This window comes from Anomaloglossus baeobatrachus, chromosome 6, assembly GCF_048569485.1.
Source record: "Anomaloglossus baeobatrachus isolate aAnoBae1 chromosome 6, aAnoBae1.hap1, whole genome shotgun sequence".
In the NCBI taxonomy this organism is placed as follows: Eukaryota; Metazoa; Chordata; class Amphibia; order Anura; family Aromobatidae; genus Anomaloglossus; species Anomaloglossus baeobatrachus.
Window position 1 is genome coordinate 463,192,055 of NC_134358.1, and position 288,358 is coordinate 463,480,412.

At 44.1% G+C, this 288,358-nt stretch overlaps 1 pseudogene; it reads left to right on the forward strand.

Annotated features, from left to right (window-relative positions):
• The first annotated feature begins 172,961 nt into the window (after positions 1-172,961).
• On the forward strand, positions 172,962-173,854 carry LOC142244446 (protein Wnt-11b-like; annotated as a pseudogene).
• The last annotated feature ends 114,504 nt before the right edge of the window (positions 173,855-288,358 follow it).

Here is a 288,358-nt window from a genome sequence, read left to right on the forward strand (position 1 = left end):
CTCCTCCACCGCCTCTGTTGACCTCCTCGAGTGCCTGACTGTGGGTTGACAGTAGGTGGGATCTAGAACTTCATCATCATTTGTTGTGTTTGCACTCCCCTCACCCTCAGACCGAGCCTCTTCTTGCCCTGACCGAATATTTAAGTTGTCATCCCAATCTGGTATCTGCGTCTCATCGTCATCAGTATGTTCCTCATTGTCTATAACCACAGGTGTTACAGTTTGTGACAAAGGGTCAACATTATGCTCAGAAACTTGGTCCTCACGGCCTGAATCAGAGTCACAAAGGTTCTGGGCATCACTGCAGACCATTTCCTGGTCTGTACTCACTGTAGCTTTGGAGCAGACCTCTGATTCCCAGGCTATAGTGTGACTGAACAGCTCTGCAGACTCAGCCATCTCAGTTCCACCATACTGTACAGGGCTAATGAAGACTTCAGAGCTGGGAGAAAGCAAGTTTGATTGGGATGACAACTCAGAGGACTGGTGTATTTTGGATGCGGTACTTGAGGTGGCTGAGAGGGCACTTGTTGGACCACTTGAGATCCATTCAAGCATTTTCCTTTTTTGGCCATCATCTACCTTTGTTCCTGTTGTTTGTGTCCGTAAAAAAGGGAGCACATCGGATTGTCCATGGTAAGTAGTAGACATCTTACTTTTGCTGTTAGATGGTCTATCTTCAGCAGATGTTAATGGAGCTTTGCCACCTTCCCCACGGACAAACCCTTTTTTTCCTTTTCCACCACGCCTCTTCCCCTTTCCACCAGCATCTGTCATTTTGCCACTCATGTTGATTGTGACAAGATTGTGCACTGAAAATGTGGTAGTAAAAATTGAGAGGTGGTGTAGATTGCAGCGGTGTTCTAGCTTTATTAACAGCAGAATAATAAAGAATAAATATCCCTGACAATGCAACTACGGCCCTTAAACTGGCAGCATAAATTGCTAGTATAATGGCTTAGTTACAATGAGTTTGAGTGTGCAATGCAGGCAGACGTGCTGCAAATATCTTTGCACTAGTGGGACTATACAGAAGTCCAATAGCCACGTTTAGGATGCCACTAGGTTCACTCAGTGTTTGCTAGTATAATGGCTTAGTTATAATGAGTTGGAGTGTGCAATGCAGGCAGACGTGCTCTGCAAATGTCTTTGCACTAGTGGGACTATACAGAAGTCAAATAGCCACGTTTAGGATGCCACTAAGTTCACTCAGTGTTTGCTAGTATAATGGCTTAGTTATAATGAGTTTGAGTGTGCAATGCAGGCAGACGTGCTGTAAATATCTTTGCACTAGTGGGACTATACAGAAGTCCAATAGCCACGTTTAGGATGCCACTAAGTTCACTCAGTGTTTGCTAGTATAATGGCTTAGTTATAATGAGTTTGAGTGTGCAATGCAGGCAGACGTGCTGCAAATATCTTTGCACTACTGGGACTATACAGAAGTCCAATAGCCACGTTTAGGATGCCACTAAGTTCACTCAGTGTTTGCTAGTATAATGGCTTAGTAACAATGAGTTGGAGTGTGCAAAGGGCAGGAGGGTACAGTGGCAGGGTTGTGGGTCTCTGGGTAGAGGAAAGGAAGCCTGCCTTTCTATCCCTCCTAATGGAGAAATGCAGCGAGGAAATCCCTGACCTTAGCTTCACAGTCGCTGTCATGTTGTGTAGCTGTTAAACTCTGTTTTCACGGACCTGTCACCTATGGCTCTGACCCTGCCGGTATGAGCCCTTAAAAGGACTGATAGAAAGTGCTATCCCTAAGCTGTCCAGTGCTGTGTATGGAGCGTATACAGTAGAGATGAGCGAACCGGTCCCGGTTCGGCTCGAGGTCGGCTCGCCGAACGGGGGTCCCGTTCGAGTTCGGTTCGTCGAACGTTCGACGAACCGAACTCGAACGTATAGGCTAGAATGGGATGCAATCAAAAACACATAAAAATGCATGATAAATGTACACAAACAGTTAATAAACATTGCCATAACACTTACCGGTCCTCGCGATCCCTTCTGCACTCTGTCTCCTGCCGCTATTCCATCCGATGATCGCTGAATCCTCCCGGTGATGGCACTGCCAGCAGAGATGCAGGACCTATCGTGACGTCAAAATAGCCATGTGACCAGTCACGTGGCTATTATCTCATTGGCTACAGACTGGTCACATGACTATGACACGTCATGTAGGACCTGCGAGTGCATCTCTCCGGTACACGGTGCACATATGTGTATCGCCGTGTACCGGCGACATGCTCTAGCACACGGTCGACTCCCCATTCCGTTAGGGACCGGCTGACACAGCCGGTCATTAACGGAGATCACCGTTGCCATAGCAACGCAGTTAGCGGTGATGTCACCGCTAACCGCGGCTCCGAGAGCACCGTTGCTATGGTAACGCGTCTGTCAGCGTTACCGCTGTTACCGCTGACAGCCAGCACTGATCACTCACGGAGTGAAGGCTGCACGCTGCTTCCCTCCCCTGATGAAGCTGTCCGCAGCGATACGCGTGGGGCCGGTCACGTTCCCCCTGGTGTTGCCATGACTTTCATGTTTATGCTCTATACATGGGTAGTGTATCTCTGATGAATAACTAGGTGATGATCATTTATTGCATAATCCCTGCTGTGTCACCAGCAGGTCTCATTATCTGACCTTCATGAGGTATACCTAATAGGATATTTGAGGCATTATTGCTATCCCTGCCATGACTTTCATGCTTATGCTCTACACATGGGTAGTGTATTTCTGATGAATAACTAGGTGATTATCATTCACTGTACTATCCTTGCTTTGTCACCATCGGGTCTCATTGTTTGACTCTGATAAGGTATACCTAACAGGATACTTGGGACATTATTGCTACCCCCTTGGGGCCTCTTATCTACAACCCTATTCTTATGATCATTTAGATCTTACTACTATGAGATGCACTGTGTATACATGATGTATTCTTGATCTGTATATATTGAAACATTGGGGTTTACGTATTGTCATCATTCACCTGTCACATAATGAAAGCATGTGCTGTGTAATCATTATTGAGAGATACACATGAGTCACACATAAATATATATGTATAATTTTTTTTTTTTTTTTTCCTTGATTATATGCTGACTCTTCCATGTATTCATGTTGGCAAATTTCCAATCATTCCAGAGGGAACGTGTCCTCACCTGTGCTATTCTGCACAATTTTAATTGATTTTATTATGTCTTTGTAGTGTGTGTTTTTGGACTTAATAAATTTATAATTATATGAACCAGTCACTGACTAATTTATATGATTGGGTTGTGCGCCGGTTTTGCATGAGCTTTCCTCTGTTTCCTCGCTTCCCGATTGTAGTGATGATTGTAGTGAGGATGGAGGTTCCCCAGCCCCAAGTGATGAGCTGGTGAATCTCATCCTCACTACAATCGTCACTACTACTACACTAGAAAGAAAGAAGACAGAAGAGCAGGATCGTGGAGGGCTGACAGGGGGTAATAAAGATGGAGTCTCTAATGTGTCTGTGTATTTATTTCTATTAAAGTATTTTTTCTCTGTGTGGTGTTTTTTTTAACCCTTTATTGGAGATTCTTAATGGCCGGGTCAAACGTGCCTGACATTAAGAATCTCTGGCTTAATACTGGCTAGTAAAACAAAGCCAGTATTAACTCATGATTACCCAACAAGCCACCCGGCTCCAGGGCTGTTGGAAGAGTTGGATACAGCGCCAGATGATGGCGCTTCTATGAGAGCGCCATTTTCTGGGACGGCTGCGGACTGAAATCCGCAGTAGAGGCGCCCAGAAACCTCGGGCTAACCTGTGCTGCGGATTCCAATCCCCAGCTGCCTAGTTGTACCCGGCTGGACACAAAAATGGGGCGAAGCCCACGTCATTTGTTTTTTAATTATTTCATGAAATAAGTGAAATAATTAAAAAAAACGGGCTTCCCTATATTTTTGGTTCCCAGCCGGGTACAAATAGGCAACTGGGGGTTGGAGGCAGCCCGTGGCTGCCTGCTGTACCTGGCTAGCATACAAAAATATGGCGAAGCTCACGTCCTTTTTTTTGTAGTTTTTTGGCAAAAAAAATAAAAAATGCTTCCCTGGATTTTCCATTGCCAGTGAAGGTAACACCAAGCAGTGGGGGTTAGCAGCCAGTAGCTGCTTGGATTACCCTTAGCTAGCAATACAAAAAATGCAGCGGGAGCCCATATATATTTTTTTTAATTATTTATTTAAATAACTAAAAATAAAATGGGCTTCCCTGTATTTTGATTGCTGGACATCACAGTGCTGTAAAAATAAATCTTTAAAAAAATGACGTAGCGCTCCGCGGTATTTTTGATTCTCAGCGCAGATAAAGCAGACAGCTATGGGTTGCCACCCCCATCTGCCTGCCGTTACCTTGGTTGGCAATCAAAATACAGGGAAGCCCATTAATTTTTTCTATTTAAAAAATAATTAAAAAAAAAATGACGTTGGGTCCCCCCATTTTTGATAGCCAGCTAGGGTAAAGCAGACGGCTGTAGCCTGAAAACCACAGCTGGCAGCTTTACCGTGGTTGGGGATCCAATGTGGAGGTCCCCTCAGGCTTTTTTTTATAATTATTTTATAAATATTAATAATTACACAATAAAAGTAGGGTCCCCCCCAAATTGGATCACCAGCCAAGGTAAAGCAGACAGCTGTGGTCTGGTATTCTCAGGGTGGAAAGGTCCATAGTTATTGGGCCTTCACAGCCTAAAAATAGCAGGCCGCAGGCACCCCAGACGTGGCGCATCCACTAGATGCGCCAATCCTGGCGCTTCACCCCAGCTCATCCCGTGCCCTGGTGCAGTGGCAAACGGGGTAATAAATCGGGTTGATACTAGCTGTAAAGTCACCTGAGATCAAGCCCAGCAGTTTGTGATGTCATGGCGTCTATTAGATACCCAACATCATAAACTGTCAGTACTAACAAAAACAAAAAATCGACAAAAGAAATTTATTTGAAAAAACAGTCCCCAAAACATTTCCTCTTTCACCAATTTATTGTAAGAAAAAAAATAAAGGGGTCCCACGACGACTCTGGACCGTCTAGAATATGGGGGGGGAGACACTCAGGGAACGTATCCCCCATTTTCTAGGAGTGCGGACCCTTCATGTGAGGAGTGTGGGTGCAATGAATCTGCACTCACTCTCCCCGGGTCCACAGCAGCAGAGTCCATGTCGTAATGGTTGCTACCAAAGCTGCAATGCCCTGCTCATGAGGTAAGGGCATGCCTAATCAGGAGAACTACTGTAGAGGAAGCTCTGCTCACTGGTATATAGGTGCTCAGAGGTAATAATAGATAAAATTAGTGAGTAACCTCGGCACTCTAAATCTCCCAGACTAAGTCAGTAAGTCACAACGGATAGTAATGCAAAATCACTCTTTATTGGTCCGTATTAAGAAAAAAAAATTTTTCATAAGCATATATGTTTTTGTCCAAAACAAGTTACAAATGACGTTTCGGCCTGAGCCTTCGTCAGATTGGACTTATCTGCATGTAATCATGAAAAATGACAATAATCAGTATCACATAAGAGTGAGAGAACAATAACATAAACTCGAACAATGTAGAGGTACAATTGGGATGCAGCAAAAAAATTGCAACACAGCAAGAAATGAAACACATGATACAAATGTCATAATACAGTACAAGGACAATATAGTAATGACAAATATGGGGTCAGAGTAGACTTAGGCGGGCTTTGCACACTACGACATCGCAGGCCGATGCTGCGATGCCGAGTGCGATAGTGCCCGCCCCCGTCGCAGCAGCGATATGTGGTGATAGCTGGCGTAGCGAAAGTTATCGCTACGCCAGCTTCACACACACACTCACTTGCCGTGCGACGTCCCTGTGGCCGGCGACCCGCCTCCTTGTTAAGGGGGCGGGTCGTGCGGCGTCACTGCGACGTCACACGGCAGGCGGCCAATCAGAGCGGAGGGGCGGAGATGAGCAGGATGTAAACATCCTGCCCACCTCCTTCCTTCCGCATATCCTACGGAAGCCGCAGTGAGGCCGGTAGGAGACGTTCCTCGCTCCTGCGACTTCACACACAGCGATGTGTGCTGCCGCAGGAGCGAGGACCAACATCGGACCATTGCGTCAGCGTAATCATGGATTACGCCGACGCTACACCGATGATACGATTACGACGCTTTTGCGCTCGTTAATCGTATCATCCAGCCTTTACACACTGCGATGTCGCATGCGATGCCGGAAGTGCGTCATTTTCAATTTGACCCCACCGACATCGCACCTGCGATGTCGCAGTGTGCAAAGTGCCCCTTAGACAGCTGTGGTACGAAAGACATGTCAATCATAAAGTAACATGTGCAGTAGGTGTAGAGCTACAGTATGCATGGCAGAGCTAATGGGTAGACCGACCATAGAAAAAGAACAGAGAAAAAGTGGAGAAAAAGTGGAGAAAAAGTGGAGAAAAAGTGGAGAAAAAGTGGAGAAAAAATGGAGAAAAAGTGGAGAAAAAAAAGGAGAAAAAGTGGAGAAAAAGTGGAGAAAAAGTGGAGAAAAAGTGGAGAAAAAGTGGAGAATAAGTGGAGAAAAAGTGGAGAAAAAAATGGAGAAAAAGTGGAGGAAAAAAAAGGAGAAAAAGTGGAGAAAAAGTGGAGAAAAAGTGGAGAAAAAGTGGAGAATAAGTGGAGAAAAAGTGGAGAAAAAGTGGAGAAAAAAATGGAGAAAAAAATGGAGAAAAAGTGGAGAAAAAAAAGGAGAAAAAAAAGGAGAAAAAGTGGAGAAAAAGTGGAGAAAAAGTGGAGAAAAAAGTGGAGAAAAAAGTGGAGAAAAAATGATGAAAAAGCAGAGAAAAAGTGGAGAAAAAGTGGAGAAAAAGTGGAGAATAAGTGGAGAAAAAATGGAGAAAAAGTGGAGAAAAAGTGGAGAAAAAGTGGAGAAAAAGTGGAGAATAAGTGGAGAAAAAGTGGAGAAAAAGTGGAGAAAAAAATGGAGAAAAAAATGGAGAAAAAAATGGAGAAAAAGTGGAGAAAAAAAAGGAGAAAAAGTGGAGAAAAGGTGGAGAAAAAGTGGAGAAAAAGTGGAGAAAAAAGTGGAGAAAAAATGATTAAAAAGCAGAGAAAAAGGGGTGCTTAGCTTTGTATTTAGCCAAAAAAATGAAAAAAAAATGACGTAGGGTTACCCCTAGTTTTGTAGCCAGCTAGGGTAAAGCAGACGGCTGCAGCCTGCAGACCACAGCTGGCAACCTCACCTTGGCTGGTAATCCAAAACTGAGGGCACCCCACGCTGTTATTTTAAATTAAATAAATAATTAAAAAAAAAAAACACGTAGGGGTCCCCCAAAATTGGATCACCAGCCAAGGTAAAGCAGACAGCTGGGGCCTGATATTCTGAGACTAGGGAGGTCCATGGTTATTGGACTCTCTCCAGCCTAAAAATAGCAGGCCGCAGCCGCCCCAGAAGTGGCGCATCCATTAGATGCGCCAATCCTGGTGCTTCGCCCCAGCTCATCCCGCGCCCTGGTGCGGTGGCAAACGGGGTAATATATGGGGTTAATACCAGATGTGTAATGTCACCTGGCATCAAGCCCTGGGATTGGTAAGGTCAGGCGTCTATCAGATACCCGACATCACCAACCCAGTCAGTAATAAAAAAAATAGACGACAACCACATTTTTATTTGAAAAAACACTCCCCAAAACATTCCCTCTTTAACCAATTTATTAGAATGAAAAACAAATCCAGGTCTGCTGTAATCCAAGGGGTTGCCATGACGATCCACACTGTCCCAGTCAATGAAGAGCAGGATGTTCCCCATTGGCTGGGAGAGCAGTGCAGGGACCTGAGCTAACATCAATGGGTCAGCCCAGGTCACTGCAGGGCATGACAAGTGCTGCTGTCAGCGAGGTACATTACCTGCGCTGATCTCCAGCACACTGACAGCCCCTGTCACTGAGGTCAATGACCGGCGCCTTCACATCAAGTATCGCGAGAGGTCCGTGACGTCACCGCTGGTCAGTGTCTCGGGTCGGAAGCGAGAGGTGATGTGACAAGCGGCGACCATGGAGGACAATGACAGCGCTGAGGTCGGGATGGCGGGACTTCATCACCGCATGTAAGCCGTGTGTGTGTGTGTGTGTGTGTGTGTATGTATGTGTACATGCCGCGGGCAGGAGGGGGCGGAGCGAGCTGAGCGGGAAAGTGTGGGCTTCCTGCACGTAACTAAGATAAACATCGGGTTACTAACCAAAGCGCTTTGCTTGGATACCCGATGTTTATCTTGGTTACCAGCTTCTGGCAGGCTGCCAGCGATGGCTCCTGCACACTCTAGCTGTAAAAAGCCCTGCTTTTTGCTGCTAGAACCGTTCTCGAACGTATCTAGAACTATCGAGCTTTTGCAAAAAGCTCGAGTTCTAGTTCGATCTCGAACAGCCCCCAAAATCACTCGAGCTTAGAACTGGAGAACCTCGAACCGCGAACCGCGCTCAACTCTAGTATACAGCAGTATCGGCGATAAGAGCTGCGCCAGTGATGTCTGACACCAAGGACACAGAAGGCAGATAATGGCGTGCTGGAGGAAAATGTCCGGTTTTATAATGCAGGGACATGTGACATGGACATCCTATCACACATGCCGTTGCTTCTCTGGCTAAAAGTCCACTTAGCTGTGTGTGTGTCTGGGATTGGCTGACATGCTGGCCTGCCCCACTACACGCACGCGCTTAGGGAAGGAAGACAAGGAAAAAAAAAAAAAAAATGGCGATGGCCATTATACATACAGCAGTGATCTGAATGCGCTGTTCCCGCACACTATACACTGAAATGTCATAATAGTGTGAGTTACAGAGTGACTTACACTATTACAGCGGAAAGCCAGCTAGGAATAGCTGTTTTTTTTGCTGCTAGAACCGTTCTCAAACGTATCTAGAACTATTGAGCTTTAGCAAAAAAGCTCGAGTTCTAGTTCGATCTAGAACAGCCCCCAAAATCACTCGAACTGGAGAACCTCGAACCGCGCTCGACTCTATACACGACACCATCACCTTCTTCCTTTTTCTTCTTTTATGGGGCCTGTAGCTTGGAGCAGATCGCTCAGCCCGGGTTCCTTACTACGGGCTGGCCAACTCTTAGAAAGGACATTTTCCAAATACCGGTGGCTTCTTCCAACTTATCCAAGGTCGACGGGGCCCATCAGAGCGGTTGACCAGTACTACCTGGGTGCACAGCATAACAGTGAGTAAAACAACTTTGAACTGCAGCAGCCGACTCTGACTCTTATTACCGGCACCAGGGCCCCACACCAAAGCGCCAACGGCCCCCGCCACCACTACTACAACCCTCATCATCCTCCCCAGGGCCCGCTCTACCTGTGGGGAGTGATACCAACTTTGCTGCAACTACCATCCTCCCTGGAGGACAGCAACAGCAGCGGAGGCTAATCCCTTGCCGCGTACCACAGGTGGCATCATGACAATAAAACCCATCATCAGATCCTATCCCCATCTTATTGTGAGCACCTCGGGGCACGAAACTGGGTAGGCCACCGCAACATCCCAGACCTCCACACTGGCCCGGTGACGAGTAACAGGTGCCAGACTGGGCCTGAACCCCTTTTCCCCCTGGATTCCACAGTAGTAAGTATACAAAATGAGGCAGTATTTACACAAATAATGCAATTTTATTAACACATTTTAAAAATAAAAAGACACACAGACAATATAAAATCAGATCTCTGGTATGTTGAGGGACATGGGCATCAGTGGATAAGAAGGGCACAATTTTAATTAATTTAAAATCATTGCAAGAAAAAAATATGTATGAGATAAAATGATTCTCTATAAAATGAAGGTAGCCTCACGTTTGAAGCTGTAGTGGATGGTGAGATATGGAGCCTGAAAGTCAAAAATTCAAAACATTGTTATCCTTTTGCTCGTCAGTATATTGTATGTTTACCATTTACTTCCTTGCTGGCTATATCTCTAGGTGGACTTGTTTCATGGAATTCCATCCCTTCAGCTTTGGGGCTCATCTTTTGGTAAACACCGCTTGAGTGTCTGCTGTGAGTCGGTTTGTTTTTCTTCCCAGCAGCTATTCCTTTCAACTTATATAAAGATTTTCAGTTTTCTCACTTTTGGTTTAAGTAGTCCTTTCCCCTTGTAGGCAGTATGTAGCGACCTCCCCTCTGGTTCTATAGGAGGTACGAGAAACCTCTCAATGGCCTTTTAGGGAGTCAGGTCCAAGAGGGTGTTCTTAATTGTGCAGATCTCTTGATCATCCACTCTCCATTTTTTCTGGGAAGACTTTCTACAAGATTTTGTATGTGACTGTGGAAATTTTTGCCCATTCCTGCAGAAGAGCATTTGTGAGGTAAGACATCGATGTTGGATGACGGGGCCTGGATTTAATTACCGTTATAGTTCAATAAGGGTATTTGATATAGTTGTCGTCAAGGTTCTGTGTATGCCAGTCAAGCTGTTTTACAAAAAACACACCCAACCATGCCTTTATGGACCTTTCTTTGAGCACTGGTGAACAGTCATGCTGGATTAGAAATGGGCCCACCCTAAATGGTACCTACCAATTAAAATCTACAATTTTCCAAAATGTCATGGTAAGCTGAAGCATTAATAATTTCCTTCTCTCAATGTAAAAGGTCTAGGCCAAACCATGAACAATGCCTATAGCATTATCCCTTCTTCACCAAACTTTACAGTTAGCACAATGCAGTCAGGCAGGTAACGTTCTCCTAGTATTCACCAAACAAAGACTCATTCAATAGTCTGACAGATATAGAAACACAAGTTGTTCACTCCACAGAATTTGTTTCCAAAGTTAATGGCGTAGGTTTGGAACTCTGCAGGTAGGGAGTCATCAGAATGTTGATGACTTTTATATAATACTAGCTGTACTACCCGGCTTCACCCGGGTTAATAACTGCTGTTAACAAAATAGAATGTATTAACAAAAATGTACAACACAAGAACAACAAAACAAATAAAAAAGGAATTATTAAAAGGCAACACCCCATATATTCCACACAGATTTAAATAAATTGGCCAAGTAACTATGCTCCGTCTGTCTCTTTCCAGGTCTGTCTCTTTCCAGGTCTGTCTCTGTCTGTCTCTTTCCCCGTCTGTCTCTGTCTGTCTCTTTCCCCGTTTGTCTCTTTTCAGGTGTCTCTTTCCAGGTCTGCATCTTTCTCCGTCTGTCTCTTTCCCCATCTGTCTCCCCGTCTGTCTCTTTCCCCGTCTGTCTCTTTCCCCGTCTGTCTCTTTCCCCGTCTGTCTCTTTCCCCGTCTGCCTCTTTCCCCGTCTGCCTCTTTCCCCGTCTGCCTCTTTCCCCGTCTGCCTCTTTCCCCGTCTGCCTCTTTCCCCGTCTGCCTCTTTCCCCGTCTGCCTCTTTCCCCGTCTGCCTCTTTCCCCTTCTGTCTCTTTCCCCTTCTGTCTCTTTCCCCTTCTGTCTCTTTCTGCCTCTTTCACCGTTTGTCTCTGTCTGTCTCTTTCCCTGTCTGTCTCTATCTCTCTGTCTCTTTCCTGTCTGTCTCTCTCTGTCTCTCTCTATCCATCTCCCCACTGACATCTTATTACCTCACATATAAGCTTCTTATACTATGAAGGTCTTTTGTTCCTATAGCAACCAATCACAGCTCCTACTAATAACCTGTAGTTCCAGGCTCCATTTCCTTAAATGGAGGCATGTTTTTTGGAGAGTAACTGTAAAGCGTGGGTTAAATTTTCCTGTCACAACAGTCTACGACGTTCCCTGGGTCACATGAGGTGTCTCTGCAAAATTTCGTGATTGTAAATGCGATGGTGTGGATACACTTTTCGTTTCAGTTTTTCCCCATTATGTAGATACGGGCAAAATTGATTGGTAAATTGGAAGGCGCAGGGTTAAAATTTCGCCTCACAACATAGCCTATGATGCTCTCGGGGTCCAGACGTGTGAGTGTGCAAAATTTTGTGGCTGTAGCTGCGACGGTGCAGATGCCAATCCCAGACATACACACACACATAGATGCATACATACATACACACATTCAGCTTTATATATTGGATGTGCCTACAACTTTACATGGCTTGCCACTTTGGGGCTGACTCGCTACAGTTCTTAAATATTTTTACTGTTCAATAATAGAGTTGATCATGGAATATTTCGAAGGGAAGAAAATTTACAAACTGACTTGAGGCAATGGTGGTAGGCTATTACATCACCACACCGGTATCAGTGAGCTTTTTAGAATGATCCATTCTATCACAAATGTGAGTAAAGACAGATTGCATGGCAAGGGGTTCTAATTTTTCCACTTGTGGCAATGAGACTGAATAAAAAAAGCTGATTTGAATTTTTATTAGGTATGTCCCAATATATTAATTCATATAGATGAATGTTCATGATATTAGTTTATACTGTGTATATGTAATAATGAAACACTGTAAGGGCTGAAATCTATCACTTAATTCATTCTTTTAGGTTTTCATTACTTAAGTTTGCAAAGTTTGAATGTTCAAACTCTTGAAAGTGATAATTATTCATCATCTGCTGTTTAATTTAGTATACATGTAGCTCATTTGCTAAAAGCATATAGTGGTTGTGAATGCACATTCCAGCACTGTTCATGCTAAAATCACACATTTATTTATCAAGGTAAAAATCATACAAACAAATATGATGGGAATCATACTGTACCTCCAATGCATTACGAACATTTCGAATCTTACTCATGTAAAAAAAGAGAGAGAGGGCGCTCCTGTGTGGGATCTTAATGTACCGAGGTATGTACAATGTGAGGTGCACACTCACCTGATAGTGTTGTACGTCAGGTACAACACTGATAGTGGTATTGAAGGGGGATCGCAAGTTCACCGCTCCTTGTCAGCAGGGATCCAGTCCTCCTGACTCCGCAGGACTCTGCTCACATGATCGGGGTTTCCACGTGCAGTGTGCAGCCGCCGGACCGGCGTCTGATAGCAGCTCCTCCTCCGGGTCGGATGGTCCCGTGATCACAGATGCGGTGATTCCCCAGCCCCTGGTGTTAGATTCAAATGGATAGTACGATCCTGGTTCTGGCTGCAGCAGTCCCGTGAGCTCCCATAGGGAGATAAAGATGCAAGGAAAAAAAAAAATGCACGGTTTCGCTGCGCTGCTCAGAAAGGTAGTGATAAGGTTATTTGGGATGTAGATTTATTAATTATTTACATGCCACTACGCGTTTCGGGGGTACAACCTCCCCCTTCCTCAGGTAGCAGTAAAATGCAGGAAAATCAAATCTTAAATACACAAACTGGATGAAGAGAAAAAAAAAGAGAATCCTTATTCCCTTAATCAGATTGAATCCCCATCGGGGTGGGATCATTCAGACAATTAGTTGATTAGGAAGGCTCTCCCCTAGAAGATACCGATCTTTTGCATTCATAAAAAAACAATGGTATATACGGGTTTACAAAAAACACATTTTATTTCATTATGTATTGGTGTTTTTTGTAAACCCGTATATACCATTGTTTTTTTATGAATGCAAAAGATCGGTATCTTCTAGGGGAGAGCCCTTTTTTTCCTCGAATCTTACTCATGGCTAGACTAAATGGCTGACTTTAAATGTGAAGAGTGTTGGAATGTGTATTCAGAACCAATGCATTTAATGCTGCTACCTGCCTGGACAACAGAACATAAAACCAGTGAGCTGTCTCAAGACCTTTGCAATCTGTTTGTTGCAAATCATATTGATAGCATTGGTTATAGAAGAATTTCTAAACTACTGACGTTTCCTGTGAGCACTGTTGGGGCCATAATCTGGAGATAAAAACAACATGATTTCCGCATTAACCATCCACAACCTGGTGCTTGCCACAAGATTTCAGACAGAGTAGTATAAAGAATTATCAGAAGAGTTGTCTTAGAGTCAAGGACTACCTGTGGAGAGCTACAGAAAGACCAGGAATCAGGAGGTACAATTGTTTCAAAGAAAACAATAAGTATTGCACTCAACCTCCATGTCCTGTGTGCACACTCCCAACTCAAGACTCAAAAAGCATGTTCAAGCAGGTATAAATTTTGCTCAACATCACTTAGACAAACCTGTGAAATACTGCGAGAATATAGTCTGGTCAGATTAAAATTGAACTCTTTGGATGCCTGTGACTACTGCCCGGAACCACAGACTCAGGATGGCTATCATAGACAGACTACAGGCTAACCACCAACTCAGCAGGATTCCGAGGGCCTCAAAATCCTTTAACCCCTGCACAGGGATCTGGAATTACTACAGGTCCAGGAGGTCGCTGCCTATGGAAGGCTGCAATCTGGAGAAGAGTAGTCATCAGGCAGGGTCAAAACCAGGAGGTACAAAAGGGACAAAAGCAGCAATCAAGAGAGTGAGCAGATAATCAGGCTAAGGTCAAACCAGAGATTCCAGCAAAGTACAAAAACGACAGGCAAGAAAGTGGTCAGAAAACAGGCAGTGGTGAAAACACGGGAATCAATAGTACAAAAGCAGGATGTGAACCAGGCAGCAGCAAGACTGCATGTCTGGTTAAACTGCAAAACTATATCTGGCGGCGACCAGCAGACTGGAGGAGGAATAAGAAGAATGTGGTGCCTTCCCTTTGGCCCTGGCTGAAAAGCTGGTAACCTCAGCTGGAAGGAACATGCCACCACAGTCAACCAGTGGTACTGCAGGTCCTAGTGAAACCCAGCTTAGTGGATGGGTAAAGCCAGCGCCCACCAGAACCACTGACTCCTCCCCATCAGCAGCACTGCTCACATTGGAAATACGGCGGCATCTGGTGATCAAAGCAGAAGTCGCAGGAGCGAACTCTGGTGGAGATGTGACAATGTCTTAATACACATCTTGTTTAGCACTAGAAGTCCCAGAAATTTCAAGCTCCCCCCTGAAGTCCCGAAAGAGGGTCAAATGACTGATGATAAACTGAATAGAACTAACTAGACACTAAATAGCTAACCTCAATGGAAAACAACAATCTCCTGAATGAATGGAAAAATGTACAAATGTACCTAGTCATTCTTGATAAAAATCTACTGCTGTCTACCAGGAGAATGAAGATGAAACAAGAGTGGACATTTAAGCCAGACACTGATCCCAAACACACAGCTAAGGAAACTCTCAATTACAGACTTTTCAGAGAAAAAAAATAAAGCTGCTAGAATGACCCAGCCAATCACTTCACCTTAATCCAACCGAAAATGTATGGAAGGGTCTAAAACTTAAGGGTGCTTTACACGCTGCAACATCGCTAATGATATATCGTCGGGGTCACAGTGTTTGTGATGCACATCCAGCGTCGTTAGCGACAACACAGCGTGTAACACCTTTGAGCGACCTTAAACGATCGCAAAAGAGTTAAAAATCGTTGGTCTGTGACATGTCGTTCATTTACCAAAAATCATTGTCTGGTCAGTAGCGAGCTTGTTTGTCATTCCTGCAGCAGCACACATCGCTACGTGTGACACCGCAAGAATGACGAACATCTCCTTACTTGCCGTCCACCAGCAATGAGGAAGGAAGGAGGTGGGCGGCATGTTCCGGACACTCATCTCCTCCCCTCCTCTGCTATTGGGTGGCCGCTTAGTGACGCCACAGTGACGTCGCTATGACGCCAAACGCACCTCCCCCTTGAAGGAGGGATTGTTCGGCTCTCACAGCAACATCGCTGAAAAGGTATGTGCGTGTGATGCTGCTGTAGCGATAATGTACTCAATGGCAGCGATCACCAAACGTCGCACGAACGATGGGGGTGGGTGCTATCGTGCACGACATCGCTAGCTATTGCTAGCAATGTCGCAGCGTGTAAAGCACCCTTTAGAGTTTACACAAAGAGCCCACAGAACCGTCAGGACTTGAAGCATGTTCTTGTGGAAGAATGGGCCAAAATCACACCTGAGCAATGCGTGCAACTAGTTTCTCCATACAGGAGACATTTTGAAGCTGTTATCCCGAACAAAGGCTTATGTACGAAGTATTAAATACATTTCAGCAAGCGTGTTCAATACTTTTTCCCTTAATCATTTCTTATTATTAGCATCACATAATCATAATCATAAATCAGACATCATAATTTATGGACATCTATGGTTTGGTATTACCAACATTTGGTGAGAAATACATATCAATAGCACCGTTAGAAATATATTTACTTGGAAAATTCAATAGTTATTTCATCCGCTTTGTATATTTAAAGAAGGATTGTACATTAGTATTGCATATGAGATATTTATATTCTATTTACTATTTTTCATGCATATTACAAATATATCTACCAGTTACTACTATTGATACCTAATGTCTACCTTTACATAATAGTGTACAGAGAGCTAAGTAGAGCCAAGTATAACTGTTTATAACTTGTTTTCAACCATTTTGTATTTGATGCAAGTAGAATTTCTTCCTGAAATTGAGCAATTTTCCCCAAAGTGAAATTTTGACAAACTCTTAATAATATTTTTAATGTCACATGATGTAAAAAAAAATGTAATTCAACAGAAAGGAGTTAATGTTTTCAACAGCCTAAAACCCATATCATGAAATGTTGACTGAATTTTAAATTAAATATCTTTTTTGTGCTTTTAAATTGAACCCCTTGGCACTTAAGCCTGTTTTCACCGTACTAACCAGGCCAGTTTTTTTCAGTTCTGACCAGTGTTACTAAGTGGTAATAACTATGTAATGCTTCAATTGATCCCAGAGATTCTGATATATTTTTTCATGACATATTGTTTTTCATTTTATTCGTAAATTTAAGACAATATTTTTTGTGTTTTATGTGAGAATATCTGAAATTTTGCTAAAATTTTGTGAAAATTCACAATTTTAAAACTTTGAATTTTTATGCCCTTAAACAAGAGAGTTGAATCAAAACGTAACAAAATTTACAAAACCATTTTTTTAGGGACCACATGACATTTGCAGTGACTTTGCGAGGCTTATGTGACAGAAAATACCCAAAAGTGTATCATTCTAAAAACTGCACCCCTCAAATTACTCAAAACCATATCCAAGAAGTTTTAGGGTATGTGCGCACGTTGCTTTTTACCTGCTTTTTACCTGCTTTTTTGCTGCTTTTTCTTCTGCGCTGTTTAATGCCAAAATGGATGTGTTCTTCTATTCAAGCAAAGTCTATGGGAATTTGGGTTTCTTGTTCACACTATGTTGTTCAAACTGCTGCCTTTTTGTGGCAGAACTTTGGTCAAAAACTCAGCTTTGCAGTGCAAAACCCAAATGGCAAAAACAATTGACATGTTGCTTCTTTGAAAAGCTGAGTTTTTGACCAACGTTCTGCCACAAAAAGGGAGCATTTTGAACAACATAGTGTGAACAAGAAACCCAAATTCCCATAGACTTTGCTTGAATAGAAGAACACATCCATTTTGGCATTAAACAGCGCAGAAGAAAAAGCAGCAAAAAAGCAGGTAAAAAGCAGGTAAAAAGCAACGTGCGCACATACCCTTATTAATCTGTCATATGCTTCACAGGATTTAAAGCACTGTGGAAGGAAAACAATGAAAATTTTTACTTTTTCCCACAAAAATATGCTCAAGCTCCAAATTTTCCTTTTTCACAGGGGTATCAGGATAAATTGCACCATACAATTTGCTGTGCAATTTCTGCTGAGCATGCCAATACCCCATATGTGGTGGAAAGCTAATGTTTGGGTGCACAGCAGGGCTCAGAACAGACAGAACACCATTCAACTTTTGAGACTCCAAACACCCTGGAATCAATAACCTATATAACAATGAAAAACAACAAAAAAACAACTTCTACTCAAAATAATATGTCTTGCAAGGTGTGCACAGTACCAACATTCCAAGCTGCACTATTTAAAAAATAAGATTTTTGGCAAAAAAATTGCAATTTTTCGAGCTACCCCGCCACATTACGGCAAATCTCTTTGGGGCAGTCCTACCCAAAATTATTTTTATTTAAAGTTGCCATGTGGCCTCACATATGCAAAAGTAGAACTGCACAGCACGAACCTGGTGCTTTTCAATCCCGTTTTCAGGACTAATTCATGGTTGTGGGAGGGACAGGCCCAAGCACATGCTACCTAGAATATATAGTCTGTGGACAGGGCTGGATGGCAATGTGTTAACAGCCACCAACCACCAAAAATCAGGACAGATGGAAAAATAAAATTGAGGTGCACTGCAAGATGGGGAGCAACCAAAAACCTATATAACAATGAAAAACAGCAAAAAAAAACCTTCTACTCAAAATAACATGTATTGCAAGGTGTGCACAGTACCAACATTCCAAGCTGTACTATTTAAAAAATGAGATTTTTGTCAAAAAATTGCAATTTTTCGAGCTATTTCGGACAGCAGGAGAAAAGCAGGTTTAAATACCGCGCCAAACCACAGGAGTGCAAATGAAATTAATAGATCTATTTTCTTTATTTTCACAGGTCTACGCGTTTCAAGGACATATCCGTCCTCTTCCTCAGGACAAATGCAGAGAGTATTCTCTGCATTTGTCCTGAGGAAGAGGACGGATATGTCCTTGAAACGCGTAGACCTGTGAAAATAAAGAAAAGAGATCTATTAATTTCATTTGCACTCCTGTGGTTTGGCGCGGTATTTAAACCTGCTTTTCTCCTGCTGTCCGAAATTACTCCGTTTGGCGGGACTGCTGCCTTCCACATTACTTTTATGCTGACAAAGGGGTTGTGACTGTCACAACCACATCAAGTGAGTGCCCCTTCTTACATTCACATCACATTGTTATACCGGGTAAGACCCTATTTGCGCCTTTTTTTCCCACAGCCTTTTTGCTTAATTTTTCGAGCTACTCACGGCAAATCTCTTTGGGGCAGTCCTACGCTAAAATATTTTTATTTAAAGTGGCCATGCAGCCTCACATATGCAAAAGTAGACTGCTATACATGCCCCACACCCTATGTCCATGTCTGTGATTAGTTGCAGTTCGTTTGCTGAATAGTAGTGTAAAAAGTAATAAATAATTAATTAAAAAAAATGACGTGCTCCTGCCTTATTTGGTAGCCAGAGCAGGTAAATCAACAGCTACAGGCTGCAGCCCCACCTGTAAGCTTAGCCATGACTTGATATCAAAACAGAGGGGCACCTATGCCATTAATTTTTAAAATTATTTAAATAATTAAAAAAAAAAAACATGTAGGGTCCCAACCATTTTTGATAACCAGCTACAGTAAAGCAGACATGTGAGGTCTGATATTATCAGAATGGAAGGGGCCATGGATATTGACCTAAAAATAGCAGCTGGAAAGAATTGGCACATCACATTAGATGTGCTGATCCTGGCACTTTAACTGGCTCATCCTGATTGCCTTGATGCAGTGGCAATAGGAGGATGAGTTAATGACAGCGTAGACTTGTCAAAAAATGACAGCTGCCATCAAGCCCTGGATTAGTAATGGGAGGCATCTATGAGAAACCTCAATTACTAATCCTGTAAATGAAAACAAATAAAACACAAATACTGAAAAAATCCTTTATTTGGAATAAAATACACACATCTTTCACCCCTTTAATAACCCCCCAAAACACCTTTGCAGATCTGATGTAATCCTTATGATGTCCCGCAATGATTCTCAACCCTGCTACATCCATAGGCTGCAGAGAGAGAAAACGTCCACTATCTGCAGGCTCCGGGAAACACTGATAGCTGAGAGGGACCTGCCTGTGGACAGGTGATGTCACCCAGTTCACCGGAGGTCACATCTGGGTTCAACGGTGAACTGATTGCCAGACTGTTGGACTGGGGGAGACGGCGGAGGAGGAAATGTTTCCATTAGAGATGAGCGAACCGGTCCCGGTTCGGCTCGAGGCGGTTCGCCGAACGGGGGGTCTGGCTCGAGTTCGGCTCGTCGAACGTTCGACGAACCGAACTCGAGCCCATAGGAAACAATGGCAGGCAATCACAAACACAGTAAAACACCTAGAAAACACCCTGAAAGGTGTCCAAAAGGTGACAAACAACTCACAACATAACACAAACACATGGGAAAGTGACAAGGACATATACTCATGTGAAAACAAAACAGCTGGACAAGGAAAAAGAGGGAGACACACAGATATATGAGTATATGCAAAGAAACATCGATTCCATTATTGTGCAACTTGAGCCCTGCTCATTTTAGGCTTCCAATCTGGATAAATTGCCTGAGCTCGCCACGTACGCCTTGAGGATCTTGTCGTGTCCTGCAGCCAGCGTTCTCTCGGAACCTGTCTTCAGTGCTGCTGGGGGTCTGCTGGCAGATAAGCACACGTGTCTGTCCACTGACAATGTGGACCTGGCTCTCAGAGGACTTTTCTTCCCCTGGGTCAGCCAGGGGAGGCGAAAGGCACGCGTATTTTTGAGAGTGCTTCATGCAAAGCATCTTTTTCTTTGTCAAAAGGGGGGCTCAACCGATGCCAGTCAAGTGGGGTGTGTGTGGCCCAGTTAGTGGCAACGAGGGAGACTGTGGTTGGAGTCCCCTCGCTGTGTCTCTAAAAGAACCAAGATGAACAAGTCATGGCTCTCAGAGGACTTTTCTTCCCCTGGGTCAGCCAGGGGACGGGAAAGGCACGCGTATTTTTGAGAGTGCTTCATGCAAAGCATCTTTTTCTTTTTCAAAAGGGGGCTCAACCGATGCCAGTCAAGTGGGGTGTGTGTGGCCCAGTTAGTGGCAACGAGGGAGACTGTGGTTGGAGTCCCCTCGCTGTGTCTCTAAAAGAACCAAGATGAACAAGTCATGGCTCTCAGAGGACTTTTCTTCCCCTGGGTCAGCCAGGGGACGGGAAAGGCACGCGTATTTTTGAGAGTGCTTCATGCAAAGCATCTTTTTCTTTTTCAAAAGGGGGCTCAACCGATGCCAGTCAAGTGGGGTGTGTGTGGCCCAGTTAGTGGCAACGAGGGAGACTGTGGTTGGAGTCCCCTCGCTGTGTCTCTAAAAGAACCAAGATGAACAAGTCATGGCTCTCAGAGGACTTTTCTTCCCCTGGGTCAGCCAGGGGACGGGAAAGGCACGCGTATTTTTGAGAGTGCTTCATGCAAAGCATCTTTTTCTTTGTCAAAAGGGGGGGTCAACCGATGCCAGTCAAGTGGGGTGTGTGTGGCCCAGTTAGTGGCAACGAGGGAGACTGTGGTTGGAGTCCCCTCGCTGTGTCTCTAAAAGAACCAAGATGAACAAGTCATGGCTCTCAGAGGACTTTTCTTCCCCTGGGTCAGCCAGGGGACGGGAAAGGCACGCGTATTTTTGAGAGTGCTTCATGCAAAGCATCTTTTTCTTTTTCAAAAGGGGGCTCAACCGATGCCAGTCAAGTGGGGTGTGTGTGGCCCAGTTAGTGGCAACGAGGGAGACTGTGGTTGGAGTCCCCTCGCTGTGTCTCTAAAAGAACCAAGATGAACAAGTCATGGCTCTCAGAGGACTTTTCTTCCCCTGGGTCAGCCAGGGGACGGGAAAGGCACGCGTATTTTTGAGAGTGCTTCATGCAAAGCATCTTTTTCTTTGTCAAAAGGGGGGGTCAACCGATGCCAGTCAAGTGGGGTGTGTGTGGCCCAGTTAGTGGCAACGAGGGAGACTGTGGTTGGAGTCCCCTCGCTGTGTCTCTAAAAGAACCAAGATGAACAAGTCATGGCTCTCAGAGGACTTTTCTTCCCCTGGGTCAGCCAGGGGACGGGAAAGGCACGCGTATTTTTGAGAGTGCTTCATGCAAAGCATCTTTTTCTTTTTCAAAAGGGTGCTCAACCGATGCCAGTCAAGTGGGGTGTGTGTGGCCCAGTTAGTGGCAACGAGGGAGACTGTGGTTGGAGTCCCCTCGCTGTGTCTCTAAAAGAACCAAGATGAACAAGTCATGGCTCTCAGAGGACTTTTCTTCCCCTGGGTCAGCCAGGGGACGGGAAAGGCACGCGTATTTTTGAGAGTGCTTCATGCAAAGCATCTTTTTCTTTTTCAAAAGGGGGCTCAACCGATGCCAGTCAAGTGGGGTGTGTGTGGCCCAGTTAGTGGCAACGAGGGAGACTGTGGTTGGAGTCCCCTCGCTGTGTCTCTAAAAGAACCAAGATGAACAAGTCATGGCTCTCAGAGGACTTTTCTTCCCCTGGGTCAGCCAGGGGACGGGAAAGGCACGCGTATTTTTGAGAGTGCTTCATGCAAAGCATCTTTTTCTTTTTCAAAAGGGGGCTCAACCGATGCCAGTCAAGTGGGGTGTGTGTGGCCCAGTTAGTGGCAACGAGGGAGACTGTGGTTGGAGTCCCCTCGCTGTGTCTCTAAAAGAACCAAGATGAACAAGTCATGGCTCTCAGAGGACTTTTCTTCCCCTGGGTCAGCCAGGGGACGGGAAAGGCACGCGTATTTTTGAGAGTGCTTCATGCAAAGCATCTTTTTCTTTTTCAAAAGGGGGCTCAACCGATGCCAGTCAAGTGGGGTGTGTGTGGCCCAGTTAGTGGCAACGAGGGAGACTGTGGTTGGAGTCCCCTCGCTGTGTCTCTAAAAGAACCAAGATGAACAAGTCATGGCTCTCAGAGGACTTTTCTTCCCCTGGGTCAGCCAGGGGACGGGAAAGGCACGCGTATTTTTGAGAGTGCTTCATGCAAAGCATCTTTTTCTTTGTCAAAAGGGGGGGTCAACCGATGCCAGTCAAGTGGGGTGTGTGTGGCCCAGTTAGTGGCAACGAGGGAGACTGTGGTTGGAGTCCCCTCGCTGTGTCTCTAAAAGAACCAAGATGAACAAGTCATGGCTCTCAGAGGACTTTTCTTCCCCTGGGTCAGCCAGGGGACGGGAAAGGCACGCGTATTTTTGAGAGTGCTTCATGCAAAGCATCTTTTTCTTTTTCAAAAGGGTGCTCAACCGATGCCAGTCAAGTGGGGTGTGTGTGGCCCAGTTAGTGGCAACGAGGGAGACTGTGGTTGGAGTCCCCTCGCTGTGTCTCTAAAAGAACCAAGATGAACAAGTCATGGCTCTCAGAGGACTTTTCTTCCCCTGGGTCAGCCAGGGGACGGGAAAGGCACGCGTATTTTTGAGAGTGCTTCATGCAAAGCATCTTTTTCTTTTTCAAAAGGGGGCTCAACCGATGCCAGTCAAGTGGGGTGTGTGTGGCCCAGTTAGTGGCAACGAGGGAGACTGTGGTTGGAGTCCCCTCGCTGTGTCTCTAAAAGAACCAAGATGAACAAGTCATGGCTCTCAGAGGACTTTTCTTCCCCTGGGTCAGCCAGGGGACGGGAAAGGCACGCGTATTTTTGAGAGTGCTTCATGCAAAGCATCTTTTTCTTTTTCAAAAGGGGGCTCAACCGATGCCAGTCAAGTGGGGTGTGTGTGGCCCAGTTAGTGGCAACGAGGGAGACTGTGGTTGGAGTCCCCTCGCTGTGTCTCTAAAAGAACCAAGATGAACAAGTCATGGCTCTCAGAGGACTTTTCTTCCCCTGGGTCAGCCAGGGGACGGGAAAGGCACGCGTATTTTTGAGAGTGCTTCATGCAAAGCATCTTTTTCTTTTTCAAAAGGGGGCTCAACCGATGCCAGTCAAGTGGGGTGTGTGTGGCCCAGTTAGTGGCAACGAGGGAGACTGTGGTTGGAGTCCCCTCGCTGTGTCTCTAAAAGAACCAAGATGAACAAGTCATGGCTCTCAGAGGACTTTTCTTCCCCTGGGTCAGCCAGGGGACGGGAAAGGCACGCGTATTTTTGAGAGTGCTTCATGCAAAGCATCTTTTTCTTTGTCAAAAGGGGGGGTCAACCGATGCCAGTCAAGTGGGGTATGTGTGGCCCAGTTAGTGGCAACGAGGGAGACTGTGGTTGGAGTCCCCTCGCTGTGTCTCTAAAAGAACCAAGATGAACAAGTCATGGCTCTCAGAGGACTTTTCTTCCCCTGGGTCAGCCAGGGGACGGGAAAGGCACGCGTATTTTTGAGAGTGCTTCATGCAAAGCATCTTTTTCTTTTTCAAAAGGGGGCTCAACCGATGCCAGTCAAGTGGGGTGTGTGTGGCCCAGTTAGTGGCAACGAGGGAGACTGTGGTTGGAGTCCCCTCGCTGTGTCTCTAAAAGAACCAAGATGAACAAGTCATGGCTCTCAGAGGACTTTTCTTCCCCTGGGTCAGCCAGGGGACGGGAAAGGCACGCGTATTTTTGAGAGTGCTTCATGCAAAGCATCTTTTTCTTTGTCAAAAGGGGGGGTCAACCGATGCCAGTCAAGTGGGGTGTGTGTGGCCCAGTTAGTGGCAACGAGGGAGACTGTGGTTGGAGTCCCCTCGCTGTGTTTTACATGCTTTTAGAAGGGCATGAAATGGCTTGGAGGTTGACTTTCATCATATGCAAACTGTTGGCTACCAAAATGCTGCCTTTCCAACAACTGTGGTTATAGGCAATGAGGAACATACTGATGAAGATGAGACGCAGATACCCGATTGGGATGACAACTTAAATATTCGGTCAGGGCAAGAAGAAACTCGGTCTGAGGGGTAGGGGAGTGCAAACACAACAATTGATGATTAAGTTCTAGATCACACCTACTGTCAACCCACAGTCAGACACTCGAGGAGGTCAACAGAGGCGGTGGAGGAGGATGCAACCGACGTCGAAGTAACCTGGCGCCTTCCTGGACACAGTCGGAGCACTGGTAGCACGTCTACAACTGCATCCTCAGCCACCACTCTGCCTCTGAGCATTATTCGGGGTGGATCAACAGGTCGCATGGCCTCTAAGCCTTGCCTAGCCAGGTCCTTTTTTGACATAGAAAAAGATCGCCCAAATTATGTGATCTGTAAAATTTGTCATGGTTCTCTTAGTAGAGGTCAAAACCTCAGCAGTTTGACAACTTCTTCCATGAATCGTCACATGAATAAATATCATATGGCCCGATGGGAAGCTCACCGTGCTGCAATGCGGCCTAGCGGAGCGAACCATCCACCGCCTGCCCCTTCCAGTGCATCCGCGCGCTCGTCATCTTCTAGGACTGTGGGGACAGCTGTCACACCTGTTTTTCCACCCACAACTTCCACCACTGTAACCGCAACAGGCAGTTTGCTTGGTAGGTCGTCAGTTGGTTTGGAAGGGGAAACAAGTGAGTGTGTACAGCTCTCTCAGACATCGATAGCACCAACTTTGGATGAAGGCAACATCATGTCTCCGCCTGCACTTTCCTCACAAAGCTGCATTTTTCCAGGGACACCCGACTCAACACCGTCTACACACAGCAGCCAGATCTCTGTCCCTCAGATGTGGTCAAATAAAAGGCCACTTCCTGCGACCCATGACAAAGCGAAGAGGTTGACTCTATCCCTCTGTAAGCTGTTGACTACAGAAATGCTGCCTTTCCGCCTAGTGGACACACAGGATTTTAGAGACCTTATGTCTGTCGCTGTGCCCCAGTACCAGATGCCTAGTCGCCACTACTTCTCTAAGAAAGGTGTGCCCGCGCTACACCAGCATGTCGCACACAACATCACCGCTTCCTTGAGAAACTCTGTGTGTGAACGGGTGCATTTCACCACCGATACTTGGACCAGTAAGCATGGACAGGGACGTTACATGTCGCTGACTGGCCACTGGGTAACTATGGTGATAGATGGTGAAGGGTCTGCTGCACAAGTCTTGCCGTCCCCACGACTTGTGTGTCAATCCTCTGTCTGTCCAAGTTCCGCCACTGCTTCTGCATCCTCCACCTCATCTGGGTCCTCCACCTCCGCCCCAAGCCTGCCTGGTCAGGCCACCAGCGTTCTCACTGCGCAGAAGGAATCACGCACCCCTCATTACTATGCTGGTAGCAGAGCGCAACGGCATCAGGCGGTCTTTAGCTTGACATGTCTTTGAAATAGGAGTCACACAGCGACTGAGTTGTGGGCAGCTCTGGAGACTGATTTTGATAAATGGTTGTCTCCACTCAACCTGCAGCCTGGTAAGGCCGTGTGCGACAATGCTGCAAACCTGGGTGCGGCCCTTCGCCTGGGCAAGGTGACACACGTGCCTTGTATGGCTCACGTGTTTAACCTTGTTGTCCAGCAATTTTTAACACACTATCCCGGCCTAGATGGCCTTCTGACCAGGGCACGGAAACTGTCTGCAGTGCTCACTTCCGCCGTTCAACCGCCGCACCTGAGCGACTTGCATCGCTCCAGAAGTCTTTCGGCCTGCCGGTTCATCGCCTGAAATGCGATGTGGCGACACGCTGGAATTCAACTCTCCACATGTTACAGCGACTGTGGCAGCACCGGCGAGCCCTGGTGCAATACGTCATGATGTATAGCCTGGGCCAACGAGATGCAGAAGTGGGGCAGATCACCCTGATGGAGTGATCTCAGATCAAGGACCTATGCACCCTTCTGCACAGTTTCGACATGGCGACGAATATGTTTAGCGCTGACAATGCCATTATCAGCATGACGATTACAGTCATTTACATGCTGGAGCACACGCTAAACACTATTCGTAGTCAGGGGGTGGGACAACAGGAAGGGGAGGAACTACAGGAGGATTCATATGCGCAAGACACAACAACATCACCAAGGTCCAGACGTTCATCATCACCAACGCGGCAGGCATGGGACCATGGGGGACAGGGATCAACAAGGGCGCATGGTAGCAGGTGAGATGTTGAGGAAGGTGCAGGAGGACATGAAGATATGGAGGACGAACTGTCCATGGACATGGAAGACTCAGCAGATGAGGGGGACCTTGGTCAAATTTCAGTTGAAAGAGGTTGGGGGGAGATGACAGAGGAAGAAAGAACGGTTAGCACCTCTATGCCACAAACACAGCGTGGACTTGGTGCGCATGGCTGCGCAAGACACATGAGTGCCTTCTTGTTGCACTACCTCCAACATGACCCTCGTATTGTCAAAATTAGAAGTGATGATGACTACTGGCTTGCCACACTATTAGATCCCCGGGACAAGTCCAAATTTTGTGACATAATTCCACCCATAGAAAGGGACGCACGTATGCAGGAGTATCAGCAGAAGCTGTTACTCGATCTTAGCTCGGCTTTTCCACCAAACAACCGTGCAGGTGAAGGGAGTGATTCTCCCAGTTGTAACTTGACAAACATGGGACGGCCTCGTCATCTTCAACAGTCTACCCGTACCAGTAGGACCGTATCTGGTGCTGGTAACAGCAATTTTATGGAATCTTTTCATAATTTTTTTAGACCCTCCTTTGCAAGGCCACCAGAGACAACAAGTCTGACACATAGTCAACGGATGGAGAGGATGATACAGGAGTATCTCCAAATGAACATCGATGCAATGACTTTGCAAATGGAGCCTTGCTCCTTTTGTGCTTCAAATCTAGAAAAATGTCAAGAGCTCTCCAGTTACGCCTCGAAGATTTTGTCGTGTCCAGCTGCCAGCGTTGTCTCTGAACGTGTCTTCAGTGCTGCTGGGTGTGTGCTGACAGATAAGCGCACGCGTCTGTCCAGTGACAATGTGGACAGACTGACGTTCATCAAAATGAACAAGTCATGGATCCAGAAGGAATTTACTACCCCTGTGTCATCCTGGGGAGAGTAAATGCTTGTGGATTTGGAATGTGCTTGATGCAAATCAAAACATCCTGTTTGCAACTAGGGCACAAGTGCTGCCACTGATAAGGTGTCTGTGTGGGGCCCAATTTTTGGAAAAAAAGGGAGACTCCGCTTGGAGTAACCCTTGCTTGCTGTGTTTTTTAAAAATGATACAAGATGAACAGATCTGAAGGCAAGATGAAGCCAACATCATGTCTCCGCCTGCACTTTTCTCACAAACCTGCATTTTTCCAGGGACACCCTACTCAACACCGTCTACAGACAGCAGCCAGATCTCTGTCCCTCAGATGTGGTCAAATAAAAGGCCACTTACTGCGACCCATGACAAAGCTAAGTGGTTGACTCTATCCCTCTGTAAGCTGTTGGCTACCGAAATGCTGCCTTTACGCGTAGTGGACACACAGGATTTTACAGACCTTATGTCTGTCGCTGTGCCCCAGTACCAGATGCCCAATCACCACTGCTTCTCCAAGAAAAGCATGCCCGCGCTACACCGGCATGTCGCACACAACATCACCACTTCCTTGAGAAAATCTGTGTGCGACAGGGTGCATTTCAACACAGATACTTGGACCAGTAAGCATAGACAGGGTCATTACATGTCACTGACTGGGCACTGGCAAACTATGGTGAGAGATGGAGAAGGGTCTGCTGTACAAGTCTTGCCGTCCCCACGAGTTGTTTCAATCCTTGTTCTGTATGTAGAAGTTAATACACTGCTTCTGCCTCTTCAACCTCGTGTGGGTCCTCTACCTTTGCGCAAACCCTGTGTGGTCAGGCCACCCTTCCTTGCAACTGCGCACAAGGACTACCACACACCTCCTTACTATGCTGGCAGCAGAGCTCAATGCCATCAGGCGGTCAAAGTTTTACTTTGAAATGTATGGGAAATGTGAGTCACACCGCTATTACAGAGAATAGTAGTCAGGCAGGGTCAAAACATTAATTGAGGAACAGGAACAGAATGGGACGGCCAGGACTTAATCAGAAAACAAGCAGAGGTGAAATGCGTATCGGCCAACAAGGTACATAAACAGCAAGCAGGAAAAGTAGTCAGGTAACAAGCACACAAAATCATAAAACTGAACTGGGGGTAAAATTAACCAGAGGTTCATAGCTATGTCTGGCAGTGGTCTGCAGACAGGATGGGCATAAAAAAGGGTGTGGTGTCTTCCCATTGGTTGTAGCTGAATGATGGTATTTCATCTGTGAGATACCCACCAGCTACATTCAGCCAGAGATTCTGCATCTGTCAAGGTAATGCAGCCCAGTGGGTGAGCATAACCTGCGTCCACCTGCGCCGCTGGCATCGACTACTCTCCCATCATCAGCACTATTCATGAAAGGAACACGTTGTCACCTGGCGACCGGAGTACAAATTGACGGAGCGGACTCCGTTGGTGACTTAACAGCCGTGTGCGGCAATGATGCAAACCTGGCTGCGGGCCATCCTCAGGGCAATGTGACACACGTGCCTTTTATGGCTCACGTGTTGATCCGAATTCTCCAGCAATTTTTAAAACACCATCACGGCCTACATGGCCTTGTGCAGCGGGCACGCTCGCTATGTGCTCACTTCCATCGTGCGCACACAGCAGCTCAACAACTTTCATCACTCCGGAAGTCTTAGGGTCTGGCAGTTAAACGCCGGAAATGCGATGTTCCGACACGCAGGAATTGGAATCTGCACATGTTGCAGCGTGTGTGGCAGCACCGCAGAGCCCTGCTGAAATACGGTAAGACATATAGCCTGGGATAAGTTGATCCAGAGGTGGTGCAGATCACGCTGCTGGAGTGGTGTCAGATCAAGGACCTATGCACCCTGCTACACAGTTTTGAAATGTCGACGAAGATGTTTAGCACTGGCAATGTCATTCTCAGCGTGACAATTCTGGTCATCTACATGATGGAGCACACTGTAATTATTATTCGGAGTCAGGTGTTGGGACAAGAGGAAGGGGAGGAAGTACAGGAGGAGTCATATGCGGAAGGGATAACAAGATCTACGAGGTCCAGATGGTCAGCGGCACCTATGCGGCAGTCATGGTGAGGGAGAGGGATTAACAAGGGCGCATAGTATCAGCAAAAAGTGTTGATGAAAGTGCAGGAGCCCATGAAGAAATGGAGGACGAACTGGCGATGGGCATGGAAGACTCAGCAGATGAGTGAGAGCTTGCTCACATTTCGGTTGTGCGAGGTTGTGGGTAGAGGGCAGAGGAAGGATGCACGATTCTCACCTCTCTGCCACCAACACACCAAGGACTTGGTCCTCCTGGATGCACAAGACACATGAGCGCCTTCTTGCTGCACTACCTACATGACCCTCGGATTGTATGAATTTGAAGTAATCCTGAATACTGGGTTGCCACACTGTTAGATCCCCGGTACAAGACAAAATTTGGCGAACTAATTCCTGCCATAGAAATAGACGCACGTATACAGGAGTATCTGCAGAATGTGGTACGCAATCTTAGATCTACTTTTCCACTAAACACCAGTGCTGCACAGAGTGAATCTCAACACTTTGTCATGGATAGGAGGAAATGGTCTTTTACTTGTCCACATCGGAGGGACCGAGGGATGGCTGCTGTGCTGAGATGGCGTTGAGTACGGTGTCCCTGCACAGTTGCACTTTTGGTCATATCCCAAAATGAGTTGAAAAAGGACAGATGCTGTTGGAAAGGGGAACAGGTGTGTTGGAAAGGGGAAAAAAATTTTGGTCCGTGGATTTGGTGGTTAAACAACTGTAACATTTGCTGAAGAAACAACATCTGTTACAGTGGGACTGGCAGATTTGGATAAAGTGGTATATAATCTGTGACCGCTATATAACAAAAATTAATAAGAAAAGAAAGAGAAAGGTATATATCACCTTCAGCAGTCAGTGTCCACCGTGCTCCCAGTTGGAAAAGGAGAGGTTGGCAACTTGAAGGTTTGGTGGAGGATACAGAGCTGTGTGGCTATGAAACTAATAGTAGCCTGAACCGAGTTAGACGCCATTCGGATCTGGAGACTGTGAGCCCTGTTAGCGTCACAGGGTCCACATGCCCACCCAGCCCAGGAACTCCCTGTTAACAACACAGGGGCCATTGAGTACGCTGACCGTGTGCGTAGGGGCCACACCTGTGGACAGCAGGCGCATCAGCAGCAGCAGGCCTGTTAATGCCACTGGGCTGCACAAGCAGGACTGTTAGGACAGGAGCTGGTCTTAACCGTTCTGCGTTACCAACTGTGGTGGTGGCCTGCATCCACCACCCTATCCCTGCCTACCTCTGGCCTAAAGCCGCAATGGGTTCAACACATGGAGGTGTGCTCTTTCGGAGCATAATAGAAGACTGCGCACCTCCTTGTTGGCTCCAGCCCCTTTTATAACCTGGGTCCGCCCCAAACCAGGGTGAACCACAATGCACCTCCTGGAGACAAAAGCAGAGTGACACGTCATGAGTGGCATAACTAGCGTCCTATTTGGAAACGCAACTTCAATGATGACCTCATGGCTGCCATGACCCAAACACCTCACCAGTCATCGTCTGACCATCAATAATGCGGTGACAAGTCATAGGTGTGGGCCTCTGCAAGCCATTTGGGAGGACACCTGATGCCCTGTGGTCTATATGGGACCCCCACATCAGGGCCAGGGCCAAAGAGTTCATTACCGGACCTAGTCTCTGATGCAGGAAGTGCCTGAGCATGCTCAGTAGCATGAAATACAGTCTCTGAAAAAAGACTATCAGCTTTAGCATGGTGTCTAGGCACAAAACAGGACTTAGACCCGGCACAGAATGCAAGCACCTGTGCAAAGAGGCTTTTCACACTTAGTGTGGGAGCATGCGCTGTATCCCGAAATGAAGACTTAGCGTCAGGAATGGCACAGTCAGGCTGAGCATACTCACTAGGCGAAACACTGTAATTATGCTGCAGCTGGGGTACATCGGCACACGCATGCGCACTAGCTGCCTCTCCACACTTAGACGTGGAGGGGAAATTTGTCTTGGAGATGCTGTCTATGAACAGAAGGAAAAGCTAAAGGAAGCCTGACTTTCTATCCCTCCGAATTATGAAATGCAGCAATGAATTCCATGAGTTTGCTATAACATTAGCGTAGCTAAATGTGCATGAGGGTGTGATGTAGAGGTGCTAGAAATAGCTTGTCACCAGTGGGGCACTAATGGAATACAACAGCCAGTTCTATGATGCCACAAAATGGCAGTATTTTGTGCTATCATTATAGCTTATTAAAAACAGAGCACGAGGTTGTCATGCAGAGGTGCTGCACATAGATTTGCAGTAGTGTGAATAGACAAAAGTACAATAGCCACGTTTAGGATACAACTAGGTACACTGAGTGTTTGCTACTATAAATGGCTGAGTTTAAAAAAGTTTGAGTGTGCAATGCAGGCAGACGTGCTGCAAATAACGTTCCAATACTGTGAATTGACAAAAGTACAATAGCCACGTTTAGGATACAACTAGGTACACTGAGTGTTTGCTACTATAAATGGCTGAGTTTAAAAAAGTTTGAGTGTGCAATGCAGGCAGACGTGCTGCAAATAACGTTCCAATACTGTGAATTGACAAAAGTACAATAGCCACGTTTAGGATACAACTAGGTACAGTGAGTGTTTGCTAGTATAATGGCTGAGTTTAAAAAAGTTAGAGTGTGCAATGCAGGCAGACGTGCTGCAAATATCGTTCCAATACTGTGAATAGACAAAAGTAAAATAGCCACGTTTAGGATACAACTAGGTACACTGAGTGTTTGCTAGTATAATGGCTGAGTTTAAAAAAGTTAGAGTGTGCAATGCAGGCAGACGTGCTGCAAATAACGTTCCAATACTGTGAATAGACAAAAGTACAATAGCCACGTTTAGGATACAACTAGGTACACTGAGTGTTTGCTACTATAAATGGCTGAGTTTAAAAAAGTTTGAGTGTGCAATGCAGGCAGACGTGCTGCAAATAACGTTCCAATACTGTGAATTGACAAAAGTACAATAGCCACGTTTAGGATACAACTAGGTACAGTGAGTGTTTGCTAGTATAATGGCTGAGTTTAAAAAAGTTTGAGTGTGCAATGCAGGCAGACGTGCTGCAAATAACGTTCCAATACTGTGAATTGACAAAAGTACAATAGCCACGTTTAGGATACAACTAGGTACAGTGAGTGTTTGCTAGTATAATGGCTGAGTTTAAAAAAGTTTGAGTGTGCAATGCAGGCAGACGTGCTGCAAATAACGTTCCAATACTGTGAATTGACAAAAGTACAATAGCCACGTTTAGGATACAACTAGGTACAGTGAGTGTTTGCTAGTATAATGGCTGAGTTTAAAAAAGTTAGAGTGTGCAATGCAGGCAGACGTGCTGCAAATATCGTTCCAATACTGTGAATAGACAAAAGTAAAATAGCCACGTTTAGGATACAACTAGGTACACTGAGTGTTTGCTAGTATAATGGCTGAGTTTAAAAAAGTTAGAGTGTGCAATGCAGGCAGACGTGCTGCAAATAACGTTCCAATACTGTGAATTGACAAAAGTACAATAGCCACGTTTAGGATACAACTAGGTACACTGAGTGTTTGCTACTATAAATGGCTGAGTTTAAAAAAGTTTGAGTGTGCAATGCAGGCAGACGTGCTGCAAATAACGTTCCAATACTGTGAATTGACAAAAGTACAATAGCCACGTTTAGGATACAACTAGGTACAGTGAGTGTTTGCTAGTATAATGGCTGAGTTTAAAAAAGTTAGAGTGTGCAATGCAGGCAGACGTGCTGCAAATATCGTTCCAATACTGTGAATAGACAAAAGTAAAATAGCCACGTTTAGGATACAACTAGGTACACTGAGTGTTTGCTAGTATAATGGCTGAGTTTAAAAAAGTTAGAGTGTGCAATGCAGGCAGACGTGCTGCAAATAACGTTCCAATACTGTGAATAGACAAAAGTACAATAGCCACGTTTAGGATACAACTAGGTACACTGAGTGTTTGCTACTATAAATGGCTGAGTTTAAAAAAGTTTGAGTGTGCAATGCAGGCAGACGTGCTGCAAATAACGTTCCAATACTGTGAATTGACAAAAGTACAATAGCCACGTTTAGGATACAACTAGGTACAGTGAGTGTTTGCTAGTATAATGGCTGAGTTTAAAAAAGTTAGAGTGTGCAATGCAGGCAGACGTGCTGCAAATAACGTTCCAATACTGTGAATAGACAAAAGTACAATAGCCACGTTTAGGATACAACTAGGTACACTGAGTGTTTGCTACTATAAATGGCTGAGTTTAAAAAAGTTTGAGTGTGCAATGCAGGCAGACGTGCTGCAAATAACGTTCCAATACTGTGAATTGACAAAAGTACAATAGCCACGTTTAGGATACAACTAGGTACACTGAGTGTTTGCTACTATAAATGGCTGAGTTTAAAAAAGTTTGAGTGTGCAATGCAGGCAGACGTGCTGCAAATAACGTTCCAATACTGTGAATTGACAAAAGTACAATAGCCACGTTTAGGATACAACTAGGTACACTGAGTGTTTGCTACTATAAATGGCTGAGTTTAAAAAAGTTAGAGTGTGCAATGCAGGCAGACGTGCTGCAAATATCGTTCCAATACTGTGAATAGACAAAAGTACAATAGCCACGTTTAGGATACAACTAGGTACACTGAGTGTTTGCTACTATAAATGGCTGAGTTTAAAAAAGTTTGAGTGTGCAATGCAGGCAGACGTGCTGCAAATAACGTTCCAATACTGTGAATTGACAAAAGTACAATAGCCACGTTTAGGATACAACTAGGTACACTGAGTGTTTGCTACTATAAATGGCTGAGTTTAAAAAAGTTAGAGTGTGCAATGCAGGCAGACGTGCTGCAAATATCGTTCCAATACTGTGAATAGACAAAAGTACAATAGCCACGTTTAGGATACAACTAGGTACACTGAGTGTTTGCTAGTATAATGGCTTAGTAACAATGAGTTGTAGTGTGCAATGCAGGCAGACGTGCTCTGCAAATGTCTTTGCACTAGTGGGACTATAGCAAAGTCCAATAGCCACGTTTAGGATGCCACTAGGTACACTGAGTGTTTGCTAGTAAAATTGCTTAGTTTAAAAAAGTTGGAGTGTGCAATGCAGGCAGATGTGCTCTGCTAATATCTTTGCACTAGTGGGACTATAGCAAAGTCCAATAGCCACGTATAGGATGCCACTAGGTACACTGAGTGTTTGCTAGTATAATGGCTTAGTTAAAATGAGTTTGAGTGTGCAATGCAGGCAGACGCGCTATGCAAATGTCTTTGCACTAGTGGGACTATAGCAAAGTCCAATAGCCACGTATAGGATGCCACTAGGTACACTGAGTGTTTGCTAGTATAATGGCTTGGTTTTAATGAGTTGGAGTGTGCAATGCAGGCAGACGCGCTCTGCAAATGTCTTTGCACTAGTGGGACTATAGCAAAGTCCAATAGCCACGTATAGGATGCCACTAGGTACACTGAGTGTTTGCTAGTATAATGGCTTGGTTAGAATGAGTTGTAGTGTGCAATGCAGGCAGATGTGCTCTGCTAATGTCTTTGCACTAGTGGGACTATAGCAAAGTCCAATAGCCACGTATAGGATGCCACTAGGTACACTGAGTGTTTGCTAGTATAATGGCTTAGTTAAAATGAGTTTGAGTGTGCAATGCAGGCAGACGCGCTATGCAAATGTCTTTGCACTAGTGGGACTATAGCAAAGTCCAATAGCCACGTATAGGATGCCACTAGGTACACTGAGTGTTTGCTAGTATAATGGCTTGGTTAGAATGAGTTGTAGTGTGCAATGCAGGCAGATGTGCTCTGCTAATGTCTTTGCACTAGTGGGACTATAGCAAAGTCCAATAGCCACGTATAGGATGCCACTAGGTACACTGAGTGTTTGCTAGTATAATGGCTTAGTTAAAATGAGTTTGAGTGTGCAATGCCGGCAGACGCGCTATGCAAATGTCTTTGCACTAGTGGGACTATAGCAAAGTCCAATAGCCACGTATAGGATGCCACTAGGTACACTGAGTGTTTGCTAGTATAATGGCTTGGTTTTAATGAGTTGGAGTGTGCAATGCAGGCAGACGCGCTCTGCAAATGTCTTTGCACTAGTGGGACTATAGCAAAGTCCAATAGCCACGTATAGGATGCCACTAGGTACACTGAGTGTTTGCTAGTATAATGGCTTGGTTAGAATGAGTTGTAGTGTGCAATGCAGGCAGACGCGCTCTGCAAATGTCTTTGCACTAGTGGGACTATAGCAAAGTCCAATAGCCACGTATAGGATGCCACTAGGTACACTGAGTGTTTGCTAGTATAATGGCTTGTTTAGAATGAGTTGTAGTGTGCAATGCAGGCAGACGCGCTCTGCAAATGTCTTTGCACTAGTGGGACTATAGCAAAGTCCAATAGCCACGTATAGGATGCCACTAGGTACACTGAGTGTTTGCTAGTATAATGGCTTAGTTATCAGTTGGAGTGTGCAGAGGACAAGAGGGTACAGTGGCAGGATTGTGGTGCTCTGGGTAGAGGAATGGAAGCCTGCCTTTCTATTCCCTCCTAATGGTGAAATGCAGGTAGGAAATCCCTGACCTGGGCTACACAGACGCTGTTGCTGTTTGCAGGACCTGTCACCTATGGCTCTCTGACCCTGCCGGTTGGAGCCCTTAAAAGGACTGCTATAAAGTGCTCTCCCTAAGCTGTCTAACGCTGTGTATGCAGCGCATACAGCTGTATCGGCTATAGGACTCAGGAAGACGGAGCTGCGACAGTGATGTCTGACACCAAAGACGCAGAAGGCAGATAATGGCGTCCGTGAAGAAAATGTCCGGTTTTATAATGCAGGGACATGTGACATGCAGATCCTATCACACATGCCGTTGCTTCTCTGGCTCAAAGTCCACTTAGCTGTGTGTGTGTCTGGGATTGGCTGACATGCTGGCCCGCCCCACAAGACGCGCGCACTTAGGGAAGGAAGACAAGAAAAAAAAAAAAAAAAAATGGCGATCGCCATTATAGAAACAGCAGTGATCTGAAGGCGCTGTTCACGCACACTATACACTGAAATGTGATAATAGTTTGATTCACAGAGTGACTTACACTATTACAGCAGAAACCAAGCTATGATTTAGCTGTTTTTTGGCTGCTAGAACCGTTCTCGAACGTTTCTAGAACTACCGAGCTTTTGCAAAAAGCTCGAGTTCTAGTTCGATCTAGAACATGCCCCAAAATCACTCGAGCCGCGAACTGGAGAACCACGAACCACGAACCGCGCTCAACTCTAGTTTCCATATAAAACTGGGGAATTTAAAAATAGCCATATATTTAATAATAATCTTTATTTATATAATGCCAACATATTATGCAGTGTTTTACAACTAAGGACTAGTAAGAAGATAAGAAAAACATAGATATGTGGATAGTGGTTGGTTGAACTATCCTATTATCATAGAATGTATGAAGTATAGTGGGCTACTTGATCTATCAGTTGGAAGATAGGATAAATTTTAATGAGTTATCAAACTTGTCCTGTAGTCATTTATTCATCTATGTCTATGAAAAAAAAAAAATCTACATATAAAAGATCCTAAAATTTTTACTTTTAAGGATTCCAAATATTTGTAATTACAGCACCACTTACTACCGCATAACAGAGCTTTCTGAAAGCTTCACAATGATTTCCAATGTCACTAAAGACCAAAGTGTATCATACTGTTGGTGCACAAAAGATGAGCCTGGTGTGGGAATGTGTCCTCCGTGATTTATTCTTTGCATTGTGACACATGAAAAAAAAATCTTACCTGAAATGGTTAAGTAAACACAAACATACAACCATGATACCTGTTTTACATAAGAGTTGAGTATTCAATTTTAATAATTCACTGTCTCTGTAGCATTTAACCATTAAAAGCATCAAATAAAATTAAATTAATTTGCTTTCAATTCTTACTTCCCATTTTAGCTTATCTGTAGCTTAAAGTCTTAAATCAAAGCCTGCATACAGACAAATTAATAACTATTAGGTGATAAAAATTCTATTATAATTGCAACCAACTGCAGTTCTCCATCTTAGCTAAGCTAAAACCTCCCACATTATGAACGGATTACAAAATAATTCATGTCAACAGCATAAAAATTATTAGGGAGATAAATAGGAAAAATCAGAAATTGACCATTCTGTAAAATATTTGAATTTGTATTTCAATTAATCGTCCAACTATTTCAATGATGTGGTTGAGTGACATTTCTTTTTGCTAAACTTAAAGCAAAAGTAAAGTCCTCAATTAAAAAAGGAGCTTCCTAAATACACTACTAAATATTATTTTGTATCGACTGTTTCTGAATTCCAGCCCATACTTTAAGGGCTTGCTCATACAGCCATATATTTTTTCATGCTTGAGAATTGGGATGATTTGTTAATACACTCTGCTCAAACATTGATCAGAGTTTTAGCTGAGTGTCATTTACTGTGATCCGATGCTATCGCATGTGAGAATCGGAGCACAGGTGTGGAGAAGATGGAGAGCTTAAATCCTCCTGCTCCTCCATTGCCTGTGTCAGCATATATCAGACTGCACCGATGTTTTGCACGCACCCATAGACTTTAATTGGTTTCCGCACCCACCGATGTAGGCAGCAAATTAAAGCTTGCTGACATTTTTTTCTCATGCCTTAATTGGCATGATAATAAAAGCGTAGAGTTCTCATTTTTGTGTCCGGCCAGGTACAACTAGGCAGCTGGGGATTGGAATCTTCAGCACAGGTTGGCCCGTGCTTTCTGGGCCCCTCTGCTGTGAATTGCAGTCCGCAGCCACCACAGAAAATGGTGCTTTCATAGAAGCGCCATCATCTGGCGCAATGTCCAACTCCTCCAGCAGCCCTGATGCTGGGTGGCTTGCTGGGTAATAAAATGTTTATACTAGCTTTGTTTTACTAGCTAGTATTAAGCCAGAGATTCTTAATGTCAGGCTAGTTTGACCCGGCCATTAAGAATCACCAATAAAGGGTTAAAAAAAAACACCACACAGAGAAAAAATACTTTAATAGAAATAAATACACAGACACACTTAGAGACTCCATGTTTACTACTCCCTCTTAGCCCTCCACGATCCTGGTCTTATGTCTTCTTTCTCCTTCAACCCATGCAGCTCTGCTACATCAAACAGCACTGCATGGGAGGAAGATGCTGCTGCTCCCGTGCAGTCTAATCACTCAGTGAGTGAGCAGAGGCTGCGGGTTGTAAGCGGTGACATCACCGCTGCCACCGTTGCAATAGTAATCTGACAGGCGGGTTATTATAGCAACGGTGATCTCCGATCACCTGATTCCCGGAACCACTATTCACCGGCTGGGGTATCCAGTCCCTGCATGTGGGCTGACTCTGTAAAGAGCGCTGACATGCAGGAATGGAAAGCCAAGCATGTGCCCAAGCATCTCGCCGGTACACGGAGATGCTCAAACGAGCACCGCGTATCGGAGAAATGCACTGACAGGACCTAGCATGATGTCGAGCCATGTGACCAGTCTGTAGCGAATGAGATACTACACACGTGACTGGTCACATGCTATGATAATGTCACGGAAGATCATATCATCAGTGCTGGTTACCGGGAGGGCACAGCGATGATCGGAAGGAGAAGCGGCGGGAGACAGAGTCTGCAGAAAGCGTCACGGGGACCTGTAAGTATAATGGCAATGTTTATTAACTGTATATGTATATGTATAATGTGTTTGTATGTGTTTGTGTTGGCCTGCCATTGTTTTCAATGGGGTTCGAAGGTGTTCATGAAACTTTGCTAAACACACTCGCCGTTCGACGAACCGAACCGAACTCGAAATCTAGGGGGGGGCTCATCTCTAGTCCCCAGCAATGTATTTCTAGCCACACTTGCTGTTTCGTCCCCTACCTCATCTTCCTTCTTCACTCTTCCTTGGAATACTACTACAGTGACATTCAAGGATTAACTTCTCTGATGCTCTTTTAGGGGTGTCGCCCCTATAAATGGTTTAAACATGCTTTGATTTTAAGAGACATTGCTCTACTGCATGCTGTGTTTTGTGGACCACCTGGCAGAGTCGGCGCTCCCCTCTGAACTCTGCAGTTGGTTTAACGCTGCCCAAAAAGCAGAGAAAGAGCGGGATAATAGCTTAGGGTGGGAACAGGAGAAGTCATGTCACCGGAGACAGTGAAAGAAAGAAGTTGCTGCCTAAAAAGTGTCTGGGAACAATGGTTTGGGAAGAGGCATGGCGCCCGCTGCAAGAGAGACTGCATGCCGGACCATGAGTTAGCCCTGGTAGCTGCCGAGCAAGTACCAGATGGAGAAGCTCGTGAGGTCGGTAATTCCTAACATGACAAGAGATGTGATCCGGAGGACCCAAGAGACCCCCATAGTAGAAGTAGTAGATAGTAGAAGAGTTCCCCCCTGCCCTTCATGGAGAAGTGCAAATCGACAAGCATCACAGCATCAAGCTCCTGGAAGTGGACTTGTTCCCCTTTAGCAGTATCATGACTTTAACACCTTCACATTGATCGTGTCGCAGTAATCACCGCCGGCTGCTGTAGTGAGTTGGCGGTGATTCCTGCACATGTCTGTTGATTTGATCAGCAGACATGTGGGGCTAATAGCCGAGGGTGGATCCGCAAACAACCTGCAACTGCTTGCCACTTAAATAGACCTGTCAAAATGTAACAGTGCGATTTAAATGGCCACAGTAGGAATCATGTCATTTCCCGCCACCATCGGCGGTCCCGTGACGTGATCCCGAGGAGCCAATGTTTGTAATGGTTGCTTAAGATCATCTGATGACCCCTGATGCAACCATGAGATATTTCCTGTAAGAGCCAACAGAGCGGTGACTCTTAACCTCTTCATGACACATGGCGTGCTGGGTACGTCATGGATCATGTGAGGTTAATCCCCACGGCCTGCCGTGGGCAGTCCGAGGCAATCCGCACACATATCAGCTGATTTCAACAGCTGACATGTGTGCCTGCTAATCACGAGTGGAATCGCGTTCCACCAGCGACTATTAACCCCTTACATCTCACTGCCAAAATCTGGCAGTGAGATGAATATGTACACCACCATAACAGTAACTTATCCGCCCTCATAGGAAGTCACGTGACATGGTCACGTGACTTCCAGTGGTTGCCATGGTAGCACAGGGTCATGTGATGCCGCCTGTAGCTATCATAAGTAACTTCCTCTTACACCCGGCAGACTGCGGTGTGTAATAGGAGAGCTCCTTTTCTGCAGATTTCAGCTGTGTAGCTGTGATCTGGAGAAATGGAAGAGCATTCAGATTGCTGATCGTTATAGTCCCCTAGGGGGACTAGTAAAATAAAAAAAAGTTAAACATTTTTTAAAAAACCTAAAAGTTCAAATCACCCCCCATTCGCCCCATTGAAAATTAAAGGGTTAACAAAATAAAATATATACACATATTTGGTATCACCACATTCAGAAATGCCCGTTCTATCAAAATATAAAATCAATTAATCTGATCGGTAAACGGCATAAGAGCAAAAAAATTCCAAACGCCAAAATTACGTTTTTTGGTGGTCGCAAATTTTGCGCAAAATGCAATAACAGGCAGTCAAAACATAGCATCTGTGCAAAAGTGATACTGTTATAAGGCTTCACTGAGCCATAGATGCATAAAAATGAGAACTGTATGGATTTCGGAAAATAGTGCAAAATGTGCGACCCTTTTTTTTGGACAAACTTGTGAATTTTTTTTAACCTCTTAGATACAAGTAACGCCTATACATGTTTGATGTCTACAAACTCCCACCAACTTCAGGCATCACAGCGACATATCAGTTTTACCATATAGTGAACATGGTGAATAAATTATCACAAAAACTATTGTTTTTTGCAGTTTTTCCACACTTGAAATTTTTTTGCTATTTTCCAGTACACTATATGGTAAAACTAATGGTTTCATTTAAAAGTCCAACTTATCCCGCAAAAAATAAGCCCTCATATGGTAAGATTGATGGAAAAAATAAAAAAGTTACGGTTCTCAGAAGAAAGAGAGGAAAAAAAACGGAAAAACGCCCGAGGGTGAAAGGGTTAAAGAAACAGTGCATTTTTGCTGATCAGAGATGTGCAGCTTTGATCAGCAGAAATGAACAAGCGACTGAACTATGCAGTGATAAAGTCCCCTAGGGGGACTAGTAAAATAAATAAAAAAGGTAAAAAAAAAAAAGTTTTAAAAAATTTGACAAAAATAAAAATGGCATCTCAGAAAATGGCGCCAAAAGCGCTACTCTTTTTTTTGGACAAACTTCTGAATTTTTTTTTAACCCCTTAGATAAAAATAAAAGTACACATATTTGGTATCTACAAACACATACTAAACTGAGGGATCATACTTACTAGTGATGGGCGATCCCGAACTGTAAAGATCGGGTTTCGTACCGACCACATAGTGATCTGTGACACCCTTGACTCTATCAGGGTGTCACAGGGAACTACACCCCTTTTTCTAATGGTGCAGAACTCACCCTCCATGGTTCTGGGTTCCTGTACACTGGTATTGGTTCCATCAGCACTCAAATCCTAACCACACCTCACATCACACCCTGCCTGTCAGGCACACCAGTGGGTGGTCTAGCTGGAAAAATGCCACCCACCTAGGGGTCAGGCAGACTGGTGGGAGGGAGGAAATCAGTTGAGAAGTAACCCTCAGAGAGTGAGGAGCTGGGGGAGTTGTAGCTCTCTGGGAGGCCTTGGTTGGGTCACAGACGGTGGTTGGGACCAGCGGATTCGGAGAACCGGTCACAGGGTATTGGAAAAAGGTGTACTGACTTAGTTTTGGAGAACGGTCGGCAACAGATAGTCCAGTAACTGGACCGGTACCGAGCACAGCGGGGTACAGGACCCTAGATCAGGGAGTAGCTTCACGCAACCTGATAATTCACCTGTGGAGGATAGTCTCTTTGTGAACTTTCCCCAAGAGCTCAGAGATTGAAGGCACCAACACAACAAGAGGGATAGGGCTTTCCAGCTTATGCGACCACAGAAATCCCAAGTGTCAGCCATCGAGAGCACAGCTCCACTATATCACTATAGGGAGCGGGACCCTGACAGCTTCAGGCCGAAGGGTCGCTTAGGCACATCTAAAACATTATGCATGGAGGCAGGCTCCGGACCACTAAGCAGTACCAGTGGGGACGGATACCGAGATGAGTTCCCCCGAGTGGATGCGGCACTCAGAGACTTGGTTTACTTCTGCATTAGAGTCTGCTTAATGATTGCACCAATGTCTACACAACCTGAGTGAGTACACTGCACACCCTGCGTATGGTGTGAATGTTGTACAGACATTGGCTTCCATTCTGGTCACATGACTATGACATCATTGAAGGTCCTGTTAACTCAACTTTGACTGTCACTGTGTGGGGTGACGCAATGCGAGATGCAAGTGCAATCATACCTTTACTGTCAGCCTGCTTCTCACTCTGTACAGAGCGATGTAGCAGAGCTAACAATGCTCTCTCTGTAGAGCTGCTTGTCTTTACAGAGTGATAAAGCAAAGCTGATATTGCTGTCCCTACGTCGGACTAAGGAGTTTTTTATAATAAAGATGGAGACTCTAAATGTTTTATTTCTAATAAAAAAATGTTTCTATATGTTGTGTTGTTTGGTTTTATTAAAAAAAAAAAGCCCTCATATGGCAAGATTGACAGAAAAATAAAAGAATTATGAGTCTCGGAAGGAGAGCAAACCACGAAAAGTAAAAACGGAAATTCACCTAGGGGTGACAGGGTTAACAGTGTAAGCACTCGATTGGGTGTAGCGTAGGCTTCAGTAGCCAGAGCACGGTATCCTTGCAGCCCAAGTATCAGACACTGGATAGGTTGCTAGTGTAGTGGTGAATATATTCTGCTTGCAAAGTTAACCATTGTATATCGACTTGTAATGACTGTAGCGATGTATTGTTGGAACAGTCCAGCCAGAAACTGCAGTGTTTGTTAAACTTTACTATAGCCACATTATATCTCTCCGTTCACTTGCATACACATATATTTCCTGCCTGTTAATAAAAACTGTTCCCTTGTTTCTGCAACCTCATCTTGTGTACCGTAATTTAACTCTGAACAGTGGTGGTCCCTCGACCATTGCTTCACTCGTGTCTGCTGTTATTGTTATTTGATGCTGGCAGTTGGGACAAATAGGGAGAGAGAAGAGACAGAGAACAGGGCTATATAAGTAAAGGCTATGATCACATAGAGTGTTAGCCTACGTTTAGTGGTTCTGTCAAGTTTTCAGGCATATGCACTGACAGAGATATTGACTATAATGGCACAGATGGAATAATAGCATAGCTCTCAACTGTCCTGAATTCAGCTTGACTGTCCCTATTTGAGGGCTCAGTTCTGCTTCCCTGTGATTTACTGCTCCTCCTCTCAGTGAAGTGCATAAATCAAATTCTCCTCTGGTCTGATCTGGTCTGATTTCCCTGGGCTGGGAACTGGTAAACTCCATGTAGGTAGCAGCTCTACCATTGAGCCACTGCATGGACTGAAAGGTCTAGGGAGATTTGGTAATTTTGACCTGTATTGCAGGCAGGGAACCCACTAGCAGATTATTGAGCTTTATAGAGATACATAAAGATATATTTACAATGTCCCTAGAGGTGAAGAAAAAGTCAGATTCTTTTGTTCCTATCAAACCACTATAAAATAATGAGAAATAATTACAAAAATATCATTTTTAAAAAATTTTCATCCCTTCCTGGGACTCAAACCAACAACATTTCAGCAGGTTTGAGCAACAGACTCGTGTGATATCACAGGGAGAATTAAGTATACTTGAAGCTGCATTGTAGCCTTTGACTCCACAGGCTGATTATATTGGACATAGAGATTCATTGTACAGAGTAGTGCATCTCTAGGTCCTGTAATATAGAGGGAGAATAAAAGAGATTGTTTTTCTTCCAATAAAATTATTAAAACAATACAAAATTAGAATAATAACATTTTAAATGCAGTTGTTACAAAATAATAAATATCACAAATCAGCAGATAATTACATATTTGATTTACTTTTAATCGTAACAACCGCATAACACAGCAATCAAATTATTTATGTGGATTGGTTAATGGCGTAAAAACATGGTGTTATTGATTGCTTTTCTCTATTAAACCTTTAAAAATTGAAACAAAAATGTATCAGTGAGGCCGTGTTTACACATAGTGTGAATGCTGCGTTTTTCTGCAGGTGTCCACACCACGCAAGGCAATAACAATCTTCTCTGATTATTGCGTGTTTGCTGCCGCTTCTGGTCACATGGGTATGACCTCACACAGGTCCTGCTAGTGAAAAGTTAAATCGATTGTATAATATTTATGCTAATTCTAACAGGAGGGGATAAGTATGAATAGCCGCCAGCTATTATCTGATCCTCAGCTGCTGTCACTCAAGAAGCTGCCGATCTTATAAACTTTACTTTCTTGGATTTTAAAACCTAAACATCCGAGCTGACCACTGCAGGTATGTATAGAATCAGCCTGATAGTTCCAGTATAGCACTGGCTTTAAGTTATATATGAAAATCCTGGTGATTGGTTCCCTTTAAGCTCCTCCAAAATGGGCAGTGCTTGGGCAGGATGGGAGCTTGATGCCAAAGCTCATCCAATTCCTGTGTATGAGTGCAATAACTATTAGTCAAAACCTCATAATAACAAGCTGTAAAACTGAAATATGGGCTTTATTCTTTATGTTAAACATACAGCGGGTGAAATAAGTTTTGAACACATCACCAAATTTCTTAGTAACTATATTTCTAAATGTGCTATTGCTGGAAATTTTTCAGTGGATGCCAGTAACAACCCATCCAATCCACAAAGTCAAAGAAATCAAACCACAGATGTCTTATGAACATAAATGACTCACACACCCATCTGGTCACTGTGCAGACTAAAGGACTCTAAGGGGTACTTTGCACGTTGCGACATCGCAAAATCGAAAGTGACGCACATCCGGCGTCGCTGTCGACATCTCAGTATGTGAATCCTTTTACATACAATTAACGAGCGCAAAAGCGTCGTTATCGTATGATCGGTGCAGGGTCCGACATTTCCATAATTTTGCAGCAGCGACGATACGATGTAGTTCCTCGTTCCTGCGGCAGCACACATCGCTGTGTATGAAGCCGCAGGAGCGAAGATCTCCTTACCTGCGTCCCGGCTGCAATGAGGAAGGAAGGAGGTGGGCGGGATGTTTACGTCCCACTCATCTCCGCCCCTCCGCTTTTATTGGCCGCCTGCCGTGTCACGTCGCTGTGACGCCGCACGAACCGCCCCCTTAGGAGGGAGGCGGGTCGCTGGCCAGAGTGACGTCGCATGTGAAGCTGCCATAGCGATAATGTTCGCTACGGCAGCAAGCACAAGATATCGCTGCTGCGATGGGGGCAGGGACTATCGCGCTCGACATCGCAGCATTGGCTTGCGATGTCGCAGCGTGCAAAGTACCCCTAACTGCACAACTAACAGCATAGGGTTTTTTGTGCCTCCTGAAGGACCAGAGGGGAGGCCGCCACACACTGCCTACAAGAGGAAAAAACAGATAGAGTGTGAGAAAACTAAAAAAATAACGTAAAAGGATTAGCTGCTGACAAAAGAAACTCAACTGGTGTTTACTATAAAGGTAAACCCCTAAAATGAAGGTCTGGAACTCCTAGGAACAAGTCCACATAGAAATATAAAGAGCAACGAAGTACAGTGAATGGTGAACATATATGGTTGAATCCAGAAGTTTACACTATCCAAAAAGACACATATGTATGTTTTTCTCATTATTTGACATGAAATCAGAATAAACCTTTCCCGTTTTAGGTCAATTAGGAACACAATCATTTGTATTTGCCAAATGCCAGAATTATATGAGAGAGAGAATGTTTTAAGACATTTTTATTACTTTCTGCAAGTCAAAAGTTTACATACATTTTATTAGTATTTAGTGCCATAGCTCTTAACCCTGCTGTTCTGTTCAGGTTGCTTATAGTGTTCCGGTTATCTTTGAAAAAAGTAAATTAAAAAAAAACCATAGTAAGAACCCCTCAAATGAGCAAAAGTCAATTAACCACAAGTTTCAGAACCATACAATTAATATAAAAAAAAAAAAAAAAAAAAAAAAAAAGAAAATCAAATTTCAAATTCGGTCATTTTTGACCGAACAGAACAGCAGGGTTAAACTGTATGATTTGAGTAAAAATTTTGGATATCCTTTCACAAACTTCTCATAATAGTTGGTAGGAATTTGGGCTCATTCCTCTGACAGAACTGGGGTAACTGAGCCATGTTTGTGGGTCGCCTTGCTTGCACTGGTCTTTTCAGCTTTGCGCATATATTTCCAATAGGATTGAGAGAAGGGTTTTGTGATAGCCACTCCAAAACCTTGACTTTGTTACCCTTAAGACACTTTGTGCCCAGTTTGGCAGTATACTCCGGGTCATTGTCCATTTGGAAGACCCATTTCCGCCCATGCTTTAAGTTCCTGGCTGATGTCTGGAGAAGTTGCTTCAGTATTGCCACATAATCTTCTTTTCTCAGGATGCCATCTATTTTGTGAAGTGCATCAGTCCCTCCTGCAGTAAAACAACTCCACAACATGATGCTGCCACCCCGGGTTTCACAGTTGGCATGGTGTTCTTAGGCTTCAAAGCTTCTCCCTTTTTCCATCAAACCTAACCATGGTCATTATTGCCAAACAGTTCAATTTTAGTTTTGTCAGACCACGGGACATGTCTTCAAAAATTAATGTCTATGTTCCTGTGTGCATTTTCAAACATTAATCTGGCTTTTTATGTTTCTTTTGGAGAAATTTCTTCTTCCTGGCAGAGTGGCCTTTCAGCCCATGTTAATACAGTACTTGTTGCAGTGTTGATAATGATTTGATCTTACCAGCTTCTGCCAGCATCTTCACAAGGATTTTTGCTCTTGGGTTGATATGCACATGTCTGACCAAAGCACGTTCATCTCTGGTACATAGAACCCGTCTCCTTCTTGAGCGGCAAGATGGCTGAACATTCCCACCTTGTTTGTACTTGCATATAATTGTTTGTACAGATGAACAAGGCATCTTCAGGTATCTGGAACCCAAGGATGAACCAAACTTGTGGGAGATCTTGGTTGATTTCGTTTGACTTTCCCATGACGCTACACAAATAAGCAGTGTGTTTCAGGTGTGCATTAAAATACATCCACAGGTGTGTCTCTAATAAACTCAGATGTTGGCAATAAACTATCAGAAGCTTCAAAAGTCATGACATCATCATATGGGCTGTCCCATATTATTAAAAGGCATAGTACTCTTAGTGTATGTAAACTTTTGACTTTGCAGAAAGTAAAAAAGCATTAAAACATTCTCTATCTCTCATTATTCTGGCATTTGGAAAATATAAATCATTTTGGTAATTCTAATTGACCTAAAACGGGAACGGTTTATTCTGATTTCATGTTAGTGAGAAAAACATGCATATGTGTCTACTTAGATAGAGTATGTAAACGTATGATTTCAACTGTATCTATTCCCCTCTCACTGCATGTGTAATGGCCACTGCCGGGTACTGCAGATCTGATATTAGAATAGGTCATCAATGTAAAAGTAGTGGAGCAATCCTTTAAATCTACCATTCATTTTAAACAGAAAACCAACTGTGACCAGTCAGGAGGAGGAGGACACATCCCTGTCTAATTCTATATAGTCTAATTTTCACAATGGGAGAGATTACATATGACAAACATAGGAAATGCTCATCTCCAACTCTTCAATGAAAAGTCTATTGTGTAATTTTATTTCTACAGACTGATATAAAAACGGTTTAGTTGTACACTATCCTTGTACCAGACTAACTTACAAATCAAGTAATTTACACTGTAATATTATAGAACACAAAATGTATCATTAAGCAGTCCACTAAAAATAATCTCTGCATTTGCAAATCGTTTAGCATTTAGCCTTTGCGTGCCTCCAAAAATCAGTAGAATTTCTTTCTCATTACGCATTAATCTGGCCCCGAATAACCTCAGAAATCTCCATGAGGTGGAAGCAAACCAGCTTTAAGGCACCATACAATTTGCTCTGCTTGCGTTAAACAGTGTGTTGTATGTTCATCGTGCACACAGACCGCAGGATCGGAATCCAGAACAGATGACAGTTTAACACAGTGACTCTGACATGATTCTGTGTCAGACAAATTCACCGGGGAATGTTTCCAGATACATCTAATGCTCTACCTTAACAAAGCTGCCATTGCTGTATGTCTGTGAAAGGGTGCGTAATTATTGCACCAGAATACGTATTGCTTTGTGACATAAGCTGCTTCTTTTTTTCTCATTTTTCCAGTTCCTCTACTAATTTAACAATTATTTACTTTCCACTAGCAGTAAAGCTAAAACGAAAAGTGCTTCTAGCCCGAGGCAACCAGATGCCCTAGTTTCATCAGGCCAAACCAATTTTGTTATGGACCTTCCTGTTGTCAGTTAAAAATTGTCATTGTGATAAAATGTTCCAGGTTTCTCTCGCCCTACATTCCCCTTGGGTGGCCAATGCTGGATCCCTCTTTCCTGCTCTTTTTATGCATCACATCTGCACTATTAGACACTGCAAAGGTGGGCAGGTGGCCGAGTGGCAACGTAACTTGCTTCGTTCCCTGGCTGCACACCAACCACCCTGCTGCCCTAACAACTAAACTCATCCAGAACAGTGAAGCTGCAAATCTGGAGTGCTTATTTTAGCCAGATATTCTATTGAGACTTATGCAATGAACCAAGAAATTATTCTTCTGCCTATGAAAGACAATTTATTTTATTTGTAGCATGCTATACTATTATTTTCAATGTCTTTGTTGCTAAATAGAATTGTAAAAGTTATTTCTGTGGTGGTGAGATGGTTATATAAACATTAACTCAATACAGTACATGATAAGAAGGGAGGGGGTTTTGTTACTACGGACAGATTGATAGATCAGAGGTAGCCCCCTCCCCTGCTTATGAGAGCTGTCACACTCAAGCTTAGGCATATAAAGGCAAGAGCTGCAGCTAGACATCATTTTCCAGTAAGGGTGTAAATGGCTAGCTTCCATGTTTTAAAAAAAGCACTGAGTCACGTTTCTTTTCCTTCATGCCCAAATATCAGTAGCTGCAGGACAGGGGGTGTCTGTACGTGTAATATGTCTAATTACAGCTAGGATGAGCTGTAGCATGACTAGCATGTGATATTGACAAAAAACTGACGGCACTCCCAACATGCAGTCTGAACAGGTGCAAAACTGAACATGACATACACTGTGTGCAGAATTATTAGGCAGGTTGTATTTTAGAGGATTTTTTTTATTATTGATCACAACAACTATGTTCTCAATCAACCCAAAAGACATAAATATCAAGGCTTAATATTTTTGGAAGTTGGAGTGGTTTTTTTTTAGATTTGGCTATCTTAGGAGGATATCTGTTTGTGCAGGTAACTATTACTGTGCAGAATTATTAGGCAACTTAATAAAAACCAAATATATCCCCATCTCACTTGTTTATTTTCACCAGATAAACCAATATAACTGCACAAAATTTAGAAATAAACATTTCTGACATGCAAAAACAAAACCCAAAACATTAGTGACCAATATAGCCACCTTTCTTTATGATGACACTTAACAGCCTACCATCCATAGATTCTTTCAGTTGCTTGATCTGTTTACGATCAACATTGCGTGCAGCAGCCACCACAGTCTCCGAGACACTGTTCGGAGAGGTGTACTGTTTTCCCTCCCTGTAGATCTTACATTTTATGAGGACCACAGGTTCTCTATGGGGTTCAGATCAGGTGAACAAGGGGGCCATGTCATTATTTTTTCATCTTTTATTATTATTATTATTTATTATTATAGCGCCATTTATTCCATGGCGCTTTACAAGTGAAAGAGGGAATACGTACAACAATCATTAACAGTACAAGACAGACTGGTATAGGAGGAGAGAAACAGTCTACAGGGAATGGGTGATGGTACAATAGGTGAGGACAGAGCTGGTTGCGCAGTGGTCTACTGGACTGAGGGCTATTGTAGGTTGTAAGCTTGTTGGAAGAGGTGGGTCTTGAGGTTCCTCTTGAAGCTTTCCACGGTAGTGGAGAGCCTGATGTGCTGAGGTAGAGCGTTCCAGAGTATGGGGGATGCACAGGAGAAATCTTGTACGCGATTGTGGGAAGAGGAGATAAGAGAGGAGCAGAGAAGGAGATCTTGTGAGGATCTGAGGTTGCGTGCAGGTAGGTACCGGGAGACTAGGTCACAGATGTAGGGAGGAGACAGGTTGTGCATGGCTTTGTATGTCATGGTTAATGTTTTGAACTGGAGTCGTTGGGCGATGGGAAGCCAGTGAAGGGATTGGCAGAGTGGCGAGGCTGGGGAGTAGCAAGGGGAGAGGTGGATTAAGCGGGCATCTTTTAGACCTTTACTGGCAAGCCACGCTGTGAAGTAGTTGGATGCATGTGATGGAGCATTGTCCCGCATGAATATCATGTTTTTCTTGAACGATACCAACTTCTTCCTGTACCACTGCTTGAAGAAGTTGTCTTCCAAAAACTGGCAGTAGGTCTGGGAGTTGAGCTTCACTCCATCCGCAAACCCAAAAAGGTCCCACAAGTTCATCTTTGATGATACCAGCCCATACCAGTATCCCACATCCACCCTGCTGGTATCTGAGTCAGAGTGGAGCTCTCTGCCCTTTACTGATCCAGCTTCTGGCCCATCAAGAGTCACTCTCATTTCATCAGTCCATAAAACCTTTTAAAAATAAGTCTTAAGATATTTCTTGGCCCAGTCTTGACGTTTTATCTTATGTTTCTTGTTCAAAGGTGGTCGTTTTTCAGCCTTCCTTACCTTGGCCATGTCCCTGAGTATGACACACCTTGTGCTTTTTGATACTCCAATAATGCTGCAGCTCTGAAATATGGCCAAACTGGTGGCAAGTGGCATCTTGGCAGCTTCACGCTTGATTTTCCTCAATTCATGGGCAGTTATTTTATGCCTTTTTTGCCCAACACGCTTTATGCCCTGTTGGCTATTTGCCATGAAATGCTTGATTGTTCGATGATCACGCTTCAAAAGTTTGTCAACTTCAAGACTGCTGCATCCCTCTGCAAAACATCTCACAATTTTGGACTTTTCAGAGCCCGTCAAATCTCTCTTCTGACCCATTTTGCCAAAGAAAAGGAAGTCGCCTAATAATTAAGCACACCTTATACAGGGTGTTGATGTCATTACACCACACCCCTCCTCATTACAGAGATGCACATCACCTGATTTACTTAATTAGTAGTTGGCTCTCAAGCCTATACAGCTTGGAGTAGGACAACATGTATGAAAAGTATCATGTGATCAAAATACTAATTTGCCTAATAATTCTGCACACAGTGTATAATAAGAAATAAAAACAGTTGCACTCTGAAATTTATTTAGCATACAAAAATGGCCTAGTCGAACCCCTCTCTCTCACTTAATTATACAAGATATGCCTTGTTGTGGCTACTGGGCATTTATAGAAATAGCCATTTTTGTATGCTAAATATCTCAATTTTTCTTAGATTTCATTTAGCAGTAATGCATGTCTATATTCTTACATTCATGGTTGTATGCTTTAGCATTTCAGAGTGCAGCTGTTCTTTTTTGCTATCATATCTCATGTTCAGTTTTGCACCTGTTCTGACTGTATGTTGGAAGTACCATCGTTTTTTTGTCTAGATTATGTAGTTATGCCCTCTGACTGTGTGCACGCTTCCCCCATTAGCCACAGGGGATTTTATTCTCAAGTAGCAGGTTCCTACTTGCTCATACACAGGAGATTTATAACCCAGAGAGAGTTGTTAGAGTAGGTGCCCACTATACGAGATATGTCTTGACGTGGCTACTGGGCAGACATAGAAATGGCCATTTTGTATGCTAAATATCTCAATTTTTGTTAGATTTCCTTTAGCAGTAATGCTTGTCTATATTCTTACATTCATGGTTTGCCTGCTTTAGCATTTCAGAGTGCAACTTCCTTTTTTGCTGTTAGCATGTGATATTGGACATCAACTTAAACAACAATTAAGGGTATGACTTACATTTCTACTAGAAGTAAGTGCATATAACAGGTAACTACACACTTGGCACAACTTTGACCCAGATACCACAGTTGTCAATATTTAGCTGAGGCCAAAAAGGAACAAGGTAGCATACAAAATATTGGTTACATTTCCTGAACTTAAAAAATATAATTATTTATTATTTAACAAACACAAAAAACTACATAAGACAAATGAAAAAATTAAAAATGAACCACTGAGCCAGGACCTGTTTCCTAGAGCAAAACCTGACACTAGGATGCAACGCTAATGAATGGTACCAGGGTCGGATTAAGAGTAGCCAGGGCCCCGGGCAGTTCAGAGGGCGAGGGCTCCCACCCAAGCTCCGATGTATCACGTGACATGATTATATTGATAGATTATTTGATAGGTCACGTGATGAATGCTAAAGTGCTCTGGTGCACATCTGCAGATGGAAAAAGATAGTGATAGCGGCGTTTGTAGTGCGCCTTGCAATTTTTTTTTACCTTATGTACAGAGCTATACATAATAAAGCAGAGGTTAGAAAGTAATTTTCCCAAGGCATCATATGAGAAGCTGTGACTGTTATGGAGGCTGAAAAAATAGGCTAACATTTTTTGTGTGCAATATTAATATAATAATTACAATTCTTTTATGTTAAAATGAACTGCATTACTTAATAATGAGCAGAAATAAGTATGATGACACCCCCTTTTATACTGTATAAGCCCACACATTGTCTTGCTATATACTGTACAATATGAGTCCACACATAGCACCCCTATATACAGCATGTACTATTACCTAGCACCCTGTATACAGTATGAGCCCCCTGTACACAGGATGAGCCCTCACATAGCCCCTGTATACAGGATGAGCAGCCTATAAACAGTATGAGACTTCACATAGCCTTTCATATACAGCATGAGCCCACACATAGCCTCTTATATACAGTATGAGTCCTCAAAAAGCTTTCTGTAAACAGTATGATCCCTCACATAACCTCCCTGTATAGAGGATAAGCTCCCCTATAGTTTCCTACATATAGTATAAACCCCACATAGTTATCTATAAACAGTATGAGGCCCTACATAGATCCCTATATACAGGATAAGCCTTCCCAAAACTCCTTATATACTGGATGAGCCCTCACATAGCCCCCTATGTACAGGATGAGATCACACATAGTCCCTTAAATATAGTATGAGGCCCTACGTAGCTCCATATATAAAGGATAAGCCACAACCTATTCCTCTCATTACAGTATGAGGCATACATAATCCTCTATACATAGAATAAGCCATCACATGGCTCTCTATGTATTGTATGAGCCCTCACATAGTCCCCTATAAACAATATGAGGCTTCACATAGCTCCCTATATAGAGTATGAGCCTCTTTTATACAGGAACACACACCATACACATGAACAAAAATAAAACACATACTCAACTTGATCCTGTTCCCCCAACGCTCTGCTCCAGTCTCCAGGGCTCCACTTCTTTTTGCTGTCACATGTACATCGTGGCACCAGTACATGCACATTGACGTCATCGTTGGCTGATGACATCATTGCATCGGCACGTCATAGAAAAGGTGAAGGGGCCTCCGCTGGAGCTGCACTGTTATTCTGTATTGCCAGCAGCATGATAACCAAGAGAGTAGTATAAATATAATGAATTTGTAAAATAGGTATGAAAAAACTCTTCCCATACAGTGATATCCAACAGTATTCAATAAAGAAAAAAGGTGACATGCAACTATACAGGTATTAACCCCTTAACGACTGCGGGCCGTAAAATTACGTCCTAGCAGTCATAACGTTACTGCCCGCGGTCTCCTGGCAGCAGCATGCTGCGATCGGCGCACATCTCAGCTGATTTTCACAGCTGAGATGTGTGCCTGCTAGCCACGAGCAGAATCGTTATCTGCTCGTGCCGTTTAACCCCTGTAATGGCGCTGTTAATATGTGACAGCGCCATTATAAACGCGATCGCTGTAACGTTTTACTTACCGCCCAATACCGGAAGTCACGTGACATGATCACGTGACTTCCGATGGTTGTCATGGTAGCACAGGGTCATGTGATGACTCCTGTGCTAGACATGAACTACTTTCACTTTCGCTTTCCACGGAGGCCAGGGAAGCAGAAAGTGCACGTATCTGCTGTTTACAGCTGTGTAGCTGTGATCAGCAGATAGTGCAGAGCGATCGGATTGCTGATCGCAATAGCCCCCTAGGGGGACTAGTAAAATAAAAAAAAAAAGGTAAAAAAAAAGTTTTAAAAAATGTAAAAAACCCCCCAAAAAAACATAAAAGTTCAAATCACCCCCCTTTCGCCCCATTGAAAATTAAAGGGTTAAAAAAATAAAAAATATACACACATTTGGTATTGCCGTGTTCAGAAACGCCCAATCTATCAAAATATAAAATCAATTAATCTGATCAGTAAATGGCGTAGCGGCAAAAAATTCCAAACTTCAAAATGACGTTTTTTTGTCGCCACAACTTTTGCGCAAAATGCAATAACAGGCGATCAAAATGTAGCATCTGCGCAAAAATGGTACCGTTAAAAATGTCAGCTCAAGTTGCAAAAAATAAGCCATCACTGAGCCATAGATCCCAAAAAATGAGAACGCTACGGGTCACGGAATATGGCGTAAAACGTGCGCCACTTTTTTCAGACAAACTTCCAAATTTTTTTTAACCCCTTATATAAAAGTAAACCTATACATGTTTGGTGTCTACAAACTCGCACTGACTTGAGGCATCACACCCACACATCAGTTTTACCATATAGTGAACACCGTGAATAAAATATCTCAAAAATCATAGTGCTATCGCACTTTTTTTGCAATTTTTCTGCATTTGGAATTTTTTTGTCATTTTCCAGTACACTATATGGTAAAACCTATGGTTTCATTGAAAAGTACATCTCGTTCCGCAAAAAATGAGCCCTCACATGACCATATTGACTGAAAAATAAAAAAGTTACGTCTCTTAGAAAAAGAATGGCAAAAAAAACGGAAAGCGAAAAATCGGCCGGTCGTGAAGGGGTTAAATAATGCAGTATTAAAATAATATAAAACATGAAATTGAGACATACCCTATCGATAAAGGGAATGGTAACAAAAAGTTGTCATTTATTCATGCGTTTTCCCCAGTAATAACAGAGGAACTGTAAATACAGATTTCCAAGAAAATGTGATACAGCTTTCTTATGTTATAGGGGAGGGAGGTGCCAGTGTAAGCCAAATCCAGGAGTGGTAGAATCAGTGGAAAAGTATAATAGAAGCACATCACAACTTCTGTATTTTAACCCACTCCTGGTTTTGGCTACAAATACTGAGGTAAAAAAAAGTCACCAAATACTCAGGGTGCACAAGGCCTTAAAAAAAAGTCTTACTGCTGCACTTTAGTAAATGTAGCACACAATTGTAATAGAAAAAGTATGCTAAGGTTAAGAATGCATCTACCTAAGATTACATTTGTATAAAAACTCTTGCTCGTCACACTGACATTTGGTTACTGTGCCATAAAGATACAAAGTAAGTAGATACCAATCTGAGAACAGATATAAGTTAAACGTACACGTAACGTAATTTGACAAGTAACAAAATATTATGTCCTCCTGACACACTTGATCTACTCTAGTCTTGGTCTAAGCACCTCTTATATTGCATTGTCATGCCAAGTTCAAAGATCTAATATTAATTGTACGACATAAGTAAAAGTAATTGCAGTTGAATTAACACGCATTCTGTTCCAGAGAAAACTAGCTATAAAACTAGCCATAAAACCTGTTCCACCTCCTTTGTCTTGTGAGCATTATAAAAATTATCTATGGCTTTTTGATGTCACTCGGAGTGAATATCCAAAAGTGTTTGATCATTGAGAAATAATGTTCCAAAATCTAGAGGTCTTTCTGCAATGTTATGGTCAAAATGTGTCATGAACTATGTGATATATGTACAGTGGTGTGAAAAAGTGTGTGCCCCTTACTGATTTCTTATTCTTTTGCATGTTTGTCTCACCTAAATTTTCCAGATCACAAGTAAACACCAAATGCAGTTTAAAAATTAAAATCTTTATTATTAGGGGGAAAGAAATCCAAACCTAGAGGGCCCAATGTGAAAAATTGATTGCCCCCTAAACATAATAACTGGTTGGGCCACACATAGCAGCAACAACTGCAATCAAGTGTTTGCGATAACTGGCAATGTGTCTTTTACAACACTCAAGGTATTTTGGCCCCCTCATCTTTGCAGAATTGTTGTTATTTAGCCACAGTGGAGGGTTTCTGATTATAAACCGCCTTTTTAAGGTCATGCAAAACAGTCTCAGACCATCATACTGCCACCACCATATTTTACTGTTGGTATGATGTTCCTTTTCTGAAATGTTGTGTTACTTCTATGCCAGTTGTAATGGGACATATGAGGGGCTGCTGATAGGTCTTTGACTTTGTGATATTTTTTTTTGCTTGTATGGTAACGAATGGTACATCATATGAAAGCCTTATGTGTCTAATATATGTTTTCAAAAATTTGTGTTTATGGCTTTTGGCAACAGTGTTCTACGCCCGTGGGAAAACAAAACGGTGGAGTCTAATGTGATATTCATAACAACTGAGAGCAGTGGAGTGATAAAATTCTTGTTTCTGCAAGGAAAGTCTTTAAAGCATATTCATGGTGATATGTCGCAGACATTGGGGGATCAATGCCCTTCATATTCCACAGTTAGGAACTGGGTTACCAAATTTAAAACTGGCAACTTCAACACCAATGATGAGGAATGTCCTGGACGACCGAGAGGGGTTGTTGTTCTAGAGATCGTCGATGCTGTGCATAACCTCATACTGGAGTATCAGCGAATTTCAGCTAAAGTGATAGCAGACATCATGGGGATTTCCCCTGAATGTGATTGTGTCATTATCCATGAACATTTGGACATGAGGATGCTACCTGCAAAGTGGTCCCCAAATGTTTGACAACAGATCAGAAAAGCATGCAAGTGAAAACTTCCCGGTCTATTTGTCAGCATTTCCAGACTGATAAGAACTTGCTGGATCAACTGGTCACTATGGATGAAATCTGGATTTATTTGTATGACCCTGAAAACAAGGAGCATTCAAAAGAGTAGAGGCACAGTGGTTCTCCTCGTCCAAAGAAGTTCAGGGTGCAAAAATCAGCCACTAAGGTAATGGTGTCTGTGTTCTCGGACTACCTTCAAAAGGGTTCCACCATCAATGTAAGTTATTACATTGAACTCTTGGACCAGTTGAAGGCAGCTCTGAAGGCCAAATGGCGTGGCAAGCTGTCCAAAGGAATCTTTTTCCTGCAAGACAACGCCTCTTCTCACACTGCACAAGCAACCATGGCAAAACTGGCAGAGCTGGGCTTCCAGCTAGTTCACCACCCACCTTATTCACTAGATCTAGCTCCCTCCGACTATCATCTGTTTTCAAACATGAAGAAACACCTTAAGGGTACCAAATTTCACACCATTTCTGAAGCCACGGCTGCTACGGATGCCTGATTTGAGGCACAACCGAAATCCTTCTCTTTGCTAGGCTTACAGAACTTGCAATACCGATGTAAGAAGTGTTTTGTCATCAGTGGAGAGTATGGGGAATAATTGTAAAGTTTCATCATCTTATCTTGTTTCTTTCTGGGTAAAGCCAAAGACTTATCAGCAGCCATTCGAACACCTTCCAAAAAGTTCAACTTTTATCTTCTCAGTCCACAGAGTAGTCTCCCAAAAGTCTTGGGGATCATCAGTATATTTTCTGGCAAAACTGAGACAAGCATTTATGTTGTTTTTACTCAGCAGTAGTTTTTGTCTTTGTGTCGCGGGCGGGGAGGAGGGTGTCAGCACACTACGCTCACCCCTTCTGCTCGGGTCCGGCGGCTGTTGCTCAGTGGTGGCTCGAGCGGTGGGCCGGATCCCGGGGGTTTCTCGAGCGGCACTCCTCGCCCGTGAGTGAAAGGGGGTTTGTTGGGTGTGGGGATGATTATTGTCCGTGACGCCACCCACGGGTGTGGTGATTTCACCACCGCTGCTCTATACGGGGCTCCCGGGGATGGTGATGCGGAGCAGCCAGGTGTTGTGTTGCCCCTCCGTGGGTAGGGGTTGGTGATCCCGGGGGCCGGTGATGGTGAGGGAGGTGCAGGGCCTGGTGGGCGCAGGGACGCGGGGGCAGCGCTGTGCCTTGCGGCACTGTGGTACTCACTCAGCCTGAGACGTGACACAGTTTTTACGGTAACCAAACGGCTGGATAGACGGTCCCACGGACAGCTGCACTTGCTCTCCCAGTAGGTGACGGTGATGTCCCTTTTCCTTGCACCTTGGTGTACTTGTTGGTTGCGATGGGTCCCCACCGGTAACCCGCTCCCCGGCTTCAAGCTGGACCGGGGGAGCTCTACTCTTTGCCTGCAGGTGCTGGCCCTAAGAGACGAGTGCCTTGGCGGTGGCGGTGTCTCTTCTATACTGGCTGGGCTGTTGCCTTCAATCGGGACTTGGTTGTTGGGGGATCTACATCCCCTTCACTGACGGATTCGGCAAATTGTGGCGACTCCAAGCCTTGCCGGGGTCCGAGAGGCCCCTGCCCTGGTGCTGACTGTCCTTCAGAACACTGCTTCAGACCGCCGGGCACACAGCCAACGGGGTCCTTCCAGGAACTTCCAAACGGTCCCCCTCCAGACAGTCACTGCCGTTGCTGACCTTGCTGACCTGGCCCTACACAAAGCTGGACCCTTCAGGCTTTCCTTCTTTCTTGTCACCTCACTTGCTTTCCTCCTTTACCACTTTCCTACTTTCACTTAGTTGTTTACTCAGGCTCGTCCCTGAGCTGACTCCTCTCTAGCCCTTAGCTAGACTTCAACTGCCTGGTTTTCCCGCCTCCAGAGCTGTGTTCTCCTCGGTGGGCGGAGCCAACCGCCTGGCCCACCCCTTGGTGTGAATCATCAGCCACTGGAGGAAGGCAACAAGGATTTTCGGTTAGCTGTGGTGTTCCTAGCTGGGATGTAGGGTGTGATGGTGTGTGACCTGTGTCCCCTGGCTTGCCCAGGGCGACACATTTGAACTCTGCATGCAGGCCATTTTGGCCCAGTCTCTTTCTTATGGTGGGGTCATGAACACTGACTTTCACTGAGGGAACTGAGGTCTTCAGTTCTTTGGACAGTATTGTATAGTCTTTTGTGACCTCTTTGATGAGTCGTATCTGCGCTCTTGGGGTAATTTTGGTTGGTCAGCCATTCCTGGGAAGGTTCATCACTGTTCCATATTTTCACCAATTGTGGTTAATGGCTCTCACTGTGGTTTGCTGGAGTCCCAACGCTTTAGAAATAGCTTTATAGCCTTAACCAGACTGATAGATCTCAACTACTTTGTTTCTCATTTGTTCCTGAGCTTCTTGGGATCCCTGCATGATGTCTAGCTTTTGGGTATCTTTTGGTCTACTTAAATTTTTCAGGCAGGTCCTATTTAAGTGATTTTTTTTTTATTTGAGAATAGGTGTGGGAATAATCAGGCCTAGGTGTGGCTTGGGAAATTGAACTCAGCTTCCCAAAGTTGTCAAAACCACTGTTAATTTATGTTTTAAGTGGGGGGGGCAATCACTTTTTCACACAGTGCCCTGTAGGTTTGGATTTATGTTTCCTTTAATAATAAAGACCTTCGTTTATAAACTGCATTTGGTGTTTACTTCTGTTATCTTTGTCTATTATTTAAATTTGTTTGGTGATTTCAAACATTTAAGTGTGACAAACGTTCAAAAGAATAAGAAATCAGGAAGGGGGCAAACACTTTTTCACACCACTGCATTCCCTAATAGATTTGTCTCATTGATCCCTTTATATTGGTCCTCAATGACTAAAAATGTTAAATTAAATTTGTTGCAAATGTTGTCCCCTCTACGCCTGAAATTTTAAGGCTCTGTGCACACGTTGCGTTTTTTTACCGCGGAAACGCTGCGTTTAGAACCGCAGCGTTTCAGTGGCAAATTGCATGCGTTCAGCTTTCCCAGCAAAGTGTATGAGAAAGCCGAAAAATCAGTGCACACGCTGCGTTTCTAAACGCAGCGTTTTGGATGCCAAAAATCGGTGCGGAAAGAAAAGTAGCATGTCACTTCTTTTGTGCGGTGTGGCTGCGTTCTCTCCCCCATTGAATCAATGATGCGGGTCAGAACGCAGCTACACCGCAGTGAGCTGCTTTTTTGTTGCGGTCCGCGGGCTTTGTCGGCATGCCAGAACGCAGGCATTTACCTGGAAGTGAGGTCAAGAGGTTTCCTGTTGACCTCACTTCCTGGCAAAGTCCTGGAAAGCCCCCGGTGTCGCCAAAGTGCCCGCCCCGACCCCCGACCCCCCTCCCGAAAATCCAACATGGCCGCGCGCACAGTAGCGCACCGGCCGCCCTGCTCCTATGATTTCTGTCGCATGTGCCTTGAGACATGCGACAGAAAAATGCCCCCCAGGCCCTGCCCGGTCACCCCCTATTCTCCCCGGTATTCCCCCTTACCTGTCCGGTCACAGCGCTGATCCCCCGCGGCCCCCTCCTCCTTCACAGTGCACGCTGGCCGGTCACATGTGCAGAGCAGCTGACAGCCAGCACTGTGTTCAGTGTGAGCTGTGCTGGCTGCTCGCACTCTGCAGCTGTGACCCGGGGAGAGTGGGTGCAGATTTTTGGCACCCACTCTCCTCAAATGGAGGGTCTGCCCTCCTAGAAAATGGGGGATACGTTCCCTGAACGTGCCCCCATATTCTAGAAGGTCCAGAGCCGACGTGGGACGTCCAAATGGATTTCTACGGACCCATTTTTTTCAAATTTTTTTATTAAATTGGCGAACAAGGGAATGATTTGGGGAGTGTTTTTTCTAATAAAAAATTTTTTGTCATTTTTTTTTGCTTTTTATTACTGTCAATTAGTTATGTCTGGTATCTGATAGACACCGTGACATCACTAATTGCTGGGCTTGATGCCAGGTGACATTACACATCTGGTATCAACCCCATTTATTACCCCGTTTGCCAACACACCAGGGCGCGGGATGAGTTGGGGCGAAGCGCCAGGATTGGCGCATCTAATGGATGCGCCACTTCTGGGGCGGCTGCGGCCTGCTATTTTTAGGCTGGGAAGAGTCCAATAACCATGGCTCTTCCCACCCTGAGAATACCAGACCCCAGCTGTCAGCTTCACCTTGGCTGGTGATCTAATTTGGGGGGACCCCACGTTATTTTTTTTTTAATTCTTTATTTATAAATTAAAAAAAAAAAGCCTGGGGAGCCCTCCAAATTGATCACCAGCCAAGATGAAGCTGCCAGCTGTGGTTTGCAGGCTACAGCTGTCTGCTTTACCCTGACTGGCTATCAAAAATAGGGGGGACCCCACGCCATTTTTTTCATTGTTTTTTGTTTTTTTTTTTTTGGATAAATACTAAGCTAGGCACCCTTTAGTGCCACATGAAAGGTACTAAAGGTGCCAGCTTAGAATATGCAGGCGGGGGTGGGACGTTATATATATTTGACATCTATTCATCCATTGACGCTTTTTAGGCTGTGTGTCCACAATCAGGGTTTGCAGCGTTATGGGCGCTGAGTGTTTTCCCTGCATCCATAACGCTGCGTTGTGCAGTAGAAGCACAGTGGAAGGATTTTTGGAGATCCCATGCCCACTGTGCTTCTTTTCTCTGCAGCATAAACTGACCGGTGGCGTGGCTTCCCGAGCCTCAGCATGTCAATTTATGCTGCGGAGACGAGAGTGTTCTCTGCAGGTAGGAATAGAGCTAAAGTCCACAGCAACCTGAACCCAAATCGTGGGCATGGGCAGCTGCGTTCTCCCATGGACAACACTCACATCTCTGCAGGAAGGCTGGCACTGTGTACTAGACGCCGTGTCGCTGGATCATGGCCACATAGCCTTAGGCCTCTTTCACACGTCAGTGATTCTGGTACGTTTGTGCTTTTTTTTAAACGTACCAGAATCACTGACATACGCAGACACATTATAATGAATGGGTCTGCTCACACGTCAGTGATTTTTCACTGCACGTGTCTCCGTGCGGCATACCCGCGTGTGCGTGATTGCCGCATGGAGACATGTCCATTTTTTTCTGGCATCACTGATGTTCCACGGACCACGCAGTGGTGTGGTCCGTGAAACACGTGCCAGAAAAAAATGTGCTTTTAAAATAAAAATCATTTTAACTCACCCAGCGTCCAGCGATGTCCTCTGCAGCCCGTTCTCCCTGCTGCTTCTGAGCCGGCTCATTATTGTCGCGCATATTCATGATGGGCGACACAGCCAACCCGGAAGCAGCTGCTGTGGGGTTCAGCACCAGCCGGATGCTGCACCGTGGGAGCGATCAGCACCATGGAGAGTGGGAGCGGGCGCAGGTGAGATGATTACTGAGTGCAATCATGGAGAACGGAGCCCGGATTGCACTTAGACAACCCACGTGTGCCGTGATTCACGGAGGGACATGTGCGTGTTTTACACGCCAGTGAAAAACGTCAGTGTTTTTCACTGACGTGTGAAACGGGCCTAAAAGTGAGAATATTGTTGCTACAGCAACATTTTGGGTGAAGTAGCTGTGGATTCAAAATGCTTAATATACTCCTGAATAAAATCCTTGAGGGGTGCAGATTCCAAAATGGGGTCACTTGTGGGGGTTTTCTGACGTATAGGTACCCAAGGGGCCCTGCTAATGTGACATGGTGCGCAAAGTTTATTTCAACTTTTCCAAAATTCAAATGGTGCTCCTTCCATTCCAAGCCCTCCCATTTATCCAAACAGAATGTGGAGAAGGAAATGACATCACAGGTTTTTTTTCCAAAGGTCTGTGTTCAACCAACTTTATTAACACTGACAAGTCTTAAAAAAACGCACCTTAAAAAAACGCATGAAAAACGCATGAAAAACGCATTTTCACATTTTTTTTTTTCCTTGGTTTCTCTTTGTCTCATGGCCAGTGTGAACATGGTCTCACAAGTTCCATGTATACCATCTCATACTCCTGCTCACTTTTTTGTTTTTATGTAGTTTTTTTGTATTCAGTACAAGCAGGGAGTGGCCCCCTTCTCAGCGAGCTGGACATTTCATTCTGTGAATCCCCCTGACTGTGTGTGTCCTGTTGGGACCCGGTCGCTCTCAGCCCTTAGCCACATTGAGGCCTATTTTAGACCCATGGTAAGGTTTTAATATTAGAGAGTGTAGGTACTATCCCAACTGGGTACACCTTGATGTTTGGTGGGATAGCTTTATGCCTTTTTTTGATCAAAAACAGTTTTTACTAAGTACCCTATGTTTATATGCACTATGCTTTTATTTAGTTACAGCAGGGTATGTTTTCACATTTTTTTTTTCCTTGGTTTCTCTTTGTCTCATGGCCAGTGTGAACATGGTCTCACAAGTTCCATGTATACCATCTCATACTCCGGCTCACTTTTTTGTTTTTATGTAGTTTTTTTGTATTCAGTACAAACAGGGAGTGGCCCCCTTCTCAGCGAGCTGGACATTTCATTCTGTGAATCCCCCTGACTGTGTGTGTCCTGTTGGGACCCAGTCGCTCTCAGCCCTTAGCCACATTGAGGCCTATTTTAGACCCATGGTAAGGTTTTAATATTAGAGAGTGTAGGTACTATCCCAACTGGGTACACCTTGACGTTTGGTGGGATAGCTTTATGCCTTTTTTTGATCAAAAACAGTGTTTACTAAGTACCCTATGTTTATATGCACTATGCTTTTATTTAGTTACAGCAGGGTATATTTTCACATTTTTTTTTTTTCCTTGGTTTCATTTTGGGTGAAGTAGCTGTGGATTCAAAATGCTTAATATACTCCTGAATAAAATCCTTGAGGGGTGCAGATTCCAAAATGGGGTCACTTGTGGGGGTTTTCTGACGTATAGGTACCCAAGGGGCCCTGCTAATGTGACATGGTGCGCAAAGTTTATTTCAACTTTTCCAAAATTCAAATGGTGCTCCTTCCATTCCAAGCCCTCCCATTTATCCAAACAGAATGTGGAGAAGGAAATGACATCACAGGTTTTTTTCCCAAAGGTCTGTGTTCAACCAACTTTATTAACACTGACAAGTCTTAAAAAAACGCACCTAAAAAAACGCATAAAAAACGCATGAAAAACGCATGAAAAACGCATGCGTTTGATGCGTTTTTCTCAAAAAGCATTGTTTACAATTCTCCCCTCTGCCAGAGGGTGCGTTTTTTCCGCGCTGAAAAAAAGCAACGTGTGCATATAGCCTAACTCAAATTTTGTGTCATTTTAGTAGAATATGAAATTGTTTGCACTTAAAAGATGAAAAACAGGTGAAAGATAAAAATGAAGAGCTTTTTTTTTTTGCACAAAATTCATGAATCACATCTGACATTTTGAAGAATTTTGCACAAAAAAAGATTAACTATCCCAAGTCAAAAAAAGAAAGTTAACCTAAAATAAACAATGCATATGATAAATAGGGCCCATGGTCAGTTAACAGAATCAACTTTTTTATTTGCTATTCAGGAATTACTATTGCAATCAAAGACTATAGCATTCTGGAGTTCCAACCTCTCTACACACTGATGCAAGCACAATGATGTGATCATTAGATGGGAATGTCCTCTCGCCTAAGGAATCCACTTATTAATACCAGCTCAGAAATCTAAATAACAATCAATGAAACTGTGAATGTATAAACAAATTCAAATATGGAATTATGTTGCCATGCAATTCGTTCAGTCTGCAATAAGAAATTGAATGGACATTCGATATATTAAATACTATATGTGGTGTTTTTCTCTGAAATAAAACATTATGGGCTCAATACATCAAAACAGCATTGTTCACATGTTTATGAGATGGGATGAAGTCAGAGGCTTATGAGTACCGGACTAGTGACATACACCACTTTCATGAGTGGTGGTCAACACACCCCATTCTGCCCCAGCTTCACCCGCTTTGTCAAAGCTGGACGAGAATGGCTTGAGAATGCCAAAAGTCGCATAATTTTAGTGCAGTCATCAGTTGTGGAAAATTATACTACTTTTCAAAGCTTTTTGTATAAGGGCTTAAATGAACCAGGCCCTATATGTCTGTGCTACTACTAGTTAGTTTTTTCAAATATAAAATGTTTCTAAAAAGTAATTTGATTCATGCTGCTACTTTTATGTTGGCTATATACAACACATTGTGATATTTCTCTGAACATTGTAATTTTCCCTGCATGTACTTACATTACTCAATGGCCTTTGAATTGGAGTGTTTTTCTATTTCTTTTCTTTCCAAGAATGTATTTTATTGATAGGTAGTTGATTTAAATGTTTTTTATACATCTCTAATAATATTAATATTTTATATATGATTGAGCACTCTTCAAATATTTCTGGAATTTTTCCTTCCTTTTCTTTCTCTTTTTTTCCATTTTCTGTAAACCAGAAAAACAACTACAGATTCCACTAATAGTCTAATACATCCAGAGTACAAGAAAACAGAGTGCACTCACCATGTTAAAAAAGTTTATTTCATGTCGGGTAAAATGGGTCTGCAATGAGATGCAGGTTAAAAAAGGACAACAGCTGTTTCGCGAATAATTTTTTTTTTACATGGTGAGTGCCACTCTGTTTTATTCTACTCTGGATGAATTTAGTTATGGACTACATGCTTTTAAAGTGTGCACCACCGCTGTCTTTCATATGGGATTTTACCTATGCCTCCATTAACATCAAATATGGGGCGTGCTTAGGCTGTAGTGCACGATTGCCCTTGTTCTTCTGATTTCACTAATAGCGTACATCTGTTAAAGGAGGATTCCACCAATGATAAAGAGAAACACCGAATATTAATTTTTAATGTCAGCTTTGACTAATAATAATTAATATTCAATTATTAAACACTGACTTAACATTGTCTGTTATTTTTGCTATATGTTAGTAAGAACAGCGACTAAATGAGATGAACCTGAATACTAATAAACAATATTTATTACACACTGAAAGTCTACAGTTATGATTCTATTAACTACCACACTAACACAAAAGACAGTAATAGCATATAATACTAATAAAATACAATAAAACCCACAATGACATTTCCCACCGATGTTAACTACAACACACTATAACAGCCCACCTAACACTAACTGTTCCTAGATAGAAATCAATGGGTTAATAGCAGTGCAGCAATATACAGTGGGAAAAAAAATGTTTTAGTCAGCCACCAAATGTGCAAGTTCTCCCACTTAAAAAGATGAGAGAGGCCTGTAATTGACATCATAGATGACCCCAACTATGAGAGACAAAATGCAAAAACAAATCCAGAAAATCACTTTGTCTGATTTGGCAAGATTTTTTTTTGCAAATTATAGTGGAAAATAAGTATTTAGTCACCTAAAAAAATGCAAGATTTCTGGATCACATAGACCTGTAACATCTTCTTTAAGAGGCTCCTCTGTCCTCCACTCATTACCTGTAGTAATGGCACCTGTTTGAACTTGTTATCAGTATAAAAGACACCTGTCCACAACCTCAAACAGTCACACTCCAAACTCCACATTTATGAAGGCCAAAGAGCTGTCGAAGGACAACAGAAAAAAAATTGGAGCCCTGCACCAGGCTGGGAAGACTGAATCTGCAATAGGCAAGCAACTGTGGGAGCAATAATAAGAAAATGGAGTACCACTGAGAATTTCCCTCAATCTAGGGCTCCACGAAAAATCTCACCCCGTGGGGTCAAAATGATCACAAAAATGGTGAGCAAAAACACAGAACCACATGAGGAGACCTACTGAATGACCTGCATAGAGCTGGGACCACCGTAACAAAGGCTACCATCAGTAACACACAACGCCATCAGGGATTCAGATCTTGCAGTGCCTAAGCCAGTACATTTCCGGGCCCATCTGAAGTTTGCTAGCGAGCATTTGGATTATCCAGAAGAGTATTGGGAGAATGTCATATGGTCTGATGAAACCAAAGTAGAACTGTTTGGTAGAAACAGAACTTGTCGTGTTTGGAGGAGACAGAATGCTGAGTTGCATCCAAAGAACACCATACCTTCCATGAAGCATGGGGGTGGCAATATCATGGTTTGGGGCTGTTTTTCTGCAAAGAGACGAGGGAGACTGATCAGGTTACATCAAAGAATGAATGGGGCCATGTATTGTGAGATTTTGAGTGCAAACCTCCTTCCATCAGCAAGGGCATTGAAGATGAAACGTAGATGGGTCTTTCAGCATGATAATGATCCCAAGCACACCGCCATGGCAACTAATTAGTGGCTTCGTAAGAAGCATATGAAGGTCTTGTAGTGGCCTAGCCAGTCTCCAGATCTCAACCCAATCGAAACCCTTTGGAGGGAGTTGAAAGTCCGTGTTGCCCAGCGACAGGCCCAAAACATCACTGCTCTAGAGGAGATCTGCATGGAGGAATGGGCCAACATATCACCAACAGCATGTGCCAACCTTGTGAAGACTTACAGAAATTTTTGACCTCTGTCATTGCCAACAAACTATATATAACAAAATATTGAGATAAACTCTTGTTATTGACCAAATACTTATGTTCCACCATAATCTGCAAAAAAATCTTGACAAGTCAGACAAGGTGATTTTATGGATTTGTTTTCTCATTTTGTCTCTCATATTTGTGGTCTACCTATGATGTCAATTACAGGCCTCTCTCATCTTTTTAAGTGAGAGAACTTGCACAATTGGTGGCTGACTAGATACATTTTTCCCCACTGTATATGGCAACAAAAGGGTTAAGGATTCGGAGGGTTCATACAGAGGTCCCAGTATGATTAGGGATTGGCTATAGGGTTAATGCAGAGTTTCCTTAGGAATTTTTAGCTTGTATATGGAGAGTTAATGCAAGGTTACTTAGCCCAGTAGGAGAGTGGCTTGGTAATACAAATGCTCGTTTTCCAGGGGAAGATAGGAGAAGATAAAGTTGGGGGTCCATACCGAACACATAGTGATCGGGCACACGATCCCGAACACGAGCTTTCCTGGGAAGCTCGTGTTACAGTTCGGGTCAAGTTCAGGTCCAGGGGCAGTAAAAAAAAGCACATTATTAAAAAACATTATGATTATACTTGTAGGTCCCGTGACGCGTCCTGCAGACTTGGTCAGTCGCTGTCTCCTGGCCACTTCTGCTTCCACGTCGGATCATTGCTGTGCCCCCGGGTAACCACCACTGACTACAGGACCTTCCATGACATCATAGCCATGTGACCAGTCTGGTGTGAATGATGTACAGATATTGGCTTACAGACTGGTCACATGACTATTACATCATGGAAGGTCCTGTTGACTTCCGCGGAAATTCACTGCCCTGCACATCACTCGGCAGTCTTCAGCTGTTCTCAGCCGCGTTTGCAGTGACGTCAGGGTTCACCCGAGTCCATGGCTCAAGGACTCGATTGAACTTTGACTGTCACTGTACGAGTCTCAAATCGGCATCACCTGGCACAGCCCACACTCTCCCGACAGGAACGGGTCGGCTGCATATATTTCCAACATTGCTTTGTGTCATGTATTTCCATGCAGCTGAGGCGCTCCTGTCAAGAGAGTGTGCGACCGTGTGGGGTGATGCAATGCGGGACTTGCAGGAGTCATATGCAATTGAAATCATACCCTCACTGTCAACCTGCTTCTTGCTCTGTACAGAGAGATGAAGCAGAGCTGACATGGCTCTCTCTGCTTCTCGATCTGTAGAAATTCTTGTCTTTACATAGCGATTAAGCAGAGGTGACATGGCTCTCCCTGTGGACTACGTCGGACTAAGGATTTTTTTACAATAAAAATCGAGTCTCTAAATGTTTTTTTTTGTTTTAATTCTAATTAAAAATAAATGTATATATTTTTTTTTTTTACTGTTTACTAGAAATTCATGGTGGCCATGTCTAATTTGGCATGACACCATGAATTTCGGGCTTAGTACCAGCTGAGCATACAAAGCTGATATTAACCCCTTTATTACCCAGCATGCCACCGCCATCAGGGCTGTTGGTAAAGCACCTGGAAATGGCGCTAAGAAACAATACTCCATTTCCAGGGGGCGGCTGCGGAGAATCCCAGCCCCCAGCTGCCTGGTTTTACCTGACTGGCGATCAAAATATGGTGGAAGCTCATACATTTTTTAAAATTATTTTTTGAAATAATGAAAAAAAAAATAATGAACTTCCTGTATTTTGATTGCAAGCCAAAGTAAAGCAAGGCAGATGAGGGTGGCAGCCCGTTGCTGTCTGCTTTATCTGCACTGAGAATCAAAAATACTACGGCATTTTTTAAAATTATTTATTTTTACACTACTATATATGCGAGAGACCCAACAGCCAATCACAGATGCTGTCACGCAGAATGGGCATCTCTGTGATTGAATGTTGGAGTAAACTGGAATCTGCCCATACAGTCTAGATGCTAGAATGTATGGGCTGGTTTAAGGTTGCTCCAGCATCCAATCACAGACGCCCACTCTGTGACAGCATCTGTGATTGTCTGTTATTTTAGCAGTAAAATAAAACAACAACAACACAGAGAACAAATATTTTATTAGAAATAAAACAGAAGACATTTAGGATTCCATCTTTATTACTCAAAAAAACCCCTCTGACATAGTTTAATGGCAGGTGAGCATCTTCAGCTCTGCTACATCTCTGCTAGGAGACTAAAACAGGTCTGCTCACACAGACTCAGCTGAGAGCAGTCAGAGACTTCACCCAAGTGCATAGCTGAGGCTAGTCAGCTGTGCCCCAGGTAACCTCCACTGACTAACAGGACCTTTTATGACGTGATAGCCATGTGACCAGTCTGGTGTGAATGTTGTTACATCATGGGTTACAGGACCTTCCGTGACATCAAAGCCATGTGACCAGTCTGTAACCCAATGTCTGTATAACATTCACACCAGACTGATGACATGGCTATGACATCATGGAAGGTCCTGTAAGTCAGTGGTGGTTACCCGGGGGCACAGCAATGATTCGACCCGGAAACAGAAGCAGCTAAGAGAGTCTGCAGGACACGTCGCGGACCTATAAGTATAATGACAATATTTATTATTAACTATATTCTTTATTTCCCCCCCGCCCCATGCCATAACTGTAAAGTCCAAGTTCGGTGTTCGGACACAAGTTCGTGTTATCTCAGAACCCGAATTCGAGCTTTACAAAAAGTTCTGGCGAGGCTCCTGAACACGAACATCGGGGGGTTCGCACATCACTAGAGAAGATGAGTGCTGTGAAAAGGGAGAGCTGCTCGTTGTCCAGAGAATGAGAGCCACTGAAGAGAGAGCCTGATGTTGAAAAGGCGCTGAAGAAAGGGAGTTTACCACTGCCGCCACTAGATATTTAAATACGGCGTGGCACTCTCCCATGCACTCTTGCCCCCTGCAGGAGCAGTCACAGGACAGGAATGCCGTGCATGCCTGCTCATACCAAGCCAGACCGCTTTGAAGTGCCGCACATCCCCAAAGATCTGATTACATTGCAGTGAACATCTGGATCCCTGCAGACAGCCAGTTGATGCCAGATCAAAGGATCTCTTTGATGCTCTGTTCTAGCAACCTGTGTTCATCTCATGACATTGTAATTAACATGTCAGCAGATACACTGTTAACAGCAGATGGACAATTGTCCATCTCCTTTAATATGCCCAGACAGGACATTCTCATCCAGGATATTGCTAATCAGTGGGGGCATAACATATGTGGAGGAACATCTGAGGGGACATAATTATGTGTGCTGGTGTTAAACACACATGTATTATACTGTATATATAATTAGATATATTGCGCACATGGCTACAGATGGAAAAAAAATAAATAAAATATATATATATATACACACCCAATGAAGAAAATAAGGGGTACTTTACACACTGCGAGATCGCTAGCCGATGATAGCGATGCCGAGCGCGATAGTACCCGCCCCCTTCGCACATGCGATATCTTGTGATAGCTGCCGCAGCAAACATTATCACTACGGAAGTTTCACATGCAGTTACCTGCTCTGCGACGTTGCTCTGGCCGGCGAACCACCTCCTTCCTAAGGGGGCGGGTCGTGCAGCGTCACAGCGACGTCACACGGCAGGCGGCCAATAAAAGCGCAGGGGCGGAGATGAGCGGGATGTAAACATCCCACCCACCTCCTTACTTCCGCATAACCGATGGAGGCAGGTAGGAGATGTTCCTCGCTCCTGCGGCTTCACACACAGCGATGTGTGCTGCCGCAGGAACGAGGAACAACATCGTATCTCCTATTGGTGTGACATTATGGAATGTCCGACACTACACAGATCACCAATTTACGACGCATTTGCGATCGTTTATCGGTGCATCTAGGCTTTACACGTTGTGACGTCATTACTGGCGCCGGATGTGCGTCACTTTTGATTTTACCCCGACGATATCGCAGTAGCGATGTCGCAACGTGCAAAGTACCCCTAAGTGTTTGATACACTGCCAATTTTGCAAGTTTTCCCACCTAGAAAGAATGGAGAGGTCTGCATTTGCATTTTATTGCATGAAAAAAGCATTTGATACAATAGAAAAACAGAACTTAATACTTGGTATAAAAACCTTTGTTTGCAAAGACAGAGAACAGACGTTTCCTGTAGTTTGCACACACTGCAGCAGAAATTTTGGCCTACTCCTGCATACATATCTTCTCAGATATTTCAGGTTTTGAGGCTGTCCCTGGGCAACATTGAGTTTCAGCTCCCTCCAAAGATTTTCTATTGGGTTTACAGCTGGAGACTGGCCAGGCCACACCAAGACCTTGAAATGCTTTCTATGGAGCCATGTGGAACTTCCTTGGCTGTGTGTTTCTGGTCATTGTCATGCTAGAGGTCCCAGCCATTTTTGGTGCTCTTACTGAGGGAAGGGGATTGTTGGCCAAAATCACGAGATACATAACCCCATCAATCCTTCCTTCAATATAGTGCAGTTGTCCTGTTAGTTTTTCAGAAAAAAATCTCCAAAGAAAGATGTTCTTCCCCCATGCTTCATGGTTGGGATTGCATTCTTGGGGTTGTACTGATCCTCCTTCTTCCTCAAAACACAGCAAGTGGTGTTGATACCAATAAGATCTATTTTGGACTCATCTGACCACATGACCTTCTCCCATGCCTTTTCTGAATCATCCATATGATCATTGGTGAACTTCAAATGGGACTGGACATGTGTTGGCGTGAGAAGGGGAACCTTGCGAGCGCTGCAGAATTTTAATCCATGACAGGTTAGTGGGTTACTAATGGAAATCATTGAGATTGTTGTTTCAGCTTTTTTCAGTTCATTGACCAGGTCCTATTATATAGTTCTGGACTGATTTCTGATCTTTCTCAGAATCATCCTTACCAGAAGAAGCAAGATCTTACAAGGAACCCCAGACTCAGTAATATTGACAGTTATCTTTTATTTGTTCCATTGCAAAGAATTTAGCTAACAGTTGTTGCCTTCTCACCAATCTGCTTGCCTATTGTCCTGTAGTCCATCCCAGCCATGTGCAGGTCTGCAATTTTTTCCCTGGTGTTCTTAGACAGTTCTTTAGTTTTGGCCAAGGTGGATAGGTTGGAGTGTGATTGATTGAGTATATGGGCAAGTGTCTTTTATACAGGTAAGGGGTTCAAACAGGTGCCATTAATACAAGTAATAAGTGCATAGTAGGAGCTTTTTAAAGAAAAAAATAACTGATCTTTGAGAAACAGAATTGTTGCTAGTTGGTAGGTGATTAAATACTTATTTCATACAATAAAATGCAATTTATTTAAATATCACACAATCTAATTTTCTGGATCTTTTGGAGATGATTCTGCCTGTGACAGTTGTACCTACAATAAAAATGATAGACCTCTCCATTCTTTGTAGGTGGGGAATCTTGCAAAATCGTCAGTGTATAAAATACTTTCCAGCTACCTGAAGGTGATACATTCATCTGCACAAACAATCATAGGCAAGTGCAAACAAAATTGGAATGTCCAGCCTTAATACCGCTCAGGAAAGAGACGGGTTTTATGTACCAGAGAGGAACGTGCTTTGGTCAGACATGTTCATATCAGCCCAAGAACAAAAGCAAAAGACCTTGTGAAGATGCTGGTGGAAGATGGTAAGATTGTGTCATTATCCTTAGTGAAACACGTACTGTATCAACATGGGCTGAAAAGCCACTTTACAAGAAAAAATTCATTATGCCAAAATAAACATAAAAAAGCCAGATTAATGTTTGCAAACGCACACAGGAACAAAGACCTTCATTTTTGGAGACATCCTGTGGTCTGACGGAACTCATATTGAACTGTTTGGCCATAATGACCATCGTTAAATTTGGAGGAAAAAAGGGAGAAGCTTTGAAGCCTAAGATCACCATCCCAACTATGAAACTCAGGGGTGGCAGCATCATGTTGTGAGGTTGTTTTGCTGCAGGAGGGAAAGGTGTACTTCCCAAAATAGATGGCATCATAAAGAAAGAAGATTATGTGTCAATACTGAAGCAACATCTCAAGACATCAGCCAGGAACTTAAAGCTTGGGTAAAAAAGGGTCTTCCAAATGGACAATGGCCCAAAGCATACTGCCAAACTGGTTACAAAGTGGCTTAAAGATAACAAAGTCAATGTTTTGAAGTGGCCATCACAAAACCTTGTTCTCAATCCTATTGAAAATGTATGGGATAAGCTGAGAAGACAGGTACAAGTAAGGTGTTGCGTGTAAAGCCCCCTTTAGTCACAAATTCAGTGAAATAAAGTGACAATAGAGTCTGAAATGAAGGTTTATCCCAGTTGTGTCTTGGATGTAACGATTGCCATTGACTTGGAGATCATGCGGACAATGCTCTAAAATGGCCTTCACAAGGGAACAGGATACTGTGTCTGAAGCCGTTTTCAACCCAACAACAACAACAGGGCACATTTCTCATTCTACTTAAAGCAGCCTGCATGGCCTAAATGTGTTACCATGGCCTGTAGCATCTTGTACTTGTCTTCCATTATGCAGATAAAATTGTTCACCAAAATTTGCAACAGACAAGTGCATTCGGCATGGCAGACCATCACTCAGAAAACCATTAATAACCTCACTGACAGCATGGACAGCTGTTTAAGTGTGTGTATTTATCTTATACAGAATGGCATAATGCTATGCTGAGTTCTGAGTCAGCATGGCGTGCAGGAACGTCTGTGGCCTAATCGAGGCAAGGCGACCTGGTCTATAATGAAGACACCGGAAATGTGTATATAGTGAAGTCAATATATGTATCAATTCCAAAAGCTTTTCCAGTGGACCCCCCCCCCATCTCCACTGGCCATTGTGCAGTGTTTGCCATTGACACACATACTTCCAACATGAAAATGCCAGGGATATGACACATGATAGAAGTAAGAAGGGAAGGAAGGGAAGAGTTGCAGGAGGCCCATTGTAGTCTGTTGTGTGGAGTCAAACAGGAGGTCCATGAGCAGAGCAGCTAGTCACAAATGACTTTACTGATACATATATGTATATGTCGGAGTAGGACATTTAAAGCTTTTCCTTTGCTTCAGTAATCAAGCTTCAATAACAGTGACTGATGCACATGATATTGTTGCATCCAGATTTATGTACAATTATTGAATTGTTAACGTCATTAAGAGATTATAGTGACCAAAGTGACAATGCATTTGCCACTTATAGTACCCAACTTGTTGTCCTTTATTTGACTACCCTCTTCCCCCCACTACCTTCTCCTAAGATATTGGCATTCTGGTCCTCCTGCATCCAAGATGGATGCTGCAGTGGCGTAGGTACAGTGGCCATCTTATATACTGGATGACCAGAAATGGTCTCAACAAAGAAGGCAATGGGAGGCAAGAGAAAGGCACCATGTTGGGTGATCATCTGTGACCTGGATATGCTAAAAATTAACTGGTTGGCTCCTTAATACTGGAAATTCAAGAAGAAGAAAATATACACTGCGATCAATTTGCTGGTTCCCAGGGATTTTAAGTGCGTCAGGTCGTAATGGAGACAGAAGGCTCTCCATTTAAGGATGCATGCCAGGTTTATTTTTCTTAATCTCTGCTCCTTTTTGAAATGACTTGAAAACAAGTTTTTTTAATCTCTCTTCAAGATCCAAATTCTACAGAATCTGCAATTCTCTGCAAGTTAGTTTTGAGTGATGAAAACCCTGGTTATAGTCTTTTTCTTATAGGTCATATGACAGTTGGAATATTTTCTGCTAGAGCTGGTGCTCTTTATTTGCAAATGTGCTTTTCCTTTGCTTCAGTAATCAAGCTTCAATAACAGTGACTGATGCACATGATATTGTTGCATTTTAATGTTAACTGATAGTTCTTCATTAAGTATAATAAAGATTGAAGTGACTTTTTTATTTAGAGTTGATTCTTTGGGGCACAGGCCAAGAAATTAATCTCAGCCACACACTCCATCCTATTATTGGGCAGAGTAACTGGAGCTCCTTTTATTTCATATTTATTCTTTGGCCCTGTGGCATTACTCTATATATGTGTGTCTGCTACTACCATGTGAACTGGTTTAACTGTGTTCTTCCAAAGTGGCTACATTGGCTACATCAATTTTTGAGACTTTCTGAGGCTGTCATTATTTTTGAGAGTCTTGCACTAACACTAATATTAACATCTTGTATTAATTATTTTGTCTGGACTAATTTAGACACTGTGGTTATTGATTTGCCCATCAACATTTAATCCTAGATGAATTGCAGTCACTTGATCAGGATAAATTCAATATATGGATTCACAATTTTTCCAAAATAGTAAAGCTAGAAGATAGATTCCAGTAATGTAATCTTAGAATTAGAAAAAAAGTTAATTTGGGGGGCATTCTTTGCTGGACAAAGTGACTTTTTAGCGATACCATATTTTTTTTCAATTGCCACCTTTTGGGTCCCTTTTTTTTAAACATGCTTTGCTCGTTTATTTTATTTTTTAAACATTCATCATATGGGTTATGGTATGGTTTAATAGCTTGAGTCATTACGGATGTGGTGATAACAACCGTGCACTTTTTTTGTATACAGTGGAACCTTTGTTTAAGAGTAACCTGGTTTGAGAGCGTTTTGCAGGACAAGCAAAGCTTTCTAAAAATTTGTAACTTGGTTTAAGAGCAATGCTTTGCAATAAGAGCAAATCCTCACCGTGCACACTTCTGGTTCTGTCCTTTCACCGCGCTCTGACCCGCTCTGGAGGTAAATTTTTGTACATATGTACTGTATACTGTATACCATTGTACACAGTATACTATTATACAGTACAGTATATACAATATAGCATATCTATCAATTTGCATTTGTGGATACAGTAATGTACTTTCTTATTGATAACCAGTGCAGCAATTGCTTATACTGTATCTCTCGCACACCAATTCTAATAGGTACCAATAGGTACTATTCTATTGTAAGCTAAAGTGCAGTTTAACTTGTTTTGTTTTTTTACTGTACTGCAAAGTATTTTGTATTAGTGTATTGTAATACTTTTATATGAATACGGGACATTATTTTGTATTACTGTAATAAGTTTGTATAAATACAGTAAATATTTTTGGGTTGTGGAACAAATTGTCTGCTTTTCAATTATTTCCTATGGAAAAATTTGCTTTGATATAAGAGTAACTTGGTTTAAGAGCACACTCCCAGAACCAATTATGTTCGTAATCCAAGGTTCCACTGTATATACAAAAAAAAATAAAAAACATTTTTAATGAAAAAAAAAATCATTTTTTTAGATCTTTTTATTTTTACATTTTATTCCCTTCTTGTAAGTAACATTGTCTTACAATTAGAACCATATAGTAATTTTGGCAACCATTATGTAATACTGTCCACATCCTGTAGTGATGTGCCCATCCTGGTCTCCATTTTGTACTAATGTGCCCATCATGGTTCCCATTCTGTAGCAATATGCTCATTCTTGTTCCCATCCTGTAACAATGTGCCCATTCTTGTTCCCATCCTACAGTAATGTGCCCATCCTGGACCTCATCCTGTAATAATGTGCCCATCCTGATCTCCATCCTGCAGTAATGTGTCCATCCCTGTCCCCGTCCTGTAGTAATGTGCCCATCCTGGTCCCCATTCTTTAGCAATGTGCCCATTCTTGTTCCCATCCTACAATAATGTACCCATCCTTGTCCCCATCCTGTAGTAATGTGCCCATCCTTGTTTCCATCCTGTAGCAATGTACCCATCCTTGTCCCCATCCTGTAGTAATGTATCCATCCTTGTCCTCAACCTGCAACAATGCGCCCATCCTTGTTCCCATCCTGTAGTAATGTATCATTGTTCCACCCTCTAGTAATGTGCCCATCCTTGTCCCCATCCTGTAGTAATATGCCCATCCTTGTTTCTATCCTGCAATAATGTGACCATCCTTGTTCCCATCCTGTAGTAATGTGTACATCCTTGTTCTCATCTTGTAGTAATGTGACCATTCTTGTTCCCATCCTCTAGTAATCTGCCCATCCTTGTTCTCATCTTGTAGTAATGCGCCCATCCTTGTTCCCATCCGGTAGTAATGTGTCCATCTTTGTTTCCATCTTGTATTAATGTGCCCATTCTTGTCCCCATCCTATAATAATGTGCCCATTTTTGTTCCCATCCTGTAGTAATGTGCCCATCTTTGTTCCCATCCTGTATTAATGTGTCCATCCTTGTCCCCATCCTGTAGTAATGTGCCCATCTTTTTTCCTATCCTGTAGTAATGTGCCCATCTTTGTTCTCATCCTGTATTAATGTGCCCATGTTGGTCCCCATCCTGTAGTAATGTGCCCATCTTTTTTCCTATCCTGTAGTAATGTGCCCATCTTTGTTCCCATTCTGTATTAATGTGCCCATTCTTGTCCTCATCCTGTAGTAATGTGCCCATCCTAGTGCTCATCTTGTAGTAATGTGCCCATCCTTGTTCTCATCCTGTTATAATATGCCAAATTTTGTTCCCATCCTGTAGTAATGTAACTACATTCTTCAACATGGGACTGCATCCTTCAACCCATTCTGTAGTAATGCGCCCATCCTTGTTCCCATCCTGTAATAATGCGCCGATCCTTGTTCCCATCCTGTAGCAATTTCCCCATCCTTGTTCCCATCGTGTAGAAATGTGCCTATCCTTGCTTCCTTCCTGCAGTAATGTGCCTGATCCTTGTCCCCTTCTTGTAGTAATGTACCCTGTGGAGACATGGGGGTCAGTGGGTGCTCTTGTCCGCTGGCTATTCGCCTTTAGAAAGACTGCATAGACCAAGGCTCATCCTAACTGACTGCCATGAACAACTTACCCATGGGCAGAACACTACTCAGACAACACAGGGTGCAGGAATACAATAATTAGACTTTATTGGATCCCCAACAGTCAAAGGCATATAACACAAAACCATGCAAATCACACAATGTAACAGGCAACAGAGGCTCACCAGGGATTAGAATATTCCTGCCTTCGGAGCTTCTAGAGCCATATACCCCAAACCAGCAGCACCTTGCTTTTGGCAGGCATCCACTGAAAATGGGATAGTGACAAATGAAGGAAGCTTCATGAGCACAGCAAAGTCCATAGCCAGGTAACCAAATCGTCCCCAACCTTGGTTTCTTCCAGCTGAATCTTACGATCCTTGCCAGTGCTCCTGCACAATCTAATCCAGTTTCAGATTCCCTAGCCGGTGATAAAGTGCCTAGGTGGGGTAATGGACTTCCAATCGACATCGAAACCCCAAAATTGCAGCCATGTAGCAAAAGAAAAACCTGGTGACTCCAGCAGTCACTTTTTATATCTCCTGGGCACGCATTCCAGGGAATATGGTCTCACCTGATTGGTGGAATAAGGCTGTGCTTTGATTGGGTGGCATTTCAATCCACATAGGTATTTCTCATCTGAGTTAGGTAGACAGAGAGGCAGGGGGAAGTTACATTAATTTAGCAATCCACATTTTTAGACAATGGGAGGCTCCGATAGTCCTGGGGAAAAGAATGACTCAACAAACACTAGTTAACACACCACATGGATTCATGTCTGACCCATTAAGAACATTAACCTCTTACAGACGTTTTACAGAGCTGTGTCTTTACTAGAGTTGAGCGCGGTTCGTGGTTCGTGGTTCTCCAGTTCGCGGCTCGAGTGATTTTGGGGCATGTTCTAGATCGAACTAGAACTCGAGCTTTTTGCAAAAGCTCGGTAGTTCTAGAAACGTTCGAGAACGGTTCTAGCAGCCAAAAAACAGCTAAATCATAGCTTGGTTTCTGCTGTAATAGTGTAAGTCACTCTGTGAATCAAACTATTATCACATTTCAGTGTATAGTGTGCGTGAACAGCGCCTTCAGATCACTGCTGTTTCTATAATGGCGATCGCCATTTTTTTTTTTTTTTTTTCTTGTCTTCCTTCCCTAAGCGCGCGCGTCTTGTGGGGCGGGCCAGCATGTCAGCCAATCCCAGACACACACACAGCTAAGTGGACTTTGAGCCAGAGAAGCAACGGCATGTGTGATAGGATCTGCATGTCACATGTCCCTGCATTATAAAACCGGACATTTTCTTCACGGACGCCATTATCTGCCTTCTGCGTCTTTGGTGTCAGACATCACTGTCGCAGCTCCGTCTTCCTGAGTCCTATAGCCGATACAGCTGTATGCGCTGCATACACAGCGTTAGACAGCTTAGGGAGAGCACTTTATAGCAGTCCTTTTAAGGGCTCCAACCGGCAGGGTCAGAGAGCCATAGGTGACAGGTCCTGCAAACAGCAACAGCGTCTGTGTAGCCCAGGTCAGGGATTTCCTACCTGCATTTCACCATTAGGAGGGAATAGAAAGGCAGTCTTCCATTCCTCTACCCAGAGCACCACAATCCTGCCACTGTACCCTCTTGTCCTCTGCACACTCCAACTGATAACTAAGCCATTATACTAGCAAACACTCAGTGTACCTAGTGGCATCCTATACGTGGCTATTGGACTTTGCTATAGTCCCACTAGTGCAAAGACATTTGCAGAGCGCGTCTGCCTGCATTGCACACTACAACTCATTCTAACCAAGCCATTATACTAGCAAACACTCAGTGTACCTAGTGGCATCCTATACGTGGCTATTGGACTTTGCTATAGTCCCACTAGTGCAAAGACATTTGCAGAGCGCGTCTGCCTGCGTTGCACACTACAACTCATTCTAACCAAGCCATTATACTAGCAAACACTCAGTGTACCTAGTGGCATCCTATACGTGGCTATTGGACTTTGCTATAGTCCCACTAGTGCAAAGACATTTGCAGAGCGCGTCTGCCTGCGTTGCACACTACAACTCATTCTAACCAAGCCATTATACTAGCAAACACTCAGTGTACCTAGTGGCATCCTATACGTGGCTATTGGACTTTGCTATAGTCCCACTAGTGCAAAGACATTTGCAGAGCGCGTCTGCCTGCGTTGCACACTACAACTCATTCTAACCAAGCCATTATACTAGCAAACACTCAGTGTACCTAGTGGCATCCTATACGTGGCTATTGGACTTTGCTATAGTCCCACTAGTGCAAAGACATTTGCAGAGCGCGTCTGCCTGCGTTGCACACTACAACTCATTCTAACCAAGCCATTATACTAGCAAACACTCAGTGTACCTAGTGGCATCCTATACGTGGCTATTGGACTTTGCTATAGTCCCACTAGTGCAAAGACATTTGCAGAGCGCGTCTGCCTGCGTTGCACACTACAACTCATTCTAACCAAGCCATTATACTAGCAAACACTCAGTGTACCTAGTGGCATCCTATACGTGGCTATTGGACTTTGCTATAGTCCCACTAGTGCAAAGACATTTGCAGAGCGCGTCTGCCTGCGTTGCACACTACAACTCATTCTAACCAAGCCATTATACTAGCAAACACTCAGTGTACCTAGTGGCATCCTATACGTGGCTATTGGACTTTGCTATAGTCCCACTAGTGCAAAGACATTTGCAGAGCGCGTCTGCCTGCGTTGCACACTACAACTCATTCTAACCAAGCCATTATACTAGCAAACACTCAGTGTACCTAGTGGCATCCTATACGTGGCTATTGGACTTTGCTATAGTCCCACTAGTGCAAAGACATTTGCAGAGCGCGTCTGCCTGCGTTGCACACTACAACTCATTCTAACCAAGCCATTATACTAGCAAACACTCAGTGTACCTAGTGGCATCCTATACGTGGCTATTGGACTTTGCTATAGTCCCACTAGTGCAAAGACATTTGCAGAGCGCGTCTGCCTGCGTTGCACACTACAACTCATTCTAACCAAGCCATTATACTAGCAAACACTCAGTGTACCTAGTGGCATCCTATACGTGGCTATTGGACTTTGCTATAGTCCCACTAGTGCAAAGACATTTGCAGAGCGCGTCTGCCTGCGTTGCACACTACAACTCATTCTAACCAAGCCATTATACTAGCAAACACTCAGTGTACCTAGTGGCATCCTATACGTGGCTATTGGACTTTGCTATAGTCCCACTAGTGCAAAGACATTTGCAGAGCGCGTCTGCCTGCGTTGCACACTACAACTCATTCTAACCAAGCCATTATACTAGCAAACACTCAGTGTACCTAGTGGCATCCTATACGTGGCTATTGGACTTTGCTATAGTCCCACTAGTGCAAAGACATTTGCAGAGCGCGTCTGCCTGCGTTGCACACTACAACTCATTCTAACCAAGCCATTATACTAGCAAACACTCAGTGTACCTAGTGGCATCCTATACGTGGCTATTGGACTTTGCTATAGTCCCACTAGTGCAAAGACATTTGCAGAGCGCGTCTGCCTGCGTTGCACACTACAACTCATTCTAACCAAGCCATTATACTAGCAAACACTCAGTGTACCTAGTGGCATCCTATACGTGGCTATTGGACTTTGCTATAGTCCCACTAGTGCAAAGACATTTGCAGAGCGCGTCTGCCTGCGTTGCACACTACAACTCATTCTAACCAAGCCATTATACTAGCAAACACTCAGTGTACCTAGTGGCATCCTATACGTGGCTATTGGACTTTGCTATAGTCCCACTAGTGCAAAGACATTTGCAGAGCGCGTCTGCCTGCGTTGCACACTACAACTCATTCTAACCAAGCCATTATACTAGCAAACACTCAGTGTACCTAGTGGCATCCTATACGTGGCTATTGGACTTTGCTATAGTCCCACTAGTGCAAAGACATTTGCAGAGCGCGTCTGCCTGCGTTGCACACTACAACTCATTCTAACCAAGCCATTATACTAGCAAACACTCAGTGTACCTAGTGGCATCCTATACGTGGCTATTGGACTTTGCTATAGTCCCACTAGTGCAAAGACATTTGCAGAGCGCGTCTGCCTGCGTTGCACACTACAACTCATTCTAACCAAGCCATTATACTAGCAAACACTCAGTGTACCTAGTGGCATCCTATACGTGGCTATTGGACTTTGCTATAGTCCCACTAGTGCAAAGACATTTGCAGAGCGCGTCTGCCTGCGTTGCACACTACAACTCATTCTAACCAAGCCATTATACTAGCAAACACTCAGTGTACCTAGTGGCATCCTATACGTGGCTATTGGACTTTGCTATAGTCCCACTAGTGCAAAGACATTTGCAGAGCGCGTCTGCCTGCGTTGCACACTACAACTCATTCTAACCAAGCCATTATACTAGCAAACACTCAGTGTACCTAGTGGCATCCTATACGTGGCTATTGGACTTTGCTATAGTCCCACTAGTGCAAAGACATTTGCAGCACGTCTGCCTGCGTTGCACACTCCAACTAATTATAACTAAGTTGCATTGTCAGGGATATTTATTCTTTATTATTCTGCTGTTAATAAAGCTAGACCACCACTGCAATCTTCACCACCTCTCAATTTTTACTACCACATTTTCAGTCCACAATCTTGTCGCAATCAACATGAGTGGCAAAATGACAGATGCTGGTGGAAAGGGGAAGAGGCGTGGTGGAAAAGGCAAAAAAGGTTTTGTCCGTGGGGAAGGTGGCAAAGCTCCATTATCATCTGCTGAAGATAGACCATCTACCAGCAAAAGTAAGATGTCTACTACTTACCGTGGACAATCCGATGTGCTCCCTTTGTTACGGACACGAACAACAGGAACAAAGGTAGATGATGGGCAAAAAAGGAAAATGCTTGAATGGATCTCAAGTGGTCCAACAAGTGCCCTCTCTGCCACTTCAAGTACCGCATCCAAAAAACACCAGTCCTCTGAGTTGTCATCCCAATCAAACTTGCTTTCTCCCAGCTCTGAAGTCTCCATCAGCCCTGCACAGTATGGTGGAACTGAGATGGCTGAGTCTGCAGAGCTGTTCAGTCACACTATAGCCTGGGAATCAGAGGTCTGCTCCCAAGCTACAGTGAGTACAGAACAGGAAATGGTCTGCAGTGATGCCCAGAACCTTTGTGACTCAGATTCAGGCCGTGAGGACCAAGTTTCTGAGCATAATGTTGACCCTTTGTCACAAACTGTAACACCTGTGGTTATAGACAATGAGGAACATACTGATGAAGATGAGACGCAGATACCCGATTGGGATGACAACTTAAATATTCCGTCAGGGCAAGAAGAGGCTCGGTCTGAGGGGGAGGGGAGTGCAAACACAACAATTGATGATGACGTTCTAGATCCCACCTACTGTCAACCCCCAGTCAGGCACTCGAGGAGGTCAACAGAGGCGGTGGAGGAGGATGCAACCGACGACGAAGTTACCTTGCGCCTTCCTGGACAGAGTCGGAGCACTGGTAGCACGTCTACAACTGCATCCTCAGCCACCACTCTGCCTATGAGCATTATTCGGGGTGGATCAACAGGTCGCATGGCCTCTAAGCCTTGCCTAGCCTGGTCCTTTTTTCACATCGAAAAAGATCGCCCAACTCATGTGATATGTAACATTTGTCATGATTCTGTTAGTAGAGGTCAAAACCTCAGCAGTTTGACAACTTCTTCCATGAATCGTCACATGACTAAATATCATAAGTCCCGGTGGGAAGCTCACCGTGCTGCAATGCGGCCTAGTGGAGCGAACCATCCACCGCCCGCCCCTTCCACTGCATCCGCGCGCTCTTCATCTTCTAGGACTGTGGGGACAGCTGCCACACCTGTTTTTCCACGCAAAACTTCCACCACTGTAACCGCAACAGGCAGTTTGCTTGTAAGGTCGTCAGTTGGTTTGGAAGGGGAAACAAGTGAGTGTGTACAGCTCTCTCAGACATCGATAGCACCAACGTTGGATGAAGGCAACATCATGTCTCCGCCTGCACTTTCCTCACAAACCTGCATTTTTCAAGGGACACCCTACTCAACACCGTCTACACACAGCAGCCAGATCTCTGTCCCTCAGATGTGGTCAAATAAAAGGCCACTTCCTCCGACCCATGACAAAGCTAAGAGGTTGACTCTATCCCTCTGTAAGCTGTTGGCTACCGAAATGCTGCCTTTCCGCCTAGTGGACACACAGGATTTTAGAGACCTTATGTCTGTCGCTGTGCCCCAGTACCAGATGCCTAGTCGCCACTACTTCTCTAAGAAAGGTGTGCCCGCGCTACACCAGCATGTCGCACACAACATCACCGCTTCCTTGAGAAACTCTGTGTGTGAACGGGTGCATTTCACCACCGATACTTGGACCAGTAAGCATGGACAGGGACGTTACATGTCGCTGACTGGGCACTGGGTAACTATGGTGATAGATGGTGAAGGGTCTGCTGCACAAGTCTTGCCGTCCCCACGACTTGTGTGTCAATCCTCTGTCTGTCCAAGTTCCGCCACTGCTTCTGCATCCTCCACCTCATCTGGGTCCTCCACCTCCGCCCCAAGCCTGCCTGGTCAGGCCACCAGCGTTCTCACTGCGCAGAAGGAATCACGCACCCCTCATTACTATGCTGGCAGCAGAGCGCAACGGCATCAGGCGGTCTTTAGCTTGACATGTCTTGGTAATAAGAGTCACACAGCTGAGGAGTTGTGGTCAGCTTTGCGGTCCGAGTTTAATAAATGGTTGTCTCCACTCAAACTGCAGCCTGGTAAGGCCGTGTGCGACAATGCTGCAAACCTGGGTGCGGCACTTCGCCTGGGCAAGGTGACACACGTACCTTGTATGGCTCACGTGTTGAACCTTGTCGTGCAGCAATTTTTAACACACTATCCCGGCCTAGATGGCCTTCTGAACAGGGCACGAAAACTGTCAGCTCACTTCCGCCGTTCAAGCGCCGCAGCAGAGCGACTTGCATCGCTCCAGAAGTCTTTCGGCCTGCCGGTTCATCGCCTGAAATGCGATGTGGCGACACGCTGGAATTCAACTCTCCACATGTTACAGCGACTGTGGCAGCACCGCAGAGCCCTGGTGCAATACGTCATGACGTATAGCCTGGGCCAACGAGATGCAGAGGTGGGGCAGATCACCCTGATGGAGTGGTCTCAGATCAAGGACCTATGCACCCTTCTGCACAGTTTCGACATGGCGACGAATATGTTTAGCTCTGACAATGCCATTATCAGCATGACGATTCCAGTCATTTACATGCTGGAGCACACGCTAAACACTATTCGGAGTCAGGGGGTGGGACAACATGAAGGGGAGGAACTACAGGAGGATTCATATGCGCAAGGGACAACAACATCACGAAGGTCCAGACGTTCATCATCACCAACGCAGCAGGCATGGGACCATGGGGGACAGGGATCGACAAGGGCGCATAGTAGCAGGCGAAATGTTGAGCAAGGTGCAGGAGAACATGAAGAAATGGAGGACGAACTGTCCATGGACATGGAAGACTCAGCGGATGAGGGAGACCTTGGTCAAATTTCAGTTGAAAGAGGTTGGGGTCAGATGTCAGAGGAAGAAAGAACGGGTAGCACCTCTATGCCACAAACACAGCATGGACTTGGTCCGCATGGCTGCGCAAGACACATGAGTGCCTTTTTGTTGCACTACCTCCAACATGACAGTCGTATTGTCAAAATTAGAAGTGATGATGACTACTGGATTGCCACACTATTAGATCCCCGGTACAAGTCCAAATTTTGTGACATAATTCCAGCCATAGAAAGGGACGCACGTATGCAGGAGTATCAGCAGAAGCTGTTACTAGATCTTAGCTCGGCTTTTCCACCAAACAACCGTGCAGGTGCAGGGAGTGAATCTCCCAGTTGTAACTTGACAAACATGGGACGGTCTCGTCATCTTCAACAGTCTACCCGTACCAGTAGGACCTTTTCTGGTGCCGGTAACAGCAATTTTATGGAATCTTTTCATAATTTTTTTAGACCCTCTTTTGCAAGGCCACCAGAGACAACAAGTCTGACACATAGTCAACGGCTGGAGAGGATGATACAGGAGTATCTCCAAATGAACATCGATGCCATGACTGTGCAACTGGAGCCTTGCTCCTTTTGGGCTTCAAACCTACAAAAATGGCCAGAGCTCGCAACTTACGCCTTGGAGATTTTGTCGTGTCCAGCTGCCAGCGTTGTCTCTGAACGTGTATTCAGTGCTGCTGGGTGTGTGCTGACAGATAAGCGCACGCGTCTGTCCAGTGACAATGTGGACAGACTGACGTTCATCAAAATGAACAAGTCATGGATCCAGAAGGAATTTACTACCCCTGTGTCATCCTGGGGAGAGTAAATGCTTGTGGATTTGGAATGTGCTTGATGCAAATCAAAACATCCTGTTTGCAACTAGGGCCCAAGTGCTGCCACTGATGTGGTGGGTGTCTGTGTGGCCCAATTTTTGGAAAAAAGGGAGACTCCGCTTGGAGTAACCCTTGCTTGCTGTGTTTTTAAAAGAAGCCAAGATGAACAGAGCTGGGATCAGGAAAGACTTTGCTACCTACCCCGGTGTCATCCTGTGGACGGCTAAGAATAGCGTATTTTTGAATGTGCTTGATGCAAATCAAAACATCCTGTTTGCAACTAGGGCCCAAGTGCTGCCACTGATGGGGTGGGTGTCTGTGTGGCCCAATTTTTGGAAAAAAGGGAGACTCCGCTTGGAGTAACCCTTGCTTACATTGTTTTTAAAAGAAGCCAAGATGAACAAGTCATGGGTCAGCAAAGACTTTGCTACCTACCCCGGTGTCATCCTGGGGACGGCTAAGAATAGCGTATTTTTGAATGTGCTTGATGCAAATCAAAACATCCTGTTTGCAACTAGGGCCCAAGTGCTGCCACTGATGGGGTGGGTGTCTGTGTGGCCCAATTTTTGGAAAAAAGGGAGACTCCGCTTGGAGTAACCCTTGCTTGCTGTGTTTTTAAAAGAAGCCAAGATGAACAGAGCTGGGATCAGGAAAGACTTTGCTACCTACCCCGGTGTCATCCTGGGGACGGCTAAGAATAGCGTATTTTTGAATGTGCTTGATGCAAATCAAAACATCCTGTTTGCAACTAGGGCCCAAGTGCTGCCACTGATGGGGTGGGTGTCTGTGTGGCCCAATTTTTGGAAAAAAGGGAGACTCCGCTTGGAGTAACCCTTGCTTGCTGTGTTTTTAAAAGAAGCCAAGATGAACAGAGCTGGGATCAGGAAAGACTTTGCTACCTACCCCGGTGTCATCCTGGGGACGGTTAAGAATAGCGTATTTTTGAATGTGCTTGATGCAAATCTAGCTGTGAAGTGTACAACTGGGGCACAACTGCTGCCACTGAAGGGGTGGGTGTGTGTGGGGCCCAATTTTTGGAAAAAAGGGAGACTCCGCTTGGAGTAACCCTTGCTTGCTGTGTTTTTAAAAGAAGCCAAGATGAACAGAGCTGGGATCAGGAAAGACTTTGCTACCTACCCCGGTGTCATCCTGGGGACGGATAAGAATGGCGTATTTTTGAATGTGCTTGATGCAAATCTAGCTGTGAAGTGTACAACTGGGGCACAACTGCTGCCACTGAATGGGTGGGTGTGTGTGGGGCCCAATTTTTGGAAAAAAGGGGAGACTCCGCTTGGAGTAACCCTTGCTTACATTGTTTTTAAAAGAAGCCAAGATGAACAAGTCATGGGTCAGCAAAGACTTTGCTACCTACCCCAGTGTCATCCTGGGGACGGCTAAGAATAGCGTATTTTTGAATGTGCTTGATGCAAATCAAAACATCCTGTTTGCAACTAGGGCCCAAGTGCTGCCACTGATGGGGTGGGTGTCTGTGTGGCCCAATTTTTGGAAAAAAGGGAGACTCCGCTTGGAGTAACCCTTGCTTACATTGTTTTTAAAAGAAGCCAAGATGAACAAGTCATGGGTCAGCAAAGACTTTGCCACCTACCCCGGTGTCATCCTGGGGACGGCTAAGAATAGCGTATTTTTGAATGTGCTTGATGCAAATCAAAACATCCTGTTTGCAACTAGGGCCCAAGTGCTGCCACTGATGTGGTGGGTGTCTGTGTGGCCCAATTTTTGGAAAAAAGGGAGACTCCGCTTGGAGTAACCCTTGCTTGCTGTGTTTTTAAAAGAAGCCAAGATGAACAGAGCTGGGATCAGGAAAGACTTTGCTACCTACCCCGGTGTCATCCTGTGGACGGCTAAGAATAGCGTATTTTTGAATGTGCTTGATGCAAATCAAAACATCCTGTTTGCAACTAGGGCCCAAGTGCTGCCACTGATGGGGTGGGTGTCTGTGTGGCCCAATTTTTGGAAAAAAGGGAGACTCCGCTTGGAGTAACCCTTGCTTACATTGTTTTTAAAAGAAGCCAAGATGAACAAGTCATGGGTCAGCAAAGACTTTGCTACCTACCCCGGTGTCATCCTGGGGACGGCTAAGAATAGCGTATTTTTGAATGTGCTTGATGCAAATCAAAACATCCTGTTTGCAACTAGGGCCCAAGTGCTGCCACTGATGGGGTGGGTGTCTGTGTGGCCCAATTTTTGGAAAAAAGGGAGACTCCGCTTGGAGTAACCCTTGCTTGCTGTGTTTTTAAAAGAAGCCAAGATGAACAGAGCTGGGATCAGGAAAGACTTTGCTACCTACCCCGGTGTCATCCTGGGGACGGTTAAGAATAGCGTATTTTTGAATGTGCTTGATGCAAATCTAGCTGTGAAGTGTACAACTGGGGCCCAAGTGCTGCCACTGAAGGGGTGGGTGTGTGTGGGGCCCAATTTTTGGAAAAAAGGGAGACTCCGCTTGGAGTAACCCTTGCTTGCTGTGTTTTTAAAAGAAGCCAAGATGAACAGAGCTGGGATCAGGAAAGACTTTGCTACCTACCCCGGTGTCATCCTGGGGACGGATAAGAATGGCGTATTTTTGAATGTGCTTGATGCAAATCTAGCTGTGAAGTGTACAACTGGGGCACAACTGCTGCCACTGAAGGGGTGGGTGTGTGGGGCCCAATTTTTGGAAAAAAGGGAGACTCCGCTTGGAGTCACCTTGCGGTGTTTTACATGACTTTAGAAGGGCGTGCCATGCCTATATCTGTGTGTCCTCCTCTTTTTCCTTGTCCAGCTGTTTTGTTTTCGCATGAGTACATGTCCTTGTCACTTTCCCATGTGTTTGTGTTGTGTTGTGAGTTGTTTGTCACCTTTTGGACACCTTTGAGGGTGTTTTCTAGGTGTTTTACTGTGTTTGTGATTGCCTGCCATTGTTTCCTATGGGCTCGAGTTCGGTTCGTCGAACGTTCGACGAGCCGAACTCGAGCCAGACCCCCCGTTCGGCGAACCGCCTCGAGCCGAACCGGGACCGGTTCGCTCATCTCTAGTCTTTACATGACCTATCCTTGTCCCCATCCTGCAGTAATGTCCCCATCCTGAACCTAGTCTTGTAGCAATGTCCCATCCTGTAATAATGTGCCCATCCTTGTTTTTTTCTTGTAGTAATGTCCCCTTTCCTCTTCTTGTAGCAATGTCCCTATCCTTGTTCTCATCCTGTATAAATGTGCCCATCCTTGCTTCCATCCTGCAGTAATTTGCCCTATCCTTGTTCCCTTCTTGTAGTAATGTGCCCTATCCTTGTCCCCATGCTTTAGTAATCTCCCCATCCTGCAGTAATGCCCCCATCTTTGACCCCTTCTTGTAGCAATGTCCAATCCTGTAGTAATGTGCCCATCCTTGTCCCCTTCTTCTAGTAATGTCCCCTTTCCTAGTTTCTTTCTTGTGGCTATGTCCCATCCTGTAGTAATGTCCCTGATAGTGCTGTTCTTCACATAAACAGTCGTCTGTTCATTCTATGTCCTTTTTTTCTTCTTATTGCGGCCCACAGACACCTGGCACAATTGACGACTGCGACAAGCACAGGTGGCTGCCGCTGTCAGCGTTTTACTTCAGTTGAATGTATTGCCAGCGTGTCGCAGAGACAAACTCTCTGCACAGCTTTACCAATAGAAGCCGACGGACAATCAGAGGCTAGCAGCAGACTGTGTATGATGTCAGCTGCTGGCCTCCAATTGGCTGGCATCTGCTATTGGTAAAGTTGGGCAGAGAGTTTGTCTCTGCATTGTGGTGGCATATTCATTCAACTAAAACAAAGCGCTGATGGCAGTAGCTTCTGTACCAACCATGATTATCAAATGGTCTACAGTCATGGACAAAAGTTTTGAGAATGACACCAAAATTATATTTTCACATGATCTGTTGCCCTCTGGTTTTTAATTGTGTTTGTCTGATGTTTACATCACATACAGAAATATAATTGCAATCATATTATGAGTACCAAAAGGTTATATTGACAGTTAGAATGAGTTAATGCAGCAAGTCAATATTTGCAGTGTTGACCCTTCTTCTTCAGGACCTCTGCAATTCTCCCTGGCATGCTCTCAATCAACTTCTGGACCAAATCCTGACTGATAGTTGTCCATTCTTGCATAAGCAATGCTTGCATTTTGCCAGAATTTGTTGGTTTTTGTTTGTCCACCCGTCTCTTGATGATTGCCCACAAGTTCTCAATGGGATTAAGACCTGGGGAGTTTCCAGGCCATGGACCCAAAATCTCTATGTTTTGTTCCATGAGCCATTTAGTGATCACCTTTGCTTTATGGCAAGGTGCTCCATCATGCTGGAAAAGGCATTGTTGGGCGCCAAACTGCTCTTGGACAGTTCGGAGAAGTTGCTCTTGGAGGACATTCTGGTACCATTCTTTATTCATGGCTGTGTTTTTAGGCATGACTGTGAGTGAGCCGATTCCCTTGGCTGAGAAGCAACCACACACATGAATCATTTCAGGATGCTTAACAGTTGGCATGAGACAAGACTGGTGGTAGCGCTCACCTCTTCTTCTCCTAATAAGCTGTTTTCCAGATGTCCCAAACAATTGAAAAGGGGATTCATCTGAGACAATGACTTTACCCCAGTCCTTAGCAGTTCACTCCCTGTACATTTTGCAGCATATCAGTCGGTCCTTGATGTTTTTTCTGGAGAGAAGTGGCTTCTTTGCTGCCCTCCTTGAAACCAGGCCTTGCTCAAGCAGTCTCCGCCTCACAGTGCGTGCAGAAGCACTCACACCAGCCTGCTGCCATTGCTGAGCTAGCTGCACTGCTGGTAGTCCGATCCCGCAGCTGAAACAGTTTTAAGATACGGTCCTGGCGTTTGCTGGTCCTTTTTGGGCGCCCAGGAGCCTTTTTGGCAACAATGGAAGCTCTCTCATTGAAGTTCTTGATAATGCGATAGATTGTTGACTGAGGTGCAATCTCTGTAGCTGTGATACTCTTCCCTGTTAGGCCATTTTTGTGCAGAGCAATGATGGCTGCGCGTGTTTCTTTAGAGATAACCATGGTTAACTGAAGAGAAACAATGATACCAAGCACCAGCCTCTTTTTAAAGTGTCCAGTGGTGTCATTCTTACTTAATCATGACTGATTGATTGCCAGCCCTGTCCTCATCAACACCCACACCTGTGTTAATGGAACAATCACTAAAACAATGTTAGCTGCTCCTTTTAAGGCAGGAATGCAATGATGTTGAAATGTGTTTTGGGGGTTATAGTTCGTTTTCTTAGCCAATATTGACTTTGCAAGTAATTGCTGTTAAGCTGATCACTCTTTATGACATTCTGGAGTATATGCAAATTGCCATTAGAAAAACTTAAGCAGTAGACTTTGTAAAAATTAATATTTATAGCATTCTCAAAACTTTTGGCCATGACTGTATGTGCCTGTGCGCCACAAGTAGATGTCTCAGGGGCCAAATGCAGCCTGCGGGCCGCGTGATTGCGACCCCTGAATTAAAGTGCTATGTTCAAATCATGTAGACTGTAATCCCTTCGTGGGCAGGGTCCTATCTCCTTCTGTATTAGTCTGTGCTTTCCATTGTACTTGTTTTTATTATGTATACCCCTTTCACATGTAAAGCACCATAGAGTAAACTATAATAATAATAATAATAATAAAAAAAAAAAAAAAAATGGAATTCAGTTCTTAGCAGGACCACTGAGATTTACAATATTTCATATAATTTGAATAACGATGCTATATTTCCAGATTATTCCAAAACATACCAGCAGAAATGTGCACATTTTAAAGAGGTGGAAAAAAGGCCTGCTCAGGCTATGGTTTTGTATCCATTTATGTATAAAACCAGGCTGTGGGTTATCTACCAGGATTAATTCTATTTTATGGCTCCACTTAAAGGGTCACAACATGGCTGGATTCGAAGCGCCTACGGTGAACCTCAGTATGTCTACATCAACAGATCCTTGCCAGCAATTTTTTATATAACAGAAAACCACTTGGAAAAGCTAACGCCTATCTGATTAAGAAGAAATAGGTTTGACAGAATCTTAATTCTTGCTACTTCAATTATTTCATGGAGTTAGTATATTATTAACTCATAAAGATTGATTTTTAGAATTGGTGGGTCCTCTGTTTTTCCTAATGTGGCTTCTCATAGGTCAGCATTATTCAAATTTTTCCAACAGTTGGAACAGAAGGTGAAGAGAGCATCCACAGTAGCAAAAAGTATCTTCTTCTTTATTAATACACTAGCTATACTACCCAGCTTCGCCCGGATTAATAACTGCTGTTAACAAAATAGAATGTATTAATACAAATTTATTCTGCACACAAAAACCACAAAACAAATAGATAGAAATGTAATTATTAAAAGGCAAAAACTAAGCTAGCTAAATAGAAGCATTTCACAACATATATTTCAACACCACAGATATTCCACACAGATTTAACTAAATTGGCCAAGTAATGTGCTCCGTATGTCTCTTTCCAGGTCTGTTTTTTTCCAGGTCTGTCTCTTTCCCCATCTGTCTCTTTCCCTGTCTGTCTCTTTCCCTGTCTGTCTCTTTCCCTGTCTGCCTATCTCTGTCTGTCTCTTTCTTTGTCTGTCTCTATCTCTCTGTTTCTTTCCCCATCTGTCTCTTTCTAGGTCTGTCTCTTTCCCCGTCTGTCTCTTTCCCTGTCTGTCTCTTTCCCTGTCTGCCTGTCTCTGTCTGTCTCTTTCCTTGTCTGTCTCTATTTCTCTGTCTCTTTCCCCATCTGTCTCTATCAAGGTCTGTGTCTTTCCCCATCTATCTTTGTCTGTCTCTCTGGCTGTCTCCTCCTTCCCTGTCTGCCTGTCTCTGTCCCTGTCTGCATGTCTATCTGTCTCTTTCCCCATCTGTCTCTTTCCCCATCTGTCTCTTTCCCCATCTGTCTCTTTCCAGGTCTATCTCTTTCCAGGTCTGTCTCTTTCCAGGTCTGTCTCTTTCCAGGTCTGTATCTGTCTGTCTCTTTCCAGGTCTGTCTCTTTCCAGGTATGTCTCTTTCCAGGTCTGTTTCTGTCTGTCTCTTTCCCCGTCTGTCTCTGTCTGTCTCTTTCCCTGTCTGTCTCTGTCTGTCTCTTTCCCTGTCTCTATCTCTCTCTCTCTCTCTTTCCCTGTCTGTCTCTCTGTCTGGCTCTCTGTCTGTATCTCTGTCTGTCTCTGTCTGTCTCTCTGTCTGTCTCTCTCTATCCGTCTCCTCACCGACATCTTATTACCTCACATATAAGCTTCTTATACTATGAATGTCTTTTGTTCCTATAGCAACCAATCACAGCTCCTACTAATAACCTGTAGTTCCAGGCTCCATTTACTTTAATGGAGGCATGTTTTTTGGAGAGTAACTGTAAAGCGCAGGGTTAAATTTTCCTGTCAATACATAGTCTACGACGTTCCCTGGGTCACATTAGGTGTCTGTGCAAAATTTCGTGATTGTAAATGCGACGGTGCGGATACACTTTTCGTTTCACTTTTTCCCCATAATGTAGATATGGGCAAAATTGATAAAATTGGTATATTGGAACGTGCGGGGTTAAAATTTCGCCTCACAACATAGCCTATGACGCTCTCGGGGTCCAGACGTGTGAGTGTGCAAAATTTTGTGGCTGTAGCTGGGACGGTGCAGATGCCAATCCCGGATATACACACACACACACACACACACACACACACACACACACACACACACACACATTCAGCTTTATATATTAATACATAGCATAATACAGAAACATTTTGCCCTTACAAGATAAATTGGTCTTTATCAAGCCATAGAAAACATAATACACAATATGTATATTACCTCTCACCAATTAAAAACCTAACATGATCAGCCAATTGAAATAGCAGTAACAAAAACACAAATTTGAAAGATTCAAAATATAAATATAGAGTCATGAATATAAATATACAACATTGAAATGCACAGCTATATGAGCTATATGACTACAAAACAATACAAAGAATGGGAAAACAGGTGGCTCACAGAAGGCGAGGACTCTTTTGAAGAACTAGATGTATTACACATATGTGTAGTGGTATTACAGATCCCAATGACAGCTCCAACATACAGTAAAAGGCACAATAAATATATAAAAATAGCAAAAATAAAATTATTCAATCACCATGAAAAGCTTAACACCTTAACGACCCATGACGTGCTGTGTACCTAATGGGTTATCTCCCTGTCTTTGATGCGGGCTCTCATGCTGAGCCAACATCTTTCACTGCACATATCGGCTGATTTAATCAGCCAATGTATACCTCTAACAGCCGTACGTAGAGCGGCGCTTCGCCTGTTGTTGTTAACCTGTTAAATGCTACTGTCAATCTCTAAAAGGGGCATTTAACGCACGTTCTTCTGAGTCCTCATTAGCATGCCCTTGATGCGATTGCAGAACACCGATGACTTATCATGACAGCCAGGATTTTTTCCCAGCTTACCTTTACATAGTTACATAGGTTGAAAAAGGACCTAGGTCCATCTACTTTAACCTTCCATCAAATAAACATTTTTGTAATTATATAATTTATAATAACCGACAATGTTATGTGTACTGAGGAGATCATCCAGTCATTATTTTAACTCTTCCACCCCCCTAACGAACGATTTTCCGTTTTTTGTTTACGTTTTTCCTTCCCTTTTTCCAAGAGCCATAACTTTTTTATTTTTATAGCCATACTAGCTGTAGTACCCGGGCGTTGCACGGGATAGTAACTGTCTCTCTCCCAGTCTCTGTCTGTGCGTCGCTGTCTGTCTGTCTCTCTGTCTGTCTCTTTCCTTGTCTGTCTGTGTCTATGTCTCTGTCTGTCTGTTTCTATCTCTCTGTCTGTCTTTTTATCAGTCTATCTGTTTCTATTTCTGTGTCTGTCTGTCTCTCTATCTTTCTGTCTGTCTGTCTCTGTGTTTGTCTCTATGTCTGTCTCTCTTTTTCCCGTCTGTCTCTTATCCCGTTTGTCTCTTTCCAGGTCTGTCTCTTTCCAGGTCTGTCTCTTTCCAGGTCTGTCTCTTTCCAGGTCTGTCTCTTTCCAGGTCTGTCTCTTTCCCCGCCTGTCTCTTTCCCCGTCTGTCTCTTTCCCCGTCTGTCTCTTTCCCCGTCTGTCTCTTTCCCCGTCTGTCTCTTTTCCCATCTGCCTGTCTCTGTCTGTCTCTTTCTTTGTCTCTCTTTCTAAGTCTCTGTTTTTTTCCCTATCTGTCTCTTTCCCAGGTCTGTCTCTTTCCCAGGTCTGTCTTTTTCCCCGTCTGTCTCCTCGTCTCTTTTCCTGTCTCTTTCACTGTCTGTCTTTGTCCTTCTCTTTGTCTGTGTCTTTTCCTGTGTCTCTTTCCCTGTCTGCCTGTCTCTGTCTGTCTCTTTCCTTGTCTGTCTCTATTTCTCTGTCTCTTTCCTCGTCTGTCTCTATCAAGGTCTGTTTCTTACCCCATCTGTCTTTGTCTCTTTGTCTGTCTCTTTCCCTGTCTGCCTGTCTCTGTCCCTGTCTGCCTGTCTCTGTCCCTGTCTGCCTGTCTCTGTCTGTCTCTTTCCCTATCTGTCTCTTTCCCCGTCTGTCTCTTTCCCTGTTTGTCTCTGTCTGTCACTCTGTCTGTCTCTATCTCTCTGTCTCTTTTCCTGTCTGTCTCTGTCTCTCTCTCTCTCTCTGTCTGTCTCTCTCTGTCTCTCTCTCTATCCGTCTCCCAACCGACATCATATTACCTACCACATAAGCTTCTTATACTAACAATCTCCTTTGTTCCTTTAGCAACCAATCACAGCTCGTATTAATAACCTGTAGTTCCAGGCTCCATTCACTTTAATGGAGGAAGCTTTTTGGAGAGTAACTGTAAAGCGCGGGGTTAAATTTTCCTGTTAAAACAGTCTACGATGTTCCCTAAGTCACATGAGGCATCTGTGCAAAATTTTGTGATTGTAAATGCGACGGTGCGGATTCCTTTAGCTCACATACATACACACATACATACACACACACACACACACACTCAGCTTTATATATTAGATGAGGGCTTGCTTTTTGTGGGGCAAGTTGTACTTTTGAGAGACACCATTCATTCTGCCCCATAATATACTGAAAAACGGGGGAAAAATTCCAAGTGCAGTGAAATTGCAAAGAAAAAATTGTTTTTTTTTTTATTACCATGTTCAGTATTTGGTAAAACTGACATCGCATTATGGTTCCCCAGGTCAGTACAAGTTTGTTGATATTGAACATGTATAGTTTTACTTTTATCTAAGTGGCGAAAAAAAAATCAGAAGTTTGTCAAAAACGCAATTGTGCTTTTGTCTCCATTATCCAAGACCCGAAGCGTTGAAGGCTGTGTGATGGCTTCTTTTGCATCTTGAGTTGGCATTTTTAATTTTCAATTTTTGAGTAGGTGTGATGTTTTGATCTCCTTTTATTGCATTTTAATGCAATGTTGCGGTGACCAAACACATAATTTTGGCATTTAAAATTATTTTCTTACTACACCCTTTACCGAAAAGATTAATTTACTTTAGATTTTAATAGACCTCGTATTTCTGAAAGTGGCAATACCAAATATGTGTGTTTTTTATTATTCTTTTACTCAATGGTGCAAAAAGGGGTTGATTTGAACTTTCAATTTTTTTTAATTTTTTCATGTTTTTATTTATTTATTTTACTAGTCCCTTTAAGGAACTTTATGACTGCACAGTCTGATTGCTTCAGCATCACTCTGATCAGGACAAAAGCTATGTTCCTGTGAGTGCCAGCACTCTGCCGGCATTCACAGGAAGTGAATCATGACAGTGACAGGGGTCATTATCCGACCCTGCCCTCTCATGCCAACCCATTGGCGCCCCATAATCACATCATGGAGCCACCAATGGCAGCGAGGAACAGATGCCCGCAAAATCACAATAGATCACGTTGTTAGAGTTTGATCTAAGGAGTTAACAGGAGCAGGTGGTTAGACGATCCACCCGCGCCGATTAGCCACACAAGTCTGCTGGTCATCCTGAGGGAGGTGACCTATATATGTATATATGCATTCTAGGTCATGAAGAGTTAAAAGCATTAATAGTGTCTGCCATTACTATGTCTTGTGGTAGGTAATTCCGCAGTCTGACTGCTCTAACTGTAAAGAGCCCTTTCCTATTTAGCTGCCGGAATTACTTTTCTTTCAACCACAGTGAGTTCCCCCTGGTCCTTCATATTGCCTTTGGAAGGAATAATTCTTTTGTATTGACCACACATGTATATATACGTATGAATGAGGTCTCCTCTGAGTAGAGATTTGCAAACCTCCCGCAGTTCGGTTTGTTGAACGGAATTGAACACGTGGTACGTTTGCAAACCTTTTTCTAACCTGACTTTGAACCTTTATCGAAACTTTCCGAACCCCACTGGATGCAATAGGAGGCCAAACGTAAGGCACAAAAAACACCTTTGGGGGGGTCAAAAAGCTTCCAAAAAAACAAAAATATGTTTTACGGTGCAGCCCCTCTGTTTTGGCCTAGCCATTAGCTTCCTAGGCTATTGACAGAAGAAATATGGAGGTAGATAAGAGACAGGTGTAGGGCTGGTGCTCCCATACTGCTACCAGACAAGAGACTACTTTCAGACCTATCTAGCAGTCTCAACATTCAAAATCCTTTCTGGCAGGCAGCAGTACAGTAGAATCAATTCCCCCTCTCCCCATAGGGCATTAAAAGAGCTGGGAGGTAAGGTCCATGCAACACACAGGCTGTGGGCTGGCATTTTAATTTGAAAAATGAAGTCAGGTATAGGCCTGTTGCTCCCAGAAGCCTGGCACTACCCACAAGACATAAGTTTGAGTCGCATTTTGGAGTCTCGACATTCAAATTCCTTTCAGAGAGACAGCCATATAGTAACATCAAATGCCCTCCTCCCCATAGGACATTAAAAGATCTGGGAGGTATGGTCCATGCAACACACACAGGCTGTGGGTTGTTAACAGCCACGGGCACAGCTCTGCTCCACAAATGGATATAACAGGCAGATGATGACTGAATATCATTGAACCCATATCAAAGTCAGGGAGCCACTACATGGCGTAAATGTACATTGCCTGTCATGAGGGGTTAAATACAAAACTGGCACAAGAAGATTAAAGCAATAACCTCTGAATAAAAAATATATTTCTTTTATTTTCAGGGGTAATTGGATTTCATATCTCTAACATGATGAACTTTCACAGAAACTCTGCCTTTCCAAAACTAATTGTTGATTCTACTAACCTACCTACACCTGATTACTTCATATTGTGTGTGGCACTATCATAACTCCCAGGCAGCATACACAATGTGTTAGAGTTATTTTTTATTTGGATCTTTCCTCTTCACTTCAAAAATGTTTCGAGAATAGTTTTCTTACCTATGTAAATGCAAAAACTCTTACTGACGCTCAGATTCATTCTCGTCTGGACTACTGCAACGCACTACTAATTGGTGTTCCTCTCACTAAACTCTGCTATAACCAATCGATCCTGAATGCACCAGCCAGGTTTATCTTTCCATCCAGCCGCTACGCAGATGCCTCCACCTTGTACCAGCCCATTACACTGAATGCCCATATACTTCAGAATACAATATAAACTTTTCATAGTCACCCACAAAGCTTCTCACAGTGCTGCACACACCTACATCTCATCCCTCATCTCTATCTACCACCTTTCTCTCTTCTGCTAAGGATCTAAGACTAAGGTATATGCGCACGCTGCAGTTTATTCTGCAACCAAAACTACAACCAAAACTGCACCTTGCCTGGAAATGTAAAAAAAAAAAAAAAAAACTTGTAATGATGGTGCGTTTTTGTCATGTTTTTGACACAATTTTACCGCAATTTTGTTAATGCGTTTTTTTAAAGGAGAAACAAAATATTATAGGATAGGATAATTGATAGGTAGAATAGATGATTGATAGAAAAAATAGATAGCAAGAACATATAGTACATATACTATATATAAGTTAGAATAGATAAAAAGAAAGAACATATAGAATAGATAGAAAGAAATAACAGAATAGCTTGATAAAGAGAGAGCTAGCTTGGCCAGCTGTTTTTTTAATGTTTCGTAGGGTAAAAATATGACGCGGGGTCCCCCCCATTTTTTATATCCAGCACAGGAACAGCAGCAGCTGCAGACTGCAACACTCAGCTATCTGCTGTACCTTGGCTGGTTATGAAAAATAGAGGGGATCCCACGCTTTTTAAAAAAAAATGATTTTATTTATTTTTATTTTTGTTAAATGACGTGGGGTCCTCCCAATTTTTCTAAAACCAGCCAAGGTACAGCAGACAACTGGATGCTGATATTATTAGAGTGGGAAGGGCCATCATTATTTGGCCCTTTCCAGCCTAACAATAGCAGCCCACAGCCGCCCCAGAAGTTGTCCATCCATAAGATGCACAGATTCTGGCACTGGACTCAGCTGTTCCCGTTGCCCTGGTACGGTGGCAATTGGGGTAATAAAGAGTTAATGGCAGCCCACAGTTTCCACTAAGTCCTAGATTAGTGATAGCAGTCGTCTATGAGACCCCACCCCCCATCACTACTCTGTAAGTGAAATTAAATAAACACAACCCCCCCAAAAAAAAAACCTTTATTTGGAATAAAATACAAAAAGCACCCACTTTCACCACTTTATTAACCCCCCCAAAAAAAACCTGCAGGTCGAAAGTAATCCACACGGAGGTCCCACGGCGATTCAGCTCTGCTACATCCTTGTCCTGTCACAGCGAGCGTCAGAGCATAACTGCCTGCTGTGAGTGCAGACAAAGCCGTGCAATCAAAATAAACATGGGGAAGCCCTGACGTCACAGCTGCGGGCCCCGCAGTACGGTGTTTATCGCAGCAGTGATGACATGGCTTCACCGCTGTGAAGTTCAGCCTATGACTGACGTGAGCTGCGTCATCAGCAGTGACGTCATTCAGGTGAATCCTCCACCTGAGGCTTACTTCAGTCACGGCCTGATTTGTGGTCACAGGTGGAGGACTAATACTATGAACGCAAATCACCAGAGTGACGTTACCGCTGATCGTGTGGCTCACTTCAGTCACTCGAGTGATTTACTATCACAGTGGGGGGCTCACTTCAGTTGCTGCGTGAAGCTCATAGTGGACGGTCATGTTCTATAGCGTTCGCTTTGTCCCGCTTTGTCCCACTGTGGCACCTCGTGTGGATTACATTGGAGCTGCAGGGGTGTTATTGGGGTTAATAAAGTGATGCTTTATTGTCTTTTATTTCAAATAAAGGATTTTTGGGTGTTTGTGTTTTTTTACTTTCACTTACAGATTAATGATGGGGGTGTCTCATAGAGCTATGGGCTGCCGTTATCTTCCTATTACCCCAATTGCCACCACACCATGGCAATTGGGAAGAGCTGGGTAAAGTGCTGAGACTGTTACATCTAGTAACTATAGGCCTCCCCAGACTGAGATTACCAACCCCCAGCTGTGGGGCTGTATCTTGGCTGGGTATTAAAATTGGGGGAACCACATGCCGTTTTTTTTATTATTTTTTATTTTATTGTACAATATAGACCCACCCAACGCGTCTGTGATTGGTTGCAGTCAGACGGCTGTCACTCAGTGTGGGGGCGGGTCTGACTTCATCCAATCACAGACGCCGGTGATTGGAAGAAGCAGTGAATATGTATGAGCCTAATGAGTGGCCCGAGAAGAAGAATGAGAGGCCGCTGGAGTTAGTGTGACATCTGCGCCATGCTGGTGATCGGTGGGTATGAAGTACTGTCCAGTAAGCCTGACATCAGTAGTATTCAAAGTTTTTGAGGGCATTTAAGGGATGACATACAAAAATATATTGCAGAGAATAATATAATAACTGACAGACAGCATGGATTCATGAAAGATAAGTCGTGTCTAACCAAAATGTTGGGGTTCTATGAGAAGGTAAGTGCAAATCTAGATATTGGTAATACAGCTGATGTGATTTATTTGAACTGTGCAAAAACATTTGATACTGTACCACAGAATAGCCTTAAGCCTGCTTTACACGTTGCAATTTCGCATACAATATCGTATGCGATTTGCAACGCCCCCATCGTATGTGTGGCACATTCAATTTGCTGAACGTGCCGCACAAACGATTAACCCCCATCACACGTACTTACCTTCCATACGACCATGATGTGGGCGGCGAACGTCCACTTCCTGGAGTTTTTATTACCATGTTCAGTATTTGGTAAAACTGACATCGCGTTATGATTCCCCAGGTCAGTACAAGTTTGTTGATATTGAACATGTATAGTTTTACTTTTATCTAAGTGGCGAAAAAAAAATCAGAAGTTTGTCAAAAACGCAATTGCGCTTTTGTCTCCATTATCCAAGACCCGAAGCGTTGAAGGCTGTGTGATGGCTTCTTTTGCATCTTGAGTTGGCATTTTTAATTTTCAATTTTTGAGTAGGTGTGATGTTTTGATCTCCTTTTATTGCATTTTAATGCAATGTTGCGGTGACCAAACACATAATATTGGCATTTAAAATTATTTTCTTAATACACCCTTTACCGAAAAGATGAATTTACTTTATATTTTAATAGACCGCGTATTTCTGAACGTGGCAATACCAAATATGTGTGTTTTTTTATTATTCTTTTACTCAATGGTGCAAAAAGGGGGGTGATTTGAACTTTCAAGTTTTTTTAATTTTTTCATATTTTTATTTATTTATTTATTTCCCTTTAAGGAACTTTATGACTGCACAGTCTGATTGCTTCAGCATCCCTCTGATCAGGAGAAAAGCTGTATTCCTGTGAGTGCCAGCGCTCTGCCGGCATTCACAGGAAGTGAATCCTGACAGTGACAGGGGTCATCATCCGACCCTGCCCTGTCATGGCAACCCATTGGCTCCCCATAATCACATCATGGAGCCACCAATGGCAGCGAGGAACAGAAGCCTGCCAAATCACAATAGATCACATTGTTAGAGTTTGATCTAAGGAGTTAACAGGAGCAGGTGGTTAGCCGATCCACCCGCGCCGATTAGCCACACATGTCTGCTGGTCATTCTGAGGGAGGTGACCTAGAATGTATATATACATTCTAGGTCATGAAGGGTTAAAAGCAGTAATAGTGTCTGCCATTACTATGTCTTGTGGTAGGTAATTCCGCAGTCTGACTGCTCTAACTGTAAAGAGCTCTTTCCTATTTAGCTGTTGGAATTACTTTTCTTTCAATGACAGTGAGTTCCCCCTGGTCCTTCGTATTGTCTTTGGAAGGAATAATTCCTTTGTATTGACCACACATGTATATATACGTATGAATGAGGTGCCCTCTGAGTAGAGATTTGCGAACCTCCCGCAGTTCGGTTTGTTGAACAGAATTGAACACGTGGTACATTCACGAACCTTTTTCTAACCTGACTTTGAACCTTTATCTAGCCTTTCCTAACCCCACTGGATGCAATAGGAGGCCAAACGTAAGGCACAAAAATCACCTTGGGGGGGTCAAAAAGCTTCCAAAACAGCAAAAATATGTTTTACAGTGCAGCCCTTCTGTTTTGGCATACCCATTAGCTTCCTAGGCTATTGACAGAATAAATATGGAGGTAGATAAGAGACAGGTGTAGGGCTGGTGCTCCCATACTGCTACCAGTACAGACAAGAGACTACTTTCAGACCTCTCTAGCAGTCTCAACACTCAAAATCCTTTCTGGCAGGCAGCAGTACAGTAGAATCAATTCCCCCTCTCCCCATAGGGCATTAAAAGAGCTGGGAGGTAAGGTCCATGCAACACACAGCCTGTGGGCTGGCATTTTAATTTGAAAAATAAAGACAGGTGTAGGCCTGTTCCTCCCAGAAGCCTGGCACTACCCACAAGACATAAGTTTGAGACACATTTTGGAGTCTCAACATTCAAATTCCTTTCAGGGAGACAGCCGTACAGTAACATCAAATGCCCTCCTCCCCATAGGATATTAATAGAGCTGGGAGGTACGGTCCATGCAACACACACAGGCTGTGGGTTGTTAACAGCCACGGGCACAGCTTTGCTCCACAAATGGATATAAGAGGCAGATGATGACTGAATATCATTGAACCCATATCAAAGTCAGGGAGCTACATGGCGTAAATGTACATTACCTGTCATGAGGGGTTAAATACAAAACTGGCACAAGAAGGTTAAAGCAATAACCTCTAAATAAAAAATTATTTATTTTATTTTCAGGGGTAATTGGATTTTATATTTCTAACATGAACTTTCACAGAAACTCTGCCTTTCCAAAACTAATTGTTGATTCTACTAACCTACCTACACCTGATTACTTCATATTGTGTGTGGCACTATCATAACTCCCAGGCAGCATACACAATGTGTTAGAGTTATTTTTTATTTGGATCTTTCCTCTTCACTTCAAAAATGTTTCGAGAATAGTTTTCTTACCTATGTAAATGCAAAAACTCTTACTGACGCTCAGATTCATTCTCGTCTGGACTACTGCAACGCACTACTAATTGGTGTTCCTCTCACTAAACTCTGCTATAACCAATCAATCCTGAATGCACCAGCCAGGTTTATCTTTCCATCCAGCCGCTACGCAGATGCCTCCACCTTGTACCAGCCCATTACACTGAATGCCCATATACTTCAGAATACAATATAAACTTTTCATAGTCACCCACAAAGCTTCTCACAGTGCTGCACACACCTACATCTCATCCCTCATCTCTATCTACCACCTTTCTCTCTTCTGCTACGGATCTAAGACTAAAGTATATGCGCACGCTGCAGTTTATTCTGCAACCAAAACTACAACCAAAAGTGCACCTTGTCACAGAGAGCCTGGAAATGTAAAAAAAACCCCAAACTTGTAATGATGGTGCGTTTTTGTCATGTTTTTGCCGCGATTTTACCGCAATTTTGTTAATGCGTTTTTTAAAGGAGAAAAAAAATATTACAGGATAGGATAATTGATAGGTAGAATAGATGATAGATAGAAAAAATAGATAGAAAGAACATATAGGACATATTGTACATATAGAATAGATAGAAAGAAATAACAGAACAGCTTGATAAAGAGAGAGCTAGCTTGGCCAGCTGTTTTTTTAATGATTTGTGGGGTAAAAAAATGATGCCGGGTCCCAACACATTTTTATATCCAGCACAGGAACAGCAGCATCTGCAGACTGCAACACTCAGCTATCTGCTGTACCTTGGCTGGTTATGAAAAATAGAGGGGATCTCACGCTTTTTTTTAAAAAAAAGATTTTATTTATTTATTTTTTTAAATGACGTGGGGTCCTCCCCATTTTTCTAAAACCAGCTAAGGTACAGCAGACAACTGGGTGCTGATATTATTAAGGTGGGAAGGGCCATCTTTATTTTGCACTTTCCAGCCTAACAATAGCAGCCCACAGCTGCCCCAGAAGTTGTCCATCCATAAGATGTTCAGATTCTGGCACTGGACTCAGCTGTTCCCGTTGTCCTGGTGCGGTGGCAATTGGGGTAATAAGGAGTTAATGGCAGCCCAACGTTTCCACTAAGTCCTAGATTAGTGATACCAGTCGTCTATGAGACCCCACTCCCCATCACTACTCGATAAGTGAAAGTAAATAAACACAACCCCCCCAATAATCCTTTATTTGGAATAAAATACAAAAAGAACCCACTTTCACCACTTTATTAACCCCCCAATCAACCCTGAAGGTCAAAAGCAATCCACATGAGGTCCCACGGCAATTCAGATCTGCTACATCTTTGTCCTGTCACAGCGAGCGTCAGAGCATAACTGCCAGCTGTGAGTGCAGGCAAAGTAGCGCAATCAAAATAAACATGGGGAAGCCCTGACGTCACAGCTGCGGGCCCTGCAGTACGGTGTGTATCGCAGCAGTGATGACACGGGTTCACCACTGTGAAGTTCAGGCCATGACTGAAGTGAGCCACGCCATCAGCGGTGACATCATACTATGAATGCAAATCACCCGAGGGACATTACCGCTGATTGTGTGGCTCACTTCAGTCACTCAAGTGATTTGCTGTCACAAGTGGGGGGCTCACTTTAGTTGCTGCGTGGAGCTAACAGTGGACGGTCATGTTCTATAGCGCTCGCTTTGTCCCGCTTTGTCCCACTGTGGCACCTTGTGTCTATTACATCGGACCTACAGGGGTGTTATTGGGGTTAATAAAGTGGTGCTTTTTTGTTTTTTATTTCAAATAAAGGATTTTTGGGTGTTTATGTTTATTTACTTTCACTTACAGATTATTGATGGGGGGGGTGTCTCATAGAGCTATGGGCTGCCGTTATCTTCTTTTTACCCCAATTGCCAACACACCATGGCAATTGGGAAGAGCTGGGTAAAGTGCTGAGACTGTTACATCTAGTAACTATAGGCCTCCCCAGTCTGAGATTACCAACCCCCAGCTGTGGGGCTGTATCTTGGCTGGGCATTAAAATTGGGGGAACCACATGCCGGGGTTTTTGTTATTTATTTATTTTATTGTACGATATAGACCCACCCACCGCGTCTGTGATTGGTTGCAGTCAGACAGCTGTCACTCAGTGTGGGGGCGGGTCTGACTTTAACCAATCACAGATGCCGGTGATTGGGAGAAGCAGTGAATATGTATGAGCCTAATGAGCGGCCCGAGAAGAAGAACGAGAGGCCGCTGGAGTTAGTGTGAGAGCTGTGCCGTGCTGGTGATCGGTGAGTATGAAGTGCTTGGAGAGAGTAAATTAAATATTGACAAATCCCCCGGGCCAAATGGCATTCATCCATGGATATTGAGAGATTGAGCTCAGTAATTGACAGACTGCTGTATCTCATCTTCTTAGGTGGGCTTTGCACATTACGACATCGCAAGCGGATGCTGCGATGTTGAGTGCAATATTCCCAGCCCCCGTCGCAGGTACGATATCTTGTGATAGCTGGCGTAGCGAACATTATTGCTACGCCAGCTTCACATGCACTCACCTGCCCTGCGACTGTCGCTCTGGCCGGCGACCCGCCTCCTTCCTAAGGGGGCGGGTCGTGCGGCGTCATAGCGACGTCACACGGCAGGCCGCCAATAGCGGCGGAGGGGCGGAGATGAGCAGGATGTAAACATCCCGCCCACCTCCTTCCTTCTCATTGCAGCCGGGAGGCAGGTAGGAGATGTTCCTCGCTCCTGTGGCTTTATACACAGCGATGTGTGCTGCTGCAGGAACGAGGAACTACATCGTACCTGTCTCTGCACCGGCATTATGGAAATGTCGGAGAATACACCGATGATACGATAATGACGCTTTTGCGCTCGTTCATCGTATCAAAAAGGTTTTACACACTACGACATCGCAAGTGACGCCGGATGTGCGTCACTTTCAATTTGACCCCAACGACATCGCACCTGCGATGTCGTAGTGTGCAAAGCCGCCCTTAGACTCTCTTGTAACAGGGTATTTAAGAAATATAAGAGGGTGGATCCAGGCAACTACTGTCCAGTAAGCCTGACATCAGTAGTATGCAAAGTTTTTGAGGGCATTTAAGGGATGACATGCAAAAATATATTGCAGAAAATAATATAATAACTGACAGACAGCATGGATTCATTTAAGATAAGTCGTGTCTAACCAACATGTTGGGGTTCTATGAGGAGGTAAGTGCAAACCTGGATATTGGTAATGCAGCTGATGTGATTTATTTGAACTGTGCAAAAACATTTGATACTGTACCACATAATAGCCTTATACTGAAGCTCCAGAAGCAGGGACTAGGGGAAACTATAAGCAGATGGGTAAGGAATTGGCTAAAAGATAGGAAACAAAGAGTAGTCATAAATGGTATGTTCTCTAAATGGGCTATAGTAAGCAGTGGGGTACCGCAGGGATCTGTGCTAGGACCAATTCTTTTTAATATCCTCACTAATGACTAGTGATGAGCGAATTTGCAGATATTTGGGATAGGGAGGACTAACCGGACTTTAAAAAAAAAAGTATTATCCGGACTGCAACTGATCCCGGATATCTGGCCGGACGGCGGTCCCCATATAAGCCAGCAACATTGAATTTAAAACAATCTGCTCATCTCTGCTCCTTATATTTTTCATATTAGATAATGTATGCAATCATTAGTGATACTTGTATTCTGTATATAACTATTATTTGTATCTTACATTGATTTTATAGTTTTAATGTTGTCCTTGAATGACTTTTGGTGCTGCGGAGAATTGCTTTTTCTAATTTAGATTATTCATTTTCAACAATCTAGTGATGTAGCTAAAGGCCCCTGGGCCGCAGAATACAACATAAGTCTAGCCCCCCTAATATATCCCCCTTTCTCAGTTTGAAAATATCTATATTAGAACACAGATTGGCAGTCTGAGTCTCATGAGCACAATTACACACAGTACACATATAGTGAGATAGAACAATGAGATAAATAGGCATTACGAGATTATTTGATACGCTGTACAGAAGATGCATGCTCAAACACAGAAACAATTCGATACAATTACAGTACACAACCCCATATAAAAAAAAAATCACATACCACATACATAGTGATAAATGCAAATTCTACATAGTTTACAAACATGCTATTAATACATACAGTAGTTACATGGTTAGTACGTGTGAAACAAAACACATGTCCATGAAGTTCAACCAAGGGATGAGAACGGATAAGGGAATGAAGTATTGGTACATCACTAATGTATAATCCAGTTTACCCTAAAGAGCAAGTAATTCCCCCCGGATCCTGAGTGTCAATTGACTGGATCAGCATTCAGAACAAGAATTTAATAAATTTATACTGTAAGCATTTATATTTTTACTTAAAGAAAAGAAGGGCAGTGAGCCCCATAGGGGTGAGCAGGCCCATGACGATCGGGAGGGTGCAGGGTAGTAAGGAGTTAAAAGGTTTTGGTTGGGGATGAGGGAGATAGATGGGGGCATGGGATTGGTGGTTGGTACTGGAGGGGGGATTGGTGGAGAGCAAGGAAGGGGTGGGGGCGTAGTTTGAGGTATAAAGAGAATGTAAAGTGTGTTACCTCCCCTTTCGTCGCTGGAACTTTGTGCCCACCCGCCCGCCCTTATTATATATAAAAAAAAAAAAAAAAAAAAAAAAAAGAACTAAAGAACTACAAAGGGGGTGATGGCTTTTTTAAAAAAAAAAAAAAAAAAAGAAAAATGTTTGTTTTGTTGTCACAGCGGGGGGATAGGTCCGTCTGAGAGGTTGGGAGTACCGACAGTCGGTTGGTTGGTACGAAGTCGCTCAAGGGGAGTGGCTTCGGAGTGGATGGGAACTTGCAGGCGGAGGTCCTGCAGGTTCTGGGTGGGGGTAATTAACGATGGAACGTTATTACCCCTCACCTTGGGCCGGTTGGTCACGGCCGAGGTGGTCCTCTGGGCCGGTTTGGAGGTTACGGCCGGGGGGTTAAGAATGATGGTTGTTTCCCTCTCGGATGGATCTATCGGTGGTTTTGGTTATAAGGGTATATATGTATAAAGGTTATGTTTAACAATGGGTGGCATGTTGAGCCACGAGTTTGGTATACATATATACGGTTAAATAAAAGCTGTGGCCATTCCTTGCAATAAAGTCGTAGTTATCGTCTTTATTTAAGTAAATAGGGTATGGGGGGTAGAACCTGTTAACCTGCTTATCCCTTATAGATGCGTCAAGTCTAAAAATGCATACTATATATCTGTTTTATATCCAACATGCCTAGTGACAAAAACGAGCATTTTGCTGTCATTTTCAAAGGAATTACATTGGACGCATCACAGGTGGTAACGAGAGGCAAAGTGGCCAAAACTCTTAGGGGCACTTTGCACACTACGATATCGCAAGCCGATGCTGCGATGCCGAGCGCGAAAGTCCCTGCCCCCGTCGCAGCTGCGATATCATGGTGATAGCTGCCGTAGCGAACATTATCGCTACGGCAGCTTCACATGCACTCACCTGCCCTGCGACGTTGCTCTGGCCGGCGACCCGCCTCCTTATTAAGGGGGCGGGTCGTGCGGCATCATAGTGACGTCACACGGCACGCGGCGAATAGAAGCGGAGGGGCAGAGATGAGCGGGACGTAAACATCTCGCCCCCTCCTTCCTTCCGCATAGCCGGCGTGAGCCGCAGGACGCAGGTAGGAGATGTTCCTCGCTCCTGCGGCTTCACACACAGTGATGTGTGCTGCCGCAGGAACGAGGAACAACATCGTAACATCGGTATTTCCCAATTCATGGAAATGCCGGACCCTACACCGATGATGCAATAACGACGCTTTTGAGCTTGTTCATCATATCAAAAAGTATTTACTCACTATGATATCGACTGCGACGCCGGATGTGCATCACTTTCTATTTGACCCCACCGACATCGCAGCTGCGATGTCGTAGTGTGCAAAGTGCCCCTTAGGATGGAGAGAAACAGCGGAGCAATGTAAAACTTCTGCTGTGCTTCTGTGAATGTACAGTCCTATCGATCTTCTAATTTTAACTAAATTATCTGTATAAAAACAGTAAGGCAAAAAACAAAGTTGAATTTCGTGGTGGATTGGCAAAAGTAAGTAAGCACTGGACATCAGATTTTTCATTATTTTACTACCCAGATAATAAAACAATTTCCCACTTTACTACCCTATATCGCCATGAATTTTGCTACAATCCACTTTTACTATCCAAAATCACCAAGAATATTATAATTTAACCCCTTAATGACCACGGGCAGTAATATTACGTCTCTGAAGTCATAGTGTTAATCCCCACCTGCTGCTGCGGGCTGCAAGCAGGGATCTGCGCACATGTTAGCTGATTTGTACAGCTGACATATGTGCCTCGCAGGTAGGAATGGAATCGCTATCCACCCATACCTGTTAACCCCTTAAATGGCTCTGTCAAGATGTGACAGCGCCATTTTAACGGCGATTGCGGTATCCACATACTCACAGGCCGCCACCAGAAGTCACGTAACATGATCACATGGATCCGATGGTTGTGATGGTAGCACAGGGTCATGTGATGACTCCTGTAGGTCACATAACTTAGGTCCTGTAACCAGCAGCCGAGTACTGCAGGTTACAAGAGATGATCATTTCTCCCTATCTCAGCTGTGCTGCTCTCATTGGGAGAAATAAATGAGTGATCAGACTGCTGATCCTTATAGCCCCCTAAAAGTTTTGAAACATTAACAAAAAAAACCCTTAAAAGTTCAAATCACCCCCCTTTCGCCCCATTGAAAATTAAAGGGTTAAAAAAATTAAAATATACACACATTTGGTATCGCTGTGTTCAGAAATGCCCAATCTATCAAAATATAAAATCAATTATTCAGATTGGTACACGTCGTAGAGGCAAAAAAATTCCAAACGCCAAAATTATGTTTTTTGGTTGCTGCAAATTTTATGCAAAATGTAATAACAGGCGATCAAAATGTAGCATCTGGGCAAAAATAATACCATTAAAAATGTCAGCCCGAGATGCAAAAATTAAGCCTTCACTCAGCCATAAATCCTGAATAATGAGAACGCTATGGGTTGCAGAAAATGGTGCAAAACGTACACCACTTTTTTCGGACAAACTTCTGATTTTTTTTAACCCCTTAGATAAAAGTAAAAATATTCATGTTTAGTATCTACAGACTTGTACTGACCTCAGGCATCACACCAACACATCAGTTTTGCCATATAGTGAACACAGTGAATAAAATATCTCAAAAACAATAGTGCAATTGCACATTTTTTTTGCAATTGTTGCTATTTTCCAGTACACTAAATGGTAAAACTCATGGTCTCATTTAAAATTACAGCTCGTTCCACAAAAAACGAGCCCTCACATGACCAGATTGATTAAAAAATAAATAAAAGTTACGGCTCTCGGAAGAAGGAAGGCGGAAAAAAATGGAAAGCGCAAAATCAGCCTGTCGTGAAGGGGTTAAGGAGTTGGGATGACAATTTGCAGTTACTCTGTGTCTGCAGATGGTTGAATCTTCACTCTGTGCATGTGAGTATTCAAAAGTCAGACTGTGACTTATTTAGGGAAATTTTGCCTAGATTTAGGTATACTATTCTAAATACCTACTATATGGCCTGTATTAGACAGTTGGCATCTTATTTGTACATTACATTATATTATATTGATAATTTGCAATACTAATAATTATTATAATAATATGAAAATAATAAAGGGATTATCTGGCAGAACTCACTTTTGCAACAGAAGTTAAACAGCACCATTGAGCTGCCAGCTACATTTTCCTAGAAGGAAGCATTTATGATTGGCGACAGGTACATAATCCACTGGAATTTGTGCAGGATTGGTAGGTATTACGCACCTGTCGCCAATTGTGGACATTTCTATGCAGGAACCTGAAGATAATACACTTTAATACAAGTAATGTATTTACTACATGTAAAGTAGTCAATGTACAGCTTGTATAACAGTGTAAATTTAGTGTGTCCTCTAAATGACTCAACACACAGCCATTAATGTCTAAACCACTGGCAACAAAAGTGAGTACACCCCTAAGTTAAAACAGCCAAATTGTGCCCAAAGTGTCAATATTTTGTGTGATCACCATTATCAAGCACTGCCTTAACTCTCTTGGACATGGAGTTCACTAGAGCTTAACAGGAGCCACTGGATCCTGTTCCATCCTCCATAACGACATCAGGGAGCTGGTGAGACCTTGCGCTCCTCCATCTTCCAGTTGAGGATGCCCCTCAGATGCTTAATAGAGTTTAATTCGGGAGACATGCTTTGCCAGTCCAGCACCTTTCGGCCTTTTTCACATATCAGTATATTTGCACCAGTGTTTGATCAGCATTTGGATGCGAAGACCAGGACTGGAACTTACAGAAAAAAAACTATCATTGAAAGCCTGACACTTGTTTCTGTGTTTTGGAGATACCAAACTCCAGGTTTTGGTTTCCAAATACTGATGAAACACTGGTGCAAAAATAGTGATGTATGAAAGGCCTTACTCTCGGTTTCTTTAGCAAGGCAGTTGTCATCTAGGAGGTGTGTTTGGGGCCGTTATCATGTTGGAATATTGCCCTGCGGCCCAGTTTTTGAAGGGTGAGGATTATGCTTTGCTTCAGCATGTCACACAGTTCCCTCAATGAACTGTAGCTCCACCTAGCCAGCAGCACTCATGCAGCCTCAAACCATGACACTTCCACCTCCATGCTTGACTGTATGCATGACACACTTATCTTTATACTCCTCACCTGGTTGCTGCCACATACGCTTGACACAATCTAAACCAAATAAGTTTATCTTGGTCTCATTTGACCACAAGACATGGTTACAGTATTCCATGTCCCTAGTCTGCTTTTCTTTAGCAAACTGTTTGCAGGGTTTCTTTTGCATAATCTTTAGAAAATGTTTCCTTCTGGGATGACAGCCATGCAGATTAATTTGATGCAGTGTATGGTCTGAGCACTGACAGGCTGACCCCACACCCATGTAACGCTGGCAGCACTCATATGCCTATTTTGAAAAGACAACCTCTGGATATGACGCTGAGCATGTGCACTCAACGTTTTTGATCAACCATGGTGAGGCCTGTTCTGAGTGGATCCTGTCTTTTTAAACTGCTGTATGGTCTTGGCCACCATCCTGTATCTCAGTTTCAGTGTGGTAGCAATCTTCTTATAGCTTAGGCCATCCTTATGTAGAGCAACAAATCTTTTTTTTCAGATTCTCAGTGAATTTTTTTGTCATGAGGTGACCAGAATGAGAGAATGTGTGAAATAGAACAATAAATATAACACACCTGGTCCCCATTCACACCCGAGACCTTGTAACACTAATGAGTGACATAACATTGGGGAGGAAAAATGGCTAATTGGGCACAATTTGGCCATTTTCTCTTAGGAGTGCCCTCATTTTTATTGCCAGCGGTTTAGACATTAAATGGCTTTGAGTTGGGATATTTAGAGGGCACACCAAATTTACACTGCTATACAAGCTGTACACTAACTACTTTACATTTTGTCAGTGTTATATCTTCACTGTTGTCATATGAAAAGATATAATAACATTTTTAGAAAAATATGAGAGGTGTACTCATTTTTGCGAGATACTGTATAAATAAAATAGAAGACATGGGGTCCGATTATAATCCTGCCTCTCATGGCATTTTGATTTCTATATAAGAACTCTGTCAAAGTAAAAAAAAAATATAAATAAAATAATGGATACAGTGTATCAGAACATCCAAATATTATTGAACATATAGCATAATACATTCATTGTTTGCTGTTCTTCCTTTGGCAGCAATAATAAGTATCTAATCATTATTCATTTTGTAATATTGTTATCTGTGATGAACTCATTTTAGTCTGAGAGCAAATCTATTCTTAAATCAATAGGAATTCCATTGCACCATAGAGCGCCTAAGAATTAACAGCCATTATTTGAAAGTGGCACTGTATTTTTAACGCAGTCTGTTTCTAATATGCTTGGAGGAGAAGAGTCCTGGGCTAATGATTTTTAGTGGACATGATTTTCATACAAACAAAAATATGTAAGATCAGCATAATAAAAGAAACAGTATAACATGCTGCAACTACTCCTGAGACGTTGAGAGGTAATTTTATCTATACACATTGTATTTGTTAGCTATTACCCCACTTTATGAGAAATACTGTAAGAAACAGTAAAGCTGCAGGGACAGCTGTAATGTAAATGTAAATATATATATATATATATATATATATATGCAGTGGGGAAGAAAGTATTTAGTCAGCCACCAATTGTGCAAGTTCTTCCACTTAAAAAGATAAGAGAGGCCGGTAATTGACATCATAAGTAGACCACAACTATGAGAGACAAAATGAGAAAGCAAATTCAGAAAATCACCTTGTCTGATTTGGCAAGATTTTTTTTTGCAAATTACGGTGGAAAATAAGTATTTAGTCATCAAAAATATGCAGGACTTCTGGGTCTCACAGACCTGTAACTTCTTTTTTAAGAGGCTCCTCTGTCCTTCACTCATTACCTGTAGTAATGGCACCTCTTTGAACTTGTTGTCGGTATAAAAGACGCCTGTCCATAACAGTCACACTCCAAACTCCACTATGGTAAAGACCAAAGAGCTGTCGAACGACACCAGATACAAAATTGTAGCCCTGCACCAAGCTGGGTAGACTAAATCTGCAATAGGCAAGCAGCTTCGTGTGATATAATCAACTGTGGGAGCAATAACAAGAAAATGGAAGACATACCAGACCACTGGTAATCTCCCTCGATCTGGGGCTCCAAACAAGATCTCACCCCATTGGGTCAAAATGATCACAAGAACGGTAAGCAAAAATCCCAGAACCACATGTAGTGAATGACCTGCATAGAGCTGGGACCACCATAACAAAGGTTACCATCAGTAACACACTACGCTGCCAGGGACTCAGATCCTGCAGTGCCAGACATGTTCCCCTGCTTAAGGCCTCTTTCTCACGTCCGTGAAAATCATGCACGTTTTTCACGGACGTGTCAAACGTGCATATTGCCCTCTGTGAGCCATGTTTATGGCACACATGTGTTCTTCGTGTGTTATCCGTGATAACACACGGAGAACAGGAACTTTCTGCTCACCTGTCCCTGGCATTGCTGTCCGTGATGCTGATCTTCGGTCTCCGGTCCTGCCGACTCCCCGCTGCTGCTGCTTCCGGCCGCAGTGAAGTGAATATGCAATGAGCGTAATGAGCGGCGGTTGGAAGCAAGTGACAGCAACGGCAGAGACTGTAGGGCTGGAGAAGGTGAGTAAAGATTTGTTATTTTTTTCTCAAAAACACGTGGGTTTTCTCCGGTGCGTGTCACACGGAACACCTCCGTGTGGTCCGTTTGCGGGTCGTGTGGCACCCGTGATGTCGGAGAAAAACGGACATGTCTACATGTGGAGCACACGGGCACACATATGCTCCACACGTACACACGGTCCATGGCAGAATACGCACGTGAGCGCAGACCCATTGATTTTAATGGGTCTACATGTGCCGTGTCTCCGGTACGTGAGGAAACGGGCCAAACACGTACCAGATACACGGATGTGTGAAAGAAGCCTAAGCCAGTACATGTCCAGGCCTGTCTGAAGCTTGCTAGAGAGCATTTGGATTATCCAGAAGAGTATTGGGAGAATGTCATATGGTCTGATGAAACCAAAGTAGAACTGTTTGGTAGAAACACAACTCGTCGTGTTTGGAGGAAAGAGAATGCTGAGTTGCAACCAAAAAACACCATACCTACTGTGAAGCATTGGGGTGGAAACATCATGCTTTGGGGCTGTTTGTCTACAAAAGGACTAGGACAATTGATCCGTGTAAATGAAAGAATGAATGGGGCCGTATATTATGAGATTTTGAGTGCAAACCTCCTTCCATCAGCAAGGGCATTGAAGATAAACCATGGCTGAGTATTTCAGTATGATAATGATCCCAAGCACACCACGAGGGCAATGAAGGAGTGGCTTCATATGAAGGTCCTGAAGTGGCCTAGACAGTCTCCAGATCTCAAACCCATAGAAAACCTTTGGAGGGAGTTAAAAGTTCGTGTTGCCCAGCGACAGGCCCAAACCATCACTGCTCTTGAAGAGATCTGCATGGATCTGGAATGGGCCAACATACCACCAATAGTGTGTGCTAACCTCATGAAGACTTACAGAAAACATTTGACCTCTATCATTGCCAACAAAGGATATATAACAAAATATTGAGATGAACTTTTGTTATTGACCAAATACTTATTTTCCACCATAATTTAAAAAAAAAAAAAAACAACAACTTGCCAAATTAGACAAGGTGATTTTCTGGATTTGTTTTCTCCTTTGGTCTCTCATAGTTGTAGTCTACCTATGATGTCAATTACAGACCTCTATCACCCTTTTAAGTGGGAGAGCTTGCATAATTGGTGGCTGACTAAATACTTTTTTTCACCACTGTATATACAGTAGCACTATTCAAAGGTTTTCAGGAGGTTTGTAAAAAATTCAAACTAGAACTTTGAAAGGTTTATAGTATATTTTTATACTCAATTACACTCAATAGCATAAGAACTTGGCTGCAAAAAAATGGCAGCAGGTGCTCTGGATTAGAGATGAGCGAACTTGTTCAGTTCATGTTTGCCAATTTCAGATTTGGTATGAGCCTTGGCCTATTCATTCGGGCTCAGCTTACTGAACACTTTGCTCAAAAGTTGGCCAAGTTCGTTAAGTCTTTGTTTGCAGAAAACGCGCTCCTGGCCACATCACAGCCATGTCAAGTATTTTATTACTGTAAAAAAAAAGAAGCAAAAGGGATAAAACACGTCATACTTAACGAACCTCCCTGCGAATGTAACTGCTCCCGTGGCTGTACTTCTGAAGCCACTGATTATCCCTCATCCATATTCACTGCTTTCCCAGCCCACCGGCGTCTCTGATTGGCTGCAGCCAGACCTCGCCCCCAGACAGCGTCGGTGATTGCTTGGAATCATTGACCCTGTCTGCGTGTCTATCGTGGTATAAAATAAATAAATTGATGTAGGGTCCTCCCATTTATTGATACCAGCACAGATAAAGCCGACGGCTACAGGCTGAAGCCCCCAGCTATGCACTTATCTTAGGTGTGTATCAAAATTGGAGGAACCGCATGTGTCTATTTTTTAAATTATTTAAATAAATAATTTATAAAAGCATGCAGTCCCCCCAAATTTTGATACCCAGCCATGATAAAGCCTGACAGCTGGGGCTGATATTCTCAGGCTGGGGATACCTATGCTTATTTGGCCATTCAGCCTAAAAATAGCACCCTGCAGCAACCCAATAGTCGCCTCCATGAGATATGACAGTCCCGGAACTTTACCCGGCTATTCCGATTGCTTTGGTGTGTTAGCAATTTGGGTAATAAAGGGTTAATAACAGCTCACAGCTGCCACTAAGCCATAAATAAGTAATGGGAGGTGTCTTTGAGACCCCCCCATTACAAATCTGTTAGTGAAAAGAAATTAACACAAACATCGAAAAAATCCTTTAATTATAATAAAAGACAAAAAAACACCCTCTTTCACCAATTTATTAACCCCAAACACCCAAGTCAGACATAATCCACTCGAGGTCCCACGATGATTTCAGCTCTGCTACATACATACTGAAGGCACAGCGAGCGAACATAGAACGTGACAGCAGTCTGTATCTTCAGGCAGGGTTTGAGCTGAAGCAATCAGCTGGAGGTTCCCACAGTCCTTCACCTGTGACCGCAGGTAACCTGACCTCAGAGGAACCTGAATGAACTCTTAGGCAGGCTTTGCACGTTCCGACATCGCAAGCCGATGCTGTGATGTCGCACGCGATAGTCCCCGCCCCCGTCGCAGGTACGATATCGTGTGATAGCTGGCGTAGCGAAAATTATCGCTACGCCAGCTTCACATGCACTCACCTGCCCTGCGACTGTCGCTCTGGCCGGCGACCCGCCTCCTTCCTAAAGGGGCGGGTCGTGCGGCGTCATAGCGACGTCACACGGCAGGCGGCCAATAGCGGCGGAGGGGCGGAGATGAGCAGGATGTAAACATCCCGCCCACCTCCGTCCTTCCGCATAGCCGCCGGCGGCAGGTAAGGAGATGTTCCTTGCTCCTGCGGCTTCATACACAGCGGTGTGTGCTGCCGCGGGAACGAGGAACAACATTGTACCTTTTGCGGCACCGGCATTATGGAAATGTCGGTGAATGCAACGATGATACGATAACGACGTTTTTGCACTCGTTCATCGTATCATCTAGCATTTACACAGTACGATGTCGAAAGTGACGTCGGATGTGCGTCACTTTCGATTTGACCCCACCGACATCGCACGTGCGATGTCGCAACGTGCAAAGCCGCCCTTACTGAGTTCACAGACCGGCATCTCATGGCAGAAAACTTCATTATTTTGCCAAGAGATGCAGATTTGGTGCTAAACTTTTTATGGAATCCAGCTCACCCACGTCTGACCTCACCGCACCTCAGACTCGGTTCCGGCCCTGCCCCAGCCGCAGCAATGAGAAATGAAGGAAAGCGATCCAGCTGAGTGACCAGGTGATTTATTCAGTGCAATACAGACTATGCCATGTCTGTATTGCACTGAATAAATCACCTGGTCACTCAGCTGGATCGCTTTCCTTCATTTCTCGCTAAACGTTTTACACCACATTCATGCACCCAATTTACACCTCCTTGCAAAAAAACGCATCACTACCACATATCCCATATGTGGTGGAAAATTATTTTTTAGGCTCACATCGTGGCTCAGAAGGGAAGAAGCGTTATTTGAATTTTGGAGCGCTATTTTGGCTAGAATACATTCAGATCACCATGTTGCATTGAAACAACCCCTGACAGCAAATCAGCAGAAACCCCCTACAAGTGACTATTTTGTAAACTAGAAAAAAAAGGTTAAAAGAAACTCTGCCAAGAGACTGTGCACACCAATATAGAAAATGTATATATAAAGCCTTTATTATATCCAAACAACAAAGTGCAAGACATTTAAAAACACTTAACATTGTGTATAACAAACAGCCGTTCCATGAAATATCCAATAAATAATTGAATATATATACTATTAATAAGTAAATAAAATACACATGGTCCAATATAAATCCATAGTTGGTGGCAGCATCCCAGAGTAAGGGTTGTACAATGAGGAAAATAAGCCACAACAATCAGAGTAGAAAAATCAACCTGTAAATTTTCATTTCCAAAACTAACGCCTGCATCAAATAAGATCTGCTCGTTAGTCTACATCTAAAAAGGAGTGATCACACCTTGGAGAGCTGTTGCACCAAGTGCACTGACATGAATCATGGCTCCAATACGAGAGATGTCAATTGAAACAAAGGAGAGGATTATAAAACTCTTAAAAGAGGGTAAGTCATCACGCAATGTTGCAAAAGATGTTGGTTGTTCACAGTCAGCTGTGTCTAAAATCTGGACCAAATGCAAACAACATGAGAAGGTTGTTAAAGGCAAACATACTGATAGACCAAGGAAGACATCAAAGCGTCAAGACAGGAAACTTAAAGCAATATGTCTCCAAAACAGGAAATTCACAACAAAACAAATGAGGAATGAATGGGAGGAAACTGGAGTCAATGTCTGTGACCGAACTGTAAGAAACCGCCTAAAGGAAATAGGATTTACATACAGAAAAGCTAAACAAAAGCCATCATTAACACCTAAACAGAAAAAAACAAGGTTACAATGGGCTAAGGAAAAACAATTATGGACTGTGGATGACTGGATGAAAGTCATATTCGGTGATGAATCACGAATCTGCATTGGGCAAGGTGATGATGCTGCAACTTTTGTTTGGTGTCGTTCCAATGAGATTTATAAAGAGGACTGCCTGAAGGGAACATGTAAATTTCCACAGTCATTGATGATATGGGGCTGCATGTCAGGTAAAAGCACTGGGGAGATGGCTGTCATTACATCTTCAATAAATGCCCAAGTTTAAATTAAAATTTTGGACACTTTTCTTATCCCATCAATTCAAAGGATGTTTGGGGATAATGAAATCATTTATCAAGATGATAATGTATCCTGTCATAGATCAAAAACTGTGAAAACACTCCTTCAAAGAAGACACATAAGGTCAATGTCATGGCCTGCAAATAGTCTGGATCTCAATCCAATTGAAAATCTTTAAAGGAAGTTGAAGAAAATGGTCCATGACAAGGCTCCAACCTGCAAAGCTGATCTGGCAACAGCAATCAGAGAAAGTTGGAGCCAGATTGATGAAGAGTACTGTTTGTCACTCATTAAGTCCATGCCTCAGTGACTGCAAGCGGTTATAAAAGCCAGAGATGGTGCAACAAAATACTAGTGCTGTATTGGAGAGTTTTTTTTGTTTGTTTGTTTTTCATGACTCCATATTTTTTTCCTCAGAATTGAGTGATTCCATAATTTTTCCCCGTTTGGTTTTGAAAAGTAACCGTTACTGGCTAGCACATTGTTTTCATGATTTTTTTTTAGTGTTTCTTAAAGCCAGAAAGTTGTCATTTGAAATGACTAGTTTTGTGCCATGCCTGTAATCTGCTTTTTTTTTTTTTAAACAAAAGTAAACAACTGAATGAACATCCTCAGAGCCAGTTGAGTCCATAATTGTTGCCAGGGGTTGTACATTTCTAATTGGAGGTATTTGCTAATATTATTATTATTACACCTACTACATATTGGGATAGGATATTGGAGATGGAAATACCCCTTTAAGTCAAATATCATGAAGGTGTTAAGAGTTAGGCCTTATTCATATGTTAGTGATGTTTTCAAGGGGCTATTTATCATCAGTGGGCTGGTCCATTTTTCATATGGTTTTGGTCCGTGTGCTCATTTTTAAAATCCATGTCATCCATTTTTCTCAGAAGGGGGAGCCAGCACTGCTTGAAAAATGGCATACGAAAAATTCAAAGTGTAAATTCACAAAAATTCCAACTGTACTACAATGCAAAATGAGATTTTTAGCTAAAAATTGTCAACCTTTTGAGCCACCCCTGCCACGTCATGGCAAATCTCAATGGGGGGTCCTACTCTATATTTAATATTTCCATTGTGCCATGCAGCCTCAAAAATTCATTAAAAGTAGAACCATATTAAAGCAACACATTTACCTGTAACATTTCAGAAACCGCTTCCATGTTTGCAAGGAGAGGCAACCATGAATAATGGTAGCCCCGGTCCCAGCATGTGTAACAAACGTCACACACACTAGGACAATGTCAGAACTAACCCTCACAGTGCCAGACCTGGGTCCATGAATGAAGGCAGAACAGGCCCAAGAAAATGGTGCTTAATTTCAAAGCCTGTGGAGAAGGGGGAGGTGGTGAAGTGTGAACAACTACCAATATATAATTTTGGTAGAAACAAAAGGAATCTGCAAACCAGACCAGGCGTGCACGGCATGGTGGGGATCAGCCACCAAACCAATATACATCAGAAGAGGGGGGAGCCAGCACTGCTTGAAAAATGGCATGCAAAAAATTAAAAGTGTAAATTTACAAATAATTCCAGCTGTACTACAATGCAAAAACACTTCACCACCTCCCCCTTCTCCACAGGCTTTGTAATTCGGCACCATTTACTTGGGCCTGTTCAGCCTTTATTTATGGACCCTGGTCTGGCACTGTGAGGGTTAGTTCTGACATTGTTCTGGTGTGTGTGAGGTTTGTTACACATTCTGGGACCTGGGCTACCATTATCCGTGGTTGCCTCTCCTTGCAAACATGGAAGCAGTTTCTGAAATGTTACAGGTAAATGTGTTGCTTTAATATGGTTCTACTTTTAATGAATTTTTGAGGCCGCATGTCACAATGGAAATATTAAATATAGAGTAGGACCCCCCTATTGAGATTTACCATGACGTGGCAGTGGTGGCTCAAAAGGTTGATCAATTTTTTGCTAAAAATCTCATTTTGCATTGTAGTACAGATGGAATTATTTGTGAATTTACACTTTTAATTTTTTGCATGTCATTTTTCAAGCAGTGCTGGCTACCCCCCGCTGCTGATCCATTTTTTTCGCATGCAAAAAATAAACAATGAAGGTTTCCAAGCTATTCCTGGCAATGAGTCACTTAAAAATGGCCCACACATGGATACCATCACTGAGTTGTCCATTCTTTTTCACTGAACAATTCACTTTAATAGACAATTTCTGTCTAAAAAATGGATGTCTACATCTTTTTATATGAACCATAGTTTAGAAAAAATAATGACATGTGAGTTGCCTAATTGCCTTATAGAATGTAATGTATGAGTGTGATATAGTTGAAAACCACTGATGGCAGAAAGACAACAATTAATGGATAGAGTTGAGCGCGGTTCGCGGTTCATGGTTCTCCACTTCGCGGTTCGAGTGATTTTGGGAGCTGTTCTAGACCGAACTAGAACTCGAGCTTTTTGCTAAAGCTCGATAGTTCTAGTTAGGTTCGAGAATGGTTCTAGCAGCAAAAAGCCAAGCTAATTACTAGCTGGCTTTCCGCTGTAATAGTGTAAGTCACTCTGTGACTCACACTATTATGAAATTTCAGCGTATAGTGTACGGGAACAGCGCATTCAGATCACTGCTGCTGGGATAATGGCGATCGCCATTTTTTTTTTTTTCCTTGTCTTCCTTCCCTAAGCGCGCGCGTGTAGTGGGGCGGGCCAGCATGTCAGCCAATCCCAGACACACACACAGCTAAGTGGACTTTTAGCCAGAGAAGCAACGGCATGTGTGATAGGATGTCCATGTCACATGTCCCTGCATTATAAAAACGAGTATCTGCCCGTCCGGACGCCAATATCTCTTCTGCGTCTGGGTGTCAGTCACCGCTGGCGTAGCTCCTGTCTCTGATACTGCTGTGTACGCTCTACACACAGCGCTATACAGAATAGGGATAGAAGTTTCTATAATCCCCTTGTAAGGGCTAATAACAGCAGGCTCAGAGCCATAGGAGACAGTCAGGTCCGTGGAAACAGATTTTAACAGCTACAGATAACAGCGTCTGTGTAGCTAATGTCAGGGACTTCCTCGCTGCATTTCCCCATTAGGAGGGATAGAAAGTGAGGCTTCCTTTCCTGTACACTGACCCACAAGCCTGCCACTGTACCCTCCTGCCCTTTGCACACTCAAGCTCATTGTTACTAAGCCATTATACTAGCAAACACTGAGTAAACTTAGTGGCATCCTAAAAGTGGCTGTTGGACTTCCATTATTGTCCCACTAGTGCAAATCTATTTGCAGCACCTCTGCATTGCACATTCAAACTCATTGTTACTAAGCCATTATTCTAGCAAACACTGAGTAAACTTAGTGGCATCCTAAAAGTGGCTGTTGGACTTCCATTAGTGTCCCACTAGTGCAAATCTATTTGCAGGACCTCTGCATTGCACATTCAAACTCATTGTTACTAAGCCATTATACTAGCAAACTATGCTGACAGTTTAAGGGCCGTAGTTGCATTGTCAGGGATAGTTATTGTTGTTTATTCTGCTGTTAATAAAGATAGACCACCGCTGCAATCTACACCACCTCTCAATTTTTACTACCACATTTTAAGTGCACAATCTTGTCGCAATCAAAATGAGTGGCAAAATGACAGATGCTGGTGGAAAGGGGAAGAGGCGTGTTGGAAAAGGAAAAAAGGGTTTGTCCGTGGGGAAGGTGGCAAAGCTCTATTAACATCTGCTAAAGATAGACCATCTTCTAGCAAAAGTAAGATGTCTACTACTTACCGTGGACAATCCGATGTGCTCCCTTTTTTACGGACACGAACAACTGGAACAAAGGTAGATGATGGCCAAAAAAAGAAAATGCTTGAATGGATCTCAAGTTGTCCAACAAGTGCCCTCTCCGCCACCTCAACTACCGCAAAAAACACCAGTCCTCTGAGTTGTCATCCCAATCACACTTGCTTTCTCCCAGCTCTGAAGTCTCCATCCGCCCTGCACAGTATGGTGGAACTGAGATGGCTACAGTGAGTACAGACCAGGAAATGGTCTGCAGTGATGCCCAGAACTTTTTTGACTCTGATTCAGGCCATGAGGACCAAGTTTCTGAGCATAATGTTGACCCTTATTCACAAACTGTAACACCTGTTGTTATAGACAATGAGGAACATACTGATGACGATGAGACGCAGATACCAGATTGAGATGACAACTTAAATATTGGTTCACGTCAGGAAGAGGCTCAGTCTGAGGGTGGGGGGAGTGCAAACACAACGCTTGATGAGGAAGTTCTAGTTCTAGATCCCACCTACTGTCAACCCACAGTCAGGCACTCGAGGAGGTCAACAGAGGCGGTGGAGGAGGATGCTACTGACGACGAAGTTACCTTGCGCCTTCCTGGACAGAGGAGTAGTACTGGTAGCACATCTACAACTGCATCCTCAGCCACCACTCTGCCTCTGAGCACTAGTCGGGGGGGCTCAGCAGGTCGCATGCCCTCTAAGCCTTGCCTAGACTGGACCTTTTTTGACATAGAAAAAGATCGCCCAAATCATGTGATATGTAAAATTTGTCGTGATTCTGTTAGTAGAGGGCAAAACCTCAGGAGTTTGACAACTTCTTCCATGAATCGTCACATGAATAAATATCATATGTCGCGGAGCGAACCATCCACCGCCTGCCCCTTCAAGTGCATCCGCGCGCTCTTCATCTTCTAGGACTGTGGGGACAGCTGTCACACCTGGTTTTCTACGCACAACTTCCACCACTGTAACCGCAACAGGCAGTTTGCTTGGTAGGTCGTCAGTTGGTTTGGAAGGGGAAACAAGTGCGTGTGTACAGCTCTCTCAGACATCGATAGCATCAACGTTGGATGAAGGCAACATCATGTCTACGCCTGCACTTTCCCCGCAAACCTGCATTTTTTCATGGACACCCTACTCACCACCATCTACTCACAGCAGCCAGATCTCTGTCCCTCAGATGTGGACAAATAAAAGGCCATTTCCTGCGACCCATGACAAAGCTAAGAGGTTGACTTTATCCCTCTGTAAGCTCTTGGCTACCGAAATGCTACCTTTCCGCCTGTTGGACACACAGGATTTTAGAGACCTTATTATGTCTGTCGCTGTGCCACAGTACCAGATGCCCAGTCGCCACTATTTCTCTAAGAAAGGTGTGCCTGCGCTACACCAGCATGTCGCACACAACATCACCGCTTCCTTGAGAAACTCAGTGTGTGATACTTTGACCAGAAAGCATGGACAGGGACGTTACATGTCGCTGACTGGTCACTGGGTAACTATGGTGATAGATGGTGAAGGGTCTGCTGCACAAGTCTTGCCGTCCCCACGACTTGTGTGTCAATCCTCTGTCTGTCCAAGTTCCGCCACTGCTTCTGCCTCCTCCACCTCGTCTGGGTCCTCCACCTCCCCCCCAAGCCTGCCTGGTCAGGCCACCAGCGTTGTAACTGTGCAGAAGGAATCACGCACCCCTCATTACTATGCTGGCAGCAGAGCGCAATGGCATCAGGTGGTCTTTAGCTTGAAATGTCTTGGAAATAAGAGTCACACAGCGGCTGAGTTGTGGGCAGCTTTGGAGACTGAGTTTAATAAATGGTTGTCTCCACTCAACCTGCAGCCTGGTAAGGCCGTGTGCGACAATACTGCAAACCTGGGTGTGGCCCTTCGCCTGGGCAAGGTGACACACGTGCCTTGTATGACTCACGTGTTGAACCTTGTTGTCCAGCAATTTTTAACACACTATCCTGGCCTAGATGGCTTTCTGAACAGGGCACGAAAATTGTCTTCTCACTTCCGCCGTTTAACCACCGCTGCTGAGCGACTTGCATCGCTCCAGAAGTCTTTCAGCCTGCCGGTTCATCGCCTGAAATGCGATGTGCCGACACGCTGGAATTCAACTCTCCACATGTTACAGTGACTGTGGCAGCACTGTCGAGCCCTGGTGCAATACGTCATGACGTACACCCTGGGTCAACGAGATGCAGAGGTGGGGAAGATCACCCTCATGGAGTGGTCTCAGCTCAAGGACCTATGTACCCTTCTGCACAGTTTCGACATGGTGACGAATATGTTTAGCGCTGACAATGCCATTACCAGCATGACAATTCCAGTCATTTACATGCTGGAGCACACGCTAAACACTATTCGGAGTCAGGGGGTGGGACAACAGGAAGGGGAGGAGCTGCAGGAGGATTCATATGCTCAAGACACAACAACATCACCAAGATCCAGACGTTCATCATCACCAACGCGGCAGGTATGGGACCATGGGCGACAGGGACCAACAAGGGCACATAGTAGCAGGCGAAATGTTGAGGAAGGTGCAGGAGAACATGAAGAAATGGAGGACGAACTGTCCATGGACATGGAAGACTCAGCGGATGAGGGAGACCTTGGTCAAATTTCTGTTGAAAGAGGTTGGGGGGAGATGTCAGAGGAAGAAAGAACGGTTTGCACCTCTATGCCACAAACACAGCGTGGACTTTGTCCGCATGACTGCGCAAGACACATGAGCGCCTTCTTGCTGCACTACCTCCAACATGACCCTCGTATTGTCAAAATTAGAAGTGATGATGACTACTGGCTTGCCACACTATTAGATCCCCGGTACAAGTCCAAATTTTGTGACATAATTCCAGCCATAGAAAGGGACGCACGTATGCAGGAGTATAAGCAGAAGCTGTTACTCGATCTTAGCTCGGCTTTTCCACCAAACAACCGTGGTGCAGGGAGTGAATCTCCCAGTTGTAACTTGACAAACATGGGACGGTCTCGTCATCTTCAACAGTCTACCCATACCAGTAGAACCGTATCTGGTGCTGGTAACAGCAATTTTATTGAATCTTTTCATAATTTTTTTAGACCATCCTTTGCAAGGCCACCAGAGACAACAAGTCTGACACATAGTCAACGGCTGGAGAGGATGATACAGGAGTATCTCCAAATGAACATCGATGCCATGACTTTGCAAATGGAGCCTTGCTCATTTTGGGCTTCAAATCTTGAAAAATGGCCAGAGCTCTCCACTTACGCCTTGGAGATTTTGTCATGTCCCGCTGCCAGCGTTGTCTCTGAATGGGTCTTCAGTGCTGCTGGGTGTGTGCTGACAGATAAGCGCACACGTCTGTCCAGTGACAATGTGGACAGACTAACGTTCATCAAAATGAACAAGTCATGGATCCACAAGGAATTTACTACCCCTGTGTCATCCTGGTGAGAGTAAATGCTTGTGGATTTGGAATGTGCTTGATGCAAATCTAGCTGTGAAGTGTACAACTGGGGCACAACTGCTGCCACTGAAGGGGTGGGTGTGTGTTGGGCCCAATTTTTGGAAAAAAGGGAGACTCCGCTTGGAGTAACCCTTGCTTGCTGTGTTTTTTAAAAGGAGCCAAGATGAACAAGTCATGGTTCAGCAAAGACTTTGCTACCTACCCTGGGGTCATTCTGGGATCGGTTAAGGATGGCGTATTTTTGCATGTGTTTGATGCAAATCTAGCTGTGAAGTGTACAACTGGGGCACAAGTGCTGCCACTGAAGGGGTGGGTGTGTGTGGGGCCCAATTTTTGGAAAAAAGGGAGACTCCGCTTGGAGTAACCCTTGCTTACATTGTTTTTAAAAATTATCCAAGATGAACAGAGCTGGGATCAGGAAAGACTTAGCTATCTACCCCGGGGTCATCCTTGGGACGGTTAAGGATGGTGTATTTTTGAATGTGCTTGATGCAAATCTACCTGTGAAGTGTACAACCGGGGCAAAAGTGCTGCCACTGAAGGGGTGGGTGTGTGTGTGGCCCAATTTTTGGAAAAAAGGGAGACTCCGCTTGGAGTAACCCTTGCTTGCTGTGTTTTTTAAAAAGGAGCCAAGATGAAAAAGTCATGGTTCAGCAAAGACTTTGCTACCTACCCCGGGGTCATCATGGGGCCGGTTAAGGATGGCGTATTTTTGAATGTGCTTGATGTAAATCTAGCTGTGAAGTGTAAAACTTGGGCACAAGTGCTGCCACTGAAGGGGTTGGTGTGTGTGGGGCCCAATTTTTGGAAAAAAAGGGAGACTCCACTTGGAGTAACTCTTGCTTACAGTGTTTTTAAAAATGATCCAAGATGAACAGAGCTGGGATCAGGAAAGACTTAGATACCTACACCGGTGTCATCCTGGGGACGGTTAAGGATGGCGTATTTTTGAATGTGCTTGATGCAAATCTACCTGTGAAGTGTACAACTGGGGCACAAGTGCTGCCACTGAAGGGGTGGGTGTGTGTGTGGCCCAATTTTTGGAAAAAAGGGAGACTCCGCTTGGAGTAACCGTGCGGTGTTTTACATGATTTTAGAAGGGCATGCCATGCCTTTATCTGTGTCTCCTCCTCTTTTTCCTTGTCCAGCTCTTTTGTTTTCGCATGAGTATATGTCCTTGTCACTTTCCCATGTGTTTGTGTTGTGTTGTGAGTTGTTTGTCACCTTTTGGACACCTTTGGGGGTGTTTTCTAGGTGTCTTTATGTGTTTGTGATTGCCTCCTATTGTTTCCTATGCGGTTCGAGTGGTTCGCCGAACCGGTTCGCCGAACCGAACTCGAACGAGACCTCCGTTCGGCGAACTGAACTCGAGCCGAACCGCGTCCAGTTCGCTCATCTCTATTGATGGATAACACTGTCACCCATAATATATTATGGGCTTTGTACATGTCTGATGAAAACAAGTTGCAGAATGCATTATTTGCCTCCAGGAACCAGATGGAATTTGTCCATTCAATTCTATTGGTCCGTGAAAATAATTGAACCACAATTGGATAAAATCAAAGTGCGTTCCGATTTTCACAGGCTGACAAAATGGAGAAGGTGGAGAGGCTTTTTATTTCTCCCAATGACACCCCCACCAGTCCCGGTTGAGGGACACTCGGAACCGGGCCACGGTTCTTGTCTTAGGGTGGTCAGTACGGCACGGTCCGACTCCGTGACCCTGGTCGTGTCATGAATATTAATTTGGGGAATGAAGAATCGTGACGCCACCTGTGGTATTCGACCTGATACGGCTGATGCTGCTAGGTGGGACCGCTGGGGCAGATGGTCATGCAGCAATGATGGTAAGCTCCCCACATGTGAAGCTGGTTCCCCAGGGCAACCGTAGGCAGTTGTTGGTCAGTGAAATGTTAGGACAGCGCAGGGCTGGCAGTGCAGGCAATGAGTCCAGGACACAGTGAAATGCAGTCATTAGTTCTTTACTCACAGTTGTCAATTCCAGATTATCATAGCCGGCCGGTCAAATGCTGCCCTTGTAGTGCTGAGTCCTGCGGTGACGCTCCGCGTCCTACTTCGTTCTGCACTCCGTTCTAAGTGTCCACCCACTAACAAACTTCACCTCCAGAGTGGCCTGAAGTGGTGTAGCTATACTAAGAGTGTGTGTGTGTGTGTGTGTGTGTATACTGTGGTCTTGTGCTCTTACCAGGGAATAGGGTATCACACATCTGGCTGAGGTGCAGTACTTCTGTGGCAACTGGACCCTCAGAGGCACCACACCAACATCTGTAAAAAACAGATCCCATTCTGATTAAACTTTGACCAAACCCTGATGAAAGTCTGATTACTATGTATCAGGCCTCCAACACACATCCGTTAAACACGTGTCTGTTTTTTCTGTTGCTGTATATACCGGAGACACGAACAAACATGCACCAATGTTAATCTATGTTTGAGGTCACACGTGCGTTATTCCATAATGTCCGTGTCCGTGATCTGTATGTGTTTCCGTTTTGCCCGGAAGCATGTTCATTTTCTGCACGGAGCACGCACACATGGACCCAATGAAAGTCTATGTATATGTGCGCACACGTTAGTAAACACGTATGCATCTCCGTATGCTCCGTGTACGTTTTGTGCTTTTTTCTAGCCATATTGGTCATTCTTTCTTTTTCTGTGTATGTCAGTCAATCTCCCTCAGACCGTCAGTCGGTCTCTCTGTCTTGTCTGTCCCTCTCTCTCTCTGTCCATGTCAGTCAGTCTCCCCCTTCTCTCATACTCACCGTTCTCTGATCACCGGCACGGCGCTGCACAGCTGTTAAAAAACCCTCCGGCGGCTTTTACTATTTTGAAAAAGCCGGCCGCTCATTAATCAATCTCGTATTCCCTGCTTTCCCTGCCCACCGGCACCTATGATTGGTTGCAGTGAGACACGCCCCCACGCTGAGTGACAGCTGTCTCACTGCAACCAATCACAGCCGCCGGTGGGCGTGTCAATATAGAGCAGTAAAATAAATAAATAATTAATTTAAAAAAACAACGTGCAGTTCCCCTCATTTAGATACCAGCCAGGGTAAAGTCAAACGGCTGAAGGCTGGTATTCTCAGGATGGGGAGCCCCACATTATGGGGAGCCCCACAGCCTAACAATATCAGCTAGCAGCCGCCTAGATTAGCCGCATCCATTAGATGCGACAGTTCTGGGGCTGTACCCGGCTCTTCCCGATTTGCCCTGGTGTGTTGGCAATCAGGGTAATAATGAGTTAATGGCAGCAGCCCATAGCTGCCACTAAGTTCAAGATTAATCATGTCAGGCGTCTCCCCGAGATACCTTCCATGATTAATCTGTAAGTTACAGTAAATAAACACATACACCCGAAGAAATCCTTTATTTGGAATAATAAACACTAACAAATACCCTCGTTCACCACTTTATTAAGCCCGAAAAAGCCACCCATGTCCAGCGTAATTCACGGAGGTCCCGCGTCGCTTCCAGCTCTGCTACATAAATGTGACAGGAGCAGCAGAAGAACTCCGCCGCTCCTGCCAGATCCACACAGCAACTGAGGTGAGCCGTGCGATCAGCTGTGCTGTCACTCAAGTTGCTCGCGGCCACCGCTGGATCCTCCAACTGGGACTGCAAGTCGCCCGAATGACAGCGATGAAGTCACAGGTGAGTTGCGGTCACGGGTGGAGGATCCAGCTAGCCGCGGGTAACCTGAGTGACAGCAGCGCTAATCGCGCTGCTCACTTCAGTGACTCAGGGGATAAATGGTCACCGGTGAGTCCTTCACGGGTGACCGCTAATCAGTACGCGACACAGAGCCGAGGTATGACAATGAAGTCGGGTGAAGTTCACCCGAGTATATTCTCTACGCGCGACTCTGCCTGCTTGTCAGCGGGTATGCATCAACGGCATTTTGCATCACAAACGTACCATTTCACACGGACAAAACACTCACCTCAGTTACATATCTCACGCACACACGGACATTCCACACGCACACGCGGTTAGCATACGCCATTCACACGGATGTTACACATACCATAAAAACGGACATAAAAACGGATCACGGCCCTGAAAAACGGCCCGTATTACACGTGCGTGCTTTCCACGGATGTGTGTTTCAGGCCTCAGGGGAGGAAATATCGTTGGTACAGCTTTTGCAGATGCACAGGGGCCCAAGAGGTAAGAGGCCCCATTTCCACTTCCAAGTCAGTTGGAATTTTACATAATGATGAGCTGTATGACTGCAAAAGACCCATATGTTGTTCTTGCACAGGGGCCATTATCTGTCCTTTGTCTTCAGCCAGCGGTATGATTGGACCATTTTCTCAGATAGAGAGAAAGCAGTTGTGTGCAAATAGACAAGCATAAGCAATTTTTTTTTTTATATATATATATATATTTTTCCTAAATTGTGGATGTAAAAGGCCTTTTTGCAGTGGATCAGTTAAAAATGAATGCAGAAAAGATGGCGCCATTACGGGATTTGTTTTTTTTTTACCCATTGAGTTCTATTGGCAAGACTTATTTTAAAACCAGAAACATCTAGTGCATTTGTGCCGCCCCTGTAGCAGTCGAACTGCTCGGATCCGGGGTCGTTGTGGCTCGAGGGTCTCTGGACCCGGGGTTCATGGCCACTTCAAATTGTAAAGGGGGTATTTACAGGGGTTAAATATTCGTAACTCCACCCGCGGGCTGTGGTCAAGGGAAGTACCGACGCTGCCGATGGGAGTACCTGGTCAGATGGTATAGGGCAGCCAGATGTCAGTCCCTCTGGAGGTAGGGAAGGCCCCAGATGGTGGGGATCTGGTGTACAGGTAGCTTGCTTGGCCTTGGGAAGCAGGGTGCAGGGGTTAGATTACTCACTGCGGTAGTCGTGGTGTTGGATCAGGTGGTTTAAGCACACTCACACAGATGTTAAACCAAAGTCTCTGGGCACGGCAGTCTCTACAGGGGGAGCCCGTCCAGGTCCCACTCCCACCAGTGTCACTTCACTTGGTAAGTCCGGAGCCCTGCCTACATGCACAAATTGTTTTATCATTGTGGCCCCTTGGCTTGAAGCTTCCGGGGCCCCGCAACCCGTGTGTATGGCAGCTGTGCTCTTGGTGGCTGACACTTGGGATTTCAGTGGGTTGTGTGTTTTGGAGAACCCTCTCTCAAGTGTTGTGTTGATGCCTCCAATCTCTGACCTCTTGGGCAAAGTTCATAAAAAGACTATCCTCCACAGGTTAATTATCAGGTTGCTTGAAGCTACTCCCCGATCTAGGGTCCTGTACCCCGCCGTGCTTGGTACTGAAAAGGTTGCTGGGCTTTCTAGTGCCAACAGTCCTCCTAGACTGCATCTGTTACACTTCCGTCCAGTGCTCCTAATACCGGTCCCCAACTTCTGTGGTCCCGGACCACCGTTTGTGACCCAACCTGTCGCCTCCCTGGGAGCTCCAACTTCCACGCTCCTCTCTCTCTGAGGACTACAACTCAACTCCTTGTCTCCCCTCCCATCAGTCTGCCTGACCCCTAGGTGGGCGGCCATGCTCCAACTTGACCAACCCACTGGTGTGTCTGTCCAGCCCTGGTGTGAGGTGTGGTTGAGATTTTCAGTGTGGATGCCAGTGACACTGTTGGTGGGAACCTGGAACCATGGGGGGTAGGCCCTGCACCCTTGTTGACAGGATGCAGTTCCCTGCAGCACCCTGACATAGTCAGGGGCGCTGCACATTTTTGTTATACGAATACAAAGTCCATGTAGAAAAATACTCATGTGAATAAGCCAGCTCACTTACTATGTTCCATGTGCTAAAAGATTTGCACACAGGCTTCAAACAGTATCTGAACTTAGATTTAGGGTGCTCTCACACTGGCGTATAGCCAGTGAATAACTCAGAAAAGTGCTAACTGAAGTTTTATCGGATAGCACTCTGTCCAATGTTATGTTATGGAGCAGTGCCTGACATTGATTTTTTTTTTCTCTTGCCGATTCAGCATGACAAAAAGTCACAGCATGCTAAGATTGGCAGCGTATCCCATACAAGTCTTTGGTTGTATGTGAAACACTGGACTGCACTCTGATGTACTGTTATCTGACTTTAGTCCAATATATGCCGAGACAGGCAATGGAGAAGATGGAGAAATTAGTGTCTCATTCTTCTCCTGTCACGGTTGTATCCCTGCTGTTCTGGACTAGTGACAGCCTTAGGACTGGAGCCTCCCATCTCCATATTGACTCCTCATTTAAACAAAATTTCTTTTCCTTTGCCATCTCATGAGTTAATTTCAGGTTTGAGTGCCAGCAGCTCATAGCAGTGCAGGTCAGCTGTAGCTGCTTTGGGTCCACACCCATTTAGGTTAAATACTATCATTTCTACTTTGGCCAGCGTGGTGGAAGGAACTGCTGAGGAAAATTCCTGTGCCCATCCATCTGATACTTTAGAGTCCGTCTGCTGCTGTGAAGTTTGGTGTTTTGTATCTGTCTGTCTTTCCTTTCCCTCCGAGTTTTAGGGTAGTTGCGAGTCTAGTGTACTCATTGGCCTATTCACTAGGCAGGGTGAGTTTAGGTCTAGCTGAGGTCCGAAGTATCCTGCTCACCGACAGGTCGAAAGAACCTGAATAGGGATGCTAGGGAGCTCGGGAGTCAGCTTGAGGTGAGTTCGGGAGGGGTCCCCTCACTCCTCTCCCTAGCGGCAGGGACCTCCATTGTATTGTGACCCCGGTGGTGTTTTTGTAGAGCATCAGACACCCGTCGGTCTTTACGTGTGTGTCACGCGTTATATACGGACATCTACTCCATGCGTGACATCTCCTCAGCTGTGATCCAATTCTCACATGTGAGAGAATCGGATTACAGTCGCATGACACTCAGATCACGTTTGAAGCAGAGCATGAGCCTAGTGTCATTAGCTTTTGCATCAAATGCTATACGTTAGTGTGAGCGCACCCTTAAGCTGTAAACTAATTTTCATTTAATATACTGTCCTTTTGCACCAGGGACTGTGTACAGACACTGACCAGTGGTTCTCAATGTGTAAGTGCACTTGAGTCATTTTCACTATAGACCTAATAATCAGAGCATGTGCTTTTGTTGTCTGTTTTATGATGCAGACAATTACACGGAGCTGAATACAGACCCAGTCATGTCCTCAATTTGCAGATATGAGTGGTCTAAGAAAGGCAGCTTTTGTTTGAACATAGTCTAAAAATGATATTTAGATGAATTTTTAGCATCATGCTTAAACAAAAATCTAAAAAGGGACTTAAAAGTAACAGGGTAGAATTTAGATGTGATCTGTTCTGCCAAAGAAAGGGATTGATTTAAGAATAAGGTATGGGAAGCAGATGGCAAACAAATGTACGTCTTCTTCTCAATTTCTCTGTCAAACAATTAATTGGGAGCTAATTTTAGCAAACTTTATATTAATCTCATGATTTTTTTTTCTTGAGTAACACAATAGACTAACAATCAGTAGTTTAAAACAGAAGTATGCTGGTTATCCATATACAGCTTACTTTATGGTAAACTGCACATTGCAAAATTAATATTTTGTGTTTAAAGCACTAATGCAGCGTTTGTTTGTTTTTTTATTTCACTGATGGAGTGGCACTTCTAAGTTCCCTGACTCCTCTCTTATACTCCCTTGCTGACATATTCACCTTCTATCAGCGCCGTTCCCATCGGTCTTTTGCAGTTTTTCACCTGCCTGCAGCTTCATTGTATCATGGAGTGTGTCCGGGGTCACTCTTCAATGCAAGTCTATGAGAGCCCCATTCTGGCCCCCATACACTTGTATTGAGTGCTTGTGACATAACTTCTGACTTCTACCAGTCAGAAGTTGTGATCACAAGATGATGCCATGGGACCAAAACGGCATCGGTAAAAGGAGAACAGGCTGGAGGGTGAGTTTATTACTGATGGGCAGGGACCTTAGATTGAAAGCACCACTCCTATGCTAAAAAGCAAAACAAAATGCTGGAGTGCTGCTTTAAAGACCAGACTCTATAGTTATATATTGCACGCAAATGTCTCATAGACCTATTCATGGCAAAAAAAAAAAAGAGGTCAGTGTCACCTATTCTATATGCAGGATCTTCAGATCTAAAAGCACAAATGATGCCACATATGAACATACAATGTGTTATGCTCACAGGCGCAGGCTGAAGGAGCGTACCTGAATTAGGTACCACTTCATTAAGCCACATGTGTTGGGGATAGGCTTGCGCTGGTAGGTAGCCAGCAGGAGCAATGCCAGGGGATCTTGGTACCTCAGCAGCTGGCACCAAAGGTCTGGATACGGACAGTCACTGATATGGTAGATCCAGCCGGGACGGCTGATGGGCAGGCTTGTCCAAAGTGGTACAATGCAGAAGCGTCTGATGTAGCAGACTTGATAAAAAGGGTACAATACAGCACCGGCCGGTATAACAGACTTGACCAATAGGGTACAATGCAGCAGCAGACTTGTCTGACATGGTATGATGCAGCAGCAGGTACATCAGGTTCTGGATCACAGAACAGCATTAGCAATGTAGAACACAGCACTAATAAACAACAAATAGGAACCTGAGAACTAGCATGGTATAGACCACGTTGCCTAGGTACCTCCCTAAATCGAAAGTAGCTTAAGTACCTGATGCTTCTCAGCCACAGGTTGAGAGGCACTTTCGGGTTAGGGTGTACTGGCCCTTTAAAACAAAGGTGCGCATGCCCTAAGAGCACTCCAAAGAGGCCTGTGCAACATCCTAGGTGATCCTCTAAGAATGCAGGTCCCAGGGGGACCACCCCCTCTGTCCCTGCACATTTCTTCTCCATTTTAATGATCAGTGGGGGTCTCAGAAACTGAGCTGCGGTTAAGTGATAACTTCTTACTTGAATACCCCTTTAAGGAAGCATATCTAAATCTCTTAAACAAATAAATTAAATGTTATGATTGGAAGTAGCATATTTACTCAATCCTCAGCATAATCCAATCTTAAATGGGTCCTATAATATGTTGACTCCTACAGGATCTGAGTACAGTTGAGAAGAAAGATTCACATGACCTTTGGTCCAGTGGCCACATTGGTAGTGGGTCGCCAGATCAGGACCCTGAAAACCTCCTGCTATTGCAGCCCTCATCAGATTAGTAGACCTAATGTGATGTCATTAGTGCATCAGCCACAATGATTACTAACAACATGACCGCTAAACCGCTTCACGTGAGTTACACTCTAAGAAACCTGCAGGAAATTTAGGGTGACCAAACTTAGTGGATTGTGGAGTAGAGTAGTAATAGACAAGTATAAACATTCCTTCCTGGAAAATCAATATTCAATCCCTATGTAAATTACCTTGCAAATGCACTGAGATTGTGTCATGCAACACGCGTGACGAGTGCGTTCTGACCAACTAAGGTCTGACGCACAACGAAAAACACACCTAAAAAATACCACAAATAAAGGGAAAACACCGGGAACACAATAACAATGGTGGGCCCTATGACTAGTTTAAGGGTAAATAGACATCTCCTGCCTTCACCTCGCGCTGTACCCTGCATGTTGCTTAGCAGAAATACCTGAAGCCCTAAAAGTCCCTACTGTAGTTTTAGCTGAGGAGTGGGGCAGTGAGAAATGCTAGGCCCACTACTGCACTAATATAAGAGGGTAGTTACAACAAACAAGGGAATACAGTACAACCAAAAATGGAGAAGATCAAACTTCAGGACAAATCCTCAGCAGCTCCTTCACCAACGGGGGCTAGTAAACAAATGGCTTTGTATAGTCAGCAAAGCTTGCTGGGATGCCTAGCTGTTAAGCACAAGGGAGGCGTGTCTACAGAGCAGCTGCAGCTGACCTTAAACTGCAGCAGAGCTGCTGGCAGAAAAATAGACATTTAACTACTTGAGTGCAAAAGGAAACGAAATGGCATTTGAATGTAGACTCCCAGATAGAAAAGAGGGCTCAAGTCCTCAACCTGCCACTAGTCTTCAAAAACAGAAAGATGACCGTTACAGATTGGGCTGATTTACGGCAAATGCACCAATCCTGCATTAATCTCAACTTAGTGCCACCTCATTCAAGTTATCATCAGCACTGAAAATATGTCAATCAGGAGATCATTATGTTTTCGAAAAAGGATTGCCCCTAATTTTAACTTTTATACTCACACCTAATAAATAATATATATTTAAATATTATATCTGGTAACATAGCAAGAAAAGGTTTCAGGTACAGGTAACAGATTGCCTAGCCTATTATGTAACGATTTGCTGGCTAGTGGTCATGTAATAGCTCTTCAGTACTCTGCAACAAGCAAGAGTAACCAAACTGCATTGTTATGAAGTGTCCAGTTGGTTGTGTTTGCTTTTTTTTCTTACTATACACGCATCAGTGAAGATTAGTTTATTATTTCTAGGTAGATCATCAATGATTTTTTATCTCAGCTTGGAAGAGAAAGAAATGTTCTGATACTAATACTGATAAAAAGCAGAAATGCCTTAGCCATCTGCCACAGCAGCTATCAAGATGGCAGATGCTTTTCATCAGCTGCATCTAAACTTTGCTATAGTGGGAAATTTAGACTTTTTGGTTATGATTTCAAATTAAGTTTAACATGTAGAACACTCTACCAAATAGAATATTATCATTGCTTATATATGTGCATATAGTTCTCAGCATAAATGAGTGCACCCCAACGGATTTGTCAGAAAACCTTTAGTTTTCTTTTAAAATCAACATTTTTTTTATGGGATACAATGCTATAAAATACTCCCACCAATGTGGTCCATGGATTGGAAAAAAGATTTATTTTCTTACAATTAATTCAAGACCATGTTGAAAAAATTAATACACCCCACTGAAAGTTTTAAGAGTAATAATAATAATTATTAGACAGATGTCCAGCTGACATTTGTTTATACAAGAGCGCTACTTAACAAGGAAAATCCCTTCCCATTTATACTGTCAGCAATGGCACCACATGGAAGAGAAATGTCACAAGACCTGAGAAAGAAAATACATTCTTTAGGCAAGAAAGTTGAAGGCTACAAGAAGATCAACAATGCTTTACTTATAAGAATACTGTAGTAAAACTGATAGGAAAACTTTAGCACAGATACAACTGCAACTATCCCACAGACACATCCAGGCACACCATGATAGGTAACACCTATCTTTTGATGAGAAGGGTTGAAGAAATTGAACATGCAAATTCACTGCAGTTAGCTAAAAAAGTAGAAAGTGTCAGGGAAATTGAGAAGATATCCCACCACTGCCACCATTGTCATGACAAGCACACAATGGACTGATGAATGATGGATCAGGCAACGGCTACTATTGCTACTAAGCAGTTTATTGGGCGTTCTTACAGTGAACATATAATATACTGTATATAGATGTGCAAAAGAGTAACAATATTTAGAACGTTTGACTTTCAGGTTCCATATCTCACCATCCACTACAGCTTTGAACATGAGACTTCCTTCATTTTAGAGACAATAATCAAGGAATTAATGGTGCTCGAAGGATACATTTATATCTAATATATAAAGCTGAATGTGTGTATGTGTGTGTGTGCATGTATATCCGGGATTGGCATCTGCACCGTCGCAGCTACAGCCACAAAATTTTGCACACTCACACATCTGGACCCCAAGAGCATCATAGGCTATGTTGTGAGGTGAAATTTTAACCCCACGTGTTCCAATTTACCAATCAATTTTGCCCCTATCCACATAATGGGGAAAAAGTGAAACGAAAAGTGTATCCGCACCGTTGCATTTACAACACCAAAATTTTGCACAGACACCTCATGTGACCAAGGGAACGTCGTCGACTATGCTTTGACAGGAAAATGTAACCCCGCGCTTTACAGTTACTCTCCAAAAAACATGCCTTCATTAATGTAAATGGAGCCTGGAACTACAGGTTATTAGTAGGAGCTGTGAGTGGTTGCTGTAGGAACAAAAGACATTCATAGTATAAGAAGCTTATATGTGAGGTAATAAGATGTCGGTGGGGAGACGGATAGAGAGAGACAGACAGGAAAGAGACAGACAGAGACAAACGGTGCAAGAGACAGACAGAGACAGACGGTGAAAAAGACAGACAGAGACAGACAGGGAAAGAGACAGACAGAGACAGACCTGGAAAGAGACAGACCTGGAAAAAGACAGACCTGGAAAAAGACAGACCTGGAAAAAGACAGACCTGGAAAGAGACAGATGGAGAAAGAGACAGACAGACATGCAGACAGGGACAGAGACAGGCAGAGAGACAGACAAAGATAGATGGGGAAAGACACAGACCTTGATAGAAACAGACGGGGAAAAAGACAGAGAAATTGAGACAGCCAAAGACAGGCAGACAGGGAAAGAGACAGACAGGAAAAGACACAGACAAAAAGATGAGGAGATGCAACGCCCTGGACTAGCCAGGTAGTCACAGGTAGTCATAGGCCCTTGCATAACACCCGTCCCCCTAATAAGGTCACAACAGCCAACCACACAAAACCTAGTCACCTCCCTCAGGGTTTGATGGTCACACCAGGGGGTGGAGCCAGGTGGTTGGCTCGCCCACCGAGGAGTCCAGAGGGCCTGAGGCAGGAAAACAGTGTTCAGTGTTCAGTTCCCAGTGGGGAGCACAGAGCCAGTGACAGGAGTAGAGTGCAGCAGACCTGTGCCCAGGTCTGCAGCGGAAAACTGACAGGTGCCAGGGTCGTAGCCCTGGTACCTTGGTTAGGAGGCAGGTGGTGGCCTGGCCTGCAGGAGCCGGGAAGACGGCCAGGTGGAACCGTAAGGGATCGGGACAGGGTAGTGGCCTGCTGGTACCGAACCGGGGAACCAACTAGAAACTGGAGCACCAGGGGGGTACTCAGACCCAGAACCAGGCCCAGAAGCCACTGGAGAACATTGAATTCACTGATTGAGGTCTGGATCTTAGGTCCTTTCCTGTCCCAAGACCTGAAAGATGGCAACAGCCCACTGAGCGGGATAGAAAGCCACCGCACAGGCAGAGAGATCCCACGGGCCAGAGCCTGCGGGCAAACGGACTCCTCCGGCACATATATAGTCGGGGAGCGGACTCCCGTTGCTGAGGCATAGGCGGTCAACACAACATAAAGAGGTGCAGGAGAAAGACCAGGACCACCAACCCGGGTGGGGGACAAGACGCAGCCGGCTGCGGGCACCGACCATCACCAATTTAGTTTACCAGAGACTTGCATGTATCAAAAATCGTGAGTACAACTGTGCTATCCGGCCGCGCACTGCCCTGCACCGCCCTGCACCGCCCTGCACCGCCCAGCCACTACACACTTCCCAAACGGGTCCTGGGGCCACCATCCCTGCCCACTGAGGGGTTAACATCTTGCTGCACGACCATCACCCCCAGGTGCCCTGTAATCGCAGCGGTGGTTTCTACACCTTCACCACGTCCCGTGGGTGGTGTCACGAACTCAAAACACGGCTCCGGCCGTACACCTACCTAACCACCCCCATCCAGATCGCCAGCAACCCCTTGCAGTGACGTGTCCCCCGAGCCCGGAAGCGCTCAAGCCACCCACCAAACAAGCCCCGATCCGAGCGGCTCGGCTGTGGCCGAGCGCGGGGTGGTACAGAGACAGACGGGGAAAGAGACAGACCTGGGAAAGAGACAGACCTGGAAAGAGACAGACCTGTAAAGAGACAGATGGGGAAAGAGACAGACAAAGAAAGAGACAGACAGAGACAGGCAGACGGGGAAAGAGACAGATGGAGAAAGAGACAGATGGGGACACAGACAGATGGGGAAAGAGACAGATGGGGAAAATGACAGACAGAGACAGATGGGGAAAGAGACAGATGGGGAAAAAGACAGACGGGGAAAGAGACAGACGGGGAAAGAGACAGACGGGGAAAGAGACAGACGGGGAAAATGACAGACAGAGACAGATGGGGAAAGAGACAGATGGGGAAAGAGACAGACGGGGAAAGAGACAGACGGGGAAAGAGACAGACGGGGAAAGAGACAGATGGGGTAAGAGACAGATGGGGAAAGAGACAGGCAGAGACAGATGGGGAAAGAGACAGATGGGGAAAGAGACAGACAGAGACAGGCAGACGGGGAAAGAGACAGATGGAGAAAGAGACAGACGGGGACACAGACAGATGGGGAAAGAGACAGATGGGGAAAATGACAGACAGAGACAGATGGGGAAAGAGACAGATGGGGAAAGAGACAGACGGGGAAAGAGACAGACGGGGAAAGAGACAGACGGGGAAAGAGACAGACGGGCAAAGAGACAGACGGGGAAAGAGAGAGATGGGGTAAGAGACAGATGGGAAAAGAGACAGGCAGAGACAGATGGGGAAAGAGACAGACGAGGAAAGAGATAGACCTGGAAAGAGACAGACCTGGAAAGAGACAGATGGGGAAAGAAACAGACGGGGAAAGAGACAGACAGGGACAGAGACAGACGGGGACAGAGACAGACGGGGACAGAGACAGATGGGGAAAGAGACAGACGGGGAAAGAGACAGACCTGGAAAGAGACAGATGGGGAAAGAAACAGAGAGATAGAGACAGACAAAGAAAGAGACAGACAGACAGGCAGACAGGGAAAGAGACAGACGGAGAAAGAGACAGACGGGAAAAGAGACAGACGGGGAAAGAGACAGATGGGAAAAGAGACAGACAGAGACAGACAGGGAATGAGACAGACTGAGAAAGAGACAGATGGGGAAAGAGACAGACGGGGAAAGAGGCAGATGTGGAATGAGGCAGATGGGGAAAGAGACAGATGGGCAAAGAGACAGACCTGGAAAGAGACAGACCTCGAAAGAGACAGACCTGGAAAGAGACAGACCTGGAAAGAGACAGACCTGGAAAGAGACAGACCTGGAAAGAGAGATGGAGCCCATTACTTGGCCAATTTAGTTAAATCTGTGTGGAATATCTGTGGTGTTGAAATATATGTTGTGAAATACTTCCATTAGCTTAGTTTTTGCCTTTTAATAATTACATTTCTATCTATTTGTTTTGTGGTTTTTGTGTGCAGAATACATTTTTGTTAATACATTCTATTTTGTTAACAGCAGTTATGAACCCTGGAGAAGCCGGGTATTACAGCTAGTACTGTATATATACATATACATACATATATAATATATATATATATATATATATATATATATATATATATACACACATGTATATGTATATGTGTGCACATATACATTATTGTCCCATATGCATGGGTAATGGCCATTCCCATGTGTGAAAGACATTCAGGACTGGCAGTCAGGCGGCAGCAAACGGTCTTTAACCCTGAGAGTCTTTGCATTTAAGTCTTTGCTGCGAACAAGAATCAAATTTGCGGTCCCTAGAGACTTTGCAATCAACAGAATAGTGTATTGCTGTTCTCTGTTACTACTCCAGCTAATAGAGACATTTTTCCAACAAATGAATCATATCAGAGAAATAATGCTTTTCTTCTTCAGTAAGTGTGAAGCCAAGTAGGCATCCGTTAACAAGCACACCTTTCTCTTGTTCATTAAGAGAACATTGCAGCTCACTACAGGAAAGGAGGAAAACATGCTAATTACAGTACATGAGCTTTATCTTTTTGGAAAATCTAGGAAGGCAAGAAGGAAGTGAAGAAATGTAGGTCATATGACAGCGCCGGAGATATCAGTCAATAAATAAAGCTTGCTTGTTACATTTCCACTTGGTTTTTTTATTTATGATTCTAAATCCATTTCCTGATAGTTATGACTGGTATGTTTAAATGGAATCTGTCAATGGGTTTTTGCTCCCCCTTCTAAGCACAGCATATTGCAAGAGCAGAGACCATTATTGCAGCGTTTTATCACTTAATGAGCGGTTCCTGTACTTTTTTGTTGTTTTATCTGCTGTAGATCTACCAGTTCTCTGAATGGTAAGCTGCGTATAACCCCACCTACACCACTGAGTGACAGATTTCTGTTTACTGTGCATAGGCAGAAATCCCCCAATCAATGGTGGAGTGGGGTTATAAAGAGCTCATGAATATGGAGGACTACAAACAGCTGCCATGAACCCCCTATATTACCCCATTTACCACCTTACCAGGGCAATGGGAAGAGCCTAGGTAAAGCACCAGGATTGGTTGCTCAAAGCCGCTGAGCTCACTGATTGACGTCAGTATCTCAGCCAAAGCCAGGCACAGGTTTACTCAGGGAAGGTTTATAAGATTTATTTCACTTTATTTCTTTTTAATAGACTTTAGCCAGGAAGTAAATTAAAGGGATCAATCCCTTTAACAGAAGTCCCAGACATTTTGGTATTTCCAGGTGCTTGTAATAGGAGAAAGATCAATTTTTGCTTCTGGATTTATTTATTTTTCAGTTTACCCAGTATATACAATATTGCAAGTTAGTATACTTGCTGTGTATTTGTATTTTCAGGCCCCATTCACAGCAATATTAAACCTTTTTGAGCCCTTATTCTGAGGGGATCTGTGTACTCAGCTCCTTGTGCACGGCAGATAATTGAGATAATTACAGCTGCAGTAATTACAAATAGTCCTGTTACATGCTTCACTATCAGTTCTATTGTTCTCTCAATGATTGCTGTTCCCTATACATATAAATACCGTTAAAGTGTTGCATACATAAGTACACAAGTCACCTCTATGGGGCAAGTAAATGATGTTATTATCAAATTATCTGACATAGTTTGTTGTCCCTTATCAAGGCTAATCTCACACCATAACTAGATCACCCTACAGCTACTGGCATCAAACCGCCTCATTTAGATGTCCATTTTTCGTGTATGTGTTTTATCTGTGTATTCATGGATAGCGCATGTACCCATTATCGGCTATGGGGCTGTTCACAAAACACAGAGACATGACTGTTTTGATCCAAGATCAAAATCACTAATGCATGGGACTATGATATTCATGGCCATCACACGGATGCTATCCATATATACATGTGCTGTTTGTTTTTAATATTGTATGGGTAGGAGAAGATTGATAATCTTCTGTTTATTTGAGGTTTTGACACTCCATATTTTCCCCATGACAAAAATGTAGCATCTTACAGTTGCAGCACATGCGTTTTTAGTGCATTTCCGCTACAAAAAGCATCAAAATTGCATATGTGTATATGAATAAAGATTTGTCAAAGCCAAATTCCAGGAGCCATCAAAAACAAATTAGCTTTATTGAAAATATGACATACCAAAAAGGAGACAAAAAACAAAGCATTATAAACACGATAAAAATGCATAAAATCTAATTTTATATAATAGTTGCAGAAATGGTGCAGAAATTCTGCAATATAAAAAAAATCACAAAAATGGCATCGTCAGAACATTAAGGCTATGTGTGACACTCTAGTTTTTTTTTCTTCAGCAAAAAACACACCCTCTGACAGAAAAACACATCAAAAAATGCATGCAACGTTTTTGCCGCGTTTTGGTCTGTTTTCGCCCATGCGTTTTTTTCACTAAATTCAATGCACACTAGTCACAATGTATAGGGGAATAATGAAAAGCAGAACTGCTATGGGAATACTAGAATTAAAAATACAATGAACTATCTGAAAAAATGAAAAACATGAAAATGGAATGTGCATAACTGCTATCAATAATAGGAATATAAGAGATATTTAGCCATTGAATTGATCAATGCAAAAGAGCCCTAAAACCTTGCCAAGGTAATCTCTATTTTTGGGGTCCCTAATCTATGTGTAACCTCACCTGCAGTTCTGTTTTTCATTATTCCCCTATACATTGTGACTAGTGAGCAACTCTTTATCCTATTGTATAGTTATGTGTTTTGCGATTTGCACCTTGTTCACACCATTGGTGTTCCAGACGTACATTCATTAAATAGTATGCACTTTCTGTCTGAGAACCCTGCCCCACCCATAGCCATGTGTCTTATTTCACATATATAACTTGGTCCTTTGTTTCCCATACAGAGGAAGTTTTTTAACTGCAGGTGAGGTTACACATAGATTAGGGACCCTAAAAAAAGAGATTACTTTGTCGTGGTTTACGGGCTCTTTTGTATTGATCAATACAATGGCTAGACATCTTATATTCCTATTATTCATAGCAGTTATGCATATTCCATTTTCATGTTTTTCATTTTTTCAGATAGTTCATTGTATTTTTCACTCTAGTATTCCCATAGCAGTTCTGCTTTTCATTATTTCCCTATACATTGTGACTGGTGTGCAACTCTTTAACCTATTGTATACCATCATTTTATAGTCAATCATCTTGGCTATCTTTTAAATAATTTTGACTTACAACTACTTAGCATATGTTTAGTTATGCAGATTCTTGTCATGACCCTGCATTGTTACTGTTTTGTTCCTGGTGATGGAAAATCTTTTGCTTCCTGTATACTACAAATTACAACCTGGTCTCACATTCCCTAATAACTCAGTGTTTTATTAGGTTAATTCCCAAACTAAAAGTCACTGTTTCAAATTGAGGAGCAGCCAAGAAGACGAAGATTTCTCAAGCAGTGAGAAACATCATAATCCAGCTAATCAGTAGCGGTCCCTCGGCCAAGGAAATTACCAAATTGCTTCCTGTGAGTGCCATGACAGTACCATGAATATGAAATAAAGTCTATTCATCCATTCAAAAGCCAAGAGGTGGATGCCCAGTCAAAATATTGGAGTCTACAAGTTGGCTCATCACAAGGTCTATTAATTCTGGTGTGGCAAACACAGCAGTGGAGATCGCTCGTATGCTTCGTAATAGTGAGATCACAGACGTCCGTACAAGCACTTTTGCGGGCGTCACACGAGACGAGCTATCGTGCGATGCATCGTCAGGGTCACGGTTTTCGTGACGCACATCCGGCATCGTTTGCGATGTCGTTTTGTGTGACACCTCCGAGCGACGCTGAATCGGTCACAAATCGTGAGTCATGTACACGTCGCTTATTTTTAAAAAATTGTTTATTTTTCATGGCGCCGGTTGTTCATCGTACCCGGGGCAGCACACATCGCTCCGTGTGACACCCCGGGAACGATGAACACAGCTTACCTGTGTCCCTCGGCACCCGCCAGCCATGCGGAAGGAAGGAGGTGGTCGGGATGTTTACGTCCCGCTCATCTCCGCCCCTCCGCTTCTATTGGCCGGCGGCTGTGTGACGTCGCTGTGACGCCGAAAATCCCTCCCCCTTCAGGAAGAGGATGTTCGCCGCCCACAGCGAGTTCGCTCGGCAGGTAAGTACGTGTGTCGGCGGTTTAACAACTTTGTGCGACACGGGCAGCGATTTGCCCGTGACGCACAAACGACGGGGGCGGGTATGATCGCTTGTGCGATCGCACGATAGATCGTACCGTGTGATGCCCGCATTTGTCATGCATGTTACACAAGTCTGGATTGGTAGCCTGAAAAAAGATGAAGAAGCCTCAACTTTAATATTGTCTTAAGTAGCTTCAGCTCAACTTTGAAATAAAGTATGACAAGTGGATAGTAGAATATGGGAAATGGGTGGTTTGGAACGATGAGACAAACGTCAACAGACTAGGCTCTGATGAGTGCAAATGTATCTGGAAGAAACAAGGGAAAAAAGGGCTAACAGATCAATAAATTGAAGGAACTGTCAAGTTTGGTGTATGAAGCATCATGATAGGGTAATTTCAAAGCAAAAAGGCGTTGTACATTTGACCTGTATCGATGCTGGTCTCAATGTTGAAGTATATGTGAATATCCTACAAGACTCGTTAGTTTGTACACTCAAGTACGATGGGTATGATAGCGTTAGCGATGTCGCTGGTGAAAGCACCCGCCCCCGTCAGTTGTGCATCACATGCAAATCACTGCCCATGGCGCACAACATCGCTTACACACATCACACATACTTACCTGCCTAGCGACGTCGCTGTGGCCGGCAAACCGCCTCCTTTCTAAGGGTGCAGTTTGTTCGGCTTCACAGCGGCGTCACTAAGCGCCCGCCAAATAGAAGTTGAGGGGCGGAGATGACCGGGCTGAACATCGTGCCCACCTCCTTCCTTCCTCATTGCGGGCAGCCGCAGGTACGGTGTTGTTCGTCGTTCCTGGGGTGTCACACATAGCAATGTGTGCTGCCTCAGGAACGACGAACAACCTACGTCCACAACGACCAACGAGATTTTGAAAATGAACGACGCGTCAACGATCAACTATTAGGTGAGCATTTTTGATTGTTAACACTCGCTCGTAAGGGTTATACGCAATGACATCACTAATGAGGCCGGAAGTGAGTCACAAATTCCGTGACCCCAACGACATAGCGATGTCGTTGCGTGTAAATGGGCCTATAGTGTTCAACCAGGACAATGACTCAAAGCAAACATTGAAATTGGCAAAGAAATGGCTCAATAGCAATGAAGTGGATGTACTGGATTGGCCCCCACAGTCCTCAGACAGAACCCAATCAAACACTTGTGGATAGAGTTTAAGAAAAAGGTGTATACATACTTAAGTAAGTTGACAGTATGCACCAACATTAGGAATGTATAAAAGAGACCTGGGATCAGATTTTGGTTGAGACATGCTTGAATCTGATAGAGAGCATGCCCAGAAGGATTCAGGTAATGAATACTGAATCTAAATGTAGATTTACAAAGTAATAACAAAATAATAAAAAATAAAATTTAGATATTAGGAGTAAAACAGTTACAATGCAGTGATATGAGAAGAATCTGCATAAATAATCATATGCTAAATACTTGGATGTCAAATTTATGTATGAGATAGCCAAGATGATTGTCTAGAAAATGAAGGCAGTCTCACGCTCAAAGCTCTAGTGGATGGAGAGATATAGAGCCTGAAACATATATACCAGGAAGGGGCCCAGGATAGTGACATATTTAACAGGATATGGCACAAGATGGGGACATATATATCAGAATGGGGGTCACCTACAGTATACCAGAATGAGGGACATATTTACCAGAAACGGGACCTGGATGTTTGTCATATATACCAGGATGAGGACATATATACCAGGATGGGGACATAAATATCAGGATGGGGGAAATTTATAGCAGTATAGAGAACATATATACCTAGAAAAGGACATATATACCAGGAAGGGGCCCAAGATAAGGTGATATATGTCAGGATGGGGGACATATTTAGCAGGATGCGCAACATATTTACCAGAATGGTGAACATATTTACAAAGAAGGGGTCCAGGATGGGGTATGCTAGTACAGGATAGGGGGAATTACTGCATAATGAAGGGGGATGGCAAGACATGTCTTTATAAGATTTAGAATGCTACAAGGGCCCATACATGTGACCAACATGGAGAGGGGGCCCAAGGCCAAATTTTACACCAGGGTCCATGGGATTCTTGTTACACTGCTGGCCATATTCCTCTCCATTATTGACAGTTCTGGTCCACCTCCCTACAGTAGGCACCCCAATGAATTTGAAGGCTAAATTTGCATGTGGGCTTGAAAACTTGATTTTTTCAACACATGCACATCATACTAAAAAAACATATATAGCTTTTATTGTTTTCCTTGGTCCTATAGAGCTGTACAACTGGTTTCATTAGTAAAAATGTTCTGACTGGTCCATTTACATGGGTCAATGATAACCAAAACGAGCAAACATAGAAATACTTAAAATTGGAAAAAATAACACTGCATGTAACTTGAATACGCATATCATATCTGAAAAAGTGAGCAACAGAGGCTCCAATATGACTCTTAAATATCTCATGAATTATACTTGACATTCTTTCTTTAAAATGAAATTGGCTACCTCCTTGCAGTTTTAACATCCTCCAAATTTTTGATCATGGCTGCATTCATTCAAATATGGATGACAGTGATGTCAGATACTGACATTGAGTGGCTTATTTTGGCACTTTACTTATCCCAATAATATTCATCTGAGGATGTTTTGCACCCATAAACTTCAATAGACAATTTAAACTGAATTTACATTTGCATTGCAATACATTTTTGCATTGTTTTTGACTTTAGAAATCAATTAGTGATTTGTGATATAAATACCCCACAAAAACACTACAAAATATAGTGTCTTAAAAACTAATAATAAACATAATTTGAAGTATTATTAATTTCAAGAAATTAGTATGTTTTTGCTTTTCCAAGCTGAATAAAAAAACTAAGAGGAATGTCTATTTTAAGTAGATGGAACTTTTGCTGCTAATGATTTTTGGTTAGATAGATTTTAAGAAAAACTCTGATAATAATTGAATTCACTGAACACATAACAATTAAACAATAATGTCTGGTGGCAAAAGCACAAAAGCACACGGAAAAGAAATAAATGAGCAACTATAATAAATGGACATGCTACATCTATTGCACTTGCCACTGAAGTGGCAAGGTACGGAGAAAATAAATTCCATTTACAGTTAGGTCCAGAAACTTTTAGATAGTGACACAAGTTTTGGCATTTTTACCTATTTACAGTAAACATATTCAAGAAACATTTATATAATAAATATGGGCTTAAGTGCAGACTTTCAGCTTCAGTTTGAGAGTATTCACATTCTAATTGGAGTAATGGTTTAGGAATTACACCTCTTTAACCCCTTAACAACCACGGGCGGTAATATTGCATCCTAGTGGTCATAGTGTTAATCCCAGCGAGCTGCTGCACGCAGCCTGCAGCGATCAGTGCACATGTCAGCTGATTTGTACAGCTGACATGTGTTCCTGCCAGACATGAGTGGAATCGCATTCCACCTGTGCCTTTTAATATTTTAAATGGTGCTCTCAATATGTGACAGCGCCATTTTAAATGCGGTCGCGCTAAAACTTTACTTACAGCCCGACACCGGACATCACGTGATATGATCACGTGGATCCGATGGTTGTCATGGTAGCACAGGGTCATGTGATAACTCCTGTAGCTCGCATGGCGAAGGTCCTGTAACCATCAGCCGAGAACTGCTTATTACAAGAGATGAGCTTTTTTCCCAATCTGAGCGGTGCTTCTCTCATCATGAGAAAGAAACAAGCGATCAGACTGCTGATCCTTATAGCCCCCTAGAGGGACTATTAATAAAAGTTAAAAAAAGTTTTTAAAAATTAAAAAAAATAAAAACCTAAAAGTTCAAATCACCCCCCTTTCACCCCATTGAAAATTAAAAGGTTAAAAAAATAAAAAATATACACAAATTTGGTATCGCCGCGTTCAGAAATGCCCGATCTATGAAAATATAGAATCTGATCTGTAAATGGCGTAGCAACAAAAAAATTCCAAAGGCCAAAATTACGTTTTTTGGTCGCCACAAATTTTGCGCAAAATGCAATCACAGGCGATCAAAACGTAGCATCTGTGCAAAAATGGTTCCGTTTAAAAATGGCAGCTCAAGACACAAAAAATAAGCAGTCACTGAGCCCCAGATCATAAAAAATGAGAACCCTACGGGTCGTGGAAAATGGCGCAAAACGACGCCACTTTTTTTGGACAAACGTCTGATTTTTTTAACCCCTTAAAATAAAGTAAGCCTATACATCTTTGGTGTTTACGATCTCGCACCGACCTGAGGCATCTCACCAGCACATCAGTGTTACCATATAGTGAACACAGTGAATAAAATATCTCAAAAACAATTGTGCAATCACACTTTCTTTGCAATTTTTCCGCAATTTGGATATTTTTTGCCGTTTTCCAGTACACTATATGGTAAATCTCATGAATTTATTTAAAAATACAACTCGTTCCACAAAAAATGAGCCCTCATATGCCTATATTGATAGAAAAATAAAAAAGGTACGGCTCTCGGAAGAAGGGTGGCAAAAAAAAAAACAGGAAAGCACAAAATCGTCCGGTCGCGAAGGGGTTAATGTGTAGCTGCACTTTTTAAGGGGCCAAAAGTAATTGGGCAATTATCTCAATAGCTCTTTAATGGGCCCCCATGGGCTATTTCATTTTGAATCCATCATCAATTAAACAGGGAAGAGGTTTGGAGCTGATTCCAGGTGTGGCATTAGGATAAAAAAAGAAGAAATCAATCAGCGCGACAGCAGAAATGTTAGGAGTGGACAAATAAACAGTTTGGTACTTTCTGCAAAAAAAAGCAAAAAACTTGGGAACTCAAAAAGTCCTTGATGTCCACAGAAGACAACCATGGTGGGTGATAACAGAACTCTTTCCATGGTGAAAAAACCCCTTCACAACACACACCCAAGTGAAGAACACTCTCCATGAAGTAGGTGTTTCAGTGTCTGAGTCTACCATAAAGAGAAGACCTCATGAGATCAAATACAGAGCGTTCACTACACGGTGCAAACCATTAATCAGCCTTAAAAATAGAAAGGCCAAAAAAAATCTAAAGAATCCATTCAAACTTTGCCAAAAAAAAAAATCTAAAGAAGCCATCCAGTTCTTGAAAAGCATTCAATGGACAGATTAAACTAATGTACCGCCCCGGGGCTCGGCCGGCTGCCGAGCCGCTTGTGTCCGTGCTCGTCTGAGGGTGTCTCGAGCTCCTCCCAGACCCAGGGGTCACGTCGCTCTGAAAGGGAGTTGGCGCTACGTGTAGGGATTTCGATGGGGAAGGTTCACGGCCGAAGCTGGGGAGTTTAAAGGTGTAAGTTCGTGACGCCACCCACGGGTTGTGGTGAATGTGGACACCACCGCTGCCGTTAACTAGGCTCTTGGGGACGATGTTATGCAGCCTGGTGTTGACCCCTCCGTGGGCAGGGGGTGATGGTCCCGGGGCCCGTTGGTTGTGAGGTGCGGGCAAGATGGTGTGGTGCCGTGCACGGTCCGAGGGCACTGTTGTACTCACTATGACAGATACACCAGAGTCTCTGGTAAACCAAAAGGATGGTGGTCGGTGCCCGCAGCCGGCTGCGCTTTGCCCATTTCTCAGGTTGGTGGTTCCCGCCTTTCTCCTGCAGAACTTGACTGCCTATGCTTCAGCAATGGTAGTCCGCTCCCCGGCTTGATGTGTGTTGGGGAACCCGTTTGCCCGCAGGCGCTGGCCCGTGGGATCTCTCTGCCTGTGTGGTGGCTTTCTATCCCCGTCGGTGGGCTGTTACAATCTTTTGGATCTTGTGACGGGAAAGGACCTAAGGTCCAGACCTCAATCAGTGAAGTCGACGTGGTGCAGTGGCTTCTAGACCTCGTTCTGGGTCTGAGTACCCCTCCTGGTGCTCCGGTTTCCAGTTGGCTCCCCGGTTCGGTACCGGCGGGCCACTACCCTGTACCGGTCCCTTACAGTTCCACCAGCCACTCCTGCAGGCGGCAACCACCGTCTGCCTCCTAGCCAGAGGTGACTGGGCTCCAACCCAGACACCTGGTGTTAGACTGTGGCAGACCTGGACACAGGTCTGTACTTGAACTCCACTCCACTTCACTGTCAAAACTAATCTACTCTGTTTTTCCTGCCTCAGGGCCTTCGAACTCCTCGGTGGGTGTGGCCAACCGCCTGGCTCCGCCCCTTGGTGTGAACATCAAACCCTGAGGGAGGTGACTAGGGTTTGTAGGTTGGCTGCTGTCACCTTATTAGGGGCTGGTGTTGGTGCAGGGGGTCTACCTGTGACTACCTGGCCAGCTTTACACCTTACAATTAGGTGTGCGATCTCGTATGCGATGTGACACGCCCAGGTCGCATATGCGATTGAATGAGATTGCACGTAGGTCATTCATTTGCTGTCACACGTGCGTTGAAAGTCTATGTTAAATTGATCAATTTTGTGTGCAATCCTTTAGATCATGTGTTCTGTGACGTATGCATTGGGCACCCTTTTTTTTTTTTTTTTTTTTTTTTTTTTATTTATTGACTTGCCAAGCGTGTGTAATGTGTAGGGATGCGTTTTTACTATGTCATCTGCCATTCAGCTCTGCTACATGGCCACTAACAGCAGATCCAGACAGCCATGTAGCAGAGCTGAATGGCAGATGACAGCAGACACAGAAAGAGCCGCATGATCAGAATGAACTCGGGTTAACTTCACCCGACTTCATTCTCATGCTGCGGCTCTGTCTGTGTCGCGTCCTGATTAGCGGTCACCCGTGAAGGACTCACCGGTGACCGCTAAACTCCTGAGTAACTGAATTGAGCAGCCCTCTCTCATATGCTTACCGATCCCCGACGTGGCGCTGCACGGCATTCACACTGCTCCGGCAGCTTTTACTATTTTGAAAAAGCCGGCCGCTCATTAAACAATCTCGTATGCCCTGCTTTCCCCGCCCACCGGCGCCTATGATTGGTTGCAGTGAGACACGCCCAAACGCTGAGTGACAGGTGTCTCACTGCACCCAATCACAGCAGCCGGTGGGCATGTCTATACTGTGCGGTGAAATAAATAATTAAATAATTAAAAAAAACGGCGTGCGGTCCCCCCCAATTTTAAAACCAGCCAGATAAAGCCATACGGCTGAAGGCTGGTATTCTCAGGATGGGGAGCTCCACGTTATGGGGAGCTCCCCAGCCTAACAATATCAGCCAGCAGCCGCCCAGAATTGCCGCATACATTAGATGCGACAGTTCTGAGACTGTACCCGGCTCTTCCCGATTTGCCCTGGTGCGTTGGCAAATTGGGGTAATAAGGAGTTAATGGCAGCCCATAGCTGCCACTAAATCCTAGATTAATCATGTGAGGCGTCTCCCCGAGATACTTTCCATGATTAATCTGTAAGTGACAGTAAATATACACACACACACCCGAAAAAATCCTTTATTGGAAATAAAAAACACAAACATATACCCTGGTTCACCACTTTAATAAGCCTGAAAAAGCCCACCATGTCCGGCGTAATCCAGGATGGTCCAGCGTCGCTTCCAGCTCTGCTGCATGGAGGTGACCAGAGCTGCTGAAGACACCGCAGCTCCTTTCACCTCCACGCAGCAACTGAAGACAGCCGCGCAATCAGCTGAGCTGTCACTGAGGTTACCCGCGGCCACCTCTGTATCCAGTGACAGCGGGTAACCTCAGTGACAGCTCAGCTGATCGCGCGGCTGTCTTCAGTTGCTGCGTGGAGCTGACAGGAGCGGCGGTGTCTTCAGCAGCTCCTGTCACCTTCATGCAGCAGAGCTGGATGCGACGCTGGAGGTCTGTGGATTACGCCGGACATGGAGGGCTTTTTCGGACTTATTAAAGTGGTGAACCAGGGTATATGTTTGTGTTTTTTATTTCTAATAAAGGATTTTTTCAGGGGTGTGTGTGTTGATTTACTGTCGCTTACAGATTAATCATGGAAGGTATCTCGGGGAGACCCCTGACATGATTAATCTAGGATTTAGTGGCAGCTATGGGCTGCCATTAACTCCTTATTACCCCGATTTGCCAACGCACCAGTTCAAATCGGGAAGAGCCGGGTACAGTCCCAGAACTGTCGCATCTAATGTATGCGGCAATTCTGGCCGGCTGCTGGCTGATATTGTTAGGCTGGGGGGCTCCCCATAACGTGGAGCTTCCCATCCTGAGAATACCAGCCTTCAGCCGTATGGCTTTATCTGGCTGGTTTTAAAATTGGGGGGACCGCACGCCGTTTTTTTTAATTATTTAATTATTTATTTCACTGCACAGTATAGACACACCCACCGGCTCCTGTGATTGTGTGCAGTGAGACACCTGTCACTCAGCGTGGGGGCTTGTCTCACTGCAACCAATCATAGGTGCCGGTGGGCGGGGAAAGCAGGGAATACGAGATTGTTTAATGGGCGGCTGGCTTTTTCAAAATAGTAAAAGCCGCCGGAGCAGTGTGAATGCCGTGCAGCGCCGTGCCGGAGATCGGGGATCGGTGAGTATGAGAGAGGGGGTAAGAGGGATAGACTTACATGGACAGAGAGAGAGGGACAGAGATAATGACCGACTGACAGAGATTAGTGAATGACAGACATTGTGAGGCACTTCAGAACGCAGCTTTGCAGCTGCGCTCTGAAGCGGACTTTTTTAAGCTGCGGTGCAGAGCGCACACCTGCGCACATAGCCTCAGACATCAAAATCGTATGAGGGATGTCACACGTTTCAATTGACTAGGTTCGTACAACAAAACGTCCAATGTATGAGGAATAAACGACGTGTATGCGATCACCGTATTTGTGTTCAATCTTGATCGCACGTAGGTGTCACATGCAAATACGTCACGAACGATGCCGGATGTGCGTCACTTACAACTTGACCCCGACGACGGATGGAAAGATTTATTGAAGCGTGTAAATCAGGCATAAGATCAACCTGTACCAAAATGAGAAGGCTTGAAAAATATGATAGAGGCAGTGTGTTGGCTGGACATGCATGACTTCCAATAGCACTGGGTCCCTAGAGTTAATTGATAATGTGACTGAAGACAGAAGCAGCCGGATGTATATAATTTCTGCTCAAATTCAACCAAATACAGCAAGGTTGATTAAACAACGATCCACAGTACAGATGGACAATGACCCAGTATATACTGCAAAAGCTTCCCAGGAGATATTTCAGGCAAAGAAGTGAAATATGGCCAAGTCAATCACCAAATCTCAACCCTATCGAGCATGAATTTCATTAAGACAAAATTAATTTGTATAAGACAAAACTTAAGGCAGAAAGACCCACAAACAAGTAACGACTCAAGTCAGCAACAGTAAAGGCTGGCAGAACATGACAATAGAGAAAAACCAGCATTTAGTGACATCCATGGCTTCTTTGTCTGTGTCATTGTCTGTGAAGTAATAAAAATTAACGTTTTATTTATGGTAAGTTGCCCAATTACCTTTGAGTCACTGAATTGAGGAGGGGTTGTAGAAAATGGTTGCAATTCCTAAAGGTCTCTGTTACGCTCGCTGAGGGGCAGCAAGTGTCTAGGGGTGAACCCACTGGGCCATGCACTGGACTTTCCCGAAGGAGCAACCAGCAGCAAACCCCTATACAGGGATTGTGTGTCGCACCAACATAGGGCCTAAATGCATGACTCCCAGGGACCGGCAGATAGTCTCTTACAGACTGGTAAAGTCTATCAATGTCCGATGCTCAGGTGTGGCAGCACGAAGATGGTAACTTGGACTTGGCAGGTCGGTGGTGATGGCTCAGACGAGGCGGCACAGAGGTGGTGGCTGAGATGTGGCAGCACGGAGGTGGTGGCTCAGATATGGCAGCATGGAGGTAGTGGCTCAGATGTGGCAGCATGGAGGTAGTGGCTCAGACAGGGAAGCACGGAGGTGATAGTAGAACGAGACAGAGGTTAGGCACACAAAACTTGTACTAGGACTAAATAGCAAGACTAGGCACAGTAACGTACAGTGAGCAGAAAACTAGCAATGCAGTAATAGGCAACGTTGCTCAGGCGCACCCTATAAGGGGAGGCCGTTTTAAATACCTTTAGGCTAACAGGTGACTTAGGAATAGCTTCCGCGTAATGGGATGCCTGGCCCTTTAAGAAAGGGGCGTGACCGCGCACGCACCCTACGTGCACTCACAGCATAACTGCGCATGGCCTGGAAGCAGGAGGAAACCACGGCAGATCTTGGGACAGGAGAGGAGCGAGAGGGACCGCCGGGCAAGTGATAATAGAGGGTGTCCCCGCTGGGAGCGGGAACACGTAGTGATACCATGCTGGGACCAGGCAGATGAGAGGGAGGTCGCCCCAGCCAGGACCTGGGAGCGGGGATGCATGGGGATACCACACTGAGAGTGTGCAGATGAGAGGGACCCTGCCCCAGCCGGGACCTGGGAGCGGAGATGCATATGGATACCATGCTGGGACCGAGACTGGGCTCTACAGTTTCACAGGATATTATATTTTTGTTCAACCTTTTAATTAAACCCTACAGGTCAACTGCCTCTCAGTTGTTTCATTTTAAATAAAAAGTGGAGACATGTAGAGCCCAAATCACGAATACTTGGTCATTCTCCAAATGTTTTTGGACCTAACTGTATATAATCCAAATACCCTCATATGTAATGGTCTGTGGATGCCCTAATGGGGCAACCCCTTTGTAGGGAACCTGAGAGATGATTCATGCTGTCCATACTGGTTTTTGTCTCCCTGCTCTTGCTCTCCTGTCTGCCAAATAGGATGCAGTCATAACAAGAAGATGGTCTTTCAGTTAAGTAGTTAAGTACAGGCATGCTGATAAATAACAGAAAGGAATTAACAGTGCTGACAAACTGCTGATAAGGAATCTCCCAAGTAAAAAGGGCAGCAAGACCATGCTTTATCCATGTTTCTGTGTGAAGGGGAAAGTATATTTAAATACCTGTAGCAATAATGCAATGACTGGCTTACATTGTTATAAAAATTCTCTTTGTATAAATATATTTTATTAAAAGATTAAAAAGCACACAGTGTGTCAAATATGTATAAATCCAGGGCCATCTGGGAATCCATCACAGCTTTTTATCTCTTAACCAGTAGTGTAGTGCAATGTAGGAATCACTGCAGACTTGAACTCTCCGCATCTCTGCTCCAAAAGTTTTATATCTTGAAAACATTAAAAACTAACACTAGCAGACTAGCAATAATAATGTACACAATGTACTGAAAGGGATGGTTCATGGGCACATTTCATTCCAGCAGCCACAATAATAACTGCTCTAGCAAGATAGAATAATAAACAGATAATAAATTCATGCCCTAAAGATCAACACTATTCAATGTAAACTATCAGAAGGGAGAAGCAGATGGAGATTTTCCGTAAGCCAATATCTCCGCCACCTCCAGCTTGCTCTTGTATAACCTTGCCATCAACTTTTACAACACAGTTTTGCCTATTAGCTATATAATATTTTAGCTGTTACTTATTAAATTAATATTTCTCCTTTTTTTCCTGATTAATGAAAGATGCCTGCATTTGCATTCATTCCGAATTTGCAGTTCTAATTAGCAATAACTATAATGTTCACTTTATAAAGCATCAATAACTGTATTTGTTAATTATTAGTATAGCCCTGGCACAGACCTAGTTTATGGAAAGTCCATTTTATTATTCACTATTCTCTTTTTTTTAATTCTGCAGCACCTTGTTTCAGGGAACAGATGCATAGGAAGCCCTCTGCTCAATTATGCAAATCAAAAGTCTGGTTTATATGCAAAATACTGACATTGCCTTCAATACATTCCAGTTTTGCCTCCAAGACGACATTATTTCTTAAAATATTTTTCATACAATTCTGGCATTTCAATTGGCAAGGATTAAATCCTAAAGGCTATGACTTTGAATCCCTCTCCTGCTTCCACCTATGGGAGTTCAAGTTTGAAATATAAATGCTGAATGCTAGCATCTGCGGTGCAACATCATGGTGTCATACAAAGAAATGTAGTGGCAGAGCTGAATTGAATTATGGACATAAAAACATTGCGAGTGTTTGTGTGTATGTTCAGCACTGAAAATTCCAATCAGATTTACAAGTGATTTGTTCAGGATAATTCCCATGTCACTGAATATTGAATACAGAACAGAACACTGTAACATGTTGTTTTACTGCAAAGGCGATAATGTTGTTAACAATAGGCAATAATCAGCATGTTACAAAATGGGGATTTATAAGAGTTTTGTAAATTGCTTGAGATCACAAGTCCATTTTTCAGCATATGACTGTGCCCCAGTTAACATTTATATGATGGTTTTAACTTGCATTTGTTTTTTTTATAAATAACTGGAACGGATACCAGAGACGAAGCTTTGTAAATTAAAAAAAAAATAATGTGAACTTTCCTAATGTAAAGGTTCATCTCTCTCTGCTGTCTAGAATAAAAAAATTATAATTTAAGAATCAATTAATGTAAATGTAGGTTTCAAAAAATTATAGTTTTATAGCTTATTAATTTATTTTTTTTATAATATATATATATATATATATATATATATATATATATATATATATATATATATATATTATTACATGCATTTACAGACATTATCATCACTGTTTCCATTGGGGCTCATAATCTTATTTCCCTACAATTTTTGGAGTGGGGAAAGAAATATGGAGAGAATATACAAACTTACAGATCGTGAGCCACTGAAACGCTGGGGAAAGCTGTAGTGGGAGTGTACCAACTGGACCACAGGGGGGGACCCAAGCCTACCCTGACATGGGAGGGGCTTGACTAAGCGACCATCGAGGTGGATACCAGGTGCCACTCTCAGAGCAGTATCTGAGACGGTGGCAGCTGACCCCCAGGGCAGGGAACGCAGAGACAGACACAGGTGTAGGCCAGTACAGTGGGTATGACAAAGGCAGACAGGTATGGGAAGATGAGTACAGGAATAGATAAATGGATAGGAGCACAGGACCAGACAACTAGCTAGTAGACGGAAAGGCTGACTAATTAAAGGTGTAGCACAGGCACCTCCCCCTTCCTTAAAGGGAACTTGCCAGGTCAAAAAAGCGTTCTGACCTACAAGCAGGAGCCTATGTGAGCTGCTAACCCCTTCCTACCCATCTCTGTGTTGTTATATTGTGTAATATGAAAGTAATTAAATAACGTTTTATTACTTTCATATATCCTATGTAAATGAGCAGGGTCTGTAGCCCCATGGACATCTCATCGCCCTGTGGGCGTGATACCACAGATTTACATCAGCGACGTGACCGTCGCTACTTCAAAATCTCGCGCGTGCGCGCGCTTACCATTCCCGCCGCCTCATCCTGTTTGGTGTCGGCTTTTGACGCGCACTGCGCATGCTCAGAAGACGCCTGCGGTTCCAGTCATGCGCAGTGCGAGTCAGAAGCCGAGAAGCAAGTGCAAGGCAACGAGAATGGTAAGCGTGCGCACGAGAGATTCTGAAGCTGCACAACTGACATCGCTCATGTAAATCCATTGTATCACGTCCACAGGGGCGTGATACCATGGAAAGCATGTAGACGCCCACAGGGCGATGAGACGCCCATGGGGCTAGAGACCTATGCTATTTACATAGGATATATGAAAGTAATAAAAAGTATTTTATTACTTTCATATTATACAATATAACAACACAGGGATGGGTAGGAAGGGCTAGCAGCTCACACAGGCTCCTGTTTGTAGGTCAGAACGCTTTTTTGACCTGAAAGGTACCCTTTATGTATCTAGGGCCTCCCAGCAATGCTGAGAGTCACATACAGAAATGGAGCGCCGGACCTTTCAGAACAAAACAGGTGCTCGCCTGCTCTAAGTGCATTCCTGAAGGACCTGAGAGGAGGCTGCAGCAGAGAAGCACATGGATGGCCGTGGGGGTGCGGAGGAATACGCAGTCTGTCCGCGGCAGTTAGTGAGTTGGCGTCCCTGTTGGAGAGAGCCAAGGTAGTGCAGCCAGGGCTGGTATCAGCACCCAGTGAACCCGAGCAAGTGGGTGGGCCCTGGACAGCCGGGGGGCTACTCACCGAGTTCTGGGGGCCATAGTTCTCAGACCAGCAGCTGCACTTTCCTGGCTGTCAGCCCTTTAAACCCAGCACTTTCACCCAGAGTTCACTGCTGAATGCTGCATGCATGTGTATTGAAGTTCATCTGCAGGTGGAGGTAGCAAGCAATGTGCTGTGCTTCTGTCCCACAGATGAAGAGAGAGAGGAGCCGCAGTGTAGTGCCAGGCAGCATCATCCGGGCCCAGATCTGCCTCCCACCCTAGCTGTATGGGTCCCCAAAAGTTGTATGTGCCCCCCAGAGCTATATAAGCCTTCCCTTAAAGCTGTATGGGTTCCCAGAGCTGTATGGTCCCCCAGAGTTGTATGTGCTCCGTGAGCTGTATTGGCCCCCAGGGCTGTATGGGCCCCCCGAGCTGTATGGGTTCCCTAGAGCTGTATTGGCCCCCAAGACCTGTATTCCACACTCTAGTAATGTGTATGCCACATAGTAATGTGTATGTCCCTCCAGTAACGTCTATGCCCCAGTAACATCTATGCCCCCCAGTAATGTGTATGTCCTCCGGTAATATGTATGCCCCCAGTAATGTGTATGCCTCCCACCAATGTGTATGCCCCCCAGTAATGTGTATGCCCCCAGTTATGTGTATGCCCCCCAGTAACGTGTATGCTCCCCAGTAATGTGTATGACACTCAATAATGTGTATGTCCCCAGTAATGTGTGTGCCCTCTAGTAATGTGTATACCCCCAAGGAACATGCATACCCCTCAGTAATGTGTATGGCCCCATTAATGTGTATGGACCCAAGTAATGTCTATGCCCCCAGCCTCTCTTGTGATGTATATAATGTAGCCCCCAGCCTCCCCTGTGATGTATATACTGTAGTCTCCAGACCTTCCTGTGATGTATATACTGTAGTCCCCCCCCAACCTAAAAATTGCAGCCTGCAGCCTCCCCGGAATTGCCGAAACCATTAGATGCGACAGTCCCAGCACTTTACCTTTCTCTTCCCAATTGCCCTGGTGTGGTGGCATTTGGGGTGATAAAGTGTTAATTGCAGCTCACAGTTGCCACTAAACCCTAGATTAGTAATGGGAGACATCTATGAGACCTCCTCATTACTAATCTGTAAGTAAAGGTAAATAAACACAAACACCTAAAAAGTCTTATATTTGAAATAAAATGCAATAAAACACTCTCACCCATTTATTAAGCCCCAAAACACCCATGCCGGTCTGACGTAATCCACACGTGGTCCCATGACGATTCTAGCTTGGCTATATCTGAAGCTCACAGTGAGTGCCATACAACATGACTGCCCAATGTGAGCTTCAGGAAGAGACTGAGTGAGCAGCGCAATCAGTGGTCATGTCACTCAGGTAAGTTACAGGTACAGCTAGAGGTTCCACGGCCATCCAACTTGACCACAGGGTACTTCATTAAACTCAGCGACCCCACCTGAGGTGAGGTCACTGAGTTTACTAAGATCACCTGAGGTCAGGTTACCTGTGGTCACAGGTGCAGGGCCATGGGAACCTCCTGCTGTGACCACAAATCAACTGAGTGATGTCACCGCTGATCACACGGCTCACTCAGTCTCAGCCTGAAGCTCAAACTGGGCAGTCATTATCATAATATGGAGGGACCCTATGCCAATTTTTTTTATTTATTTTATTATTTTTCATATACAATAAAGATCCGCAGACAGGGTCTGTGATTGGAAGCATCAGACACACTGTCACTTAGCGTGAGGCCGCGTCTGACTGCAACCAATGACAGATGCTGGTGAGCGGGGAAAGCAGTGCATATGCAATGAAGGATAGTGAGTGTCCCGGGAACTGAATGAGCAGCCACGTGAGCAGTTACAGCCACGCTGGAGCTGTATGTCATTCTTATGCGGGTGTCACACGAGACGATCTATCGTGCGATATGTCGTCGGGGTCACGGTTTTCGTGATGCACATCCGGCATCGTTTGCGACGTCGTTTCGTGTGACACCTACGAGCATCTCAGAATGATTGCAAATCGGTTACAAATCGTGTATCGTTTACACATCATTTATTTTTCTTTGCGCCAGTTGTTCATCGTAACCTGGGTAGCACACATCGCTTCGTGTGACACCCCGGGAACGATGAACTGCAGCATACCTGCGGCCGCCGGCAATGCTGAAGGAAGAAGATGGGCTGGATGTTTACGTCCTGCTCATCTCCTCCGCTTCTATTGGCCGGCGTCTATGTGACGTCGCTGTGACGCCGAATGTTCCACCCCCTTCAGGAAGTCGATGTTCGCCACCCACAGCGACGTCGCTCAGCAGGTAAGTACGTGTGACGGGGGTTTAACGACTTTGTGCGGCACGGGCAGCGATTTGCCCGTGACGCACAAACGACTGGGGCGGATACGATCTCTCATGCGATCGCACGATAGATTGTATCGTGTAACGCCCGCATTATTTTCTTTATTTTTCCTTTATTTTTTTTATTTCCCGAGTTGCCAGATCTGGATCAAAACCTGGAATTCCCTGAGAATTCTGGGTCTAGCACTCAGATATGTTTAAAACTGCGTGGATCCAGACTTTTACAGTCTGGGTCCGCTCATCACTGGTTAATGCATACCTGGGGCCTTGCAGGCCTGCTAAGTTACTTGTTTTCTATGGTAGATATCTATGGTTGCGCGTTCTAGGGTTAATGTTTATCAATAATTTCTCATTTTTCCCAAAAAATACATTTGTAGTGACTTTGAGAGGTGTATATATATATATATATATATATATATATATATATAAATATTGTAACGTTGCACCCCGCACCTGGGGGTTCAACTCGCTTGCAGCGGGGTGAGGTAGCTTCAGCAACACATTTACAGTCTTTTTATAAAAAATTCCAGCCGTTTATTAAAAACTTGTCATAAATGGCAAACATTAAACATAACAGGCCTCTCCTGGCTTAAGGCAAAAACATAGCACAACCACATACCGTGGGCTTCCAGTCCAATACAGTCTCTATTGGAAGTGTGGCGCCCGTACACACTGGCTCCTGCCAGGGAACAACACTTGCTGTGGCTCCTTCCAAGAACCCAGAGACACTCTGCAGACTCCTGTCTGTCTCTCCACTCCAGGAGAGCTTTGTTCCAGTAGCCACAGCACTAACCAGCCTGGCTTCCACACTATTTCCAGTCTAAACCCAGACTGAATTCCAGAGCCCCGTGTTCAGCCTCCACACAGGCTGATACACCCAGAGCTCCCTGCTCTGCTCTCACACTCTGCAGAACACACACTGAGTCTCCTAAATCAGACTGAACACACCCACAGGTGGAGGTCTGTGATTCCAGACCTGCACAGCACACAGGCATTATTAAAGGGAACCTGACCCTTATATGCAGAAACAAGCCTTTGTGGAACTACAAGTCCCATAGCAACCTCTTCAGTTTAATATCGCAGCGACCTTCTCCACTGCGACATATAGCAACCATTTACCACATTGGTGGTCGCTATCTCACAATATATATATATAAAATACCCAAAAGTGACACCAACCTAAAAACTGCACCCGTCAAGCTGCTGAAAACCACATGGAAGAAGTTTCTTAACCGTTCAGGTGCTTCACAAGAACTAAAGCAATGTTGAAGGAAAAAATTAAAATTTTACTTTTTGCCACAAAAATGTATATTTAGCCCCAAATGTTGCAGTTTCACAATTATAACAAGGGTAAATGCACCATAGAATTTGTTGTGCAATTTCTCCTTAGTACGCTACCCATATGTGGTGAAAAACTACTGTTTGGGCAGGAATGAGCGCCAATTCAGTTTTTGAATGCAAAATTGTCTTGAATTATCAGCGGACACAATGTCACATTTGGAGAGCCACTAATGTGCTTAAACAGTGAACCCCCCCCCCCTCAAGTTTATCTAGATGCTTAATTAGCACTTTGAACCCCAAGTTGTTTCAGAGTTTTATAATGTTGAGTCGTGAATATGAAAAATAAATTTTTACCCCAACAATGTTGCTTTAACACAAAATGTTTCATTTTCACAAGGGTAACAGGAGAAAATGCACCCTACAATTTGTTGTGCAATTTCTCCTGAGTACGCCAATACCCCATTTGTGAAAAAAAAAAAACACTAATTGGTAGGGCTCGGAAGGGAAGGAGTGCCATTTGAATTTTTAAACAGAAAATTGGCTAGAAACGTTAACGGATGCCATGTCACGTTTGGAGATTCCATGAGGTGCATAAACAGTGGATCTCCCCCACAAGTGACCACATTTCGGAAACTAGACCCTTCATGGAATTTATCTAGATCTGTGGTAAGCACTCTGAACCCACAGGTGTTTCACAGAAATCTATAATGCTGAGCCATGAAAATAAAAAATAAATTTTTACCATAAAAATGTTACTTTAACCCCAAATTTTTCATTTTGACAAGGGTAACATGAGAAAATGTATGATACAATTTGTTGTGCACTTTCTTTGTTTGTTTGACAATATCTCATATGTGGTTGAAAACTACTTTTGAGGCACAGTACAAAGTGAAGAAGGGAAGGAGCGCCATATTGGAGATCAGATTTAGTTAGAATGTTTGAGGGTGCCAAGTCCCATTAGCAGAACCCCTTACGTAGCAGAACAGCAGAAATCAGGGAGCATGTTTCATTGTGGGACAAGATGACGTTTTCGCTATACAATTTTTATTTACATGTGCCTTTTTATTTTGCATTTTATTCCACTTTTTTGTAAGTTATATGATAAAAAGATATTGTTTTTGCTATGTTTCTTATTTAATTTATTTATGGTGTTCACTGAAGAGGTTAATAACGACTTGTTCTTGATGCGGCGATACCAAATATATAGGTTTTTTTACATAAATATACATATATATTTATTGTCATTTTTTTATTCTCTACTTTCTGATTTTTAAAAAATATTATTACTATTTTAACTTTTTGTTTACTTTTATTGCTTTAATCGCACATATAATGTATTGTAATGCACCAGCATTGCGATACATTATATTTGTCAGTACTGAACTCCTAGCATAGTCTAAATGGCTTCCTACAGCTGGGTTACCCGGAAGTCATCATGATGGCCTTGGATTGCCATAGGAAAGATTGTGCACTTGCGATGACGTCGCGAAGGCACTGATTGGCCCTTTCCAGTCTCCTAAATACTGCGATTGATATCATAGTATTTAGGTGGTTAAACAGGCACCGCTCCTGGCTGTGAGAACCGGAACTCGGCTGTCATGTCAGGCAAGCTCCTGGCAGTGATCACGCGTGCATAGCTCCTGATCTCCTCTGCATGTGTGATCCACAGGATGTACTGGTATGTCCAAGGTCGTGAATGGGCTAAAAATAACAAAAACAATTGTAATTCTCTGTCATGAGATAACCGTAAGATTGCTTTGTCACCTATCTAACTCTCAATCAAATACCCATCAAAGTAACTACTACCAAGGGTGTTAAAATGCTGGGCCTAATAGCACCTTTGTGAAGACCCCCTTCAAATGGATAATAACTCAGGGTAATCCTATTAAAAGTCATATTCCCAGAATTTAAAGAAAACAGCAATCCCGAGAAACTTTGGTATGAATCTTAAAGGGACAGTATCGCGCTTTTTTATTTTTGTATTAAAAATAGTGATTCTGAAATCAAGTATTTCTAATACAAAATGAAAATCGTAGCTTATTTACTTTTTCTGTTATTCTAATTTTACTGTATGCACTGGGGGCCATGTTGGATTTGCTGTGTGTGTAACGACAGTTACACACTCCTTTATGGCAGCCCCTGTGCATAGAGAATAGTGGTCGCTATCCAACCCTATGTTTAACGTTACAGTGGGCGTATGCTGTGACCTGGACGCGCCCCCTGGGCTGTCCAGATCACAGCAGAGGGAGGAGTTCAGCCGCCATCATCGTGGAGCTCACAGCGTATGCTGTTTGCTCCACTTCCCCCCTGTCAACCGCCGGGATGTGTGAGTACAGGCCGCCTCCCCTCCCCTGCCCACATTACCGATGACACCGCCTCCCTCCGCTCTCCCCAGCCCCCGCTACTGCTACCGCTAGTGCCGCTCCTCGCCGTTCCCGTCTCCGCTGACACTCCATCCCTTCGCTCTCCTCAGCCCCCGCTAGTGCCGCCCCTCCCCCTCGCCGTTCCCGTCTCTGCTGACACCCCATCCCTTCGCTCTTCTCAGCCCCCGCTAGTGCCGCCCCTCCCCCTCGCTGTTACCGTCTCCGCTGACACCCCATCCCTCCGCTCTCCCCAGCCCCCGTTACTGCTACCGCCGCCCCTCTCCCTGCCGTTACCGTCTCCGATGACACTTCCTCCCTCCGCTCTCTCCAGCCACCGCTCTGCTCGCCGCTGTATGTGTGTGCCCTTGCCCCACTACATGCGAGTACCGCCACTGATGCTGTCTGCACGGCTGTGTATTATCCTCTCCTGTTTGATAATATCTGCTGAGCCGTGTATCTAATCCTCTCTTGGGTGATACACAGCTCAGCAGAACGCATCACCCAGGACAGGATTAGATACATGGCCGTGCACACAGCATCACCCAGGACAGGATTAGATACACAGCTCAGCAGACAGTATCACCCAGGACAGGATTAGATACACAGCTCATCAGACAGTATCTAATCCTGTCCTGGGTGATAATGTCTGATGAGCTGTGTATCTAATCCTGTCCTGGGTGATACTGTCTGCTGAGCCGTGTATCTAATCCTCTCCTGGGTGATGCTGTGTGCACGGCCATGTATCTAATCCTCTCCTGGGTGATGATGTGTGCACGGCCGTGTATCTAATCCTGTCCTGGGTGATGCTGTGTGCACGGCCGTGTATCTAATCCTGTCCTGGGTGATGCAGTCTGCATGGCCGTGTATCTAATCCTGTCTTAGGTGATGCTGTGTGCACGGCCGTGTATCTAATCCTGTCCTGGTTGATGCGGTCTGCACGGCCGTGTATCTAATCCTGTCCTGGGTGATGCTGTGTGCACGGCCGTGTATCTAATCCTGTCCTGGGTGATGCTGTGTGCACGGCCGTGTATCTAATCCTTTCCTGGGTGATGCTGTGTGCACGGCCGTGTATCTAATCCTCTCCTGGGTGATGCTGTGTGCACGGCCGTGTATCTAATCCTGTCCTGGGTGATGCTGTGTGCACGGCCGTGTATCTAATCCTGTCCTGGGTGATGCTGTGTGCACGGCCGTGTATCTAATCCTGTCCTGGATGATGCTGTGTGCACAGCCGTGTATCTAATCCTGTCCCGGGTGATGCGGTCTGCATGGCCATGTATCTAATCCTGTCCTGGGTGATGCTGTGTGCACGGCCGTGTATCTAATCCTGTCCTGGTTGATGCGGTCTGCATGGCCGTGTATCTAATCCTGTCCTGTGTGATGCTGTGTGCACGGCCGTGTATCTAATCCTGTCCTGGGTGATGCTGTGTGCACGGCCGTGTATCTAATCCTTTCCTGGGTGATGCTGTGTGCACGGCCATGTATCTAATCCTCTCCTGGGTGATGCTGTGTCCACGGCCGTGTATCTAATCCTGTCCTGGGTGATGCTGTGTGCACGGCCGTGTATCTAATCCTGTCCTGGGTGATGCTGTGTGCACGGCCGTGTATCTAATCCTGTCCTGGGTGATGCTGTGTGCACGGCCGTGTATCTAATCCTGTCCTGCGTGATGCGGTCTGCACGGCTGTGTATCTAATCCTGTCCTGGGTGATGCAGTCTGCACGTCCGTGTATCTAATCCTGTCCTGGGTGATGCTGTGTGCACGGCCGTGTATCTAATCCTGTCCTGGGTGATGCTGTGTGCACGGCCGTGTATCTAATCCTGTCCTGGGTGATGCTGTGTGCACGGCCGTGTATCTAATCCTGTCCTGGGTGATGCGGTCTGCATGGCCGTGTATCTAATCCTGTCCTGGGTGATGCGGTCTGTACGGCCGTGTAGCTAATCCTGTCCTGGGTGATGCGGTCTGCACGGCCGTGTATCTAATCCTGTCCTGGGTGATGCGGTCTGCACGGCCGTGTATCTAATCCTGTCCTGGGTGATGCGGTCTGCATGGCCGTGTATCTAATCCTAGCCTGTGTGATACTGTCTGCTGAGCCGTGTATCTAATCCTAGCCTGTGTGATACTGTCTGCTGAGCCGTGTATCTAATCCTAGCCTGGGTGATACTGTCTGCTGAGCTGTGTATCTAATCCTAGCCTGGGTGATACTGTCTGCAGAGCCGTGTATCTAATCCTGTCCTGTGTGATACTCCTGCTGTCCTTGGTGACACTTTAGACATTTCTGGTCACCAACAAAATGGCTGTGCACTGTGTCCCTACATGTCATTCTCTGTTATCCTTTGTAAACACTCAGATTGGGAGGTGGAGGCGACATCACACAAAAGGAGAGCAGACTCCGCCCACTTTACTGCAAGCTGTAACGTGAGCTTTTTCCTACAGTGGGATTTCTGTAGGATTTCAGAAGCTGCTCCCCCTTAGTGTTTAACAGTGGAAACAGTGGAAAATATTAAACTTTTAAAAAAAATTTTTACATTTTGCTCAATTAAAAAAAGAAAATAATATTTAAGCAAAACATTAAAATAATATTACTTTTCATTTTTTCAGGTATTTAATTTTTTTTTTCTGACGATACATTCCCTTTAAGAGAGGAGATCCAGAGAGTTGTGACAGAAGAGTAATGAATGCCAATCCTTAGTCACCCATCATCCTGCACTGATCTACTGACTAGAGATGAGCGATGTTCGAGGTTTGCCAATTTCATGTTCGAGGGATTTTGGGAGGTGTTCGAGTCGTTCAACGAACTTGAAAGATTGGCTAAAAGTTCGGCAGTTCGAGTTACGTTCGAGAACGGTTCGATCACCAAAAGTGTGGTTTTTTACAGCTACGTGTGCAGGGAGCCATCGCTGGCAGCCTGCGGTAAGATGGTAACCAGGGTAAATATCGGGTATTAAAGCAAAGCGCTTTGCATAGTAACCCGATGTTTACCCTGGCTACATGGGCAAAAATCCCCAAAAGCCACACAGAAGCACTTCCGTGTGACTTCCGTCAGATGCCGCTGCAGTCTGTGTCCCGCTCCAGCCCCATCCCTGCGGCTGCCTGCTCAGCAGTGTCCACAGCTGCCCGCACTGTACGGTGTCCGCAGCTGCCCACACTGCAGTGACAACAACCGCAGGGATGACAAGCGCTGCGTCAGGAGGTTAGTGAAGTTCCTTACCTGCGGTGATGAAGTCCTGCCCTCCCGACATCAGCGATGTCACTGTTCTCCATGGCCGCTGCTTGTCACATCTCCTCTCGCTGCCGACCCAAGACTGTCACTACCGGTGATGTCACAGGCACTCGCGATACATAGTTGTGAAGGCGACGGTCATTGAACTCAGTGACAGCTCTGCTAACAGGAGTGCAGCACCGCAGGTAATGTACCTCGCTATCCTCCTGACAGCAGAACTTGTCATGCCCTGCAGTGACCTGGGCTGACCTATTGATGTTAGCTCAGGTCACTGCATTGCTCTCCCAGCCAATGTGAAACATTTTGTTCTTCATTGACTGGGACATGGTATGGATCGTCATGGGACCCCCTTAGATTACACCAGACCTGCATTTGTTTTTCTTTCTAATAAATTGGTGAAAGAGGGAATGTTTTGGGGAGTGTTTTTTCAAATAAAAATGTGTTTGTCGTCTATTTTTTTTTATTACTGACTGGGTTGGTGATGATAGACGCCTGACATCACGAATCCCAGGGCTTGATGCCAGGTAACATTACACATCTGGTATTAACCCCATATATCACCCCGTTTGCCACCGCACCAGGGCAACGGGATGAGCTGGAGCGAAACACCAGGATTGGTGCATCTAATGGATGCGCCACTTCTGGGGCTGCTGCGGCCTGCTATTTTTAGGCTGGGGAGAGTCCAATAACCATGGACCTCCCTAGTCTGAGAATATCAGACCCCAGCTGTCCGCTTTACCTTGGCTGGTGATCAAATCTTGGGTGGACCCCCACGTGTTTTTAAAATAACAGCGTGGGGTGCCCTCAGTTTTGGATATCCAGCCAAGGTGAAGCTGCCAGCTGTGGTCTGCAGGCTGCAACCGTCTGCTTTACCCTACCTGGCTATCAAAAATAGGGGGAACCCCACGTCATTTTTTTTTTTTATTTATTTTTTTTTTTTTGGCGAAATACAAGGCTAAACACCCCTTAGTGCCACATGAAAGGCACCAAAGGGTGCAAAATTACAAAATGCAGGAGGGATTCAAAAAGAGGAGCTTTCATAGAAGCGCCATCATCTGGCGCTGTATCCAACTCTTCCAGCAGCTCTGGAGCCGGGTGGCTTGCTGGGTAATAATGAGTTAATACTAGCTTTGTTTTACTAGCTAGTATTAAGCCAGAGATTCTTAATGTCAGGCAAGTGTGACCCGGCCATTAAGAATCTCCAATAAAGAGTTAAAAAAAAGGCACCACACAGAGAAGAAATACTTTAATAGCAATAAATTTACAGACACATTAGAGACTCCATGTTTATTACTCCCTGTCATCCCTCCACGATCGATGGTCTTCTGTCTTCAACCCATGCAGCTCTGCTACATCAGACAGCACAGCATGGGAGGAAGAACGCTGCTGCTCCCGTGCAGTGTATTTACTCAGTGAGTGAGCAGAAGCTGCGTGCTGTAAGCGGTGACGTCACCGCTGACAGGCGGGTTACCATAGCAACGGTGCTCCGATCACGTAATTCCCAATGCTGCTATTTACCGGCTGTGAAAGCTAGCCCTGCATGTGGGCTGACTCTGTAAAGAGCACCCACATGCAGGAATGGGAAGCTGACCATGTGCCAGAGCATTTTCGCGGAGATGCTTGAACGATCACCGCGTACCGGAGAGATGCACTGACAAGACCTAGCAATGACGTCTAGCCATGTGACCAGTCTGTAGCCAATGAGATAATAGACACGTGACTGGTCACATGCTATTTTGAGGTCCTATCATCAGTGCTGGTTACCGGGAGGATGCAGCGATTAACGGAAGGAAAAGCGGCGGGAGACAGAGTGCAGGACGCGTCGCGGTGACCTGTAAGGCTACTTTCACACATCCGGTTTGAGCAGTTAGGCTCAATCCAGCTGTGAAACCTATGCAACGGATGCGGCGAAAACACCACATCCTTTGAATAAGTTTTTACATGCGGCCCGTCCGTTTTTTTCCGGTTGCGGCGTGCTACTGAGCATGCGCAGTGGAAAAAACCGCATGCGGCGGCCAGATGCGTTTTTTTTCTGCATCGCGCCGCATCCGGCATCCATAGGCATGCATTGAAAAATGCGCTGCAGAGACCGGATGCGGCGCGATGCGTTTTTTTTGCCGGAGCAAAAAACGTGCCAGGGAACGTTCCATCCGGCCGCGGCATCGGCTCAATCTGCCGCATGCGGCAAAAACCGGACCGAACGCAAGCCCATGCGGCACAATACGGCACTAATGTAAGTCTATGCAAAAAAAACCCGTAACCGGCGGCAAAAAAAGTGGTTGCGGTTTTTCTGCAGAGCGCCGTATTGTGCCGCAGAGCAAAAACCGGATGTGTGAAAGTAGCCTAAGTGTTATGGCAATGTTTACTAACTGTATGTGCACATGTATAATGTGTTTTTATGTGTTTGTGTTGGCCTCCCATTGTTTTCAATGGGGTTCGAGTGGTTCGTCGAACGGTTAGTCGAGCGTTCATCGAACTGAGCCTCCGTTTGATGAACCGAACTCGAATTCCAGGGGGGTGGCTCATCTCTACTACTGACTGCGGTACAGAACTACATGTAATCACCAGAGGAGGACGCCCCGCACATCACTCACCCGCCCGCATATCTCCCCATTTATCACACACCTGCAATGGCTTTACTTCATTGCTGGTCTTCTTACTTTTTTGTTATTTTGGACCTTGTGGCACCATCCACTAGTTTGGTCTCACAGTTAATTGCAGTTCAGTATCCATGAATGAAAATGAGCACTACAAACTGCTGAAAGGATTGGTTCCTTACCAAATCCAACTCTGCAAAAGAAACCTTGAATTTGGCAGAGTGTGGTTATGGCAGCCAAACAAACCAAACTAATATGTCAATTTTCTCCACACTTTACCCCAGAATTGCACAAATGAACTAGAGTCTGCTTTTGTGGATTCCTTGGCTTCTGCTGCTATTAGTCACACAATTGCAAGAGCCAGTGTTTCAGGGAGGTACCCACATACTGCTGTGGTGTATCTGCTGCTGAAGTTCCTGGATCAAGCTTTTGGTGGGGAGGGAGCAGAAACAACTTGTGTTATTGGATTCAAATGGGATTTGCCTTTGTTGATACCCAAATAAAATCTAGCAAATTTGGAACGCAATCTACTAAGCTGTATAATTTGTATAACAATATTGTTGGTAAACAGGTACTATTGGACTCAATGGAGACAAAGGCCAAGTTCATCGGAGTGTCTGGGTCATGTTCAGTGAAGACTTGTTAGAAGGGTCTCCTGGATCTTCCCCATGTCACTGATGAGCTCAAGTTCAAGTACTTGGCTGTAACCAAAGTCATCCACAGATAAATGGGGACCTGTAAACATTTGGTCAATAAGGAGTGGGATATCAGGCCAGTTAGAGAATCTGAGTTGGTTTCTTTGAAAAGCTCACCTGACAAGTGCACCAGTAACCCTAAGCTGGGTTCATACGGAACACAAGATCAACTTTGCAACAATTCTTCACTGAGCAGTGACAGCTGTAACATGATGTGCTGCAGTCGTCGGTACAATGACTATTCGGAAACCATTGTGGAGAACTGCCAGTGCAAATACTACTAGTGCTGTTATGTCATGTGTAAGAAAGTTTAGCGGATAGTAGAAAGATAATTCTGCAAGTGAAGTAAATGTTCAGTTTTTAATTTCCTAATTACTTGACCTTGTAATGATGAAAATGCTTCTTGTCTGAAAAGCGGATCTGAAAGCAAATACTGAAAATCCCCAATTTTGTAACTGTGGAACTTAAGAACTACTGCTGCCTATATGTGTCACGTGTATAAGCACAGACTCAGGGTCAGCTTTTTCATTTACCATCCGGAACCATGCACTTTAATTGTGGGGGGGGGGTTTCGTCTGGGAAATTAAGGGTTAATTCTTTCACTGGTGCAGCAGCAGACTTGCTCAGCTGTCAGCACTTAATCACTTCCATCTGAGATATAAGTCATCTGCTTCCTGGGTATTGTGCTGGTTATTCTATCCAGTCAGGAGCTAGCCTGGGAGCAGAGAGGATGTGGTGGTTTCTGCTGTGTGGTCTGCTGCAGTATGTGCAAGTTAAGTGTTTTTGTTCTACCTCCTTTCCCTAATTATTCCTCACCCATATTTCCTTTATTGTTCCTGGTGTACATTTTTGGTGTGTGTGAGGCTTTTTGTTACCCTTGTCTGTTGTTCTGTGATGGTGGGTTTTTGGGCTCTATCCGGGTCAATTTTCTGGGTGGTTGGAACACAACTGTTAGGGCCTGGACAGGAGACAGGGTCACGTTAGATGCTCGACGCTGACTACCTCTAAGTCTACCATCAGGATAAGGGACAGCTCAGGGTCCCTAGTTGTAGGGTCAGCCTAGAAGCCCTGTACCATCCTATTCCCCCATATCACCCCATTACAAAATGTCCTGGAAAGTATGCCATTGGTTGGTGTATAACAAACTAAATAATCATTCATGAATTTTAAGAAACAGCTTGGACAAGAAGCATAGGTGTTGACTTGTCTTTGTTTCCAAGTGTTAGAACCTCCCCTATATTACTCCTTGATTGTGACATTATTCTATGCAATACAATGTACTATATTAACATTATTAGCATTCTATCTAATTTGATTTGACATGAAATAAACAAGTAATGTCAATCCCATTGTTTTTAATATTATGTACGTGTTTCTCATGTGTGATGTGTTACAAGACCGATGTATTGTGTACGTATAACAATCATTGAACTGACAGTTCTGACTATAGAACATAGTTACCAACAAAATTAATTACACTAGTTACACAGCTTCATTCCCCAAGAATATTTTCCAGTTAAAATGAGCAAGTTGGATATTGAATGTACATTTTATTGTTCCTAAGGTTGGTTTCACATGAGAGGAAATAGGTTACGTAGGGTACCATACTAATTCACTTAGTTCCAGCGCTTAGTTACTATCCATCTGAAGTAGGTAGATTTGTATTACTTCTACAAATCGGATTCTGATGCCAATCACCACTTAGTAACCAAAATGTTTCTTGTAGATTACATATCTGTTAAGGAGACTTGTACATGATTATACTGTCATCAGAAAAAGCCTTCTTTAACTGAAATTGATCCACATGGCAGCCGTTTATCTCTATCACTGCAAAGTCATATTTAGAGTGTTATTCTTTTTCTTCCTACGTTTCATAAATCCTTAACTGGGTTCTTGCAGCTTGATTCACGCAAAATATTGGCAACATGTTGTCTCTAATGAAGAAAGGGAATAACATCAAGCATAAACTTGATTTGATTTACTCATGTCAACTAAATGTGTTGTCAAAATTCCCAAGCCACTGCGCCCGTCAACACAAACAGCTGTGCCACCTACATATAACAGTTGTAGATTCACCACAAAGCACGGGTGGGAGGAGCTGAGCATAGGATGTCTACGGAGTATTACATACTTAGCAATTAAATACTGTGTACCAGGGAATATTACATTCCCTATGGGATAGCTGAATGTCAGGCTTTATGAATATTTACATTTACATTTATTTTCTCCAAATGAAAAATTGTTACATTCAAAATTGAGGGGAAAGGGACAAAACTTACAGTAGGAAATGACCAGTAATTGCAAGAAAGGGTATTGGCGACTTCTTTTCTCTTTCCGCATATTCCCAACAGTGATAAAGACGCAGAGCCTTGAATGGATTCTAATGGTCACAGCAGCTTTGTATTAATTGAAATACAATAAATCTACCATATTCCTTAAAGGGAATCTGTCACCCCCTTTTAAGCTATTAGTATGGGCATACAGGTAATAGGATGCTGAAAGAACACTACTGCATATGCGCAAAATTTACCTGTGATGCTGAGAGGAGGTGACAGCAAGGATAATGCAGCACGCAGGCGGGGATTTCTTACAGGAAAGCAAACGCCCAGTAGCCTGGTAGGCTAATTTACATATGGCAATCTAAAGTAATATTTCTGGAACAAAGCTTCTACTATGAGGCATACAGGTAAGACTACTTGCAACATCCTATTACCTGTATGCGCATAGTAATAGCTTAAAACGGTCAAAGGGGTGAAAGATTTCCTTTAAACATAAAGGTCCAGTCACACTAAGCAACTTACCAGCGTTCCCAACAACGATAGGGATCGCTGGTAAGTTGCTAGGAGGTTGCTGGTGAGATGTCACACTGCGACGCTCCAGCGATCCCACCAGAAACCTGACCTGGCAGGGATCGCTGGAGCGTGGCTACACGAGTTGCTGGTGAGCTCACCAGCAACCAGTGTCCAGCCACACGTGCAGAGAGCAGGGAGCAGCGCACACTGAGCGCTGGCTCCTTGCTCTCCTAGTTACAGCACACATCGGGTTAATTACCTGATGTGTGCTGCAGCTAATGTGCACAGAGCAGGGAGCAGCGCACACTGCTTAGCGCTGGCTCCTTGCTCTCCTAGTTACAGCACACATCGGGTTAATTAACCCGATGTGTCCTGCAGCTACATGTGCACAGAGCAGGAGCCGGCACTGACAGTGAGAGCGGCTGAGGCTGGTATCAAAGGTAAATATCGGGTAACCAAGGACAGGGCTTCTTGGTTACCCGATGTTTACTGTGGTTACCAGCCTCCGCAGAAGCCGGCTCCTGCTGCCTGCACATTTAGTTGTTGCTGTCTCGCTGTCACACACAGCGATCTGTGCTTCACAGCGGGACAGCAACAACTAAAAAATGGCCCAGGACATTCAGCAACAACCAACGACCTCACAGCAGGGGCCAGGTTGTTGCTGGATGTCACACACAGCAACATCGCTAGCAACGTCACAAAAGTTGTTCGTTAGCAGCGATGTTGCTAGCGATGTTGCTTAGTGTGACGGGGCCTTAAGATACAGAAAACAACTATGTAGATGAGACATGGTACTTAAAGTTATTAACTGTCCACAAATGGCTTATAACCACCATATTATTACCTTCAGTCACTATAGCCCAAAACTCAAAGGCACCATAAGATTGGGAATTTCCCAAGCTTCCACAGCCAATCATGGACCAGATCAGGTACCACCCGATAACCATAAAAATGCAGAAGACTGATAAGGTTCTTTTTTTTCACAATGTGGCATCCAGAGCCCAATTTTTGGGCTCCCAAAATCCTTACTTACTCATGTACTAATGTTCTATTATCACCACCAGTCACCATCATAAATCTTGTCCCTCTACTCTGTTGCCATCCCATTCATCCATTACCATGTGTCTTACCTAGACACACCTAACTTTTCTTCATAGGTTTTTATAGCACAAAAATATCCCCTAAAAATTTGAACTCAATCAGGATTTTGCTGTTTCTGAGGCTCAAATGGGATGGGAAATATACGATCAGAAAAATTTATGCAGCTAACGAATTCTTTTGAGAACAATCCTATTAGAAGTGGAAATAAAAGGCAAAAACAACACTTTATGAATAAAAATAGAGGAGCATGAGAAACTGCCTACAAACTAAGATGTGTCTATAAATGTACAGAGTATGAGAAACAAACAAGGATAATTGGAGCTGCTAACACAGGAAGAGATATGATGTCATAGGTATCATTAAAACTTGGTGGGAAGATACACATGATTGGAATACATACCTTGAAGGCTGCCACTTATTTATAAGAAGCAAGCTTAACAAGAGATGAGGCGGTGTTGCATTGTACGTTAGGAAAGCATGTATGTCCACAGAAATCCAAGCTTCATAGAATGGTAGCTCTGCAGAAATATGGATGAAATCTTTTTACATCACATGCATTTGTTCTAAAAAAAAAGTTTGATGTAGAGATGATAGGAGATTTTAACTATCCAAACATTTGATGGGAATCCATCTCAGGCAAAAGTAATAGGTGCAGAAAATGTTTATCTTCTCTTGATGAAAATATGCCATTTTGGACCTAATTCTTACCAATAGGGAGGAAATGGTTGAGGAAGTGAAAGTGGCTGGGAATTTAGGAGGCAGTGATCATGTTATCCACAAATTTTGGATTGCAAGACAAAGAAAACCTGCAAGGACTCAAATTTTAAGGGTGGACTTCAATATGGCAGATTTTAATGGACTCGGAAAAAGGGTAGGAAAGGTCCAATGGCTAGATGTTCTAAAGTGCAGAAATGTCCAAAAAGAGTGGGATATTTTACTAAATGAAATTCTCACTGCACAATCATTAACAATCCCTAACAGAAGGAAGAAATGGAATAATTTAAAGAGACCAGAATGGATGAACACAGAACTTAAACCTTTGAGGAAAAGGAAAAAAGAAATGTATATGAAATGGAAAGAGGAGGCATATCTGAAGAAGAATGTAATGCTGTCCACAGGGACTGCAGGGCAAGCTTTATAAGAGCTAAAGCCAGTAATAAAGTAAGGCTTGCAAGAGAGACCAAAAGCAAAGAAAAAGGTTTTTGGGAGTATGTCAGGACTCAAAATCAAAAGAAAAGTCAAAGATGCTATAGGATTTTTACAAGATAAAGAGGGTGAAGTGGTCAATAATGATGTTGAGAAAACCAAACTTTTAAATTCCTATTATATATCTCCATTCCCTAAGAAAGCAAATGTAACACCAATTGATCTTCAGTGTACTATCAAAAGAATGCAATAATCAACACTAACTATAAGCAGAGATATGGTGATGGAACAAATTAATTTAAATCTCCCAGTCCAGATAGTAATAGCAGAAGAAATTACAAAACCACTAGCCAGAATCTTTGAAATTTCCAGGAGAACCGGAGAAGTACCAGAAGATTAAAGAAGGGCAAATGTTGTCTAGATCTTCAAAAAACGAAAGAAGATGGAGCCCGGAAATTACAGACCAGTGAGCCTTACTTCTATACCAAGAAAGATATTTGAACAAATTATTAAACAGCATGTGTGTAAGTACTTGAAAAAGAATACAGTAATTAACCAGAGCCAGCATGGGTTTATAGCAAACAAGTCATGCCAGACTAATCTAATTTCCTTCTATGATGGAATCACTTACTGAGTGGATCAGGGAAATGCGGTAGATATAGTATATATCGACTTCAGCAAAGCATTTGATAAAGTATATCATACTATCCTTAATGAAATAATGACCAAGTTTGGGATTGACAAGGCTACGGTTAGGTGGATTCATAACTGGCTCAGTGATCACACTAAAAGAGTGATAATAAATGGTTGCACATCCAATTGGAAGTGTTTTAAGTGGGGTACCACAAGGCTCTGTCTTGGCCCCAGTGTTGTTCAATATTTTTTAGAAATGATGTAGATAAGGCAACTGTAAGTAAACCAATCAAATTTGCAGATGATGCAAAGCTAGGAGGGATAGATAACACTAGAGAAGACAGGGACATTTTTCGGAAGGATATAGATAAACTGGAACAATGGGAAGTGACTAATAGAATGGTGTTTTATAGGGAGAAATTCAAAATTCTACATCTGAGCAAGAAAAACAAAAATAATATTTACAAAATGGGATAAATACAACTAAGCTATACCACATGTGAAAAGGACACTTGGATATACTAATAGATCACAGGCTGTACATGAGTCAACAGTGTGATGCAGCAGCAAAAAAGGCAACCACGGTTCCGGGATGTATTAAGTCTAAGCATAGAGTCTAGATCACATAAAATAATTATCCCCCTGTGCTCCTCTTTGGTCAGACCTCATCTGGAATACTGTGTCCAGTTCGGGGCACCAGATTTTAAAAAAGACATTGAAAAACTGGATCAAGTTCAGAGAAGAGCTGTCAGGATGGTGAGCGGACTACAAACTATGTCCTACGAGGAACAGTTAAAGGATCTAGGAATGCTTAGCTAGCAAAAAAGAAAGCTAAGAGATTTAATAGCTGTCTACAAATATATGACTCACTTAAATCATGTAGAGGTTCTTTCACCCACTCATGTGGTATCTGTGCATATGGCCCAGTACTATTAGATGTATTCATTTAGAATTGTTCATATTCTCTATTTATTGTTTCCAAGTATTTCAGTTAAGTACATTTTTACATCGTTTATAAGCGCCCCCACTTTAGAATTTATCTCTCATATATGATAGTGTTCTATTGATCGGTCTTTACCTTGTGCTTGCGCCGCTATGCTCCATTACAGTAGCTATTCATCACCGCGTTCTGCTGCTTTAACATTTTTGTCTGCCCTGCCTCACTGTAGTACTCTACTGCGCATGCGTCAATATGGCGCCGTCCAGCCATACACACCTTGAGCTCCGGACCTCACAGGTTCGTGTACTTCCCTTAATGATTGTGTATATTTAACATGCCGTTCTTTTGTATACCGTTGCACTTGCCCTGAGGAAGCCGCTCAGGCGGCGACACGCGTTGGCCTGCCTGCCCTGGGCATACCGTTGCTTCATTTCCGTGCCTGACCTTTCATTGCCATTACTGGTCGTTCTGATATTCTACCCTCACACCAGGATCCTGTGCAGCCTCTTGCTTTAACAAACCCCTCGGCACTTCCACGTGGGTCATTTATACTGTCCTCTACCACACTGGTTCAGGAGTGTATTCAGGGGACTTGTTATGGTATCTCTATCCTGGGATCTCTCATTCAGGTTCACTTTTTGCGCATTTATGATTTCTTTTTCTGCATTACCATATTATATTACTGTCGCAACTCATGTACCTGTGACCCCCTCTTTGTTGCCACATCTACCATCCTTCATCCTGAACACTTGTACACATCAGGTTGATTAATGTTGTTTTTGCTGCTCCTGGTCGTCCAGACCTAACACTGTTGGTCATTCAGCATTGTATATTGGCACTTTTTTCTACAGCATTTGATTAATTTTTTCATGTATGCAACTATTACTGTTCATGTGATGCTGTTGTGATTTCTTGCCCAGGGCAAACTGACCTCACATCTGGTTGCTTGTATGTTTTGCACTTTCTTTTAAATGTTTTTAACATTGGTATATAATAAAGGCGTTTTTATCTTCTACCTTTGGTGTGCATCTGATCTATGTGCGGTTTTTTCCCTCTTTTTGTGCTTTACTCATCATACCGCACCAGATAGCACCCCTCTGATGTTACATTTCACTTACCCTGGAATGTTAGTGCGCTTCTACAACTGCTTATGTTACAAATATATGAAGGGATGTCACAGTATACAGGGATCATTTTTATAATCATTTGCACATGGAAACAAGAGAAGATACAAGTGAGATATTAGAAACAACTTTTTGACAGCAATAATGATCAATGAGTGGAACAGGCTGCCACAAAAAGTGTTAAGTTTCCCTTCAGTGGAAGTTTTCAAACAGAGGCTGGTTTAATAAATCCTGCATTGAGCAGGGGTTTGGAAATGATGACCCTGGAGCTCCCTTCAAACTCTAACATTATATGATTCTATTCTTAAAATGGCATGAATCTTACCTATACTTCATTGTTTTTATCTTTCCCTTTCTGCCTTTTATTTAAAGTGCCTAATGTTCTTTCCAGTCCCCAATTTATGGCGGCCCTGCCCTGTAGGAGCTATGAATCTTCAGTACAACCTTACTTTAGAAAGAATATTTAGGATGTGTCTTCAGACGTCTATCCATATTTATATTTACGTGGACCAAAGATTCAGTTTATTGCTCTTGTTAGGTATCTGAAAGTCTCTGGAACTTTAATACCTATCCCCGTACACCCACTCTATAAGGCACATATAGTGCCTTGCAAAAGTACTCGGCCCCTTTGAATTTTTCAACCTTTTCCCACATTTCAAGCTTCAAACATAAAGATAATTTTTTTTATGTTATGGTGAAGAATCAACAAGTGAGACACAATTGTGAACTTGAACGAAATTACTTATTTTAAACTTTTGTAAAAAAGAATAAACTGAAAATTGGGGCGTGAAATATTATTTGGAATCGTTACTTTCAGTGCAGTAAACTCACTCCAGAAGTTCATTGAGTATCTCTGAATGATCCAATGTTGTCCTAAATGACTGATGATGATAAATATAATCAACCTGTGTGTAATCTAGTCTCCATATAAATTCACCTGCTCTGTGATAGTCTCAGTGTTCTGTTTAAAGCACAGAGAGCATCATGAATACCAAAGAACACAACAGACACGTCCATGATACTGTTGTGAAGACATTTAAAGCTGGATTTGGTTAAAAAAAGATTTCCATAACTTTAAACATCCCAAGAAGCACTGTGCAAGCGATCATATTGAAATGGAAGGAGTATCATACCACTGCAAATCTTCCAAGACCTGGCTATCTCTCAAAAATTTCATCTCAAACAAGGAGAAGACTGATCATAGATGCAGCCAAGAGACCCATGATCACTCTGGATGAACTGCAGAGATCTACAGCGGAGGTGGGAGAGTCTGTCCATAGGACAACAATCAGTTGTACACTGCACAAATCTGGCATTTTTGGAAGAGTGACAAGAAGAAAGCCATTTCTCAAAGGTATCCATGAAAAATGTCATTTAAAGTTTGCCAGAAGCCATCTGAGAGACACACCAAACATTTGGAAGAAGGTGCTCTGGTCAGATGAAACCAAAATCTAACTTTTTGGGCACTATGCCAAACGATATGTTTTGCGTAAAAGCAACACAGCTCATCACCCTGGACACACCATCCCCACTGTCAAACATGGTGGTAGCAGCATCATGGTTTGGGACTGCAAAAAACCAAGGAGAAAAATTGTATGAAAAATACCCTGAATATAAATAAATAAATTGCAAGTGCTTAATAACAGGGTACTTAGTGTATACATTTTTGCAAAAAGGTAAAAAGCTGTCTCACCTCGTCACGGTGTACCCATCTGAGACAGTCCCTAACCTACTGAAGTTAAAAACATTATCAATACCTGACTTGTGTCATGTCAGAACTCCAATATGGATGGTGGCAAGTGGTTAGCTGTGTCCCAGATAAAATACACAGCAAAGTGAGACGCAATCAGCTGTTCAGTCTCAGTACTAGGAGGGCTGCGCCCCCAACTTGCAACCAAGCAAGAAAACATACAAAAAACACAAAAACCTGAGCTGAAACAATGTTCAGTAAACATGCAACTTTAAGCATGTGAATTGCAGCCTTAAGACTAGAAAAAACCAAGGAGAAAAATTGTATGAAAAATACCCTGAATATAAATAAATAAATTGCAAGTGCTTAATAACAGGGTACTTAGTGTATACATTTTTGCAAAAAGGTAAAAAGCTGTCTCACCTCGTCACGGTGTACCCATCTGAGACAGTCCCTAACCTACTGAAGTTAAAAACATTATCAATACCTGACTTGTGTCATGTCAGAACTCCAATATGGATGGTGGCAAGTGGTTAGCTGTGTCCCAGATAAAATACACAGCAAAGTGAGACGCAATCAGCTGTTCAGTCTCAGTACTAGGAGGGCTGCGCCCCCAACTTGCAACCAAGCAAGAAAACATACAAAAAACACAAAAACCTGAGCTGAAACAATGTTCAGTAAACATGCAACTTTAAGCATGTGAATTGCAGCCTTAAGACTAGAAAAAACCAAGGAGAAAAATTGTATGAAAAATACCCTGAATATAAATAAATAAATTGCAAGTGCTTAATAACAGGGTACTTAGTGTATACATTTTTGCAAAAAGGTAAAAAGCTGTCTCACCTCGTCACGGTGTACCCATCTGAGACAGTCCCTAACCTACTGAAGTTAAAAACATTATCAATACCTGACTTGTGTCATGTCAGAACTCCAATATGGATGGTGGCAAGTGGTTAGCTGTGTCCCAAATAAAATACACAGCAAAGTGAGACGCAATCAGCTGTTCAGAATTTCAGTCTCTCGATGTGCAAAACTGATAGAGACATACCCCAAGCAACTTGCAGCTGTAATCATAGCAAAAGGTGACGCTACAAAGTATTAACTTAAAGGGGCCGAATAATATTGCACGCCCTAATTTTCAGTTTATTATTTTTAATAAAAGTTTAAAATAAGCAATACATTTCATTCAACTTCACAATTGTATCCCACTTGTTGTTGATTCTGCACCATAAATTTAAATTTTTTATCTTTATGTTTGAAGCCTGAAATGTGGGGAAAGGTTGAAAAATTCAAAGGGGCCGAATACTTTCGCAAGGAACTGTATTGTGCCCATTAGGTATGCCCTTGGGCATATACAGTATATATTATTTTCAATAATCAAAAGTGGTTATTTGACCACTAAAACATTAAAAAATCAAGTCAAAACACTTAGCAGGCTGTAAAATAAACTTACCAATTCCCTCCTGCTCCTTTTCTAATCCATCCTAGGTTCAGTGGTCCTTTATCTATCTGATACAAGCAGGAAATACAAAGACTGGTGGGTGAAACTGGTAAGCACTGGAACAGAAATGGGGAAGGATAGATTGGGTAAGAATTATTTTATTTTTCTTCATTCAATGTTTTTTCTAAACTATTTTGGTTGTTGGGAAAATCTTATAACTATTCTTCAAAAATACGCCTGCACAACATACAGCCCGCAGGCCGCATGTGGCCCGCGGATCTGTCTGTCAGAGGCTGCTCTTTTCTTCCTATATACACTGTGTGCAGAATTATTAGGCAAATGAATATTTTGATCACATGATACTTTTAAAACATGTTGTCCTACTCCAAGCTGTATAGGCTTGAGAGCCAACTACCAATTAAGTAAATCAGGTGATGTGCATCTCTGTAATGAGGAGGGATGTGGTGTAATGACATCAAAACCCTATATAAAATGTGCTTAATTATTAAGCAACCTCCTTTCCTTTGGCAAAATGGGTCAGAAGAGAGATTTGACGGGCTCTGAAAAGTTCAAAATTGTGAGATGTCTAGCAAAGGGATGCAGCAGTCTTGAAATTGCCAAACTTTTGAAACGTGATCACCGGACAATCAAGTGTTTCATGGCAAATAGCCAACAGGGTCGCAAGAAGCGTGTTGGGCAAAAAAGGTGCAAAATAACTGCCCATTAATTGAGGAAAATCAAGCATGAAGCTGTCAAGATGACATTTGCCACCAGTTTGGCCATATTTTAGAGCTGCAACGTTACTGGAGTATCAAAAAGCACAAGGTGTGCCATACTCAGGGACATGGCCAAGGGAAGGAAGGCTGAAAAATAAATACCTTTGAACAAGAAACATATGATAAAACGTCAAGACTGGGCCAAGAAATATCTTAAGACTGATTTTTCAAAGGTTTTATGGACTGATGAAATGAGAGGGACTCTTGATGGGCCAAATGGATGGGCCAGAGGCTGGATCAGTAAAGGGCAGAGAGCTCCACTCCGACTCAGATGCCAGCAAGGTGGAGGTGGGGTACTAGTATGGGCTGGTATCATCAAAGATGAACTTGTGGGACCTTTTTTGAGTTGAGGATGGAGAGAAGCTCAATTCCCAGACCTACTGCCAGTTTCTGGAAGACAACTTCTTCAAGCAGTGGTACAGGAAGAAGTTGGTATCGTTCAAGAAAAACATGATTTTCATGCAGGACAATGCTCCATCACATGCATCAAAGTACTCCACAGCGTGGCTGGCGAGTATAGGTCTAAAAGATGAAAAAATAATGACATGGCCCCCTTAATCACCTGATATGAACCAAATAGAGAACCTGTGGTCCCTCATAAAATGTGAGATTTACAGGGAAAACAGTACACCTCTCGGAACAGTGTCTGAGAGGCTGTGGTGGCTGCTGCACGCAATGTTGATCGTAAACAGATCAAGAAACTGACAGAATCTATGGATGGTAGGCTGTTTAGTGTCATCATAAAGAAAGGTGGCTATATTTTTCACAAATTTTTGGGGGTTTTGTTTTTGTATGTCAGAAATGTTTATTTCTAAATTTTGTGCAGTTATATTGGTTTACTTGGTGAAAATAAACAAGGGAGATGGGAATATATTTGGTTTTTATTAAGTTACCTAATAATTATGCACAGTAATAGTTACCTGCACAAACAGATATCCTCCTAAGATAGCCAAATATAAAAACAACCCACTCCAACTTCCAAAAATTTAAAGCTTTGATATTTATGAGTCTTTTTGGTTGAGTGAGAACATAGTTGTTGATCAATAATAAAAAAAAACCCTCTAAAATACAACTTGCCTAATAATTCTGCACACGGTGTAGAAATGTATTCTAGTCTTCTAGACACGGATACATTTGAACACTGTAGTGCTGGGACTGGGGCAGAGGATCGCAAAGAATAAGAGTGCCCTTCATCTCTGGCCCCAAATTGCAGCAGCGTGATGAGGAATCTGACATGGCTGGCTGCTGTAAGTGTGAAGCCCCACAGGTGTTGTGTCGGTGCATTACCTTCAGGGACTCCACTCAGCTGGATCTGGTCACAGGTAGGAGATCTTCTTCTTGTCGTGACGCCACTCTCAGTATTGCGGCCAGTAGGGACCGCCACTGCAGGTTGAGGGTCGCCTGGGGCTGATTGTATGTGCAGTTAGTTGGGATAGCCTCCTGAGAGTGAGGCAAGCCCCAGGGCCCGATGTAGGTGCGTAGTACCACAAGGCGCAGAATAACTCCACACAGGCAGAATTGTCTTTCAAGGGCTTTACTCACATTTGATGGCAGGGTGAGTAGCCCGGGCGTAGCTGAGATGAACCAGGTGGGAACCAGGTATCCTTCAGGCTGACTTTATGAGGGTGACTACCAACTCGCCTTCCTTAGCCCTTGGTGGTTTGGGGTGACCCCGACTTTGAGTCCCTATGGGGGTCACCCAGGGAAGATGCTGCAGCCTCTCTCCCCTTCGTTCGCCGTGTGCTTGTCGCCTGGGCCAGATCACTCCAGCTTCTTGCCTCCTGTGAGCTATGGGCCCTAACTGTGGCTACGTGGCTGCGGCTTTTTGTGGTGTTGTGGCGTGGGCTTTGAGAGCCCCACACCGGCAGGTTTAGCAAAAGAAAGCTGGATCTATCTCCGCTTCGGGATCTGCCGCCCGTTTGGGCCTGGTACTCTCTAGCAGTCTCCTTACTTCCCACTCCGTTGCTCTCTCTCTAGCTGAAGATGGATTTCGGGTAGCACTCCTAGTTGACCGTTCTCCCCCGTCGGTAGCCACTGCGCGGGCGCTGTTAGACAGCAACAGCCCCACAGGTCTGCTCCTCACTGAGCCCTATGGAGTTCTGCTCTAACTGACTCACTGCCCCTCCTCTCCTGTTCTTGCCTACGCCACCTAGCAACCAGACTCTCTTACCACACCCCTTGAGAGGAGATGGAGGCTTTTGGCCCCCTCCACTATTCCAGTGAAGGTCAAGGCTTTTCCCCCTCCTGGGATCCCCAGGGGTCCTCTCATGGGTACATGTGTGAGAGCTGATCACTATGCGCCTGTGTACCACACCCCTGTCAGCCTTCTGGATTACCTGTATTGTACTGTCCCCAGCATGGGTGCAGTACTCAGTGGTGCCTGACCAGGTCAGGGGCGCCACATTCCCCCTTAGTTATCACCAGCACGTCCTCGGGCTGCAAGACAACATTTTAAGATGCATAAAACATTAAAACATGTAAAACATTTTTAAAAGCACCAGGTACCATACATCACCACCCTCCACCCACAAGTCCGTTAACCCACCCAAAACCCTTTCACGTTGGCCGCGACTTCAGCCACTTCTGGCAGGATGTAGAGGCGGCTTTCATGGGCTGGTGGTCTTCAGGGTATACCTGGCCTGGTGGATCCGCGCCTTCAGCCTCTTCTGGCAGGATGCAGAGGCGGCCTCCACAGTTGGTGCTGACCAGGTACCCTCTTTGTGGTGGAGAGCCAGGCCCCATAAACAGGCATGCTCTCTGGTCGCAGGTGAGCCAAGGCCCTATATACGGACGGGCTCCTCCTGGTTGCAGACGAGCCAAGCCCCTAAACAGGCTGACTCTGGTGGCGGTGGTGCCCTCTGGTGTAACTATTTACACTGCGAGAGTTTGTGGCTATAGCCAGTTCATAGCCTTAAGGTTTATGGTTTTTCTCACAATAGTTTTTGTGGGCACATTCTTGAACTTTAAAACGTTGCAAAACAAACTTTTTCAAAACTTTAACTGATAACTTCTTTCTTTACTTTACTCCTCCATACCAGGGCTTTGGCCTGTTGGGCTGCGGCACCTGCTGCTTTCTTGACCTTTTTCCTCATCTGTAGTTGTCTCTTCATTAGGTCTTTGGTCTTTTCTTTCTTTATGGCTGTCTTTCCTTTCTTCTTTGGGACATGGCACTACATCTAGGGCATACCAGCCTCTTTCGCCTTGATGCATGGTAAACTGTACGGAGTCTCCTGTACGCAGGTTCCTTCCAGGATGTCCTCTAGGCAGATGAGCGCTCACATCTCTTCGGTTGACAAATATCCCTTCCTTCACACCAGGTGCTACAATGAATCCATATCCACTTTTCAAATTGAAATCCTCCACTACTCCTCTGCAAAGGGGTCCTCTGACCTGGGCTTTGGCTCTTCTCAGGGACCGTTTTTCTTGTAGGTCTCTGGCTGTGACTTCTCTCTGCTCTGGAGACTGTGGTGCAGGGGACAGCGTTGTTCTGTTGCGACGCCTGGTCTTGCGGGCTGGGTTCTGCTGGGCTGTTACCTCAATGCCTGCAGGGCCCCAGGTGAGGTTTCTGGGCTGGTCTTCATCAGCAGACGGTGTCAAGTCCTCCTCATCCCAACGGGAATAGGGTAACATCTCCGGCTCTGAGTATTGCTCCACTGCCGGTGGCTCCGGAGTCAGCTCCTCAGCTTCCTGGCCTCCTCTCCCCCTTAGTTCTTCTTGGCACTCCTTTGGTGGCAGTGCTGGGGATGGGCTTTCTTCAGCAGGCTCAGGCAGGGGACTCTTTGGCGTGGTTGCTGCAGGGGTTGCCGGAATCCTCTTGGGGGTATGCGGAGGGAGCAGATACCGATCCACCATCTCTTGTGGGAACTGGGCCTCTAGGTCAGCCTTCAGCTTCCAGTATTCGGGGTCCTCTCCTATCAGGGACTTCCTAGCAGGGACCTCTTTGGACTGGGGAGCGGTGTCTGCTCTGGCCTTGCGGGCCGGGGTAAATGGTAATGCAATCTCTTTGCGGGCCGCGCCCGGCATGGCGGCGGCCTGGTCTTGGCGGGCCGCGCCCGGCATGGCGGCGGCCTGGTCTTGGCGGGCCGCGCCCTGTATGGCGGCGACTTGGTCTTGGCGGGCCGCGCCCGGCATGGCGGCGGCCTGGTCTTGGCGGGCCGCGCCCGGCATGGCGGCGGCCTGGTCTTGGCGGGCCGCGCCCTGTTTGGCGGCGGCCTGGATCGGCGTCGTTGTCGCGATGGAATCGGTGCAGGCTGGGCTGGGCGTCGCTGCAGGGACCGGGTCTTGGTGGGCCGAGCAGGGCATCGCTGCGGCGGCCGGGGCTTGGCGGGCCGAGCAGGGCATCGCTGCGGCGGCCGGGTCTTGGCGGGCCGAGCAGGGCATCGCTGCGGCGGCCGGGTCTTGGCGGGCCGAGCAGGGCATCGCTGCGGCGGCCGGGGCTTGGCGGGCCGAGCAGGGCATCGCTGCGGCGGCCGGGTCTTGGCGGGCCGAGCAGGGCATCGCTGCGGCGGCCTGGGCTTGGCGGGCCGCACCTGGCGTGGCTGCGGCCTGGCTCAGCGTCGCCGCGCCGGGCGCCTCTTCAGGGACCGCGGGCGTGGCAGCAGGGGTCGGGGCATCCGGGCCGGCAGGGGTAATACTGGACTCACCCATCGGTGGCAGCATCGGGGTCTGAGTCGTCGCCGTCCGGTCTGGCACTCGTCGTGCGGTTCCCCTCTCATAGGCCTGAACCGCGGCAGCCATCTCCAGAAGTTCCATACGTTCTTCTCGGATCTGCTCCACGACCCGGGTGTCCAGTCGGTCGCAGAACTGGGCCAGCTCCCGATACCACCAGGCAGCGGAGCCCGGTTCTGGATTTCTGCGGTCAGACGCCATTTCTTCTGCGCCCTCTTCTGCACGACTTCCCAGCAGTGGACTCGCCGTTGCCTCTAGTAGCAAGCTGTTCAGTTTCCGCTCTGCCTCTTTCAGCAGCTCCTTTCCCAACAGCAGGCTTCTGGCTCCCTTTCTGTCCCGACGTCTCTGGACGCTTCCACTCTCTTCACAAGCGAGGTCAGAACTCTGCAGGGGATCTCTGGGTAGCCACACCTCTTCGTGGGCGGTAACTTCTTCCAGCGCGGGCTGCTGTTGTTTTTCAGCGCGCTTTTCATGGTGGCAATATGGCGGCGCTTCCAATTTTTCAAGCGGACCGCCCAGGCACATGGTCACCTGTCTGAACAGGTCTAGTCCTTATCCTGTTCGTGACGCCAGATGTGAAGCCCCACAGGTGTTGTGTCGGTGCATTACCTTCAGGGACTCCACTTAGCTGGATCTGGTCACAGGTAGGAGATCTTCTTCTTGTCGTGACGCCACTCTCAGTATTGCGGCCAGTAGGGACCGCCACTGCAGGTTGAGGGTCGCCTGGGGCTGATGGTATGTGCAGTTAGTTGGGATAGCCTCCTGAGAGTGAGGCAAGCCCCAGGGCCCGATGTAGGTGCGTAGTACCACAAGGCGCAGAATAACTCCACACAGGCAGAATTGTCTTTCAAGGGCTTTACTCACATTTGATGGCAGGGTGAGTAGCCCGGGCGTAGCTGAGATGAACCAGGTGGGAACCAGGTATCCTTCAGGCTGACTTTATGAGGGTGACTACCAACTCGCCTTCCTTAGCCCTTGGTGGTTTGGGGTGACCCCGACTTTGAGTCCCTATGGGGGTCACCCAGGGAAGATGCTGCAGCCTCTCTCCCCTTCGTTCGCCGTGTGCTTGTCGCCTGGGCCAGATCACTCCAGCTTCTTGCCTCCTGTGAGCTATGGGCCCTAACTGTGGCTACGTGGCTGCGGCTTTTTGTGGTGTTGTGGCGTGGGCTTTGAGAGCCCCACACCGGCAGGTTTAGCAAAAGAAAGCTGGATCTATCTCCGCTTCGGGATCTGCCGCCCGTTTGGGCCTGGTACTCTCTAGCAGTCTCCTTACTTCCCACTCCGTTGCTCTCTCTCTAGCTGAAGATGGATTTCGGGTAGCACTCCTAGTTGACCGTTCTCCCCCGTCGGTAGCCACTGCGCGGGCGCTGTTAGACAGCAACAGCCCCACAGGTCTGCTCCTCACTGAGCCCTATGGAGTTCTGCTCTAACTGACTCACTGCCCCTCCTCTCCTGTTCTTGCCTACGCCACCTAGCAACCAGACTCTCTTACCACACCCCTTGAGAGGAGATGGAGGCTTTTGGCCCCCTCCACTATTCCAGTGAAGGTCAAGGCTTTTCCCCCTCCTGGGATCCCCAGGGGTCCTCTCATGGGTACATGTGTGAGAGCTGATCACTATGCGCCTGTGTACCACACCCCTGTCAGCCTTCTGGATTACCTGTATTGTACTGTCCCCAGCATGGGTGCAGTACTCAGTGGTGCCTGACCAGGTCAGGGGCGCCACATAAGCACTCCATGGAGTTACTGAAGATGAAATGTGTAATTATCAGGAGGGGGGAGGATGATGATTAGTATTACTGACAAGACACAATATGGGAGAGGGGAGATTGTTAAAGGCAGCTCAGTACAGTGAGGGGCAGTTGAACTTTATGCAGAGGGATAGTGTGAAGTGAATGTTATAAATAAGGGCAGCTTGGGGAGTGATAGTATAAAGAGGCTCAATGTGGGGGAATATAATGTAGAGGGGCTGTGTGGAGGGAGGGGGAGATTATGTAGAGGTGCAGTGTGGGTGAAATATTATGGAGAATGGCTGTGTGGGGGCATTATGGACAGAGTTATATTATAGAGAGGGGCGATTTGGGGGACTTTTTTTGTGCAGGAAGCACAGTGAATGGCAATAATTTATTCAGGGGTGCAGCTTGAGAGATATATTTATTTATGGGCAGTATAATGATACCTTTATTTCTAAGGATGTTTTGTATGGATGTGCTGCTGAAGACGGTCTAGAGAATAATCTCTCCAGATCCTCTTCAAATTCCTAAAACTTGATTCAGGTGATGTATTAATGTACTGCTGGTAGTTCTGATAATGTATTCATGTCATAAATTTATAATTAATAATCGGATATTTTATTAAATAGTAGTAAGTAAACAGCTTCACTCATTTACAGTGATTCTGATTCAACCCATATAAAGATTAGCTCTTCAAGTTGGATTTTCCCAACATTTTCTTAATTGCATTTTAAACCATAAGCCAAGGTCTGTAAACAGCTTACAACACATCAAAGGCATCTCATTGTTGAAAGTTATGAGTCAAAACAAAGCTGCAAAAAATGTTTCCAAGTCAAAAGATATACCATGTGCCTCGGCTGTCTCTTTGCATTTGAGACTTGTGACATTTTCAGGGCTAGAAAGCCATTGCCCCATTAACCCCGTAGTTAAATGTAGTTTCGTTTCCTTTAGGGAGGAGATGGTTAATGTCAGTATTGCTTGCCAGCAAGCATTCTTATCACCATCCCAGGTGTTTCCAATTTGGACCACTCCCAGTCCCTGTAATGCCTACCTGGATCCACAGACTCAGATGGGCTGTAAAGGGGAGGCTAGAGGGAAGCCACTCACCAAGTAAGACCCCCAGAACCCTGAATCCATTTAATCCCTATACAGGGATTTGGAATTACACAGGACCCTGGAGATCACTACCTGTGGAAGGCTGCAGTCCGATGAGAGTAGTAGTCAGGCAGGATCAAACCAGGAATTGCGGAACAGGGACAGAATCGGCAGGCATTGACGTAGTCAGCAAATGTAGCAGAGGTCAGATCCGGGGCGGGCAGCAAGGTACAAAAACAGTAGGCAGAAGGGTAGTCAAAAACACGCAGAAGTCAACACAGGAATCACCAACAGAATAGGACGTAACAGGAGCCAGGAAAATCAGAACTATATCTGGCAGTAATCATGTGACAGGAGGGGAAATAAGAAGGGTGTGGTGTCTTCCCATTGGCTGTAGCTGAACGCTGGCAACTTCAGCTGGAAGACACATGCCACCCACAGTCAGCCAGCGGTACTGCAGATCCCAAGCTAACCCAGCCCAGTGGATGATCGGAGCCTGCGCCTACTGGTGCCGCTGGCATCGACTTCTCTCCCATCACCAGCACCATCCACGGCAGGAACACGGCGCCTGGCGATCAGAGCAGAAGTCGCTGGAGCAGACTCCAGCGGTGACGTAACAGTCCCTTTATATACCGTTTGCTCCCAATAGAGGTGTCATGAAACAGTTTGGACTCTGCTGTGGTTGTATCTGTCATCTGGTCTTGCGGTCAGTGTTTTCCGGTGCTTGACCCAGTGCCATGCCTTTGTCCCAGTATCACACAGCTTTATCAGGATGTCTCCCCCATCGGTGTGCCGCCAGTAATACCCCGGCTCTGCAGCGTGCACGCCTGGTCCCTGTAAGTGTTCTTGATTCTGCGTGCTAATTTATCTGACGTTCCTGACCTCAGTCCTCCCCGTCCTGCCTGACCTTCCTGACTTCAGTCCTCCCCGTTCTGTCCGACCTCCCTGAGTCTGGTCTTCTCTATTTTTGTCTTACCTTCCGGTGTTCCTCTCCTGCTCCTAGTTTGTTTTTCTGTCCCTACACCCCCCTCCTTTGGCTTGCTCTCCCGATTTCAGACCTCTGGCTCATTTCTGACACTGACTCCGCCTACTCCCTTGTACTGCATGACCTCCCGGCCCTGACCATGCTTGTATGACTTAGTAATGTATCTGTGATTACTCTTGTGACACCTTGTGGTTCCATAGTCCTGTTACTCACTCCAGTGGTTCGGCTCCCCCTAGTGGTGAATTCACAAGAGAGTGCCGGTTATTCAGTCTCATTTAGATGCTTGGCCTGCAGTTGGAAGGAACTAGTGGAACCCACTCTGCAAATTGCTGTGTAGGCTGCAGTCTTGGTAATGAAGTCTGTTGGTGTTTTTCCCCGTTTGTCCTTCTTTCCCTTGTGTGTTATTTTAGTGCAGTGGTGGGGCTAGCGTCCCTTACCTGTCCACTCAGTCACTAGCCAAAACTATTGTAGGGTCACTCAGGGCTTCAGGTTCCTCCTCGGTGACAGGTGAGGAACCGTTATAGGGATTGACTAGGAGTGCAAAGTACAGTTGCAGGTAGGTAGAGGAGGTGTCCATCTTCCATCTCACAAGCACTAGGCCCACCATTATTAAAGTGTCCCCGGTGTATCCCTTGTGTTGTGTGTCACGTTGTGTGCCATATCTTCCTGTTACAATCGTGACACCATGGAACACTGTGAAGACAGTCACTAAGAAGTGGCTTAAATTTGGCACAACAGTGACTTTACCTAGAAGTCAACATCCCTCAAAAATCGATAAAAAGACAAGAAAAAATTTGGTCTGGGATGTTTACTGTACACCAACATTACAGGAGTTGCAGGAATTTCTGACAAGTACTTGTCGTATACTGCATGTTACAACAATCTCCTTTATTCTTCTAATGTTTAGCCTGTGGGATACGATGGCAAGATGGGAACTTTTTCTTACAAGAAAAAATATCCAAATGTGGCTATTTTTTGCCAAAACTTACATCAAACCTGTCAAAAGCATGTGGTAAAATGAATTATGGTCAGACCAAGGATGAACTTTTTGCCATAATTCCAAACGATATGTTTGGTGCAAAGCCAACAGTGCACATCACCAAAAGAACGCCATACCCAGTGAAGACTGGTACAGGCATTATTATGCTATGAGGCTGTTTTTGGCAGCTGGGGCTTTAGTCAAGGTGGCGGGAATTATGAACTGTACGGAGCCAATCTTCCAACCAAATCTTCAGGCCTCTGCTAAAATCCTGAAGTTAAGCACAACTACATAAGTATACCTTCTAATCAATAAAAGTAGAGAAAAGTTTTGGGGTGGACTAACCAGAGCGCAGACCTGCATTTGTTAGTTGACCTGAAGAAGGCTGTACATGGGAGTAACTCTTTCTATCATAGAGATCTGGATAAATATTGTAAGGAAGAATCAGCAAACTTGCCAATTCTACATGAGCCATGGTTATAGACTCCTACCTAAAAATACTAAATGCTGTCATTAATTTAAAGGGTACTTCAACAAAGTACTAGTTTAACGGTGTGCATACTTACGCAACCACAATATTTTAGTTCTTTATTTTTCTTTCGCCACTCAAAAAGATTTCAGTTTATTTGTCAAAATAATTGTACGGTTTATAAGCAACATTAAAAGGTGGAAAAAGTTGGTATGATTTTTTATATGATGAAAACTTGCCATTTTAACAGAAGTGTGTAGACTTTCTGTATCTACTAGGAGAAGAAAAAAGAAAAATCAGCTCACCCAGGTCTATGGAGACTCCATACACCAGAAACCTGACCTGGCAGGGATCGCTGGAGCGTGGCTACACGAGTTGCTGGTGAGCTCACCAGCAACCAGTGTCCAGCCACACGTGCAGAGAGCAGGGAGCAGCGCACACTGAGCGCTGGCTCCTTGCTCTCCTAGTTACAGCACACATCGGGTTAATTACCTGATGTGTGCTGCAGCTAATGTGCACAGAGCAGGGAGCAGCGCACACTGCTTAGCGCTGGCTCCTTGCTCTCCTAGTTACAGCACACATCGGGCTAATTAACCCGATGTGTCCTGCAGCTACATGTGCACAGAGCAGGAGCCAGCACTGACAGTGAGAGCGGCTGAGGCTGGTATCAAAGGTAAATATCGGGTAACCAAGGACAGGGCTTCTTGGTTACCCGATGTTTACTGTGGTTACCAGCCTCCGCAGAAGCCGGCTCCTGCTGCCTGCACATTTAGTTGTTGCTGTCTCGCTGTCACACACAGCGATCTGTGCTTCACAGCGGGACAGCAACAACTAAAAAATGGCCCAGGACATTCAGCAACAACCAACGACCTCACAGCAGGGGCCAGGTTGTTGCTGGATGTCACACACAGCAACATCGCTAGCAACGTCACAAAAGTTGTTCGTTAGCAGCGATGTTGCTAGCGATGTTGCTTAGTGTGACGGGGCCTTAAGATACAGAAAACAACTATGTAGATGAGACATGGTACTTAAAGTTATTAACTGTCCACAAATGGCTTATAACCACCATATTATTACCTTCAGTCACTATAGCCCAAAACTCAAAGGCACCATAAGATTGGGAATTTCCCAAGCTTCCACAGCCAATCATGGACCAGATCAGGTACCACCCGATAACCATAAAAATGCAGAAGACTGATAAGGTTCTTTTTTTTCACAATGTGGCATCCAGAGCCCAATTTTTGGGCTCCCAAAATCCTTACTTACTCATGTACTAATGTTCTATTATCACCACCAGTCACCATCATAAATCTTGTCCCTCTACTCTGTTGCCATCCCATTCATCCATTACCATGTGTCTTACCTAGACACACCTAACTTTTCTTCATAGGTTTTTATAGCACAAAAATATCCCCTAAAAATTTGAACTCAATCAGGATTTTGCTGTTTCTGAGGCTCAAATGGGATGGGAAATATACGATCAGAAAAATTTATGCAGCTAACGAATTCTTTTGAGAACAATCCTATTAGAAGTGGAAATAAAGGGCAAAAACAACACTTTATGAATAAAAATAGAGGAGCATGAGAAACTGCCTACAAACTAAGATGTGTCTATAAATGTACAGAGTATGAGAAACAAACAAGGATAATTGGAGCTGCTAACACAGGAAGAGATATGATGTCATAGGTATCATTAAAACTTGGTGGGAAGATACACATGATTGGAATACATACCTTGAAGGCTGCCACTTATTTATAAGAAGCAAGCTTAACAAGAGATGAGGCGATGTTGCATTGTACGTTAGGAAAGCATGTATGTCCACAGAAATCCAAGCTTCATAGAATGGTAGCTCTGCAGAAATATGGATGAAATCTTTTTACATCACATGCATTTGTTCTAAAAAAAAAAGTTTGATGTAGAGATGATAGGAGATTTTAACTATCCAAACATTTGATGGGAATCCATCTCAGGCAAAAGTAATAGGTGCAGAAAATGTTTATCTTCTCTTGATGAAAATATGCCATTTTGGACCTAATTCTTACCAATAGGGAGGAAATGGTTGAGGAAGTGAAAGTGGCTGGGAATTTAGGAGGCAGTGATCATGTTATCCACAAATTTTGGATTGCAAGACAAAGAAAACCTGCAAGGACTCAAATTTTAAGGGTGGACTTCAATATGGCAGATTTTAATGGACTCGGAAAAAGGGTAGGAAAGGTCCAATGGCTAGATGTTCTAAAGTGCAGAAATGTCCAAAAAGAGTGGGATATTTTACTAAATGAAATTCTCACTGCACAATCATTAACAATCCCTAACAGAAGGAAGAAATGGAATAATTTAAAGAGACCAGAATGGATGAACACAGAACTTAAACCTTTGAGGAAAAGGAAAAAAGAAATGTATATGAAATGGAAAGAGGAGGCATATCTGAAGAAGAATGTAATGCTGTCCACAGGGACTGCAGGGCAAGCTTTATAAGAGCTAAAGCCAGTAATAAAGTAAGGCTTGCAAGAGAGACCAAAAGCAAAGAAAAAGGTTTTTGGGAGTATGTCAGGACTCAAAATCAAAAGAAAAGTCAAAGATGCTATAGGATTTTTACAAGATAAAGAGGGTGAAGTGGTCAATAATGATGTTGAGAAAACCAAACTTTTAAATTCCTATTATATATCTCCATTCCCTAAGAAAGCAAATGTAACACCAATTGATCTTCAGTGTACTATCAAAAGAATGCAATAATCAACACTAACTATAAGCAGAGATATGGTGATGGAACAAATTAATTTAAATCTCCCAGTCCAGATAGTAATAGCAGAAGAAATTACAAAACCACTAGCCAGAATCTTTGAAATTTCCAGGAGAACCGGAGAAGTACCAGAAGATTAAAGAAGGGCAAATGTTGTCTAGATCTTCAAAAAACGAAAGAAGATGGAGCCCGGAAATTACAGACCAGTGAGCCTTACTTCTATACCAAGAAAGATATTTGAACAAATTATTAAACAGCATGTGTGTAAGTACTTGAAAAAGAATACAGTAATTAACCAGAGCCAGCATGGGTTTATAGCAAACAAGTCATGCCAGACTAATCTAATTTCCTTCTATGATGGAATCACTTACTGAGTGGATCAGGGAAATGCGGTAGATATAGTATATATCGACTTCAGCAAAGCATTTGATAAAGTATATCATACTATCCTTAATGAAATAATGACCAAGTTTGGGATTGACAAGGCTACGGTTAGGTGGATTCATAACTGGCTCAGTGATCACACTAAAAGAGTGATAATAAATGGTTGCACATCCAATTGGAAGTGTTTTAAGTGGGGTACCACAAGGCTCTGTCTTGGCCCCAGTGTTGTTCAATATTTTTTAGAAATGATGTAGATAAGGCAACTGTAAGTAAACCAATCAAATTTGCAGATGATGCAAAGCTAGGAGGGATAGATAACACTAGAGAAGACAGGGACATTTTTCGGAAGGATATAGATAAACTGGAACAATGGGAAGTGACTAATAGAATGGTGTTTTATAGGGAGAAATTCAAAATTCTACATCTGAGCAAGAAAAACAAAAATAATATTTACAAAATGGGATAAATACAACTAAGCTATACCACATGTGAAAAGGACACTTGGATATACTAATAGATCACAGGCTGTACATGAGTCAACAGTGTGATGCAGCAGCAAAAAAGGCAACCACGGTTCCGGGATGTATTAAGTCTAAGCATAGAGTCTAGATCACATAAAATAATTATCCCCCTGTGCTCCTCTTTGGTCAGACCTCATCTGGAATACTGTGTCCAGTTCGGGGCACCAGATTTTAAAAAAGACATTGAAAAACTGGATCAAGTTCAGAGAAGAGCTGTCAGGATGGTGAGCGGACTACAAACTATGTCCTACGAGGAACAGTTAAAGGATCTAGGAATGCTTAGCTAGCAAAAAAGAAAGCTAAGAGATTTAATAGCTGTCTACAAATATATGACTCACTTAAATCATGTAGAGGTTCTTTCACCCACTCATGTGGTATCTGTGCATATGGCCCAGTACTATTAGATGTATTCATTTAGAATTGTTCATATTCTCTATTTATTGTTTCCAAGTATTTCAGTTAAGTACATTTTTACATCGTTTATAAGCGCCCCCACTTTAGAATTTATCTCTCATATATGATAGTGTTCTATTGATCGGTCTTTACCTTGTGCTTGCGCCGCTATGCTCCATTACAGTAGCTATTCATCACCGCGTTCTGCTGCTTTAACATTTTTGTCTGCCCTGCCTCACTGTAGTACTCTACTGCGCATGCGTCAATATGGCGCCGTCCAGCCATACACACCTTGAGCTCCGGACCTCACAGGTTCGTGTACTTCCCTTAATGATTGTGTATATTTAACATGCCGTTCTTTTGTATACCGTTGCACTTGCCCTGAGGAAGCCGCTCAGGCGGCGACACGCGTTGGCCTGCCTGCCCTGGGCATACCGTTGCTTCATTTCCGTGCCTGACCTTTCATTGCCATCACTGGTCGTTCTGATATTCTACCCTCACACCAGGATCCTGTGCAGCCTCTTGCTTTAACAAACCCCTCGGCACTTCCACGTGGGTCATTTATACTGTCCTCTACCACACTGGTTCAGGAGTGTATTCAGGGGACTTGTTATGGTATCTCTATCCTGGGATCTCTCATTCAGGTTCACTTTTTGCGCATTTATGATTTATTTTTCTGCATTACCATATTATATTACTGTCGCAACTCATGTACCTGTGACCCCCTCTTTGTTGCCACATCTACCATCCTTCATCCTGAACACTTGTACACATCAGGTTGATTAATGTTGTTTTTGCTGCTCCTGGTCGTCCAGACCTAACACTGTTGGTCATTCAGCATTGTATATTGGCACTTTTTTCTACAGCATTTGATTAATTTTTTCATGTATGCAACTATTACTGTTCATGTGATGCTGTTGTGATTTCTTGCCCAGGGCAAACTGACCTCACATCTGGTTGCTTGTATGTTTTGCACTTTCTTTTAAATGTTTTTAACATTGGTATATAATAAAGGCATTTTTATCTTCTACCTTTGGTGTGCATCTGATCTATGTGCGGTTGCTTTCCTCTTTTTGTGCTTTACTCATCATACCGCACCAGATTGCACCCCTCTGATGTTACATTTCACTTACCCTGGAATGTTAGTGCGCTTCTACAACTGCTTATGCTACAAATATATGAAGGGATGTCACAGTATACAGGGATCATTCTTATAATCATTTGCACATGGAAACAAGAGAAGATACAAGTGAGATATTAGAAACAACTTTTTGACAGCAATAATGATCAATGAGTGGAACAGGCTGCCACAAAAAGTGTTAAGTTTCCCTTCAGTGGAAGTTTTCAAACAGAGGCTGGACAGAGGCTGGTTTAATAAATCCTGCATTGAGCAGGGGTTTGGAAATGATGACCCTGGAGCTCCCTTCAAACTCTAACATTATATGATTCTATTCTTAAAATGGCATGAATCTTACCTATACTTCATTGTTTTTTATCTTTCCCTTTCTGCCTTTTATTTAAAGTGCCTAATGTTCTTTCCAGTCCCCAATTTATGGCGGCCCTGCCCTGTAGGAGCTATGAATCTTCAGTACAACCTTACTTTAGAAAGAATATTTAGGATGTGTCTTCAGACGTCTATCCATATTTATATTTACGTGGACCAAAGATTCAGTTTATTGCTCTTGTTAGGTATCTGAAAGTCTCTGGAACTTTAATACCTATCCCCGTACACCCACTCTATAAGGCACATATAGTGCCTTGCAAAAGTACTCGGCCCCTTTGAATTTTTTAACCTTTTCCCACATTTCAAGCTTCAAACATAAAGATAAATTTTTTTATGTTATGGTGAAGAATCAACAAGTGAGACACAATTGTGAACTTGAACGAAATTACTTATTTTAAACTTTTGTAAAAAAGAATAAACTGAAAATTGGGGCGTGAAATATTATTTGGAATCGTTACTTTCAGTGCAGTAAACTCACTCCAGAAGTTCATTGAGTATCTCTGAATGATCCAATGTTGTCCTAAATGACTGATGATGATAAATATAATCAACCTGTGTGTAATCTAGTCTCCATATAAATTCACCTGCTCTGTGATAGTCTCAGTGTTCTGTTTAAAGCACAGAGAGCATCATGAATACCAAAGAACACAACAGACACGTCCATGATACTGTTGTGAAGACATTTAAAGCTGGATTTGGTTAAAAAAAGATTTCCATAACTTTAAACATCCCAAGAAGCACTGTGCAAGCGATCATATTGAAATGGAAGGAGTATCATACCACTGCAAATCTTCCAAGACCTGGCTATCTCTCAAAAATTTCATCTCAAACAAGGAGAAGACTGATCATAGATGCAGCCAAGAGACCCATGATCACTCTGGATGAACTGCAGAGATCTACAGCGGAGGTGGGAGAGTCTGTCCATAGGACAACAATCAGTTGTACACTGCACAAATCTGGCATTTTTGGAAGAGTGACAAGAAGAAAGCCATTTCTCAAAGGTATCCATGAAAAATGTCATTTAAAGTTTGCCACAAGCCATCTGAGAGACACACCAAACATTTGGAAGAAGGTGCTCTGGTCAGATGAAACCAAAATCTAACTTTTTGGGCACTATGCCAAACGATATGTTTTGCGTAAAAGCAACACAGCTCATCACCCTGGACACACCATCCCCACTGTCAAACATGGTGGTAGCAGCATCATGGTTTGGGACTGCTTTGCTTCAGCAGGGACAGGGAAGATGGTTAAAATTAATGGGAAGATGAATGGAGCCAAATACAGGACCATTCTTGAAGAAAACCTGTTGGAGTCTGCAAAAGACCTGAGACTCGGATGGAGATTTGTCTTCCAACAAGACAATGATCTCAAACATAAAGCAAAATTTACAATGGAATGGTTCACAAATAAACGCATCCAGGTGTTAGAATGGCCAAATCAAAGTCCAGACCTGAATCCAATCTAGAATCTGTGGAAAGAGCTGAAAACTGCTGTTCACAAACGCTCTCCATCCAACCTCACTCAGCTCGAGCTGTTTGCAAAGGAAGAATGGGCAAGAATTTCAGTCTCTCGATGTGCAAAACTGATAGAGACATACCCCAAGCAACTTGCAGCTGTAATCATAGCAAAAGGTGACGCTACAAAGTATTAACTTAAAGGGGCCGAATAATATTGCACGCCCTAATTTTCAGTTTATTATTTTTAATAAAAGTTTAAAATAAGCAATACATTTCATTCAACTTCACAATTGTATCCCACTTGTTGTTGATTCTGCACCATAAATTTAAATTTTTTATCTTTATGTTTGAAGCCTGAAATGTGGGGAAAGGTTGAAAAATTCAAAGGGGCCGAATACTTTCGCAAGGAACTGTATTGTGCCCATTAGGTATGCCCTTGGGCATATACAGTATATATTATTTTCAATAATCAAAAGTGGTTATTTGACCACTAAAACATTAAAAAATCAAGTCAAAACACTTAGCAGGCTGTAAAATAAACTTACCAATTCCCTCCTGCTCCTTTTCTAATCCATCCTAGGTTCAGTGGTCCTTTATCTATCTGATACAAGCAGGAAATACAAAGACTGGTGGGTGAAACTGGTAAGCACTGGAACAGAAATGGGGAAGGATAGATTGGGTAAGAATTATTTTATTTTTCTTCATTCAATGTTTTTTCTAAACTATTTTGGTTGTTGGGAAAATCTTATAACTATTCTTCAAAAATACGCCTGCACAACATACAGCCCGCAGGCCGCATGTGGCCCGCGGATCTGTCTGTCAGAGGCTGCTCTTTTCTTCCTATATACACTGTGTGCAGAATTATTAGGCAAATGAATATTTTGATCACATGATACTTTTAAAACATGTTGTCCTACTCCAAGCTGTATAGGCTTGAGAGCCAACTACCAATTAAGTAAATCAGGTGATGTGCATCTCTGTAATGAGGAGGGATGTGGTGTAATGACATCAAAACCCTATATAAAATGTGCTTAATTATTAAGCAACCTCCTTTCCTTTGGCAAAATGGGTCAGAAGAGAGATTTGACGGGCTCTGAAAAGTTCAAAATTGTGAGATGTCTAGCAAAGGGATGCAGCAGTCTTGAAATTGCCAAACTTTTGAAACGTGATCACCGGACAATCAAGTGTTTCATGGCAAATAGCCAACAGGGTCGCAAGAAGCGTGTTGGGCAAAAAAGGCGCAAAATAACTGCCCATTAATTGAGGAAAATCAAGCATGAAGCTGTCAAGATGACATTTGCCACCAGTTTGGCCATATTTTAGAGCTGCAACGTTACTGGAGTATCAAAAAGCACAAGGTGTGCCATACTCAGGGACATGGCCAAGGGAAGGAAGGCTGAAAAATAAATACCTTTGAACAAGAAACATATGATAAAACGTCAAGACTGGGCCAAGAAATATCTTAAGACTGATTTTTCAAAGGTTTTATGGACTGATGAAATGAGAGGGACTCTTGATGGGCCAAATGGATGGGCCAGAGGCTGGATCAGTAAAGGGCAGAGAGCTCCACTCCGACTCAGATGCCAGCAAGGTGGAGGTGGGGTACTAGTATGGGCTGGTATCATCAAAGATGAACTTGTGGGACCTTTTTTGAGTTGAGGATGGAGAGAAGCTCAACTCCCAGACCTACTGCCAGTTTCTGGAAGACAACTTCTTCAAGCAGTGGTACAGGAAGAAGTTGGTATCGTTCAAGAAAAACATGATTTTCATGCAGGACAATGCTCCATCACATGCATCCAAGTACTCCACAGCGTGGCTGGCCAGTATAGGTCTAAAAGATGAAAAAATAATGACATGGCCCCCTTAATCACCTGATATGAACCAAATAGAGAACCTGTGGTCCCTCATAAAATGTGAGATTTACAGGGAAAACAGTACACCTCTCGGAACAGTGTCTGAGAGGCTGTGGTGGCTGCTGCACGCAATGTTGATCGTAAACAGATCAAGAAACTGACAGAATCTATGGATGGTAGGCTGTTTAGTGTCATCATAAAGAAAGGTGGCTATATTTTTCACAAATTTTTGGGGGTTTTGTTTTTGTATGTCAGAAATGTTTATTTCTAAATTTTGTGCAGTTATATTGGTTTACTTGGTGAAAATAAACAAGGGAGATGGGAATATATTTGGTTTTTATTAAGTTACCTAATAATTATGCACAGTAATAGTTACCTGCACAAACAGATATCCTCCTAAGATAGCCAAATCTAAAAACAACCCACTCCAACTTCCAAAAATTTAAAGCTTTGATATTTATGAGTCTTTTGGGTTGAGTGAGAACATAGTTGTTGATCAATAATAAAAAAAACCCCTCTAAAATACAACTTGCCTAATAATTCTGCACACGGTGTAGAAATGTATTCTAGTCTTCTAGACACGGATACATTTGAACACTGTAGTGCTGGGACTGGGGCAGAGGATCGCAAAGAATAAGAGTGCCCTTCATCTCTGGCCCCAAATTGCAGCAGCGTGATGAGGAATCTGACATGGCTGGCTGCTGTAAGCACTCCATGGAGTTACTGAAGATGAAATGTGTAATTATCAGGAGGGGGGAGGATGATGATTAGTATTACTGACAAGACACAATATGGGAGAGGGGAGATTGTTAAAGGCAGCTCAGTACAGTGAGGGGCAGTTGAACTTTATGCAGAGGGATAGTGTGAAGTGAATGTTATAAATAAGGGCAGCTTGGGGAGTGATAGTATAAAGAGGCTCAGTGTGGGGGAATATAATGTAGAGGGGCTGTGTGGAGGGAGGGGGAGATTATGTAGAGGTGCAGTGTGGGTGAAATATTATGGAGAATGGCTGTGTGGGGGGCATTATGGACAGAGTTATATTATAGAGAGGGGCGATTTGGGGGACTTTTTTTGTGCAGGAAGCACAGTGAATGGCAATAATTTATTCAGGGGTGCAACTTGAGAGATATATTTATTTATGGGCAGTATAATGATACCTTTATTTCTAAGGATGTTTTGTATGGATGTGCTGCTGAAGACGGTCTAGACAATAATCTCTCCAGATCCTCTTCAAATTCCTAAAACTTGATTCAGGTGATGTATTAATGTACTGCTGGTAGTTCTGATAATGTATTCATGTCATAAATTTATAATTAATAATCGGATATTTTATTAAATAGTAGTAAGTAAACAGCTTCACTCATTTACAGTGATTCTGATTCAACCCATATAAAGATTAGCTCTTCAAGTTGGATTTTCCCAACATTTTCTTAATTGCATTTTAAACCATAAGCCAAGGTCTGTAAACAGCTTACAACACATCAAAGGCATCTCATTGTTGAAAGTTATGAGTCAAAACAAAGCTGCAAAAAATGTTTCCAAGTCAAAAGATATACCATGTGCCTCGGCTGTCTCTTTGCATTTGAGACTTGTGACATTTTCAGGGCTAGAAAGCCATTGCCCCATTAACCCCGTAGTTAAATGTAGTTTCGTTTCCTTTAGGGAGGAGATGGTTAATGTCAGTATTGCTTGCCAGCAAGCATTCTTATCACCATCCCAGGTGTTTCCAATTTGGACCACTCCCAGTCCCTGTAATGCCTACCTGGATCCACAGACTCAGATGGGCTGTAAAGGGGAGGCTAGAGGGAAGCCACTCACCAAGTAAGACCCCCAGAACCCTGAATCCATTTAATCCCTATACAGGGATTTGGAATTACACAGGACCCTGGAGATCACTACCTGTGGAAGGCTGCAGTCCGATGAGAGTAGTAGTCAGGCAGGATCAAACCAGGAATTGCGGAACAGGGACAGAATCGGCAGGCAGTGACGTAGTCAGCAAATGTAGCAGAGGTCAGATCCGGGGCGGGCAGCAAGGTACAAAAACAGTAGGCAGAAGGGTAGTCAAAAACACGCAGAAGTCAACACAGGAATCACCAACAGAATAGGACGTAACAGGAGCCAGGAAAATCAGAACTATATCTGGCAGTAATCATGTGACAGGAGGGGAAATAAGAAGGGTGTGGTGTCTTCCCATTGGCTGTAGCTGAACGCTGGCAACTTCAGCTGGAAGACACATGCCACCCACAGTCAGCCAGCGGTACTGCAGATCCCAAGCTAACCCAGCCCAGTGGATGATCGGAGCCTGCGCCTACTGGTGCCGCTGGCATCGACTTCTCTCCCATCACCAGCACCATCCACGGCAGGAACACGGCGCCTGGCGATCAGAGCAGAAGTCGCTGGAGCAGACTCCAGCGGTGACGTAACAGTCCCTTTATATACCGTTTGCTCCCAATAGAGGTGTCATGAAACAGTTTGGACTCTGCTGTGGTTGTATCTGTCATCTGGTCTTGCGGTCAGTGTTTTCCGGTGCTTGACCCAGTGCCATGCCTTTGTCCCAGTATCACACAGCTTTATCAGGATGTCTCCCCCATCGGTGTGCCGCCAGTAATACCCCGGCTCTGCAGCGTGCACGCCTGGTCCCTGTAAGTGCTCTTGATTCTGCGTGCTAATTTATCTGACGTTCCTGACCTCAGTCCTCCCCGTCCTGCCTGACCTTCCTGACTTCAGTCCTCCCCGTTCTGTCCGACCTCCCTGAGTCTGGTCTTCTCTATTTTTGTCTTACCTTCCGGTGTTCCTCTCCTGCTCCTAGTTTGTTTTTCTGTCCCTACACCCCCCTCCTTTGGCTTGCTCTCCCGATTTCAGACCTCTGGCTCATTTCTGACACTGACTCCGCCTACTCCCTTGTAATGCATGACCTCCCGGCCCTGACCATGCTTGTATGACTTAGTAATGTATCTGTGATTACTCTTGTGACACCTTGTGGTTCCATAGTCCTGTTACTCACTCCAGTGGTTCGGCTCCCCCTAGTGGTGAATTCACAAGAGAGTGCCGGTTATTCAGTCTCATTTAGATGCTTGGCCTGCAGTTGGAAGGAACTAGTGGAACCCACTCTGCAAATTGCTGTGTAGGCTGCAGTCTTGGTAATGAAGTCTGTTGGTGTTTTTCCCCGTTTGTCCTTCTTTCCCTTGTGTGTTATTTTAGTGCAGTGGTGGGGCTAGCGTCCCTTACCTGTCCACTCAGTCACTAGCCAAAACTATTGTAGGGTCACTCAGGGCTTCAGGTTCCTCCTCGGTGACAGGTGAGGAACCTTTATAGGGATTGACTAGGAGTGCAAAGTACAGTTGCAGGTAGGTAGAGGAGGTGTCCATCTTCCATCTCACAAGCACTAGGCCCACCATTATTAAAGTGTCCCCGGTGTATCCCTTGTGTTGTGTGTCACGTTGTGTGCAATATCTTCCTGTTACAATCGTGACACCATGGAACACTGTGAAGACAGTCACTAAGAAGTGGCTTAAATTTGGCACAACAGTGACTTTACCTAGAAGTCAACATCCCTCAAAAATCGATAAAAAGACAAGAAAAAATTTGGTCTGGGATGTTTACTGTACACCAACATTACAGGAGTTGCAGGAATCTCTGACAAGTACTTGTCGTATACTGCATGTTACAACAATCTCCTTTATTCTTCTAATGTTTAGCCTGTGGGATACGATGGCAAGATGGGAACTTTTTCTTACAAGAAAAAATATCCAAATGTGGCTATTTTTTGCCAAAACCTACATCAAACCTGTCAAAAGCATGTGGTAAAATGAATTATGGTCAGACCAAGGATGAACTTTTTGCCATATTTCCAAACGATATGTTTGGTGCAAAGCCAACAGTGCACATCACCAAAAGAACGCCATACCCAGTGAAGACTGGTGCAGGCATTATTGTGCTATGAGGCTGTTTTTGGCAGCTGGGGCTTTAGTCAAGGTGGCGGGAATTATGAACTGTACGGAGCCAATCTTCCAACCAAATCTTCAGGCCTCTGCTAAAATCCTGAAGTTAAGCACAACTACATAAGTATACCTTCTAATCAATAAAAGTAGAGAAAAGTTTTGGGGTGGACTAACCAGAGCGCAGACCTGCATTTGTTAGTTGACCTGAAGAAGGATGTACATGGGAGTAACTCTTTCTATCATAGAGATCTGGATAAATATTGTAAGGAAGAATCAGCAAACTTGCCAATTCTACATGAGCCATGGTTATAGACTCCTACCTAAAAATACTAAATGCTGTCATTAATTTAAAGGGTACTTCAACAAAGTACTAGTTTAACGGTGTGCATACTTACGCAACCACAATATTTTAGTTCTTTATTTTTCTTTCGCCACTCAAAAAGATTTCAGTTTATTTGTCAAAATAATTGTACGGTTTATAAGCAACATTAAAAGGTGGAAAAAGTTGGTATGATTTTTTATATGATGAAAACTTGCCATTTTAACAGAAGTGTGTAGACTTTCTGTATCTACTAGGAGAAGAAAAAAGAAAAATCAGCTCACCCAGGTCTATGGAGACTCCAATGAGAGACAGGTGCAAGGATAGAGGCCGGCCACGCAAGGAAATTCCACAAAAAGCAAAAATATCCAGCATCCACGTCCAGGTTAAATATAAAAGTTGTATCTTTATTCAGAATCCATTAAAAACATAGGGTGATGAACATCACATCCCCAACAAATATAAAAGTCCTCTTGGACCCCTCATACAGATGGTACGCGTTTCGAGCTCCTCGCTCTTAGTCTGAGTCCAAGTATCACACAGCTTTATCAGGATGTCTCCCCCATCGGTGTGCCGCCAGTAACACCCCGGCTCTGCAGCGTGCACGCCTGGTCCCTGTAAGTGTTCTTGATTCTGCACGCTAATTTATCTGACCTTCCTGACCTCAGTCTTCCCCGTCCTGCCTGACCTTCCTGACTTCAGTCCTCCCCGTTCTGTCCGATCTCCCTGAGTCTGGTCTTCTCTATTTTTGTCTTACCTTCCGGTGTTCCTCTCCTGCTCCTAGTTTGTTTTTCTGTCCCTGCACCCCCCCTCCTTTGGCTTGCTCTCCCGATTTCCGACCTCTGGCTCATTTCTGACACTGACTCCGCCTACTCCCTTGTACTGCATGACCTCCCGGCCCTGACCATGCTTGTATGACTTAGTAATGTATCTGTGATTACTCTTGGAACACCTTGTGGTTCCATAGTCCTGTTACTCACTCCAGTGGTTCGGCTCCCCCTAGTGGTGAATTCACAAGAGAGTGCCGGTAAAAGATTTCAGTTTATTTGTCAAAATAATTGTACGGATTATAAGCAACATTAAAAGGTGGAAAAAGTTGGTATGATTTTTTATATGATGAAAACTTGCCATTTTATCAGAAGTGTGTAGACTTTCTGTATCTACTGTACATGTTATAAAGAATAATCCCAATCCCTTGGCAAATATGTTGCATTTCTGCCATATATAATGAAATATTAAGCAAATTGGCTTTTGGTCATTCCATATGTAGAAATAAATGCACAAATGTGTAGCTCTACAGACAGGGTAGTTAAATAATCAAGGTTATACTATTTCAAGGTCAAATAAACAATGAATGTTTCAATATTCATAGTAGCCAAAATATGCTGTAAATCTATCAGCAATTACCATTATCCATGAGCAGCACAAGACTAATGAGAGCACTGTATATTGTAACTGATACCTGGCCAAAAGAAGACGACACTCAGGAGAACCACATACAAAGAAAGTACTGGGTTATATTTGGAAATCACAAAAACAATGTGCTTGATATTGTCACAGCCGCAACCGTTATTAATACAATATTTTAAACTGCAAACACAGAAGCTGTAAAGGAAATTATTGCTTTTTCGTAAAATGTACAAGGAATAGTGCCCAGGTAGTTAATGTCTAGATCTGGGCTAAATTAATGGCTGAAACAATTTAAGCAAATTACTGTAGATGCCGTGGAACAAACAGGATCAACTGTCCACATAATAATTACATTAAATGTAACCTGGAATGACGAGGCTTTGCTATAAACATAATAGGCTCTTTTTCATTTAGGCAGGCAGCTAGTAAAATGTTTAAGGAAAATAATATATCAATATGGCCAAGAGCTTACGGCACAAAATATTTAGTATTTTAAGTCACTATGAAATTTTTAATATCGATAAGAAGGAATAATAGCTGAAATAAAAATAAAAAAACACTTGTTGCTTAAAGTGAACCTGTCAGGTGCAATATGCACCCAGACCCATGAGCAGTTCTGGGTGTATATTCCTAATCCCTGCCTAACTGTCCCAGCCTATAGTAGCATAGATAAAGGGATCTTTAGAAAAAGTATTTCTAAAGATCCTTTATTCTAAAGAGGCCAGGTGCTAGTCAGAAGGGCATTATTTCCTTTGGCTAGTTGGCCCCCTTAGCATGTAAGTACACCCCTTTGGGCGTGCTAGTAAGCTAATGAATGCACAGGGTCAGAGGCATGGTTGCTCTCCCCTCTCTGCTCAGTGCGTATGATCAGAAGTTTTTGGACTTCCAGTCATGTGCACTACACCAGTTTGAAGCCGGGATTCATACACCCGGCTTCATAGTGGGCATGGCCGGAAGTCCAGGGACTTCTGATTATGCGCACTAGCCATGGTGGCAGCAGAGAGCTGAAAGGGACCATGCCTCTTACGCTGCACATTCATTAGCATGTTTGCATGCCCACAGGGCATGCTAAGGGGGCCAACTAACCAAAGGAAATATCGCCCTTGCGACTTGTCCCTGGCATCATTAGCGTATCATAAAGGATCTTTAGAAATACTTATTCTAAAGATCTCTTTATTTATGCTATTAAATACATGGACAGTTAGGCAGGGATTAGCCATATGCACTCAGAACTGCTCGTGGTCCTGGGTGCATATTGCATCTGACAAGTTCACTTTAAAAGTGAAGGCTATTTAAAAGTTATATTGGACAATTGCAGTTTCAATAAAATAGGAAGAGAGCAGGAACAAAGTAAGCAGGAAAATCCCCTAAAGGCAGTGAGGAATCTCAAAGTACTCTGTCCAGCCTGCAGGCAATAGCATTTTCAGCAGCTTTTAGTCCAGTCTGACAATCCGAGATTCATTCAATGTACGGCACAATTACGCATCTCCTGATTAGCATGCATGAGGCTTTAGAGTTTGGGTCAGGAGATCCTCGGACACTCTAAATACCTCAGTCCATACTGAAACTGTGAAGTTTGGACTTGTAAAATCAGCCTTAAACTGATGCTACATGGAAACTCCTTGTAGAGCAATAATACAAATATGGTAGTTTTTAGAGTAAAGCCTGCTTTACACCTTACGATCCAGCAAACAATATCGTATGCGATCGTAACAGCCCCCATCGTACGTGCGGCTCGTTCAATTTGTTGAATGTGCCGCACATACGAGTAACCCCCGTCACACGTACTTACCCGTCCATACAACCTCGCTGTGGGCGGCGAACATCCACTTCCTGGAGTGGGAGGGACGTTCGGCGTAACAGCGGCGTCATGCGGCAGCTGGCCAATAGAAGCGGAGGGGCGGAGCTGAGCGGGACGTAAACATCCCGCCCACCTTCTTCCTTCCGCATTACCGGCCGGGAGCCGCAGGACGCAGGTAAGATCTGTTCATCGTTCCCAAGGTGTCACACACTACGAAGTGTGCTTCCCCGGGTACGATGAACAATCTGACGTTCAATTCATGAGGAATGAACGACGTGCGTGCGATGAACGTTTTACCGTTCAATCGCAATCGCACGTAGCTGTTACACACTGCAATGTACCTTACGATGCCGGATGTGCATCACTTACGACGTGACCCCGCCGACACATTGTAAGATACATTGCAGCGTGTAAAGTGGGCTTTAGGCACTGCAAAAATAAAGCTATGATTTCCCCCATTCTATTGTCACTTTCTGTGCTGTTTAATGTTGTTTTATAATTGTTTTATCACCAGGAGATTATCACTAGTGGACGACTTGACCTTCTGCCAGGTAGTCCAACAATGCCCCAACCACTGATTGGTAGCTATCTGCTTATGCATAGTGTACACAGAAGATAACCAATTGTTGTTGTAGGCGGGGTTATGCACAGCACAGCATTCAGGTACCTGGTAGATCTGCAGCAGATAAAACAGATTTTAATAAAAACTGGAGCAAGCAACTGATGCATCACTGAAAGCAGGGCTTCTTCCCACACTTGCCCTACTTGATGCTGCTTTCAGATTGGGTAGCAAAAACCTGGTGACAGATTACGTTTAGAACTTAGATATTAAGAAACAAAAAGAAGACAATTGTTACTTGAGCAATGTTCATTGTAGCCAGGCAGCTCTTAACCCCTTAATGATGGAACCAATTTAAACCTTTATGACCAGATCGAATTTTGAAATCTGATCAGTGTCACTTTATGAGGTAATAACGTTGGAATGATTTAACCTGTCCCAGTTATTGTGAAATTGCCTTTTTGTCACACATTGTACTTCATATTGGTGGTAAATTTTTTGACGATATTTTTTGAGTTCTTTCGTGGAAAAAACTGAAATTTGACAAAAATGTCGTAATTTTTAAACTTTCAATTTTAACCCCTTAACCCCTTCACAATCAATGATGTACCTATATGTCAGTGGTTGTGTCTGTCACTTTAATGAAGGCTCACACAATGAGCCCGCATTATACCCCACAGAGTTCCGATTATTTGATCAGCCAACTTGTGCAGCTAACAAGAGATCCACCCATGCCTGTGAACTAGTTAGATCATGCTATCAAACTCTCACAGCATATTCTAATATGCGCTGGTAGGGATTGCACGATTCGACGATGCCATCGGCGGCTCTGTAACGCAATCACGGGGTGCCGATGGGTTGTCATGACAGCCAGGGTCAGCTGTCATCCACAGGATTTTTGCCTGCTAGGTGGCCCTATTCTCTTATTCTATTTTAATCCAATGTAAGGAAAAAGTACCCTTAATGGCCACTATTTTAAAATGTAATGGCGGTCGCTCAGGGGTTCCACAGACAGGCTTAATGATATCCACTCTGTCTACAAGTTCCCAAGTATTTTCCTGGTCTTCACCCTTCCACCCCTATTCAGGAATATGAACTTATGCAGGGGCTCCTGGGTTGGGACCAAAGAGTAAGCAGCTGGCCGGTTGAGTAAGCTGGCAAATTGATAACAGGAGGCCCCAAACCGGAACAGAATCTCATAATAGTCAAAGCATGTGCCAAGGTTAGTAATAAAGGAATACAAGTAGGCTAAGCAAGGGCTGAAACCACAGGACTGAGCCAAAGCAAAATTAACTATAACTAGCAGTGAATATCACGATTTTAGAAGCTTAAATAGCTGGCAGTCCCAACCGGGCCAAACTGCAGGAAGCAAAAACTAACAGAAGACTGTCAACTTTGTCAAGTCCCAGGGAACAAAGGACTAGTGTTATCGCACCATGCCATCCTGGCAACATTAGCAGAAACAGACAGGGCAGGTCCCTACACAAATGTTACAATGGTAATTTGTTTACACCAAACCATTTAAAATATAAAAGTAGATTAATAATAGTTCACATGTGGCGTTTTCAATGCATTTAAAAAAATCACAAGAAAATATACAACAAAAAGGCTGATATGAACATATCCTAGAAGTTCCAGAGTTGTTAATTAGCAGGTAATTGCATTTTGAAGCTGCTCGAGAACAGTCTATCATTTACTAACACAAATCCATAATATAATAAGAATTATTTTGAATTTGTTTATACAGGTACAAATAATTCTTTCTAGCAGTCAAAAAAATGGCAAGTCAATGTCAGTCAGCTGGAATTTTCTTCCAACCCACAAAATTGTAATTCACATTGAGGAGGTGATGAATTTCAGAAGTAAGTTTGTATATGAATGCTTTGTCTGGCTCCAGTTCAACACAACAAAAGAAGTCAAACGTTATATGCTATTTGCATCCCTTCACAGAAGTGTTTTGACATAAACTAAATAACATTTCCAGTTGAGAGGCGGCAGACAACTTGGAATGCACTGTCAGAACTACAGTTTCTTCGTGGAGAAAAGATTGTTTTGATTTTTGAGCACCGTGCGCAGACATTTTTATTAACTTAATTTTTTTTGTCTGTTTAACGAACTCTGACTTGAATAGCTATTATTATATTTTACAATAAGTATGTGCAATGAATGATTAGCCAGGCAAAAAATTCCAGTAAAGTTGTCAAAACAAGAGTAGTAACAGGTTCTGCTCTCTGTTGTCCCTTCAGGCCTGCAATAAATCAATTTAATTTCTTGACTTTTGTCACATTTTTCTTGCATTTGCAGTCAGTGATATTTGTGTGGCCCATACCCTGTAATAAGTATTTGATGTAAGCTGTGTAGGAAGTATTTTGGCTTTGGAGCAAAGAATTAGAGTAGCAGCAATTAACATGTCATGTTCATTGCAATCATGCCCCTATGGAGAGATACTTTGGCCGGCTTCTCACAACTGTCTTTCATAGTCTGAGTATAGACTGCCATGTATTACAAAGTTGTTGAAATCAAGATCAGGAGAATTGTAACCTGTCAGTAGACTGTGGTCCATATAAAGACTATGAAAGACAGATGTGTGAAGCCGGCTCTAAAGGGGTTGTGTGCTCTTAAGCTACAAGTCTGCAGTCATTCTTTCGGACTGCAGCCTTGTGAATCCTCACATTGCGAGCACTGCAAACTCCCTGCCACATTCCGGCTACACTATTTCCGGCCTAGCTCAATGCAGTTACATGGAGACTGTGGCTGGGAGTATGCATATTGCGTACTTGTATGACTTGTATGTATATATGGCTCCTGGAGCCAGCACTGGAGAATCCTTGCAGAGGGCAGTGCTCGCAATGTGAGCATTCACAAGTCTGCAGTCACATAGAATGACCGCAGACTTGCAGCTTAAGACCAGACTACCCCTTTAACCCCCTTCCAGACATATGACGTACCATGTATGTCATGGTCGGATAGGGGTTCCCTCCTGAAAAAGTACTAATTATGTCATGACGATCACAGGGGAAAGGGAGCTGTGCCCCACAATCACCAACGGGACCTCGGCTTTCCCGAATGCTGAGATCCAGCTCTCACAGCTATAAGCGGTGCCCGCACTGCTCCTGGCTGTTTATCCCTCTAAATTCTGTGCTCAATAGCAATTGCAGCATTTAAGGGCTGGGAGAAAGAGTGCGCTCCCTCTCCCAATACGATCAGGACACCCATATTGTTATCATAGTAGCCCGACAATGTCATGATGACCTCTGGGCCACCAACCTACTGCAAGCCTCTGGGATCATGCCAACAGCATGATCTCAGAGGCTTGTGTCAGTGTAAAACGTACAGCTATAATCCATTTTAGACTGTGGAAACTGGAAAGACAAAAGAGCGCAAAATAGGGTCTTACCTGGGTGTGAGTTTAGAGTGAACACTTAGAGGGGAGGCTCATCTTATGTGGCTGTGTGAGTCACAACCACTATAACCATTTTTGAAACAACACATGGCTGCAGGAGCCCCATTTATAATACATTTTACTATATATGTATATATTAGAGGAGGTAAGAAGGTAATATTATTCTGTTTATGCCTACTTTATCCATCTCAATAACTTTTTAGTGAGTCCAATTGCACATAAAATAGTGATCCAATCATTTTGTCAAAATACCTTGAAATTTGATGATAAGCTCTTCCCTTCCAAGCTCTTCCCTCCCTTCCAAGAGATTTCCAAGATTTAACATTGAATTACACACATGAATTTTTAATGCAATTACTTTGCACGTTGGCAATGAAAAAGTCCCACATTTTGCTATATTTTCTACAAGTCTGCTACTAACAAATCTGACCAAGACCTGTCAAAGACTTTTGTAAGACATGGTTCAGACAAGTGTATTTTATAACCTATATACAGACCACAATGCCAAGACTGCCTTCGAGATGAAGTTACATCCTCAAATGTATTGGGCCCAGAAACCCGTGGTCTAGCTGGACATTGTGATCCATATATAGAAAGTGAAATACGTCCACCTAAGCACTGAGTAAATCTGCGACCTCTGGTGGTTCAGAAATTTTACAAAATTATAACAAGGCCATTATAAATATTTTTTTTTTCATTATACTGCACCTTTATTATATATAGTGCCTTGAAAAAGTGTTAATACTCTGTGAACTTTTCAACATTTTGTCATGTTAAATCCAAAAACTTAAATTAACTTTATTGGAATTTTATGTGAAATAACAACACAAAATACCAAGCATTTGAGAAGTATTATTATACATGGTTTGCTAAACATTTAAAAAATTGAAATCTGAAAATTGTGACGAGCATTTGTATTCATCCCCCTCTAGTCTGATACCCCTAGGTAAAATCCTGTGTAACCAATTGCCTCCAGAAGTCACCTAATTAGTAAATCAAGTTCACCTATGTGTAATTTATTCTTTGTATAAGTACAGTTGTTCTGTGAATGCTTCAATGTTCTTTTGAGAACATTAGGGATTAAACAGCATCATGAAAACCAAGGAACACACCAGACAGGTCAAGTAAAGGTTGTCGAGAAGAGGAAACTGGGTTTATTAGAGTTATTAGATTATTACAGTATTATCTAGGCGTGTAAATTTTCATGTATCCACACTATACCTCATTTATAATGTGACAGCCCATCTACTTAGTTTCTCCAAGTCAGCCTATAACTTATGAACGTTGAGAACAGACAGCACTCTACTACATAATTTGGTGTTATCTGGAAAAATAGAAACAAAACACTACTAATCCTATCTTTTATATCATTGCTAAATAAGTTCAACAACAGTGTATCCATTACTGAGCCTTGGGGAACACCACATATAACAAAAGACCATTCAGAGTAGCAGTTATGCACCACAACTCTCTGGGTGCGATCATTGAATCATATTTCAATCCAGTTACACATCTTACTCTAAGTGTAAATATCATATTTCACTCCTAAGGCGTCTATGTGTCACAGTGTCAAATGCCTTTGCAAAATCCAAAAACACTATACCCATTGTGACGACGTGGGCCCCAAGCGTGTGGGGAACCATACGTCAGGTAACGGGATTGAGGCACACAGGAACACTTTATCACTTAAACAATCTAGGTGATTTATTCAGATCCTCATAAACCACGCCGTATAACGGGCCACAGCCACTCTCCAGGCAGGACAACAATGTCTCACTGTCAGTTTCAACCGCCGAGTGTCCATACAGTTCATTCTCTGGTATCAGCCAGTCCACATCCCCTTTTTTCAGGGTTACCTGTCAGTCGCTTTGCAGGTTTGTATGTAGGCTCGACCTCCAGGGAGACTGTCTAACTGGGCTCACTAACCCGGTCCTCGGACCAGCTCCGTTCGACGACACCTACTGTCAGGCCAGAGCCCCAGTAGACTCTGCAACTCCCTGGATTCTCACAGCCCTTTGCTGTCTTAGCATGCACATGATCTCCTGACCATGTGCTTTCAGCCAGATGCCTCCCACCTACTCACAGCCTGATTAAAACCCATTAGACACACCCATGTATGGGAGGCATGTGGATGGTCAGTCCCGCCCATCACCTCTGACCATCTCATGAACAGAGCCCTGAATACATACTGCAAGCCTCATGGAACTACAAGTCCCAGAGAAACATTCCAGGTTCAGATCGCAGAGGCCCTCTACCTCTGTGGCACATACCGGCAATTCACAACATTGCCGGTCGCTACATCACATACCCCCCCTCTGTTCACACTTGTAGGGTTGAACACTTGTCAACGAATAGGGGCCCAGAGACAGGGCATCCAAGCTACCATGCCCTACCAGTCGAAAGGGCCTTCTCAGTCGACTATGAGCATCCGCTCCTGAGACACTGTCTGTCACTGTTCCCAACTGTTTATGGAACAATGCGCCATGAAATTTCGTCATCTCACATTTTGGAGTCATAACATTGGTAGACCCACTCCACCCCCGCCACTTGAGACTGTTGTGTGTGCCCCTTGCCTGCATTCTCCACCATAATGTGACGACGTGGGCCCTCAGCGTGTGGGGAACCATGCGTCAGGTAGCGGGATTGAGGCACACAGGAACACTTTGTCACTTAAACAATCTGGGTGATTTATTCAGATCCTCATAAACCACGCCGTATAACGGGCCACAGCCACTCTCCCCGCAGGACAACAATGTCTCACTGTCAGTTTCAACCGCCGAGTGTCCATACAGTTCATTCCTGGTATCAGCCAGTCAACATCCCCTTTTTTCAGGGTTACCTGTCAGTCGCTTTGCAGGTTTCTATGTAGGCTCGACCTCCAGGGAGACTGTCTCACTGGGCTCACTAACCCGGTCCTCGGACCAGCTCCGTTCGATGGCACCTGCTGTCAGGCCAGAGCCCCAGTAGACTCTGCAACTCCCTGGACTCTCAAAGCGTTTGCTGTCTCAGCATGCACATGATCTCCTGACCATGTGCTTTCAGCCAGATGCCTCCCACCTACTCACAGCCTGATTAAAACCCATTAGACACACCCATCTATGGGAGGCATGTGGATGGTCAGTCCCGCCCATCACCTCTGACCATCTCATGAAACCATCCCTGAATACATACTGCAAGCCTCATGGAACTACAAGTCCCAGAGAAACATTCCAGGTTCAGATCGCAGAGGCCCTCCACCTCTGCGGCACATACCGGCAATTCACAACATTACCGGTCGCTACATCACACCGTCTGTCCAAATTGTTACTCACCTCACCATAAAAACTTATGAGAAGAATTTTACCTTGTTTCACTACTGGGTGGCATTATGTGTTGGGCTCTAATTTGTTGGTTTTGTTGGGAAACTGAGGGGGTAAGTTGGAATATAGTGCTATTTATATGGTCATATACTGTATATTTTTACTCTCCATTGCCAAATGTGTGGTTAAAAGACATGTTAAGTAATGAATAGGGTTGAGCAAATAGTAACTATTAAGGCTTGGATTATTAGCAATGAATCACTAAGTATTCTTCCGGTATTCATCACGAATAATGAAACTAATGCAAGTCAAAGGGAAAAAAGTATTTTTTTGTGAAGCTTTCCCAAAAAAATGTTCGGGTTCCCCATTATCTTGCATTATGTTTGTTATTTATGACGAATACCAGAAAAGTACTTTAGGATTCGTTACAAATAATCCAAACCCAAATACTAACTATTTGCCCATCACTAGTAGTGAAGTAAATCAATGTCCAACCCCTAAAAGGCATATTTAAATTTCTGAAATTAACTTATAGGAAAGCTACCTCTAAAAGTTGGCATTAGAATGTAGAGATGAGTGAACCTTTGGAAGTTTGGTTTGCCAGGTACATTTGAACCTTAAAAATGTTTGGCTTTTGATCCTGGCTTGATTGAAATCTCAATGGATGTCAGTAATTGGGCAGTTTGTGGCTCCACCCCCATGCTGCTAGCCATAAGCAAAACACTTCCGGGAGAGGGTGGGCGGGGTTTTTCAAATTTTTTTGTGTGTGTGTGTGTCTGTGTGTGTGTCTGCACAATGCATTGGATCACACTAATTTTACCCCAAATGTGAGCCGTTCAAACACTGCACGTGGCTCCCACAGGGCTGAGCATCAAACATACCCAAGCACAGCACTGCTTGATTGAGTGGTTTGCACTCATGACTCACTCGAACTTTGAACCCGAACTTTGTGTTTTTGGAAGTCAGTTTCGGAACCCAGACCTTGAACATCGAACCTCATTTTCGCCCTTCTCTTTTACAGAGACAGCTTTCTTATTCCAGGAGGGAATATGATTTGTGTGCCCTATATCCCAGGGAACATTGCCTGACCAGTGGCCTATAAAATGGAGAAATATTACTTGTATGATATGTTGCAAACCAGCCACAAAAAAACAATAAATAATAAAGTTCCATTTACAGCAATTGAATGGCTGTTCCATGTTGTACCTTGTACAGTATGTATGTGTTAAAGAGGTAGCCGGGGGCCTTGTTGGTTGTGGCAAAGTCTGCTGTTCGGCTGCATACCAGCCCGGTGTTCATTCTCTGCACCCCAATCTCCACTTTAGTGCAATACAGTAATAAGCATACTTTTTCTTCATGCGTCACAAGCACAAACACTGTCAGAGGTTCTTTCAACCAAACTTCTTTACTTGTCGACTTCAAAAACAGTTTTTTATCTTGCCTGAGGTGGGCACATTTTTGTTCCCCAAAGGAGTTACCGTTAGCAATGGATAATTCATACATTTTGCCGGCTGATCGTTTCCCTGGTACTCGGGCTCCCATTGGGTCCTTAAGCTCCTCAATCCTCATCCTCTCCTTCAGCTTCATTGTTCATGGCAGAATCAACAGTCTTTCTGGTCAGTGAGGACCTACTCTTCTCTCAAGAGCCCACTGACCTTCCGCTAATTGAGGGGATTCATAAGGCATCTGCCAGGGAACGGCCACCACATGGGTCACACTGCATTTCCGGCGCCCAGATTGGACCCATAAGGTCATGCCAAATTAAAGTTATTGAGGTTTTTCCTCCACCACGTCTCTTACAGACGCAGTCTGTTACTCTCCCTCAGGGACTCTCTTGTCACTTCAAGTCTTCCTAACCATTTTTTTCTGACTAAGCCACTCCCCTTCATTAACTCCCTCCAGATTTGACCCAGAAGATCAAGCCAAACTAAAGTTATTGAGGGGTTTGCCTCGACCAAGTCTCTCACAGACGCACTGTTACTCTACCTCAGGGACTCTCTTGTCACTTCTTGTCTTCCTAACCATTTTTCTCTGACTAAGCCACTCCCCTTCATTAAATCCCTCCAGATTTGACCCAAAAGATCAAGGAAAATTAAAGTTATTGAGGTTTTTCCCTCCACCAAGTCTCTCAAAGACGCAGTCTGGTACTTTGCCTCAGGGACTCTCTTGTCACTTCTTGTCTTCCTAACCATTTTTCTCTGACTAAGCCCCTCCCCTTCATTAACTCCCTCTAGCCCGGGAGTACAAGGAAAGCAGCTTACACATTGTGGCCACCTAATGGCCATATGAAGACATTACACCATAACATGAGCTTCAAACATTACACTTTACACATAGTAGATTTGCAGGTCTGGGGTGGCTGAACCTTACACCCCCTTACATACGCATGTAATGGACTATATTGTATATGAGTGCTTTGTATATGATACCTATTCTGCTACTTTATGCAATGAGAGAGTATAAACCAGCACATTGTAAAATAAAACTGGATTGCCTCCCAATAATCCTTGCTCTTGTCCTAGAAATGGTTCTGATAGACAACACATATCCAGTCAACTGCAGATTCCTTCTGTCCTAATATTACTTAATGTTACATTTTTGTTTTCAATCATAAAGAACATTTCAGACCAATCAAACGTCTTTTATTTTTCCTCTGTAAATTCATTTGCATCTCTAAAACTGTCAACTGTTAAGCAAATATTTTGGGGGATTGCCTGGCTTTTACTTTTTCTGTAACACATCCATTTTTAGAGATGTGTTTCGTTCCGTTGACACTCATTGAGGCAAAGAAAATTCATGTGTTTAAACTCGCTTTGAATGGTTTCTATGAAAACTCTCTGTTTTCTGTGTACACCCAATAGTTTAGTTCAATGAGTTTAATTATGAAAAAGAAATAATGTAGGGTATAATGTATATAAGTATGAATTGAAATGTGCTATTTTGGAAAGAAAAATATTGGCTTCTTTTAAAGCTGTTGGGCTTAGCGTGCATTTGCAGCCTTGAAAGAAAATCTATTCATGTATTGGCTTGACTGTGCATGGATTGATTCCAATGGGAATGTAATGGGCTCAATGAAGCTGCATTGGATTCAAAGCATATTTATATGAGTTGTGAAAGCATACAAGTTAAAGAAATTAGTGGATTGAAGAAGGTGGCCTTGTGTTCTGATAAAGAAATATCAATTTCACTGCACATTCATGGATGAATAACAAGTTTTACAGAAACAAAACTATATTTGTATATAAAAGTGGTAACGCCAGATATAAACTAGAAATACTAGTAAGGGTTTACAAATAGCCTCTTCTGAAATGAGGAGGATAGGACCTCTAGTACCACCTATTGAAGGCACTAATCCTAAAACTCAATATCTACCCTTAAACCCCTTAACGCCATAACCATTTTCTGTTATTGCACTTTTGTTTTTTCCTCCCCTTCTTCTAAAATCCAGAACTTTTTTTTATATTTCCGTCAATATAGCCTTAGGAGGGCTTGTTTCTTTGAAGAACAAATTATATATTTTTTTATTTATCATGTTTACTATATTTTAAAATTGACATGGCAGTATAATTCCCCAGGTCAGTATGAATACATAGATACCAAACGTACAGTATATTTTTATTATGGAATTGGAGAAAAAAAAATTGAAATTTGTAAAAAAAAAAAATTACTTTTTTCTCTATTTCCCAAGAACCATAACATTCTAATTTTTCGTAATCTGGGGCTGTGTGATGGCTTATTTTTTTTGCCCTGACCTGACATTTTTACTTATACCATTTTTGGTAGATGCAATGATTTGATAGACTTATATTGAATTTTATTGCAACGTTGTGCATGTTAAATCCAGACATGTGGAAAGACAGATGCAGGCTCGGCAAATGAGCCCACAAGAAAAGCAAGGACACAACATATGACGTACATGTATGTTCTTGTATTTGGGTGCAGAATGACAAGAACTCCTCTGGCAAAGTCTGATATATTGCCCAGATTGGAAAAGTTAACCATTACATATCAAATAGTTCTGAATCTCTGAGGTAAAACTGGATAGCACTGATGCCCTTTTTAACTGGATAATTTAACTTTTTAAATTCAGCATTTACATATGTGCACTTTGGAGGAGTTGATCTTACTGACAAATTCCCTTTAATGGGATTCCATCACCAGAAAAAAAAAATATTGTTTAACCCCTTCACGACCAATGATGGATATATCCGTCATGGATCGTGTGAGGTTAATCCCTGCCCCCTGTCGTTGGCAGGTTGCGGCGATCCACGCACATATCAGCTGTTTTCAACAGCTGACATGTGTGCCTGCATGTTATGAGTGGAATCGCAACATTTAACCCCTTACATCTTGCTGCCAAAGTCTGGCAGCAAGATGTATATGCACGCGGCCATTACTTTCACTTACCACCGCCCCCTCCGGAAGTCATGTGCGTGATCACGTGACTTTTGGTGTTTGCCATGGTAGCACATTACATGAGTAATTTCCTCAAAGTGCCGGCATAGTGCCAGCACAGGGAGTAAAGCAGTATATCTGCAGATCTCGGCTCTATAGCTGAGATCTACAGATTGCTCAGAGCGATCGGATTGTTGATCTATATAGCCCCCTAGGGGGACTAGTAAAATTAAAAAAAAAAAGTAAAAAAAAACTAAAAGTTCAAATCACCCACCTTTTGCCCCATTGAAAATTAAAGGGTTAAAAAAATAAAAAATATACACATTTGGTATTGCCGCGTTCAGAAACACCTGATCTATCAAACTGTAAAATCAATTAATCTGATCAGTAAACGGCGTAGCGTCAAAAAAATTCCAAACACCAAAATGACGTTTTTTGGTCGCCGCAAGTTTTGCGCAAAATGCAATAACAGGCGATTAAAACGTAGCATCTGCGCAAAAATGGTACCATTAGAAACATCAGCTTGAGTCACAAAAAATAAGCCATCACTGTGCCATAGATCCCGAAAAATGAGAATGCTACGGGTTTTGGAAAATGGCGCAAAACGTGCGCCACTTTTATTAGACAAACTTGTGCATTTTTTTTAAGCCCTTAGATACAAGTAAACCTATACATGTTTGGTGTCTACAAAGTCGCACCAACCTCAGGCATCACAATGACACATCAGTTTTACCATATAGTCAACACGGTAAATAAAATATCCCAAAAACTATTGTGCGATCACACTTGTTTTGCAATTTTCCTACACTTGGAATTTTTTTGCTGTTTTCCAGTACACTATATGGTAAAATTATGGTTTCATTTAAAGGTACAACTCGTCCCGCAAAAAATCAAGCCCTCATATGGCAAGATTAACAGAAAAATAAAAAAGTTACGGCTCTCGGAAGAAGGGGAGCAAAAAAAAAACAACTCAAAAACGGAAAACGCCCTGGGGCTGAAGGGGTTAAATCAGGTTTTTGTGCTATGTGTATTTAAAAAAAAATGTTGATATTGTTTATTTTTTTCATATCATAATCTTTATTACAAAAACAGAAAGCTTTTATAGACTCATACTTCCAGTCCTTTCAGGATGGGTTTTCTTATCAGTAGAGGCAAGATTACAATGCCAGGTAACATCTCTATACACCACTGATAACACAGAATCCACCAGAATTGCAGGGTACATAATTTAATGAATAGGAGACTTCTTTAATAAGTGACGCAAATACAGTAGATTAGTTGTCATGTAAAAAAATTATACCAAGAAGAATCATTTAAGATCTTTTTCCACCTTTAATGTCACCTATAATCTGTATAATTCAATTAAAAAAAAACCTGAAATCTTTTCAGGTAGAAAAAGAAAAATAAAGACAGTGGTTGAAGAAATATACACACCATTAATCTAATACTATCTTGAGCACTTCTTTTAATTTATGACAGTATTTATATAGTGTTTTTTTACAACATTTACATACTCTTCCTTGCAGTAAAGGGGGCTTTACACGAAACGACATCGCTAACGAGATGTCATTGGGGTAATGGAATTCGTGACGTACATCCGGCATCGTTAGCGACATCGTTGCTTGTGAAACGTACGAATGACCACTAACGATCAAAAATACTTACCTAATCGTTGATCGTTGACACGTCGTTCAAATCCCAAATATCGTTGATGGGGCTGGACGCAGGTTGTTCGTCGTTCCTGAGGCAGCACACATTGCTACGTTTTACACCCCAGGAATGACGAATAACACCGTAGCTGCATCCTCCGGCAACGAGGTGGGCGTGACTTTCCTGTGGCTGCTCTCCGCCCCTCCGCTTTAATTGGACGCTAGCGATGCCGCTCGTGAAAGCACCTGCCGCCGTCGTTTGTGCGTCACGGGCAAATCACTGCCCGTGTCACACAATATCGCTAGCACAAATCACACGTACTTACCTGCCTAACGACGACGCTGTGGCCGGAAAACTGCCTCTTTTCTAAGGCGGCGGTTCGTGCGGCATCACAGCGCCGTCACACGGCAGCTATCTAATTGAAGCGAAGGGGCGGAGAGCACCCGCAGGAAAGTCATGCCCACCTCATTGCCAGAGGACGCAGGTACGGTGTTGTTCGTCATTCCTGGGGTGTCACACGTAGCGATGTGTGCTGTCTTAGGAATGATGAACAACCTGCGTCCAGCATCATCAACAATACTTGGGATTTGAATGACGTGTCAACGATCAACAATTAGGTGAGTATTTTTGATCGTTAGCGGTCATTCGTACGTTTCACATGCAACGACGTTGCTAATGAGGCCGGATGTGCGTCATGAATTCCGTGACCCCCAATGACATCTCGTTAGCGATGTTGTTGCGTGTAAACCCCCTTTAACTCTCCAAATCTATCAGATTGCAAGAGCATCCTCTTTGTATGGTTCTCTTCAAATCAAGGTACAGATTTTCCATTGGATTCAGGTCAGGGCAGGGCCATTCCAAAACTCTGATTTCTTTATTGATTTGAAGGTATGCACAGGCTGGTTGTTGTGCTGAAAGGTGAAATTCCTGCTCATCTTTAGCTTTTTAGCAAAGGCCTAAACGTTGTCGTTTAAAAAATGACTGATATTTGTATAATTTGGTGTTGATAACTGTATTTTTCAACACCAAATCTCAACACTAATGCACTGCAGAATACAGCAGCCCCGTGATAACACTGAAGGCAGCACAGAAACAAAATTCTATTGAAACAGCCACTCACACATCTAACGTTCATGGAGATGATGGTAAAATAATATTAAATATATACATGGATAAAGCTTGTATAGGGTTCCAGTCACACAAATATGTGTATCACATAGTGTCTGGCGTAAAGCCCATTAGTGAATTTTCATACTATTCGAACAGGCAGGTTGCCCAGGACTATATAAATACAGCCCACAGGGACAGACACCCTAATTTACTAGTCCATTTTTAGGAAAAGGCTTCTATTTTGCCACCCAACCCTCAGGCCAGACATATGAAATATAAAGGAGATTGTTGTCACACAATACACAATCAGTACTTGCCAAAAATTCCTGCAGCTCCTTCAATGTTGCTGTAGACCTCTTGGATGCCTCCCAGACTAATGTTCTTCTTTAACATAGTAGAGAAAACGAACCCACAGGGAAAAAGGTTGCATATTTAATTTTTTAATTTTACATTAATTCCAACTATAATTCAAAATTTCCGCAACCAAATATGACCATATATTACCTCGCTTCAAGAGACAACGCAACCAACTAAAGCACAGTATGACCAAGCGTCCTGATTGTGTTAGGGCCAGATGGATGGGCAGACCCGGGAGGTGGATCCACTGGGCCGAACTCCCCGATGAGGGAAAGGAGTCCGGTAGCCGGAGCACTTTAGGTAGCAGGACAGTCCGTGCACTAGAGCACAATGGAGAAGTCCCTGGGACCACGGGGTCACTGATGGTGGTCCGGGTGACGGAGCTCAGGTTCGGAAGCCGGGATGATGTCAGGCGGGGTCCGGAACCGTTGGAGCGAGATGACGGGTCACCGCAGGGAACAGAGATGGTACGGACTGTCAGGATGGCAGATAGGCAGCGTTCGGGGTTCGGGATACGGCAGGACCGGATGGCAATGCAGGATCGGCTCTAGAAGAGAGAGAGGTAAGTATCTCACAGGAACACAAGGAGACCTGACTCCTAGCTTGGGAAACACGAAGAACAGTCCCCGCCCCCTTGGACATTAAACCCCTTTATACCCTGTACCTGTGTGCTTCATTTCCTGTCAGTGGACACTGGCCCTTTAAGAAAGGGTCAGTGACCGCGCGCGCGCCCTAATGCGCATGCGCGCGGCCCGGGAGCCAGAAGCCAGGGTAGGAAGCTGAGAGGAGGAAGCAGCAGAGCCAGGCAGGGGCTGGGAAGCCGACGGGCGTCGGGAGCGGGGACCAGGAGGCCTGGGAAGCGCGGGCAATGGAGGCTGGAGAGCGGGGAGCGTGGCAGGTGAGCCGGGGAGCGGAGCAGAGGACCCGGGGAGCGTGACAGTACCCCCCCCCCACGCCCCCCTCCCCGCAACCGGGACAGGAAGGCACGGATCAGAGGAGTACCCACATTCTCCCGGGGCTCCCAGGACCTATCTTCAGGACCATACCCTGCCCAGTCCACCAGAAAGAACTGTCGACCTCGTACGGTCTTCATGGCCACGATATCCCTTACCGCATAGATGTCGTCATCAGCAATAGGAGGAGGAGCCGGACTGGCAGCAGCGGAGAAGGGACCAAGGACAACCGGCTTGAGCAGAGAGACGTGGAAGGAGTTGGGTATCCTCATCGTGGCCGGGAGCTGCAGTTTGTAGGAGACCTCATTGATCTTGCCGAGGACTTTAAACGGTCCGATGTAGCGAGGTCCCAGCTTGTAGGATGGTAACTTCAATCGGACGTACTTGGAAGCAAGCCAGACGAGATCTCCTGGAGAGAAACACGGAGGATCCAGACGTCTCTTGTCCGCGTGTCTCTTCATCCGCAGGGATGCACGTGCAAGAGACGCCTTAACTGAGTCCCAAATGGTTGTAAAGTCACGGACTACCGCATCAGCAGCAGGGATATCCGAGGAAGAGGATACAGGCAATGGGACAGAAAGCTGAAGTCCGTAGACGACATGGAAGGGAGAACTGGAGGAGGACTCACTGACGTGGTGATTATGGGAGAATTCAGCCCAAGGAAGAAGCGTGGACCAATCGTCATGATGGGCGTTGACGTAGTGACGAAAGAAAGAGGTCAATATCTGATTGACCCGTTCCACTTGGCCGTTCGACTGAGGATGGTAGGCAGAAGAAAAGTCCAGAGTTACTCCCAGATGTTTACAGAGAGCCCTCCAGAAGCGGGAGGTGAACTGAGTTCCTCTGTCGGACACAATGTGTGATGTAAAGCCATGCAAGCGGAAGATGTGATGTATATAGGCGTCCACGAGTTCCTGGGCAGAGGGCAGTCCAGCCATAGGGACGAAATGGGCCATTTTAGAGAACCGATCCACCACGACCCATATGACTGTGTGTCCGGAGGACAATGGCAAGTCCGTAATAAAGTCCATCGCAATGTGTTGCCAGGGAACTGAGGGTATAGGCAGAGGCAGAAGACGGCCATATGGCAGGTGTTTGGGCGTCTTGTTCCTGGCACAAGAGGAACAGGCAGAGACAAAAGAGGCGACGTCCGTGCGAAGGTATGGCCACCAGTAATGACGTACAATCGCACTCCAAGTTCTCTTCTGACCAGCATGACCGGCTGTTTTCGAGGCATGGCCCCAGTGTAACACTTTTTGCCTGTCAGTCTCAGAGACATAGGTCTTCCCGGGCGGTATCTGGGCCAGGGTGACAGGAGCCACCGGAATAATCTTACTTGGACAGATGATGGGTTGGGATGTCTCCTCCTCCTGCTCCATGGGCATGAAAGACCTAGACAAGGCATCAGCGCGTACATTCTTGTTCGCGGGTCGGAAATGGAGCTGGAAATCGAACCGTGCAAAGAACAAGGACCACCTGGCTTGCCGTGGGTTCAGTCGCTGAGCAGACCGCAGGTATTCCAGGTTTTTGTGGTCCGTGTAAATAATAACGGGGTACACTGCTCCTTCCAGAAGATAGCGCCATTCCTCCAGAGCCAGTTTGACTGCCAATAGCTCTCGGTCACCGATGGTGTAATTGCGTTCAGGCGCTGAGAAGCTCTTGGAGAAGAAACCGCAAGTCACCATCTTCCCGGAGGAGGACTTCTGCATGAGCACTGCTCCGGCTCCCGAGGAGGAGGCATCCACCTCCAAGGTGAACTGGCGGTTTAACTCTGGACGGTGGAGTACAGGAGAGGAGGCAAAGGCCCGCTTTAGAGAGCCAAACGCGGCGTCGGCCGCAGGTGACCAGTCCTTTGGATTAGCCCCCTTCTTGGTCAAGGCGGAGAGAGGAGCAGTCAGAGCAGAGAAGTGAGGAATGAACTGGCGGTAATAGTTGGCGAATCCCAGAAAGCGTTGGATTGCCTTCAGTCCAGAAGGAGGAGGCCAGTTGAGAATGGAAGAGACCTTCTTTGGATCCATCTGCAGTCCGGTATCGGTGATGAGGTAACCCAGGAAGGGGAGAGAAGACTGTTCGAAGACACACTTCTCGTACTTGGCGTACAGACGATTCTCTCTCAGTCTTTGTAGAACCAGTTGCACGTTCTCTCGGTGGGTCTGGAGGTCCGGAGAGAAGACAAGGATGTCATCCAGATATACCACCACACAGACGTAGAGAAGGTCCCGGAACACGTCGTTCACTAATTCTTGGAAGACTGCTGGTGCGTTACACAGGCCGAAGGGCATCACGCAGTATTCATAGTGCCCATCGCGAGTGTTGAACGCGGTCTTCCATTCGTCCCCCGAGCGGATACGGACCAGGTTGTAGGCACCCCGAAGATATAACTTGGTGAACACACGAGCTCCTCTGAGCCGATCAAACAATTCGGGGATGAGCGGCAGGGGGTACTTGTTTTTTACGGTGATTTGGTTCAATCCCCGGTAGTCTATGCATGGGCGTAGGTCGCCCTCTTTCTTCTTTACGAAGAAGAAGCCTGCTCCAGCAGGAGAGGAGGATCTCCGAATGAATCCCCTTGCCAGGCTCTCTGTGATGTAAGTAGACATGGCCCTTGTTTCGGCTGGAGACAGTGGATATATCCGTCCTCGAGGTGGTGTAGTTCCCGGGAGAAGGTCAATGGCACAATCGTAAGGACGATGTGGCGGAAGTACCTCTGACTCCTTCTTATCAAAGACGTCCGCGAAGGACCAATAGGCTGAGGGCAGTCCCGGTAGGGACTCTGGAACCGGAGGTCGCCGGATGGGTTGTATGGTCTTCAGACAGTTCTCATGGCAAGAAGACCCCCATCGAGTGATATCACCAGTGCCCCAGCTGACTGAAGGTTCGTGTGTCCGCAATCAAGGAAGGCCCAGCAGGATTTGATGTGACATGTGTGGGAGGACGTAGAGAGCGATGTTCTCGGTGTGCAGAGCACCGATACGCAGTTCAACCGGCCTAGTGATCCAGGAGATGGTGTCAGAGAGGGGTCTCCCATCCACAGAGGCAATCACAAGAGGTTTGGCGAGTGGAGTAACAGGCACCTGGTACTTGTCCACCGTGGCCTGCTGGATGAAATTGCCTGCTGCCCCAGAATCGAGGTACGCCTCAGCCGTGAACCACGTCTCTCCCGTTGTCACTTGCACAGTCCATGTAACCAGGTCTGAGAGAGTCCCAGCACCTAGGGTGGCCTCTCCTACCAACCCTAGGCTTTGGAGTTTCCCGGCCTCTCTGGACAGGAGCGTAGCAGGTGTGTGCCCTCTCCGCAGTAGAAGCAGAGGCCCTTGGCGAGCAGAGGCCCTGCTCAACGTAGTTCAGACTGTCGCACACGGTCGATCTGCATGGGCTCATGGACGGAGACACCAGATGCCGTTGACTGGAGTACGGCGGGCTTCTGCGGAGGAGAGGAATGCCGTACCGGACGTCTCTCACGGGACACCTCTTTGGACCGCTCCTGAAAGCGAATGTCCACTCGAGTCACTAGGGTAATCAGGGCGTCCAGGGTGGACGGTACGTCACGACCAGCCAGCTCATCTTTGATTCGACCCGAGAGTCCTTCCCAGAAGGCGGCGGTTAGGGCCTCGTTATTCCACCCGAGTTCCGAAGCCAAGGTGCGGAAACGGATGGCGTATTGACCCACCGTCAGAGTTCCCTGACGTAACCGGAGAAGAGATGAAGCAGACGCGGAGGCGCGTCCGGGCTCGTCAAAGGTGCCGCGAAAGGCCTGCAGGAACTCCTGGAGGTTCTTGGTCATAGGGTCCTCCTTCTCCCACAAGGGGTTCATCCACGCCAATGCCTCGCCCTCTAGGTGAGACATTATGAAGGCGACCTTGGCTTGGTCGGAGGCAAACAAATGCGGCAGCTGCGTGAAATGGAGGGAGCATTGGTTTATAAACCCCCTGCAGGTCTTGGGATCTCCGGCGTACCGGGGTGGTGAGGCCAAACGAAGTCTGGAAGCATCCGAGGAGGCTGCCACGGGAGCGGGGGCCGTGGATTGACTAGTGGAGGCCCGAGGCGCTGAAGATGTGACCGATGCTTGTAGCGTGTTCAAGCGGGCGTCCACGGAAGTCATAAAGTTCAGCATGCGGGTCTGGACTTCACGCTGGCGTTGAAGTTCCTCATGCAAGGCCGCTAGTGCTTCGGCGGGATCCATGGCCTGTTCTTACTGTTAGGGCCAGATGGATGGGCAGACCCGGGAGGTGGATCCACTGGGCCGAACTCCCCGATGAGGGAAAGGAGTCCGGTAGCCGGAGCACTTTAGGTAGCAGGACAGTCCATGCACTAGAGCACAATGGAGAAGTCCCTGGGACCACGGGGTCACTGATGGTGGTCCGGGTGACGGAGCTCAGGTTCGGAAGCCGGGATGATGTCAGGCGGGGTCCGGAACCGTTGGAGCGAGATGACGGGTCACCGCAGGGAACAGAGATGGTACGGACTGTCAGGATGGCAGATAGGCAGCGTTCGGGGTTCGGGATACGGCAGGACCGGATGGCAATGCAGGATCGGCTCTAGAAGAGAGAGAGGTAAGTATCTCACAGGAACACAAGGAGACCTGACTCCTAGCTTGGGAAACATGAAGAACAGGCCCCGCCCCCTTGGACATTAAACCCCTTTATACCCTGTACCTGTGTGCTTCATTTCCTGTCAGTGGACACTGGCCCTTTAAGAAAGGGTCAGTGACCGCGCGCGCGCCCTAATGCGCATGCGCGCGGCCCGGGTGCCAGAAGCCAGGGCAGGAAGCTGAGAGGAGGAAGCAGCAGAGCCGGGCAGGGGCTGGGAAGCCGACGGGCGCCAAGAGCGGGGACCAGGAGGCCTGGGAAGCGCGGGCAATGGAGGCTGGAGAGCGGGGAGCGTGGCAGGTGAGCCGGGGAGCGGAGCAGAGGACCCGGGGAGCGTGACAGATTGCAGGTGAAAAAATATTTTTTATTGATCAAGAAGGTGAACATACCACATGAAATTAAAACCAATAAACCCAAAAACAAGAGTTCCTGGCATAACTACAATAGTTAGCAATGATATGGCTATATAAAGGTACTATCAATTTAGAAATATGATTGCAGGCATCAAGAGCAGTCTTGAATAACAATAATCATGATATACAAATATCACAATCACATGTCACACCAATAGTGACTAGATAATACGGTATTGATCTACAAATATCATAATCTGATGTCGCACTTCTAGTGACTGGATAGTGTATGTGTTTCAATATAGTCATCCCTATGATGTCATAAATATAATTATCAAAGATCAACAGGAGTAAAAACATTAGCCAATATACAGTTTACCATAGGAAACCTACTTGGTCTCTATATTCCTATAGGTGTTACTCAATGTATATCCTGCAATTACATATCTTGAGGAGAAACATTTGGTCACTGTATGATCATTGCATACAATGCTAATGTAGCACCCATGGGGCAAGGGGTTAACTGTTTACTCGTCGCCGGGCCTGGTGATGTCGGGTCTGGGGAAGTCACGGGTGGCCCTGCCCGGCTTCGTGGCCCCAAGGTGTAAAATAATGAAGGGGGGATAGGATGATGGTGGAGGTTTGTCTCGTGACGCCACCTGCGGTATGCAGCGTGGGAATAGCCGCGGCTATTGTCACTGTCCTCCGGGGCGAATGGTTGTAGCAACTAAGATGTTTCTGCTCCCCACAGGTGGAACGGGCCCCGGGGAGGATCATGAGGGTTGTAGTGATGGCGGGCGCCGAAGCGCGGAGCGATGTTGCTGGCAAGGAAAGGCAGACACAGTCTCTGCAGGTTCAAGGTTTCTTTACTCACAGTTCCGGTTTACCTGGGAGTTGCCAGTCACCATTGTGATGGGCGCTAGTCGATCCAGAGCAATTTGAGGTCACCACCGGTGTTCCCACTGTGAGTCCTTTCTGGTCCTTTCAGGGTCCCTCCAATCCCGGTGTATGCGGAACATGGAACGGGCTTCGAGTGTTTCCTGCACTCTCCGCAGACCCTGGAAACCCATGTAGCTGTAGAGAACCCGGGCCAAGCAGTTTGCTCCAAACCACAGGTCTTGCAGTGCTCCCAGAAGTGTGAAGGTAGAGAGAATATGCCTGGACCGAAGTCCCGACTGTGCTCCTCACCCCAAGCTGTGCCCGGGGCTAACTGACTGTGTGTCAAGATTCTCCTTCCTTTTCCCCATGTGGTGCCTGCCCCCCAGGTGGTTGTCCTAGTGACCGGGAAAGTCCCATGCTTTGTGATGGCCACCCCCCCATCTATCCCAGGCCATCCCCCTGGTGGGAAAGCACCTAACTCTGTTTGGTGTGTGACTGTGAGAAACACCAGCGATTAACCTCTCCTTATCTGGGATGAGTACTACATCTTAAGGGAGATGCAGGACCCTGTGGTGACTGAAGCCTCACTAATGTTAAAGTTACCAATCTAGGTGTGACCCTATGCAACTGCATAGCCTGTAGCAATAGTTAATATTGGATCACATCCTAAGTAAGGACACAGCGCAAAAATATAGTGATAATTCTTAGTAACCAGGTCTGCATCCATCTGCTATCTGGTGAATCCCCTCCAGTAATAATAAATGTCACATTACATGGATCGCCAAACCACCAAGTGTTAATTCAAATGGTGTTGTGTAGCAGCATAGATGTAAAGGTAAAGGTGCAGTGCAACCACCAGTTATAACTCTCTGTGACGAGGTACATCTAGTTAGAATTAGCAGCACCTCCTGCAGGAGAAGTTCCCGGCAGTTGGAATTTCATATTACCACATTTGAAGGTATGCTATCCTGGGATGGCAGGGCTGCACCTATTTAACAATATTTCAATGCTAGTCTCAACGTCGTTATGTATTAGCTGCTGGTGGTGCTGCTAACTAGATGTACCTCGTCACTTGGGATTAGTAGTAATGGGGGGGAATCTATGAAATCGCCTATTACCAACTCTGTAAGAAAAAAAAACACAGAAAAATCCTTTATTTTAGATTTTAAAAAACACACCCTATTTCACCAATTTATTATCCCCCAAACACCCTGTATGTTTGACTTAATTTACACAAGGTCCCATGATGATCCCGGCTCTTCTATATCCAAACTCTGCAGTGACCGATAACGTGACCAATTACTGCAGACTCCACGAAACACTGACAGCAGTGAGATGACCCAGCGGTGCAAAGCGGTGATGTAACTAAGGTCAGCGGAGGTCATACTTGGGGCTCCCTGCTGCTCTCAGTTAAAGTGGAACCCATTGATGGATTGCCAGCGGCTGCACTGACCTTACTGCCGGATTGCTATGGAGCCAAGTCCCACAGTCCAACAGTCCGGCAATCTAGCATTTTGATGCATTTTTTTGCCAGAAGATGCAGATTTGATCCAGGAATTTGGTGTATAAATTTTAGCAATAGATCTGCATCTCTTCTCAAAACCCCACGGCTTTCTGCCAGGAAATGCAGGCCTGATTTAACTCAGTTCTCCTCAGGTGAGGTCACTGATGATTTTACCTGTGGTCACAGGTGAGGTACCTTGGGGACCTCCAGCTATGACCGCACATAAACTGAGTGATGTCACCACTCTCAGCTGCAGCTACATCAGTCTCTGCCTGAAGCTGCAGTGAGCAGTCATGTTTTCTATTGTGCTCATGTGCTGCGACTTCACTATGTAGCAGATCCGTGCTTGTCGTGGGACGTCGTAGGGTGTATTACGTCGGACCTGGCTGAATTGGGGTTATAAATTGGAGAAAGAGGGTATTTTTTTTGTTTTGATTTGTATTTAATTAAAGGATTTTTCATTGTACTTTGTGTTTATTTCGTTTTACTTACAGGATTAGTAATGTTGGGTGTCTCATAGATCCCTCCCCATTGCTAATCTAGTGCTTAGTGGCAACTGTGAGCTATCATTAACTCCTTATATTACTCTGATTGCCATCACACAGGGCAATTCAGATGAGTAAAGTTCCGCGATTAACACATCTTGTGGGCTGTTATATTTAGGCTGGGTCAACAACAGCCATGGGCCTCCCCAGCATGAGAATATCAGCCCCCAGCTGTCGGCTTTATCATGGCTGAGTATCAAAATTGGAAGGGGAATTGCAAACTTTTTAATAAATTATTTATTTAAATAATTTTAATAAATGTGGTTCCTGATATTTTGACACACAGCCAAGATAACAAACATGGCTGGGAGCTGCAGCATGTAGACGTATTCTTTATCTAGCTTTATCTATGCTGGGCATCAATATACAGGGGACTCAGCAATATTTTTTTTACCTATTATTTATTTATTTTTATACTCCATTAGGGGACCCAGATAGCTACTATGAGGGCAGCCAATGAGAGACCCCGTCACGCCGGTAGTCTGACTGCAGCCAATCACAGATGCCAGCAGAGAGGGTGAAGCAGTGCATATGTATGAGATCTAATGAACGAACTCGGAAGTAGTGTGACAGCTGCGGGGAATCGTGGTAAGTCTAACTGTCCTGCTTTAATCCCGTAATACTCTTGACAATGTTATTCCCAGAAACTAAATGTGAGTCAGAAATGTATCCAGGCATCTTCCCATGCTGTTCCCATTCAGTTTCAACACTTTTCCATCCATTTCAGCATTTTTACAGCCCTCCCAGACCGACTTACAAGGTCCTCCTGAAAATTATTTGAGTTTTCCATTGAAATGCATTGGGTTTGTTACTTGTGACAAATACACGAATAATAGAAATTATTCTGCTCAAAAAATCAGAATCGGAAAATTTAACTATTCGCCCATCTCTACTGTTTATATCCATTGTAGAAGTGTACTTTGAGGGACAGCATTATACCTGTCCAGATTTCATATAGGAATTTTCTATGATTAGAAAAAGAGCTATTAGTAAACACATCGTAGTTTCTAATCTTCTACCAACCTTTCAATTATAACACTAAATCTCCTTATCAATAGATATTTGAAACGAAAAAAAATGTCATAACTTTAGCACTGTATTAAAAAGAAATTCTAGCAATTACAAATAAGCAACCTAAGAAATTACTTTTCTTTTGAAAAAATCTTAAATTTACTCTGGTATTACTGAACGTCATAGCCTCAAGGACATGTGGGAAGACAACTATGATAATATTTGTATATTTTATAGTTTAATTAAATTAATAATGATTAGTACTTAAATATTTTAAGAGTACAGTAATACGTTTTCTTACAAAAAATAGCAAGGTAAATTGCTCCACAACACAATCATTTGTGGGAATTTCATATGCACACCTTTTTGCAGTCTTGATGTGATTTTTCTAATCAATGCCAGCATTATCTTGATTTTTTTATGTCTAGGGCCTGAAGAAGCAGATGCAACTCATGATGATGACCTGAGTTTAGTGGGAGAAAGAACCAGGTGGCTAATTGTCTGTAAAACAAATACACTGATAATTAGCTAGAGAGCACAATGCCACAGAAGCCTAACCACCAACCTTTATTTAAGTTAAGCAAATGGGAGAGCAAATGATGCAGCTGCATCCTCCCTTGACAAGTTAATAAGGGTGCCATACTTCATTTAGGCAGGCATACTAGCCAAAGCATGCCCTTAGGACCTGACATCAATGACTCTTGAACTGTAAAGTTGCACAGTATAAATTGAGCACTACAGAGGATGCTTTTCATCAACTTACATATATATATATATATATATATATATATATATATATATATATTTATTTATTTATATATATATATATATATATATATATATATATATATACACACACATACCTATACACTATATATATATATATATATATGCATAGATATGTATGTGTATATATATACTAGTTACTCTGCTGCTGTATAGTTAGCCATATAGAGAAAAGAGAGCCAGAGTATATTGTGCAAAAATAACAATTTTCATTAATTTAATAAGATCACACACAGACTACATATAAAATCATCGTGTCTTAAGAGCAAGTATGAGAAGAGGAAGGGATGGAGTACATATAGCAGGAGAATGTACCCAAAATTGAGGTATATATAGATAACACAAGGATTCCTTTTACTCCTCAATCAAAGGAGAGAGAATAGGGTATAACTGGTGAAGAAAATATATGCCATGTACTATAACAGCTATTAAACATAAAACCCCTCCAAGTGCAAGTAAAATTCAAAAGACAAAAAAGCAGGATACACTTTATCTAAAGTGCTTTGTGCAAAATCATATCAAGGATGAGTCCTGCACTATCACATACCCCCGGAATAGGACCTAAGGACCTTTAACGCACATTTCGCCAGGGTGTTGTTGCTTCATCAGGTAGGAAGATCCTAATAGTGTATAGGCAGGGGCAGCTATAAATAGCCCCTTTGTTTAATTAATGGCCGATAGGTGTGAAAGTAAGTGATAGCGGCATGCATGTCCGACTTCCGGGTGTGAGATGGGAGCGTCTGAATACAGGAACGTCCGCTGCACTGTATAGGTAGACACAGGAACCATTTAAAGTTAAATGACTGGTTGATTTATTCAGTCTTCATATACCACTCAAAAGAACAAAGGCACAAGGCAACAAACAGAAAAATTCCATAAAGCACTGTGGGTTTCGTCCTTTCAGGATAGTGTTTCACTCTTTAGCAAGATACCCACCGATGGGAGTTTGTTTGCCTCCACACTCACCGCCTTAAATGAAATTCATGATTTTCATTTTATCCTCTGTACCAAGCCCTAGCGTGGGGATGTGTGATCAGTCATTGCCACCCATCTCTCTGAATGCTCATAAACCCAACCCTGACACACCCTATTAACTCTCTCAGCATTACCATGTTGGAGCCTGCCACCATATAAGTAAGGATGGTTGACCTTAGGGAGATCAACATCCAACACCGCGGAGACACCATCACGTGTTTCTCAACGCAGTGATTCTAGAGCAATGCCCCCTGGGAAATATTCAAAACAAGAAAGCCTGCGGAGACACCATCACATGTTTCTCAACCTTGGCAGGAAACTAGCCAGGTCTTTCCCCGGGAAGGAACAACAAAGGGAAGGGCAGTCTCCAGTCAAGGAGACCACCTATGCCAAACATGGTATCCATTCACAGACAGCTGTTTTGGGGTATTTGCCCCTCATCAGTGTGTAGTAGGAAACTGGCTAGTGGGAGCAATGCCTAGTAGAAGACTACAGAAGCAAGGATGGTTGACCTTAGGGAGATCAACGTCCAACACCGCGGAGACTAGAATCACTGCGTTGAGAAAGACGTGATGGTGTCTCTGCGGTGTTGGATGTTGATCTCCCTAAGGTCAACCATCCTTGCTTATGCAGCTTATGGAGACTGCCCTTCCCGTGTTTTTTCCTTCCCGGTGAAAGACCTGGTTAGTTTCCTGCCAGCTTTGAGAAACATGTGATGGTGTCTCCGCAGGCTTTCTTGTTTTGAATATTTCCCAGGCGGCATTGCTCAAGAATCACTGTGTTGAGAAACACGTGATGGTGTCTCCGCGGTGTTGGATGTTGATCTCCCTAAGGTCAACCATCCTTGCTTATGTAGTCTTCTACTAGGCATTGGTCCCACTAGCCAGTTTCTTACTCCACACTGATGAGGGGCAAATACCCCGAAACAGCTGTCTGTGGATGGATACCATGTTTGGCATAGGTGGTCTCCTTGACTGGAGACTGTCCTTCCCTTGGTTGTTCCTTCCCGGTGAAAGACCTGGCTAGTTTCCTGCCAGCGTTGAGAAACATGTGATGGTGTCTCCGCAGGCTTTCTTGTTTTGGAGCCTGCCACCAGGCTTACATCACCGAGGTTATCAACTTTGATGATACATATCTCCACGCAGCGCTTGGCATCTTCTGCGACCAAACAATGGAGCCTCGATAGAGCATCTACATTGCGATGTAGTTTTCCAGCCCTATGTTCTACATGAAAGCTAAAGTACTGGAGTGCTAAAAACTATCTTGTGACTTTGGCATTCTTCCCTTTTTTCCCTCATCCACTTTAACAGTGCATGGTCTGACACCAACTTAAATTTCTGGCCCAATAGTTAGTATCTTTAAGTGTCAACTGCCCATTTAACCCCTTCACCCCGGGCAATTTGCCATTTTTATTTTTTGCTCTCCTTCCAAGAGCCGTACAGTTTTTATTTTTCAATCTTGCATATGAGGGCTTATTTTTGGTAGAATGAGTTGTGCTTTTGAATGAAATCATTAGTTTTACCATATAATGTATTGAAATGGGAAAAAATGGCAAGTGTTGTGAAACTGCAAAAAAAGTGCAATTGCACGATGGTTTTGAGGATATTTTATTCACCGTGTTGACTATGTGGTAAAACTGATTTGTTGATATTATGGCTCAGGTCAGTACGAGTTCGTAGATAACAAACATGTTTTACTTTTATCTAACGGGTTAAAAAAGAATCACAAGTTTGACCAAAAAAACAATTGTGCTTTTTGCACCATATTTTAAGACCAGTTCTCATTTTTCAGGATCTGTGGCTCAGTGGTGGCTTATTTTTTGCATTTTGAGCTGATGCTTTTAATTATTCCATTTTTGTGCTGATGCTACATTTTAATCCCGTTATTGCATTTTTTTAAAAAAATTTGCGGCAACCAAAAAACATAATTTTAGGGTTTGAAATCGTTTTTCTTGCCACACCATGTACCCATAAGATTACTTGATTTTATATTTTGAGAGATCAGGCATTTCTGAATGCAGCAATACTAAATACTGTATATTTTTTTAAGTGTTTTATTTTCAATTTTGGTAAAAGGGGGGGGATTTTAACTTTTAGATTTTTTAAGTTTTTCATATTTTTTTTAAAAAAAAATTTACTTTTTTTTATTGTACTAGTCCCACTAGGAGACTTTATGTATCAGCAGCCTGATCCCTTGTGTATTTCTGTTGATCAGAGCTGCACAGCTCTGATCAGCAAAAATGCACTGTTCCTTTAAGAGCCACCACTCTGTCGCTTAATGGGGCCTTTGATTGTGGAGGGGAATGGCGTGATCCCTGAGGCACCCATTTAAATCATGCTCTTACATTTTGAAAGCACGATCTAAGTGACAAGCAAGTGGCGGTGGATCACGGCGGATCACCCGCGCCTGTTAGCCCCACATGCAAATCAGAAGACATGTGCAGAAATCACCACTGGCTCATGGCAGCAGCCGGCGGTGATTACCACGACACGACAAAAGATGTACCGGTACGTCCTTGGTTGTAATGGGGTTAGTGGGCAAGCCCTCCTTTTGTACAATGGAGTACTTATTTTCATAGGACAATAGTTTTCTGCTCAGGTAGAGGATTGGGTGTTCTTCTCAATTTACTTCCTGAGATAAGACAACCCCTAAACCGACCTCTAAGGCATCCATCTGGACCACAAATTCCTTATTGAAGTCTGGTGCCACAGACCGGCTATTTACACAGGGCCAGCTGCAATTCCTGGAAATCCATCTTCCCTTCTGAAGTTCACTTGACCATAGCTGACTTCATACCCTTAAGAAGGTCAGTCAGGAGTGCGGCTATCATGCTGAAGTTTGGGATGAACTGTTGATAGTATCCCACAATTTTGAGGAACGCCCTTATTTGCTTCTTTGAGAGTGGTTTCAACCAAATCTGGGTTGGGTCCATTTTGTTTATATGGGACCTGATTTCACCTCTACCAACATCGTAGCTTAGGTATTAAGCCTCCTCTTTACTTATGGCACATAGAAAATCCCATCTTCCTTAAAGCATCGAGCATGGCCTTGACCAATATTAGATGACTTCTCCAATATGAGCTAAAGATCACAATGTCATTTAGGTCATGGTCCTCTGGAAGGTGGCCAGAGCTCCTTGCAACCCAAATGGTATTCTTGTGTACTGAAAGCACCCGTTAGGTGTAGATTAGGTCTCCTTGGCATTTTGGGCTATGGGGATTTGCCAATACTCTGTCATTAGGTCAAGAGTAGTAATATACCATGCCAGCCCTAGCCTTTCGACTAGTTCATCAACCTGAGGCATCAGGTATGTATCTTACTTGGAGACCTCATTCAGCTTCTGATAGTCATTATTGAATCGCCATTCTCCATCTGGTTTCAGTACTAAAGGGTGTTTTACACGCTGCAACATCGCTAGCGATCTTGTTAGCGATGTAACATGCCAGATCGCACATACGATTTGCAGAGATCGAACATGTGACCGGCGCTATAAAAAATGACCTATGTGCGATCTCGTCAAATCTTATCTGCGATCTGTCGTGTCACATCGTTAACGAGATCGCTAGCGATGTTGCAGCGTGTAAAGCACCCTTTAGTCAAAAAGACTGGACCATTCACTCTTAGATTCTTCAATGACTCCAAGGTTCAACATCCACTTTACCTCCTTTGAGATCACCTAATTGTGGGATTTGGGGATCTGGTATGGCTTTGTGTTAAGCCGTACATGGGGTTCCGTAAGAATCTCATGTTCTGTATTTGGCATACACTTCGGTAACTAAGAATAATTCCCTGTTTTGATGGAGCAATTCTCGGCACTGCTGCTTTTGGGTCCATGACAGCATCTCTGCAACCATGACAATCTCCAAGTTGACTTCACACTGGGCACCAGGCACAGAGTTTTGACCAGCTCCCTATCTTACCATGGCTTAAACAGGTTGATGTGGTAGACCTGATACGGCTTTCTTCTTCCTGGCTGGGGCACCTTGTAGTTAACCTCACCCCATTTTTCAATCACTTTGTATGTCCTCTGCAACTTGGACAGAAATTTACTTTCACAGTGGGTATCAGCACTAACACCTGATCCCCAGTGCTGAACCATCTCACCTAACCAACCGATTGTAGACCATTGATTGGGCCTCTTGTGCCTCAAGGAGGCTCTCTTTCATGATAGGAATCATTTCTGCAATCCTTTTCTGCATCTGGGCTACATGCTCAATGATGCTTCTGTAGGCTTTAACTTCTGCTTCCAAAGTCTCCTTTGCAATGTCCAAGAATCCACAGGGATGTCACGCATACAGGAGTTCAAATGGAGAAAACTCCATAAAGGACTGTGGGATCTCTCTGATGGAAAATTGCAGATACATGAGCAGGAAGTCCCAGTCTCGACCATCCTTCTCAATAACCTTCCTAATCATTGCCGTCAAAGTCTTATTAAATCTCTCCACTAAGCGGTCTGTTTGTAAATGGTACACTGATGTCTAAAGCTGTGTAATCTGGAATGCTGTACACAATTCTCTCATTACTTTGGAGATGAAGGGAATCCCTTGGTCCAACAGGATCTCCTTTGGCAGTCCCGTCTGGGAAAAGATTTGGACCAACCCGGGGGCAATACTCCTAGCGTGGGAGTTCCTTAGTGGTACCACCTCTGAGTACTGTGTCGCATAGTCCAGGATCACGAGGATATATTGATGCTCCATGGTAGACTCGACCAGGGTTCCCACTAAATCCATAACAATTCAGCCACTTGTGACCTTTTTGATGTGTATAGGCACTAAGGTACTACAGAATTGAATGACAGGAGCATTTAGGTGGCAGTTGGGACAGGACCTGCAATAGTTCAAAATCTTTCTGTGACAGCCAGGCCAGTAGAACCTCAGAAGGATCCACTCTTGGGTTTGTGTACTCCCAGATGACCACCCAAGACATGAGCATGGGACATGTCTAACAACTTATGCCTATAGCGTCGTGCCAACAGTTGCTCTATTACTTCGCCTCTCTGCTTGGTAACCTGATATAACAAGTCCCCATCTAAAGTGAAGTATAGGTATCTGATGTCGACCCCTGGCTCCTGAGCAACGCCGTTTAAAACATATACATTGTCAAACGTCCCTTTTAGAGTTAGATCCCTAAGTTGAGTGGTCTCAAAGTTCCCCACAGACACCCTCAACTCCAGAATATTGGCCTCTGGGAGATCTGTCTCCTCCCTATCCTCAATAAGTACACAAAAAAGAAACCAATCAGATTCCGGCTGCAATGGGGCTCCTATAAGGGTCATGAGAATCTTATTAGAGTAACTGGGCATCCCCACTTTTCCCCACAAGTCCAAGAATAAGGTAAAATCTGGATAAAAAAATCGCACCAGCACCTTTGGCCACTGCTCCGGTGGCAGCTTCTACCATTCTGTGACCCTTTCAAAAACTGTTAAAAACGCCTTAACATCATCACCCAGGATATTCTTCTGTACAGATCTTCTTACCACATTCCAGATGTGTGTGTCCTCACCTGGACTTGGGGTTGGGGCGGTCGCATTAGCATGTACTGCCTCTGCTAGGAGATCCATCTCCTGTTTAAAGTTTGGCTGCTACTATTTCTGCTGCTGCTGTAACTGTTGCTCCTGTTGCTGCTGCTGGACCTGTTGCATCAATAGCCAGTTAGTCTCCTGCTGTGCCTATTGCTGCAGGAACAATTGCTTGACCACCTCCTCCATTTTCACCAACCACGTTTCTCCGCTTATGGCCGTCTTCACCAAGGACATGCAGCAGTCACACGCGGTCTATGACAAAACTGCCCACACTTCTACATCAACTGTGACTATACAACTCACTTAGTGCTTGTTTAGGTAGACACAGTAACAATTTTAATGTAAATGTCCAGATGGTTTATTCAGTCTTCATAAACAGCTCAAAAGAACAAACTTTGAAAAAAAAACTTTTACGGCACAAGGTAGAACAGAAAAAGGTGAAGAAAATTGTCTGAGGACTTGAGAACCAAAATTGTTGAACCAATCACAAGGTTACAAGTCCATCTTCAGAGATCCTGATGATCCTTTGTCCACAGTTCACAACATAATAACACTTTTTACAACTAATGGCACTGTAGCTAATCTCCCTGGACGTGAATGGCAAAGAATAAATTGATGAAAGGTTGCAATACAGAATAGTCTGGATGTTGGATAAGCAGCCCCAATCAAGTTCTAAAGAAATTCAAGCTGTACTGAAGGCTCAGGGTGCATAAGTGTCAGCACAAACTATATCCATCGACATTTTAAGGAAATTAAATACAAAAGCAGGAGACCAAGGAGGACCCAACATTTGACAAAGAGACATAAACATGCTAGATTGCAGTTTGCCAAAATGTACGTGAGTAAGCCAAAATTCTACTGTTTACACAAGCTAAAAACAGATTGAGACCTACAAAAACTCTCGCATCCAGTAATTGTGCAGTAAGTACCACCCCCATTCTTCCAGATGAGTGAATGACGTGGATCAGTATCCTGTCAAATGCGTAAGCATACGTGCCCCAGTAGCCGGAAATGACGTACCGCGCTCCACACAAAGGTAACCACCTAAACTATGGTGGAACGCATCCTGCATTTCAGAGGGCAGCGCCTCCCAGGACCAGAAGTGACCTTTAATTAAGAGGCTCCAATACACTCAATCTACCCGGAAGCGACGATCCGCACTCCACCTAGTGGCGACCCCACACCTGAGGTGCTGTATGGAATGACGCAACCTGCATTTCATGGGCTGTACCACCCAAACTGGGAGTGCCATGTAGAGAGGGAAGCGATTACGCTCTACCTCAATCTTGTCCCGTCCCTCCAGTCTGGGGTAACATTCTATATAAGAGTATACATGACCACCTTGTACCTGACCCAGAATGGGGAAAATTAGATATGCTATTAAGGGCCAGCTATCAATCGTAACATGTGTATATCGGCCAGACTGTACTCAGAAAGTTACAAACCCTGACCCGCATAGCTAATATTTTATCCCCATAAATTGGGTTCAATTTATAAAAGGAAAAAGGAGACTTATCTCTACCGATCTAGTGCTCGCATCTATATAATATTCAGGTCCTCTATATTGATAAACTGTATAATTTTGAGTCTAAGAACAGCACAATAACAAAACTAAAGGTATCAATGACCTAGAGGGGAAATAATAAAATACCACACCTTCCAAGACCCGTTATGACACCCTCCGTCGGTAGGAAGGGCAACAGAGGATGTAATTAAGCATCTGTAGATCTATCTCAATAATTCATTGATATTCTAATAACCCCTCACGCTATCCTATACCCACCTAGCATTCACTGGCACATTGTTTTATGTTGTTTGGAAGGACACCCTTTGTGTCTGTTTTTATGACATTACTGCAATAAAGTATAAATTTTAGAGGTAATAAATAGGTGGTTTTTCTACTGACATACCTCGGTATATTATTGATTGTGGTTTAGCTCTAATTAATGGTGGGCTTTCTATCAGGACCCATTAATACAACTAGATGGTTAGAAGATGCAGAGGAAGTATTTTCAGACAAATTACCTGATAGTCAAGGAACCGGAAAAACTAGCATCAGGAATATCTTCTCAGATCTGCTGAAAGCATAGAAATTAAATGTAAAATCATGGTGGGAAGTACAATCCCTAGAACGGTATATCAAGCAAAGGATTGTACCCCATGGTCTAAGAATTAGTTTGGTTCCAGGAGAACGTTCTATGACTGAAAAACTGATTAAAAGGTGGGAGGAAGACCTTACTAATTCCTCTATTAGGTTTATGACTATTCTTCTTGAAGCGGAAAAGGTCACCCTGGAGAATAGCTCAAAAAATCTACAGACCCTTAGAGAGGAGGCACTGAAATTGAAGGGAGACCCTGAGTTTATTGTTAAAAAAACAGCTTTACAACTAGCAGTTGATAAGTATCAACACAATTTAAAAACAAGAAAGCATAAGCATTTCCTTATGGATTTAGGGGACTTCTCCGATCAAAAGGAGTCCTCCCATCTGGCGACTGGATCTCTGGTGGATTTATCCTCCTCAGATTATTCAGACTCTGAATCTCAGGGCCGATTAGATTGGAATAAAGACAGAGGGAGGAGACATTTTTGGGGGAGATCAAATAATTGGGATAGAGAGGGGACCAGGAATAGACAATGGGGACAAGGACATCGGAAATTTGTCTCACCCTCTTCATATGGGGCATCTTTACAGGGTGTTGGCCAACAGAGAGTCCCAGACAATATAGCCCCTCCTACCTCTCCTCCCCAGGACCCCATCTACTTACTCTGACCTCTTCTTATTTAGGGGGACGAGACCTCTATAATCTGCGAAATCAAATTCAAAGGAATCCCAGGAAAAAGTAGACTCTTCCGGAGCTGGAGATAATCAGGTAATACATTTATCCAGTCATTGCCTCTCCAATATTGAAATGCGAGTTTTGAGCTCTGTGTTATCGATCGTCCCCACAACCAGGTTTGACCCCTTCAACTGGGTGAAAGATATTGAGTTATTTTTGAGAAAATTAAAGTGGAAAAATTTTTAACACAGTGATGAGGTAGAGTGTGCATGACTCGGTATACCGGCTGACATGTTGGAAGATGTTAGGCCATGTGCCCATGGGAGCTTTTTGCTGCGGAGTTTGCGGCGGAAAACCTGCAGATTTTTCTGGATTTTCCAGATAAATCCACAGGTTCTAGCATGTACAGGCACTCCCCATGTTACCCTATGGGACATGGGGAGTGTCTGTGTCCACGCTGCGGAAGGTGAGGCTGCGGAATCTCCTGCGGAGATCCCTCAGCCGCACCTAACTGCATGTCAATTATTCATGAAGATTTACTTGCGGAGATCCCGACCCTCCGCTATGGAGATAGAGGCCGGGACGTCCGCAGGTAAATCGCGTGAAAGTCCGCATGTTTCCCGCAGCTATTCCGCTGGAAACTCGCAGCTAAAAATAGCTACGGATGCCGGCGGGTAGCTGCGGGAAACATGCGGCTGTACCTGCGAATATATCCACAGGTAAAAGCTCCCGTGTGCACATGGCCTTAGGTTGCTGTCTAATCTAAGCGATGTTAGTGGTGAGTGTGTAGGAACAGGGCCCTTTACAAATTTGAGACCAAAAAATAAAAGAATGCCACCTACTATGGAATATAATAGTCTGGATATTTTCTCCAAACAAGTGACTAACGACCTCCGTGCCATTCAACCTAAATTACTGACAGTAAAATCAAATTTAACAATGGAGGAATGGGAGGCATTAACCGGCCTTGAAAAAAAAAAACACACATATCATGATTAAACCATCTGATAAAGGTGGAAACATAGTGGTGATAAACACTAAGGACTATCCTCCTATGTGTAAAAGAAGTTTGGCAGGTAGGACAACCTATGAAATGATACCCAGGGAACCAACATCAGATATTTCGAAGAACCTGCAGGTACTCTTGAATAGGGCTCTTGAATCCAGAGTGATATCCAAAAAAGAATTCGACTTATTATATAAAAAATTTCCGGTCATTGTGACATTCTATGCAATTCCGAAGATTCACAAGGGGCTAAACCCCCTCAAGGGTCGCCCCATAGTATCAGGAATAGACGCAATACGGTTTTGCGTCCCTTTGTAATAAGTTTACCTTCATGTATTAGGGACTCGAATGACCTGATCTCGAAATTAGATGGCATCACTCTGGATTTGGATACAATCCTTGCATCAATAGACGTTGAACAACTGTACAGCAGTATCCCGCATGAGAAGGGCTTGGAGGCAGTCCAGTACTATTTATCTACATGTGGGAATGAATGTAATGAACACAATAAATTCATTGGTGACTTATTACAATTTATTCTTACACATAATTACTTTCTATTCGACGGCAAATTCTACCATCAGCTCAGGGGCACGGCGGTGGGTAGCCCGTGGGCCCCCACATACGCCAACATGTTCCTGGGCTGGTGGGAGGATACCCATGTCTTTACGAATGAGGATGTTATCTTTTGCCCCCATTATCAATTCTGGGGGCGTTACATTGACGACATTCTAGTCCTTTGGACAGGAGAAGAATCTCTCTTTGTCCAATTTTTGGAGAAATTGAATTCCAACAATATTGGATTAAAGTTCACCTATGAGACAAGTAAAGATAGTCTGTCATTTCTTGATCTCAAAATCTCGAAGGATTTTAGAGGGGGTCTGTCAACTACCATCTATTGAAAGCCCACGGTGACGAATAGCCTCTTCAGGTGGGAGAGTTACCATCCAGCACCCCTGAGGAGGGGAATACCCAAAGGGCAGTTTCTCTGACTAAGAAGAAACTGCTCTTCCCTCACTGAAGTACAAGCGGAAGACATGAAGAAACAGTTTCAACAGAGAGGGTATCCAATGCAAGTGTTGAAACCGGCTTACAGACATGCTCAATCCACCCACAGAGGGGAGCTACTCAAATCAAAAAATAGACAAGATGATAACCAAGTCACTAGATTGATAGCAACCTTTGATGACCAAAATCCCCAAATCATGGAAATTCTGAGGCGACACTGGCCAATTCTGAGAGCTGACCCAGATATTTGTAGATTTATTTCCCCTCACCCGAGTGTTATATTCAGAAGAGGAAGGTCAATTAAGGATCATTTAACTGTTAACTGATACATTTTCGAGGTAATATATAGGTGGTTTCTCTACTGACATACCTCTGTATATTATTGATTATGGTTTGGCTACAATTTCAAGAGTGCCAATACTTTTGGCCATGACTATAACTAGAGAGGATACTGCATAATAAGGGATGGTGTTATATACTGTACAATAAAAGAGGAAACTGTAATTAAGGAAGCAAAGCTATATTTAACAAGAGAGTACACTATAAACTACATAATAGGGATACATTCCTGTATCCTTGTGAAGTGTCAGTGTGCTGCCTAATTTTTACATCCAGTGACTTACCGCTGACATTTTTTCTAATTAAGGTTGTTTCTTTTCCATCCGGTCAGACCTTCATGTCGACATTTTCGAGCCACAACTCGTCTTGTCACACTGATCAGCGCAGCCCTGTATATAATAAGGTCACATACAGTTAGGTCCAGAAATATTTGGACAGTGACACAAGTTTTGTTATTTTAGCTGTTTACAAAAACATGTTCAGAAATACAATTATATATAATATGGGCTGAAAGTGCACACTCCCAGCTGCAATATGAGAGTTTTCACATCCAAATCGGAGAAAGGGTTTAGGAATCATAGCTCTGTAATGCATAGCCTCCTCTTTTTCAAGGGACCAAAAGTAATTGGACAAGGGACTCTAAGGGCTGCAATTAACTCTGAAGGCGTCTCCCTCGTTAACCTGTAATCAATGAAGTAGTTAAAAGGTCTGGGGTTAATTACAGGTGTGTGGTTTTGCATTTGGAAGCTGTTGCTGTGACCAGACAACATGCGGTCTAAGGAACTCTCAATTGAGGTGAAGCAGAACATCCTGAGGCTGAAAAAAAAGAAAAAATCCATCAGAGAGATAGCAGACATGCTTGGAGTAGCAAAATCAACAGTCGGGTACATTCTGAGAAAAAAGGAATTGACTGGTGAGCTTGGGAACTCAAAAAGGCCTGGGCGTCCACGGATGACAACAGTGGTGGATGATCGCCGCATACTTTCTTTGGTGAAGAAGAACCCGTTCACAACATCAACTGAAGTCCAGAACACTCTCAGTGAAGTAGGTGTATCTGTCTCTAAGTCAACAGTAAAGAGAAGACTCCATGAAAGTAAATACAAAGGGTTCACATCTAGATGCAAACCATTCGTCAATTCCAAAAATAGACAGGCCAGAGTTAAATTTGCTGAAAAACACCTCATGAAGCCAGCTCAGTTCTGGAAAAGTATTCTATGAACAGATGAGACAAAGATCAACCTGTACCAGAATGATGGGAAGAAAAAAGTTTGGAGAAGAAAGGGAACGGCACATGATCCAAGGCACACCACATCCTCTGTAAAACATGGTGGAGGCAACGTGATGGCATGGGCATGCATGGCTTTCAATGGCACTGGGACACTTGTGTTTATTGATGACATAACAGCAGACAAGAGTAGCAGGATGAATTCTGAAGTGTACCGGGATATACTTTCAGCCCAGATTCAGCCAAATGTCGCAAAGTTGATCGGACGGCGCTTCATAGTACAGATAGACAATGACCCCAAGCATACAGCCAAAGCTACCCAGGAGTTCATGAGTGCAAAAAAGTGGAACATTCTGCAATGGCCAAGTCAATCACCAGATCTTAACCCAATTGAGCATGCATTTCACTTGCTCAAATCCAGACTTAAGATGGAAAGACCCACAAACAAGCAAGACCTGAAGGCTGCGGCTGTAAAGGCCTGGCAAAGCATTAAGAAGGAGGAAACCCAGCGTTTGGTGATGTCCATGGGTTCCAGACTTAAGGCAGTGATTGCCTCCAAAGGATTCGCAACAAAATATTGAAAATAAAAATATTTTGTTTGAGTTTGGTTTGTTTGTCCAATTACTTTTGACCTCCTAAAATGTGGAGTGTTTGTAAAGAAATGTGTACAATTCCTACAATTTCTATCAGATATTTTTTGTTCAAATCTTCAAATTAAACGTTACAATCTGCACTTGAATTCTGTTGTAGAGGTTTCATTTCAAATCCAATGTGGTGGCATGCAGAGCCCAACTCGCGAAAATTGTGTCACTGTCCAAATATTTCTGGACCTAACTGTATATTGTATACAGTATATACATTGCCTCCTGAAAAAAAAATCCCCCCACTGCACCCTTGACTACAATTATGTACTTTACCATTAATATACAATTAGCCACACACCATTTAAAATATAAATGGATAAGCCTCCACTGTGCCTAATTAACTAATTTTCACTGCCCTGTTTCATAACCTAATCAGTATCTGTGACTCTTCTACTAACTCATTTGAGGCTATGTGCACACAAATTACGTTTTTGTTGCATTTTTATTTTGTGCAGCATATTTCCTGCCAACAAATTAAGATTTGCAGCAGAATTTTGTGCTTTACATCCTGAACATGTGCACGTAGCCTCAGTCCCTGCCCTGTCGCCCCCCCCTCCCCCAGCATGCACGTTCATTATAAGCCCCCAATACAGTCATTATGAATTAGGTAGTAGGATAAGAAGTTATCAGCATCTTATTATGAAAAGAGGGGAGAGTGGGGATCGGGAAAGGATACTATAAGGTACATAGTAAAATTTGGACATGGGCCCTAACCTATATATGTTGGTCAGATGTATGAGCCTTTGTGGCATTCTAGATCATATAAAGACACGTGTTTTCACTCCCGTATAATGATGCCCCCCCATTCTGGCCTCCTCCTGGTATAATGTCCCTCAACCTGGGCTCGTTGCAGTAATAATTTTCCCCATTCTGAGCCCCTTACTGGTACAATGTCCTGCATTCTGTGCACTTTACCATAATTATGTGCCCGATACTGTGCCCCTGAGATAATTAATTTCTCCCTACCTGGGCCCTATCCTGGTTAAAGTGCTGGTATAATGAGCACCATCCTGGTGCCCTTCCTGGTATGATGTGCCCCATTCTGGTCCCCCTTCTGGGATAATGTGCTTCTTCCTGATCCCTTTCTTGGGATAATGTGTCTTATCCTTGTCCCATTTCTAATATAATTTTTGACATCCTGGTCTGCTTTCTGGGTTAATGTGCCTCATCCTGGTCCCCTTCCTGGTATAATGTGCCCCATCCTGGTCCCCTTCATGAAATAATGTCCATCTTTTTGGCCCCTTCATGAGATAATGTTTCCATCCTGAGCCCCTTTAAAATATAATGTGACCATCCTGGTCCCCTTCATGATATAATGCACCCCATCTTGGACCCCTTTCGTTATTATATTTTTAATCTTGGTTCCCTTCCTGGTATAATGTATTCCATTCTGGGCCCTGTCCAGTAATAATGTACCCCATCCTGGTCTGATCACATGGTATCATGGGATAATATCCTCAATTCTGGCCCCTTTCATAATGTATTGCAGCCCATCATGGGCCCCTTCATAATATAATGTGCCACATCCTGGTCCCCTACCTGGTATAAAATTCCTAATCCTGGTCCCCTTTCTGCTATAATGTTGTCCACTCTGGGCCATTTCCTGTAATAAAGTGCTCCATGTTGGGCCCCTTTCCTGGGATAATGTCTCCCAACCTTTTATCTTTCTTGGTATAATGTGCCCATTATTATGCTAGGAGGTGTGGACCAACTGCACCAGAGATCGAGCTTACCATGAAGGGGTGTGACCAGGTGTCTAACAGGTCTTCACCAGGACCTCTGATGGTGAGGATGGAGTAGCTTGTGGGTATACACCGTGTACCACTCCAGGGTAATCCCTGGTACTGCAGTAGCTGACCCAAGGGTCAGGGACACAGGTAAGGGATGGCAGGTATGAGTACTGAAAACAAGCAAGATGAGTTAACACTAGAAGTAACACATAGGGGTCATTTAACATTTCTACCATTGAAACCCTATGGAGCTCGAAATTCCAGGGACTTCTAGTGTTAAATACTGGAGATAGGCAGGATGAGATCTGATTCACGGACATACAACAGACTGGTGTACAAGCAGAATCTGGCGCACCAGGAATCTAATTAATCAGGCACATCCCTACAGGTTTGTTATTTTGTTTCTCACCAACTGTACATGTTGCATCATCACTTTCAGCACAAAAGTTCACTTTATTTTCATAAAATGCACTGTATCTTCTTTTGCAAAATGCATTACAACTGGGTTTTCTGATACTTCTGAGGACCTGAAAAGCTTACCACCAACTGAAGATATCTGAAGTGCTCACAGCAGAATACTTAAGCTCATGTAACCCTTAATTTTTCTCATCATGACTATATTTGTATATTCAATTGCATCTGTTGCGGGCGGGGGTCGCTGCCGCTTCTGGGGCTGCTCGGATCCGGGTTACTGCTGCGGCTTGAGTGGTGACCGGACCTGGGCTCGCACGGCTGCCCGTCCTCACAACCGTCGGAAAGGGGATCTTTACAAGGGAGGTTGTCCGTGACGCCACCCGTGGGTTGCAGTGAAGGATGTTGGCACCGCCACTGCCTGTTGATGGGGTGGGTGCCCGGGACTGATGGAGCAGGGGGACAGCAAGATGGGATCCCCTCCACAGGTAGGGGAGGTGTAGTCCCGGGGCCCAAGGGTCGAACACGGAAGTGATGGCGGCTGGAGGTGGCGCGCTGGACTGGACCGGGGGACAGTGGTGTACTCACAGTTCAATAATTTCACCCAAGTCCAGTGGTAAATTAAGTTGCCAGTGACCGGCTGCCTTTGGTGGGTACATTAGGGTCCCGCACCCAGGTTGATGAGCAGATATCCCTTCCTCCTGCACTTTGTGTTTCCTTCTCTTTTGGATGACTTCGCATGGAATGGAGAAGTCCACTCCCAGTTCTATTTGTGTTGGGAGCTGACCCTTGGGATTTCAGTGGGTTCTTGGCAGACACCCTATCCCCTGCGTTGGGCTTCCGTTTCGCTCTATTTGGGCAGAAAATTGGGACAACTTCTGGAACCTTGTCCCCGGCTGGTTAATTGGAGAGGGGCTTGCAACCTTCCTCGCCCTAGGGTCCAGGCACCCTGCCTGTGCACGACCTCCGGACCGTATTCCCGCTGTCGGTACCGGCGGGCTACAACCCTGCCCCGGTCCACTTTTGGTCTGCCGCGACCGGATCTCCATCGCCTGTGGCTCTGCTCACCGTCTGCCACCTAGCCAAGTAGTCCAGGGGCTACGACCGCTGACTACACTACAGTCAGCTCTCCACACTTCAACTTTTTACTTCCACTTCCACTTCAACTCCAAACTCATCTACCGTGTTCCCGCTCCTGACTCCTCAGGACCCCTAGGTGGGCATTCTCCTGCGCCTGATCCTGCCCACTGGTGTGTCCTAGTTATCATGAGGGGGTGGCTAGGGTATTATGGCTGTGTGTTATGCCTAGGTGTGGGTTGTGGTGGTGACAAGGAGGATGTGAACTGTTTGTGACTACCTGGTTTTGCCAGGGCGTCACACATCCATTGGTTTATGCACAAACTTTACAAACTTTCTGCTGTTTTGTAATTAACCAAACAATTTTCTTAAATACAGCTAATATATCAAGTCATTTCTAAAAAAATTCAAATAAAAATGCCATTCTACTCTGTTTTTTTAAATTAAAAATACCAGCCTGCAATTGCCCAGAATTGGCATATCACATTAGCTATGTGAATCCTTGCGCTTTACCTAGTTCCTCCTGATTGCCCTGGTGAGGTGGCAATTGCAGTAATATAAGGGGTTAATGACAGTTGTGAATTGTCAAAAAATCACAGCTGCCATTAAGCTCTGGATTAGTAATGGGAGGAATCAATGAGACCCCTCCATTAGTAATCCTGTAAGTGAAAAGAAATAATACACAAACAATGAAAAAATCCTTTACTCAAAATAAAATACACACACCCTCTTTAACCCCTGTAGTAACCACAAAAACACCCTTTCAGATCCAGAGTAATCCATACAAAGTCCCACGACGATACTCAGCTCTAGTACATCTAGAGGCTGCAGAGAGACAAAACATGTCCACTCTCTGCAGGCTAAGGGAATCACTGAAAGACAAGGAGGACCTGGCTGTGAACAGGCGACGTCACTCAGTTCACCAGAGGTGGTTTGTTTTTACGATACCATACAGCAAATTGACTGCAAATAATCACAGACATGGCCACAAAGTGGGGGACATGTACAGCAGTCTGCAACCAATCACAGACACGGGCACAGAGGGTAGGCGGGGAAAGCAGTGAATATTGATGAACCTTAATAAGCGGGCCCAGAAAGAGTCTGACTGCAGTGTGATCCTTAGGGAAACACAATATGTATAATTATCCTTCTCTTACTACCATTTATCTTCTATTTGCAGCCCCCTAGTGCTTACTATGGCCACTTGATCCCGAACAATGAACCCTATAAAAGTCAATGGGGATGAGACATTTGGGGCTTTAAAATGGTTGTAAATTGCCGTAGTAAGCGCTAGGGTGCTGTGATGGAAATTAAATGGTAATATGAGTAGGATTGTTATACATACCGTCTATCTTGGAGGATCATGCTGCAGTCAGAATCTCTTCCGGGCCCATTAATTTTGGTTGCAGTCATTTTGCTGTATAGTAGTGTAAAAATAAATAATTTAAATATAATTATTTGAATTCCTGCCATATTTTGATAGCCAGCGCAGGTAAAACAACATCTGCAGGCCGTAGTTCCCAACTGTAGGCTTAACTGTGGCTGGATATCAAAAATGAGGGGAAAAAAAAGATGTTGGCTCCCCCCAGTTTTGATATCCAGCCACGGTAACGCAGACAGGTTGGGGATGGTATTATCAGGATGGGAGACGCCATAGATATTGTTCCCTCTTAGCCTAAAAATACCAGGCCGCAGCTGAACAGAATTGTTGCATCGATTAAATGCAACAATGCCGGCGCTTTACCAGGCTCATCTCAGTTGCCCTAGAGTGGTGGCAATCAGGGTAATATAAGAGGTTAATGAATGCTATGATTTGTGAAAAATCAGAGCTGTCATCAAGCCCTAGATTAGTAATGGGAGGTGTCTATGACATCCCCCATTACTAATCCTTAAGTCAAAAGAAATAAAACACAAGCACTAAAAAAATCCTCTATTGAAATAGAATGCACACACCCTCTTTCACCCCTTTATTAACCCCCAAAACACCCTTGAAAATCCGATGTAATCCATATGAAGTCTACAACGATCCCAGCTCTGCTACATCCAGATCCTGGAGAGAGGGGAAATATGTCCACTCTCTATACGCTCCGGGAAACACTGACAGCCAAGGGGCAGCCTGTGTCACGGCAGGGGTGAGAGGCTAAGCCAGCCATTTAAGGTAAAACACATAAGGGGGGAAGGAATATCTTATAGCTAGGGAAAAGGGGAAATAGTAACCTCTGACAACCTGCAGGTTACTCTCACTGTCCTCACCAACCCTATACAGGTTCCGCAGCTGTTGTCAAGCAGGAATACCTGGAGTCCTATTTAACCCTGGCAAATGGGCCATAGATAAGGATGCAGGCTATGAGCTCTTCATCCACAACACTAAAGGCCCAGTCACACACAACGACTTACCAGCGATCCTGAAAACGATGCGACCTGGTAGGGATCGCAGGTAAGTCCCTGGGAGGTCGCAGGTGAGATGTCACACAGTCAGATCTTAACAGCGATGCAGGAACAATACAGGTCGCAGTAGCGACCTGTATAACGATCTCAGCAGTCACTGTGACCCTGTCACACAGTGTCAAATACAGCGATATGTCCTGCCCAGCAGGACATCGCCTTTGAAGAAAATGGCCTGGACCATTCTGCAACGACTAGAGATCTCACAGCAGGGGCCTGATCGCTGGTAGGTGTCACACATAACAAGGTCGCTAACGGGATCGCTACTGCGTCACGGAAACCGTGACTCAGCTGCGATCTCGCTAACGATCTCGTTATGTGTGACGGTACCTTAACACTAAAGAAAGTCACAAGGGAACAATACAGGGAATACACAACTGCAATCACCAGAGCCCTGGTAGATAGCAAAGACAAACACTTATCTGAGCTGTAGCAACCACAGGAGTCGGGAGCAACAGAAGATGACCTCTCCACAGCTCAGTATGGAACAAACTATAAACCACACCCAAATATTCCCAGGGAGAGATTTATAAAGGAAGTGAGAGGGTGGCAACTCAGAGGAAAAACTGACAGTGTCTCAGGGTCCTAGAGTCTGCAGTGGCAGAAACAGGGAACTGTCAGATAACAACACGTGCTGCCAATCTCTGGGAATTTTTAACACTAGCCACTGGATTGTCAGCCGGCTGTGAGACCTGCGTAACAGGACGTCATACATACGTGACAGCCTGGCTGTGAGCAGATACGTCACTGGAGGTCATACCCGGGTTTCAACGGTATGACCTCCGGTGACCTGACTGCTGGAATGTCACTGTGTAGGACACAGCTGTCCACTCTATGTTGGCTGGGTATCAAAATTGGGGGGGGGCCGCATGCCATTTTTTGAAAATTATTTATTGCTTTATCTGCTGGGCATCTTTCGCCATTTTTTTAAGTATATTTACTTTCAGACTTTACTCAAGCACACAGACAGCCTCTGTGAGGGCAACCAATCAGATATGCTGGCCTGCCGGCAGTCTGACTACTGCCAATTAGAGACGCTGTCACAGACGGTGGGCCTGGGAAGCAGTCAATATGTGAAAATGCCTTATTTTCACATATTAAATAATAATTCAACAATAATAAACATTCTGGCATTTGGCAAATATAAATAATTCTGATAATCCTAATTGACCTAAAACGGAAAAGGTTTAATCTGACTCATATCAGATAGTGAGAAAAACATGGATATGTGTCTTTTTACATGGTGTATGTAATGTATATGTGACGCCCTGGCAAAACCAGGTTGTCACAGAGATTGCACAAATCCTTCTGGTGCAGGATTCCATCCTCCTTGGCATACCAACACAACACCACACACAGGTAACACGATTCACAAAAGCCTAGTCACCCCCCGGGACAAAAGGGACACACCAGTGGGTGGGACCAGGTGGATGGGAACACCCACCTAGTGGTCCTGAAGTGTCAGGGGAGGGAACAAGAGAGTACAGTGAAGTGGAGGAGGAGAGAAGAGTAGTCTGTGTCAGGGAGAGGAAGTGAGAGGAATGAAGTGGTAGTCAGGGGTTGGAGCCCCTGGACTACCGGACTACCTGTGCTGACTAGGTGGCAGACGGCAGAGCAGCGCCACAGGCGACAGAGATCCGGTCGCAGAAGACCTTAAGTTGACCGGGGCAGGGTTGTAGCCCGCCGGTGCCGACAGTGGGAATCCGGTCCGGAGGCTCTGCACAGTCAGGGTACCTGGACCCCAGGGCAAGGACCGCTTTATGCACTCTACCGATTAGCCAGCAGGGGACAAGGTTCCAGATTTTGTCCCACGAGTAGCCCAGAGAGCGAAACGGAAGCCCAACGAGGGGAATAGAGTGTCCACCAGAACCCACAGAGATCCCACGAGTCAGATTTTGCGGGCAACAGCTCCCACAATAAACAAAAACACTGGGGAACGGATTTCTCCCGTTTTATGCGGGTTAAGTCAACACACGAGAAACTACAAGTGCAAGAGGAAGGGCCCCTGTCCTGTCAGTCCGTGTGCGGGACCAGCACACCTCTCCAGAGGCTCCCAGAATCCGGCCTTGGTTTACCACATGGACTTTGTGTGATTTATTACCACAGTGAGTACACCGGTACCATCCGGTCCATTCCTAAAGACTGCTCCCTGCAACCCCTCACCATCCTCTGGGCCCCGGGACTACACGTTCCCTACCTGTGGAGGGGATTCCACCTTGCTGCCCCGCTACATCAGCCCCGGGCACCCCCATATCCAGGCAGCGGAGGTGCTACCAACCCTCACTGACAAACTTTCCCCCTGTAAATACACCCTTTCTTCGGTTGAGAGGACGGATGGACGCACAAGCCCGGGTCCGGCTACCACTCGAGCCTCAGTAACGAACCCGGATTCGAACAGCCCCCCGTCTGCAACATATGTATATATGTGTGTGTGTGTGTGTGTGTGTGTGTGTGTGTGTTTTAAATGGTTATACTAACTTTATTTAGTTTATTATAAACAAAAAAAATGGCTAAATTATGTATACACTGAGGGAAAAACTCCATAGAATCCCTCAGGAGTGGTGCCAACTTCAAAGGAAAACATTATAAACAAAGAGGGCAAGGAAGAGAAAGGCACAGATTTGTAAGCAGGAAATATAATTTTTATTGAACAATAGATATTCAGTGTATCAAAAATAGTTAATGACTATATCAAAAAGATATTACAAGAAGATAAGAGATTGAGGTCACAATGGTGTAGGTGGACAAGAAGATGAAATAGGGACATAATGTGACATGACAAGACCATACCACCACTATACATAACATGGAAATGTATATGACGAGGATCATAAAAAGAATTCTATATTCTATATATTTCGTGTATTTTCATAACATCAAAAACAATTCCATGAAAATAGAATGTAAAATTGCTACAATGATGAAAGTAATATGTAACCAGGGTACTGGCCTGGGTATAAAGAACCCCTCAAAGGGCATGTAAATGGCCAATTATTAGTAATGGTAATAAAACCATTCAAAAGACACATGAATGGACAATTGAGGGGCCTATATAACAGGGGAACACCTGAGGTGTCACTAAATCCATAAAACCACAAAGGGTTAAAGTAGTAACAGGAGACACCTCTGGTTAATAATAGTATACAGAACCGATCAAAAGGCACATGAATAGCCATTTATAGGAGCCTCTATGGGGTGGAACACCAGGGGTATCAATGAATCTTATACAAAAAAGTATAAAACCTCAAAGGGTTAAAATTTGTAACAGGGGAAAACCTCTGGATATTAATGGCTGTAAAACCAGTCAAATATATATATATATATAACAGGGGCAACCCAAGGGGAAAAAAATGAATGGACCACTGACAAAAAAAATGGTCAAAAAAGGTTTAAAGCCCAGATACATAAACCTGTCTTGTCATGTCAAATTGTCACATTACTGTATGTCAATATTTCATCCACTTGTCCACCTACACCATTTTGACCTCAATCTCTTATCTTCTTGTAATATCCTTTTGATATAGTCATTAACTATTTTTGATACACTGTATATCTATTGTTCAATAAAAATTATATTTCCTGCATACAAATTTGTGCCTTTCTCTTCCTTGCCCTCTTTGTTTATAACTTTATTTAGTTACGGTACTATATAGTACTCTGTAATATTATGAAACTGCATAAGGAAACATTGATGTTTTTGTGTCGTAATTAGCAACGTGTGATCATAAAAGTTACTGTAAACATGTAAACGTTATTCAGATTCAAATAAGCAGATATAAAAGACAGCACTCTCTAGGCAATAAGCATTATTGGAGGATAATAAAAAAAATAATGAGCAACAAATCCTAGAAGGCAGACATAGCTCATGCAAAAGTCTATGTGGTACTGTAAAAGTATGGATTATCTTTATAATATGGGTACTGCAAGTTCTGGTTGCTTTTTTTCTGTCTGGGGTTATTTACAAGACACGCAAAGATGCATGTAAATGAGATCTACAAATTAACAAGAAAAACTAAAGAAAGACACAAAGACGTAGGTTTTACACTGATTGGGAGATGCCATTTTGAAAACTTCATTGTTCGTGAAAGCAAACCAATAAAGAGTCATATGCATTCTAAAAAAAGAATGAATACAAAAATAATCCCAAATATTGAATAGGAGTAAAAACAGGATAGAAGGTTATCTGTGTGTACATAATAAAAAAAAACATTTATGTTGCAAGTTCTGTCTTATTATGCCTCTGTTATACATTATTCACTGGAATATGCTGCAATAGTCACACAATGTAAATATGCAGAATGCTTTGAAAAAGAATTCATACCCTGGTATTTTTCCTCATTTTTTCACATTACACCCAAACCTAGAGGCATTTTATTAGAACTTTATGTGTGATATACCAAAACTAAGTAACCAACATTTGTGAAATGATACATGTTTTTTTTAATATTTAAAAATCTGAATAGTATTTTAGACATTTGTATTTGGCTCACTGTAATCTGATACCAATAAATAAAAACCTGAGTGACCACTTGCCTCCAGAAGTCACATAAATAGTAAATTAAGTCCACCTGTATATTATTTATTATTAGTATAACTATAGCTGTTCTATGAATGTCTCAGAGATTTGTTTGAGAACATTAGGAATCAAGGAGCAACATATAAACCAAGGAACACACCAGACAGGTAAGAGATAAAGTTGTGGACAAGAGAAAAGCAGGCTTAGCTTACATAAAAAATAGTCCTAGCTCTGAACATTTCACGGAACACTATTCAATCCATCATCCAAAAATAGGAGTATGGCACAACTGCAAACCTACCAAGACATGGCCGTCTCCCTAAATTGACATCCCAAGCAAGGAGAGCACTAATTAGAGAAGCAGCCAAGAGACCATTGGTCACTCTGGAGGAGCTGCAGAGATTCACATCTCAGGTCGGAGAATTTGTCCATGGGAGAACTATTAGGGTACAGTTAATCGGTCATATAACAAGGGTGACAATTACATCAAAATAACTAGACTGGCCGATGGCTCTATACACCCAAGCATGAGAGCTGCATAAAAATACATGAAACTGACACATTCGCAACAGGAGAGCCATGGCCAGCATGTGCACTCCAATGCAATCCTCATCCAATTTATAATGCTGTCATATACTCTACAAATCTGGCCTTTACAAAAAAATGAAGAGAAGAAAGCCATGTTTGAAAGTAAGCCGTAAGAAATCTCATTTCCAGTTTACAAAAACCCATGTATAGAACTTAGCCAGCATGTGAAAGAAGGTAGAAGATAAGACTAAAGTAGAACATTTGGGGTAAATGCAAAACGCTATGTGTGGAAAACTAATACCAAACATCACACTGAAAATACCATCCACACCATCAAGCATGATGGTGGCAGCATCATGCTGTGAGGATGCTTCTTTCTTTAGTACTCCGATTTGCCATATGTGGCGGAAAACTACTGTTTGGGCGCAAGTCAGGGTTCAGAAGGGAAGGAGCGCCATTTGACTTTTGGGACGTAACATTGACTGGAATCATTAACGGATGCCATGTCATGTTTGGAGAGCCCCTGATGACAGGGAAAACCCCTCACAAGTGACCCCATTTTGGAAACTAAACCAATCAAAGAATTTGCCTAGATGTGTGGTGAGTACCTTTAACTCCTAAGTGCTTCACAAAACTTTATAACGTTGAGCTGTGAAAATAAAAAATGTAATTTTTCCCATAGAAATGTTGTTTTAGGCCCATATTTTTCATTTTCACAAGGGTAACAAGAAAAATTGCACCTTACAGTTTGTTGTGAAATTTCTCCTGAGTATGCAGATATCCCATAGGTGGTGGAAAACTACTGTTTAGGTGCACAGCAGGGCTCTCAAGGGAAGGAGCGCCATTTGATTTTTTGAATGCAAAATTGGTTCGAATTGTTAGCGGACCATATCGTAAGTTAAATGAAAAAAAAAATACACAAAACAAAATATATTAATTTAAAAATTAACCCCGACTCTAGCCCTGGTTTACCAATTAAAAAAAAAGCCATGCAGATCCACAGTAGTCCACCAAGTCCAATGTATTCCACAAATGGAAACCTGAAAGGCACAAAAAGAGAGTAGGAAAGGCAAGATACTGTCCCTCGTTCACCAATTTATTATTAAAAAAATAATCCTTAGCTCCAGCATAGTCCATGGCTTTCCCTTGATGTCCACCGATTCTCTAGTACAACCTATGGATCCTCATTATGAGAATGACGCTTCCTAGATTACTCCTGATCAGGCTGTGCTCTGCGATACCAACTGTGACAAGCAGTGATGAAGTCAGTAACATTACCACTCATCACTGCTCTAACACAAAGGGCAGCACAAGACTTGGAACGCCTCCTGAGCAGTGATCTTACTTAGTAGAAATTGAAGAAAATAAACATTTGTACTTACCTCACTGCCCACCTGTGCAGCCCCTCTGCTGTTTGCTGCTCCACAACCAGACCTTAGGACCACCTTTTATTTTCCCCGCATGAGCTGCATCTCCTGAAATTTTCACTCTAGGCTGGGACTTCCAACCACAACCGGGCCTTAGAGATCACTGCACCTTGCGCGTATGTGACAAGACCTAGTCCTGTACAAAATTCCCTAGATAGAGTAAAAGGCTGGGGGATACAGCTAGCAATGGGGAACCGAATGACAGATAGGGACGAGCAGAGGGCCGGACAGCTCATGGGGTAAAGAAAATGCAAACAACAATAGGGCAATTCTATTTTTTATTTCCCTCAAAAGAAAAAACTAATAAATACTGTATTTTTCGGTTTATAAGACGCCCAGGATTATAAAATGCACTCCAAATTTAGAGGAGGAAAATAGGAAAAAATAATTTTTAATATTAAAATGAGGGTCCATCTTATAATCCTAGTGTGTCTTAATCCTAATGCTTACCATTGGGGAGTGTCGGTGGTGGAGCGGCTCAGGAAGGTTACAGGAGGCACCGTCAGCGATGCTGTGGGCTCAAAGGAGGGGGTGTTGTGTCTCAGGAGGGTCAGTGAATGGAGGGTTGGTGATACGATACTGTGGCCTCCGAGGTATCGCTGCAGCAAGCGCCATTGATTTGCCAGCATGTGCAGGGCTGTCACTGCAGTGGAGCGACTCAGGAGGGTCACAGGATGGAGTGTCAGGCTGTTGCTGTGGCGGTGAGTGCCTGATCTGACTGCGGTCTCCATTGAATCGCCCGCGGTTGATGCGATGGACTTCAAGAAAATGGCTACGGAGGCGGCGCGTGCGCAGGAAGGCCTCTGAGGCCATTTTCTTGAAGTCAATCGCGTCAATCTGCGCATGCAGCCATTTTTTTGAAGTTACATAGTTACATAGTTACTTAGGTTGAAAAAAGACCTAGGTCCATCTAGTTCAACCTTCCTCCACCAGTTCTACATTTAGTCACTAAGTCATTTATAACCAACAATGTTTTGTGTACTGAGGAAATCATCCAGCCCTTTTTTAAAAGCTGTTATAGTATCTGCCATTACTACCTCTTGTGGTAGGGCATTCCACAGTCTGACTGCTCTAACCGTAAAGAACCCTTTCCTATTTAGCTGTTGGAATCACTTTTCTTCCACTCGCAGTGAGTGCCCCCTGGTCCTTAGTATTGTCTTTGGAAGAAATAAGTCATGTGCCAGTCCTTTATATTGACCACACATGTATTTATACATATAAATGAGATCTCCTCTGAGACGTCTTTATTCTAAGCTAAACATATCTAACTTTTTCAACCTGTCATCATATGGGAGGCCTCCATTCCTTGTAGTAGTCTAGTTACCCGCCTTTGAACTGACTCTAACTTCTGAATGTCCTTTTTAAAATGTGGAGCCCAAAACTGGATCCCGTATTCCAGATGTTCATTGTGTTAACCGTGAGTGATTCAATAGAGCCCACACTCAGATTAGGTACCTGCCACCGCGACACTGCAGTGACACCCTCAATATCGCCGACCACGCACCACCACTGCCAACCTGGTAAGCCATATCTGCATTGTAAGACGCACCCCCATTTTACCCTCAGTTTGGGGGGAAAAAAGTGTGCCTTACAATCTGGAAAATGAGGTAGTTATTCAATAAATTAATTCTACCTCAAAATAAAGCCTGGAAATAGTACAATGCATCCCACAGAAACAAGCGCTCACACAACTATATTGATGAAAATATAAAAAAAATCTTAGCTTTTGGACTGAATTGGTGTAAAAAATGAAAAACAAAATATTGCTGTGTTCTGAAGGCCAACATGGGTTAATAAAACTTTTCTTATAATACATTTTGATAATACAGTTAACAATTCTTTGGTGACTTTGTGGCTTTAGATACTTTATTTTGCTCAGATTAATACTGTACCTATTTTCTCCACTGTGATACCTACCAAGTTGTAAATGGTCACTAGACTGCAAATATTAACTTTGAAGTGTCAAAACCTGAGCTGGCCCCTTTCATTGGTGTCACTCACAACAACTACATCCCCACAGGGGAATTACTGAGGGGAATTGTGCAGACAGGATTCTCTGCAGATATCTTCTGCATCTCATTATGGTCTCATTAACATGGGGAAACAACCCCAGGCCTAAAGAATATTTTGTGTTGACTGTAATATTTTGGCACAAATATATCTCTGAATCAGCACCAGTGTAAATCATGTCTGAAATGTGCCCATTGTCATTTGTGTCAATGTCAAGACATTTCTTCCACTTCCACTTGTTTTCTCTAACTTTAAAAATACTTTATAAATGCAGAAGTACATACAAGGGTATCGAACAGTAACTCAGGACATCTTAAAGTCATGCATTTTGATGATCTACTTCTATTGCTCCATAACTTCTTACATACCATGTGTATCACAACAAGTTGGATGATTGCGTTAATTTCATGAAGTCATACAAATGAAAATATTTAACTTGACGTACCTCATCTCTGCATTTGGACACTAGCCACTGACTTCTGTACTATTATTTTCTGGCAAAAAATCATACTCAGCTCTCCTGACAGAGCAGAAGCCACTCCAATAGCACAAATCCGAAAAATCGCACCAGCACTAGAGGTACCCAATGAGAATAAATGTTTATTGGTTCAGTCCATTAAAAACAAAAAGGTAAGTGACTTATAAAAACATGGTAATAGAGAGAAACAAGTAACGCGTTTCTGGCCTAACACGGCAATTAGTCTCAACTTGCATGGTTCACAAACTCAGAGGAATATATAATACTCCTCCCTTGCATTAATGCAATACCATATTTTCCAGTTTGCAAGATACTTTTTCCCCAAAACTGGGGGGAAAATTGGGGTGCGTCTTACAAACCACATATAGCTTACCAGAGTGGCAGTGATGGCGCAGGGTCGGCGATACAGAGGGCTTAAAGGGGATGTATTCGTAGATACCAAACATGTATAGGTTTACTTTTATCTAAGGGGTTAAAAAAAATCAGAAGTTTGTTAAAAAAAAAGTGGCGCACTTTTTGCGCCATTTTCCGCAACCCATAGCGTTCTCATTTTTCGGGATCTATGGCAGTGATGGCTTATTTTTTGCATCTCCAGCTGACATTTTTAATGGTACCATTTTTGTGCAGATGCTACATTTTGATTGCCTTTTATTGAATTTTGTGCTAAATTTGTGGCAAACAAAAAACAATAAAATCTGCTGATTACATTGATAACTCTCCTGAGTCAATCTGGCAGTGCAGCATTATAACCCCTTTCTTCTACTTCATTGATCAAAACACCAAATCAAAAAAATGTATAGACTCCATACTCCAACTGTAGTTGAACTTAAGATTATATTGATTATTATTCATATACCGTATTTTTCATTTTATAAGATCCACCGGATTATAAGACGCACCCCAAATATAGTGATTAAAAAGGTAGAAAAAAAAAATGGGGTCCATCTTATACTCTGATGGTGTCTTACCGTAGGGAGGTGACAGCAGTAGTGGAGCGGGGGTAACAGGAGGCAAGGGCGGTGCTGGAGTAGGGCAATGCTGGCTGCAGTGTGGCCGGCTGTGCTGGCTGCTGTGTGGCCGGCTGTGCTGGTGGCCGTGCGGCCGGCCGTGCTAGCTTCTGTGTGGCCGGCCATGCTGGCTGCTGTGTGGCTGGGCATGTTGGCTGTAGTGGGGGCCATGCTGGCTGTGTGGAGCAGGACAGTGCAGGGGTGAGATGCTCTGTCGGCGGTGCGATCTTCAAAATAATGCCGCCCGTAAATATCACCAACGCAGATTAAGCTCTCGACTCAATGACAATTTAAGAGCTCCATCTGCGCATGCGCCGACACCTGGCTGCATTATTTGACCCCACTCTTCACTCTCCCCCATGATAAAGCGGCAAGCGATGCGCTAACAGCCGCGAAACGTGCGTCGGGCCCCCTGCCACTGGACTTAGGTAACATGTTTTTTTAAATGGGCAACTTGCCATACCCCTAACTGATTGCGGTTTTGGGATAAATTGTATTTTAACCCTGCACCATTTTCTAATGTAATTTTTGTGTTTTGCTAAACGGATTACCCATTTACTGTCACATATTGCTTACGGGGTGTCCCTGCCCTGATTTGTGGTTCCCTTGTGGGCTACTATATCATTTTTCTTTACTTTCATATATTGACTGTAGTTTCAGCTTCACCTGCTGAATTATTTCCTCTGATTTGGGTCAAAATTACAATCTATTTTGGTGGTCTGCTATACCAATACCCTGTTACACCACATATTATATTTGGGATAATCCCTGTTTTTCCATTGTGGTTTATCATATCAGTATTTTTGTATTGGTATATACTGCCCTATCTGACTCTCACCACGACTTTGCCCTGCAAAACCGGGGTTGCTATACTATTACTCATTTACATCACATATTGTATTTGGGGCAATCCCTGTTTTATGCTCTTTTGCGTGGTTTACCAGGTCACCACTGCTTTACTATTACACACTGCCAATTTGAGGTGGCATGCCCTGGCCCAGTCTTTGATTATTCAATCAGGAATGGTCTGTTATACCAATACCCTATTACACCTCATATTATATTTGGGACAATCCCTGTTTTTCTGTGGTGGTTTATTATATCAGCATTTTTGTATTAGTATATACTGCCCTATCTGACTCTCACCATGACTTAGTCCTGCAAAACCGGGGTTTGCTATACTATTACTCATTTACATCACATATTGTATTTGGGGCAATCCCTGTTTTATGCTCTTTTGTGTGGTTTACCAGGTCACCACTGCCTTATTACTATACACTGCCAATTTGAGGTGGCATGTCCTGGTCCAGTTTTTGATTATTCAATCAGGAATATCCTTGTATAGAACGGTCTCCTTTTTGTCCTCACCTGAGAATTTTTCTGTACTTATTCTTTACCCCTGGATGCTCTCTGATTGTCAACCATATTTCTGGCCAGTGAATTTGACCTTCCATAAGGATTTTTCCTTTCCTTTTCCTCAACTTATCATTCTTTGATAGGGCCTCACCCCTCATGTTCCAACTAACCAGGGATTACTCATGTCACTGACCCCATTGCTTTTTAGCACACAGGTTTTCTTCTATTTGTGTCAGGTGATTAGGGGTTTAATAATACTGAACATTTTTGCCTGCTAGTCCATACCCGGCTAAGGTTTATCTTGACTATACCATCTGTTCCCCACCCTCTCTTTTATATGTATCAATACTAATGTTTTATTGTACTGCACTGTGCACCTTGAATGTAAGAATAAAAACTCTTCTGATATTGATTCAGCAATTTGCTCTGGTCCTCCTTTTTCTCATTATTTGAAGATTGCACCGCCGACAGAGCATCTCACCCGCCGCACCCCCTTGCCCCACACTGCGCCCACCGCACCCAGCACAGCTCCGCACCGGCAACAGAGCATCTCACTCGCTGCCGCCAGTACAGCCCGCACCGCCAACAGAGCATTTCACGCACCGCAACATGCACAGTCCCGCACTGCCAACAGAGCATTGTCTTGCAGGAAAAATATTCCTTAGGACAGATTGCCGTGCCTTTTGGCCTTCAGAGCTGCCTTCGATTGGTCCAAAAGTTCAATGTAATACCTTGCATTGATGGTGGAACCCTTTTGAAGGTAGTCCACCAGCAATGCGCCCTCCTTATCCCAGAACACAGACGCCATCACCTTAGTGGTTGATTTTTGCACCCTAAACTTCATTGAAAGAGGAGAACCACTGTGCCTCAACTTTTTTGACTGCTCCTTGTTTTTAGGGTCATACAAATAAATCCAGGTCTCATCCATGGTGACCAGTCAATCCAGGAAGTTCTTCTCAATCCAAAAAAGCTGACAAATGGACCGGGAAGTTTTCTCTGTTTGCTTCTCTGATCTGTTGTCAAACACTTGGGGACCCACTTTACAGATAGCTTCCTCATGTCCAAATGTTCATGGATAATGACACAAACACATTCACATTAAATCCCCATGATGTCTGCTATTCCTTAAGCTGAAAATCGTTGATTCTCCAGTATGAGGTTGTGCATAGCATCGAAGCACTCTCGGTCATACAGGACATTCCTCATCATTGGTGCTAAAGTGGCCCGTTTTAAATTTAGCTAACCAGTTCTTAACTGTGGAATATGAAGGGCATTGATCCCCCAATGTCTGCAACATTTCACCATGAATATCCTTCCCGGACTTTCCTTGCAGAAACAAGAATTTTATCACTCCTCTGCTCTCTGTTGCTGTGAATATCGCATTAGACTTCGCCATTTTGTTTTCCCGCCTGCGTAGAACACTGTTGCCATAAGCAACAAACACAAAATTTTGAAAACCTATATTATACACATAAGGCTTTCATGTGATGTAACATTTATTACCATATAAACAAAAAAAGATGCCAAAGACTTAACAGCAGCCATTCGTATAAGTTTGCAAATGAAGGCGAATGATTCGCTCCCATAGGGGCGCCAATCCTTTGCAAATAATAATTACCAGCAAATAAAAAATAATTGTGTGACAGCAAAAATTGCAATGACATTAAAACAAATTGTTTCAAACCTGGAAATCTTAAAGTTCCCACCACATTGCAGTCATACATTTTGATCATCTACAGTGCCTACAAGTAGTATTCAACCCCCTGCAGATTTAGCAGGTTTACACATTCGGAATTAACTTGGCATTGTGACATTTGGGCTGTAGATCAGCCTGAAAGTGTGAAATGCACTGCAGCAAAAAAGAATGTTATTTCTTTTTTTTTTATTTTTTTAAATTGTGAAAAGTTTCTTCAGAGGGTCATTTATTATTCAACCCCTCAAACCACCAGAATTCTGTTTGGTTCCCCTAAAGTATTAAGAAGTATTTCAAGCACAAAGAGCAATGAGCTTCACATGTTTGGATTAATTATCTCTTTTTCCAGCCTGACTAATTAAGACCCTCCCCAAACTTGTGAACAGGACTCATACTTGGTCAACATGGGAAAGACAAAGGAGCATTCCAAGGCCATCAGAGACAAGATCGTGGAGGGTCACAAGGCTGGCAAGGGGTACAAAACCCTTTCCAAGGAGTTGGGCCTACCTGTCTCCACTGTTGGGAGCATCATCCGGAATTCGAAGGCTTATGGAACTACTGTTAGCCTTCCACGACCTGGACAGCCTTTGAAAGTTTCCACCCGTGCCGAGGCCAGGCTTGTCCGAAGAGTCAAGGCTAACCCAAGGACAACAAGGAAAGAGCTCCGGGAAGATCTCATGGCAGTGGGGACATTGGTTTCAGTCAATACCATAAGTAACGTACTCCACCGTAAATGGTCTCCGTTCCAGACGAGCCCGTAAGGTACCTTTACTTTCAAAGCGTCATGTCAAGGCTCGTCTACAGTTTGCTCATGATCACTTGGAGGACTCTGAGACAGACTGGTTCAAGGTTCTCTGGTCTGATGAGACCAAGATCGAGATCTTTGGTGCCAACCACACACGTGACGTTTGGAGACTTGATGGCACTGCATACGACCCCAAGAATACCATCCCTACAGTCAAGCATGGTGGTGGCAGCATCATGCTGTGGGGATGTTTCTCAGCCAAGGGGCCTGGCCATCTGGTCTGCATCCATGGGAAGATGGATAGCACGGCCTACCTGGAGATTTTGGCCAAGAACCTCCGCTCCTCCATCAAGGATCTTAAGATGGGTCGTCATTTCATCTTCCAACAAGACAACGACCCAAAGCACACAGCCAAGAAAACCAAGGCCTGGTTCAAGAGGGAAAAAAATCAAGGTGTTGCAGTGGCCTAGTCAGTCTCCTGACCTTAACCCAATTGAAAACTTGTGGAAGGAGCTCAAGATTAAAGTCCACATGAGACACCCAAAGAACCTAGATAACTTGGAGAAGATCTGCATGGAGGAGTGGGCCAAGATAACTCCAGAGACCTGTGCCGGCCTGATCAGGTCTTATAAAAGACGATTATTAGCTGTAATTGCAAACAAGGGTTATTCCACAAAATATTAAACCTAGGGGTTGAATGATAATTGACCCACACTTTTATGTTGAAAATGTATTAAAATTTAACACAGCAACATAACTTGTTGGTTTGTAATATTTATGCATCTGTTAATAAATCCTGCTCTTGTTTGAAGTTTGCAGGCTCTAACTTATTTGATCTTATCAAACCTGCTAAATCTGCAGGGGGTTGAATACTACTTGTAGGCACTGTACTTCTGTTGCTCCTTAACTTCGTACATACCATGTGTATCACAAGTTGGATGGATTAAGCTAATTTCATGAAGTCATACAAATTAAGACATTTAACTTGACATACCTATCCTCACAGCATTTGGACAATAACTACTGACTTCTGTGTTATTATTTTCTATATGTGATATGTGGTTTTTGATAACCTTTTTGAATCCCTACTAGAGGTCATAGAAGGGGACCATTGTTTGGGACAGTCTTCTATTCTCTAATGCCAAGGATGACAATCAGCAGGGGAACACTTCAAGATTTCATTAGGCAAAGTCAGTGATTTTTGTTGTATTGCTCTAGGGAAAACTTATTTTCTAATCATATCCTCTGCAGCTTTAGGCCAGGTTCAGATAAGCATATGAAAAATCGGTCTTTTTTTCATCCAGAAAAAACATAACATTTTCCTTCATATTGCCATTTGCATTCCATCCATAAGTTATCTGTTAAGGCTCGACTTCAGATCTCTAGTTGTTTGGTCGGTTTCCCTCTCTTTTGGACTACGGGCTGTTTTGTCCCTGCCCAGCTGCTGATAGTTCTCTTACCTTTCCTTTTCTTTGCCGTGCTTTCCTATTCAGGGGTTTTCACTTCCTCATTTTGTTTTCCCTATCATATCTTCGCATGGTCTTTTTACACTGATCATGGACTTGCTTTCATTGCTTGTTATGTTCCAAAATAAATACATGTTTTGAGTCTCAGCTCCTCAGTTAGAGATTATCTTGCTAATTTATCTCTTTTCTTTTCAATATTCTTTTTATTATAGTGAAAATTAACATATGAAACACAATGCACACCTTCCAAGTATTGTTCAGAGCAAAAAATTGATATAACGTAACATAAAACAATGAATATATGTGAGAAAATATAAGGCACTCGAATCCTGGAGGGAAGGATTTAGATCCAAAGTTCGGTCCACAGTTCTGTATAATCTTTCTTCCCTTGTCGGAAATACCTCTGTTAGGTGTGTTTACCATTGCAGTCCATGTGAAATCAACAATAAACTTTTGTGAATAATCAACATTAGTGAAATGAACATATGTAAAACATGTCAATAGTAGGATGGGGGTGTGTGTAAAGAAAGGTAAGGATGGTTTCAAGAAGATAGTGAGAGACAGGAGACGTGAGTGGGGATTAATTTAGATAAGAAATATGTCATGGCTGACTCAAGGGAGGGGGGGTTCTTAGCAGGTCAAGACGCCACCAATGCAAAGTACTCGGAGGAGTCTCGGAACTTCAACCAGGGGGCCCAGATGAGTCTAAATTTATCTTGAGTGATAAGCTAAAGCTGCCAGCTCTTCAAAATGATATAACTAGTAAATTTTGAGCATCCAAGTTTGGATAGTAGGTATACTTGTCGAGCACAAAAGGGGGGGTGAGCAGTTTGGCCGCCACTAGGAGGAATAGGAGTAGAGTATCCTGCTAATTTATCCCTATTGTTTTTTCCTGCAGTTTGCTTGTCAGTTTCCCTTTTCAGCCCTCTTGCCATGCTGCTAATTTTAGGATCTGGGGGATTTCCATATATTTCGTTGGTCTTTTGTTTTTTTTTCTTCCTCCGTCTTTCCTGTGTGCCCATGTTCTTAGCCAGTGGCGTAACTAGAGTGCAATGGGCCCCGGTGCGAAATTTAGACCTGGGCCCCCCTCCAAACGTTGGTCAGTAGAGTTCTAAGTCATATATATAAATATATATATATATATATATATATATATATATATATATATATATATATATGCATATCCAGTGCATACACACACACTAGGCTGGGATAAATTTATATTAGGATAGGCCCACACCATGGGGGACAAATATATGTCACAATAGGGCCCAGTGTGGGAGACAAATATATATACAGTTAGGTCCAGAAATATTTGGACAGTGACACAAGTTTTGTTATTTTAGCTGTTTACAAAAACATGTTCAGAAATACAATTATATATATAATATGGGCTGAAAGTGCACACTCCCAGCTGCAATATGAGAGTTTTCACATCCAAATCGGAGAAAGGGTTTAGGAATCATAGCTCTGTAATGCATAGCCTCCTCTTTTTAAAGGGACCAAAAGTAATTGGACAAGGGACTCTAAGGGCTGCAATTAACTCTGAAGGCATCTCCCTCGTTAACCTGTAATCAATGAAGTAGTTTAAAGGTCTGGGGTTGATTACAGGTGTGTGGTTTTGCATTTGGAAGCTGTTGCTGTGACCAGACAACATGCGGTCTAAGGAACTCTCAATTGAGGTGAAGCAGAACATCCTGAGGCTGAAAAAAAAGAAAAAATCCATCAGAGAGATAGCAGACATGCTTGGAGTAGCAAAATCAACAGTCAGGTACATTCTGAGAAAAAAGGAATTGACTGGTGAGCTTGGGAACTCAAAAAGGCCTGGGCGTCCACGGATGACAACAGTGGTGGATGATCGCCGCATACTTTCTTTGGTGAAGAAGAACCCGTTCACAACATCAACTGAAGTCCAGAACACTCTCAGTGAAGTAGGTGTATCTGTCTCTAAGTCAACAGTAAAGAGAAGACTCCATGAAAGTAAATACAAAGGGTTCACATCTGGATGCAAACCATTCATCAATTCCAAAAATAGACAGGCCAGAGTTAAATTTGCTGAAAAACACCTCATGAAGCCAGCTCAGTTCTGGAAAAGTATTCTATGGACAGATGAGACAAAGATCAACCTGTACCAGAATGATGGGAAGAAAAAAGTTTGGAGAAGAAAGGGAACGGCACATGATCCAAGGCACACCACATCCTCTGTAAAACATGGTGGAGGCAACGTGATGGCATGGGCATGCATGGTTTTCAATGGCACTGGGTCACTTGTGTTTATTGATGACATAACAGCAGACAAGAGTAGCCGGATGAATTCTGAAGTGTACCAGGATATACTTTCAGTCCAGATTCAGCCAAATGCCGCAAAGTTGATCGGACGGCGCTTCATAGTACAGATGGACAATGACCCCAAGCATACAGCCAAAGCTACCCAGGAGTTCATGAGTGCAAAAAAGTGGAACATTCTGCAATGGCCAAGTCAATCACCAGATCTTAACCCAATTGAGCATGCATTTCACTTGCTCAAATCCAGACTTAAGATGGAAAGACCCACAAACAAGCAAGACCTGAAGGCTGCGGCTGTAAAGGCCTGGCAAAGCATTAAGAAGGAGGAAACCCAGCGTTTGGGGATGTCCATGGGTTCCAGACTTAAGGCAGTGATTGCCTCCAAAGGATTCGCAACAAAATATTGAAAATAAAAATTGAATTGAATTCCTTAAGTGTGCAACCCCCATGCCAGCAGCCGCCGCTGCTCAGATCCGGACCTCCTAAGGGGGGTGGCTCGAGGGTCTCCGGACCCGGGGGTCTCGCGGACATGCCGAATAAATGGGGGGATGTATATGTACGGGCTAGGCCGTATTAAGTTTGTGACGCCACCCACGGTGTGTGGTGAGTTGGGACACCACCGCTGCTGTTGTGGGGCACCCGGGGGAGATGTAGTGGCAGCTAGATGTTAACACCTCCGTGGGTAGGGATGGTTGCCCCGGGGCCCAGTGTCTTCGTGCAGGGTATAGCGACGGCAAGGGGATGTTTTATTACTCACAGTCAATGAATCACACGAGTATTTGGTAAACCAAGATGCTGGTGGCCGGCGCCGCGGCCGGTTGCATTCGGATGCCCCACCCGGGCTGGTGGTCTCTATCCTTTTCCTCTGCACTGACTTTGTGTAAGGTGGACTTCCTAATCTGAAACTCGGGAGTACGCTCCCGGCTGGATGTGGCCTAAGGAGCCGTGCCTGCAGACGCTGGCCCTTGGGATCTATGGGCCCTGGCGGTAACCTCCTATCCCTAACGGTGGGCTGTTGTCTTCTATGAGGGACTTTGGGTGGGACAGGACCTCTAGTCCTGGCCTCAATCGGTTAATTAACCAGGCCGCTGGTTTCCGGTCCTGGCTTCAGGATCCAAGTGCCCCCCTTTGTGCTCCGGTTTCCGGGTCGGTTCCCCATGTCCGGCGGGCTACAACCTTGTCCCGGTCTACCTCGGTTCTGCCGAGCCGTCTTCCCGTCTCCTGCTGATGGAGACCACCGTCTGCCACCTAGCCAGAGGCACCAGGGCTCCTAACCTGGCACCGTTCAACTTGAACCTCCTCTGCTGGAGCTACACCTAGCTCCAGCCCACACTCCTCTCAATTTGAACTCCAAACTAAAACTGACTTAGACTGCTTTTTTTCCTGCCATCGGCTGTCTAGACCCCTGGGTGGGCGTGTCCAACTGCCTGGTCCCGCCTACTGGTGTGTCTATCTTTCCCTAAGGGGGGGGTGACTAGGGTTTCAGGTCGGCTGTGTGTTTCCTAAGTGAGGGAAGGGTGTTATGCGGGGGCCTATCTGTGACTACCTGGTTTTGCCAGGGCGTCACATTCCCCCTTGGTTTAATACAGACCATCCGCGGGCTGTCCGACCACCAACATTTATTGAACAGGAAGTGAATAAGATGAAAAGGGGTAAAACACAATTACAAGTATACTAACATTTACATCGAAGTACATTTGGTTTCTTCCCTTACGGGAGGCACTTTTCTTAAATGTTGCACATTTATAACCGGAACAGGACGGACCGGGTCCTTCTCACCTCACCCCCACCCAAAACAACCTGCCCCCTAGTGCCACCGCTAAGCACTGGTGCGCACTCCTTGCCCAAGTCCAGGGTAGGTCCGGGTGTTGCCCACACGGGCCAGGTAAAAAGTTCCTTACCCGGCAGTGCTTTTTCAAGGGCCCCACATCCAGGGGACCCCTGACCCAGAGGGTAGTCACCAGTTTTGCTGGTGACAGGGCCTCGGCCGACTCTACCGCAGGACCTTCCTCCAAGCAGCCACTCCAGAGACTGTGGCAGGTGAGAAGGTTGGTCAGGAATTATTTACAAGACCCAAAAGTTCTTGGGTTGGCCTGCAAGTTTAAAGCCATTGTCTTTTACTGAAAAACAGGAACAACAGACAGTCCCAACGGGAACTTTGCAGGGAAGGTAGCCAGGAACATCGAGGGAAAATCCCCCCCTGTCTCCGCAATGCCGGGTGTACGTCACCAGCTCTCTAGGCTCCAGGTCCTGGTCTGGGTGGCCAACAGGCTGATGCAGGGTCACGTCCCTCCGGGACATGAAGAATTCGGCCTCCAGGCCCGGCTTGTAAATAAAGCCCCAACCCTTTTGGGGGTTAAAGTGCCGGACCTGGCCTTGGTACGTCGGGCCCCGCACCCGGAAAGTGGTGTTCCTCAGATGATCCTTCTCACTGTAGGTCTGAGACAGGACCTCCGCCTTCCTTTTCTCCCGGGCGGCGATCTCCTTGCCCAGCAGGCGTCGCTGCCGCTCCCGGAACGGAGCATCTGCTGCCTGCTCCGTTTCCACCTGTGCAGGAGCCGGGCCCAGCCGGAGTCCCTCCGTGTCGGCTACGACCGCCTCCTTTGGCAATGGAGGGCCCCGTGGTGACATGGCCCGCTCTGCTACCCTGCAGGTGCATCCCTATTGTGCCTCATCCAAGACCGGGAGTTTGGGAGCGGTCAGTGTCTCTGGTGGTGCTGGCTTCCGGTCGGGGACTGTCTCCGCTGCGGCCGGGCGGATGGCCTGGGGCCGTCATCATCGCAGGCGCTGCCTCCTCCGGGACTGGGACCGATGTCATCTAGTTGGCTGCCGGGCTCGGGACCGGACGGGACACCTTCCGGGCTTTAAGCTGGCCTCAATCGGTTAATTAACCAGGCCGCTGGTTTCCGGTCCTGGCTTCAGGATCCAAGTGCCCCCCTTTGTGCTCCGGTTTCTGGGTCGGTTCCCCGTGTCGGTACCGGCGGGCTACAACCCTGTCCCAGTCCACCTCGGTTCTGCCAAGCCGTCTTCCGGTCTCCTGCTGACGGAGGCCACCATCTGCCACCTAGCCAGAGGCACCAGGGCTCCTACCCTGGCACCGTTCAATTTGAACCTCCTCTGCTGGAGCTAGCTCCAGCCCACACTCCTCTCAACTTGAACTCCAAACTAAAACTGACTTAGACTGCTTGTTTTCCCACCCTGGGCTGTCTAGACCCCTGGGTGGGCATGTCCAACCACCTGGTCCCGCCCACTGGTGTGTCTATCTTTCCCTAAGGGGGGGTGACTAGGGTTTAAGGTCAGCTGTGTGTTTCCTAAGTGAGGGAAGAGTGTTATGCGGGGGCCTATCTGTGACTACCTGGTTTTGCCAGGGCGTCACATAAGCGTGCATTGGCTTACCAATTTTGATATTGAGGACACTCAAACAACAATATAGTCCTTAAAACCTGAAAATGCCCCCTTTGCATTGAAACAAATTTCTATGGACATGACACTTAAGATCTCCATCAAAAATATTTTGGATTTTTGCTCAAGATATCACTAGGAATGAGACCATAGCTAACATGTTCATGTGAAAGCTAGAAAGCCACAGTGCTGAACCCAAAGAAGGGGTTCAAGCAAATTGGCAGAAGCCACATATGGTTTTCTATGCTGACCCATATAGGTAGCTAATTTCTCAGTCAATATGAGTATTGAATGCTTGGGTTCACCGGGTTTGGCTGGACTTTAGTTAAAAGTTCTGTTCAGGACCCAGACTTGACCCAAACTTGACCCAGACTTCAAACCCCATGTAAGTCAATGGGGAACTGTACTCTGGTGTTGTAAAATGGCTGTAAAGTGGTCATTGTAAGTGCTAAGAGGTTTCAAAAGGTATCAAAATGGCTGTAAGAGATGGATAATTGCATCATTTTTTTTCTATTTATTTTGTTTCCAGCAGCGTCCAGGCATCTTCCCCATGCCAAAAGCTTGTTGATTACCTACGCTGCAGCCTTTCAATAATCTTTATTCAGCACCGAACAGCACCCGAACTCAGACATGGACTTCCGTGAAAAGTCTGTGTTCAAGATCGAGCCCTGTACAATAGGTGTCCGGTACGAACCCTGAGCTTTACCATTCGGGTTCACTCATCCCTATCTATAAACACAATTTAATGCAATGTTGTATTAATTTACAACCCTTTATACTCCCATTATAAACTCCTCATAGATTGAAGAAATTTTGACAACTGATCACAGCAATCCTCTAAACTATATGTGGAAAGTAGTAACTTATCACTCTGGCAGCAGACACTGGTGATGTCATGACGCGTACTCAAATAAATTATTAACCCATTTTACTTTCTTCCTAAAAGTGAGCTCCACCTGTCCACAGTTTGTGTGGGGTATTGCAATGCCTTCTTCTAATCCTGCACACCTGATTAAAATGCATTAGGTTTATTTTATATATAACTACTAGTGATGAGCGAGTACCAAAAAGCTCGGGTGCTCGAGGCTCGGGCCGAGCATCCCAAGATACTCGTGTACTCGGCCCGAGCACCGAGCCCAATGTTATCCTATGGGAGACCCGAGTATTTTTATGAAATGACCCCTCGGCAGCATGTAAAAACCGTGTGGAATGTCCGTGTGGAATGTCCATGTGTGTGATGCACAATGTTGTTTATAGATGTCGGCTGACAGCAGACAGAGTTGCGCTATGAGAATGAACTCGGGTGAACTTCACCGACTTCATCCCCATACCGTGGCTCTGTCTGTGTCAAGTACTGATTAGCGGTCACCTGTGAAGGATTCACCGGTGACCGCTAATCCTCCGAGTGACTGAAGTTTCCCCCTCCTCTCTCATACTCACCGATCCCCGGTCATCGGCGCGGCGCTGCACGGCGTTCACACTGCTCCGGCAGCTTTTACTATTTTGAAAAATCCGGCCGCTCATTAATTAATCTCGTATTCCCTGCTTTCCCCGCCCACCGGCGCCTATGATTGGTTGCAGTGAGACACACCCCCACGCTGAGTGACAGGTGTCTCACTGCACCCAATCACAGCAGCCGGTGGGCGTGTCTATACTGTGCATTGAAATAAATAAATAATTTAAAAAAACGGCGTGCGGTCCCCCCCAATTTTAATACCAGCCAGATAAAGCCATATGGCTGAAGGCTGGTATTCTCAGGATGGGGAGCTCCACATTATGGGGAGCCCCCCAGCCTAACAATATCAGTCAGCAGCCGCCCAGAATGGCCGCATCCATTAGATGCGACTGTTCTGGGACTGTACCCGGCTCTTCCCGATTTGCCCTGGTGTGTTGGCAAATCAGGGTAATAAGGAGTTAATGGCAACCCATATCTGCCACTAAATCCTAGATTAATCATGTCAGGTGTCTCCCCGAGATACCTTCCATGATTAATCTGTAAGTTTCAGTAAATAAACACACATACCCGAACAAATCCTTTATTAGAAATAAAAACCACAAACACATTCCCTGGTTCACCAATTTAATCAGCCCCAAAAAGCCTTCCATGTCCGGCGTAATCCAGGATGGTCCAGCGTCGCTTCCAGCTCTACTGCATGAAGGTGACCAGAGCAGCAGCAGACACCGCCGCTCCTGACAGCTCCACGTGGCAACTGAGGTGAGTAGCGCGATCAGCTGTATCCAGCGGTGGCCGGAGGTAACCTCAGTGACAGCTCAGCTGATCTCGCGGCTGTCTTCAGTTGCCGCATGGAGCTGATAGGAGCAGCGGTGTCTGCTGCTGCTCCGGTCACCTTCATGCAGCAGAGCTGGAAGCGACGCTGGACCATCCTGGATTATGTCGGACATGGAGGGCTTTTTGGAGCTGATTAAATTGGTGAACCAGGGAATGTGTTTGTGTTTTTTATTTAGTGTCAACGCCGTGCAGCACCACGCCGGTGATCGGGGATCGGTGAGTATGAGAGAGGGGAGGGAAACTTCAGGGACCACACACTGGTTTTTTTAATTATTTATTTATTTATTTCAATAGTCCTGAGAAGGACTTCTGGTCACACTGTTTGCAGCCCTGCTCCGGAACTAACTATAAAGGGCTGCAAACCTTTCCCTGAAGCAGCAACACTCTCCCTGCACTGACTGTCTGGATGGCTGTGTGCAGAGCACAGCGCGCCCGCCGGTATAAAGGCTCGGTCACGCTGTGCGGCACGGCCAATCACTGCAATTCCACAACTAACAGGGCTGTGGCATTGCAGTGGTCTGCCAGCCAATCCCGGCATGAGGGCTGGCTCTGAAAAGAGCGCCAACATGCAGGGATGAAGACCACCAGTACAGCACGAGTATCGCGAGATTACTCAGTACCCGCAGAGTAGCCCGAGTACAGTGATACTCGTGCGAGTACCCAGTAGTGACAAGCGTACTCACTCATGACTAATAACTACCATTGGTATTATTTTCAACCAGACGTAAGAACAAATAGATGTTCAGATTCTGTTCATAAGATATTTTACAAGGGTTTTCTGTGACTTTAATCTTGATGACCCATCCTTAGAATAGGTAGTAAATATAAAATACGTGGGGTACGACACCTGGCACCCGCACTAATCAGTTGATTGAAGGCACCGCCAGGAAAGGACACAGCTTCATATGTTGTATAGTAGCTGTGTATAGAGCTGTTCCTCCATCCTCACAGTGAACTACACCACCTTCAGTCAGAGAATTTGTGACATTTTCCGGGAGTAAGCTCCCACTGATCTAATACTGATGACCTATCCTTGGCATAGGCCATCAATATTAAAGTTTCAGAAAACCCCCAAAGATGTAAATTTACCATGTTATTTAAATAGAATGAGATTGAACATTTTAAAATCGCAGCAACATTTCAATTGACATTTGCTAAATAGTGTTAAACTTTATGGCACCATTACACTCATTTTCCTACAAAACATTTGATCCTATCAATCAACTTAATTTCACTAATAACACATTTCACATACTTAGTATCCTTATGAGATAATTCCTTAGTGCTTGATACATATTTCCCTGCAATCTCAATACAGAATAGTTGAGTTGATTAATTCTCAATCATGTTTTTATTATCTGTAAATGTGTTTTTACTGCTAATGCCTGACTGTTCCTTACCTGAAAAGAACGTTCAGAGAAAATAAACTTTCCCTGTAAATCTACGCTACAGTACCCCCTTTTGCCTATTTTTTCAAATTTCTTTTACATACTACATGTATAGGGGTATCACCCCTACAAAGTGGTTAAGAGCGCTATGACTATAAGAAGCAGTGCTCCCCTGTTTTCTGTGTGTTATGGACTGGCTGGGTCAGCTGGCACTCCCACTCTGAACTGTAAACTTGGGCTAACCCAGCCCCAAAAAGAATAGGAATGAGAGAGCGGGAGGAGTTTGGTCGGGAACAGGAGAAGTCGGGTTACCTGAGAGAGAGAAGAGATTCTGCCAGTATTCTGCCCAAGAACAACGATTTGGGAAAAGGTACGGTACTGGCTGGGAGACATACAGCCAGCCAGATTGTGAGAGAGCCCTGGTCACTGTCGAGCAAGTGCTGGACTGACACACTCCTAGGTCAGCAAATCCGAATAGAAGGGACATCCTGCAGAGGAGTCGAAAGACCCCAAGCCCATGAGAGAAGAAGAGTGCCCCCCCCCCGCCCTGCAAGAAGAAGTGTACATTGACGAGTATCACAGCACCGAGCTCCTGGGAGTGGACTTGCCCCCCGACTATACAATGACTCTTTACCACTGTGCGTACTTAATAGGGCATAGTGTAGGACCCAGTAGCCAAAGCACAGTAATCTTGTGGCCCAAGTAATGTAGGTCAGCTAGGTTGTTAGTGCAGTGCAGTGATGAACATATTGTGCTTGCTTGTTTGTACTGCTGAATTGATAGTTGTGATAGCTGGAGTGTTGAACAGTTGGGGTGTTCCAGATAGAATCTGCAGAGTGTGAAACTTGACTGTTATTACAATACTTACCCTCTTTCACATGTATAAACGCTTATCTCCTGCCTGTAAATAAAGCTGGACTCTTGTTTCTGTCACCTCATCTTTCGTACCATAATTGAATTCTGCACAACCGTGGTCCTCAGCCACAGCTACATATGGGCAACAGTATTGGAACAGCTATACATTACATCTAAAGGAGCTTTCATGACATCCCATTCTATAATATGAATTCATAGGCATTAATATGGAGTTGGTCTGTGCTTTACAACTATCTATATCAGCTTCTACTCTTCTGTGAAGACATGTTTCAAAGGTTTGGAGTGTGCCAGTTTGATGTTTTGCCAGTTGCTGCAGAAGTGTATTTATGAGGTCAGATACTGATGTTGGAAGAGAGGGCCAGGATCACAATCTCAGTTCCACTTCATCCCCTAGGAATCCATGAGGTTTAAAGGTCAGAGCTCTGTGTGGCCCCAAACTCACTCAATTGTGTCTTATTGTATCTTATGGATAGGAGCAAAGACATGCTGAAACAAAAGAAAGGGCCTTCCCCACTATTACTAGAAAAAGACAATTGTCCAAAATATATGAGTGTATACTCACCGGCGCAGATTGCACCGATCCACAGGAGGTCTGCACTTAAGGCTACTTTACACACTGCGATATCGGTCCCGATATCGCTAGTGTGGGTACCCGCCCCCATCTGTTGCACGACACGGGCAAATCGCTGCCCATGCCGCACAACATCGCCCAGACCCGTCACACATACTTACCTGCCCGGCAACGTCGCTGTGACCGGCGAACCGCCTCCTTTCTAAGGGGGCGGTCCGTGCGGCGTCACAGCGATGTCACTGAGCGGCCGCCCAGTAGCAGCGGAGGGGCGGAGCTGAGCGGGACGTAACATCCCGCCCACCTCCTTCCTTCCGCATAGCGGCCGGGAGGCAGGTAAGGAGAGCTTCCTCGTTCCTGCGGTGTCACAATGAGCGATGTGTGCTGCTGCAGGAGCGACGAACTAGATCGTTACTGCTGCAGTAACGATAATCGAGAATGGACCGCCATGTCACCGATGAGCGATTTTGCACGTTTTTGCAACGATGCAAAATTGCTCATCGGTGTCACACGCAACAACATCGCTAAAGCGGCCGGATGTGCGTCACAAATTCCATGACCCCAACGACTCCGCATTAGCGATGTCGCAGCGTGTAAATCCCCCTTTAGGCTGGAAGCTGCTACCCTTATTCACTTAGCAAATAATTCACAAGTCTCATATGAATTGACCATATTCCTTCCCCCCCCTTCTTATGGTTAATTAAAGCCGACTGTGGAACCATTAATATTCCTGGTACAATTAACATTCCCCAGGTAGTTCTATTATCTCAATTTTGAAAATGTATGGATCCTGGTCATTCTTTCATCTGACTTTTCATTTTGCAACCCTCAGTTTGCGACTTTTTGAAGAATTATGCCAGTCTAAATGCTTTTCAAAAAAGTGTTCAAGGCTTAGTTAGAGAGAGCTTGGCCCACTGTAATTGACTGATTTACTATAATTTATTCCAAAATAATCTGATATAAATTTTAGAGATAATCCGGGCTAGCTTGTAGCTCCAATAGATTTCTGTTTGTACTGCATGGCAGCCCCAATAAGCTCTAAATTTAGAGGTGCGCACCCTTTAATAAATTTGGCAAATTTTATTGCAGTGGGCTATTGATGAATACATAGATTTGAACTGCCTGTACATTCACCCAGTATTTTTTTTTTAAACAGAGCCAGAAGTGGATCAGGCAGGGACAAGTATAAGTTTTCTATTTCTTATTGCTTTTAAATCCACTTCTGTCTTTGGCTCAAAAAACTGCATTAAAAACTGCAGTGTCTTTTTTCTTAAAACACTCTAGAGTCTTAATTGATCTTGCTTACAAAGTTCTGTAATTCAGAAGTCCGTGTAATTTAACTTAGTGGAACATAAGCTAATACGCATGTTACAGACTTACCACTGAGAGAGGTTTTTTACTCAAAGTGGCACTTATATCGGTAATACTGGATTCTAGTGTGGAATTCATAGCTTATTGTGCAAAGGAAATAAAACTCCAATTGTGATACATTTGGGGAATAACAAACTAAAATTTGTTGTTTACACAATTTAAAATGATTAATGTAATAGGAACTAATGATAATATTACCCGGAGAAAATGAAATCTTTAGTCTGAGGCTAAGTTCATACAAGCCCATAAAGATGTCCTATTTTCATCCAGAAAAAATGCCCGATTTTCATCTGTATGGTCATCCATGTGCAATTCATATGTAATCCTTATGGCATTTTTATACATCAGCAATTAACATTTACAAGACTAAATACAGTTTCCTACAGTATGTTAAGAATTGAAATGTATCCAAAAAAGTTGGATGCTATACAGTTGATCTGTATATGATCCAATGTTTATGCTCACCCAAAGACATGAATAGGTGACCTTCATCTGACATATGAAAGACACTAATGCACGTTGTGATTTTTGTTACGCTTAGATTCAAGTCATGACAGAAAATAATTATCTGAGAATCCCTATTGAATAACATTGGTTCTAGTGCTCTGTGAGAACGTAGCCTAAAAGTGGAAGGAGGATAAAAACTCATTGAATTCTATGCAACTTCTACTTATCTATAGGCATTCATGCCTCTGCTATCGTGTGATAAAATGTTTACTTTTAAGAAGTAATATAGAAAGGAACGATTGTGTAAGCCACCATTCTGCGCTTGGTACAGTGCAGACTGTTCTCTGCAGTCCCTGAGCCTGTAGTTCCTTTTTCCCGCAAGTATCGCAAAGGAGGCTAAAGACTGCAGAGAACATCTTCAAACTAGCATGGAGAAACAAAGGATTGAGGAGACATTTCAACTTACAGTCAGTGGCCTAAACATGTCCCATAGCAAAGATCACATCGGGAATCCCATTTTGGTGGTGTGTATTACTACCTAAAAAAGAAGAACCTTATGTTTTTGTCCCCCTTCTATAACCTTCAAATCTCTAGTGCCTCTGGAGAAGAGACTCCTACACAGGTTCTCTCCATCTAATAGGAGAGCCAATAAGGAAAAGGAAAATTTTCCTCTAAAGCCCCATTGCAATAGTTAAATTAGGTAGCCTCTATAATATGTATATTTCAAAAGACTGACCTGCACATCCTACAAGTGTGTATAGGTGCCAGCTGAAAAAACCTAGCAAATACAAAATGGATACAGCCGCACACTAAATGCCATCAATGTATAAGGGAACTCTGGTACTGCATTACTGCTATATGAAAAAATGAGATTTTTAGTTTATGAATTGGCCAATGCATGTAAGCCCGGAAACCAAACGGCAAGGTAAATCTCAATATTCCGGGTCCCTAACTAAAATGCCACTATCTAGGTTAAAGACATCCATGCCTGGGCAGCTAGACTAAAAATCTAACTTGAAATGCCACTATCTGGACTAACCTCCATGTCTGGGCAGCTCCAGACATGGAGGTTAGTCCAGATAGTGGCATTTCAAGTTAGATTTTTAGTCTAGCTGCCCAGGCATGGATGTCTTTAACCTAGATAGTGGCATTTTAGTTAGGGACCCGGAATATTGAGATTTACCTTGCCGTTTGGTTTCCGGGCTTACATGCATTGGCCAATTCATAAACTAAAAATCTCATTTTTTCATATAGCAGTAATGCAGTACCAGAGTTCCCTTATACATTGATGGCATTTAGTGTGCGGCTGTATCCATTTTCTATAATATGTATGACTTACAGTGATGAAAGGGTATAGGAATAAATTGAAAGTTGACTTTAAAAAACATTTTCTTTAAAGAATCATAGTCAGAATTGTAAGAACGTCAAGAGGAGAATTAATTAAAAGCGGTATTTTATAGTATAAACACAGTGCTTCGAAAAAAAACCTCATACTCCATAAACTTTTCCACATGTTTTCACTTCACACCCACAAACTTAAATGTAGTTTATTGGGATTTTATGTGATAATACCAACACATAGTAACACAAGACAGCTATTCTGTGAAGGCTTCAGATGTTTGTTTGAAAACACTAGGGATTAAACAGCCTCATGAAAACCAAGGAACAACAGATAGGTCAGGGATAAAGTTGGGAAGAAGAGTAAAACAAGGGCGGGTTGTTAAAAATAGCCCAAGTCCTGAACATTTCACGGAGCACTGTTCAATCTATCATCCAAAAATGGAAGGAGTATGGAACAACTGCAAATCTACAAAAACATGGGCATATACCTAAACTGACATCCCAAGCAAGGAGAGCACTAATTGTAGAAGCGACCAATAGGCTCTTAAGGTGGCTTTACACGCTACGATATCGTTAATGTTTTATCGTCGGGGTCACTTTGTTAGTGACGCATATCCGGCGTCATTAACGATATCGCAGCGTGTGACACTTACCAGCGACCTTAAGTGACCTTAAAAATGGTGAAAATCGTTCACCATGGAGAGGTCGTCCAAAACTCAAAAATCAGTAAGGGTTGTTTATCCATGTTGTTCATCGCCCATGCGGCAGCACACATCGCTATGTGTGACACCGCAGGAGCGAGGAACTTCTCCTTACCGGCCGCAATGCGGAAGGAAGAAGGTGGGCGGGATGTTACGTCCCGCTCATCTCCGCCCCTCCGCTTTGATTGGCCGGCCGCTTAGTGACGTCGTGGTGACGTCGTGGTGACGCCGAACGTCCCTCCCCCTTGAGGGAGGGATTGTTCGGCAGTCACAGCGACGCCGCCGACCTGGTAAGTGCGTGTGACGCTGCCGTAACAATAATGTTCGCAGCGGCAGCGATCACACGATATCACATGTGCGACGGGGGCGGGTACTTACACGCTCGATATCGCTAGAAATTGCTAGCAATATCGTAGTGTGTAAAGCCCCCTTTAGGCTCTATGGAGGAACGGCAAAGATTCCCAGCTCATGTGGGAAAATTTGTCCACAGGACAATTATTGTATACTGTTGTATACTCCAAAAATCTGACCCTTATTGAAGAGAGGCAAGAAGAAACTAATGTTTGAAAGCACACCATAAACAATCTCATTTGCAGTTTAGAAAAAGCCATATATGCTACAAAGCTAGCATATGGATGAAGGTACTTTGGTCATATCAGATCAAAGTAGAACTCTTAGGCCCTGTGCGCACTAGACGTTTTTGCTGCGTTTTTAGCGGAGTTTTTTTACCGCGTTTTTGTGCAGAACACGCTGTGACATTGCTTCCCCAGCAATGTCTATGCGTTTTCATTTTTGCTGTCCGCACACAGCGTTTTTTTGTAGCTGCGTTTTTGTGGTGACCACAAAAACGCAGCATGTCAATTATTTCTGCGTTTTTCACTGCGTTTGTCACCCATTGAGTTCAATTAGATGTTCAAAAACGCAATGAAAAACGTACATTGCAAATATAGCTGCGTTTCTATGACTAAAAACGCAGCTATAAACGCAAGGGGTGGGTACTAAAGTGACGTGTACAGGAAGAGAATTCCTTCTGTTGGTAAACACAGAAGCGTGAATCCTCCCGGTACCGCCACCACTGCTTCCACAACCCGCCCGGTGCCATGTCAGCTCCCGTGTGGCGTCATGTCTGGGCGGGAGGTGGAGGCAGTGGCGAAAACAAAAGTGAACAGTAGAAAAAATGTCATACTCACCTGTCTGCAGGGTCCCGGTGCCATGTCCGCTCCCAGCTCCTCTCTCAGTACCACCGCTCTGGCTGTGGGCAGTGTCCCCGGGCACGTCCGATGGCTGAAGGACCTGGCGCTGATCACCTGATGCGGTCACCTGACGCATCAGCTGATCGTAATTCTCGCGGTGTCGCCGGCTTTTTAGCGCCCGGCCGGCTTAACTTATCAGCTGATCCTGCCGTCAGGAGACTTCATCAGCTGATTACCGTCAGCTCCTGCAGCGATGGGACAGGATCAGACTCTCATCCGATCGCTCCAGGAGCTGCCGGTAATCAGCACGGACGTGACTCAGTATTTTTTTTTTCTACTGATGCATCAGCTGATTGTATAATCATTTTTTATACAATCAGCTGCTGTGTGATGTGATTCATGTCCTTGAACCTGACACATCATCTGATCGCTTTGCCTTCCAGCAAACTGATCAGATGATATTGGATCCAGATTGGACGGCGCGGGACCCTTGACCCAGGATTACTGCGGAGGGGGGTTCTTTATTTCAATAAAGATGGAGTCACTAATTGTGTTGTGTTTCATTTATAATAAAAATATTTTTCTGTGTGTTGTGTTTTTTTTTGATCTTTACTAGAAATTCATGGTGGCCATGTCTAATATTGGTGTGACACCATGAATTTCGGGCTTAGGGCCAGCTGACAATATACAGCTAGCCCTAACCCCATTATTACCCAGCGAGCCACCCGTCACCAGGGCAGCTGGAAGAAATGGATACAGCGCCAGAAGATGGCGCTTCTATGAAAGCGCCATTTTCTGGGGTGGCTGCGCTCTGCACTGCGGATTCCAATCCCCAGCTGCCTAGTTGTACCTGCCTGGACTCAAAAATTGGGCGAAGCCTATGTCATTTTTTTATTAATTATTTCTTAAAATTCATGAAATAAAAAAAAAAAAGGGGGCTTCCCTATATTTTTGATTGCTAGACGGGTACAAATAGGCAGCTGGGGGTTGGGGGCAGCCCGTACCTGCCTGCTGTACCTGGCTAGCATACAAAAATATAGCAAAGCCCATGTCATTTTTTTTTTTGGGGCAAAAAACTCCTGCATACAGTCCTGGATGGAGGATGCTGAGCCTTGTAGTTCTGCAGCTGCTGTCTGCTCTCCTGCATACACTAGTTCTGCAGCTGTCTGCTCTCCTGCATACAAAGAAGAACATATGGAAGAAGGAAATGACATCAGACCTTTTTTTTTTTTCATCAACAATCTTTAATGGCATTGTTCACTGATTAAAAACGCAGTGAGCAAAAACGCAGCAAAAAATGC